Source organism: Saccopteryx leptura, chromosome 13, assembly GCF_036850995.1.
Source record: "Saccopteryx leptura isolate mSacLep1 chromosome 13, mSacLep1_pri_phased_curated, whole genome shotgun sequence".
NCBI classification, from domain to species: Eukaryota; Metazoa; Chordata; class Mammalia; order Chiroptera; family Emballonuridae; genus Saccopteryx; species Saccopteryx leptura.
Genome location: NC_089515.1, coordinates 18,165,693 through 18,383,344, shown reverse-complemented (window position 1 = coordinate 18,383,344; position 217,652 = coordinate 18,165,693). Strand labels below are relative to the sequence as shown.

The 217,652-nt window shown below is 41.5% G+C and overlaps 1 protein-coding gene and 1 non-coding gene across 7 annotated transcripts; both read left to right on the top strand.

The window, feature by feature from the left end:
* Positions 1–18,429: 18,429 nt before the first annotated feature.
* Positions 18,430–18,505, top strand: TRNAS-GGA (transfer RNA serine (anticodon GGA)). The gene has a single exon. It is a non-coding gene; the product is annotated as a tRNA-Ser (tRNA).
* A 62,084-nt stretch (positions 18,506–80,589) lies between these two features.
* On the top strand, positions 80,590–205,698 carry ADD3 (adducin 3). 6 transcript variants are annotated; one of them, XM_066354553.1, is made up of 16 exons: positions 82,727–83,020; positions 155,574–155,671; positions 176,577–176,797; positions 187,055–187,193; positions 188,569–188,720; positions 189,646–189,726; positions 190,561–190,710; positions 191,188–191,331; positions 191,555–191,653; positions 193,882–194,064; positions 194,629–194,886; positions 196,150–196,269; positions 196,701–196,787; positions 200,552–200,675; positions 202,719–202,814; positions 203,459–205,698. In XM_066354553.1, exons 3-16 carry the CDS (start codon positions 176,603–176,605, stop codon positions 203,749–203,751), a joined length of 2,121 nt encoding a protein of 706 aa, XP_066210650.1. In that variant the 5' UTR covers positions 82,727–83,020; positions 155,574–155,671; positions 176,577–176,602; the 3' UTR covers positions 203,752–205,698. The 6 variants fall into 6 exon arrangements, with proteins under 6 accessions (XP_066210649.1, XP_066210650.1, XP_066210648.1 ...); XM_066354552.1 differs by lacking the exons at positions 82,727–83,020; positions 155,574–155,671 and adding an exon at positions 80,590–80,914; XM_066354551.1 differs by lacking the exon at positions 155,574–155,671.
* Positions 205,699–217,652: the final 11,954 nt, after the last annotated feature.

Sequence of the window (217,652 nt, the reverse complement as noted above, 5' to 3'; positions counted from 1 at the left end):
AATAACAGAGTAGAATGATGGTTATCAGAGAGCCTGGGGCTAAGAGAAAAGAGGAGATAATGATCAATGGGTACAAACTTCTAGCTGTAAGATAAGTAAGTTTTGGAGACCAAGGTACAGCATGATGATAGCTAATAATAATGTATTATATATTTGAAATTTATGTTCTAAACACCAAAAAAACGTAATGATGGGAGGTGATATGTTAATTTGATTATGGTAATTCACTATGTATACACATATCAAAACATCACATTGCACAGCTTAAATAGATACATTTTTACTTGTTTCAAGTAAATAAACAGAATTTTAAGTAAATTAATGCTACTATGCACATTCATGTATAAATTTATTTTGTAGGGAGTGTTGACCTGCAGTGCTGAGGTCATGGTTTCGAGACCATGGGCTTACCCAGTCAAGTACATATGAGAGGCAACTACTATAAGTTGATGCTTCCTGTTCCTTCTCCCACTTTCTCTCTCTCTCTCTCTCTCAAATCAATAAATAAAGTCTTTAAAATTTTAGTAGGTATATGTTTTCATTTCCCTTAGACATACACCTAGGAATGAAATTGCTGGGTCATATGGTAACTCTATGTTTAATATTTTGAAGAACTGCCAAACTGTTTTCTAAGATGCCTTTATTATTTTATATGCCCACCAACAGTAAGTAAGTGTTCCAATTTCTGTACATCTTTCTTCTTTATCAATATATTTGTCCTTTTTTCCCCATCAACTCTCCCCAGACTGCATGATATTCCTAACAACCTTTTCCACTGGAGAAGGGAGGTGACACTTCATTTTAGAGTGCACCCTTCCTTGGCCTCTCTTTTTATGGAAGCCATTGGAGAAAGGATACATCAGGGGTCCCCCTTACTCTAGTGAATCGGATTGGTTTTCACAGGGCACTGTAAACCTGAGTCTCTAAGCACCAAGTCTGGACATTTTGGATTCAAGCAAAAGAAAGTAATTCAATCACTCAAATGAAAGCCACAGATATGGAATTTTGAAACTGGAAGGGCCCTAAGGCTACTTTCACCAACGCTTTCCCTTTATAAATGAGGATGCTCGACCCCAGAGATTCACATGAGCAAGGCCACACAGCTGGTCTATTGCAGAATCAGACTGGCAGCCAGGTCTGCTGATACCCTCTACTGCTGCTTTGTCGGTCCAACACAGTGTCTCAGCTGTGCAAACCCAGCTTAGCCAACACAGGCAGTTATCATTTCAAGAGCAAAGTCTGCATCCACACACACACACACACCAAGCAAAGTGCAAAATCAGGGGATCCCTGGGATCATACCTGCCACAAAACCCACTCAAGTGAAAACCTCGATCGATCAAAGGTTGTGAACTGGTCCCTGAGTCTTATTCCTACATGGTATTTTAACATGTTTTTAAAGTTAACAACTCCTAAAAATGAAGTGACTTCACCCCCAAAAATCTATTAACATTGGACCTGTGGTTCCTAATGAAACTTTTGAACAAGCAGGCTGGGCTGGGCAGTGCTGCCCGGTGCCCACCCACTTGGCCTCACTCGTTGGGCTAACTGCCTAGTTCTTGAAAGTATTTGAATAGGGCTCTTAATTCAGGTAATAAAGAAGTATAAGAGGTGTCGGTGTGTTTGCTGTCCGCAGGAGTACTACCACTCTACGTGGCCGTGATAAAAAAGAGAAAGACACCACGCAGACAGACAAATACTGGTAGGCAACTGAGATCTCTGCAGGCTTTGGAGGGAGGTGATGGAAACAGGAACACCGGGATGCTGCAAGCAGTGAGGAAGAGGCCGTGGGGCCTCCTCTTGGCCCTGAGTTCACAAAATTAGCAGCAGATGCTGCAAGGCTTCTACAGATTTCAAAGAGTAAGAAAGACCGTGTGTTGCCTCAGAGCACAAGTCCCCACCAGAGAAAGTCTGGGAACAGCATGCAGTCTCCTGAGCCCTCCCCCTCCCCTCATGCGAGGAGCTGGGCTTGTGTCCAGAAAGTACCATCCGGTCTGCTCTGCCCTGCGGCACACCGAGCTCTTCTAATCAACTGCTAATTGGTGACGGAGAAAAAGGCTACCTGACTTGAAAGCCTCTTCTGAAGACTAAACAAAAGGACACACGAAAAGCATTTTCTACTGTGTCTGGAGCCCAGAAAGAACACAATAAATGTTAGCTCTGTCATTACTGGTGAACTCCCACAGGGCATTTTAAAAATCTGATATCTATACATCTTCATAAAATCAGGGCTGTCAAAACGGGAGGAGTCCCGGGAGAGCACCGAGTTCACTAAACTTATGAGAAAAGCAGTTTCCTCCGCCCTAAGATGAGGTGGTGGCCCCGACCAGTGTGTGGTCCCATCAGTGCAGGGTTGTGTCAATGCCCTTATTGTGTAAAGCAAGGCACACCTGTGGACACCAGGGTCGATTTGCCCACGGGGTAAGCCTCGCTGCTGGGCTGAAGAGTCACCTTTCCTGGCAGCTCCGCTTCCTAGTCAGAACTTAAGAAGCCCCTGGGTGAGGCTGGGAGACAACTGAGCTGGGAACGCACGTGGGAGGGCGTGATTTACATCCTTCCCCTCCCCCCTGGAGCCGCCCCAGTGTAGGAGCCGCGCGATGGACGGCTCTCAGGTTGGAGTTCAGCACAGCTGTAAAAACAGCCTGTCCCTGTGTCGCTCCCCAGCTCTTTGGCACAAAAGAAGCCGCGGAGGGGCTTAAGGAGGTAAGAGCGAAGGAAGCACTGCTCCCGAGGCAGAAGGAGTGAAACAAAACTAAACAAAAGACTTCTATTGTGTGACCTCATCGCCAACCGCGTCTCTTCCTTTCTTTGAAGTTAGGTGGAATTGGAATCATGTGCGTGTTAAGTAATAAGTTGTTTTTTTTAAAAACGGAATAGGTTCAAAATCTCTAAAGAAGGATCACCTGTTTTTAGGGGCTGTCAACTGCAAACAGGCTTGAAAAGCAGCGGTGGGATTCAAATAATTTAACAATTGGTTCTCCGCCCTAATGACTGTTTTAAATATAAAAAACGATATACCAAAAGAAGGTAGTTTATTATTTCACGCATTTAATAAATAAGGACAATAAAACAGCTACACAAAACTAGATTGTTATAAAAGAGTTTTAAAATATTAATTTAAAAATATTAAATAATACCTGTCAAAAAAAACCCAATAAAACTGTTATTTTAGATACTTCCATATTGCTTCTTGATTGGGGTTCTCACTTGCAATTTTTTTCACCTATGGACGGAATGAACATGACTACAGGTGCTTAGAATACACTGTTGCGCAGATGAATGTTAAAAAAAGAGTAAGGAATGTAAATTTGTGATGTCCACATTGGGCGGCTGCCCAGGTGCCCACCTTACAGAGGACCCTGATTACAAGTGCCATTTTAGGCCATAGCCAGTTGGCTCAGTGGTAGAGCGTCGGCCTGGCGTGCAGGAGTCCCGGGTTCGATTCCTGGCCAGGGCACACAGGAGAAGCGCCCATCTGCTTCTCCACACCTCCCCCTCTCCTTCCTCTCTGTCTCTCTCTTCCCCTCCCACAGCCAAGGCTCCATTGGAGCAAAGTTGGCCCTGGCACTGAGGATGGCTCTGTGGCCTCTGCCTCAGGCGCTAGAATGGCTCTGGTTGCAACAGAGCAACGCCCCAGATGGGCAGAGCATCACCCCCTGGTGGGCGTGCCAGGTGGATCCCAGTTGGGCACATGAGGGAGTCTGTCTGACTGCCTCCCTATTTCCAACTTCAGAAAAATACCAAATAAAAACAAGTGCCATTTTAACAACCGGTTTGCTGAACTCAACAAAAAATTAGGTATCGGTTCTGCCAAACTGGTGCAAACCAGCTTGAATCCCACTACTGTTTAAAAGTCTGAAAACCTTAAGCTGCTGTGCTGGGCAAGGCTCTGTTCAACCCTTGTCCCTCATTCCTTCTGTGCGCCCCAGGACCTTTGCACATTGTAAAAGCTCTAAGGGGTGGAAGGTTTCCTGGAACAGCAACTGTGCTCCCTGGTTGGGGGTAGAAGGGTCACAGAGCTTAAAGAAGGGGAAGCCAACTGTTCTCTCAGAGAAGCAGCAGGACAAACCAGAAGTAGAAGGGGTTCTGGCTCTGAGGAGACCAGGGTCGGCCTAGTGCTAAGCTGTGGTTTGACCTCAGGAATCACTGTCCACACTGAGCCACCGTCCCCTGATCTATAATATAGAATCTGGATGTACTTCATGCCCTGTTCTTGTTTTAGCATTTGATGACTCGACTATCAAGTGAAAAATGAGAAAGATATTCCTCCTTTGCAAACATTATGCATGGAATCCTTGTAACTACCCTGTAAGGTCAGCACTAGCATCATCCCTATTTTGCATATGGGTAAACTGAGGCTTAGAGTTAAAGTGCTTGCCTAAGGGCACTTGGCTGGTGAACCAGTACTTGAACTCAGGTAAGCCTGACTTCTGTGCTCTTCCCAATTCCCCACTCAGCCAAGGAGGTTTGGAAGTCAGCTTCCCAGAGATCTGGGTTGGTAAAAAAGGGAGGTCACAAGCCCTAGCCAGTTGGCTCAGTGGTAGAGTGTTAGCCTGGCATGTGGAAGTCCCGGGTTCGATTCCCAGTCAGGACACACAGGAGAAGTGCCCATCTGCTTCTCCACCCCTCCCCCTCTCCTTCCTCTCTGTCTCTCTCTTCCCCTCCCACAGCCAAGGCTCCATTGGAGCAAAGTTGGCCCGGGTGCTGAGGACGACTCCATGGCCTCTGCCTCAGGTGCTAGAGTGGCTCTGGCTGCAAAGGAGCAACACCCCAGATGGACAGAGCATTGCACCTTGGTGGGCATGCAGGTGGATCCCGGTCGGATGCATGCAGGAGTCTGTTTCTCTGCCTCCCCGCTTCTAACTCCAGAAAAATACACACACACCAAAAAAAGGGAGGTCACAGATCCAGACTCCCATCCCATCCCTTCCCAGCAGTTTTCAAATAGAGCAGGTAACTAGACTTGTGATGCTAGCAGCCGCCTCACTGAGACCAGGAGCCTGAGGTCCAGTCAGCACTCTCTCCTCCCCACGGGGTAATCAGTGTGAAGGATGGGATATGGGGTGGGAGCTGGGAAGCAGATGGGCTTCCCTCTTCCATTCCCTATGCCTGTTATCATCAGCAGGACAATGGTTTTCACAGCTCCTCAAAAAAAAAACCAATTTGCTCTAAAAAGCCCGTCAATAGATGACTGGATAAAGAAGATGTGGCACATATACACTATGGAATACTACTCAGCCATAAGAAATGATGACATCAGAACATTTACAGCAAAATGGTGGGATCTTGATAACATGATACGAAGCGAAATAAGTAAATCAGAAAAAACCAGGAACTGCATTATTCCATACGTAGGTGGGACATAAAAGTGAAACTAAGAGACATTGATAAGAGTGTGGTGGTTAGGGGGGGGGGGAATGGGAGAGGGAAAGGGGGGAGGGGGAGGGGCACAAAGAAAACAAGATAGAAGGTGACAGAGGACAATCTGACTTTGGGTGATGGGTATGCAACATAATTGAACGACAAGATAACCTGGACTTGTTATCTTTGAATATATGTATCCTGATTTATTGATGTCACCCCATTAAAAAAAATAAAATTATTATAAAAAAAAAAAATTTGCTCTAACCAACCCTCTGCTCCTGGGCGCTGTCCCAGCATGCCAGGTTCATTCCAACCTCTGCACACAGTTTCCCAGTTCCTCCCACCTGGAAACCCTTCCACTCCTCTTCTATCTAATTCTGCTGTCCTTCTAGGCCCGGCCAGAGCCATACCTATCCTCTGAAGTCAGCCTCTGTGGCTCTAGGCCAGCACTGCCCAGTAGAACTTTCTGCAAGGTAAAACTAATTTTGCACTGTGGTCCAGTGCGGTGGCCACTAGTCACTGGTGGCTACAGAAACTGAGTTCTCAATTTTATTGACTTTTACTTACTTTATATTTGAATAGCCACCTGTGGTGTAGTAGCTACAGTATTGGATAGCTGTAAAGCCAGTAGCCACGGCCACCATCACAGCCGCCTGGCCCATGCAGGTTCGCATTTGATTCGGACAGACAGTAATGAAACAACAGAGCCAAGAACTGGTGGGCCATCAGCTTTAATCCTAGCTTGCACCCGGCAGGCAAGAAATACACACAGTGGGAAAACACTTCCCTTTCCATTCAGGGCTCCCAAAGCCACTGACTTATCTGAGTTTCCTAGAATCAAAGGTTCATACCTCACCAGCTTTATTCACCTCTGTTCCCCATCTCCTTCTCTCTGCACAAACTCTCTTCTACTTCAGCACTCTGCCATCTTGGCTGCTTCTCCTCTCCTCCACGTGGCCTTTCTCTGCTCTCCTTCACATGGGCTCCTCTGCCCCATTTTATAGTATAGAAATCAAATCCTTTAACCCAATATACAAACAAGGAAGTCTCTGATACAAAGTCACTTACCTGAGGCATAATGGGATTCCTCATGAGAGTGCACCACCCCACATCATGCAACAGTCAAGGGTGTGGGGAAAAGCTTAGTTTTAAAACTAAGCCTTAGGCCAGGGGCCAGGAACCTTTTTGGCTGAGAGAGCCATGAACGCCACATATTTTAAAATGTAATTCCGTGAGAGCTATACAACGACCCATGTACGTTAGGCATTATCCAATAAAAATTTGGTGTTGTCCCGGAGGACAGCTGTGATTGGCTCCAGCCACCCGCAACCATGAACATGAGCGGTAGGAAATACATGAGAATGTTTTATATTTTTAATGTTATTTTTTTTTTTACTAAAGATTTGTCTGTGAGCCAGATGCAGCCATCAAAAGAGCCACATCTGGCTCAGGAGCGATAGGTTCCCAACCCCTGCCTTAGGCTATAACAACCCTGTCTGCTTACAGCCTATCCCCCACACCCAATGCAAACTATAAGCGAGCAAACATATATATCGTATTTACAAACTTATTTGACCAACAATAGCACAGCTCTAAGCTGTGCCGATTCCCTGTTTGCCTTCATTTATTTCTCCAAGAACTAAATAAAAATTTGATTGGTTCTCTAAATATTTTATTTGCATAAGTCTTGTGTTGGGAGCTGGGCTGTTAGCATAAGGAGAGAGGTAGAGGTAGGCCTACTTTTGTAGCCCTGTTATTGCTACACAGTACAGGCACTGAACAGGTTGGACTCCTGCTGAAATCAGTTGTTGCTCATAACAAGCAGTGATAGAATGCAAAGCCTGGAGCCCTTGGAATCCAAAGTGGCTGATGCTCCAACAGGGAGGGAGGTGCTGGGTGGGGTGCGATTCCAGGGAAGAAGCTAATAGCTCCCTCCCCCGTTAAAGAAGCCGGCACTTGGCTCACCCAGGTGAGCGCAGCTTTAGCCCTGGCCAAGTTCTTGCACCCCTCCAAGGCCTCCGCGTTTCCTGGAATCCTGTTGCACCTCCGAAGCGGCTCAGACTTCCGGTTACGCCCAGGTCTGGGGCAGAGAGCAGAGGGGATTACAATGCAGCGGGCTGGAGAGAACAGGAGTGCCCCTGGGTGCTAATTAGAGGCGTGCCCTGCAGCATTCCTGGGAAGCCAGGATCTCTCCCTTCCTTTCTCCCAGCCTCAGAAACACCCTCACACTGAGATTCTCTCTCTGAAGTTCGGACTGAACAGCAGAGGTTGGAAGATGAGCTGGGCTGGGGGCTCCTGCGCACAGCCCACCACCACAGCTGGTCCTTAGGCTCTGGCTCCCTGTCCAGGGTGTTTTCCTTGGGGACAGGCCGTGAGGACGGGGGGAGCAGGGGCACTGGCAGCAACAGATAGAAGGGAGGCCGGCTGTGGGTCCATTGAGACAGGGAGATGCAAGGCTGAGCCCAAGGACTGCTCCTCTGAGCCTCCCAAGGCCCGGGCAGGCCAACCCGGGACTGTTTCTCCTCTGAGCCTCCCAAGGCCCGGGCAGGCCAACCCGGGACTGTGAAACGATGGAGGCTGAGCTGTGAGGCGGAAACAGGAGGAAAAGGGAAAGGGTTTGGGGAGCCTGGACATTGGGGCAGGCAGTCTACACATCAGGCGCTCTGGGAGGTCCTTGTATGGAGTTTGAAGGGGCCCCCATATCTGCCCTTCGGGTCAGGTGGGAGGTGGAGAAGAGGAAAGGTACCTAATTCACTCAGGACACCCAAGCTACTGCTAGCAGGAAGGTACCCACACACCTGAGCAGTTGCAGATGGGCACCTTAGTGATGTTTGTTCTTACCTGGTCTAGAAAAAAAGACTTGGGTCTATGTGCTGCGGCCCACCACCTGGGGTAGACCCAGCCCCCGCCTCCTGCACACCCACCTACCCTCCCTGTCCAGAGAGAGGAATATCAACAGATTCAATGACCTGATACAAAAAGTATTTAACCTCTTTCAGGCCCTGTCAGGGAAAAGATAGCGCTCTCTCTCTCTCTCTCTCTCTCTCACTCTCTCTCTTTGAGTTCTGCCTTCTCTCCCCTTGACCTTCAGAGACAGGCTCTGCAAGGTGAGGTCCCCTGTCACTGCCTCCACCATGTTATTGTCCCCGTCTTCTCAGGGACTCTCCTCACCCCTCCACATTCTCTCTGTCACGGCCAACAAGGACCTCCCAGCAGCTAAATCCAGCAGACACTGCCGAGGCCTGACTTGGCCTGAACAGACACGACCTTGCCTCTGAGACGACCCCTCCCTCCTCTGTGGACTGGTCCTCCCCTGGGCCTTCTTGATAGGGTGTTTCCCTCACTTTCTCCAGTCCCTACTATTTCCCCATTTCCAACACCTCGGGGCTCCTTCTCACTCGCCCTGCACGACCCCTGGGTGCTTGCCCTGAACTGACCTGTCTCCACTATCATGTCTTTTAACTATCATACCTATATCTCCAGCCCAAACCTGATTTTCTGAATGCTGGGTCCTTAATCCTAACTTTCTGTTCAACAGTATTGCCCAAATATTCTGTAGGTACTTGAAACTCAATATGTCCCAAATTCAAATTATCTTCTTTTCTTTCCTTGATATTTGATTTTCTCATTGTATTTACAAATATTCAATATCATTCTACTCATTAATTTAAAAGTCAGCACTGGCCTTGGCCGATTGGCTCCATGGTAGAGCATTGGCCTGGCATGTGGATGTCCCGGGTTCGATTCCGGTCAGGACACACAGGAAAAGCGCCCTTCTGCTTCTCCACCCCTCCCTCCCCTCTCTTCCACTCCTGCAGCCATGGCCCAATTGCAGTGAGTTGGCCCTGGGTGCTGAGGATGGCTCCATGGCCTCTGCTCTCTTGGTTGCTGAGCAACAGAGCAACACCCAGATGTGCAGAGCACCGCCCCCTAGTGGGCTTTCCAGGTGGATCCTGTTGGGGCACATGTGGGAGTCTGTCTCTGCCTCCCCTCCTCTCACTGAATAAAATAAAAAAAATTTTTTAAAAGCCAGCACTGAATGAGATGCATTTTTGCATTTATTCCCTTTCCTTCTATGACAATATGTGGACTTTCATTCAGACCAGACCGCTGCCTCTCTGGCTCCCTGTCCCCAGCCCACATGCCGCTGGGGAAGTGGTGCTGTATAGACATTATTTACCAGCATATCCCATCCTCTGGCCAACAAGTCCGGTTAAGAAATAGAGAGTACATGACCCAGTTTGAACTATTGAGATGTGAGGAGATATTCTCTGGAAAAAAACTGACTCACCCTATAAACTCCTTGGACAACTGCTTTTCTCCTGATGGATGTGAATAAGGAAGCGGGTAGCTCTCAGAACATTCTGGCAGCCATCCTGTTATCATAAGGCAGCCAGTGAAGCAGACAGCCTGGAAGTCTGAGAAGAAAGAAAAGAGAAGCGGAGTCTTCAGTAAACTTCTGGATCAAGCTTCCCCTGAAGGCCACCTTACCACTGGGCTTGTCAATAAATTCCTTTTATATTTTAAGACTGTTGGAAGTGGATTTCCTATTACTGGCAACCAAAACACCCTGAGAGCTACAACTAGTAATAAATCCTCAATAACTATTAGTTGAATTGAACTGACCCTTAAAAATGCATTAATTATGCTTTGGCTTCTAGGCAATGTAATGTCTAGATCCAGTTAAACTACACACAACTCATAAATAAAGCACTTTGATAGACATTTCTCTAAAGAGGGCATACAGGTGGCCAGTAGACATATGAAAAGATGCTCAGTGTCACTAGTCATCAGAGAAATGCTCACTATAACCACAAATACCTAGCAGAATGGCTATCAATAAATCCACAAATGACAAATGTTGGCAAAGATGTGAAGGAAGGAGAACCTTCGTGCACTGTTGGAGGGAATGCAGATTGATGCAGCCTCTATGGAAAACAGCATGGAGTTTCCTCAAAAAAATTAAAAATGGAACTGCCTTATGACCCAGTGATTCCACTTCTGGGAATATATCCAAAGAAACCAGAAACACTAATGTAAAAAAACATAAGCGCCCCTATGTGCATTGCAGCATTATTTACAATACCCAATATATGGAAGCAAGCCAAGTGCCCATCAGCAGATGAATGAATAAAAAAGTCATGGTGCATTTACATGATGGAATACTGCTCTGCCATGAAAAAGAAGGAAATCTTACCATTTGCAACAGCATGGATGGACCTAGAGGGTATTATGCTCTGCTCAGAAAAATAAGTCATTCAGAGAAAGACAGATACCATATGATTTCACTTATACGTGGAATCTAAAGAAAACAATAAATGAACAAAATTGAAACCGATAGACACTGAAAGCAGGCTGGTGGTTGCCAGATGGGAAGGGACTTGGCGGGCCGCATGAAAGAGGCAAACAGATGAAGAAGTACAAATGGCTAATTACAAACTAGTCACAGAGATGTAAAGTAAAGCATAGGGAACCCAGTCAGTAGTATTGTACTAGCAGTGTAGGGTGCCAGGTGGGTGTTGGAAATAGCAGGGGAAGGCTATGTAAAGGATATGAGTGTCTAACCACTATGCTGCCTACCTGAAACCAGTGCAAAATAAAATGGAAAGCAAAAAAGTTTTAAAAGGTAGTAAAAAAGAAAAGAAAAGACAAAGGAAGAAAGCGCCCTGGCTGGTTGGCTCAGTGGTAGAGCGTCAGCTTGGCATGCAGAAGTCCCGGGTTCGATTCCCGGCCAGGGCACACAGGAGAAGCACCCATCTGCTTCTCCACCCCTCCCCCTCTCCTTCCTCTCTGTCTCTCTCTTCCCCTCCTGCAGCCGAGGCTCCATTGGAGCAAAGATGGCCCGGCGCTGGGGATGGCTCCTTGGCCTCTGCCCCAGGCGCTAGAGTGGCTCTGGTCCCAACAGAGCGACGCCCCGGAGGGGCAGAGCATCGCCCCCTGGTGGGCAGAGCGTCGCCCCCTGGTGGGTGTGCCGGGTGGATCCTGGTCGGGCGCATGCGGGAGTCTGTCTGACTGTCTCTCCCCGTTTCCAGCTTCAGAAAAATACAAAAATAAATAAATAAATAAATTTAAAAAAAAAAAAGGAAGAAGCACTTCCGATGGCAGAGACTGCTTACTTTACAGGTTTCCAGACAGCAGGCCTTTTGAAGTGCTTTGAGTCATACAATAATGGTCGCTAGCTATGCTGTCTGCTCACGAGCCTGGTTTTCTCTAGTTCAATTCCCTTGTCTCTAAATCCAGGTAATAAAACTGTATGTACTTCCTTTTACTGCCATTGGGTCATGAAAACAGTTGAGAAATCAGAGGTATTACATTTTGTACGTTGTTTTTCTTTGTTTTTCTCACAGCAAGAAGTATGGACGCCACTTGTATAAAACAGACCTTAGTCATTTCCTCCTCACCTTTGGAGGGCAGGTTCTTTCCTGGAAAACTTGTGAGAAGAGCGCTTAGGTTGGCTCCTTCTTCTGAGGAAACCTCTATTGAGGTATCAAAATCGAAAACAAAAACTTCACTCCTTATTCCCAAAATAAACTTATCAAATGACAAGAAAATCTGGAAGATGATAGAGTTGAACTAGGTCAGAGGTGTTCAGTGACACTGCTCTAACACACTGGTAAGCACCACCCATGTGTAATATGTGCTATAATTTCTTACTATTAATTGCCTAAGTATCGTATTTGCTGTAGGGAACATCTATTGATTTTGCTCACCCAACTTCCGTTCTTCTAGTTTCTGGTAACAGCCCCTCAGTTTTCCTTTGAGGAGCACCCTACACTCACTGTTAATCTATATGGTACTGATGAGACTGACCCCACTTTCATCCCTCATCCAGGGGTCCCCAAACTTTTTACACAGAGGGCCAGTTCACTGTCCCTCAGACCATTGGAGGGCCGCCACATACAGTGCTCCTCTCACTGACCATCAATGAAAGAGGTGCCCCTTCCGGAAGTGCGGCGGGGGGGGGGGCGGATAAATGGCCTCAGGGGGCCTCATGCGGCCTGCAGTTTGGGGATGCCTGCGGGGGGGGGGGGGTAGCAGGAGGAGAGAGAGAGGGAGAGAGAAGACATTTCTCTCCAATCAGCACATCCCATACCCAAACCCGGTGGCCAATGCAGGGACTGTGCATAGTACTTCCAAGTCAGTCCACTAAGTCTTAATCCTAGGATTTATGCTGAAACTATTGGAAGAAAAAAAAAACTTTTTTCACAGAGGGTGCTAAGCTTTGAGGATATAAACCTAAGGCTCCCAGAAGCCGTTTGTCACTCACGAAGAAACTGACACCATCAATACAAGGAAAAGCAGAACCTAGAGATGGATAAATAGTTTAAGTCCTGATGAAACCATTAGAGACCCTGGATCCAGCCGTGACTTAAGCATCTGGTCCTGGATCCTTTTTTCTTATTCAAGTCAATAAATTTGATCTTTTGCTTAAGTCAGTTTGGTTTTGTTGCATATAAGGATCCTGAGTTTGCACTTTTGGAAAATGAATTGAGCAAAAATAAATTGAGCGAAGTCAGGGTTCCTCTTATAATAACATTGATCTCATTTGCATTCTGATATGCTTTCTTGAGTGCGAGAGCATAAAGTGAAGAAAGAGCCGACACCAGCAATGACATTCGACCTACAGTTTAGAGGTCTCTTGAAGCTACAGACCAAAACTCGGAGCCTACCAAAGTAGTGGGTTCTATGCATAACCACAATTCATCTGTGGGTCTTCACAATATAAAGGCTGAAACCTCTTTCTGTTTATTTCTTGGATTTATTTTTTAGATTCCTTCCAGAGTATGTAGATGACTTTTATCTTCACAACACATTTCTGTCTATAGCTTTTTGGGTTTCTTAAAGCTCTTCCCCGCTCCACATACACTGGCATTTATACAACCCTCAGCACCCTACAGCCATCATGATATTGCTTTGCAGACGGAGAAACTCAACCTGAGAAAGGTAAAGAAAGCAACTTGCCCAGCCCGCAGCAGGAGAAACTCCAGTTTGCTCATCCTAACCAGCTCCCCTTCCTCCTCCCATGAGGGCAAATGAGATCATAAGTAAGAAAGTACTTTGGAAGGAAAAAAACTCTATTGATGCCAGATGTATTATTACAAAGCCAAACCTAAGTACAGAATGACCTTGTTATCACCCCTGGAGCGGGGATGCTTACAGATCAGGCCTGTTTAATCTCGTGGTACCCCGGAGAGAGCATCTGGGGCTTTCTCCAGTAGGGTTAAGCCTTGCATGTTCCTGACATCACTTTCCCCAGAGGGAACCCATCAGGAAGAAAAGAGTGACATCCCCTCCATTCCTTAAAAACATCGGCCCCCCCAATGATGCCCAGCTCAAGCCAACCCAAACATCGGAGGGTAATAGCATAGATGTCAGGATTCCAAATTTATAGACGGTGTGGACGTGTATGATAGCTTGTTTGGAGAAATGGATTTGTCATGTGCAAGATATATGGCACCAGATAAAACATCCTGACAATATTGCAGGCTTGGGGGATGGGGGTGCATGAGCATATTATTTTGAAAGCCCGCTGTTATGACATTTTAGAAATTCCAGAGTGAATGCTGAGCAGATCCAGAGGCTAACATGATGGGGGGACGCGCAGCTGCTTGGGACCACAGAGAAGCATCCATTTTGCACCACAGAGTGCATTTTTCATCTTCTTCTCTCTCAAGTCATAGAATTTGAAGCATTTTAAGCAAATTTGACTGGGGTATAGTTTAAGGTGGGTCATGTAGAAGTAATAACAAAGACTTATTTTTTGAAATTTTGAAAATACAATACTTTAACAATTTGTTCAAAATTACCAAAAAAAATTTTTAAGTGAGAGGCAAGGATGCAGACAGACAGACTCCCTCATGTGCCCGGACTGGAATCCACCTGGCAAGCCCCCTACAGGGCGATGCTCTGCCTATCTGGGGCCACTGCTCCATTGCTCGGGCAACCGAGCTATTTTAGCGTCGGAGGCAAGGCCATGGAACCATCCTCAGTGTCTGAGGCCAACCTGCTCAAACCATTGGAGCCATGGCTGCGGGAAGGGAGGAGAGAGAGAGAGACAGAGACAGAGACAGAGAAGGAGGAGGGGGAGGGGGAGAGAAGCAGATGGTCACTTCTCCTGTGTGCCCTGACCACAAATTGAACCCAAGACTTCTACACACTGGGCCAATGCTCTACCACTGAGCCAACCAGCCAGAGCCCAAAATTGCAGAAATTAATGCAGAGAAAGACATTCAAACTTCTACAGAAATTGAAGATTGGGAAGCAGGTCGGAGGATGAGGGATTGTAAGCCCAGGATTCCAGAGAAGAAACCCACAGGCGGAAGAACTAGTAGGAGGGTACATACCTGATGTAGAAAGCTGTTGTCCTCAGAAGCAGGTCGGAGGATGAGGGATTGTAAGCCCAGGATTCCAGAGAAGAAACCCACAGGTGGGAGAACTAGTAGGAGGGTACATACCTGCTGTAGAAAGCTGTTGTCCTCAGCTGGCATCTCCCTGACCTCCTTGGGCATCATGTGGGAGGGGACACTGGAAGACAGGTAGGCAGCAGGGCTGTGCTCCTGGTGGCCAGTTCATTCAGATGAAAGACCCAACCAGTGACTGTCACTAGGAAGAGGAAGATGTTAGGGATCTTGTTCAGCTCCAAGGCTAGCTTGGTTTTCAAGATCTAGGCAGCATGCAGAACTCCAGCGGAAAGACTACAGAGCAAAGTGTTTAAGCAAACTCCCAGTTGTTCCGCTTAGGCAAAGGAAGCCGTGGGCTGAGATCCGGGAGCAGGTGATTCTCTGGATGTTCCTCGTGCCACCGGGACCTGGGTCCTGATTGGCACAACGAACTTGAAGCCCTACTTTCTGCAGGTGGTGACTCCGACCAACTGTCTGCCCAGGTGACCGTGGACTCAGGAACCAGAGAGGGTAAAGCTGCTGGCAGGTGGGTCTTGGAGACTCAGACTGCTGTCATTCGTCCACCTTTTCCTTCCTGGGGATGCAGGGGTTCTAACTAAGCTGGCCTTACCAGAGGAAGAAAGTTTCTGAGACCTGGATAAAGGGGCAGCAAGAACCAGACACAAGACAAAGGGTCAGTTAAGAAGGTCAGTCAAGAAGTCAGAAGCCGGCCCTGGCCGGTTGGCTCAGCGGTAGAGCATCGGCCTGGCGTGCGGGGAACCCGGGTTCGATTCCCGGCCAGGGCACACAGGAGAAGCGCCCATTTGCTTCTCCACCCACCCCTCCTTCCTCTCTGTCTCTCTCTTCCCCTCCCGCAGCCAAGGCTCCATTGGAGCAAAGATGGCCCGGGCGCTGGGGATGGCTCCTTGGCCTCTGCCCCAGGCGCTAGAGTGGCTCTGGTCGCCGCAGAGCGACGCCCCAGAGGGGCAGAGCATCGCCCCCTGGTGGGCAGAGTGTTGCCCCTGGTGGATCCCGGTCGGGCGCATGCGGGAGTCTGTCTGACTGTCTCTCCCCGTTTCCAGCTTCAGAAAAATACAAAAAAAAAATAAATAAAAAAATAATAATAAAGAAGTCAGAAGCCGCTGAGGAGGCAAGGTCCACAATGACCTGCTGAAATAAATGTCTCCAGGGCACCTGCATCAGACCTGTGAGCTGGAAGGGAACAGTGAAGGCCACTGTTTGATTTGGACTTTGGTTTGGCTTTTGATATTTTGTACCTCAATCCACACTTTTTTTTAGAGTTTTTTTTTAACTTTACTTTATTCATTTTAGAGAGGAGAGAGAGAAAGAGAAAGAGAGAGAGAGAAGGAAGCATCAACTTCTAAATGTGCCTTGACCAGACAAGTGCAGGGTTTTGAATCAGCGACCTCAGCGTTCCAGGTCAACGTTTTATCCACTGCTCCACCACAGGTCAGGCCAATCCACACTTTACATACTGATCCAGTATACAAATAAATACACTGTAACTGAAACATAACTTCACCAAACAATGTATTCCTTCATAGGTGGCTTGTATGCTACTATTTTCTAATCTCCTTTATTGCATTTGTATCTTTTTAAAAAGTATGACTTACCCAATTGACTTCACAGCTCATTACATAGTTCACAGTTTAAAAACACTGCTTGAGTTTTTTTGTGTGTGTGTTTTTTTACAGAGACAGAGAGGGAGTCAGAGAGAGGGATAGACAGGGACGGAGAGATGAGAAGCATCAATAATTAGTTTTTTGTTGCGCCTTGCAACACCTTAGTTGTTCATTGATTGCTTTCTCATATGTGTCTTGACCGCAGGCCTTCAGCAAACCAAGTAACCCCTTGCTCGAGCCAGCGACCTTGGGTCCAAGCTGGTGAGCTTTTGCTCAAACCAGATGAGCCTGCGCTCAAGCTGGCAACCTCGGGTCTCAAACCTGGGTCCTTCCACATCCCAGTTTGACTCTATCCACTGTGCCACCACCTGGTCAGGCTGCTTGAATCTATTTAAATGCACCCTTTGGCTATCCATTGCTTCTATCACTGGCCCTTGGCAATGCCAACACCAAATTCTTTTAGTAGATGCCATGTTTTGAGATGTCTACCTTTTCCACACAACTTCCCTGAGAACTGTTTCCTCCTCCCCACAAAACGGCTAAAACTCTGGATTCCTGTGCCTGGAACAATGTTTCCAATCCAGGCATATCTGACTGGACAGGAATGGACAACTGACTCGAAATGGATAACCATTTCTCCCAAGAGTTTGAAATGAGACCATTGAGATAGTGGTTAGTTGGGTGGTGGGTGTCCTTGAGCAGGACTGTAACACCTGACTGCACAGGTTGTGGACTTCAGCGATTACAAATCACATAGACTCAAGTGTAAAGCTGCCTCCTAGGGTTGTACAGGTGTACAACCTGTACAATGGTACAGGACAACCCTGTCGGAACTGGAAGCAAATTTAATTCCACAACTAAAATAGCATATTCCATCGTGTCCATGTAAAACACAGTGAGGAACATTTTTATGACATTACCAACTGGAACCAGAATTCATTTTAAAGAAAGAATTTTCTTTGTATGGGAAAGTACCTTGATAAGCTATGTCGGAAATCCTTCCATAACAAGCCGTGGTTGGTGTTAAAGACATCAGAGGAGGAGGTAAGGCATGATGCTTGCGACAAAGGGAAATAGTTTTGGGGTTTTCTTCTAAAATGGAGGCATTGAACAATGGTTTTTAAGGAGGAAGCTGGTAGACCACTGCCTGGAATGCCCATCTATAAACAGCAGTGAAACCTCACTAGGGTAATAAAAATGCCAGTGGAAACATGAAGGAAGTGGGAAATTTGAGGTTACCAAAACTTCTCTCTGGAGGAGAAGGATAAGTTGGTAACAGACACTCTGATAAGCCACATGGGTTGAGATGAGTCACCAGGGACATGATTATACAAAAAGAGATCATTCATTTTAAAACAACTTCCTAGAAGGTCGGGTCAAGCTAAACACAATTCTCTTCTTTTACTCAGTGAGTTGTGCATGTTTAGGGCCAGAGCTGAATTGCTCAGGATAACAGAGCAGAGGCTGAGTGAGCTCTTCCTCCTTTGCTCACTCCCTCTTACACCCCAGGCAGGACATTGATTCCCCTCCAAACACCGATTTAAAAAGACATCCCATTATTAGTCTTTCCAGTTTAGCCATGTTGTTCATCTGTTCATAGTATCCAAGAGCTTTTGTGTGGTTCCTGGTTTAAGTAAACAGGGAAGAGAAAGATGCAGAGAGAGAGAGAGAAGAGCGATAACTAAGGGAGTAAGTTCAGACGAGGTAAGCAGAGGGCCAGTGAAACTCACCAGGGGAAGGTGACTTAAGAATGGTGTGACACCTACTGTTTCATTTTAGAATCGCCCTACAGGTATAAGCTCTTCTGCAGTTCTTCTTCCCCAATTGCTCAGTCTAACCTCTAATGCTTGTAAATAATCTGTGTGTGTAAACAGAACAGGGTGTGGATTTTATGTCTTGTCTCCGTGGAACAGAGAGCATCTGAGCTGAAGAACTCAAGAGGGGAAGGAATCCCTAAGAACAGAAGCTCCATTGGGAATTCAATGATACCTTGGAAGAGGCTTTGGATACCCTTAGGACCAGGGATTAAGAATTCATTCCAGGCCCTGGCCGGTTGGCTCAGTGGTAGAGCGTCGGCCTGGAGTGCAGAAGTCCCGGGTTCGATTCCCGGCCAGGGCACACCGGAGAAGCGCCCATCTGCTTCTCCACCCCTCCACCCCTCCTTCCTCTCTGTCTCTCTCTTCCCCTCCCGCAGCCAAGGCTCCATTGGAGCAAAGATGGCCCGGGCGCTGGGGATGGCTCCTTGGCCTCTGCCCCAGGCGCTAGAGTGGCTCTGGTTGCAACAGTGCGACGCCCCGGAGGGGCAGAGCATCACCCCCTGGTGGGTGTGCCGGGTAGATCCCGGTCAGGCGCATGCAGGAGTCTGTCTGACTGTCTCTCCCCGTTTCCAGCTTCAGAAAAATACAAAAAAAAAAAAAAAAAGAATTCATTCCAGTTTCACCTAGCACTCCAGGAAAAGGGAAGCTCCAGCTAACATCTGGGTCACATACAGAGGAGCAATGAATTCCAGTCTTCAGAGTGAGAAACGGTTAAGCAGACTTAAGAGAGAGACTGCTGCTTCTTGTATTAAGTAGGCTAAGGTGTGGTAACAAGTACATAAAATTTTATAACTGCCCAAAAACAACAGGGTTTTTTATGTTGCTGTTGCTTACTCAACAGTCTGAAGACAGCTCTTTTCCATGTGATGATTCAGAAACCCAGGTTCCTTCCAGCTTGTGGCTACACTGTCCTCTGGGGTCTATGTCATCATCATTATATATATATCCAGCAGAAGGGGAATGGAGCAGGCGGGAACACACAACCTTCCTAGCCTCCAAATGGCCTACATCACTTTCACTCACATTCTGTTGGCTAGAACTCACTTCTATAGCCGCATCTAGTTGCCTGTGTAGTGCAGGTAGTGTGGTCTAGCTGTGTACTGAAGACAAAGAGAAAATGGATTTTTGTAATAGCTGTCAATCTATCAGCCATCCAGACACTAACTGTCCATTTTCACCCCTTTTTCCACATAGAGAGCCGACATTCATTCCCTTCTCAAGGAAGACACCTCAAAGCTCACTGAGGCCGTGGCCGCTTGGCTCAGTGGTAGAGCGTCAGCCCAGCATGTGGATGTCCTGGGTTTGATTCCTGGTCAAGGCACACAGGAGAAGTGCCCATCTGCTTCTCCACCCCTCCCCCTCTCTTTTCTCTCTATCTCTTCCCCTCCGGCAGCCAAGGCTCCACTAGAGCAAAGTTGGCCCTGGCCCTGAGGATGGCTCCATGGCATCCAGCTCAGGCGCTAGAGTGGCTCCCGTTGCAGTGGAACAACGGCCCAGATGGGAAGAGCATCGCCCCCTAATAGGCATGCCAGGTGGATCCCGGTCAGGCGCATGTGGAGGTGTGTCTCTCTCTTCTCACTTCAGAAAAATACAAAAAGAAAACAAACGAACAACAACAAAAAACTCTACTGAGTCACTACATCCACCTCAAGTTCAGGATTTTTTGTGTGTGTGTGTGAGTGAGAGATAGACAGGAAAGGAAAGAGGTAATTAGAAGCATCAACTCAGAGTTGCGTCACATTTTTTTTAATTGTTCATTGTTTTCTCATACATGCCTTGACCAGGGATCTCAAGCTGAGCCAGTGAGCCCTTGCTCAAGCCAGCAATCTTGGGCTCAAGCCAGTGACCATGGGATCATGTTGATGATCTCACGCTCAAGCCAGCGACCCTGTGCTCAAGCTGGTGAGCCTTTGCTCAAGCCGCATGAGCCCATGCTTAAGGCGGTGACCTGGGAGTTTCAAACCTAGGACCTCAGCGCCCCTGGTCAATGCTCTATCCACTGCGCCACCATCAGTCAGGCAAGGTCTTGGATTTTAGAAGATACAATGTCTTCTCAATCAGGTCTGTTTGTGGCTCCTCATGGTCTAGCAATTTATTAACTAAAAGACCAGTTACTGCCCCTCTAACACACACTCACTACACACTCACTCACCTATATGGTAGGACAGGAACTTGATAACTGAAATAACGCTCACAAAAGGGAAGAATGGGAAAAACAGAATTCTTGGTTAATAGCATGATGGAATCTGTAGGTAGGTAATTTGAAAACCTTCAGTCTCGTATAGTGGTTCTCAAACTTTTTGAAGTTGGGGCACATTTAAAATCCTACAAATAATTGTAGGCACACTATATAGAAATTTCTGAGAAATATGTTATAATAATTAAGTCAATTATTAAAGAAGAAAATATAAAATTCAAGCATGCTTTTATGGTAATTAAACAAAATAAATATGACAAAATTAAATTTATTCTGACATTAAAAAACATTTTTTGTTACATTTTTTGAGTTATGCTTTTTAGAATTCATAAAAAAGAGGGGCTAAAAAATAAAAAAACAACAAAAAAGTTATCTTTTTATATATATAGATACATTCTTAGTAAGATTTAGTAAATTCGGCAGGTCCCGGCGTAAATGTGTTAAGATTTTTCATCCTTGTGTTTATGAGAAACATGAGCCTGATGTGTCCTAGCAATTTCTTCAATGTTTCAGCATATATTTGAAAGGCAAACTCTCATTTCCTCATCAATACATTGAAGAATTCCTCTCTTTTTACTCTTCATTGTGTTGAATGCAGAAAACCCCCACCATACATATCATCTTAACTTGACACCAAACAAAGGATAGAAGAAACTTGCCTCCAGTCTTTCCAGGGAACATGGGGGGGGGGGGGTAGTGTAAACAATCCAGCACCACAGCTTAACAGCCTTTTGCAACCTAATCAGGCAAGTGAGGTGGGGGGTTGGGCAGACTGTCAGCTTACAGCCAATTCCCCATACCTCTGTCCCCCAAAAATCTAAACTCCAAAAATCCTGTTGGTTTTTTGGTCCCCAACAGGCACATATTTCTCTGGAATACCATAGGGCACACGTGGAAATCTTCTAGGGCACACCGCAGCACCCTGGTGCACACTTTGAGAACCACTGGCCTGGTATGAGAGTAAATACCTTGCTTAGTCCTTTCATCTGCTTTCTGGGAGGAATTCATGGTCTATTTTTCTCTGGGGCTCTTTCCCCCACCCTCTGGATATCCTTCTCTGTCCATTATCCCTTTTGCCCACTTCTGAACTGCCTCCTCAAAGACTCTGCAGCCTTCACTGTCCACTTTCTGTGCGTGCAAATCGAGCACCAAAGGGTGAGGTTTCACCAATCAGATTATTTCATCCAAGCTTGTGACTTCTTTAGCAATACAATTCTCTCAAGAAATTTAGTAAACTTTTATTTATTCCCAGTATATTCCAAGTGCCAGTGACCACACCCAGTATTCTTTCCCCGGACAGAGTTCTGAAGCTCAATTATTTGCTTCCTGGTCTCTGTAGCTTTCTCTCAATTCAATGGCAGGTACCTTCAGGCCATCTGAGCAACAGACTTGAGTGGAAAAACTACACCCTTAATCTGATCTTTGCTGCAGGGGTTGAGCTGCTATATTTAACTGAGAATTCTTAATGGAATTTGGTCTTTTCCAAGTTTGGGGTTTTAATTACTGTCTCCCAGTCTTATTTCTTGCTGTAACGGGGATCCAGAATCAATAGGTTTTTACAAATCTGGTGGCTCTCATCATTCCCTTTTATTTCTGTTCATAACTAGTCATTTATGGTGAGGAATATTTTTTTTTATAATCACTTATTGTAAGTAGCAGGGCACTCACTCCAACAAACACTAACATTCTGTCTCTTTCTAACGCTTTCCCTGGACCAGCAGGTTCATTCTGGTCTGATTTCCAGACGACTACTGGCATTAGTACTAACATTTTGCCACTGCTTAACACAGGTCACCATTTTTGCAGCCTATTCTGTATCCTTGCCTCTCCCTGCACAACTGAGTGCCACATATTTTAGGTGTTTCTTACATTAGCACTCTCTTTCTAACACCAACTTCTGTATTGTTTAAAGTAGGCAAACTGGTGTTAAAAACAGACCCAGCCTGACCTGTGGTGGCGCAGTGGATAAAGCGTTGACCTGGAACACTGAGGTCACCGGTTCAAAACCCTGGGCTTGCCTGGTCAAGGCATATATGGGAGTTGATGCTTCCTGCTCCTCCCCCCTTTCTCTCTCTCTCTCTCATTCTAACTCTCTCTCCTCTCTAAAATGAATAAATAAATAAAAATTAAAAAAAAAAACACAGACCCAAAATGTATATTGATTTGAGCAAAATAGAAACGTGTTTCCCACTCACTTAACAGTCTAAGGCAGTTGTTCCTGATTGTTGAATGACTCTCCTCCACACGGTGACTCAGGAATCAAATTCCCTTATCCTGTGGCTCTCTGCAACTCCCAGGACTTCCTCATCATCTGCATTCACTCTCCAGAGAATGAAAGAGGGCATCCTTGCTTATTAAAAATTTGACCCAGAAATGGTCCATATAACTTAACTCACGTTCCATCACTGGAACTCAGTCATGTGGCCACCTCCAATTACAATGGAAGCTAGGAGATTAGTCACTGACTGGGAAGCCATTTTCTAACAATTCTATAGTCACAGGGATCCTCAAACTATAGCCCACAGACCACATCAGGCCTACTGCCAGTTTTTTAAATAAAGTTTTATTGGAACACAGCCATGCTCATTCATTTACATAGTATCTATGACTGCTTTTGCACTCATACAGCAGAGTTGCGTAGCTGCAACAGAAACTATATGGCCCACGATGCCTACAGTATTTCCTACCTGGCCATCTTGCCTCCACAAGGGGGAGCCTGGAACTGCTGGGGCCACCAAATGATGGCTGAAAATGAAGCCAATCAAACAGAAGGCAGAGCCTAGAGATGGAGAGAAACCAAGTCCTGATGACCTCATCTGAGCCATGAAGCCAGCCACTCCTGCAGCCATCCAAGCCTTGGGCTTTTTAGCTAGTCAATCCACTACATTTTCTTTTTTTCACTTAAACCAATGTATTGAGTTTCTATCTCAACAGAAAGGGCCCTGACTGACACCCTCTCCCTTCCTAGCAGTGACAGGCAATGGCAGAGTGAGCGATGCTTATCTTATACTTAAGAATGGTGACAAAATTTCACTCTGCCTTAACACATCAATGGGTCAGACTGGCACAGTGGACAAGTCCTACTGAGGTATAACCAACATGTGACATTTCCCCACTTTAACCCTGATCATTGGGAGCCTCCTGTGAATATTTCATGTCACTGTCTGAGTCGATCAAATTTCTCCAAGCAAGTGAAGTGAAAGGCACGGGTTCAGTGAGGCAGCTGCTTAATGATTCTCAGCCCTAGGAGACCTTGGATAAAACCTGGCCAAGAAACAAAGCAGAGAATTTTTTTTTCTAGCCCGGCCTATCCTGGAAAGGCCCTGTGTCACCCACACAAAGAAACATAATAAGCTGTCTCTCTTCCCGGCCGAGCCCTCGGAGCTCTCTGCAGGTGCACTGGCAGAGCACGGAGGGGTTGGCAAAGGGCAGGTCGCTTTGTTCTCCCCGCTGCCTCCCCCTCAGAAGTTGCTCATTACGGAGTGAGACGGTGGTGTTATATAACAAGAACTCAGCCTGATTCCTACAGGAGAACAAAATATCTAAATGTCTTCAACACACAGTAAAGCAAGAGACCATAGAGAGGGCCCCTTAGACCTCAACAGACAGGCGATGCCTTGAAGTCATAATACACCCTAGACTTCTTGTGAGCTTCCTCTTACGGAGGCAAACACTTGAGTGATAAGGGCCTTCCAGAGTAGGGTCAACAACAGCAAAGCCTGTCTTTCTAATAATTCTTGGCTTTGCCCAAGCAACTTCCTCCATGGATCCCCAAGATCTTCTCAAACATTTGCTATAAAATAACTTTACACACACATACAACCATATTTATTTTTTTTTCCTTTTTCTTTCTGAAGCTAGAAACGGGGAGAGACAGTCAGACAGACTCCCGCATGCGCCCGACCGGGATCCACCCGGCATGCCCACCAGGGGCGATGCTCTGCCCCTCCCGGGCGTCGCTCTGCCACAACCAGAGCCACTCTAGCGCCTGGGGCAGAGGCCAAGGAGCCATCCCCAGCGCCTGGGCCATCTTTGCTCCAATGGAGCCTTGCTGTGGGAGGGGAAGAGAGAGACAGAGAGGAAGGAGGGGGGCGGGGGTGGAGAAGCAAATGGGCGCTTCTCCTATGTGCCCTGGCTGGGAATCGAACCCGGGTTCCCCGCACGCCAGGCCGACGCTCTACCGCTGAGCCAACCGGCCAGGGCAACCATATTTATTTTTTAAAGTCTCCCTTGCACATAAGCAAAAAATAATTATACAGACTCCCTTTTAATTAACAGGCATCTCGTTCCTATAACCGTGTATCTCCTGTGACGTGAATGAGGAATACAGCACCCAGGAGATGAAAATGAGTACAGTTGCTGTTTAACCCTTCATAAACTTATGAAACTGCTGCAGAAAGAATGTGATTTCGGAGCAGAAATATGTAGGGCAAAAATGCTACAAGCCACTGAAGCACAAAAAAACAGGAGCCCTTGGAGGCCGTGAGCCTGTGGACACTCGTGCGTGTACCTTGCTGAGTCTAGTCATACATACCCAGGTCCCTTGGGGTCAATCGGTGACGTCTCAGGGTTGGGAGCAGACCAGAGAAAGTCTTATTCAGGGAAATAAACAGCAGTCAGGCCAAAAAGAAAGTTTAAATCATGGTCATCTAGGAGAAAAATACAAGATTGAAGCTAGAAATGTAGAGATATGGGGTGAGGCAACTTCATGTGTAGAAAAATAAGCAAGAAGCTGGGAAGGTCAGGTAGGGAGGTCAAGTGCTACATGAGTCAGGGTGAAAGATATAGATAGATAGATAGATAGATAGATAGATAGATGATAGATAGATATAGATTGAGAGAGGGAAAGAGAGAAAGAGAGAAGAAAGACTTATTTTCAAAGATTGGCTCATGTCATTGTGGGGGCTGGCACCTCTAAAATCCATGGGAAAGCCAGCATGCCGGAAATTTTAAGTAAGAGCTGGTGTTGCAGGCTTGAGGACACAATGTGTAGGGCAGGCCAGTAGGATTTCAACTCAGGTAAGATTTTTACACTACGGTCTTGAGGCAGAATTTCTCCTTCTCCAAGAAACCTCAGACTTCTTTCTTAAGGCCTTCAACTGGTTGGCTAAAGCCTACTCAGATCATGAGAGGGTACTCTCTTTTACATAAAATCAACTGACTGTAAGTGTTCACCATGTCTACAAAGTACCTTCAGAGCAAAATCTGAACTAGTGTGTGACCAAACACCTAGGCACCGTAGCCTAGCCAGTAGATACATAAAATTAACTATCACATGGCATTTAAGGGTGCCCAACAGAGCCAGATGTTTCCTGGGTTCCTTATATCATAGAGATTTAGGGCTAAGAGAGACTCTATAGATGAGGAATATAAGAACCAGATAATAGTAAAGAGTGACCCTTGGGTCAGTCAATACAGAAGCTAGAACTTAAGTTTCCTAACCCCAATCGAATGTTTTTGTTGTTGTTTTTTGGTTTTGGGGTGTTTGTTTTCTTTTGTCAAACTCTGGAGCTAAGCTACCAAAGCCCCAGTGTCAAATCCCACACAGTCTCTCTCTCTTTCTTTTTTTTTTTTTTTTTTTTTTTTGTATTTCTCTGAAGCCGGAAACGGGGAGAGACAGTCAGACAGACTCCTGCATGCGCCCGACCGGGATCCACCCGGCACGCCCACCAGGGGGCGACGCTCTGCCCACCAGGGGGCGATGCTCTGCCCCTCCGGGGCGTTGCTCTGCCGTGACCAGAGCCACTCTAGCGCCTGGGGCAGAGGCCAAGGAGCCATCCCCAGTGCCCGGGCCATCTTTGCTCCAATGGAGCCTTGGCTGTGGGAGGGGAAGAGAGAGACAGAGAGGAAGGGGGGGGGGGTGAAGAAGCAAATGGGCGCTTCTCCTATGTGCCCTGGCCGGGAATCGAACCCGGGTCCCCCGCACGCCAGGCCGACGCTCTACTGCTGAGCCAACCGGCCAGGGCTCTTTCTTTTTTTTTAATCAAACTTGGTTGAGTATAAAAACAGACATGTGCTTTTAAATTAATGCCAGCTAGATCACATTCTACTCATCATCCAAATATCTATTTCTTCAATAACTCCAGGAGGAAGTTAGGAATAACAGAAGGCTAAGGACAACAACAAAATGCAAGAGTTTCCAAGAGACTGAGAAGCATATGTGGGTTTGGAGCCTTGCCCTTGTGGGTTTTAATTCTGAGTCAACCATGTCTCAGCAGCAATTACTTTGGAAAGTCTCATTTGCCCCAATGCTCATCGATTTGCAAAAATGAGTTATATCAACCTGGGCCTGCATATCAAGATAGGATTGTTCACTTTTCACTTGTTAGGGCAAAATGGCGAGATCAGCTTGTCTAGGACTTTTTGTGAATGAAGTGTTTGTCTTGGAACCATCTGGTCCTCGCACAGCATGGACTGTTTGCATCAAACCCACCTGGCATCCCTCTGAGGTCAGGATCCGCCTATGGCTGCCGTGCCTCCAGGAAACGCTTAGAGCAACAAAGCCCTTGGCAAAAATACCCCACAAGCCTGACTTGTGGTGGCGCAGTGGATAAAGCGTTGACCTGGAATGCTGAGGTCGCCGGTTCAAAACCCTGGGATTACCTGGTCAAGGCACATATGGGAGTTGATGCTTCCTGCTCCTCCCTTCTTCTTCTTCTCTCTCTCTCTCTCTCTCTCTCTCTCTCTCTCTCTCTCTCTCTCCTCCTTCTCTCCTCTCTAAAATGAATAAATAAAGTCTTTAAAAAAAAAGTAAAAAAATACCCCACAAGAGCATCACGAATGCAAAAACTCTTCCCACAACAGAACAATCACCAGAGAAGCCAGGCGTTTTCTGTGGGAACCAGGGTATACTTGAAGGAATCACCCAGAGACCGAGGCAGAGAGAGACAATCTATTATCCTTCTCCCGGTTTGGCCCGCTTTTATTTCCCTAAAATTGCAGTGTGCAATGTGTGGGTGTTACCATGCTGTTCCCCACCCCGCACTGCATTTGAGCAAGTATTTGTCAGTTCAAGCGGTATATATTGAACAATAAGACTAGCCAATTCAGAGCTTATTATGTGCCAAGGAATGTTCTGAGCATTTTACATGAACCAACTCATGGAATCCTCACAACCACCCTATGAGGCAGATGCCATGATTTTTATTTTTTTTAAGTGGGAAGATGAAACATACATAGATTAAGTCAGAGAAAGCTTAAATTTCCTAAATAAGTGCCATAGTTCATCAACGCTGAGAGGAATTTTTGTCACACTTTAACATCACTGAAATTAGGATGTGCCCTACAGTTGATGGCAGAGTAGCATTAATTGACAGCTTTCTTTCTTTTTTAGGGTTTTATTTATTGACTTTTTAAAAGAGAAGCGGAGGTAGAGAAGTGGTAAGAGTCAACTGGTAGTTGCTCCACTTTAGTTGTTCATTGACTGCTTGTTGTATGTGCCTTGAACCAGGAAGTCCAGGGTTTCGAACCAGTGACTTCAGCATTCCAGGTCAATGTTCTGTTCACTGTGCCACCACAGGTCAGGCTCTTTCTTAGTGATTCTTAAAAGAGTGACGTGCTTTACAGTCAATGGCATCTGAAATTTGATGAGAAGCTGAAGGGGAGAGCCCAGGCAGAGGGGTGCTGGAGTCCCCATTCTCGGGCCGTGTAGTAAGAAATTCTTGGGCCCAGTGAGAAGGGAAGGGAAAAAAGCCTTTGACTTCAGCCAGGAGTTCAGAAATTGCTGTGAGTAGGATTTCCGAGGAGACCACACCATTTACCTAGTTCTTAAATCGGTAACTAAAAAGTAAAACTTTACTTAGTTGGTTTGGAAATAGAAAAAAAGCCAACGCAGCCTAATCCAGCTGCTCAGACGTCTTAATTTATTTTTTAATCTTCAGTGCTTTTTGATAAACAAAAATCTCATACTGGTTCCCTCCCTCTGACACCCCCAGGAATTCTGATATGCTGACCGTACCATCACCCCACTTAGAGTGAGAATCTTTGACCTGAAAAACAGCTAAAGGTTTTCTTGTCCTGTGTGCATATGGGATTTGATCCACCTTTCACTTTCCCTATCTTCTCAAGCATAAAAATGTTCACATAGTACTAAGGTTAAATTTTTTAAAAGAATAAGGCTGAGTCAAAAGGTGAAGAGGGAGAATTAGATTTTCATGTGTTTGTGTGTGCATCTGTGTTTGGTTTGAATTTTTATTTGCTTTTGTTGTTTTGTTTTATATTTTGGGTTGGTTGGGGAGGAAATCCCTCTTTAAAAAAAAAAAAGAAAATCTGTAATTTCAGCCAATTTATTATTCCTAGTATTTCTATCAACAACACATTGATTTTGTTGCCCAGGAAACTGGAGTTTCTGGAGAATTAATTACCTCATTCCAAACCAAGGGGGTCACTAAACACTCTGTTTTCAACTCTGTTTTCATAGGAAACAAAGGCCATTCCTTGTAGCTCACCTGAGTCTCTCTCGAGTCTGAAACCTGAGCCCCTGCTCATTCCTGGGATTTCGCACTTCCTGCTGCAAACCATATGTTAGGTTATAACAGGGAAAACCCTATAGTTAAGGCTGGGGTAGAGCAGGGCGGGGGGGTGGGGGGATGAGGTCACAAATCTCTGCAGGAGGCAATCGCTGCTCTAGCCCAAAGCTGCTAGAAAATACATGTTCCAATAAATGAGCTTGTTTTCATAGCTCTCCAACTTCAACATTCGGCTCTGTACAGTTGGAAGTGTCTTTCCCTTTACTCCGTGTCCAACGTGGGCCCTTTCTTAGACATCTGCAAAAGCTAGTGGCTAGCCCTCCCTGGCCTGTAATCTGCCTGGATTCTGTTCCCTGCACCTGGAAAGTTATTTTAATTTGATGCATTTTCACTCCTCTCCTTTCTTTGGTGGAGACACCACGTCAGGAGGGCCTGGGGGCCGTGAGGTCTCCAGAGTCCCTAACCCAGACTGGGGCTTTCTAAGGGGCCTCGTGCTGAGAACCCATAGAGGGCTCCAGCAAAAAATGCCTGACAGAGCTGGAGGAGAACACGAGGGGACGGTTTGACTTCCCAGGGGCACAGGGAGGGGAATGAAGATTCTCTGACATTTCCCCCCATCACCACTCCCCCTCACACTCACACACACGTGAAGAAAAACCCAAGACTCCTGTTACCAATCTGAACCAGAAGAAATCTGTCACCAGCAATGGGAACACAATCACTGTTCCATAAGCAGAGGACAAGAGGACTATTCCCCTAAAAATGACCGGCACAGAAGTGACTCGTGTCGGGATGCTGGAAGAGAAAGAGAACAGGTTCGAAATCTGGCAGATCTAAATTTGAATCCTGGCTTTCCCACTTGCTAGCTGGGTGATCTGCCGTGAATAACCTGCGCTCTCTGAACCTGTTTCCTCCTCTGTAAAGTGAGGATTACGATATAAAATAGGATTCTTATGCGAATGAAATGATTTCATGTATTTGCAGTGCCCGGCACATAAAGGCCCTGAGTAAAAGCCGTACCCTGTGCAATGACTGTATCATCCAGATCTCTAGGACTTAGGACTTCACATGGCCACACGAGAGGACAAGGGCCACGGCTTTGCTTCTGAGGGAGCAGCTCCCCAAGATAGCGTTGAGCTGCTTTTACTTTTTCCCAACAAAGCTCAGCTGGATCCCATTCCTCAGCATATCTCAGCTGCTTTTCTCTGGGGCCTGGTGGGCCTCAGAAGTTAGAGCTGTGCTTTTTCCACTTCCAACAAGAGCCCAGGAATGTGGACTCTCTGGCCTCGCAGGAACTGTGCTGTTCGGACCAATCTGGTTTAATGCTACGGACAATTTACTGTCTCGTGCACTTTCAAAAACAACTTACAGAGATAGCTTCTCTTTCTTCCAGCTCTGTTCCTTGAATTGATTTCCATAATAAGCTCAAGTTAGAAGCCACATGGCTGATTGCTTCTTCCATTAATCCTTTATGCGGCCTGTGAAGTCTCCGTTCTGCCTGGTCTGGGAGCCCCACCTGCGCCTACTCCGTGAAGCCCTCTCGGGTTGCCCAGCGCCCTCTGTCCCTCCCTTCCCAGCACTCCTGCGGCAGTGTTAATCAGCCCCCGATGGCTTAGCGGGAAAGGCTCCCCTTGCGCCATAGCACCCTGGTCGTCCCTCCTGCTTGCTGTCATGTCCCTTGACTGGGGCTGCCAGATAAAATACAGGATGCCCAACTAAATTTGAATTTCAGAGAAGCAACAAATACCTTCTTGGGATCACTATGTCCCAAGTATTGCATCCTGTATTTTTTATGCGACATCTGGCGACAATAAGGCCGGACTCTCATGCCTCTGCTTCTACAACAGCCCTTCGCATAGAAGTGAGACTGTTCTGGCCCACACACACAGTAACTATTAGCAACAACAACTATTAGCAATAACTATTAGCAACAACAACTACAGCAAACGTTTATCACGCTCTGAGCTCCTATGTTTGCCACATAGCATAGACTGGGTCATGGATGCTAAATCCATAGGCTGGGTCAAGGAGAGGACACACGTACATAATAAAGCACGTTGTTGACAACGCAAGGTGGAATTTGGTTTTTTTGTTTTTGTTTTTTGTTTGTTTTTTTCTTTCTGAAGCTGGAAAAGGGGAGAGACAGTCAGACAGACTCCCGCATGCACCCGACCGGGATCCACCCGGCACGCCCACCAGGGGCGACGCTCTGCCCGCGACCAGAGCCACTCTAGTGCCTGGGGCAGAGGCCAAGGAGCCATCCCCAGCGCCTGGGCCATCTTTGCTCCAATGGAGCCTTGGCTGAGGGAGGGGAAGAGAGAGACAGAGAGGAAGGAGGGGGTAGGGGGTGGAGAAGCAAATGGGCGCTTCTCCTATGTGCCCTGGCTGGGAATCGAACCCGGGTCCCCCGCACGCCAGGCTGACGCTGAATTTGGTTTTTTAAAAGGCAGCGTAGTTTAAAGATTGAGGGATGTTCCTCTAAGCCACATAGTCCAGCTCTGTCATTTACTGTCCCTCTGACCGTGGGTGTTTACGTAAATCTCTTCTTATTTTCCTTATTATAAAATGATGTCTCCCCCACACACACCGATCTGTTTAATTCAGATAATACACTAGAGGTAAATGAAATAATACATTAAGGACAAAGCATGGTGCCCAGCGCCGAGTTAGTTCTCAAGAACTGTTAAGGGTATCCTGATGACAGAGACGGTGTCACTCTCATTGGAAATTAGAGAGGGAAGAAGCTCTTTGGCTCGGGTGATCAGCAGAGACTTTAACGACTGGGAAATGTGACAAGTCGAGGTAGCAGGACAGTGGAAGGGTAGGAGGCAGTTTGGTGAGTCAAATGGTGAGTAGACTGATTTGCCAAAAATGAACAACCTAGCTGCTTCAGTCTGCGTGGTGTTAGTTAAAAACCTTCTTTACCATCAAAAATGTTCTGTTCATCTAAGTGAGTTTTAAGTCCTTGCAGCTAGAAATCTTACTGTCTTGACAAAAATGATTTGTAAGTCTAAGGATGCAAATTGAATCTAAGTGCATAATGAATTTTTTTAAGAAAATTTCTAAGCTTTTCATAAGGGGATAATCTTCACCAAGGTACGGAGATATTTATTGCCTGAATCTATCTCTCAGTTGACAATAAAGAGAGTTGTACACTGTTGACCATGAACCATGAGAATCCTCTCCAAAAATGTCTTTTTCCTCCTTCTTTCCTGCAGGAAGTCTAGGACGCAGAAGCATGGACCCAGCACTCGGGACCTTTTGCAGAATCTGGGCTTCCGGTGCGGTTTGTGCTCTGAGCCGGGGCTGTGGGAATGAAACCACAGAGGGTGCCAGATGGCAGGGTGTGGGAAGTCTCGGGCTGGAAAGGGATAGCCAACATAAACAAGCGACTGGAGGTCTGAAAAATGAATGGATAAACATCCAGACCAAAGTCAACAGTGCTGGAGGATCCAACCCAGTCTCCACAGTGGGGACGCTCCGACACTCCAGGTCAGTCTCCGGTCCCTGAAAGAGCATTTGTGTATCTGATTCTTAAGCATCCCTGCCTTGGGGCATTGGGTGGAAGGAAGCTCACACAGCTTCTGTAGCGATGCAGGAATTGTGAGTAGTTTCATCAGTATGACTTTCTGTAAGATTTCTGCTTAAACATCAGATGACTGGATACCGGTTGCTATTAAACAGGTAATAATGTTCGTTTTAAAAATATGACCCTGGTACTGTGTTTATGTTTTTAAAATAATCCTTATTTTTCAAGCTACATATTGAGCATTTATTAGGTGAAATCATATGAAGTGGTTTTTTTTTTGCTTCAAAATAATCCAGGAATAGAGGCTGGATTCTCCCTGCTTTCACATATGATCCAAAAAGCTTAGCTTTTTGTATCATTTTAAAAAATCCCAACCAGGCTCTAATAGAATATATATCTTAATTTTCATTTGTTCATTTGTTTTGTTTTAGCACAAAGAGCATTGGTTTCAGGTCTACATAGAACAAAATGAATAGGCACACTGGCAAAATGAAGACATTTGGAGCCACAGTATAAAAACCTTAACATACCTAAATACCTCATGGCAGAATGTCTATACTTGTCTATAAATTCACAGTCAGTATTAAGGAGTCTAACTCCCTGTCCAAAAAGTCCCTGCTGGAATTCTTCTCTGACTCAACACATTTCCTCCTAGCCTTCTGGTACGATGGGTTTTTTGTTTACTTGGTTTGCCTTTTCAATCTCTGATAAATTTGAATTACACTCTATGATGTGTGCTATGAGAAAAAGAAAGAAGACAAACATGCAAACTGTTTAGAATCTTTGTTTAAACTGGAATAACCGATTCAGCTTTGAAAGTAATACACGATCATTTCCTGACCAGCAGAAGACCCCAAATCCTGTGTGACCGGAGTTAGTATGCATGCAACTAACATGCCTCGAGTTTCTTTGCTGTCCTTGGGAATGCCCTGCTGTTTTCTCTAAAATATGCTTGGCACAGGCCAGGACTAGGTCATCTTACTCTGTTTGCGAAGTTGCTGGAAAACCGGCACATGTCGTATCGTACCGTTTCGAATGCAGGGAAGAGTCAGATGATATCGCACAGCCTGCACAGCACGGGGAGGCCATGTGCAGCCTGGCTGCTCTGCTCGCAGCGTCCAAATCAATTATGCTCTAATCAGGGCTGTTTCCGGAACTGGTAGGATGGAGGTTCAGAGTGAAAAGGAAAAATTGTTATTTCTCTCCAGATCCTGTTTGCATCAGCAGACTCCATCTGAGACACATCCTGTTTGACCTCTGGCGTAGCGGGGGAGGGAAACCGTTTTGTTTGACTTTTGACTGTCACAGATAGGAGGGCCTCCACTTTTTTCTTTCTTTCTTTGTTTCCTTTTCTTTCTTTTATTTTTTAAGAAAAAGCTTGACTTAACATTCAACGTGAGTCTTCTGCAGTTCATAAGGAGACACAGTTTGGACTCTTCGTCTTCTCCAATAGAGAACCCTAGCTCATGGATGCCCCAGGAGGCTTGTTTAAAATGTCCATTTCCAGCCCTACCTTCAACACAGTCTTCAGGAAGCTGCGAGTCTGCTTGTCTGACAAACGGTGCCGGTGATTCTCAAGTGCAGTCAAGTTCAAGAACTTGCATCAGGATGAGAACTGCTCAAATTCATGTTCCTAATCTTAGACCACTGATTCAAACCAGGCCACTGACTCCAACCACGCTGTGACGCTGGGAAAAATGTTTTGAATTTTGACATTTAGAAGGGACCACCAAAAGAGATGCCCCTGCTTGCGGGCCCAGTAAGACTTGAAGGATGTCAGTTCCGTACATTCCCAGGGAGTGGTTGGTGCACACTGGGGGGTGAGTATGCAGTAACAGAGCGTTGGCCTGAAGGTTACTGTCAGACCCTTACCAAGTTTTCACCAAGGCATGTCAGAAAGAGAAAAATGAGGGTAAAGTTACATTTATTCAGATTACTTTGTGATTATGTTCACCAGATCTTTCTGGCTGAAACATCTATCTCAGTGTGTTTGAGCCACTATAACAGAATACCACAGATTGGCTAGCTTATAAATAATAGAAATTTACTGTTCATCATTCTGCAGGCTAGGAAGTCCAGGATCAAGGTGCTAATATGATCAGCTTCTGGTGAGGGTCCCCTTCCCGGTTTATAGCCGGCACCTTCTCAATGTGTCCTCACATGGTGAAGGGGCTAGGGACTTTGAAAAAGCCTCTTTCATAAACCCTAATCTCATGCATAAGGGTGCCACTCTCATGACTTAAGCACCTCCCAAAGGCCCCACCTCCTAATACTATCACCTTTGGGAGTTGGGATTTCAACATATGAATTGGGGGTGGGGCACAATTTTTCAGACCATAGCAACATCTTATCTATTAGAGACTCATTTTCTATTCTTTTATTTATTTTTAAATAGTTGATACATGACACCATGCCCCTTACACAAAATTTAAAATGTACAAACGTCTCCTAACACTGACCATGTGGGACATCTCCCTCCCACGCCAGAGTTCTGGGTCCCAAATCCAGAAGCAGTCACAGTGACTCATTTCCTATTCTTCAAGAGATGCTCTATAGGCCCTGGCCGGTTGGCTCAGTGGTAGAGCGTCAGCCTGGCGTGCAGAAGTCCCGGGTTCGATTCCCGGCCAGGGCTCACAGGAGAGGCGCCCATCTGCTTCTCCACCCCTCCCCCTCTCCTTCCTCTCTGTCTCTCTCTTCCCCTCCCGCAGCCAAGGCTCCATTGGAGCAAAGATGGCCCAGGCGCTGGAGATGGCTCCTTGGCCTCTGCCCCAGGCAAGAATGCAATTTTTTTTGCATTTTTCTGAAGCTGGAAATGGGGATAGACAGTCAGACAGACTCCCGCATGCGCCCGACTGGGATCCACCCAGCACGCCCACCAGGGGGCGACGCTCTGCCCACCAGGGGCGTTGCTCTGTTGCAACCAGAGCCACTCTAGTGCCTGGGGCAGAGGCCAAGGAGCCATCCCCAGCGCCCGGGCCATCTTTGCTCCAATGGAGCCTTGGCTGCAGGAGGGGAAGAGAGAGACAGAGAGGAAGGAGAGAGGGAGGGGTGGAGAAGCAGATGGGCGCCTCTCCTGTGTGCCCTGGCCGGGAATCGAACCTGGGACTTCTGCACGCCAGACCGACGCTCTACCACTGAGCCAACTGGCCAGGGCCTAGAAACTCATTTTTAATCCATCAGGCAGCATCCTGCACCTTGCTTGTTTCACTTAACAACATATTAAAGAGATGCTTCCATATCAGTACACTTGGGAAATCTTTTTTTTTTAATTATTCAATGATAGTGATGCTATATTTATTTGAGCATTTTTTTAAATGCCCTAAAATGTACACACACACACACACACACATTCACAGCCTCCTATTAGAGCTCCAAAAATGTTTTAAAACATTTTTCTAGTCCATGAAATCTAAAAGCTGAAGCCACTGGCATAATACCAATAAATAATACTAATTTAACAATTACAGTATTATAATTAAGGTTTTATAATAAAATATTTATACAATAATGATTTGTTAAACCACTTATTAAATAATAATGACACACATTTCAGAATCAAATGCTTCTGGGCACACGTCCTACTTCTGTCATTTCCGGCTCTAAGAACTTAGATAAGTTACTAATTTCCCTGAGCCAGTTTCCTCATTTAGCAAAACGGAGGGTGGGGTGGGAAATAAAACCTCCCTCCTGAAGTTGTAAAGTTTAAATAAATAATGTGTAGAAAGCACCTTGAGCCTTGGACCCAAGAAATTATCAGTTCATGGGACACGGCTACAGAGAGCTGGCAACAGATGAGTGCTGCAGAGAGGTTATGTAAGGGCTGGAGGTGTGCGTTGACTTTGGCAGTTGGAAGATCAATGAAGACTCAGACAGAGCTCAGCCAGGTATTAGAAGCAAACACCAGAGTTGGCAGAAGGGGAGAGAAGGAGGTCGATGGTGAGGTCATGCATCGTTGTTGAAGTTGGGCACTACATGGTGTCTCAGAGCATTTTCATTTCATTTTCTTTTTTTATTTTAATTGATTGCTTTTAGAGGGGGAGGGGTGGGAAGAGGGAGAGAGAGAGAAAGAAGCATTCATTTTTTTTTTTTTATCATTTTTCTGAAGCTGGAAACAGGGAGAGACAGTCAACAGACTCCCGCATGCGCCCGACCGGGATCCACCCGGCACGCCCACCAGGGGCGATGCTCTGCCCACCAGGGGGCGATGCTCTGCCCATCCTGGGCGTCGCCATATTGCGACCAGAGCCACTCCAGCGCCTGAGGCAGAGACCACAGAGCCATCCCCAGTGCCCGGGCCATCTTTGCTCCAATGGAGCCTTGGCTGCGGGAGGGGAAGAGAGAGACAGAGAGGAAAGCGCGGCGGAGGGGTGGAGAAGCAAATGGGCGCTTCTCCTGTGTGCCCTGGCCGGGAATCGAACCCGGGTCCTCCGCACGCTAGGCCGACGCTCTACCACTGAGCCAACCGGCCAGGGCTAGCATTCATTTTTCGTTCCATTTAACTTGTGCATTCATTGGTTGCCTTGTGTATGTGCCCTGACTGAAGATCAAGCCTGCAACCTTTGCATTTTGGGACAAGGCTCTTAAGGACTGAGCTAACTGGCCAGGGTCCCTCATTTCATTTTCAACAACTATCAACTCATGGCCGATTTTCCTGCACATTCCCTGCACCCCCCCCCCATATCATTTGAACTAAATACTAGTATCTCTAAGTATTTCATATTGTTTCATTTCTAAGTATTTCAGCATGAGCATCTAAAATATAAAGATTTTTAAAAACAAAACCGCAATACCATTTTCACCCCTTAAAAAGTAACAGTTCTTAACATCATCAAACATCCAAGTGTTCAAACTGCCAGTGGTCTTAAGGATGTCTACTTTATTTTAACAGATTATTTGGATCAAGATCCAGATAAGATTGACACACTGCAAAAAGCCTTTTTAAAAAGTCAGTAAGCTCTCTCTCCATTTCTCCTTTTTCCTTCTTATAATTTATTTGTTGAAGAATTGTCTTTCTTTCTGTTTCCTTTAGCCTGAATTTTACGGATTGCACCCTTGTCAAATAGTGTAACATTCCTCTCACTCCTCCTTAACTGCTATATTTTCTAAAAATTGGAAATTACATCTGAAGACCTGGTTAGAAGCAGGCTTGATGGGGGGAGGGGATGAGACTATTTCATAGGGTTTGCTTCTATCAGTTTTTCCTGTGTCCTGTTTTCTTTTTTTTTTTTTGTATTTTTCTGAAATTGGAAACAGGGAGGCAGTCAGACAGACTCCCGCATGCACCTGACCGGGATCCACCCAGCATGCCCACCAGGGGGCGATACTCTGCCCATCTGGGGCGTTGCTCTGTTGCAACCAGAGCCATTCTAGCACCTGAGGCAGAGGCCAACTTTGCTCCAATGGAGCCTTGGCTGTGGGAGGGGAAGAGAGGGACAGAGAGGAAGGAGAGGGGGAAGGGTGGAGAAGCAGATGGGTGCTTCTCCTGTGTGCCCTGACAGAATCGAACCGGGACTTTCACACACCAGGCCGATGCTCTACCACTGAGCCAACCGGCCAGGGCCTTCTTTTTTTTGTGATGTGAGCAGTCACTGATGTTCAATATCAAGTCCCCCAGTGTTTTTGGTTTTCCCATTGTTTTGCCCACTGTCATCCAGTGAACTCTTTTTTCTGGGCAAGGTTGAGTCACAGATTAAGGTCTCCCAGCTTTGGACCGCTAAGAATTTTCAGAAATCCACCACAAGATTATACTTTTCAGAATGATGTTTTCCCAGTTTTATTGAGATAGAATTGGCATATATCATTGTATTAGTTTAGGGTGTACAACATAATTATTTGATGTATTATATTGCAAAATAATCATTACCATAATAAGTTAGTTAACATCTATTACCTTGCATACAGGGTGTGACAAAAGTAAGTTTACAGATATTTGTATGGGAAATAATGTAATAAATAATAAATAATAATACAAGAATAATGTGTTCCTCGTACTCTCAACTGTAAACCTGCTTTCCCCCACCCTGTAGTTACCAAGGTTGTGTGTGTGTGTGTGTGTGTGTGATGAGAACTTTGAAGATCTGCTCTCTTAGCAACTTTAAAATATACAAGACAGTATTGTTAGCTATAATCACCATGTTGTACGTTGCATCCCCAGAACTTACTTGTCTTATAACGGAAACTTTGTACCTTTTTCCCACATTCACCCCCACACTCCATCTCTGGCAGCCACTTCTCTGTTTCTGAGTTCAAGTATTTATATTCCAGGTTTTTTATAAGTGAGATCATACAATATTTGCCTTTCTCTGACTTATCTCACTTAGCATAATATCCTAAAGTTCTAAAAATGTTGTCACAGATGACATGATTTCCCTCTTCTTGTGACTGAATAATATTGCATATATGAATGTATAGCATATGTATATACATTTTCTTCATTCATTCATTCATTTGCTGATGAACACTTAGGTTGTTTCCATATCTTCCATCCAAGTACTAACCAGGCCCGACCCTGCTTAGCTTCTGAGATCAGACGAGATCGGGCGCGTTCAGGGTGGTATGGCCGTAGACTGTTTCCATATCTTGACTACTATAAATAATGCTGCAGTGAACATGGGGTACAGCTATCTTTTCTAGATAGTGATTTTGTTTTCTTCAGATATATACCCAGAAGTGGAATTGCTGGATCACATGGTAGTTCTATTTTTAACTTTTTGAGTAATCTTATAGTGGCTACACCAATTTGCGTTTCTACTAACGGTTCACAAATTTTCCCTTATCTCCACATCCTTGCTTACACTTGTTATCTCTTGTCCTTTTTTGTGAGTGGTGTGAGGTGGTATCTCATTGTGGTTTTGGTTTGCATTTCTCTGATAATTAGTGATGTTGAGCATCTTTCCACATACATCTTATTGGCCACTTGTATGTCTTCTTTGGAAAAATATCTATTTAGTTCTTGTGCCCATTTATTAATCAATTGTTTGGTTTTTGCTATTGAGTCATGTGAGTTCTTCATATGTATATTTTGAGTATTAACCCCTTGTTAGGTACATGATGTCCAAATATTTTCTACCGTTTTGTAGCTTGCCTTTTCATTCTGTTAATGGCTTCCTGTGCTGTGCAGAAGCCTTTTAGTTTGAGGTAGTCCCACTTGTTTCTGTTTTCGTTGCCTTTGCTTTTTGGTTTCAAATTCAAAAAATCATCGATGCCCTGGCCGGATAGCTCTGTTGGTTAGACTAGAGCAGGGTTCCCCAAACTTTTTACACAGGGGGCCAGTTCACTGTCCCTCAGACCGTTGGAGGTTCCGGACTATAAAAAAAACTATGAACAAATCCCTATACACACTGCACATATCTTATTTTAAAGTAAAAATACAAAACGGGAACAAATATTGTACAATATTTAAAATAAAGAACAAGTAAATTTAAACCAACAAACTGACCAGTATTTCAATGGGAACTATGCTCCTCTCACTGACCACCAATGAAAGAGGTGCCCCTTCTGGAAGTGCGGCAGGAGCTGGATAAATGGCCTCAGGGGGCCACATGCGGCCTGCGGGCTGTAGTTTGGGGACCCCTGGACTAGAGCCCTGGTCGGCAAACTGCGGCTTGCAAGCCATGTGCGGCTCTTTGGCCCCTTGAGTGTGGCTCTTCCACAAAATACCACGTGTGGGCACTACCTCCGTAAGGAATGTACCTACCTATATATTTATAGTTTAAGTTTAAAAAATGTGGCTCTCAAAAGAAATTTCAATCATTGTACTGTTGATATTTGGTTCTGATGACTAATGAGTTTGCCGGCCACTGGACTAGAGCATCAGCCCAAAGCACAGAGGTTGCAGGTTTAATCCCCAAACAGGGCACATACAGCAACAGATTGATATTCTTCTCTCTCTCTCTTTCTCTCTCTCCCCTCCTCTCTGGCTAAAATCAATCAATAAATAAAAAATTTAAATCATTGACAAGATCAGTATCTAAGAGCTTACCCCTCTGTTTTCACCTAAGAGTTTTATGGTTTCCAGTCCTATGTTTAAGTCTTTAATCCATTTCAGACCTGGTTCTTTACCTATATTTTTCTGAACACAAAGAGGGGGAAATAGAGTAGAGTGATAATTCTCAAAGCTCCATTTTTTTCTGATAAACTTTGCCCTGTTCTTGTGTTTCTTTCACTGAAACTGTCCCACTCCACAATCTTCTCCAGTAACTTTCTTGCTGGTTAATGTGCCTCTTCCACCTCTCCCCCTTCCCTTCTGATTCTGTGTCAAGAGAGCCCACAGAACCATTCATCTGGCAATGACAGAATCCTTCTAAGGGCAGAACGAGTCACAAATACAAAATCCTCTTTGGCTGTCAAGAGAGGGAAAAGAATGGGAACTGTGCTGTGTAATCGTTTTTGTCCCTTCACAGGTGAATGAATGATGGATTAAACCAGGCCAAACTCCAGATGGGATGCAGAGACCCGTGGAATGAGCTAAGAGGCGTCACCTGAGCAAAACCATGAGTTGCTGGAGGAAGAATGCGTGCCTATGACAAACTGCGTGCTGCACTTAATGTTAATCAGTTGACCACAGGCACCTTGCTGGACTAGCAGGAATGTATTTGAGGCCAGAGATCATGCTAGGGCCTCCCCGGTAACTGTGTTAAAGGGAGCCAGTTACACTCTCTCTTTCTCTCTCTCCCTCTCTCTCTTTGCATATAGAGCTGGCATTCTTGACTCTGAACCTCACGCTATCTCTTTTCATTTCTAAGCAAGCCATCCATGGTCAAAGCCTGACGGAAAAGCGCTGGGAAACTCCTGGGCACCAGGCCCACTATCCCAAGGTAAGCACATGATGGTCCAGGCAGGAGCCAAGGGGAAAGGGTTAGTTGCTTAGCTCTGAAAATATTCCAAGCTCCTTAGAAAAGATGTCGCTCCAGCCTCTCTTCCCTACAGCCTCTGCCAGGAAAATTTGAGCCCAGTTTAACAAACAGAAAGGTAGAAGATTTGACCTTGTGTTAAAATTGGTTATTTTCAAAACGATACTCTGGTTTACTTAAAGGTGCAGTGCAAATAATTGGGTTCATATGTTTCACCAACTCACATGAAAAGCGAGTATCCATGTGAGTGGTAACTCTCTTTCACACAGAAAAATTCAAACTAAAAGAAGCAACCCAGTGGAGCTGGGGTTGCTCAGAGCTCAGGCTTTGGGATTAGACATACTTTGTCACACCCTGACTCCATCAATATTTAGCTGTGTATCTTTGAGCAGGTTGCTTAATCACTCTGATCCAGATTTTCCTTATCTATGAAATGAGGATAACTAGCCATACCTACTATATAACATTGTCATGGGCACATGTGTGGGCACTTCACATTGAGCCAACCAGAGTATGGGTTCAAAAAAAATATCTGTTCTTGCTGCTAGGGGTTCTTAGAGAGTCAGACTTAATGACTGTGCACGATTTTTTAAAATAAACTTAAAATTTTTGGAATAATGTTACATTTATGGAAAAGTTGCAAAAATAGTCCAGAGAATTCCATTTACCTTTTACCCAGACTTTTTTAAAGTTAACATCTGACAGTACTGTGGTTGAGAAGCCAATATTGGTTTACTACTATTAACGGTTACTATTAAACTCAACATTTAATCCAGATTTCACAGTCTCTTGTTCTAGGATATAATCTAAGATATCACATTGCATTTGCAAGAATGTTTTTAATTGACACAACAATTAACGTTATCAATCAATCAACTAGTGACTCCATAGTCAAAACCTAAATATGCCTTTCTAAATCACTTGAGAAGTATTGAAAATCAGTTCTTCTTTTAAGTAGTTTTTTTTACAAATTGATTGATCTATATGCTAATTATAAATTGGCATAGTTGATCCTTTTGCATAGTTAAGGAAAAAAGTCAAATGCAAGTTAGCATCTATCTGAATCATCACAATATTCATATTTGAAATGGGTAAGATTTTACTGTGTACATAATCATGGCTGGCAGCGATACATGTCTGGCACTTAGTAGGTCTTCAAAAAGTGTGGATTGGCCTGACCAGGCGGTGGCGCAGTGGATAGGGTATTGGACTGGGGGATGCAGAGGACCCAGGTTCGAGACCCCCGAGGTCACCGGCTTGAGCGCGGGCTCATCTGGTTTGAGCAAAATTCCACCAGCTTGAGCCCAAGGTCGCTGGCTCCAGCAGGGGGTTACTCGGTCTGCTGAAGGCCTACGGTCAAGGCACATATGAGAAAGCAATCAATGAACAACTAAGGTGTTGCAACGCGCAATGAAAAACTAATGATTGATGCTTCTCATCTCTCCGTTCCTGTCTGTCTGTCCCTGTCTATCCCTCTCTCTGACTCACTCTCTGTCTCTGTAAAAAATAAAAAATTAAAAGAAAAGTGTGGATTGTCTGACCAGGCGGTGGCGTAGTGGATAGAGCGTCGGCCTGGGATGCGGAAGACCCAGGTTCGAGACCTCGAGGTCGCCAGCTTGAGCATGAGCTCATCTGGCTTGAGCAAAAAGCTCACCAGCTTGAGCCCAAGGTCACTGGCTTCAGCAAGGGGTTACTCAGTCTGCTGAAGGCCCGCGGTCAAGGCACATATGAGAAAGCAATCAATGAACAACTAAGCTGTCGCAACGAAAAACTGATGATTGATGCTTCTCATCTCTCTCTGTTCCTGTCTGTCTGTCCCTATATATCCCTCTCTCTGACTCTCTCTCTGTCTCTGTAAAAAAAAAAAAAAAAGTGTGGATTGTACCTGACCTGTGGTGGTGCAGTGGATAGAATGTTGACCTGGCATGCTGAGGTTGCCGGTTCAAAACCCTGGGCTTGCCTGGTTAAGGCACATACCCATTCCTCCTCTACCACCTTTCTCTCTCTCTCTCTCTAAAATCAATAAATAAAATATTTTTTAAAGTATGGGTTGCTACCCTAAATGTAAAAGAGAATTCGAACCTCCTGACAACTTGATCTGCTTTACAGGCACAGTTAGGTGTATTTTGCCTTGAGCTGGGTCTTATTTTGAATGATCTCTCAGAGCCTGATTGCCCACAGAACCTGTTTGTACAAGAATCTGAGCAAATAAGACTTACTGTTTGGCAAACCAGGAATTCCTCTACCATCGTTCACTCAGCAACGATTGTCCCGAGGGGGGATCAATTCTGATGTTGAAAATAAATCATATTTACTTTTATCTCTGAAGAAAAAATATTCATGTGTGTGAATTCAGTTTCTTGGAGGTCAGTTGCGGTAGTTGCTATTTTTAATAAACAGTATTAACCAGGAATGATGACAATCACCAGGGTAGCTCTGGCAATGAGAAAGACAGAGATAAGGATGTCCAGCCAGCCGTGTGCTTCATGGTGTGACCAGGTGGTCTGCTGTAGCCATCCTGGGACCTCAGGGGGGCTTTATGACAAGATCAGAGTGCAAGGGCATGGCCACCTTCACCAGTGTTAAATGCTGCAGCATTCATTGCATCTAAGTCATTCATTTCATTACTTTTTTTTTTTTAGATTTTCTTTTCTTCTTTTTTCTTTTTTTTTTTTTTGTATTTTTCTGAAACTGGAAACGGGGAGAGACAGTCAGACAGACTCCCGCATGCACCTGACCGGGATCCACCCGGCACGCCCACCAGGGGCGATGCTCTGCCCCTCCCGGGCATCGCTCTGTCGCGACCAGAGCCACTCTAGCGCCTGGGGTAGAGGCCAAGGAGCCATCCCCAGCGCCCGGGCCATCTCTGCTCCAATGGAGCCTCGGCTGCGGGAGGGGAAGAGAGAGACAGAGAGGAAGGAGGGGGTGGGGGTGGAGAAGCAAATGGGCGCTTCTCCTATGTGCCCTGGCCGGGAATCGAACCCGGGTCCCCCGCACGCCAGGCCGATGCTCTACCGCTGAGCCAACCGGCCAGGGCCTTCATTACTCTTTTATTCAACATAAAATACCTATCGAGTGGCCACTCCAGACCGTCTATTAGATTTCTGCTACTAAAAGTGTAGCCTGAGGGGCATTTGTTTACTTGGGGGCTGATTAGAAATGCAGAATTTCAGGGCCCACTCCAGTCTGAATCAGAATCTGCATTTTAACACGATCTGTAGGTGATTCTCATGTAAGAAATCCAAGAGCCAGGAACCCATCAGGAGACAAATGATCTATCTATTGGAGGGACTGTTGGTAAAGTTTTGGTCAATCACAGGACACCAGCAAAGAAGGGCAAAGGACCCCAAAACTAGTACTAGCAGAAAGCTCTTACTACCCAGCAGGAGTTGAAGCTGTAGGGAGAGCTGCTCAATAGAACCCAGTGGTCTTTAGTCAAGAGAAGCAAACATTACCAAGCCGTGCCGTGGGAAGGAGCCAGCTAGGGAATAAATACCCCCAACTTTTCTCTCATTCTCCTGCCAGTTCCTTTTAACCTAGTACAAAGCCAGAGGGCAAGAGAGCCCAGTTGGTGCAGTCTGTAAAAATCACATGCCCTGGGCAAAGAGCACAATGGGAAAGAGTCTCTGGTGGGGCCAACAGAGAATACCCATCATGCCATGAAATGTGGCCTCTTTTCTCAATGAGTTTGGTCTCTAGATCTTATGAACCTGTGGTTTGGAGGTGATCATAGCCCCTATTGTTCCAACTTAAACAAAAAGTATTTTTTCAAAGTGGCCTGGAATTTGATACTCTAGGATTCTCCTAGACCCTTCTTTCACAAGCTAACCATAAGTCGTAGTAACTATTATATGGAAAGACATTCAACTAGATACTAAGAAGGAGATAACAGTATTAGATATGGTCCCTGCCTTCAAGAAGCTTGTGATTTTAGGTGAAACTTTGCAAAGAGACTCAATCAATCAACCAGAATATACAGGAGTATATCAAGTTGAGAGCCTGAAACCAGGCTGCTGGGTTTGAACCTCAGTCCTGACACTTCCTAGCTGTGGGGTTGTGGGCATGCTGCCCAACTTCTCCATGTCTCTGTTTTTTCCTCTGTGAAGTTGAAATGATAAGAGTTACCTGCCTCGATGGGTGCGGTGGTGGTGGTGAGGATTAAATGAGTTAGTACGAGAAAAGTATTGTATGTTCAGTGGTACCCACCGCATCGTCAACCTTCAAGTTATTAAAAACTAAGGATTAACTACATTCCCAGTGGCAGAGGGCTTCAAAGAACAAACTATTAGGTCTATGACATCAAGCTGCCCTTCTAAATTTTTGTATTTAAGTAAGTCAATTAAATGAGAAAACACTAAGTACATAATTGTATGGTTGGCACAGGAATAAGGAAGAATTGAAACAAATAGTTGAGAAACCCTGATCCCCAGTTACTTCTAGCCCTTAGATTCCACTCAATGCCTTGTCTGAGTGTCCTTAGAGACTGAGAGACTTTCTAAGGGTACAGATGCCTACCAAACTTTCTAGTTTAGAGGTAAATGAAATGTAACTATAAAAATAGGAGCGTTTTTAAGAAACTGAAGTTGGTTGTATACTCACAGCTATTCTGTGCTATATAGCTGTGGTGATGGAAGTCAAGTATATTTGTCTGAGGGCAGAAGTCAGCTCTTAAGATTTTGTTTACCTACCTCTTAGTCAGGAGTTCTAAAACCGCAGGCTCCTTTTGTTAGATCCCACACTTTTCTTCACTTTTGGATGAACTTTTGACCTAAATTGTATTTCCAATCTTGAGTCATTTCATGGAAGGTCGTTAGTGACTGGTTAAGCACACACGTGCGTGCGCGCACATACACACAGTCATATATTACATCTCCAGGCCAACTGAATTACAGAAGAAACCAATTTGAAAACTTATTGAATTAAAGCCCTAGAAGAGAGAAATGGGTTTTATTGTTAGTGGTTGGCATAACAACTTAATATGCTAGAGAGTAATATGTGCTCTGTTCACATCGTTGGAGACTCTGACAAGTTCAAGGCCAGGCCTTTGCCTCTAAATCTTGTTGCCAAGGTAATGTAGCATAAGGCCAGAGTCCACTGAAATGAATACCTCTGACAGCTCATGCCAGCAGGAGCTATCTGATTAAAAGGGATCTTTAAAAAAAAAAAGAAAGAAACAGTTTTTTTTTTAAACAAGAGCAGGAGGTGAATGCGAAGGCGGGATATTGAAATATCCAACAGAAAATCTGAAAAAAAAAAAGCAACCAATGGGTGCCAAGAAATATCTCAACAAAGGGGTCTGTTTTATTAGCAAGGGGTTGGTGATGTGTGAAGGGCTGCAGGCAGCCATGTTTGCAAGCAAAATGATACTGCCCCAGTTTGGTTCCCTGGCTCAAGTTCAGCAGAAGGATTTCACTTGATTGGTGGCCGCTCCCTTTCCCACCACAGATGTTAATTTGACAGGTCTTTTTCTGTGATAATTCATTAGAGAAAATAGTTTCTGAGGGACTTTATAGGTCACACTTATGTCCTGGTAAAAAAAAAAAAAAAAGAAAGGGAATCCACAAAATAACTCAACCCAGAGCAAAAGCCACTCGCATGCCACTGCCTTCAGCCATGCCGTTGCCTTCAGCCAATGGAATGACCTTTGGGATAATCTTCTGATTCATGTCCCTGTGTTCTGTTAGTTGAGGATTTACAGGAGAATATTCCCAGGTCTATGATCCTAGGGAATTCCTATTTTCTTAGTTTTATGTGCTAAATCTGGGATTTGTTCGTGATCAAACTGTTGTCCTTAGAGTGTCTTATGCTCTAAGAATGGAGAAGAAGAACAAATCTTCAAGGTCATGACCATATTTCCCATCTCGATTTGATCCAGGTGGCACATGAATCATCCCTCCTTCCCACTTTCAGAGATTGAATGGGAATAATCAAAAACTGGGAACATGTGGGTCACAGGGTAAAAGGTAGATTCTGAAAAGAGTCCTATGAATTCAGATCAGAGTATTAATTCATAAGCAAATAAGGAATGAAAATTTACCATGCTTATCCTATGCTATACGAGTAGCTTCTACAATATAAGAATTAATGGAGAGGATTTGGGCCTTAAGAATTATTGACCCAAATCAAACTCCTGCCTCTGCAATTGATTAGCTAAGTGACGTTGGCAAAATATTGAACATGTTTGGTCTCTGTTTCTTTTCTTTTTCTTTTTAGAATTTATTTATTGATTTTAGAGAGAGAGAGGAAGGAAAAGAAAGAGAGAAAGAGACAGAAACATCTATCTGTTCCTGTATGTGCCCTGACCGGGGATCAAACCCACAACCTTTGTGTATTGGGATGCCACTTTAACTAACCAAGCTCTCTGGCCAAAGCTAGTCTCTGTTTCTTAAGCTATGAAACAAGGTGGATGATCCACGCCTTTTCTTATAACAGTAGTTCTTTACCTGAAACACCCAAATCGCAGAGAGAACTTTTTAGAAATTCAGAATCCATGGACCCCGCCTCAATCTCTACTAAATCAAAACTTGTACTTTTCAAGAGCTCCACACATGATTCTGATCTGCATCACTGTTTAAAAGCAACAAAGATTATTCATAGCTTGTGAAGATAAACAAGCTACTATATGTGAATTGTCTTAAGCCCCTTGATCAAAGAAGGCTACTGTTAAGCTTGCTTATTGAAATTAGGAATGTTGGAAACTTGGCACACATAAAATATTTACATTACCCTCTACTATCTGAAGTATTTGGAGATGTCCAAGCTTTAAATGAAAAGCTCTTTGAAGTAACTCTCTTTGTTCTTGGTTTGCAATATTCTCCTCAGACTTTATTGATCTGGACAGAGTGATGATTGATGTTTATCTAATCTCACTGGCACTGTTCTGAGTGCCTATAGGTGTTAGCTTATTTGATCTCATCCCCTCATATACACTATGGAGAGATTAAGTAACCTGTCTAAAGCCTCATGGGTAATAACAGGTAGAGGTGGGCTTTGAACCCAGGAACCCCACGCCAGAGCTCTACTCTTGATCTTTGTGCTATTCACCACTTGGCAGGTCAAACATTTCTAATGAATAAATTGCTTGACTTTCTAAGTGAAAACAAAAGCCTATACATAGGAGTTTTTCTAGCTGAGATCATCATTTCATCAAGTGTGGTCCTTCGACTTCCTACATCTGAATGATACGAGGACTTATTAAAAATGCAATTTCAGGCCCTGGCTGGTTGGCTCAGTGGTAGAGCGTCGGCCTGGCGTGCGGGGGACCTGGGTTCGATTCCCGGCCAGGGCACATAGGAGAAGCGTCCATTTGCTTCTCCACCCCCCCCCCCATACCCTTCCTCTCTGTCTCTCTTTTCCCCTCTCGCAGCCAAGGCTCCATTGGAGCAAGGATGGCCCCAGCGCTGGAGATGGCTCCTTGGCCTCTGCCCCAGGCGCTAGAGTGGCTTTGGTCGCGGCAGAGCGACGCCCCAGAGGGGCAGAGCATCGCCCCCTGGTGGGCAGAGCGTCGCCCCTGGTGGGCGTGCCGGGTGGATCCCGGTCGGGCGCATGCGGGAGTCTGTCTGACTGTCTCTCCCCGTTTCCAGCTTAAGAAAAATACAAAAAAATCAAACAAACAAAAATACAATTTCAAGGGACTACTTCCAGACCTACTGTGCTAGAAGCTCAGGTATGCATGGGGTCTGGGAGCTAGCATTTAAAAACCACACTCTTTAGGGAATTTTCCCCCCAGATTCAATGAGGTATATGATTGATAAAAATTACATATATTTAGGTTGCACAATGTGATTTTTATGATGTGATGATGCAATATATATGATACATTGTGAAACGATTACTGCATTCAAATTAATTAACACACCCAACACCTCAACTTTTGTGGTTAGAGGTGTGGTGAGAATACTTAAGATTTACTCTCTTAACAATTTCAAGTGAGTCTCAAGCCCAGCAAAGTGTGAGAACCACTGGCCTGGATCAATATTTGTGGGTCACCATTGTTGGAGATGAGAATGGGTAGAACATTTTGGGAGACACTGACCCTAAGCTATTTTCCAGAATCAGACGTTGGGTGCTGTCTGGCTCTAATGTTCAGTCTCGTGGCTAATGAATAATTTGCTCAAGGCACAGCTCTTACACAGGAACAACTGATTATTGTCTTTCAGGGAAGGAAGCCAGCAAACTGACAGTATGAATTTGGCTTCAGGGCCCAGACCCATTTTCCTTCAAGGGGTTCCCACTTGTTGGTAGCAGGGCTAGCACTGGCCTAGAACTTTGATGTTTTCTTTTTTAAATATCCAAATGCCAGGGAGGCTCCGTGTCACTGCACACACAGGAACAATGGCAGAGTCACAGAGCGTACTGTTTGGAATGTGGTCTGGCCCCATTAGGGCTTTGAATTGGACTGGAACTTGCAGACTTGCACAAGAGTTCATCGTGGTGTCTTTTTCAGATGGGCAAAAGAAAAAAGGAGGCCAAGAGGCTAACCCAGAAGGATTGGGCATTTGTACTTTGGAAGAAGTCCATGGTGATTCTTTAAGGAATTGAAAACATTCCATGTGAGGCTCCTTGAGGTATAATTAATGTGCAGTAATTTTTTTTTTTTTTTTTTGTATTTTTCTGAAGCTGGAAACGGGGAGAGACAGTCAGACAGACTCCCGCATGCGCCCTACCGGGATCCACTCGGCACGCCCACCAGGGGCGATGCTCTGCCCACCAGGGGGCGATGCTCTGCCCCTCCGGGGCGTCGCTCTGTCGCGACCAGAGCCACTCTAGCACCTGGGGCAGAGGCCAAGGAGCCATCCCCAGCGCCGGGGCCATCTTTGCTCCAATGGAGCCTTGGCTGCGGGAGGGAAAAAGAGAGACAGAGAGGAAGGGGGGGGGTGGAGAAGCAAATGGGCGCCTCTCCTATGTGCCCTGGCCGGGAATCGAACCCGGGTCCCCCGCACGCCAGGCTGACGCTCTACTGCTGAGCCAACCGGCCAGGGCTGTGATGTGCAGTAATTTTTTTTACTGAGTGTACAGTTCAATGAGTTTTGGAGGGCAGCTATCTTCAACATCATACCACCAATGCCAGTTCTGTGAGTTTCACTAGTATCAGGTAGCCAACATCAAATAACATATAGATCATCTCTGACTCCCTAAAGAGCTCCCTGTACCCCTTGCAGCAAAGTCCACTCCTTTTCTCCTAGTCCTGGGCTACCAACTGATATGACACACATTTGTATTCTAGAATGTCACATGAATGGTACTTATAATATACAGCCTTTTGTTGTTGCATATATCAATAGTTCTTTCCTGTTTATTACCAAGTAGTATTCTGTTGTGTGGGTTACAGCAATTTATTTATTAATTCACCAGCTGATGGGGATTTGGGATATTTTTACTTTTTTGGAAGAGATTAAGACTGGAAAATGAGATAGTTTATGCCTACAGACTCTGATAAAAATAATCATCACACTGGAAATCCTAACACCTAAAGAAGAAGGGGATTCCCAACTACTATGAGTTGACGTTTCCTACTCCTCCTCCTCTTCCTCTGTCTCCCTCTCTTTCTCTCTCTCTTTCCTCTCTCTAAAAATTAATAAATAAAATCTTTAGAAAAAAATTTTAAATAAAAAAGAGAAGGACATTCTTTTGTGGACTTAGAAACAAATGGGAAGGAGGAAATGCCACTGAATGGTGTTGGGAGTGATTAGAAGAGTATTTTACGTCCTTTGAAAAGCTCTGAAATGATACTACCATGCTCAGACACATGAGGGCGCTCTAACCAGCCAGCATTAGCAAACCCTTTTTCATTCTAACAAAGGTTGTTTGTTTTTTAATTTATTGGAATGTTTTGTTGAAAACCCTGGTGAATTCTCAATCCCACTCTTGGTCTCATTGGCCACTCTTGGATGATAGAAAAGAATTTGGCATCAAGTGGATCCGTCTTTGACTAGTCCTCAGGGGTTTATTGTCCCCAACCACAGTTTCATGGTGAGGCTCCAGTCAGCTGCCCCACTTCAACTAACATGGAAAGGCTTTCCAAAGGGCTCTAGATTAGACTATCTCATAAATCACAAAGCGAACTGAGATTGTCCCCAAACTTCCCTTTTTCATTTTATTGTTATTTTCAGGCCTTCCCAGAATGTAGCACAGAAGTATGAAAAAATAATGCTGGGCTACATTTTATACAGACTTGTTCGGCACTCCTTCCACATGGATCTCCAGTTTAGCTGGTTGAGGGTTGTTCATTTTTGTCCAAGGAACCACTGTGATCCACATAGAGCAGGGGTCCCCAAACTACAACCCACGGGCCACATGTGGCCCCCTGAGGCCATTTATCTGGCCCCCACTGCACTTCTGGAAGGGGCAACTCTTTCATAGGTGGTCAGTGGAGGAGATAGTTCCCATTGAAATACTGGTCAGTTTGTTGATTTAAATTTACTTGTTTGTTATTTTAAATATTGTATTTCTTCCCGTTTTGTTTTTTTACTTTAAAATAAGATATGTGCAGTGTGCATAGGGATTTGTTCATAGTTTTTTTTGTAGTCCGGCCCTCCAACGGTCTGAGGGACGGTGAACTGGCCCCCTGTGTAAAAAGTTTAGGGACCCCTGACATAGAGGAACACTACCTTTACAACAAAGCAACAAGGGAGAGAGGATGGGGTTACTGGTTTTGGCTTCTAAACAGCTGTTCAAAACAAAAACCAAAAAAAATGTTCTGGATACATTTAAAATTTTTTGAAAATCAATGACTCATTTGTTAAAGAGGAACCAAGTATAAAATAAAAGGCACTTCATAAAAAACTTCATTAGAATGCTCTGATGAGACTCGGGGTGAATTTAATGCTGGGGAGGGGAGTGCATGATTTTCTTGCAAGGTCTAGGAAGTCTTAGACGCTTCCTCTCTTGGGGAAAGGGTTGGTTTTATTCCATCATTTGCAAGGACTTTTTACAATGAGCAGCATAAAATGATCTCTTGAAGAAAGCAGTCTTTTACTCAGTCAGCCTATCCAACATAAAATATGATAATTGTTTCAAGCAGAAAATTATCTGGCTGTTACATCCAAATTATATAATAGCATGGCCTTAAAATGAGGGAGAAAATAGTGAAGAGATGATTCCAAGAACAGGACGTGGCGCTAGCCTGGATTCGTGGAGGCTCGGCCCCAATCAGGAGGACCACCCTGGAGTGTTCTCTTCCCCCATTTGGGTAAAATCCTGAGCCATTCAACCAGACCTGGGCCTTTCTCACAGTCCCATGATAGACCTTCTCAATCATCCCCTTCAAAAGGCATTCTCTCATTCTATTCTTATCTTATCCCCTTGTTTCCAAAGCTCACTGGCTATGTGAGTGTGGTGGTTAAAAAGATAGACAAATGAGTTATAGCTGGATACGTGATCTTTAAAAAATTACCTCTCCAAGTCTCAATTTCTCCAATATAAAATGGAGATTGTAATAGTATCTATTTCATATCCCCATAATAATACCTATCTGAAGTTGTTGAAAAGACTAACAAGATAATGCATATAAAGCAATAAGGTAATGCATATAAGATAATGCATATAAAGAGTCTGATATATGCATAGTAAGCACTTAATAAAGATTGACATTATCATGATTAATATTGTTATTATTCCTATGGTTTGGTCCCTCTCAACTATGATCCGACCTCTCCATCTTGGTAATCCATCTTCAGACTCCCATGGGAAAACTCTTCTCAGCCAAGTCCTTAACCTCTCTTGTCCCTGTATCTCCCCTAAGGACTGTCCTCCCCTCCCGCCGGGGCTCACAGACAAGATGCAGCCAATGTTAACAAGCTTGTCCCATCACATAGCAGAGTTGTCTAAGAATGCCAGGAATGTCAAATGGCCATCACCTTAGCTAACTATCAATTTGGGATGGATTTACCTTAAAGGTGACACACTCTTCATTCTTTTACAAATCCCTACACTCTTCATCCAGTCAGAGGAGACATGCGAGCATATTCTGCCCATCAACAGTCGTCTTCTTATAAATGAGATGCAGAAAGAGTCCAATGTGAGTGGAAATGTATTCTGTTTCAGGAGGGGACATGTTATTTTATATCATTCCAGTTACATCCCCAGCAAGCAACCGAGTTAAAGCCAAGGCTGACAATTATAACTCCAAGTTTTGCTAGAAATGTACAATAAAAGAGAAGAAAATCCAAAGAGACAGTGATCCCAGTTTTAGAAAATTGCCTCTGGTTATAAAGCTCTGCAAAGGATGAATGAGGAGAATCAAAGCACCTCAAAATAGATTTGTTAACATTTCTTTTTTAAGAATGGAGGGGGGGAGGTTCTTACAGACAGTTCAGAATAGCTTATAGTCAAGCTGTATTTTAAACAAGTTTTTTTTTTATTAGTCGGTGTAGTGATAAAGATTTTGGATCTGTCTAGCTGGGCTGATATTCTGCCTCTGTGCCTTAACTTTCCTAAGCCTTGGTTTTCCCATGTGAAAAATGGGGGTACTATCACTGTCTACCTCATAGCATTGTAATTAATTAAATACAATTGTCTATATATACTACCAAGCACAGTGCCTGAAATGAGAAAGGGGATGGGAGATGAAGAAGAAGATAATAGAGTGAGATTAAACAGAGAGGGACCTTGTCCAGACTAATAATGAAAGATGATCTGAACCCACAGGTGTGATTAACTCAGCCCCATGCATCTGCGGTCACCTGAGGCCCAAGAAAAGCAGTAAGGTGAAGGAGCTTTAATACATGGACTCTGATGTTATGTTTGTCTGTTCAGCACCTGTTGATTTATTTCCTCATTTGCCACTGTGTCTGGTTAGGTGCGAGGCAAGCTCCAGAGCAAAGGAGTAACAAACAAAGGGACTACAGCAATGATACATGCACAGAAGTAAATCCACAAATTAAAGGGACATTAGAGGCTCTTCAGGTCAACCGTCTGAAGCTGGAGAGGTTAAGTGGCCTGCTCCAAGTCATGCAGCTACGGAGAGCCAAGCCAGGACTGCAATCTGCAAGTGTCTTGAGTTCTCCCCAGGACATCAGACTGCAAGAGGAATGAAGATAATAATAACAATGCTATTTTATTTCATATCTAACATCCAATGAAAAAGGAAAGAGAAGCCTCTATAGAGGCATCTTTTGAAGTGCAACTCACAATAGGCTTTACCCTTTAAATGGGTCACTCTGTATCACCATGGTGATTCTTGCAAGTTTTCCTGGAATCATCCACTGTTTGCTAATGAAGGCACTCCCCAGAACATAGAACTTCACCAAACAGATAAATATTTCCCAATAGAAAATACTTAGGTCCTTAAGCAGTTTAGTCAGCAGTTACTTTTCCTTCTCCACTTCTCACTCAAGGGAACAGTCTTAAAGCATGCTTCTACATTTGCATTAGGTGTTTGAGAGTTCTTTGTAAAAACCCCTTGATTCAGCCTTGGCTGGGTAGCTCAGCTGGTTAGAGCATTTCTCCCAATACACAAAGGTTGTGGGTTTGATCCCTGGTCAGAACACATATAGAAACATCGATGTTTCTTTCTCTTTCTCATATCAATAAATAAGTTTTTTTAAATAAATAAAAACCTCTTAAAATTATTAGTCATAGTCTCTTGCCCCTGTATAGAAAATAGCACCAGGGAGGAGTTTCTTGCCTGCCTTGTCCATGATGAACCTCAGTATAAAGCACGCCACTGCACTAAGTGGGCGCTCCATAAATATCTATTAAATGAGTGAATAAATCAACTGATGGCAAGTCTGCCTTCCTGGGTTTTGTGTGATTTACATATGGAGGTACAGCCACCTTCTCGCCTCCTGTCTTTCTAACTGAACAGTATGTATATCACAATTAAAAAGCCTTATAATAGTTTGGCTACTCCTCAGAATGTTTTTGTTAAAATTACATATGATGCAGCAACTCTACCTCTGAGTATATAGCCAAAAGAACTGAAAGCAGGATCTTGAAAAGATCATCTCTGCACCCATGTTCATATCAGCGTTACTCATGGTGGCCAGAAACTGGCAGTAACCCAAGTATCCACCAATGGGTGAATGAATGAACAAAATGGAATATCATTCAGTCTTTAAAAGGAAGAAACTCTGACACATGCTATAATATGGGTGAACCTCAAAGACATTATACTAAGTAAAATAAACTAGGCATGAAAAGACAAGTACTGTATGATTCCACTTATATGAATTACCTAGAGTAATCAAATTCACAGAGATGGGAAGAATGGTAGTTGCCTGGGGCTGGGGAGGGAGAAAGGGGGAGTTATTGTTTAATGTGTATATTTTGGGTTTTGCAAGATAAAAATATTTGGGGATTGGCTGCAAACAGTAAGAATGTATAGTTGACCCTTGAACTGGTTTGAATTCACAGATCCTCTTATATGCAGCTTTTTGTCAATAAATAAATATACAGTCAGCCCTTTGTGTCCCTAAGTTTCACACCTGCAGACTCAACCAACCAAGGATGGATTTTCCAACCACAGTTGGGAATCCACAGATGCATAAGGCCAATTGTATGCCTTGTTCTACGCCATCTACTATTGATATAAAGGACTTGAGCTTCTGAGGGTTTGAGGATCTATGAGGATCCTGGAACTAATCCCCCATGGAATAGTTGAGATGGTAAATGTTATGTCATAAGTATTTTATCACAGTTATAATAATTCTTTTAGAGAGAGAGAAAGATTGGAAGTGTCTAAATCCTGTACAGTTTGTTATAAGCATATATATAGTTATTTTAAATAGTTTCATTAGTCTCATTTTTCTTCTTGGTCATAACTGAATGTTCATTGGTAAAATCTCAGGGCATTAAGACAGCCAAAAACATCAGCTTAAAGCAGTGTCAATCTAGCAAATGAAAGACCAACCAAGACCAAGTATTTATATGTCAAGTATTTATAGGGGAGTATTTACATGGAAGTATTGATATGGGAGCTGAATTTTTCAAGCTCCCACTCAGCTATACCTATCTGTTCTTCCAGGTTTGTCCAGAGTTCCAGAGTTCCTCTGTGTAAAATACGGATTTGACCAAAATTTAAAAACTAGGGTATTGATTCCACAGGAAACAAATTGGTTAATCTCTAAAATGTACAAATCAAAATTCCTGAAGTTCAAGTCCTTGTACACGACAGTGTTCCCCCAAATTTTCCTACCTACTTTTATGGGTTGAATTATGTCTCCCCACCCCACCAATATTATATATATCTATATATATATTGAAGTCCTAACCCCCAGTACCTCAGAATGTGACTTTATTTGGGAATAGGGTCCTACAGATGTAATTTAAGATGAGGTCATACTGGAGTAGGATAGGTCCCAATCCAATATGACCAGTGTTCTTACAAAAAGGGGTAATTGGGACACAGACACACACACTCAGGGAGAATGCCACTTAAACCTGAAGACAGAAATCCGCAAGCTAAGTAGCATGAGTAAACGCCAGCAAACCACCAGTAGCAAGGGGAGAGGCATAGGACGGGTTCTCCCTCATGGCCATGAAAAGGAACTAAGCCTGCAGAAACCTTGATCTTGAACTACTAGCCCCAGAAGTGTGGGACAATAAATTTCTTCTGTTGAAGCCAATAAATGAAAGCTTTGGCGTGAACTTCCCTAACACCTCTTAGCTCCTTCTGCTTTTATTCAACCCTCCTCTCTCCACGTTCCCCTATCGCTTGGGGCTTTCACTTAGTGCATCACGGTATAGTAAAAAAAAAATGCTCAGGCTTTATTTATTTTTTATTTTTTTTTATTTTTTGTATTTTTCTGAAGCTGGAAACGGGGAGAGACAGTCAGACAGACTCCCGCATGCGCCCGACCGGGATCCACCCGGCACGCCCACCAGGGGCGAAGCTCTGCCCACCAGGGGGCGATGCTCTGCCCCTCCAGGGCATCGCTCTGCTGCGACCAGAGCCACTCTAGCGCCTGGGGCAGAGGCCAAGGAGCCATCCCCAGCGCCCGGGCCATCTTTGCTCCAGTGGAGCCTTGGCTGCGGGAGGGGAAGAGAGAGACAGAGAGGAAGGAGGGGAGGGGGTGGAGAAGCAAATGGGTGCTTCTCCTATGTGCCCTGGCCGGGAATCGAACCCGGGTCCCCCACACGCCAGGCCGACGCTCTACCGCTGAGCCAACCGGCCAGGGCCTCAGGCTTTATTTTTATTGAATTTTATTAATTTGTTTCCTTTTATTACAAAAGTAATACATAGTTACGTTTAAAATTTTATTCTCACATAATTCAGAGGGAAGTAAAGTGAAAAGGAAGAGACCTTTCTCTTTGTGCTGCCTGCACAGAACTTCTCAGAAGTAATGTCTGTTAAGTTGGGTACATAAACCTCCAGAATTTTTGGTGCCTAGACATGCATGCATTTATGATTTCTGCATTTGTTATTAAAAAGATAAAATGTAATTTAAGAACATGCTGTTTCACAATCTGTTTTTCTTTCACTAATAATATATCCTGAGCAATTCTCCATATCAATAGAGATAGGCATGACTCTTCCTAGTATGAATGTTCCTTACGTTATTTAACCAATTGATCAATTTGTTATTTAACCTGACATTATTTATCCAATAAAGGATATTTAGATTATTTACACTTTAGTGCTGTTGTAATCAGGACTGAAATGAACATTCTTGTGTTTGTAACTTGAGCACTTATTTGAATATATGCACAGAATTAATAATTCTGCACCCAATTTACAATGTAGGGGTGGTTTCCCACACCACCAACCAATTCTCTGACAACAGCTGGGTGTCCTAAAATCAACTCAATTCTGACACTATCTATCTAGCTGGAGATAACATCAGATCCCACAGGTTAAAGGCTCAGTCCTACAAGACTGCTATCACTTCAGATGTCATCGCAGTTCCAAGTTATCACCTGTGCTTCTGATAGACCAGCTATCGGTGGGAGGTTCTGACTACCTGTCTGGGTTGGAATTAATTTGCTAGAGAAGCCTACGAAACTCAGAGAAACATTTACTTACTAGATTACCAATTTCTTATAAAAGGATATAACTCAGGAATAGCCTATGGAAGAGATGCAAAGAGACGTATAGGGAAAGGACACAGATTTTATGCTTTCTGAGAGTGCCACTCTCCCTAAATCTCCATGTGTTCACCAATGCAGAAGCTCTTCAAAACCCATTTTTTAGGGTTTTTATGAAGGTTTTATTAGATAGGCGTGATTTATTAAATCATTAGCCATTGGTGGTTAAATTTAATCTTCAGAGGTCAGGAGGTGTGACCAAAAGTTCCAATCCTCCAATCACATGGTTGGCTCTGCCGGCAATCAGCCCCCATCTTAATAAAAGACACCTAATAAAAAGCACCCTTCTCTTTTTCTATCTATCTATCTATCTATCTATCTATCTATCTATCTGTCATTACTTTGGAAATTCCAAGAGTTTTAGGAGCGGCATGCCAGACACTGACAAAGACCAAAAATATGTTTCTTATTATAAATCACAGTATCACAAGGGTACATTCCAAGAGAATTACTGAGTCAAACGGTGTATGTGTTTTATATTTCCATAGACATTTCCATGAACCTCAGTATCTGACAAAACTGGGATTAAATCTGTGCCATCACTTGCTAGTGGTGTTACTTCAAACAAGTTACTTATTCATTCTTAATTTCCTCAGCTATAAAATGGATATAATTTAAGGTCTATCTCAGAGTTGTTCATGGATGAAACAATAGGTTTAGTTCATAGTGGTTAGGAGTTCATACTCATCATCCCTTTCTCTCCTTTGTTGTCTCTCTTCTTAACTCCTCCTTGAGTTTTTACAAAGGTCCCATTTCAAGTCAACAAATATTTATAAAACATCTAATATATGCAAGGTTTGACAAATGCTGAGGGGACTCTAATTTTTTTTTAAGGACACAGTCCTTTTTGGAGCTTATGTTATTATATAGGAGAAAAACCTCTCTCAGGTCCTAGGACCGTGATGGTGAACCTTTTTATAAAAACCGCCCACTTTTGCAGTGCTGGTCAACCTGGTCCCTTTCGCCCACTAGTGGGCATTCCAGCTTTCATGGTAGGTGTCAAAGAGCAACCAAACCGCTCTGCAATTGGCCCACCATGAAAGCTGGAACGCCCACTAGTGAGCGGAAGGGACCAGGTTGACCAGCACTGCAAAAGTGGGCGGTTTTTATAAAAAGGTTCACCATCAAGGTCCTAGGACCTGAGAGAGGTTTTTCTCCTAGGACATGGTAATCCCTGACTTAATATCATTGGAATGAACGAGTAAAGGAAGGAAGGAATGTTGCATAATGAGAAACACCCCCACTCCCGAAGAGAGCTCAGTGGAGGTCCTAGCATCATAGAGTCAGGAGTGATGGAGATGAGGCTTCTCAAGACTTTTCCTCTGAATTCCACTTCATGGCAAAGGAGGCACTGGGCCGAAGGCCAAAGCATTGGGCTAGAAAATTACTTGAAGTCTTGTGGTTTATCTTCAACTTCACATAAAATGTGTGCTGTCCTTCATGACGTTCTATGCACTTCCATGTAAATGGCCTCCTTCTCCTCAATCCTAGGGTAAAATGAACACTCCAGAAAGATGTGCCACATTTATCGGGTGACTCAAATACTTCTTCACATGCTGCCAAGGTGCGCATACCTGAGTTGGAGACGCATGAGATTAAGACAGACGGTGAATGAGCTCTCCCTTCATGCTTTTCACGAGCGGCCTCCCCTCCGACTGCCCTCCACAACCACCTCCCATCCTTAGCAGTCACACCCTCCCAACTTCCTGCTGAGACTCTTCCATACATACCCCTGTTTGCCTTCAATCTGATTTTGTTTCCTAAATGTGTTGTTGAGTACTCACATATATATTTAAGAAATACTCCTCACAAATATTTAAGAAAAATAACTGGACCACAAAACTCCCCCAATAACCATGTCAGGTCATTCAAACCTCATGGGACACCCTTCCTTAGTCCATATTGTGTCTGCTTTTGGTCTGTTTCATTTCTGTCATCTATGACAATAGACTCAGAGAGATGTGGCTTGTTTCATTTAAATCTTGACAAGCACCCAAACTAACGCCGCGATCAGTTAATGTTGCTCTGGTTCGAGTGTGCAGTGAAGTGCTCTCTTCTGTGTCTGAAGGACACTGTAAATGGAACATGTGTTTTGAATTGCTTCTCCAGAGCTCAGGGTGACTCTGATCTGTCCGCCTCTTCTCCACTCCCACTGCCTGGGCTCTGGGTCAGGCCCGCATCAGTTCTCATTTAGATTCTTGCTCTAGCACCCTGCATGGGACTTCTTATCTTTCCATCCCCCCTTCCTTGAAGCTATTAGAGTGATTTTTCTAGCACAGAGGTCAACCCACATCATTCCTCTACTTAAAACTTAGGTGGTAGCCTGACTAGGCGGTGGCGCAGTGGATAGAGAGCATCAGACGGGGATGCGGAGGACTCAGGTTCGAGACCCCGAGGTCGCCAGCTTGAGCGCAGGCTCATCTGCTTTGAGCAAAGCTCACCAGCTTGGACCCAAGGTCGCTGGCTCAAAGCAAGGGGTTACTCGGTCTGCTGAAGGCCCACAGTCAAGGCACATATGAGAAAGCAATCAATGAACAACTAAGCTGTCGCAATGAAAAACTGATGATTGATGCTTCTCATCTCTCTCTGTTCCTGTCTGTCCCTATCTATTCCTCTCTCTGACTCTCTCTCTGTCTCAGTAAACACACACACACACACACAAAAAACTTAGGTGGCAATGACATTATGTTTCAATTACCAACATGAGAGAGATCCAGACACAAAAGAGTATATATGATAAATAAAGAAGTCACTAAGTGGCCAAAAAGCAGGTACATGGAAAAGGTGCTCAGCATCACTAACCATCAGGGAAATACAAATCAAACCACAGTGAGGTATCAACTCACACCTGCTAGGATGGCTATTTTTAAAAATAGTGTTGGCAAGGATGTAGGGGAAAAAGGAACCCTAATACACTGTTGGTGGTGGGAATGTAAATTGGTACAGCCACTATGAAAAACAGTATGGCAGTTCCTCAAAAAATTAAAAATAGAACTCCCATATGTTCCAGAAATTCCACTTCTGGTATTTATCCAAAGGAGTCGGAACCATAATCTTAAAGGGCACCTGCACTCCTCTGTTCACCGTAGCATTCTTCTCAACAGCCATCCTGTAGAAACAACTTAAGTGCCTGTCGACAGATGAATGGATAAGGAAAATGTAGGAGAGATATATATATACATATATATACATATATATGAATATTTTCAAGCCAAAAAAAAAAAAAGAGGATATCCCATCATTTGTGACAACATGGATGGATCTGGCGAACATTATACTAAATGAAATAAGCCAGACACAGAAAGGCAAACACTGCATGACCTCACTTATATGAGGAAGCTAAAAGAGTTGAACTCCTAGAAGCACAGAGCAGAATGGCAGTTGCCAGGGGAAGATGAAATGGGGAGGTGGTAGTCAAAGAGTTCAAAGTTTCAGTTCTGCAAGGTCGGTAAATTCTGGCTCTCGACTACACAGCCCAGTTCTCATGGCTAACGATACTGTACTGCATATTTAATTTGCCAACAGGGTATATTTGATGTTATCTTTTCTTCAAAAAGAGAATTATAATAAAGAAAATAGGGGAAAACTTTGGGAGGTGATGGATATGTTTATGTCCTAGATTGTGATGATGTGTTCTTATCCCCAAACTCATAGTGTTGTATATGTTAAGTATGTACAGCTTTTTACATGTCAATTATACCTCAATAAGGTGGCTAAAAGAAAAAAAGAAGTCAGGATAGCCGCTCCTGGCAGGGATGGGGAGAAGTAATGATTGGTGGGGATCATGAAACGGGCTTCTGGGATGCTGTTAATGTCCTTTTTCTTGGTCTGGGCACTAGTAAAACAGTTGTGTTCAGTTTGTAAAAATCCGTCAAACTGTACACTTATGTTTTGGGCACTCTTTATGTACATTCCTTCAACAAAAGATAAAAACAAACAGCATTGTTTGCCTCCCCAGCATGATAAACCGTCTCTCACATCTCTCCCCCTTTGCCCCTCCCAACTCCATCCATCTTCCCAGGATCCAACCACACCAGATGACTCAGTGTTCTGCAAACACAGCGCGTTTCTGATTTTTTCCTGATGCTGCTCACTTTGACAGGAAGCCCTTCAGTGAGAAGTCAACTTCTCCTTTGTGGCTCTGTTCACATGTCACCTCCTCCTGAGATTTCTTCCTGACCACCCCCAGGAAAATGAATGGTTCCCTTCTCTGTGCTTTTACAGTACTTGATCATTCTTTCCCTACAGCTCCAGTGATCATACTTTCAATATGGAAAACAAAAACAAAAACCACCAGAGGATTTTTGGTCTGAAAAGGATGAGTTATATACTTAAAGGGTCAACAGGATAGAATGCAGTCTCAGAAATGACCCGGAACATCCAGGCTGTGTATAAAACATTGTAAAAATAGAAACATCTCTGAATTTGTTTCCTCATCTAGAAAAGAGGTTCTTAATCTTTTCTGTGCTGTGAATCCCTTCGGCAGACGGGTGAAGCCTACGGACCCCTCTATTTCAGTGATATTTTATTGAAGAACAACAACCGTAAGTGCACAAAGTATAGATGGATGATAGTTTGATGGATTTGTGCAAAGGGAATATGTTCACGTTGCTAACATCTGGATCGACAAATAACCCCAAGCTACAACGCCCCTTCCAGTCCCCACCCTGCGAAAGAGTAAACACTATCCTGACGTCTAACTCCAGAGATTTGTTAACCTGTTCTTAAACTTCATATAAATTGAATCATACAGTATGGTTGTCTTATGCTTCTGGTTTCTTTTGCTCAGTCTTACGTTTGTGAGATTCACTCATGTTGCTAAAATGTAGTAATTGTTTATTCATTCTTGTTGCTGGTAGTATTTCATTGTATGAATACACCACTACTTACTCATTCTTCTATGATGAACATGTGGTTTATTTTCAGTTTTTCATTGTAATTAATACTGCTGTTATAGACATCCTCAGACAGGGTAAATATACATGTTATGTGCTCATTTCAGAACACTGTTTAAATGCATAAAATAAAATACATAAGAATGTAAAAGAAGCATATCTAGTTTTTAAAATATAAAACAAAATTTAAGATATACAGTGTGTCCGTAACGTCATGGTGCACTTTTGACCGGTCACAGGAAAGCAACAAAAGACGATAGAAATGTGAAATCTGCACCAAAATAAAGGAAAACTCTCCCAGTTTCATACCTATTCAGTGCAGTTTGATGTGGGCTCACGCACAGATTTTTTAGGGCTCCTTAGGTAGCTATCCTGTATAGCCTCTACAGACTCGTCACTGACTGATGGCCTACCAGACGGGGTTTCTCCACCAAACTGCTGGTTTCCTTCAACTGCTTATCCCACCGAGTAATATTATTCCTAGGTGGTGGCGCTTCATTATAAACGCGCCAATATTCACATTGCACTTTGGTCACGGATTCGAATTTAGCGAGCCGCAGAACACACTGAACTTTCCTCTGTACCGTCCACATCTTGACTGGCATGGCTGTGGGCTGCTCCGCTGTATACACGGTGTTATGTCATCATCTGCGCATGCGCATATGCTGCCACATCATCCTACAGAAACTGGGAGGGTTTTCCTTTTATTTGGTGCAGATTTCACATTTCTATCATCTTTTGTTGCTTTCCTATGACCGTCAAAAGTGCACCATGACTTTACGGACACACTGTAGTTATGTACGTGCTTCTTTATTAACATAAATCTCAGATCCAGCAGTGGATCTAACTACTATTATAATTTCAAAGTAATAATGTGCATAAATTAAATTTCAAAGTTTCTGTAAAACTACAATATGCTTTGAAAATGTCTGTGATTTCTGTGGTGACAAAGTAACATATATTGTAAATATCTGAGATTTATTGTATACGTTCATAAAAGAAGGAATGTTAAATTTCAGTTAGAAGTTAGTGGAAAATAAGTATGTGATTTTTCTTTTCCCCACCCAAGTTTGGGAAGTCCCTAAATTCACCTCTGTCTAGACTTAACCCCTTTAAAAGCAAGAATTATATCCTAACCATATTAAATATTCAGAATCTGACACAAACCTTGACACACAATATAGGTACTCAATAAAATGTTTTTGAATACTAACTCATGACTGGTATTAGCAAACTTTTTTTTAATCCATTTTAGAGAGGAGAGAGAGACAGAGAGGAAGAGAGAGAGGAGAGAGAGAGAGAGAGAGAGAGAGAAGGTGGGGAGGAGCTGGAAGCATCAACTCCCATATGTGCCTTGACCAGGCAAGCCCAGGGTTTCAAACCGGCGACCTCAGCATTTCCAGGTCGACACTTTATCCACTGCACCACCACAGGTCAGGCAGTAATAGCAAACTTTGGTTGAACATGTACTATGTGTCAGGTATTGTGCTAGTCTGTTTAAATGTTCTTCTAAAAATCCTCACAACAACCTTTTGATTGCTGGTCCCATTTCACAGATGAAGAATGGAGGCTTGGATAAGCCATGAAACTTGCCAAAGACTTTACAACCAATAAGTGGCAGCCTAGGAATTCAAAACCAAGTGTTTCCTACCCCAGCGGACGACTAACTTCTGTGTTTCACTATTGACATTTGAATGGAGAGATAAATGAATAACTGCATGAACAAATGGATGAACTTAACCAGTCACACCCACTATCCTCCCAATCCTTAGAGCTAGCTGAACAATCTCAAGAAGCAATCAGCTAGCATCGGTAACACTGTCTGGTTGTTGAAGAATATTATTCTGCAGGAGGCAATTTTACCCCCAGAAAAAAAAGTCAAACCCAGTGCTCATCAACATCGTTCTTTCATCAATTGGACTGTCATCTAGCAAATGATTGGTGACAGATGTTTACAGTGCTCAGCTTTAGAAGGCAAGCCCCTGGGCCACAGAGCTTTATTTATAGTAACCAGCACTTAACCCCAAGTGCACACCTCAGGTTGCTTGTGGAAAGTGATTGGATGACCAAATCTCACTTCCTTTCAAGGAAAACACACATCACAGTCACACTCCACTCAAAACAGTTTGTCCTGTCTGAAGGAAGGAAGGAAGGAAGGAAAGAAGGAAGGAAGGAAGGAAGGAAGGAAGGAAGGAAGGAAGGAAGGGAGGGAGGGAGGGAGGGAGGGAGGGAGGGAGGGAGGGAGGAAGGGAGGAAGGAAGGAGAGGGAGGAAGGAAGGAGAGGGAGGAAGGAACCCTGTGAAGGAAGGAAGGAAGGAAGGAAGGAAGGAAGGAAGGAAGGAAGGAAGGAAGGAAGGAAGGAAGGAGGGAGGGAGGGAGGGAGGGAGGGAGGGAGGGAGGAAGGAAGGAAGGAAGGAAGGAAGGAAGGAAGGAAAGGAGGGAGGGAGGGAGGGAGGAAGGAAGGAAGGAAGGAAGGAAGGAAGGAAGGAAGGAAGGAAGGAAGGAAGGAAGGAAGGAAGGAGAGGGAGGAAGGAACCCTGTGAAGGATTCCAGATGCTTTCCTTGCCTTGAGGGCTTGGACAGGTGTGTGTCTTTCTAGGGAATCAAACAAGATGGTCTTCCCATTCTGAGATTCTTTTTAGCCAAGGGAAACGGATTAACTTTATCCATTTCTCTTGAGAAGGTAATCTCCACGTGTGGACTCCTGAAATTTAAGAACTGGCTAAGTGTTTAAATGTTCTTCAGTTTAGCTATTTTTACTTCATTGTTTTTAAATGTTATACAAATAACATTTACACATGTAAGCCCACTTAAATATATAAGCATTTAAAGTAAAAAACTCAAACTGTCCTTCACCCTCCCAATCCTTCTCCTTAAAAGGAAGTCGTGTTTTTTTTTGTTTGTTTGGTTGTTTTTTTTGTTTTTATTATTATTTTTTTTTCCTTCTTGCATTTCTCCGAAGCTGGAAACGGGGAGAGACAGCCAGACAGACTCCCGCATGCGCCCGACCGAGATCCACCCGGCACGCCCACCAGGGGCGACGCTCTGCCCACCAGGGGGCGATGCTCTGCCCCTCCGGGGCGTCGCTCTGCCGAGACCAGAGCCACTCTAGCGCCCGGGCCATCTCTGCTCCAATGGAGCCCCGGCTGCGGGAGGGGAAGAGAGAGACAGAGAGGAAGGAGGGGGGGGTGGAGAAGCAAATGGGTGCCTCTCCTATGTGCCCCGGCCGGGAATCGAACCCGGGTCCCCCGCACGCCAGGCCGACGCTCTACCGCTGAGCCAACCGGCCAGGGCCAAAAGGAAGTCTTGTTAAACATTAAGTTTCATGCATTGATTTCCAAACACTTTTTCTAAATGCATACACCATATATTTATATCTGTATGCACACACAAATATATACGTATACATACACAAATATACTTATATACAGATGTGTATTATCCTTAGCATATTGTTTTACAACCTACTTTTTCCCTCAAATCATGGATGACATGTCATGTTAGTGTATCAGAGTCAATGTTATGTTTCATTTAGGCTACATAGTATTCTGTTTTGTGGGTCCATTATAAATGTGTTTACTGTTCTCCAATTGAAAGATTTAAATTGTCGTTTCTTTTGTTTGCTATTAGAAGCCACATAGTAATGAAAATCTTTGTAATTATTCTGTTTAACTGCTCATACAAAGATTTCTGTAAGGCAGACTTCTTTTAAGTATATTTTCTTGATCAAAAAGTCACATGTTTAACTTTTTATAGTGATGGCCAATTTCAAGAGAAGATCCGATGATGTTTCCATTCCTAAGGAAACTTTCTGTGAGGTTTCAACTGTGAGATCCACAGTTCTGGGTAACCTCACTCCTAAAATCACAGAATTCTTTTCACTCCACTAAAATCAGCGTGTTCTCTGTATTGTTATCATCTCTGCTCTCAATGCACATTTTAGCTCCTACTGAAACAATATTTTATTATTTATTTATTTATTTATTTATTGAAAGAGAGGAAGAGAGAGAGAAGCATCAACTTGTTCCACTTAGTTGTGCACCCATTGATTGCTTCTCATACGTGCCCTGACCAGGGCTCAGATCAGTGACCTTGGGTTGGAGCCAGTAACCTTGGGATTGAGCCAGCGACCCCGTGATTGAACTGGCAACCTTGGTGCTCCAGAACAACATTCTATCCACTGCACCACTGGCCAGGACAAACTATCCTTTATTTTAGAAGTAAGTTATTTCTTAGCAGCCAAGCTCAGAAGCCCCTCCTGCCTCAAAGTAAAGATTAAACTCTACCTCTCCCAGGGACTTTTTCATAACTGGCCAGTATACACTCAACCTTCCACTTCATTCAGTCCATGTTCAACCTTCTTTTGACTTTTTGTACAAGCAAAAGAACATGAGGATTTATTGGGATGGGAAATATATAGGAAGTGATTATTTATCTAGGACTGGAACAAGAGGAAAAGTTAAGAAAATTTCAGAATAAACCATTGTAACAAGAACCTGAAATGCTGCCATAAACTTTTCAGGCCTCAATAAATATTGTCTTTGTTATATTCTACAAAAAAGAATTCTCTTAGTTATTTTATTAAGCGTTCTCTATGTGGATGTATTTTATTTAAAACTATCTCTAATTTTCCCAGCAAACTTTCAGGGTAGGTCACAATTTCTTTGTTAGACAGATAAAGAAACTGAGCTTCATAGAAATAATGTGATTTGGTCAAGATGTCACAGGTAGTTAAATGCTTGAGATGGGGTCTAAACTCAGGCTCACCAGATTCTCTTTCCACTGTAGCATACTATCTCTTTTGCCATCAAGAGTCCAACTCAGAACTTCATAGGAAATAAGGAAAACCAATGAATGGAGACCCCAAAATGCAGAACTTAGCATAAGGAGGATAAGGAGATAAGAAGTGACCTTATTGTTAAAATATTGTTTCATGGGAGGTTAGGTAATTGGTTATCTGTCAGGAATATTGTAGGTGAAATTCCTGTGGTGTACCAGAGACTGAATCAAATGACCTTCAAGACCCCTTCCAAGTCCACAAATGTATCATTTGACTCCTGTACCCATTTTACAGGTATTAAAACACGGGTTCAGAATCATTAAGTAACTTGCTCAAGTTCCCAGATAACTAGTACAGAACCCAAGTGTCATGATGACTCTTCTACTGACCTTTTCACTGAAACCTAAGGTTGTAGACTTTCTCGCATTTTGTTCACATTTGGAATCCCTTTGCTCATTTGTTGGTGACTTTGGCTAACCTAGGTTCTACCTTGGTAACCTACAATAAATATATAATTAGGGACAGAGAACATCAGCCTTTGTTTTCCCCTCCTATCTATTCTAAGAGCAAAGGCACAAGGGACAGGACCATTTGGTGTCACCCTACATTCTTGTTTTTAATGCCTTGGATTCCTAATCCAGTAATAAAAGTATAAATGGTGTGTATAAGGAAGGCAATGACATGAGGGAAGGGGAGCTGGCTCCCCCAGAAAACACAAAGGCCAAACCCAACCAGAGGTACATCCTGTAAAAACACTGGCAAACTTTACAAAGCAGTCAGGGTTGGATCAATTCTACATCCCATTTCATGGAGAAGAAAAAGAAAGAGACTAGGAAGAGTCTTCAAGAAACTACTACCTTCTGGGCTGAAGCATGTTTGTGTCGCTGCCAAACCGCAGAGAAACTGGCTCAGAAAATCCACACTGGATTGAAGAGCCCCTGAATATTTGGGAATAGGATATCTGATGTTTGTGCCATTCTCTCTCCATACCCAGGTTACTCCCAGATGCAAACCCCAGACTGATCTCTCAACTACCTCCCTGGCAAAGAAGTAAGAATCACCAATCAGAAAAAGAACCTACTTTTCTGAAAGAGACTACCACTCACTCCCCCACCTCAAATCCACTGGAACAAAGTATGAACTTTGGGGAATCTGAAAACCAACACCTTGGTCATGTATTTGTAGAACTGACTTAGATTAGATCCCTAAATTCTTACTTTCCTTAACATAAAAGCTGAGTAAGTAAATTTCTGTCGAGGCTGCTGGAAAGGTGCCTCTATTAGTTAACCAGTAACATCCTAGCAATTTGGCTTCCATAAATCCTGTTTATTCTGATTACCTGGCTCAGATAATTTCCAAAATGTAATGTTTTTGTTTTTGTTTTTTTTAGGTTGAGAGGAAGGAAGATAGTGAGGCAGACTCTCACATGTGCCCTAACTGGGATCCACTCAGCAACTTCATCTGTAGCTGATGATGGAGTATCAAACTATTTTTAGCACCTGAGGCTGATGCACTCAGACCAACTGAGCTATCCTTAGTGCCCAGGGCCACTCTCAAACCAACTGAGTCATTTTGCGGGAGGGGAAGAGGAATAGATGGCGAAGAAAGAAAGAAGCAGATTGTTGTGCCCTAGCTGGGAATCAAATCTAGGACATCAGTGTGCTGGGCAAACAGCTCTATCCACTGAGCCAAGTTTTAAATATTCAAAGTGAGGGTTTGAAGGGTCTCAAGTGCTGGTGTGAGGAAAGACCAGATGCTGTTTCACTACTAATTGGTCATGCAATGTTGGAAAGTAGGAGGAGAAGAGGTTGAAAGCCAGACATTGGCTCCAGACATTTTGTTATCTGGACTCAAAACCCAACCTCTACCATTTATTAGCTCTTTGGGCATATTACTTAATTTTTCAGTGGCTCAGTTTTCTTGTTTCTAAACAAAGATAGTATGACAATTTTTCATGGGGTGGTTGTAAAGATTAAATTAGATAGTTACATTATAAAGCACTTTGAACGGTACCTGGCACACAGTAAGTGTTTGGCAAGTGTTACTAATACTATTTGATGTCTCAATGATCAGAATGATCCCCACCCTTACTTGAAGTGAAAACCATTTGCCATGCAAACTTTATATCGAGTGATATCCCGATTTTGTTGTTATGTTTAGTTTTCACAAATAGCAACCACTATTAAAAATAAAAGATAAGAAGATTAATTAGACTTGTTTTAACGCTTGATCTTCATTCATACTGCATATAATCTGCAAGTGATTAGATTTCCCTTTTATTAGTCCTGTCAAACCATCACATGCTGCTTATCTCTCCCTGGGTGTGGTTCACACTCAGCATACTTAGTTCAGAATCCTATCTGTTGTGACTTAATTTCAGTAATCACGAGGAATGAAGTTGTGAGAAACTTCTATCTTTCCAAGAATATTGCTTATAAGACATGAATTAAGTCAACTTCTTAGAGTCTTAAAGAATTGTAGGTCTTTTTTAAAGTCGGGGGGATGGGGAGGAAGAGGTCAACAAGTGACTAGGATTTAAACCAAATGATTAAAAGGACAGGATGTTCTTATTTTCCCCTAGGGGCCACAGAAGGAAATGAGAACTAAATTTAATATTGTGAGTTCTCATGTTCATAAATTGATGTCTTAGTTTGATGTGTCCTAGTAATTATGCCCTGCTTTAGAAAGGCTTACCCTGCAAGTTTAGACTGAAGATAGAAATTCAGGAGCTGGGAGGGCTGAGCAGAAACTGTGGGATGAAAGTATTGAGCATTGCAAGGTATTTATCACACGTGTCAACTCAGGAGAAACTTGCGAAATGGAATCCGTGCCTTGTCCCAGCCATCCCTTTACTTCTGACCTCGGGGTAGAAATGATGTCAAGCCATGAAGCCCTTGTTCTCTCCCCTGCAACAAAGCGTGCTGAGCAGGCTCTCCTATGCCATTTACACTGTAGCAAAAACTTAGGTCAATGTGGTCCGCCCCCAGGAAGGATTTGTTTTAAAAACTTTTCCTCTAATTATAGATTGCAAGGATTTAAATGGCTGTGTTAGAGATTTTACTGCAAACAGCTAAGACCATTCTAACTTAAGCAAAACAGGAATTTATTGGAAGACTAAGGGGTCATGGCTGGAGAATTGCAGAGCTGCTGAATAATTGGGTATTGGAGCACGGGAGCCGAGACAGTCTGTGAGATCCTTGTAGCAGTATGCAATCACGTTCTTCTCAAGGACCTCCCTCAAGATAACTCTGGTCGTCCTAAGTCTTTGTATTACTCTCCTCAAGAATTGAATGCCAGAGAGAGAACATCTGATTGGTCCAGCTTGGTGCCAATCCCTTGCTCAGGGGATGGGCAGAGCATCAAGATTGCAGCAACAGGGTGAAAAAAAATTCCACAAAGAAACACTCAAGCATTCTTACTGGAAAAGGGAATAAGTGCCATGCAAACACAAATATTTATTTACTATAATCTCCGAGGAAAGGAATTTCACACACCTGTAAATAGGTGTGGGACATACATTTTGGAAACATGGTAAAGGAAGAGTATTGTCACAGCACTTAGGTAGCCATCTTTCTTCACATGAAGGTCCCTTCTGAGAGATCCCTCCCTGGTCTCCAATGATAGCACATATGTCAAATGAGATAGTAGGAACCCCAAGATTCTTTCACTGGTTTTCTCTCAAAATCTTTCAAATCAACACCTTATGATTTGAGTGTATTTGAGAATACCATTAAATTCATAAAGCCATACTTTGTAGCCTCTTGGTATGGTGCTGAAATGTGGTTTCTAAGGTAAATATTTGAATGAACACTAATATATCTAAACCACGCTGCCCATCTACAGTGCTGGCTAAATATGCAGTTTCCTGAGCACAACTCCCAGACTCACTAAAGCAGAGTCCTGGTGGCGAGGGGTTAGGGTGAGGGCTGATCCTAAACTTTTAATAAGCTGCCCAGGTGGTTTTGATGTACACTTAAGTTTGAGAACCGCTGAACCAGACTCAACAAATCCTAATATTTATTGAGCATATACTCTGTGCCTGTTAGTGTTCTCGACTCTAAGGATACAATGATCAACTCTATAAAGCAATTTCTTGCTCTTTTGAAGATCCTTATGGGGTGGAAATGAATGCTGAACAAGCACAAAAAAATTAGCAAGATAATCACAGAGTGCAATAAGTACTCTGAAGAGAAATAGAGGGTGACCTCAAGCTGAACCTGACCAAACAGCGGTGTTCCCTTTTACCTGTCACACTATTTCTTCTCGGGTCTTCTTTATCTCAGATAATTGTGTCCCCATTCACCCAGATACTCAGGCCAAAGGATTGACTCTTCTGTCTTTTTTTTTTTTCCTTTTTGTTATTCCCTACATGCATTCTATAAGCAAATCGTATCACCTCTACTTCCAAAATATACCCCAAGTCCGATCACTTCTGCTCATTTCCACAGCCAACCCTACAACAAGACGCCATTTCCTCTGGTATGGGTGACTTTAATGGCTTCCCTGTCTCTAAATACATCTCTTTAGTGTCCATTCTTCACAGCAGTGAGAGTGAAATCTAAAAAATGTAAACAAGACCCAATCCCTTCTTTGCTTAAAACCTCCCAGAAGCCAGATTCCCACCCTGATCTACCAGACCCTGTTCTGCTCTCTAGCGGATCTGGGCCCCTCTGTCCCTTGCTCACAGTGTTCAACCACAAAGCTTGTTCCTGTCTCATGACCTCTGAACTTGCTTTTCTCTCCAGCTGACATTTTGGGATCATTCTTAGCTCAAATGTCACCTCCTCAAAGAGGCCTTCTTTATCCATCTTAACTAAAGCAGCGTCCCACCCCCACCCTAGTCATTTTCAATGGTCTGTTTTATTTTCTTCAGAGCCATTGGTATCTGAAATTACCTTATTTATTGATTTGTTTATATGTCGACATCTGTGTTTTCCCAACACAATAAAACTCCACGAGTGCAAGAAATTTTTTGTCTATTTTATTCACTGGGCTATCCCTGCACCCAAAACAGTGACTGGCACATAGTAGCAGTTCAATAAATACTGTTTTCTCAATGAATGAAAATAAGTGAGTGAAATAATGGAAAGTGACAGGAGATGGGGCTACCTAAACAGAATTTTCAGAGTCTGGGTCTGGGGACTCCATCAATTCTAACTTTGTCCTACACAAACACTGCATTCCAGGCAAACAGGTTTAGTTGCTGCTCTCCCGACACACCTCACACTCTCCAGTCTGTGTGCAATGAAGAGGCCTCGGTCCTGCCTTCACCGTGGGCATGGCTCCAAGCAAAGCGCTGGGGGATCGGTCTCGGAAAACACATACGTGTTTTGTTCCTGCCACCTCCATCCTCAAAGGCCTTTCTCCTCCACCTTCCCACCATCGCAATTCTGCTCCTCCTGCTGAGAGACTTCCTCCCTGTTTTCTTCAGCAGGAATTTTCCTCTCTTCTCCATCACCTTTTAAATTCTTTATATCAGTATATATATACACTATTTAGCTTGAGGCTGGTATACTTGTTTTGTTTTTATTGTGTGTGTGTGACAGAGACAGAGAGAGGGCCAGATAGGGACAGAAAGACAGGAAGGGAGAGAGATGAGAAGCATCAAGTCTTCGTTGAGGCACCTTAGTTGTTCATTGATTGCTTTCTCATATGTGCCTTGACTGGGGGGCTACAATAGAGCGAGGGGACCCCTTGCTCAAGCCGGCAACCTTGGGCTCAAGCTGGTGAGCCTTGCTCAAACCAGATGAGCCCATGCTCAAGCTGGCGACCTTGGGAATTTGAACCTGGGTCCTCTGCGTCCCAGTCTGACGCTCTATCCTCTGTGCCACCACCTGATCAGGCAAGGCTGGTATACTTGTTAAATGCATGCCTTGGGAAAATTATTTAACCTATCTGAGCCTTAGTTTCTTCATCTGAAAACTAGTATTAATGATTCTGATTTAATAGGATCAATACGTTATACTGATTAAATAAAACACATATAAAATACCAAACACAGTGCTTGACACATAATCACTCATTAAATGCTAGGTCTAAGAATGATTATTTCTTCTTATTTTTAATAAAACTATAAGAATTATGTCTTACTAGTTATTAAAATAGAAGATAATATTGGTAATAAGGCAGATATTTATTGAACAGTTACTATTTTCTAGGAGTTTCCCATTTATTATAGCATATGTGATGATTTTGCAATCTAATTGCTTCATACATTTGTGTTTTTATTTCTCAACTAGATGGTTAGGGCATAGGCTATGTCATAAGGCTTTTTTGGTTTGTTTTTGTTTCAATAATCTTCCCAAGACCAGACTAGTTCACAATGTCCAAGTGTTCAAGAACTATTTGTTGCAAATGATACAATGATCTATAGCTCTGAAATGTAATGATTTGTATTATGTCAGATTATAATCTAAATTGAAAAGCTGGATCAGTTTGGTTTTCAATTTAGAACTTGGTTTAGATGTATCCGTTGTTTAAATGGTGTGCTGGTGAAAGCTCTGTCTTCCATTCATTCAATAAACACTTTTTGAACACCTACTACATGTCACATTCTGTTTTAGGCAACTAACAAAGGCTTCAAAATTAGGGAAATGATGGCATTCATTTGTCTGCATTTCTGGCATGTTTATAAACTCCGTTTTTGCCATTGCTTATTTCTTCCAAAGGACTGGCTCATATGCTAGAACCTAAGCACTTAGAGAATATACAAAACACGGCAAAATGAACAGTTAGGCTCTGGAGTCAGAAAGCCTGGGTTGAATCCCAGATCTACTCATTCTTTGCTCTGAGATCCCGGAAAAGTTACTTATCCTAAGCCTCAGTTCCTTCATCTCTAAAATGAAAATAATAGCACCTACCTTAAAGGATTATTATAGGTATAAAATAAAATAAGCCATATAAAGCATTCAGTACTGGCATACTATAAAAACTCAAAATATTAGCTCTCATTAAATTCTGTGTTCTAATTCTTCTACCAAGCATACTAAGGACACTAGACAAGACAAATGCACTTGGAAACTGATTTTTGGAAAGGAGAGAAGGAATGAACTTGTGCCCAAGTTCCATCATGTGTCAGGCCTTAGAGTAGAAGCTCTCAATGTGTCATTTAATCCTTACAACGACACAGTCAAACAGGTATTATTTTACAGATGAGAATAGTAGGACTCAGAGAGGTGAGTATCTTGCCCAAACTTACCCCAGAGAAATGGTGAAGCCAAGAGTTAGTCTTCTTCTCTGAATCCCTTTCACATAATGAGAAAGGACCCACCTACATTTCACTCAGCATATCTCTGAGGTTCTATGCCCGTTGCATTGTGTCTATAGGATACCAGTGCCCAAATTTTGCTGTACAAGAGAATCACATGGGGTGCTTTAAAAAACCCTCAATCCAGGAGCCCACCCTGAAAGACTGTAATTCAATGATAAGGCCTCAAGATCAGCATTTTAGGAAATGACTGTATTAGAAAAGGAAGATAGAGAATGGAGTTCATTGTTTTAGACATTGCAAGTTACTAGTATTTCTGTTGCAGATAGTTACTGATCATACTCAAGAAATAGTGCCATAAGGATTAAAACACCCAGTTTTAAAATCATGTAATGCAGACAGATGTAGTAAAGATTAGTTGAAATCTTGGCCTGACCTGTGGTGACGCAGTGGATAAAGCATCGGCCTGGAATGCTGAGGTCGCTGGTTCGAAACCCTGGGCTTGCCTGGTCAAGGCACATATGGGAGTTGATGCTTCCTGCTCCTCCCTCCCCCTTCTCTCTCTCTCTCTCTCTCTCTCTCTCATTCTCTCTCCTCTCTAAAAATTAATAAAAGTAAAAAAAATTAAAAAAAAGATTAGTTGAAATCTTAAGGCATGTAATGAAAAGATACATGGGTAAACTGACATATTTTAGGAGTCACATAGCAATTGCAAGCTTTGTATTCATGTTACAGTTTCTCTCTCTACACAGCAACTGATAACTTAAATTGATTTTGTATGAGGTTTTATGTCCTACCTATGAGTGGGCCTGTCATTTGGACTATCTTATAGCAGTTGTTATTCACTAGTTGTTTATTTATTAGAAGTTATTTACTTAGCTGTGATGAGTTTAAAAGGCTCACCAAATGGAAAATGAATAAATAAGGATAAATTCCTTTAAAAATAAAAAAAGGAGGAGAACCTGAGAGTGATAGTTCATTGCTGTTGCAGAAATGATCAGGCCTGATTACCCAAACAATTGTATAAGGACCTGTCAGTTATGTAGCTGAGGTAATTACTTTAAAATATAATAGATAGGTCACATAGTGCTAATGAAATATGTTGATGAATCCTTGAGTATTGCCCTGATTATGTCTCCTTGGGGAATGGAGGACTCATTAGCATGAGTTCCCTGTCAGTCCTTCCTGCTCTGTTCCTTGAGTACTTTCCAGATGGGCTTGGCATAAAAGGGGGATCAAAATGTATGCAGCATGGCCAAGTTTCAAATGAATGGCTCATCTAACCCCACTGATTAAATACATGACATTACGCAGTATGAAAAGGCTGTTGGGCTTTATTGACTTTACTTTTCTGAGAGCTTTAAAAAGGGAAATTTGGGGCACGGGATGGGGGAAGGCTCTGTCTGTAAGTTCTTAGCTTTTCATATTCAACTGCAGATGCCTATTTCCCAGAGCAGGGAAATGCTTCAGAACCAAGAGGTTGTTAAATTGGGAGAAGCAGTGTGTGTGTGCCCACGCACACAGGGACAGAGATAAACCTGTTTGCTTTCTGAAATACTAAGTAGTAAAACAGGTTGTTTAGGGTAAAGTCCCTTGAACTAGATATTTGATTTTAACTACATCTGCTTATAATAATACATTATATTTACAGAGTGCTTTGAAAATTACAAAGCATTTTTACATTTATTATCTCATCTGAACTCCACAACAACCCTATGAAATAGGTACAGCAGGTATTATATCCACCACCACCACTTGAAAGATGGCTAAACCGAATCATAAGCAGGTCAAGAAACTTGGTGGAGGTCACATAATCAGTTGGTGTCACAGCTAGAACTAGAGCACCGGAATTTTGAAACTTAAGCCTGTGTTTTCTTGGCAGAAAGTGTCTCGGCCACTGTTTGATCTACCCAGAGTTCATGTGGAGATTTGTGGCTACAATTTAATTGGGGAATACAAATCAGGCATGCCTAAAGCGCTCTACAGAAAGGAGATTGTTTCTCTTAGATCATGACTATGTTAGAAAGAGGAGGTAGAGAATGGAGTCAGTTGTTTTAGACAATGCAAATTACAAACAAACAAAAACACTTTGTAATCAGTTTCTAGATATTTGGGGAGCTATTCATTCATTAATTTGTGTATTCATTTTTAAAAGTATCTATTAAGTGTCTTTATATAAGAGACTGTACTTAGCACTTTTGGAAAGATACAAAGAAATGCATTTACTTTGGAGGGATTTGGCATGAATTTCACAGATAATTGCCATTATAGTCATTGGCCATTACCACCTGGTAGATGAAATAAAATGCCTTCCTTACAGAACAAGTTAAACAAAACAAACGAAGAAACTGGGAGACTAACTTCCTTTAATTCTCTTCCCATGGAAGCCATTTTAAAAAAATACCAAGGACATAAATCGTCCTGCCAGGTACACAAAATACAAATTTTATTATGTCATCTAATATAACACAGACATGAACTGTAACATCCCCTTGAAACCAGGGTTAGGGTTAGGGTTAGGGTTAGGCTTAGGTTAGTGCCAGGTTCCTTATTAGAATTTAAGAGAAAATGGTAGTATCAAGCCCAAAGAGTAATTTCCAGAAAGCAACTGTGAAGGGCCAGGGTTAATTCTCTATAATACTTTCCCCTGCCTGGCTTCAAAACAAATTTCTCCTCTTGGCAGGCGTGGTTAAGGAACAGAGGCACCAGTGAGCATAAGGAAACTGACAAGAGTTGAAGGCCCTGCCATTCTGGTGGAACATAAGCAAGAGTTTGCTAATGAGTGTTGTAAGTTTCCTTGGAGGTCACTTAAAAATATAATAATAAAGGCCCTGGCCGGTTTGCTCAGTGGTAGAGCGTTGGCCTGGAGTGCAGGAGTCCCGGGTTCGATTCCCGGCCAGGGCACACAGGAGAAGCGCCCATCTGCTTCTCCACCCCTCCCCCTCTCCTTCCTCTCTGTCTCTCTCTTCCCCTCCCACAGCCAAGGCTTCATTGGAGCAAAGTTGGCCCAGGCTCTGAGGATGGCTCTATGGCCTCTGCCTCAGGCACTCAAGTGGTTCTGGTTGCAACGGAGCAAGACCCCAGATGGGCAGAGCATCGCCCCCTGGTAGGCATGCCAGGTGGATCCCAGTTGGGTGCAAGCGGGAGTCTGTCTGACTGCCTCCCCGTTTCCAACTTCAGAAAAATACTTTATATATATATAATAAAAACTAAAAAAATATTTCCATGGACAAATTTCTTTACTTGCTAGCATAAATCAGAAGGCAAAATTTGTGCTGATATTTATAAACACCTTAAATACTTGTTTGATATATTTCTTTAGTTTGTGCAACATGTACACAAATAGTGTCATTGAGTTAAACTATTTTTTTGTTGTTATTGTTGTGACAGGTCCTGTTCAGCCCCCAACATGGATATGTGAATCAGCGTGTATGTCCATACGTGTTATTTGCCTGTGTGTGTGTGTGTGTGTGTGTGTGTGAAGAAGGAAGACTCAGACCGAATCCCACCTATGTCCCTACTCTGTCCCCATTTTGCTTCTCTTCCCAATTTCTCGACTTGGGTTATTACAGGGTTAGAGTCAGTGAGCTCTAAACTTCATTTCAACTCTACTATCTGATGATGCTCCAGTTTTTAAATATTTTTGTTGCTATTAAACACACATTATGTATTCCAGTCAATCAATATCCTTAGCCATATAGAGCCATATAGTAGGATCCCATTTCAGGAAAATTTATCTTAAGTCACATAAAATCAAGTTTATTTGCCTTAAAAAATTGATTATTTGATGAGTGAAATAATTCCTGACTAGTGATAAATAACAAACCTAGTTATACATTTTAAATATTTATTTTTAATCCAAGTTTTCAGGAAAAGAAATTTAGAGTGAAGCATACGTGCATTAAATAACAACAACAAAAAAACCCTAAGCATATAAATGCCATAAAACTGTAGAATTTTGGAATGCTAAAGAACAGTTTCAATCCGTTGTCCAATCATTTTACAAAATGGAACTATGGAACAAAAAAATTTTACTTGCTCAAGATTACACAAGCAGTTAAAAGGCTCTGCAAGGAAAACCAATCCAGAATGTAGTTTTCCTCATGCATATGGACACCACACCTCTTCACTTACCTACGAAGAAAAAAACACAGATGTTCATTGCTTAAATCAAGGAATATTATTAAAAATAAAACAGAGTTCTAATGTAATCTCTCAACTTCCTTCTATGTGGACACATTTTAATAGTTTAAATGCTAATGAGTGTTGTAAGTTTCCTTGGAGGTCACTTAAAAATATAATAATAAAGGCCCTGGCCGGTTGGCTCAGTGGTAGAGCGTCGGCCTGGAGTGCAGGAGTCCCGGGTTCGATTCCCAGCCAGGGCACACAGGAGAAGCGCCCATCTGCTTCTCCACCCCTTCTCTCCTTCCTCTCTGTCTCTCTCTTCCCCTCCCGCAGCCAAGGCTCCATTGGAGCAAAGTCAACCTGGTAGTCAACCTGGTCCCTAGAGCCCACTAGTGGGCATTCCAGCTTTCATGGTGGGTGGTAGTGGAGCAACCAAAGTATAAATAAAAATATAGATTTAACTATAGTAAGTTGTTTTATAAAGATTTATTCTGCCAAACCTAGCGAAAATCCGACATAAAATACTTGGTAAGTAATTATTTATTATATGCTTTAAGTTGCTGTAACTCTGCTTTATAAATTTTATAAAGTTACTCCCCTACTTTATAAATCACCATTACTGTGGAACCAGTGGGTGGTTAGAAAATTTTACTACAAAAGTGGGCGATAGGTATAAAAAGGTTGACTACCCCTGGTTTAAATAGAAGATTCACGTACATTTAAAGTTAATCTGCTTATGAGTTTAACTTTGCTGACCTCTTAATTGCCACTAACATAGCATAATACCCTGGTATTATTTTCTAAAATTATTTTAGATGTTGTATTTCTTGGTTTTCTATAAATAATGTTGCAATTTTTATAAGTACATATTAACCTCTGTCAATAATATATTTTCTAATAATGTTATTCACTGAAATCCCAGGTGTTTTGATGTGTTAGTAAGGACTTGACTCCATTGCTCCCAGTCACATAAATCAGTTTTATTATTCTTTTCACATTCTGTATTAAATACTAAATAACCTCCCTTTATATAGTTTTCATTTGAGGGCAGTGATTGAAAATTAAATATAGCACAAGATACTATATAGTCACTTTCAAGGCACACAGCTTTATTTTTGCCATGAACTCCAATGTTTGAAGTTGGCAGGGCTCTTTAAAACTAATGCTTCTAGCATTTCATTGACTCACACTAAATCGGTCCCTCGATCACCCAGTTAATTTTAACCTTGACCTCCCACAGCTGTACTGCTTTTTTCAATCCAAAAAAACTCCTTGCTTCCACCCTTTCTGCTTCTTATGAAGCAATAGCGGGGAGGAAAAGCCAAACCCATTCCTTTAAGAAAGATTCCGCCTCCTCTCTTATAAGCAAGCGCCTCATGCTAATTGTGGAGTCTCTACTAAGTCACACACTTTACTTACTACTCAGCATTGGGAGAAGCTGCCGCTGCTGCTGCTGCCGCTGCTGCTGCTGCTGCTGCTGCTGGCTGCTGACTGCTGCTGCTGCCGATGCTGCCGCCGCCACCGCGGGTCTGAGGCTGCAGCGGGTTTCTGTGCAGCACTGCAGAATCCACACCTAGGAGACACACACGTCTACTACCCTGGACACACAAGAAAGCCTCGGATCCTCAGCGGGTAAGCAGATCTTTTATCCATTCTGCCCAGAAACTGTGGGAAAGGGAACGATCATGGAAAACGTAGCTCATCAGACATGTTTAATGGGTTGTGTTAATTTGCCTTCCTCTGATGGGGGGGTCTAAATTTGTGACTGGCAATTGCTGTGTGTAGTGGACACTATTGTCTGCTATGTGTCCTTAACATACTTTTCTTTTTTGCTATTCATAAAAAGGCTAACCTTGATGCATGCAAAGCTCCCCCTCCCCCGTTTTTTTTTGCTTTTTAAATGCAAGAAAACATCCAGCCACTCCCAATATCGCTCTCAAATACTGCAGATATTTTTAAATGGCAAATAAAAATGACAGGCTGAACATTTTTAAAGTATTTTCTCTCCAAAGCCAGGAAGCTTTCTCCACGATCCCTTAGAGGTATTTAAAAATCATAAGGCATGGTTAAATTTTGAGCAGATGGGAGATGGTGGTAGACTAAAATTTCTATAGCCTTGGTCCAGTGAAGAGAGAAAACCAGGATAAACGAATCACAGTTTGTGCCAAGACAAGATTCATTTTCCACGCTTCATATGTGGGAAGAGGAAACTACATTTTAATTAGCACATTTTGGGGGAAGAGGGAGGGGATGAAGATGAGGGGATGGTGAAGAGTCTTTGACCGGGAAGAGTCTGCAGAGGGGGAAGGAAATGAAATGGACTATGGCCAGTGCCTTGGTAACGAAGGGCTGTAGGGTGGGGAATGAAGTTTGTTGTGTGTGTTAGGGTGGGGTTGACCCAAGGGACCATGAATAACCAGAATGGCGCTTGGAGGGGTGTGCTTGGGAGCGCATTCGTGCTGGTGGAGGACATGTGCGCTGCAGGGATGTGCAAGCTGTGGGTGGGAGGTCTATTTCGAGAATAGGTTGGGGTGAGAAACGTGTCTGGGCGGCGGGGGTGGGTGGGCCAGTGTCACCTGTGGATGGATCCATCTCCTTGCATTTTGGTGTTGCAAAGTTTCCCAGGCCCCGGATTCATTTGGAAGGCTGGCGGTGCCTCAGCTTTTCGCCCCCAAGAGGTCAGCTCTGATAAATGCACATGGCCAAGGGCCAAAGTGGGGGTGAAGACCCTCGGCCGGCCGAAGTATAGCAGGATTGAGAAAGCCCCTGTCCTGCCCCTCTGTGGAGGTAAGGGGAAGGAGACGCCCCCGCTGGCAACTGTGCTCTGAAGAAAAACCCAGGCCCCTCCTATGGGGGGCGTGCGGAGCTTGAACCTCAGCAGTGACCTAACCCTGAAGATCGGCAACCAATGTGGACCGCAAAGGCTGAGACTCCGAAAGAGGCAGCTCAGCCTCCGGAATGAGGGGTCTCGTTCAGGTTACGGCGGACGACATTTCCAAGGCGCCCCTCCTCCCCTTGTAGTCTGCTTTCCGACAGGGTCGTTTCCCCCTCCGATCACCAGAGGAAGCGCGGATCGGAGTTGCAGAGCCGGAGGAAGAGATGCCAGGTGGCCACCCTGCGCCAAACCCTGCCGGAGGCCCTCGGGGCCGCGGTTTCACAGACTTGATGCCAGCGCGCGTGGAGGGGGGCCGCGAGGGGCGGAGCCAGGGCTCTGGAGGGGGGCGAGGGCCCGAGGGGGCGGGGCCTAGGGAGGCGGGGCCATGGATGTCCTGTGATTTCAAGGGGCGGGGCCAAAACGCTCAGAGGCCCGAAGGGCGGGACCAGGGGGCGCTCGACGGCTGCGAGAGGCGGGCCTGCAGGGGGCGGGGCCGCGGGCGCTGGGGGGCCTAGGGGCGGGGCTACGGGCGCTCGAGAGGCGCCGGGCCAGTCCCGCCAGAGCGCGATCGGCCATCCTGTAACGGTCGCCAGGACGAGGGGCGGGAGGGGAAGGAGTGGGATTTAAATTATATTTTTAAAAACAGAACGAGAGCAAGAGGCTTCGGCGACTCAGGTGTCGCCGCTTCCTGCTCCACAGGGCTCGGCGCCCAGGTCCCTCCCTCCTCACGCCCTCTCTCCTTCTGCCCTCCCCTCCGGAGCCGTGCGGCGCTTAAGAGGCGGCGGCGGCGGATCGGGCGGCCGCTGCAGCCCCGGCGGCCGCGGAGGAGGGAGGGAAGCACAAAGCCGGCTGCGCGCTGCGAGGTAATCCGGAGCGGAGAGAAGGAAGGCGCTGGGCTTCAGCCCCTCCTCCCGGCGGGGCCCGCGGTCGCCCGCGCGGGCGGGGGCGCGGCGACCCCTCCAGGGGTTCGCGCGGGTCGGAGGGACTGCCTACCCGCTGCCCCCGCGGCCTCAGGTGACCCCCTCTCCCCCACCTTGTGGGGCCGGAGTGGGAGCTTCGCGCTGGCTCCAGGGCAGTGGATCTGCGCGGAGGGTCTCGGGGCGCCGCGGGGTGGGCCCGACTCCCTCGGGTGTCCTCTGGTTTCCCCCGGAGGGCGGGGAGCCCTAAAAATCCAGAGCTAGTTTAAGCTTCGGTGACCCGGGGATCTTAAACGCTGAAGGTGCGCTTTGGGAGGGTGGGAGTTTCCCGCGCTTGGAAAAGGTGGAGGGTAAGGGATGCAGTGTTGGTTTGGTTTGCTTTTCTTATTTAAAAAACTTTTTTGTTATAAGTTGAAAATGTTCAACTTTTTCTTGTAGTCCGCGTCCCCATCCCCCCAACGCACGCGCGCGCGCGCGCGCACACACACACACACACACACACACACACACGCACACACACACCCCCTACACACGTTCTTTAGATTGAGTTTCTTACCCCGGGGTGACAAGCTGGCTGGCAGCAGGTACGGTTTGCTGGCGTTTGGGACACGTCCAGTTTCTTTGGAGGTATGCTATCATAGCTGAGGCAAGACCACAGAGACAGGTAGAATAAGCTAGGCCTCTATTAAAATGCCAAGAATGGCCTCAGGTGAACTTTTTTGTTGCAGAGATTTAATTGCTAGTAGGTGCCCGTTTAAAATGGGAGCGTAAGGAAACCACTCATTTCTTTGGTACGTGTGCTGTTGCAGTTAACCTGCCGGAGTGGTATGGAGAGAAATGGAATTTAACTCAAGCAAGAGGCTTTACATGGCGATTATACACAAGTTTGGTGAAGGCGTTGATAAGGTTCTGGGGATTGGAACCAGCCACAGAAAGTGTGCACAATTATGTTAAATTATACATTTTTGACTTAGCCGTAGGAAATGGTTGCTCTTCTTGGAATCCAGTGCTTCTGCATCATACTCAATACATCTTAATTTTGGATTTAAAAGACTTCTGATGAGGGTGTTGTTAAAGAGAATAAAATAGTACGGTGCAATTTGTCGTTTGAAAATTAGGATTCTTAACTATTAAAGTTTCAGTTACTTTTGGAGCATATGTATAGTTTTTATATTTTTCTCAATTGCATTATATGATACTTTCCCTGTAACTCGTTTTCTTTTTCTTAAATTAAGCACATTAATTTTGCAGAGGGGGGACCAGAAAAAAATGGCCACTTTTGCCCCCATTTAACTTTTCATTTTTCTAAAGAGTTCATTGTGTGCTCATTTTAATACTGACCTCAGAGGCTGGCATGTTGGTAGTAGTTGCTTTTGAAGAAAAAAAAAAGGTGTGTCTCTTCTGAATGTTAAATGTAATTTAATACTCTTTGAGATAGTTGGTTATGAGGAATTCAATATTTTGTAGCTTTTTACATGTGAGATATCAGGAAATGTTTAGCACACACGTTTGACATATTACGTAGGTCTCAGAGCACCGCAATCACGTCCCTGGGAAATATTTTGCATAAAAGAAGGATTGTATTTTCAGAATATAAGTTTTATGTTCTGAAAAAGAACAAGAAAATTACATTTACACTTTGCTCTTTTTAACCCTCTTTTTCATAATGTTATATTGAAGTGAATGTGAGTTCTGCTTGTTGATGTTTAAAGTACAGATTTGGTCTTTGTAATACCAGAATGTTTTTTGAGACTAAGAGGGCATAGGACCAGCCCACCTACTCACTATCCTAAAACCTAGACACAGGGTGGGGCTCAACGGCTGTGGTTGTCAGGCTTTCTGAAGTAGGCCAGTCGTGTGTTTTTGTCATACCTGAACCTAGCAGAGGTCCCCAAACTTTTTACACAGGGGGCCAGTTCACTGTCCCTCAGACCGTTGGAGGGCCACCACATACAGTGCTCCTCTCACTGACCACCAATGAAAGAGGTGACCCTTCTGGGAGTGCGGCGGGGGGCCGGATAAATGGCCTTAGGGGGCCACATGCGGCCCGTAGTTTGGGGACGCCTGCATACAGATTGTTAGCTGTTTAATGTCACCTATCTCAAAGTTTGTTAGCAGGACTAGGCAGCACTCATGCATGTCGCCAGGATATAAGAAGCATTTCTATTGAGGAAAGAAATCACATACCAGCATAGAAATACAACTCTGAACAAATGAGTTTGTAGAATGTTGTGGAACAATAGTATAAGAACCTTAGCTTGCCTGACCTGTGGTGGCGCAGTGGGATAAAGCATCGACCTGGAACACTGAGGTCGCTGGTTCGAAACCCTGGACTTGCCTGGTCAAGGCACATATGGGAGTTGATGCTTCCTGCTCCTCCCCCCTTCTCTCTCTCTCTCTCTCTCTCTCTCTCTCTCTGTCTTTCTAAAAATCAATAAATAAAATATTAAAAAAAAAAAAAAGAACCTTAGCTTAACCCAGTTGTTATATGTAAGGTGCTTAGAATATAGTCTGGTGCTGAGTGCTTTATGTGTATATCATCATCAGTATATAAAATGACACTTTTTTGAAGGTAGTTATATCACGCTACCCGCCAAGTGAAGGCTCAGCAAACATTTGTAACAGTTAATATTTATTTGTTCTTTCTCTGTGCCAAGCACAGTTTTATATGATTTAATTTATTTACTTCTCACGACAACCCAGTGACTACGCAGAAATGCAGAGAGGTGAAGCACAATACTATTTTACCTAGGGTATACAGCTACCAGGGGTGGCACATGCTGGTTCTAAACCCAGGTCTGGCTCAAAAGTAAGCATTTAACTAGGGCTTTAAACTCCTGATAGCAGTTGCAAATTGATGGTATTCACAGTATCCCCGAGACTGCAGGTGTGCATGTGTTATTTAACTACACCCTCCTATATTAATACCACCAGCAGGTTGTGTTTTAAATCAGAAGGGTGGTGATTAATCTGCCTTAACTAGAATCACCTTTTGACTTTGGACAAGGAGTCTCACACAATGTATGTTTAGCTGGCATGCTAGAATTTGGGCTAGATTTTTAATTACGACATTAAAGCCTTTTTTTTTTTTTTTAAATCTTGCCAGGTCTCTAGGGTTCCAGCTGGCCCAGCAGGCACTCATGTACCTACAAGAGATGCAGGTTCTGCACTAAATCGGTGGGCCTGATCTGATTACCACACCATATCCACCTGAGATGGATTCTAACTTACACTTGTTTTCAATTCCACCCAAGTTGCCTCCTAAAATTAGCTTTAAGTGAAAAGACATAACTTGTGGCTTTGTCACTCATGTTCCTAAAGGAACTGTTTTTTCCTGCTTTGCCAGTATAGTTATAGGTCAAACAAATTAACCGTAACTTAAATTAGGAGCTATTTTAAGTACTGTTTAGAATTATTACTGTAGAGAGCTGGTAAGTCATTTGTTGGCAACTTAATGAGATATAATATAAAGAAAAAATATTTTAAAAGTAGGCATACATTGAGATAAAAAAGCTCAAGCTGTTTCGAAGACAGGTTGCTAACTAATCTGTTTCTCACATTAAAGAAACACTAATTTTTTGGCTACAATTAATATTCAGTACTATTTCCAATTTCTTAAGAAATATTAAATTTGTAGAGTTTGAAGAGAAAAATATTTTGATGTCTAATCCAGAGTACTGTTCTTTCTTTTAAACATAGATGCCCTGTTTGAAATTAATTGAGCAGTCATAGGCTGTGTCATGTCATCGAGATTCAGAATGAGCGTCCTAATACTTGATTTCATGTCTTCTGTGTTAATGCTTTATCATTTGAACTTCGGGTCCATGCCAGAGTATTTATAGATGAGATTGTTATGAAGTCTTTCAGGTTCTGCCAGAGACTAAATTCTCTTGGCCAAAAGCCAATACAGTCTCAAATCTTTACTGTAATAGATTTGTATGTATTAAGAATCCTCTCTAAATCATACAGGTTAAGAGTCTTTCATTGACTGTAGCTTGAAACGAAAAAAAAATTCTGCTATTCCTTATGTATAATAATGAGATGAATTTAATTATTTCTTCCATCAGTAGCTAGTTATGCACACACATGCATGTTAACCGTGCTACTTGGTCAAGTTAAAAATTATTCACCTGGCATTCATGCAATAGTTGAGTACCAACAGTATGCATAGAACAAGAACTATAACTGAAAATTAACCAAAAGTATTGGAGGAAAACAGTTCATGGGAATTTTCTTTATTTATTTCACGTGTATTTTAATGTTGACTTTTTAATATCTGGAAAAATTTCAAAATAATGTTCAAATTATTTGCACAGTTGAAACATTTGAATGTTAAAGTACTGTGTAACTCACCCTAAAGCCTTAGATGATAGCATAGATGAAAATCAGAGTCTCTTATCTTCTTAAACTATTTTTGTCAGGTGTCTTTGAAAAGCTGTGTTAGTAATCTCTTTTTGGTTTCTAGGACATTATTTACTACACTGAAGGACTAGTTTACTGAAGAGTATCTTGAAAACCATAAAGAATGAATGTGGCTGTCAGTGGTATCTAGCATAACCCAAAAGCAGTAGCCTGACCACCAAAAGGTATAAAGTGGATGGAACCCATCTTTGATGTTGAAAGGCCTACCATTCTAGTCAATTTTCTTCTTAGGAAGATGGTATAGACTAGTTTTTTTTTTTGTTTTGTTTTTTGTGACAGGAAGAGAGAGGGACAGATAGAGACAGGCAGACAGGAAGAGAGAGAGATGAGAAGCATCAATTCTTCGTTGCGGCTACTTAGTTGTTCATTGATTGCTTTCTCACATGTGCCTTGACCGGGGGCCTACAGCAGAGCGAGTGACCCCTTGCTCAAGCCAGCGACCTTTGGGCTTCAAGCCAGTCACCTTTGGGCCCAAGCCAGCGACCATGATATCATGTCTATGATCCTGCGCTTAAGCCAGCGACCTTGGGGTTTTTTGGGGTTTTTTTTGTATTTTTCTGAAGCTGGAAACGGGGAGACAGTCAGACAGACTCCCACATGCACCCGACCGGGATCCACCCGGCATGCCCACCAGGGGTGACGCTCTGCCCACCAGGGGACGATGCTCTGCCCCTCCGGGGCGTCGCTCTGCTGCGACCAGAGCCACTCTAGCGCCTGGGGCAGAGGCCAAGGAGCCATCCCCAGCGCCCGGGCCATCATTGCTCCAATGGAGCCTTGGCTGCGGGAGGGGAAGAGAGAGACAGAGAGGAAGGAGGGGTGGGGGTGGAGAAGCAAATGGGCGCTTCTCCTATGTGCCCTGGCCGGGAATCGAACCGGGGTCCCCTGCACGCCGATGCTCTACCGCTGAGCCAACCGGCCAGGGCGACCTTGGGGTTTTGAACCTGTGTTCTCTGTGTCCCAGTTCGACGCTCTATCGACTGCGCCACCACCTGGTCAGGCTAGACTAGTTTTGAACTATGTGAAAACTGTACTGTTAATTGTAAAAGATGTATAGGCTTTGACATATAGTTTTATCTTTATAATGAGTTTGGATCAGAATTGAGCTTTTACCTGTTAACAGTATGATCTGCATCCCCACCATTTACTGTACATTTACTTTTTTTTTAAGTTGGCTTTAGTTAAAGCTTAATTGTGAATGGTAAGAGTCTCTGATGTGAGATGAATTCTGAAACCTCTTTGTTTCAAATTGCCTGAAACTGGCCCTGAGGTTATTGGTGTATATAAAGGTAGTACATTAACTGGCATTTATGATTGCTACCTCCTCGAACAAGGCTGCAGTTTGAACCTCAGGTTATGAAACTCACTTTTTCTTCAGTAGGCATACATGATTTTCATAGGATAAAAATTTCCCACAACTAAGCCAACCAAGGGGCAAAAACACTTTTTAGAAACTTAAGGGCAATAATGACATAATATTCTTAAAATCAGTGTCTCAAGTAATGTACTGTATATGTTAGTAAAATAATAAAAATAATTATTTCACAGTGCACGCTAAGGCAGTGTTTTACAATCGCCAATCCCTGAGACGGTCTACCAGAAATTTCATGCCGGGCAAAAGATTTAAGCACCGTGATGTTGTATGAAGATTATAGACCCAATGATCTTAGTTGAATTTGTTTATGCGTAGGGTGATTTCTGCCTTAGCGGTTCCCGAAATAATTGTCCTATTTTCACTGGTCCCCAAGTGTAAAAAGGTTGAAAACCACTGCACTAAGGCAAGTCAACATTAAAGCAAACAATGGATTAAGCAAGATGAAAACCTAACTCTAGGCCCTGGCTAGTGGCTCAGTAGATAGAGCATCTGCTTGGCACATGGACATCCCAGGTGTGATTCTCCGTCAGGACACACAGGAGAAGCGACTATCTGCTTCTCCTCTCCTTCCTCTCCCCATTCTTCTCCCTCTTCCCCTCCTGCATCAGCGGTTCGATTGGTTCCATCATGGCCCAGGGCGCTGAGGATAGGTCTGTTGGAGTGCATCAGCCTCAGGTGCTAAAAATAGTTCAATACTTGAGCATTGGCCTCAGATGGTGGATCCTGATTGGGGTGCATGTGTGAGTCTACCTTTCTATCTCCTCTCTTATTTAAAAAAGAAAACCTAACTCTAGGTAGCATACATGAAGTTATTCTTTTTGGTAACTCTCATACCCCTTTAAATTTATTCTTGTCGTTTTTTACTCCTCCATCTTCCACCTAGGAAGTACTCACCTCCTTGGATGGAAGAGGGGAAGAACAGTGCAATATGTGAGTTCAGAGCCTGCTTTCCTCAGCTCTCGTGGCTGTTACTGGTTGCCTGTAGGGGAGCTGGAATGTCAACAATGTAGAAAGCAATCAGGTTGGAGAAATGCTGAGTTTTTCAGTATCTTGGGGACTTGGTATATGCTTTTAATTTGTCACCATCAGCAATGTTTCTGTGAAGTTTTTCCACAATGGCTCAGCTCGTCCTTTGCAAGGACAGCACTTTCTTTTTCCTTTTCCATACCATATTCTCATCCTGTCGTCTTTTGATTTTCTACAATGACTAAATGCCAAAGCAAAAACGTGGGTTTACTCAGCATCCTCATGGAGAAGGTAATTAGGTTTATTTGGTATGTCTAAAGAAGTATATTTTGGGATCAAGGCCTCACCAGGGAGGAACACTCTACTTTTAATCCTTCAGAAATTAGAGCCATTAACTGTTAACTGCATAGTCACTTCTAATCTCGTGTCTTATTAATACAGAAAAAAAAGATTCTGTAAGGTCAGCCTGTTAATATCTAAGGAAATGGTTGGGCAAGGATGATGGTTGGAGCTCGAGTAGGGTTGCAAACGGGCTTAAGTGCATAGGATGAGAGGTGGAAAGGGAAAGAGGTCGGCAGTGGAGTTGATATATTGGTCATATTCCTTATCTCTACTCCTTTTTTTATTTTTTATTTTTTTTATTTTTTTTATTTTAAAGAGACAGAGAGAGAGTCAGAGAGTAGGATAGATAGGGACAGACAGACAGGAACAGAGAGAGATGAGAAGCATCAATCAGTTTTTCGTTGCTCATTGTGACACCTTAGTTGTTCATTGATTGCTTTCTCATATGTGCCTTGACCGTGGGCCTTCAGCAAACCGAGTAACCCCTTGCTCAAGCCAGCAACCTTGGGTCCAAGCTGGTGAGCTTTGTGCAAACCAGATGAGCCTGTGCTCAAGCTGGCGACCTCGGGGTCTCGAACCTTGTTCCTCTGCATCCCAGTCCAACGCTCTATCCACTGCGCCACCGCCTGGTCAGGCCTTATCGCTACTCTTAACGGTTTGTTGTCGATTTGCTTTGTGACTTTAAAACAGTTTTCCTCTTACTTTCTTATGACTTTTATTGCCAGGACTGAGTTTTATCTCTCCTAGAGAACAGGTAGATTTCTATCATATTGCTGGAAAGTTTGGCTTTCAGTCAGGGTTACACTAAAATTTTATATCTCACTCCACAACTGTCAGCTTTTTAAATTTCAAAAAAATTTTCAAACAGAAATGAGAAACTTTATACATCATGTAATAGTTGGGATATATTATATATTAAAGTAAAACTATTAATGAATCAGAAATTCATATTGTTTTACACACTTTTTTTTTTGCAAACCTGTATCAACAGTAATTTTGTATTAAGATGTTTGATTCTTTTTAAGTGGGTATCAAAAGTTATTTGTGACCAAAATGTGTTGAAAGTAATATGAAAGTACTACACCTTTTATTGGTCTTAGTGAATACTAATAATGACAAAACTCTTAGTTCTCTAAATACTTTATCGTTAAATACCCTAATGAAATATTCAATAGACAAGGGTCTAACCACGGAAAGGCATCACCTCTGTAGTAGAATGTAACACGGAAGGAACATTTATGCCTGAGTAAGAACAGTGTATCTGCTTGACATAGTGAAGGCTCCAAGAGCTGATTACTTGGTAATCACTTAAGTTAGGTGATTTTATGTTGTGTTTGATGTTTTATAACCTGAACTTTCCTGGGCTCTTTAAAAGTGTCTGGTTGGACCATCAGCTTTTGATGAATGTATTTCTGGAGGGATCGTGACTATTAGTTAAGGACTTTGAAGAGAGATCCCTGCTTTGTATCACACCTGAATGCCAAAGAATGTGTGTCTTTGAGCTTGTTTAATTTGGGCTCAAAGGGAAGAGTGCCATCTACTGAATGGCCAGCATCAAGTTGAGCAGACCCAAGTTTTTGTTAGGGAACTCGCATCTGGCTTTGAGAAACCAGGCTCAGCTTTAGCGAAGGATTTGCAGGAATCAGATCAAGTGGAATTGTTGCTTGCTCAATTTTCATCATGCTTCCCAGCAGGAGGTCTAGACTCTTGATGAAGAACTAACTCACCACTTATTGAAATGCATGCAAAGGAGAAACTAAGAAATTGTTGAGACTTTATATTTTAAAAATAGCTAATGTAGCAATGGTGAAATCATTATTAAACTAAAAGTGGTAAAGAAAATTATTATTTTTTATTTTTTTTAAATTCATTTTAGAGAGGAGAGAGAAAGGGAGAGAGAGAGAGAGACAGAGAGAGAAGGTGGGGAGGAGTTGGAAGCATCAACTCCCATATGTGCCTTGACCAGGCAAGCCCAGGGTTTCGAACCGGTTGCCTCAGCATTTCCAGGTCAACTCTTTATCCACTGCGCCACCACAGGTCAGGCAAGAAAATTATTTTAACAAGGCATGTGTCATTAGTGGTTCTAGTTATTGATGGCTCCTGCAGATAGTAATGATGATGATGTTTAAAATTTGAGCTTAAAATCATCAAACAGATCATTTGCTTAACTGGAGGTATGGGTTTTAAGAAACTTCATTATTTTCTTTCTCTTGCATTTTTACTTTGCCTCAGGTTTTAAGGCAGTGATTCTTGCTTGAGTGAATTCATTTTTTCAAAGTGGATTTTTTGTTTTGGGTCATTTAAGTGCCTCTTGTTTTTTTTCCTCCGTTTTTTGGTCAAGTTTTTCTGAAAATGCCTGTGGAAGTGGCTGTGGGTAGAAGGGAGGCAGCAGAACCAGTAAAGGTTAGAGGAGGTTTAGCACACCTGGGATAGCCCTATCAGAGCCAGATAAGAAGGAACTGTGACAACTCGAATCGAAAGGAAGCTTTGAAATTGTTATGATATGAAGGTCTTTGTTGTTCTATATCTATATATATAAATTACTTAATTAATCAGTAACCATTTTTCTCATCCCTTAAAACCTGCCAAGGATTATGGTAAGCACTTGACATAAATGATCTGAAATTAAGTAACTTGCCCAAGATCATACAGTTAATAAGTGGCAGAGCCAAGATTTGATCCCAGGGCCAATTTTCTTTAAACATGATGCTTTACTGCTAACTCATTTAAACTCATTCTTGTTGGCGACAGCACAAAAGACTTGAACCAAGATTAGAATGATTTTTCTGCTTCTGCTGGAAAACATTGGTGATTTTTTGTTTGTTTTAAGACGGTAAGTAGGATTAAGATTACATTAGACTCAGGAATTACATATGAGATGGACCTTCAAATATTTGCCATTTGGTTTTGCCTATAACGTGTATTTCGTTATTCCTTTTGCTATCTTTATTTCCAGGGGTCTCCAAACTTTTTACACAGGGGGCCAGTTCACTGGGGCCAGACCATTGGAGGGCTGCCAAATACAGTGGTCCTCTCACTGACCACCAATGAAAGAGGTGCCCCTTCCAGAAGTGTAGTGGGGGCTGGATAAATGGCCTCAGGGGGCCGCATTGCAGCCCGCGGGCCATAGTTTGGGGATGCCTGAACCATAGGAAAGTTTATTATGGAAACATTAAAGTGAGTTGTTTTCCCATTGCTTGAAATATGCTACTTCATGGGAGGAGGGTGGAGTTACTGATGGTTTTCATGCTGGGTTTGGGGGTGGGGTGGGGATTGTTAGTGGTCTTTCTATATTTTGCTTGCTCATAGATATTTTTAGGTAGTGGTACTTTTTGATGTGGCAGTAATATCCCATATCCACAGTAGAGTAAATTCAACCATGTACTAGTCTGAGGTCCCGTGAGAAGCTCAACTTCTTGTGCACACCAAGTATGTAGACCTAATGAGTACTGTACCTCACATGTAAGTACTAATACTTATTACTTTGAATGCATGGGCCCTCTCAATTAAGAGATATTTAATACCTGACTGCTATTTGTGGTGTGTGTTTTTTTAAGCATTTCAACCTTAAAAGGTATCCTTATTACTATGAGAGGTTGGGAATTACTGGTTTTGTATAATGAAAAGCTTCTAAACATGCAGTTCAGTGATAGTTTTTCTGTATACTTTAAAGATTTTATTTATTGATTTTACACTGAGAGGAGAAAGAGGGGTAGGAACGAGATGTATCAACACATAGTTGCTTCACTTTGGTAGTTTATTGATTGCTTGTCATATGTATCTTGACCAGGCAAGGCCAGGGTTTTGAACCAGCGACCTCAGCGTTCCAGGTCGACACTCTCCACTGTGACATAATTGGCCCCGCAACTGTTCTGTGTACTCTAAACCAAATCACTTTTTTTAGGACTTCTGACTCTTCCCCTTCATATGTAAGAGAATGAACACTTTGCCTTCCAGAAAAACCCCCATAGGAATATCGTTTACATAACTCCTTGAGATTCTGACTTGACTTTCCAGTCAAACATGGAAAAGGTCAGCAACAACTAAGATGACTGTACAAAAGATGTTACCTGACAGTGTGTGATGTATGCTAAATGACAGGTACAGATAACAAATGTCACAGGTCATCTGGTCAAGGAAAGAGCACCATTGATGGAATGGTTAGAAAAAGATCCCAGGAAGAGGAACCAGGGTGGGCTTTGAAAGACAGGGTAGAATTTCACTAGGTTTATTCTGTGGAAAAGGTTTCAGCAAGAGATTGCTGTCCATGAAAGTAGTGATTCGCTTGACCTGTGGTGGCGCAGTGGATCAAGCATCAAGCCTGGAATGCTGAGGTCGCTGGCTTGAGACCGTGGGCTTGTCCAGTCAAGGCACATACTAGAAGCAGCGAGTTGATGCTTCCCGCTCCCCTTGCCCCGCCTTTCTCTCCTCTCTCTAAAATCATTAAATAAATTCTTTAAAATAATTGTTGTTCTTTTTCTGTAGCATGATGGGAGATAGTTTATAATACTGGGTCACAATCTCCACCGTAAGGCACTTGAAGGCTAGCACAGACTGCTGGCAGGAGCGGTGCCAAGGACACAGCTCCCTAGGAGTGTGTTAGAGTATGGTAGGGGTTGGTGTGGGTGGGGAGGCTGCTGAGTGTGTTAGGGTATGGTAGGGGTTGGGAGTGGGGGGGGAGGCTGCTGAGTGTGTTAGAATATGGGAGGGGTTGGGAGTGGGGGGGGGGAGGCTGCTGGTGATGGTGAAGAGCATCGTGTCGATTTTAACAGTGCTTCCTCTGGACCCTACATGAAAATGATTAGTTCATAGAAACATCCGTATACTGCAATTTTGAAGCTAGTAGTGCTTAGGAAAGTTGGTATTTTAAAAAAGACTAGAAATCTCATCATTCCCATCACTAGACAAGGAAGGTGTCCTTTTTAGAAGAGTTTGACATTTTTGAAAAATCTAAATTTGACCATCATTTACTTTGCTAAATGCTAGAGTATAATTCTGTTGACGGCTCTGTTATAACTTTTAAATCTGACGTGTGGGTAGCCTGACTGTGATGGTGCAGTGCATAAGACATCGACCTGGAAGGCGGAGGTTGCTGGTTTGAAGCCCTGGGCTTGCCTGTCAAGGCACATCCATACAAGAAGCGAGTTGATGCTTCCCGCTCCTTCCCTCCCCTTCTCCCCCCTTCTCCCCTGCCTTTCTCTCTCTCTCTCAAATCAATAAATCTTAAAAAAAAGTAAAAATCTAATGTGTGGGTATTATGAAGTAATCATTTATGAAGTAATCATTTCTATTTAGTTTTTGTAAATAACATTGTCTGATTTTAGACAATTTTTTCTAAAGTGTTCGAGTACTCAAACTTGTTAACGTTTATCATTTACTATTTGAAAATACTGGTGTAACTATTCAAGATATTTTGGAGCAAGTTACTTTTTTTTTTTTTTTACTTGAGTTTTCTTATATGTAAATGTGTGAGCGGGTAGGATAGGCATAATCATTTCCACAGTTTGTAGACACTGTGATTGTACTTCAAGGAAGATGACTTCAACAGTTAGTGGTTTTAGTTGGAAGGTGGCCAAGAAATCTGTAATTGAACTGAGTGAAGGTGCTGGGAATGGGTCCAACTGAAGGCCAAGGCCATGAAAGTCCCTCGCTCTCTATGTATATGTGGCAGTTGAGAAAAGGACATTATCACTCCAGGAACTTGTCAGCTCCCAGAGTTTATTTTAGGTCCTCAGACATTAAGGGTCCTTAATGTCTGAAGACCTAATGGACAGTGGGCAGAGTCTTTTCAAAAACAATGAAATGAGCAAGGATAGCAGTTTTTTTCTAAAGCGAACTATAGAAACATTGTGGCATACTTTTCTAGAAATGGTGCATTCCATTTTCATCCCAACTTTATGTTTAGTATATTAGTTCTTCATAAATATTTCTCTGACCTCTAGATCTTTTCTGAGCAGCTTTGTGTTTCATTTGTTCGCTTATTCATTCAACAAATTTTATGGAGCACTTACTATGTTCCCAGGCCCCATTCCAAGTGCTGAAAATTCAGCAGTAAGCAAAACAGACAAACCCTCTTATCCTAATGGAGTTTATATTCTTGGAGGTAAATTGAAACAAGTAAAGTGTATGTTGTGTGGGTGTAAACGTTATAGAGAAATATAGAGCGGGGAAGAGGAAGATAAAGGGAGTGTTTGGGGTAATGGCAAATTTAAATCGACTGGCAAGGTGAAGTCCTCACGGAGAAGGTGACATGTGAGCAAAGACTGAGAATGTATGTGATATCAAGGAGAAGATTGTGGCAACAGGGAACAAGCACAAGGGCCTTGAGGCCCAAGTGTACCTGACATGGGTGAAGGAGAAGGAGGGATGGCCGTGGGAAGCCACTGGGTGATTTTGAACAGAAGCGGGACATGATCTGAAATAGGTTTTAAAACAATTCTTTTTGCTGTGTTTTGACACTGGACCATACTGATGCATTAATTACTCTTGGTGAGAGATAATGTATCTGGTAGGGATGGTGGAATTGATTGAATTCTAGGTATATTTAATTATAGAGCCAACAGGATTTACTCACTGGGATGTGGGGGTAGATGTGAAAGTAAAAATTCAAACTTGACGCCAAGGTTTGGAGTCTAGGCAAAAGGTGCAGGAGGGACAAATTTGGAGTGTGGGAGAGAATGGGGGTTCAGTTGGGGGCACGTTGAGTTTGAAGTGTCTACTAGACATCTATTTGTAGATTTTTGAGGAAGTTGCTGTGAGTGGAATCATTGCATAGTTATTGGCTATGTAAACTTGAGAGTTGCCCTCTTCCTCTTCCATTTTTAAATATTTGCATATTTAATCCCTTTGGTGACTAGAATAAACTTTGCTGTAATAAGGGTTTGATTTGTTACTTTACATCTTTCTGCTTTGAAGGCGTTTAGTCTGTCTTGTAAAGCCTTGAATTTATTTTGACTTCTAAGGATACTTGGTCCCAAAGGAAATCTTTTTCTCCACCAATAGAGCAATTTGCTTTCAATCAAAATATGAAAATAAAAATAGTGTTGTTACTGCCCTCTAAAGACATGTATGTGAATGTAAAATGGAACAGTTTGACAATTCTTCAAAAAGTTAATGTGGTTTAATGGTTAAAAATAGTAATAATATAAGTTATCGTTATGACCCAACAGCTGTATTCCTAGGTATATACTCAAGTGAGAACATATGTTCACACAAAAAACTTGTAAACCAATGTTGATAGCAGCATTATTCATAATAGCTAAAAAGTGGAAATAGCCTAAATGTCTATCAACTTGATTGATAAATAAGTGTTGTATAACCATGCAGTGGAATATTAGTCAGTCATAAAAAGGAGGGAAGTACGGTGTGTTTTACAACATGCATGAACCTTGAAAGCATTATACTAAGTGAAAGCCAGACACAGCTGGCCAGTACTGTACGTTCCATTTATATGAATATACATAGTAGGCATATCCAAAGGCACTGAAAGCGGATTAGTGGCCAAGAGCTAGGGATCAGGAAACGGAGTGACTGCTTAACACGTACTGGGCTTTCCTTTGGAGTGACGAAAAAGTTCTAGAACTTGTACAATTTAAAAGAGTGGATTTTATCTCAATTTTTAAAAAAGATAACAGGCAAAAAAATGTGTGTGTGCACTCATGTGCATGAGAACAACTGAAATAACTTATGGACCTTATTTCTAAAATAGAACTGCTTTTGCAGTAAAAGTTGAGGAAGCAAGAATTGTTGCACTAAACCTAGTTTAGCTTGGTTTGCTTAAAGAGGCAGAATGAAGGTACTTTGATCATTCAGGTAGAAATCAGGAGGCTGTTTGTGATCTTATTGTTCACAAGACATGGGTCAGTTTTAACTTTTTCTCCATACCTATAATTTTAAAATGAGAACTCAATCCCCCCCCAATTTTTTTTTCCCAGATGAGTGGAAGGGAGATAGACCCCTGCATGCACCCAGACCGGGATCCATTTGGCAACCCCATCTGGGGCCCATGCTCTGCCCATCTGGGGCTGTGTTTGCAACCGAGCTATCCTCAGTGCCTGGGGTGGTGCGCTCAAACCAATCAAGCCATGGCTATGGGAGAGGAAGAGAAAGAGAGAGAGAGAACGAGATAGGGGAGGAAGGGTGGAGAAGCAGATGGTCACTTCTGTGTGCCCTGACCGGGAATCAAGGTGGAGAAGCAGATGGTCATTTCTGTGTGCCCTGACCGGGAATCAACCAGAACATCCACACGCTGGGCCAGTGCTCTACGACTGAGCCGACTGGCCAGGGCTTCTAGTAATTTATTTAGCCAATCCCACGTGATATTTACCTTCTTAAAAACATTATTACCTGTTAATGAGTTACCTGTTGAAGAAGTACACAAAAGGATTACCTTTCTTGTAGCACTTACTCTGTTATTTTTAAAATTAGATATGATTGATTTATCATTTAAATATGGTATGACTATATAGATATTTATATATTCCTTTATTAGAATGAAAATATCTAGAGAATAGAGGTTCATATTATTTGAGTGGTATGATACGTTTTCAGCATTTTAAGGAGAGCATACATGACCGAGACAAGACTGTAGTGGGAAAGAGATACTTATATAACTGACACCAGCACCAGCCTGAGAGTTATGTATAGCAGTGACTTCAAGGAAGTGCAGGTGGGCACAGAGAGGGGAAATGTTTATCTCACTGGGAGACGCAGTTCAGGGAGGAGGATGGCATTTGAGTTGATCTTTAGAGGATCTCTCAAATGTTAAAAAGGAGAGTAAATTGCCACAATAATAGAATCTGTGAAAGCATATAAGCCTGTGGGATGGACATGGCGGGAGAAAGAGGAGGAAAGGTAAGGTTGAGAAAACCAGACCATGTAGGTCCTGGGTGCTGTTTTAAGAAATTCAGCTTTTATTCTGTGGCAGTTAATTTAGGTGAGGAGAGGCACAATCAGATGTGTCTGAGATTTGGTGGTGTGAACAACCTGGTGATAGAGTGTTGGCAAAGGGACAAATTGGGAGGTACTTAGAGATAAGCAAATGAATTAAGGTGATGGCTTTAAGATTAGAAATGGGAGAATGGTGTATTTTGGAAATAAATCCATAGTCTTGCTGAACAATGCAGGGATTGAAGGGACATTTTGATCTAGGATAGAAATTTAAATGTTGCATTTTACTCCATTTCCAATACTCTGGATGTGAAAGGAAAGACACACAGCTCTGTCTTGAAATTTGGTAGATTCAGCGGGTCTTGAATGTATTTTTTCCTTACTATACATAAAAGACTTTAGAAACTTGACTATTTCTTCCTTTAATTTTTATTGCTTGTCAGCTGTTACCCAATTGTTTAATTCTTTGGATGCGTTTTCATTTGTGCATTTGGAAATGGTTGAATAGTCTTTTTGTTTCCAAATGAAACTGCTTTGCTAATGCTGTATTTTTGTGTTTCGTTTTAAACTTTGTGTAATGGAATTAAAAAAAAAAGAATTGTCAAATACTGCGTGCTCTCATTACAGGAAGTCATTGGGCCATATTAAAGTTTCCCCTTAATGATAAAGAGGTTCATCTCGGAACTCCAAAGTAAACATGTGGTAAGCATGTATGAGAAACAATTAGAAATGTCAGAAGTAGCACGTGCAAAATCATTTGTTAGGGGAGAATTTAATTCAGTAAGACTTTTGCACATTTGTATAATAAAACAACTAGTATGAGAGTTGGCTCCTCCAGTGTTTCTCATGGCTTATTCACAGGCATGATGGCCATTTTTGTTTGTAGCTCCCTTTAATAGGACATGTAATAAAGAGAATGGAGTACTAGGACATAGTGATTTTATAAATGGGTGGGGGGAAAGTACCAGATTTGACAGAACTAACTTGTAAAATATTGCAGTGTAAAACTTGTTTTTATGCTTGTTTTTTTTTTTAATTTCTTATTTATTGATTTTATAGAAGAAGGGAAAGAGAGAAACATCGATATGTGCACAGATCAGGGATCAAACCCTCAACCTTTGTGTATCGGGATGATGCTCTACTGAGCTAACTGGCCAGAGCCAATTGTGCTTAAAAGTTTTAAGCATTAGGTAATGTTTAAAATAACGTATTTATTAAGTTAAAAGTAACTTAATAAAATTAAAACTGCTTTATGGACAAAATACAATTTAATGTTTAAAAATCAGAAATGTAAAGAGCCCTCACACTGAGGTTTTTAAAGGCAAGAATGATTTTATTAATTTGGTTTCTAAAGTTAACTTACTATTTGAGTTACATTTTTATAAAATCAATTTTATTTTTAAATATTTGAAATTGATTTTTGAGTATGAAATATAAGGACATGGAACGAAATCCAAAAGGCACAGAAGAGTATAGAGTGACAAGTAAATCGTCACCCCAGCTTTCTTCCTTTCTTGTATATTATTCCAGAGATTTTTTTCATTGTTTATTTTTAAATTCCTGAATCAAGACTAAGCTTGCCTACACCTGGTTTTGCTGCTTAAGAACTAGAGCTTTAGGCCCAGCACAACCCCGGGAAACAGCCAGCCTTGTTAAGTTTGGTTTCCAGATCCATTGTGTTTTCTGTTAAAGAGTGTTTTTCTAGCTTCCCTCCACTCCACGCAGAGGTATGGAAAGCGGGAGGTGGTAATTGTCAGCATCTTTCACTCCTCTCTTACCCTAGGCAGTGACAAATAACTTTTATGAAATGATGCATGCTAACAAGGCAAATTCCAGCTGAGAATGCTCCCACAGAAAAACATCTTCCAGTAGGGAGGGCAAAGAAGAGGTCAGGAAGCTATTCTCATTTAGGATTTGAAAGGATTCACCAAATACCGAGTTCCTTGGCAAAGCGCTGGGCAAAGACGGTCACCATCAGGAATGCAGAGTGTGCCCACCATACTGGACCCTCTTCATTGGTACTTACATAGCATGTAAATGGCTAGTTCCATAGAAATTCCAGTATGCTGCTTTTGTTCACATTGACATGCTTGTTGTGATACTAGTTGTAACCTTTGAAACGCTCCAGCAGTGCCTTTAGGGGCGAAATCCTGCATGAGTATCCAGCCTGACACTCCCTTGTAAAATCGATAAGTTTCTTCTCCTTCATGGGTACAACTGATGCCATCTTGGAGTCCTGAGTGTCTGCTATCTTCTGATGTCATTTTGGAATTCTGGGTGTCTGTTGTCTTTCAGTATTTTTTTTTTTTTTTTGTATTCTGAAGCTGGAAACAGGGGGAGACAGTCAGACTCCAGCATGCGCCCAACCGGGATCCACCCGGCATGCCCACCAGGGGCGATGCTCTGCCCACCAGGGGGCGATGCTCTGCCTCTCCGGGGTGTCGCTCTGTTGCGACCAGAGCCACTCTAGCGCCTGGGGCAGAGGCCAAGGAGCCATCCCCAGCGCCCGGGCCATCTTTGCTCCAATGGAGCCTTGCTGTGGGAGGGGAAGAGAGAGACAGAGAGGGGGAGGAGTGGAGAAGCAGATGGGCGCTTCTCCTGTGTGCCCTGGCCGGGAATCGAACCCAGGACTTCTGCACGCCAGGCTGACGCTCTACCACTGAGCCAACCGGCCAGGGCCTGTCTTTCAGTATTTTTTATTGTGGTAAAATACACATTAAATTTACTATCTTAGCCATTTTTAAGTGTATGCTCAGTGGTATTTAATAAACTCATAATGTTGTGAACGCTAAAATTTTTCCCTTGAATCATCCAGGCTTTCTATTATGAGTGGAAGTGGGAATTTTTGTCAACTTTAAAGTTTGGAGCGGCGAGTAGGAGTAAAGAGGGGAATGAAGGCTAGACTCAGAATTTTGGAAGCCCTCCCTCTTCCAAAGGTGGGGTTGAGTGAAGTGACATGTTCTAGATTCACAGCTGTGGTTCCTGACTCTTGGGCCAATGCTTTGTGACTTGACTACATCTTACCCCATTCAGGCACTTCTGGAGTGCGAGGGTTCCCGGAATTGCATTTGCCCTTCTGCGGGCAGGGTTTCCACAGGATGAGGAGACCTCAGGCTCTGAGGGATTTGAAGCTGCTTTTTAGGAAATAGTTGGTACCCACCCTTGTTTTTGTTTCATTAAACCTTTTATTGAGTTCAGGAAAGTTTTGTGAAATTCCTTAAAAAGTCTGGAATGTTATGAGCTTTCTTATTTTATTGACAAAAAGATAGGCTGATCTGTGTATTCCCATCTGCATGCTCTTCTCTGACGCAAGTCACGTACATGATAAATGTTTCTGACATGTTTCGGAACATTATGTTGAAAATTCAAACTAGATGTATTTGGCTGCCTCAACATTTTCTTTTGGAAGAGAACATATTTAAACGAAAAACAGTTTTATCCTCCAATGAAAAGAAGTTTTAGGTCATTTATTTCAGTAAAATAGATTATAGAATTTATAACCCCTATATTCCTTTTTTTTTTTCAGGTAAGTGGGTCATTACATATAAGGCATAGTCAATGCAGAAATCAGTCACATTAGAAATGTTAGTGTTTTAATCTAATTTTGTGATGAAACTCACCAAATAAGATTTTAGCCATCAAGAATACATTTTATTCATGTTTCATCATACCAAGGACTTTGAATGGAATTTCTCAGATTTGCTTTTATTTTTTTAATGTATAGTTATATGGTATTTGGTTCATGAAAGCAGTTTTAGAAGGCAATTTTTAAGATAGCTTGGTCTTTTCAAAATAAGACCTTCTATAATCCTTCTGAGGAACTGAAAAGATCTATTATTATGGTGGGGGTCTAAATAAAATATAAATGCTTTTGATTTTATTATGAGTATAAAAGATGTCTTTTTACCTGACTGGTGGTGGCACAGTGAATAGAAGAATGTCAGCCTGTGCTGAGGTCTCAGTTTCTAAACCCTGAGGTCGCTGGCTTGAGCATGGGCTCATCTGCCTTGAGCGTAGGCTTGCCAGATTGGGTGTCGGTTTGTAGACATGGTTTCTGGCTTGAGCCCTAGTTCTCTGGCTTGAGCAAGGGGCCACTGGCTTAGCTGGAGACCCCTGCATCAAGGAACATATGAGAAGCAATCAATGAACAACTAAAGTGCCGCAACTAGGAATTGATACTTTTCTCTCTCATCCTATCTCTCTCTTTCTCTCTTAAAAAAAAAAAAAGTCTTTTGATCAATTTTAATTAGTTTTAATAGGAATAGGTCCAAGGTCAAAGTGTTTACTGGAGAACTTTGAATACAATATTTTATTAAGTTGACTTAAACTACTTAGGGACTAGTTGTTGGGTTTCATGGTGTAGTATTTATATGTAAAATCTTGTACTTAATTTTATGAAAACCATGTAATATTTCTTTTAATTACTGATATTTTTAAAAAGCTTCTATAAGTGCTTTTTTCTGAGATCTTTTTTTATAGAGAATAAAATGTCCATTAAATAGAAACATCAATTGCCTATAATTCCTGAGTCCTCTAATGAGAGAAGGACCAAATGATTAAAAAATACAGATGGATTTCCGGGCTATATAGGAAGCAATAACTTCTAGATGCATCTTAAAGTCAATGCATATTGATCCCAGTATCTTCATAGTCAACTGTTCAGAATGAAGAGTATCTTTTTAAAATTTTTTTTAAATTTATTTTTTAATTACAGTTGACATAACAATATTATGTTAGTTTCAGGTGTACCACCTAGTGGTTAGACATTTATATACCTTACAGGTGATCACCCCAAAAAGACTGTACTATCTTTCAATATGTAATCAATATTAATGAAATATTGATTCATTGAACCATTGAGTCAATGAAAAATTAATGCGATACTTTTTTCTATATGTCAGGTCTTTGAAATCCTGTGTGTCTTTTGCACTATAGCACATATCAATTGGGATTAGCTGCATTTCAAGTACTCAGTAGTCACATGTGAGTAGTGGCTACCAAATTGGACGAGCATAGCCTTAGAACTTCTCTCTCACTTGTGTCACATCAGGTTGAGGAGCCTTCTACTGGAAGTTTATTTTGGAGGACTAAAGTCTTATCTCTATGTATACTCTTCTATAATTTATTGGAAAATGAAACACTTTAAAGAGAAAAACAAACATTAAACCATTCTCGGTCATGATAGTTTGAAACATTTTTCGCCTTTATGAAGTGACAATAAAAAATGAGTACTTCTGGCCCTGGCCGGTTGGCTCAGCGGTAGAGCGTCGGCCTGGCGTGTGGGGGACCTGGGTTCGATTCCCGGCCAGGGCACATAGGAGAAGCGCCCATTTGCTTCTCCACCCCCCCCCCTCCTTCCTCTCTGTCTCTCTCTTCCCCTCCCGCAGCCAAGGCTCCATTGGAGCAAAGATGGCCTGGGCGCTGGGGATGGCTCCTTGGCCTCTGCCCCAGGTGCTAGAGTGGCTCTGGTCGCGGCAGAGCGACACCCCGGAGGGGCAGAGCATCGCCCCCTGGTGGGCAGAGCGTAGCCCCTGGTGGGCGTGCCGGGTGGATCCCGGTTGGGTCTGTCTCTCCCCGTTTCCAGCTTCAGAAAAATACAAAAAATAAAAAATAAATAAATAAAGAGTACTTCTGGCCCTGGCCGGTTGGCTTGGTGGTAGAGCATTGGACCGGCATGTGGAAGTCCCAAGTTCGATTCCCGGCCAGGGCACACAGGAGAAGCGCCCATCTGATTCTCCATCCTTCCCCCTCTCCTTCCTCTCTGTCTCTCTCTTCCCCTCCTGCAGCCAAGACTCCACTGGAGCAAAGTTGGCCCGGGTGCTGAGGATAGCTCCATGGCCTCCGCCTCAGGCACTAGAATGGCTCCAGTTGCAGTGGAGCAATGCCACAGATTGGCAGAGCATTGCCCCCTAGCAGGCTTGCCAGGTAGATCCCAGTTGGGTGCATGTGGTAGTCTGTCTCTCAGCCTCCCCGCTTCTCACTTCAGAAAAAAAACTACCAAAAAAAAAAAAAATGAGTACTTCTGAATAAATGAAAATACTGATATTATTGAATGAGAAATTTAGAGGGCAAGTTCAGTTGGTTGTGCTTAAGTGAGGAGAGAGATAGAGTAGAAAAGGAAGAGTCAGCATTGGGTAGTCCAAATAGGGCAGCTCTTGCTATGATACAGATCTGGCTTAGAATCCTGTTTGTCTTGAGTGAGTTACTTATCTTCTCAGAGCCTTTTTCTTGTATTCATATGTAGACTTGGGATAAAACTACCAATCTCTTATTTAAGTTGCTATGAGGATTAAATAAGCTTTCATATGTAAAGTAGACCTACTTGGTACTTATGAAATGCTCAGAAATTTTGTATTAAATTAATAAATGATTATTGCTTACTTAAATCTCCTACTCTGAAATCCCTGCTTATGAGAAAGGAAGAGAAAGGAGGAATGCCTAAAATAAATGTTGAAATATATTAAAATACTTAGCCCAGCCCATGTACTGTATTGAGTAGGATTCAGTGTTTATCTAGAACAAGCTAGTCCCTGAGCATTGTGGTTAATTGAGATTTCAATTCAGGACCATTATCTGAAAGGTTCAGAAAGTGATGATGTGAAATAAGAAATAGTTCATACTCTGCATTGTTTAAATAGTGAAAAATGAATTCTGTCCATTTTATTTCAGTATACTCTTTCCATTAATCAGTAAGAATAGCATTGTATATGTTATAAATTTGTTTCAATGAAGAGGAAAATCTCAATTATAGATACTAGATAGGATACAAATACATTGTTTTTCGTTGCTTTAAATTTATCACAATAAGTTGTTGCAATTTAGAATTTAAATATATTTTGCATCTACTTTGGAGGAGTAGCCTACCAAGTAATAGTAATCTAATGATTGTAAACCTGTGTAGTACCTTGGAACTAAGGAAAACTTTCCTAAATGGAAGAAAAACTGCCACTTTGTGGCTGAACTTGATGTTATAATTAATGCAAGTGACCTGTCGTTTTCATTCAGGCGTTACCATCAATTTGTATTTTTAGAAAGAATGACATTAGCTGTATGGCGTGTTCTGAATCTATTTAGGAGGAGGGAGTTTTCAATCACATAAACATTTGATTTACTATACATTTTGGGAAATTTATTTGAAAATTTGAGACATTACTGACATGTGGAAAAGCATGAAGAGCTGTGAATAGATGATTAGATTAGATAGGAACTTTTCACAACCATACTCACCAGTGTGTTGGCCACATCTGTGGTAATGTTCTTGGAAATCGGTCTCATTTGAAAATCTAGTTCTTTGCCAACAGCATCTGGTTGCACTTACATTACATACTTTGAAAGTACTTCTTGAATTGCAAAAAAGCAAACCATATGACACAGGCTCTTCTTACCTGATTGAAAGTTGTTTACAGTTATAGTTGAACTTTAACAAACTTAACAGAATCAAAGGCATAATTGTCCAAGTGCATGAATTATCACAACACCTCAGATAAGTCTTACCAGCTTTTTAAAGTTGTCCAGGCCTTTACATTATTCTAGTGACCCCTTACAAAGGTCTTATTTATTAAACATTCTTTCAGGTTTGTGGAATTTTGAAGACTCTGACCTGATTGGAATACACTCTCCTAATGGACAATCCAGAAATGGTGTTGATTGATCTGATTGGCATTGCTCTACCAATTTCTTACAGCTCCCAACAGCTGTTACTGGTTGCATACTTGTGGATATGTTTGTCATAGCTGACTGTGTGAGCTTTTAATATACAGGTGTCTTATGATGATAGTACTCTAGGGCTGGCAACCTCGAAGATTTGTGAAATGATTTTAAGTGGCATGGATTTAGGTTAACCTTGTCAACTAGGCAGTGTCTTTGGTTTTCTTAAGTTTCCCTTCTTAGCACCCTCTTTTTCACTTTCCTTTGCTTTTTTCCCCCCTTCTTGACTTACCAGGTGGCTAACTTGTCTCAGATAATTCCTGTTGAAAGGCTAGCTGATGAGTTTACAGCTTTTCCAGAGTTGTTTACATTTTAAAAGTGAGATCTTTTGATAACAAGGCTTTTATGATCCCTACTGAGATAGTGGAATAACAAGAGTTAGGGCAGCCTTTAGACCTGGCCCAGGTTTGGCACCAGGATTGTGGCGCTCTCCTGTTCAGTACAGCGGCCACTAGCTGTGTGTGGCTGTTGGCCACTTGAAATTTAGATTTAATTAAGAAGTGCTAAGTGTAAAGTACTTACTAGATTTCTAAGACTTAGTTCAGGGAAGAAGAATGTAAAATAATTCAGTGTTTTATATTTATTACAGGTTGAAATGATGGTATTTTGGGTTAAATAAATACATTAAAATTAACTTCACCTGTTTTTGTTTTACTTTTTTAATGTGGCTACTAGAGAATTTAAAAGCACTTGTGGCTCACATTATATTTCTGTTGGACAATGCTGTTATAAAAACAAGAGAGTTTATGTTGTGGTCTTATCGGTGGGAGCTCACAGAGATTCAGGGAAATGGTCCCCGAGGACGCATTGGCTACAATTGTGCCAGCTGACTTGGCTGGGCCACTCTGTTTTAGGGTTGTTGCTTACAAGGTAACCACAACTTCTCTTCTGTTTTGAACTCTCGCGATTTATGAGGTATTAAAAAAAAATTATTCCACCACCACTTCTAATGGCTGCTAACTTATGCTCAGCTTCTTGAAGACAGATGATTAAAAAAATTAAATTTATAGCTACTCTTTATTGGGTACCTGCCATGTATCAGATACTCTGCCAGATACTTTACATAAAATATTGAATCTTCACATCAGTTCTACAAGATTGATATTATAAGATAAAGAAAGAGATTCAGGTACATTGTGACTTTGCCCTGCGTCAGCTAGGAAGCAGAATCAGGATTCCAGCCCAAGTCTGCCTGATTCTAGAGCCATTGTTCTTTCTGTTGTATTATTCTCTCCTGTTTTTTTCCATTAACTGTCTGTCCTTTAGCTTGAAGCAAAGTGTTATATAGAAAGGAGCCTCATGCCAACTGGTATTGACTGATTCGTGAGTTGTTTTCCTTTGTCTTGGTGAATAACTGCAGTGCTCCTCACTCCAGGCAACCCTTCTCCCCTGTCTGGGGCCTAGTGAGTGGGCCAGGCATTATTGAAGAGACTTTCTGACAGTCTGTTGAGCAGGAGAGAGCATCTAAAAGCCTCTTGTGAAAGAATGTCTTTCCCATCTTGAAAATCAATCAACAAAGTTATGTTCAAATGCCTTTAGGAAGCGATACAAGAAGAGTCTCCTCTAGATGCCAGGAATATCATATCTTAGACTTCAGAGACTGGCCATAGAAGGCAAGGGCTTTTTATAGACAGGTTTGAAGTAAAATAATGGGATAGAATAAGCGTATTGAGCTGGCTAAGTCTTGTATAATCCTGGGTCATCTCTTAATGGCCGTGTCCTTGACATTATTGTATTAAGAATGAGAGCAAAGGAAAATAGTCCGTGTGTTGCCATGCTAGTCTATGAATTAGAGTAAATGTAATCACAACTCATGAGTGTTCTGTAAAACCAGATACTGCATTTACTCATTGTTGCCTTCCTGCATGCAAGAGGCGCTGACTTCGGAAAGATAGGGAGAGAAAAGGAAGAACAAGGAGGTTCAAAGAGTAAAACTAGACTGGAAGCGGCTGCAGGGAGGTTTGGGCAAGTTCAAACTGCAAAGCCTTTTTACTTGTCTTTGCACATTGTATTTATAGTACTAAAAGTTATGTAAACTGTAAAATACTATTAAGAAAAGAAACTGTGCCTGACCAGGCGGTGGCGCAGTGGGTAGAGCATTGGACTGGGATGCAGAGGACCCAGGTTCGAGACCCCAAGGTTGTCAGCTTGAGCGCGGGCTCATCTGGTTTGAGCAAAAGCCCACCAGCTTGAACCCAAGGTCGCTGACTTAAGCAAGGGTTTACTCGGTCTACTGACGGCCCGTGGTCAAGGCACGTATGAGAGAGCAATCAGTGAACAACTAAGGTGTTGCAACGTGCAATGAAAAACTAATGATTGATGCTTCTCATCTCTCTCCGTTCCTGTCTGTCCCTGTTTATCCCTCTCTCTGACTCACTATCTCTGTAAAAAATAAATAAATTAAAAAAGAAAAGAAAAGAAACTGTGATGTACTAGAAAAAAATAGAATTTTTAACTAGATGATCTGAATTCAATTTTCCCAGCTCCATTACCATAACTGGGTAACCTTAGGAAATTAAAGCATCTGTGATTATAATTGTCTTTCTACATATCTGGCTATTTTCATTATTTATTTAATAAGATTGTATTGCATCTAAAAACTGTGTGTTCCTATGCTGTATACATGTTGTAACTCTTTATCATTAATTATTTACTCTTTCTCTGAACTATTGCATACATGAAATTTTATTGAGAGAGAAATGAGAAATGTATACCCAAGAACACCTACATTATGATTAAGAGAAGTGAGAGTTAAATTAAGTAGCCAATTTAAATAGGGCTCTCGTTCCTAGGCTTTATAAAAGAGACAGTGGCAGCCTTGTGGGTGAAGGGATTGCAGGCCTAAGTAGTCATTTTATTTAATCATTCATCCTTTTAACCCCTTTTAAAACTTGACTTCTGTAGGTCAATTATATAATGCATGAGCGCAAAAGCACACACACAGGGTGCTTCCCTTTTAAGTGAAAAGCTTTACTGAATGGCTATTTTTTTTAAAAAGGATTTTGATATATTCATCATAATAAACCTGGTTTGCCTTTCTTTGAGGCTCACAGTCTTCAACTTCCGACCCAGTAAAGGGTTGCTATAACTACCAGATGTCAGTCTTTCCTAATCCAGAGATAGATGCCAACAGACTAATAATACAGAATAGATGTAAACTGAATTCAAGCACAGAATTTGAAGTATTATTTAAACTGCTCATCTAGGAAGTTTAGCATAAAGAGGACAAGTTGAATATATTCATGTTACCATATAATTGTCTGGTTCTCAAGGCAATCCCAGAAAGCATCTTTAATTTGTGTTTCATGTTAAATGCCGGGTATGGGGATATTTATTTTGCCAAGTGCCAGTTTGACATTTACTTGGTATTCATCCAGCTGGCAGATCAGTTGTACTAATTAGATGAGCCCATTTCTGGAGAATAGATTCATAGCAGGAGCAATGTTCTTAACTTATTTTTAAATTTAAAATTCTCATGTGCTTTATTAAAATGTATATAGTGTAAACATTTTAATGTATGTAGTACAAATACTTCATGCATTTTTGTAAATAAGAAATAGCAGGCACAATAAGTTCATTGTATTGTATTCATTTGTTTTTCATTTCTATTTTGAGTTCCTGGGATCACAACTTGCTTCTTGTGAACAAGAAGGATACAGAAATACAGATGAGTTGAACCTAATAACTTGGGTAACTAACTTTCTGTGTAGAATAAACGCTAAACTAATATTCTGTTTAAGACAGGTAGATAGTTCTTGTCAAAGACCACTTGGCACATTTGAAAAGGAACTCAAACATCATAGATGGGATTAGACCTGCAGAACTAATATGGATCCTTTTTAACCTGAAGATTGACCCTGTGTAAGTATAACACATTGTCATTAGAAATGTCATGCCCCAGAGTAGCATTTAACAGTATGTTTTGTAGATCATTAGTTCTAAGAGATTTCCCAGGAAAAGTAGTTCTAAATATGTTTTGGAAACTACTTTCTGCACTCTTTCTTTAAAAGTTCATAATGTACATTAGCATAACAAAGACAGAAGTATTGCTAAGTACTGGGTCTACCATAAAAAAAACCCAAAAATACAAACAAAAAGAACCCCCTCGGTGTAGGTCTTAGCAGAGATCAGAGTTTATTTTTGTGATTCCTTTTTTTTAAATCACAATTTAAATTATATTTGGCACTTATAGATACCTTAGCCAGGAGATATAATGCTTGTGTTTAAGATTTTGTTCTAAAATCTGTGTTATAAGTCAGTTTTACATAGAAATGTTCTTTTCTATGGGGTATGTCTTTAAACTGATAATTGATATTCTTTTGGGGACATTTTGATTTTTTTAAGGTAATTTTCTTATATTTAAAAATGTATATTTACATTTGATAGGCCAGATCATTTATTTTTTTTTCTTTGACAGATTCAGAGAGAGGGACAGATAAGGTAGGGACAGACAGACCGGAAGGGAGAAAGATGAGAGGCATCAATTCTTTGTTGTGGCACCTTAGTTGTTCATCAGTTGCATTCTCATTTGTGCCTTTACTGGGGTGGGGGCTATACAGAGCGAGAGACCCGGTGCTCAAGCCAGTGACCTTGGGCTTCAAGCCAGAGACCTTTGGGCTCAAGTCAGCGACCATGGGGTCATGTCTATGATCCCACAACGCAAGGTAGTGACCCCGCACTCAAGCCGGTGAGCCCACACTCAAGCCAGCGACCTTCAGGTTTCGAACGTAGGTCCTCTGTGTCCCAGTCCAATGCTTTATCCACTGCACCACCACTTGGTCAGGCGGCCAGATAATTTCTTTAACAAGCTATTTTTCAATTTAATTTATAATTTTTTCAAGAATAAATAAAATGTAATTGTTTTAAATTCAACTATTAGGTAAAGATGCGTTAGTAACTGTTAAACTAATATGTTATTGTTTTCATTTGAACTAGAAGGAAAACCAAAGATTTCAATAACCCAAGATAATGCCATGTAATTAATTCTATTTTGAGACTGTTGACTTAGCATAAATAAATTCCTTACCTATGCCAAACCCTACTATTTATATTCTCTTAACTTGAATATACATCAAGGATTTTAACCATTTCTTTGCTTTCCATGAATTCTTTAAAAATGACATGTTTTTAAAATATTACAGCTAAATGTGGATCTTGAATCATCCCCAGGTTAGAAAACTGAAAAGTTGTGTCATATTGTAATAGAAAATACTATATATGTTCAGGTTTCTATGTTTGAGTCAGAGCATAAATTAAACCAAAAAAAGCTTAACCAGCTATGTTTCAGATTTTGGGATATATAATATATAAATGTAACCTTCTACTGGAAAAGAAATACTTCTCTTACCATTAACCACCAAACCAAACCATGAGACAATATCTTATTTTCAGTTGTAGTTGGAAAAGCATGTATCTGTTAGCTTTGGCCTGCCATTACTGAATAACTAAAAATGGCATATTTAATGCTGAGTAGTATTTATGACTAGGCCATCAAACCCGAAGTGGAATTGAGATGGGGATTCTTTCATACTCAAATAGAAAATAAACTTTTTCCTTTGTGTTATATTAGACAGTACAGGATCCTTAAACTTACTCTTTTATGAAACACATCATCTCATGGACCGTATGGATTGTCCATCTGGTTTCCTTTCTTCAGTGGGTCCATCCATTCAGCTTCCCTTGGCTGCCAAATATTAAAATGATAACTAAGAAGCCTAAAGATCAGTGATACTAACTCTACCAGGAAGGAACTGCTGAGCAGAAAAGTGGGACCAAAAGCTTTAAAGCCAAGTTAGACTAGCTAACTAAACTGAAACTGCTCTGTGGAGCTGCTTGCCACCTGGAGCGGGACCTGTTCTCCTTTCTAACTCCAGGAGAGCGTGAATCCTTTTAGACTAGTACTTCTCAGACTTAGCGTGCACGGAACACACCCTGGGCCACACCCGCACACTTCTGATGCAGCGGGTCTGGAAGAAGGCCCAATAATTTGCATTTCTAACCAGTTTCCAAGTGATGTTAACCACCAAACCAAACGAGCTGCTGCTGGTCTAAGACCAGTTTTGAGAACCACTTTCTGTAAGACTAGGAAATCTTTTTGAATCTTCTCTTCTTCCTGTCCTTTTCCTTCCTCATGCTACCACAGTCCCCATCAACACCTGCCATCTTCCTTGATAGACTGTCCAGAAGCCCTCTTTCCTTGCGAGTTTTTTCTACATCAGTCCCTTTATTTCTTTAACCATCTACGGGAAGGCAGTATTGTATAGTGGTGTCAATTTTTATTATAACTGGACAGTATTTTTACTAGACTTGGAATACTTTATACTTTCTCTAAGTTTTGGTATTTCTCATGTGAACATCCTCTTTCATAGTTTAGAAAGTACATTTTTTTAAGTTGTCGCATTTAAACTTTTAAATCCAGGCATACCAAATGCAGGTCAGCTCCAGACCACTGTTATAAATAAAGCAAGTCAATCGTTCTGCTGGTGGAGGGTCTTACCTTTAATTGGTGCAAAACACAAGGTTTGTCTAGCACAATAAAGTGAACACAGTAAAACAAGGAATGCCTCTAGATGTTTCGCATTCTCTGGGGTAATGTCATATATGTGATCCTCTAAATTCCTATTGGCTTTTAAGGTATGAAAGTATTCCTAAGAGGGACGTGCAGATCATTGCCCAGCAATAGGAAGCAGTGTCATGACCAGATTGCTGGTGTGAGAAGTCAGGTGATAAGAAAGACTACTGTATCCCTTTTCAAGCAACTATTGCTTAGCTACAATGTAGCCTCTTTTGTCTCTCATTTCCTACCTGGGCCAGGACTAATCAGGGGTAACCAGGTACTGAGTTCTGAGGATGCGCAGGGAGGTTTTCTGGGGGATCGAGAATTATAAGAGTACTAGGTGTATCTTAAGAAAGGAAATGTTATTGGAAAATAGTTACTAGACCTTAGAGGTCATGTAGTTCAGTATTCTGATTGTAGACAGTAGAAACGGAAGGTTCCTGGATTTGCCCAAGGTCATATAGCCAGTTAATCACAGATCACTGGACCACTGTTTTCATTTTGCCTCAAGGCTCTTGTTGTCCTTGGACACTTTCATGGAGGGAAATTTCGTGGCATACTCTGGCAGTAACTAGCCACATAGTTCAGTTTCTTAAGAAATTAGCAGCATATAACAGTTTCTAAACGGTAATGGTTTTAATGATTTAAAATGTAAATAAGTTCAAAGAAATCACTGCCATATTACATATACTGTGTGTATGTGTGTATTCAGCACTATTTATGTTTCAAAATAGTTTGTTTCTAACTATAAAAATAATACAAGCTCATTGTAAAATGTTTGGAAAGTACAGATACTAGTTAGTAAATAAAAACCAAGAATAAACCACCCAGAGATAGCCTATTATATTAGGGTAGGCTATCTGTGCTTGTTAACATCTCCAGAATTGAATGATTTAATGCAGTTCTATTTTTCTCTGTGTGTGCAGTTCAGTGTAGACTGGGCATGAACAGGTAGGAGAGGGTTTGTTCTGAGACCCAGGCTCATTCATCCAGTGGCTTCATCCCCCAGACCTTGAAGTCCTGCACTGGATCTTGGATCTTTTGCAACCAGCTAGTAAATGAGGAAAGAGAGAGACCATGAAAGGAACCCATTGTAGTTTTGAAGAACTAGCACTTAAGCCTGGGACAGCAGTCTAAAAACAATTTTATATCTTATTTTATTAAACTATTTACCTACCATTTGCCCCTAGCTATGAAGTACTATTGGAATATTATGCAGCCCTTACAGACTCTCATTATTAACTGTGTTGTTTTAAACATACATGAGACAGCTTCTCTACTCTAGCCGCTCATTGAAAGCGCATTGTCTTGATGCCCTCTTTGTGTGTGTGTAAAAATATTTTATATTCTTTTTCTCAGTTCTGCTCCCAAGAATCTACCAACAGAGCACAAATGTGAAAAGTTGTATGCATAGAGATGAAAATTCTATCTGTAAAATAGTAAAAAAAAGGAAAACTAGAAAAAAAATAAACCTAAACACATTTGAAAGGGCCTGGGCAAATAAATTTTGGTCACTACATATGACATTGAAATACAGTGTAGCCATTAACAATGATGATTTTTTTTCTTTTTTTTTTCTTTTTTCTTTTTATTTTTCTGAAGCTGGAAATGGAGAGGCAGTCAGACAGACTCCCGCATGCGCCCAACAGGGATCCACCCGGCACGCACACCAGGGGGCGATGCTCTGCCCATCTGGGGCGTCGCTCTGTTGCAACCAGAGCCATTCTAGCACCTGAGGCAGAGGCCACGGAGCCATCCTCAGCGCCCGGGCCATCCTTGCTCCAGTGGAGCCTTGGCTGCGGGAGGGGAAGAGAGAGACAGAGAAGAAGGAGAGGGGGAGGGGTAGAGAAGCAGCTGGGCGCTTCTGTGTGCCCTGGCCGGGAATCGAACCCGGGACTCCTGCACGCCAGGCCGACGCTCTACCACTGAGCCAACCGGCCAGGGCTGATGATTTTTGTTTAGAAAGATTCATGACAAGTAAGACAGGTAGGTTAGGGTGACATGTATAATATGTAAAATTGGACGTATAAATTATACTTATGTGAAGAGATAGGTGTCTTTATGTATGTAGGAAGAATGTTCACCATAATGATAATGAAACTAATTGTCTCAGATTTGTGATGTTTTTTCAACTTTTCAAAAATACTTCAGTTTTTAACAATGAGCATGAGTCGTTTTAATAAAATCAATTAGATTAGTAAAATTATTATTAGAAGATTAATATGTTCAGGGTTATCTATATATTGATTCACTCAGATGTTCTCTATATAATGTTACGTTTTCAGCCTCAAAGTTGCACATTCTTTTATTATTAAGGGACAGAATTATAAAGTCACATTTGACCTGTAGAAGAAGTCCCAGTATAGTCAGAGCTCCAGACCTTGTATATACTGACCCTTTGCTGATAAGGGGCGAGCTTAAATGCCAAACATAAAAGCCTCAGGCTGCAAGCTCTATGTTATAGTATATTCTTGGACTCTTGCTGTATTTTCTTACTGAACCATTTCTTACAGTTATTGTCATGGGTTCCTCCTATTTATTTACCACTGTATCCATACATGTCCATTATAGTCTTTCTTAGAAAATAGACTTGGTCTGTAAGCATAGCTAAATTGTACATAGAAGAGGACCTGAAGTAACTCCAGGAGCCCATAGTCATATCCCTTCCCTCCCCTTCCTCATCTTTTACAGGTAACAGGTACCCAACTACCTTTCATGATTCTGTTTTATAGTGTTTGGGATTTTTTTCCCTTTAAGTTGGTATATTACTCAAGTTTGAGAATGCTGCTTTAGGAATTTCTGATGATATGTAAGACATAGAGGAAGAATTTGTGTGCCTCATTTTTATAAGAGGAAAGCATACATGAGGACTCTCAAAATAATCAAAACCTAAAATACTATATTAGTCTATTGCAGTGTAACAAATCACCACAAAACTGAGCAATTCAAGACAACAAACATTTATTATTTCACAGTTTCTGTGAATCAGAAATCCCAGAGCAACTTAGCTGGGTGGTTCTGGCTCAGGATCTTTTTGTAGTTGCAGGCAAGCTGCTGCCTAGAGCTTTCATCATCTGAAGGCTCGACTGAGGCACGAGAATTTGCTTCCAAGCTCACACACTTATCAGCACACCTTGGTTCCTCACAGGCTGGAGAGCCTCCTTTCCTTGCCAAACAAGCCTTGCCACAGGGCTGTCTGAGTATCCTAAAACATGCCAGCTGGCTTCCCCCACAACAAGTGGCAGAGTGTGTGTGTCAGAGGCAGAGAGAGAGAAAATCTTGCAAATATATCACCTCTGTCATATGCTGTTGCTCTCTGGCCAATCACAATACAGTGTGAGGAGGGACTACATAAGAGTGAGTACCAGGGAGGGGCATTGTGGGGCATCTTAGAGGCTGCCTACCACAAATATCACTGTTCTTTTTAGGTAAATCATTAGGGAAGTTAATTCTTTTCACAGATTTCCAACCCTTTATTTTATATGGAGATGTTAGACATTGCCAGAGCTGCTTTGAGTGAAGTTTGGGTGAGAATACAGTGGTCCCTCCTCTATTGCAGGGGTTAGGTTCCAGAACCCCCCTGCAATAGGCGAAAATCCACAGCGCAGCGACCTTATATTTATTTTATTATATATATTTTAAGGCTTTATAAACCCTCCCTACACTCTTATAAACCTTTCCCACACTGTTATTAACCTTTCCCACACTTACTTTGCTGCAAAACTAATTAAAATAATAAATATATAAAAATACCTATATACCAGCCCTGGCCGGTTGGCTCAGCGGTAGAGCGTCGGCCTAGCGTGCGGGGGACCCGGGTTTGATTCCTGGCCAGGGCACACAGGAGAAGCGCCCATTTGCTTCTCCACCCCTCCGCCGCGCTTTCCTCTCTGTCTCTCTCTTCCCCTCCCGCAGCCAAGGCTCCATTGGAGCAAACATGGCCCAGGCGCTGGGGATGGCTCCTTGGCCTCTGCCTCAGGCGCTAGAGTGGCTCTGGTCGCAACATGGCGACGCCCAGGATGGGCAGAGCATCGCCCCCTGGTGGGCAGAGCGTCGCCCCATGGTGGGCGTGCCGGGTGGATCCCGGTCGGGCGCATGCGGAAGTCTGTCTGACTGTCTCTCCCTGTTTCCAGCTTCAGAAAAAAAACCCCCCCAAAAAAAACCTATATACCGCAAAATCCCACAATAGAGGGAAAATCCGTGATACAAAATTAGATATAGACAATTAAAAAATCTGCAATAGCCCTGGCCGGTTGGCTCAGTGGTAGAGCATCGGCCTGGCGTGCGGAAGTCCCGGGTTCTATTCCCGGCCAGGGCACACAGGAGAAGCACCTGTCTGCTTCTCCGCCCCTCCCCCTTTCCTTCCTCTCTGTCTCTCTCTTCCCCTCTGGCAGCCGAGGCTCCATTGGAGCAAAGATGGACCAGGCGCTGAAGATGGCTCTGTGGCCTCTGCCTCAGGCACTAGAGTGGCTCTGGTCACAACAGAGCGACGCCCCAGATGGGCAGAGCATCGCCCCCTGGTGGATATGCCGGGTGGATCCCGGTCGGGCGCATGCAGGAGTCTGACTGCCTCCCCATTTCCAGCTTCAGAAAAATACACACACACACACACACACACACACACAAAATTCGCAATACAGTGAGACCGCGAAAAGTGAACCGCGATATGACAAGAGACGACTGCACTCAGTGGAAAACGTGATATAGCTTTTTTCTTACCCTAGTGAAGAAAGATCGTGTAAAACTTTTGTCAAGAATGAGAGGTGATTAATGGCCAGCTTAACTAAAAGACGTATGACTGAAAAGATTGACAAGATTGACAGTGGCGGGATTCCCCAGCCCATGTCCAGTTTAACCAGCGTATGTATACTTGAGCGGCAGTGTTTCAGTGGTTGTCAGCCAGATTTAGGAGTAGTTAATTACAAATTAAGTACACATTATTTCATTGCAATGTAAAACAGATAGTAGTTTATAGCAAAGATTATATCAGAGAAATTTACATTCCATGTTAAGGAATTTGAACTCATTCTTTGGGAAATGAGCCATTGAAGGGTAGAAGTGGATCAGTATGGTCAGATTTTGTTTTTAAAATCCCATTTGGCAGCAGTATTGAAAGTAGATTGAGGTATGAAATGACAAAGCGATTATTACAGTGTTCTAAGAGAGAGAAAATGAGTGCCTAAAAGAAATCGGTAGTCTCAGAGATGGAGAGGAAGAGACCGGTCTGAGGAAAATGGTAGGATCAGAAGGAACTAGTTATTACCTGGATGTGGGAGGTGAAGGCCATGTTAAAGAAGCTAGGTTTCTGGCATGGAGAAAGAAAATTGGTACAAAGATCTCTCTATGTCTATCTCTGTAGAAGACTGGGTAAATGGGTTTTATTTTTCATCTTAGGGGTTGAGAGACTTGGACAGTAGTAGGAAGTACAAAGTGGGCGGTATGACCTACAGATCTGGAGCACAAGAAGCTGACAGAATAGGAAATACAGACTTGAATTACGAGAGGAGAAATGCATGTTGGACTTGTAGCAGGTAGTTGAGGTTGTCCAAGGTGAATGTGCAGAGTGAGAAAAGTATGTCAAGGACAGAAAGTTGTCAAATACTTAGATTCTATAAAATCATTGTTCTAAAAGCCGCAATCTGTAATAAGAAAGAACCACTGTAGGGATCCATTCGAATCCCAGCCCTGCATGGGGTTACATTGAAGTAACAGGACTCCTGTGTGACTTTGAACAGATTACTTAAAATCTCTGAGCCTAAATTTCTTCATCTATAAAATGAAGGGTTGGTTTAAATCAGCACTTCTCAGGCTTTTTTCCTGCTAGATTATGTGTAACATAGTGTTCATGTGCTCAGCACATTTTTACAGCTGTGCTCAGAATTGCGGGCAGTTTTATTGCTCTCTGTCATACAAGAAATGCAAGAAAATGAGAAATTATGTTAATATAAATATAGCATTGGGTCTGCTTCATTATATATTTCAAAAAGCAAATATTTCACAACTTGAGTACTTAATCAGCAACAAAGTACTTGTGATAGATACCTCACAGCTGATTGACATGTACCAGTGAAACCAGACTTAAAACCAATCTAGGTATTTCCTTTAAGGGGGGTCACAGGCCACTTGAGAATCTGATACAAGCAATGGACTCTCCCCAGAAAACAGCACATTATACTTTCATGCATTTAATTGGAGAGAATCCAAAATTTTCTGAAGCTTACCCATGGAATCTCTTGGGATTCACGGACTGACCCTGTTTTAAAATCCTTATCTAGAAAAATTCTCCTCCTTGAATATTTTATGACTTGGTATGTTGCAAAAGGAGCCCTCATTTTTTGGAAATATACTTTGTGATTAGATAATTGTAGGTAAGGAATTCTATGGACACTTTTAAATAGTGTTGTTTCTTAAAGGCATTATTATTGTCTATATCAGAGCTCACCATCATTAGAAAACTGCCTAATCTTTGGGCAAACTAGAATCACATTAACATGAAGAATAAGGTGATTTGAAACATAACCACACTAAAATAAGTATTAGTTATTTTAAACTAACATTCTATATTCTCAGGAGGGAGGCAGCAGGCAGAGTGGTTGCAAGGCGTCCAGAGGTGAAAAGCCCAGCATTCAGAAGGGCTGACTAGTGAAAAAGTGTTTTGCTTGATCATGACAGGGTGTTTGTCAAAGTCAGTCTTGCCCGAGTGACTTGTAGGTGTTTAGGTGAGCTGAGAAAGAAATAATCCTATAAATCACTTTACAGAAAAATCTTGTGCTTTAAAAAGAGAAAAAATAATTTATTTCAATTAAAATTGTTACTAATCAGGAAATAATCTCAAATAACATGGAATGTGGATTTTAATTTGAAATTAGCACACTATTACAATAATAATCTTACTCAAAACTGGTTTTTTTTGTAGTCCATTTTGTTTTTCATAAATTTTTGCTTCTCAGGTCAGGAACCAGATCTAATTCTCCTGGTAATAACAAACAAAGACTACTTCAACAGTTTTCCCATCATCCGGTTGTTTCATAAGAAAACTTCCACTGAGAGTGAAACAATTTGATGTAACTGTTTGTCTAAAATGATACACATACCAAAGAAAATTTAATTTTGATCTAACCTAGTTATTAAAACTTTGAGAAAAAAGTGGAATGCATTCTTTCATTAGTTTTAATAGGCCACTTTTTCTTTTATTTTTCATGAATTGTTTTGAATTTCACATCTTCAGCAAATTGCAAGCACCAGGCCAGTAATAATTAATCCTGGTTCAGTGGTCAAGAATGTATCAATAGATTTTAAAGCCTTATTTCAGGCTGTGGAATAGCCTCCGGGGGATGGTAATTTGTTTGCGTTTAGTTGTGTGCTGGAGACCATGGTGTTGTCCACGGTTGTTGGACCAGTCTGGTTTTCAGTCCAGCTGCTGGCCCTTTACAGCTGCTGGCCCTTCTCTTCCTGCTCTTCTCCCTTTTGTTTTCTTGTAACTTTACTTGAAGTTGTCTTGGCCTTTAAATCCAGATGAGTTGTGGTGGTGGTGTTTTTTTGGGTTTTTTTTTTTTCTAAAATAATTTTAAGCATTAAAAATAGGATAAGTGTATTTGTTAAACTTTTTGACATTTTAAAATTATATAATGGAGAGTTTTAAAATCTGCACAGGTATATTTTTGAGAGAATAAATATTTATATTCAGCTGTATCTGAATTAATGCCTTTAGAAAAAGCTATAACATTATCATGTACAGAAATTAATTTTTCCCCTTAGTTTTTTCTAACAACCCTATTTATTTTTTAAGTATAGCTAGCTAGTCTTTTCTTATGATTTCCTACCTTTACTGTGTAAATTGCATTTCAATGTTTCTGGATTTTCTACTTACCCATCTGCTCTTATTTCATTTTTATCGTTAACTTACCGAGTCTGCTTTTTTATTTTTATGTTTCAACCGAGAATGGATAGTTTGGGAAGAATGACATGGTAAAAAGAACATATCTTTTTCTGTTGGGGGAGAGGCTGATATCACCATTATAGCCACATTTTTCCACTGATTAAGTTTTCCCAAGAGTAGATTGGCAACTTTTTAAAGCTACATTAATCCTTTGAAACTAAGATGCTATTTTCAAATTATTCCATTCAATTCTTCATTTAATAAATATTTTATTCTTGCTGGTACCAAACAGGGTGGAGGATACAAAGGTAAATCTGAAATAGACACTTACCTCTAGGAGTATTCAGTTGATCCGGGAAGATGGGCTGTATACTTAAATAATCACATTGTAAAGGACAAAGTGATAAGAAGGTGCAGATCAAGGCCTGAGGTAGCTCAAAGGAAGGATTCAGTAGTTTTGGGTTAGGAGGAATGAGAGAATTAGGGAAGATATTCTTGAGTCTTTTTTAATGAAATTTGTTAAATACTTAGTAGAAAAGAGATACTTCAGGTTATATAAATGAGATTTTGTAGTTTGTTTGGTTTTTTGTTTGTTTTTTTTTTTCTTTCATTTTTCTGAAGCTGGAAACGGAGAGACAGTCAGACAGACTCCCGCATGCGCCCGACCGGGATCCACCCGGCACGCCCACCAGGGGCGACGCTCTGCCCACCAGGGGGCGATGCTCTGCCCATCCTGGGCGTCGCCATGTTGCGACCAGAGCCACTCCAGCGCCTGAGGCAGAGGCCACAGAGCCATCCCCAGCGCCCGGGCCATCTTTGCTCCAATGGAGCCTTGGCTGCGGGAGGGGAAGAGAGAGACAGAGAGGAAAGCGCGGCGGAGGGGTGGAGAAGCAAATGGGCGCTTCTCCTGTGTGCCCTGGCCAGGAATCGAACCCGGGTCCTCCGCACGCTAGGCCGACGCTCTACCACTGAGCCAACCGGCCAGGGCGATTTTGTAGTTTGAATATACCCTATGGGAAACCTTTTGTGAGGATAATTGATCATTTTGTCTTATTGGTCTTTTAGCTACTAGACTATTGGCCCCTCTACAGTAAGAATCATGTATTATCTTTGTGTCTCCAGAACTTTATACTTGATTGATGTTTATTACATGATTTTGAGAGAATGAATCAGCTGGGCACCTAGAAATTTATACACTAAACCAAGGTAAGCATTATTACTGTTTATCATTTTTGAACTACTGGTTATATCAAGAATTTGTATAAATGTTATCTATATAATTCTAGAGATGGGGAGGATCAAAAGCTCTGAAGAACATGAAATCTCATCTAATGTGAAATTTTTAGATAACGTACATAATGTGTAGGTTAATTAGAAAGCAGTTAAAAACATGGGATTCAAACCTGGCTACTCTTGTAACTTGGAAGGTCACTAACCCTTTCTATGCTCTGTTTTCCTAATCTACAAGATGAAGATATAGTCGCCTCTTTATGTTGGTGGTTAGCATTAAATTTTAAATATATATACACACACACACACACACACACACACACACACACACATTGCTTAACATGGTGCCTTGTACATAATAAGTGATTCAAAAAATGTTGCTGTCTGACCTGTGGTGGCGCAGTGGATAAAGCATCAACCTAGAACGCCGAGGTTGCCAGTTCAAAACCCTGGGCTTCCATGGTCAAGGCACATATGGGAGTTGATGTTTCTTGCTCCTCCACCCTTCTCTCTCTCTCTTTCCCTTCTCTAAAATGGATAAATAAAAATCTGAAAAAAAGAGAATGTTTTATTAAAAAATGTTGCTAAGGAAGCATTTATGAAATACTGGTTTGAAAACATTTGGTGTGAAATTGAAAAGGCATAAAACCTGAAATAATTCAGGAGAGTTTGCCCTTTTTTTGGGGGGGGTTGCTTTATGGAGTTTTTGTTCAAGCAATGCTGAGATACATTGAGTTTCTGAAGTAATGTCTACTATAAGCCATTGAGGTTTGTCCATAGGTCACAAATGTTGACTATTTTGAGATTAAGTATTTGCCATTCTAAAAACAGTGAGATGAGGTTTTCCCCAGGTCAGTTAGTAATATCTGCTTTCCTACTATGTCTCAATAATAAGATAGTTAGGTCAAAGTAACTAAATATGTTATTCATTATTCTTTAATATTTACCTGTAGGGCAGCTATAATTTCCTATTGATAAGTCATTTATGTTTAAAACTCATATAAATAACTTACAATGTAAAACTAACTCTTTTTTTGTATTTTTTTGGTTTCAATAAATTTGTTATAAAATTGTTTTAAAATAGTTTCAACAAAAAGTTTTTTATTGATACATGCAAATTCACTTTAAGCAACCTCAGTATTGGGTAATGTTGGGCTGAGACAGCTTTGTGTAATGTATTTATAGTTGGAGGACATGGATTCTATTACATGACCTTGGGCAAGTCACTTGGCTAACCCAGACTCATCTTGCTAATCTGTAAATATGCCTTGTAATGCAGAACTATTATATAGACATGTCATAATGATCATACGACTTCTAGTGGCTCTTAAACAGGGAGGCACATTTTACAAATATTTATGTCTGTGTCCTATTCTAGATCTTCTAAATCAGAATCTTTTTAGATTGTTGAGGCTTATATAATTTTTATACAGATGCTTAAGAACCTCTTTACAAATGAAAAGTTGTGCAAACCCTATCTTGTAATATTTATTCTTTGAATCTTAAGTGAGTGTTTTGGGGCTACTGGAGAAGAAACATTTGTCTTGCTACTTAAGTGCTTTAGGGAACTAAGAAAATAAAACTACGGGAAAAATACTCAGTTACAGAACAAAAAGTGAGTATCTTAGAAGCAAATATGAATAACAACGTAAATACAAGTGATTTCTCACCAAGAAGTTTCATGTGTATCTCCAATCAGAGAACATCTGGCGAGTATCTTGGGGTGATGAAGTAAAAATGAGTATGTTTTAAAATCATACTCAACTAACGATAATCACCAGCTATTTGAAACAAACATTTTACAAAAAGATTTACCTAAGTATGATATTTATGAACGTTACTTGATTTACCTAAGTGTGATATTATATATATTCTGTCTCAAGCCATACTATGTTGCTCTCAAACATGTGTTTGGATGATATGGAAAATGGATCCTCTTCATTATCAGAAGCAGTATAAGTTGGTATAACCTCTTTGGAAAGTAATTTGACGCTATCAAAATTAATATTGCCCCAGAAATTAACCCTTGCATATGTGGTCAATTGACTTTTGACAACAGTGCCAGCCAATACCATTTAAAAGGGAAAGAACAACCTTTCCAGCAGATGATGCTCGGAAAATTGGATGGCCTATTGCAACAGTATAAAGTAAACTGTATACCACATATAAAAATGAACTCAAGATGAAGCAAAGAACTAAACTAAGAGCTAAAACTATACCTCTTAGGAAAAAACATGGGATTTTATGATAATTTCTTGGATAGGATACCAAAAGCATAGGCAACAAAAGAAAAAACAGAGAACTTGGACTTCATCAACACTAAAATCTTTTTTTTTTTTTTTTTTTTTTTTTTTTTTTTTTTACAGAGACCGAGAGAGGGATAGATAGGGACAGACAGGAACGGAGAGAGAAGAGAAGCATCAATCATCAGTTTTTCGTTGCAACACCTTAGTTGTTCATTGATTGCTTTCTCATATGTGCCTTGACCGCGGGCCTTCAGCAGACTCAGCCACGACCTTGGGTCCAAGCTGGTGAGCTTTGCTCAAACCAGTTGAGCTCGCACTCAAGCTGGCGAGCTCGGGGTCTTGAACCTGGGTCCTCTGCATCCCAGTCCGACGCTCTATCCACTGCGGCACCGCCTGGTCTTTTTTTTTTTTTTTTTTTTTTGTACATCAAAATTTATGTAGCAAGAGAGTGAAATAGTTGGCTCAGTTATAAAGCGTAGACCCGATGCACTAGAGGTCACAGGTTTGACACCCAGTCAGGGCATGTGTGAGAAGCAATCAGTGAGTATACAACTAAAAGCAACAACTATGTGAAACAGTAAATTGATACTCTGTCTCTCAAATCAATGGGAAAACAATTTTTAAATGGTTAAGATGGTAAATTTTATCACAATAAAACAAAATTGAAAAATAAGTTGGTTACCAAATTACACAATGTAAGTAAGTTATCGGGCTAATGGTATTATGTAAGGTTCAAAGTCTATATATTTTTACAATGTTAATAACTTATTTTTTTCCCTAATTTTTTTCATATAAACTTCAAGAAGAGCACAAATTTTAAAAACTGATAAGCTAAAACTTCATGTGACTAAAATATGATAGCTCACCTGCCTAAGAATAAAGAAACAAGTGTCAGAAGACGGGTATTTCAGTCCTGATTTCATCATTTACTAATTCTGTGTCCTTGCTGGAGTTTAGTTTGTAACAGAGGTATAATTTTACAAGTTGATTCAAACATAAAATGAAACATATGAAAGTGAATTGTAAACTAGAAGACACTATGCACATAGAAAGACCTGCATAATCTTTTTCTAATTTAGACTTGCTCTGCACAGTATGTTTTACTAGATGACATAAAAGCTCATCATGACAATTTTCTTAACAGAATGAGACAGTAATGGTGAAATGCAACACTTACTGTAAATCCATGCTAACCACTATGAAATCTTTTGGCCTGGCTAAACACGCAGACTACTTACTATAGTGCCTGTGGTAGCATATATGAGTTGATGACCTGAGGATTGTTGAATTGCAAACAGATTGTTATAAGTCAGCAAAGACATTAATCCAGAATCACATCCCAATTCCAAGTTCTTAATGAGATGACTGGCTACGTAACTGTCACTCACCCTCAGTTCCAAGTTTTAAGTTTGGAGGGAAAGCCTTTTGAGCTGACATCATTCAAAAGGGTTCTGATGAGCCTCACATGTCTATAATAAATTGCATACTAAAGTGACCCCCAGTTTACATTTGCAGACTTCTTGTTCCTGGATTGAAGAATATGTTTTCTAAACAGTTGGTTCCTTTAATGATCAATTTCAGGTGTGAAGAGTAATATTTATAAAAAGCAGGAAAGTGCAAGGGGGAACTAGCAAGGATTAAGAAATTAGTCTTGACTTTCTTTTATACTAGGAACTAAAATTTACTTTGAATCTGACCACCTAGTTTGAAGTTGAGGGTTCCCCCCCTCATCACAAACAATAATAAACATAATTGCTGGAAGTAGGATAATACCCTTCCTTATGCTGTGAGAAAAAGTGGAACATTTTTGCAAAATAATTCCAGGATTTAAAGTAGCAAACGAAAAATTAACTTTGTGGTTTAGAGTGTTAATTTGCTCTGACCAAGAATTAACAGAAGGAAATGAGACAAATTAGATTTTCCATTTAATCAACATTGAGTAGACTCTCAAAGATACTAAATTTGAAACCAACTGGTGTAAATTTAAAATCCAGGACCCCTATCCTCAACTACTGAGTGAAACTTGATGATATTACATTATAGTCCACCTTCCTCAGAAGTACCTTCACCGTGTATCTAGAGCAAATAAAGAACTCTCTTTTGAATGGTCTTCTGCTATCTCCAAAGGGACTGTTGGACAGTAGGAAGATGGAATTGTAATTATATTTCTTTTGGTTCTTTCTAGATCCATATCTTTATTGAAAGTCATTTGGATTTCTGTGGTCAGTAGTGTAAGGAAACACTAGATATTAACAGTTTCCAATGATTTCCTTAAGAGTTCCTATAGTTGCAAAATCTTTTGATGTCTTTGTTCATGAGAGGTGGAGTGTGAGGGTAGTGAGCAGGCAAAGGGTTATTTGAAATATATTCTTTGCAATTGTGAAGAATGTAAGTTCCTTGAGGTCAAGAGCTTGTTCTCCTTTGTGTCCCCAACAGTAAACTGATATATGGTGCATAGGAGACGCTCAATACTTTTATTGAATGATCAAATATACTTGTTACTTAGTAATATAAATTTATTTAAAGAATAAACCAGCCCTGGCCATGTGATTCAGTGAGTAAAGCATTGTGGTGGTGGTGTGCCCAAGTCGTGGGTTCCATCCCTGGTCAGGGAATGATGAGAAGCAGTCAATGAGTGCACAACTAAATGAAACAACTAAGTGGAAGGGCAAATTGATACTTCTCTCTCTCTCTCCCTCATTGCCCCCTCTCCTCAAAGCAATGGGAAAAAAGAATAAACCATTCAAGCATCAGTTCTTTGAAATAATTTGAACTCTAAGAACTAGTGATAAGTTAGCTGTGAAACATGGATCCTTTTTGTGTATGTGAGGAAGAAAAGCTAAAATTAGATACTCATTAAAATATGTTTATAGATAAAAGTCCCTACATAATATAAAGTGCAAATATGTCTTTATCATTCCCTTTAAGTGTTTTGCACTGACGATAACCCTCTGGGGAAAAATGGTGAATCTACTAAGGCTAACTCCAACCATGAAACATTTCCTTGACTTAGATATTTTCTCCTTGATCTCTTGAAAACGATTTCTGCTTGTATGCGTGTAATTTGCTTTTCGCATGTATATGTGTGTTTGTTTAAATAAAGGCAGTGCTCTGTCTCCTTCCTTCAGGAAACACCTTTTTTCTTTGTGAGGCAGTTTTTGTCATTTTCACTTGAATGCGAATGAAGAAGTCATCCTTTCCCCGTGAAAGGGAAATTTCCCAGCTGTTTATGAGTTGTGGAGCCTGTGTGGGAGAGGGCAAGGTTTCAGAAAGAGTGCCCTTTCTCTAGTCCACATTTTCTTGTATTGCTTTTTTCACACAGCTGATCTTTTCATTTCTAATGTGTACCATCCAGTCGACAAGATGGTGACTGAGAGTGAGCTGTTTCTGTGTATCAGACCCATGGTGATAGTACTTCATGAGGACTGCGGCTCTGTCCTCTGATTGATGTAAGAGGTGAGCTGGGAAAATCGAGAGATTTGAAAGGGGTGTTATTTTGAAAGTAATTCTATAGTGTTTTCTTGGTTAAAATGCTTACCACTTCCTCTCTTCTCTAAACACACCCATTTGAGCATATCACTGTTTCCTTTGTTTTGAGCCTATTTTATTTGTGTGTGTAGAGCTACCACTTGGAATATGATCTCTAGCTCATTCACCTGAGCACATCTACTCAGCATCTGAGTATCCAGCTAACTGGCTCTTTTCAGTATTACAAATTTATTAAGGATCTGACATACTACTTTATCATTGGTCCCAAATATACCATTGCTCACTCTGCTCCCAGTGCCTAAAACACATTCTTTTGCTTTTGCTTAGCTAACTCTTATCCTTTTAAATTATAAGTTATAAATCACACACATGTGCATATATATGTATGATTTATAAATCACTTATGAATCACATGTTCACTCCACTGTGAAAGGTTCCCTTTCACCTTCAGTGCCTTGGCCTGGGGTAGGCCCCTTGTTAGCTCACATAGTCTTGCAAAGGAAATTATGTTTTTTAAGTTATATTTTGGTGTCATGGAAACAACTTTCAGAAATTGGAAGCTAAAGATCATCCATACAAGTAAAAATTTCTTAAGAGCCAAAGCCAGTTTTGTCATTTTTGCTACAACCCATTTCTTTAGAAGAGTACAGCCAACACAGGTCTTCTGTTTAGGGACATCATGATGAAAGGTTATTCTGTGAACTAGCCATCCATCAAGCTCATCACTTCATTACTTCATCAAGGCTATTTGATTGTATTACACAGACCTGGTCAAAGGGTGAGTGTGTGCTGGAACTGTGAAGTGAAGGGAATAGAATTAGGGCTTGGGAACATTTATATTTTTTAAATTGCTACTTCCTGTTCAGCTAAGGGGAGTCCTGTGACTTTGCTGATAGCTAAGGAGATAGTCCTGAAAGCTTGACAGGTCACAGCTGTGTCCTGCACTTTGTGTGAAAATGCATTTGCTTTCCCTCCTGTTCATTTTATTTTTCTAACTTTCTAATATATTAATGTTGACTCCAGTGTTTCATGGAGCAAGAAGTTGGATGTATGCCCAGATGAGGATGCAGACGATGGTTAACTACAAGAGTATAGGCAGAGAATGAATTAAATATGGAGTATGTGCTGTAAAAACTGAATGACAAAGAGAAACCCCTTCTGAATATATTTTTAAAAGAAGGTCCCAAGAAGAGCATTTGGGTGTTTTAGACTAGTGCTATAATTGAAGTAGTTCTGTTTCTTCTATAAACCACACAATTCCTTTACAAAAAAATCAAATACTTGCTCTGTATTCTAACAGTTCTACCATTTTATTCTCTCTCAAAGATTTAGAACACCCTTAAGATGTTATTTCATTTTACCATCCTAAACATCTTTGATTGCCACTGGAACAATACTAATTACCTAGAACTCCTTCCTTCCTTTGGATTTCATACTCTACTGTTCATTGAAGCTTAATCACTAGTATGTCGGTCACATCAGCACAAGTTTGTTTCTTAACATTGGATAGATAGCTTGGAGATGTTTTTCATGATCTCATCTCAGTTGACGTGGGATGTGTCTGATAATATAGAGGAATGACAGTTAAACTTTTCCATAGGGGAGAGGAGTACAATTTTAGCATTGTTTCCTGAGTGGCAACTTTTATTTAGATAGGGTGGAAAAAGTGCTGGCTGAAATCAGGAGATAAGTTTTCTGCATGACCTTAGGTAGCAGCCGTAGGCACCTCTGAATTCTCACAAATGAAGAAATTGGACTAGATGACCTTTAAGGTCCTTTTGGCTGTCTTTGATATTCATGGAGCTTGAGCTCTGACTGGACGAAACGCAGTTGGCTCCCTTATTGTTGTCAGTTGTTAGAGACCCACTAAATAATATGAAAGGTGGAAAGAAGGTAAGCTAGTTGAGCTGTCTGATTTAGAAGGATAAAGCCTCAATGTCCCAGTTGGTGAGGCTCACTCAGCAGGACAAAGACTAGAGCCGGAGTAGGCGCTTGTAACACTGGTGGCCTGACACTGTAGCTTGCTGACAGGGGCTTACAGATTGACTTATTGGGACAGCACAGTCTAGAAAAGGGTTTTTTTCTCGTAAGCTACTTGGTCTTGAGGAAGCCCAAGTGAGAGGACTGACTAGTCAAGCTTTCCTCTGGGAACAGAGTGAGTGTCTTCAAGAAGGAAGGAGTGAAGCAAATTGGTGCTGTGCCTCCCACACGGGGAAACTCCTCCTACAAGCTGAAATCCACGGGTGACATAGGTGCTTGCTGAGGAATAACAACCATTTGCATGGAGACCCACCGTAACTAATGCACTGGCTAATGGAGGATTCATTTAACTATTTGCTTTTTCTTTTGTGTTGCTGTGTTACTTTTATCTTGGTAGCGTAGTCATCCATGTAAATGTCTACTCTGAGATACATTTTTCAGGATACTCAGCTTGTATGAAATCTCTGAAGGAATCTAGTTCTGTCACCTCATTTGCAGTTGAGAAACCGAGGCTGAAAGAGAGTCACTTGGCCAAAACCATGCTATGATTTAGAGTTGTGGTTAGAACTGGAACTAGAACCCAGTCTGGTTACTACTGGTTTTTTACTATTGAGAATACACACCTTGGGAGTATGAAATATGAAAAAATTTCCCAAATGGTAAGCAATTTTAGTAGGTTCGTGAATGAAACAAAATCTTTTTTTTCCTAGGAATTTCCCCTCAGCTTTTGCTTTTCAGTAACTTCAGAAAGTAACATTCTGCCAATAGATGTATGTTCATATCACACTCTTTCTCAGGTTCTTGGACTGGGATAGAAAGCAGTGTTAGGCAAAATTAGGATAACATGAATGTGAAGTTTCCGTACAGTGAGAATCCGGAAAATTCTCTTATCACAGGGTCTAATGTATAACACTGAAATAAGTTGGTTTTGAACAGAAATCTCAGAGTTAACTCATCAGAGAATATGATAAAAGGAAAAAAGAATCCCGGATTATTTGCTGTGCTTTAGTGATTACATGCAGTTTTTTGTTTTCACTTAACAAAACTATTCGGTTTAGAACAATATCTTAATTTTCTTTAATGACTGAGGCCTAATTTATCTCTTAAGTGTTTTGTGAATATGTTGGGAGTGGCTAATCACTGAACAGTGATATAAGGATCTGAAGATGGGAGAAGCTGTTGAATATGTTGAGACAGAGGAGCATATTAATACTTTAATATTGCTGTTGGCACAGTGATTGAACATTGCGATCATTTAAGTTCCACTGTACAGTCCAGTCATTGTATTATTAATGTGGAGAAGTAGAGTAGTACAATAGTATGCTGGTTTGAGGCCTAAATTCTGTTTGAGAGTCTCTTAATTTATTATGCCCCCATGCTGAGTACTTCAAAACTATATGGATTACATACCGTGTTCTTGTTTTTATAGGAAATACACAAGTTAACATGAAAGAGAGCTTGTATTATTTCTTATAAGAGTTTAGTTTAGGAAAGTGCTTTGGTTTTGTGAGAAAGGGGATTTAACAGGGTTTCTGGAGAACCGGTTTAGCCAACAAAAAAGATAACCTTAGTTACAAGCTCTTGTCACAGAAAGAGGGGGACTTTCCTCTCATTTAAGTTATCTTAATTTTAATTTTTTCAGATAAACCTTTAAATGTGAGTTCAACATACATGAAAAGTGCACAAATCATGAGATACAGGTTGGTAAATACGTACAAAGTGAACACCCTACCCTGTGTAACTTCACCCAGATCAAGAAATGCACACCACAAACCCACTGATGTGTCTTTTGAGGCGTTCCTCTTCCAGCAAGGTAGCCATAGCTTGACATAGGTTACTGTTGCGTCTTCTGAGTTTTATATGAACGTAATCTTACTCAGTTCTTTACTTTTGTATCTGGCTTCCATTGCTCTTTTTTCCATGAAATTCATCCATGTTCTTGCACGTACAATAGTTCTTTTCATTATTGTGTGTAATCCATTTTATGAACATTCAGATTGATGTGCGTTCAGATTGTTTGCAGTTTTTATGTATTAAAATTTTTAATTCTTCCGTGAACATTTTGGTGTTTATATGTATACATTTCTGTTGGGTTTATTTCTGGAAGAGGAATGTCTTGATTTCAGGGCCTGTGTGTGTCTAGCTTTTGTAGATAATGTCAGTTTTTCTTAGTATTTGTATTAATTGACACAAGGACTTGTAGCATTTAAGAGTTCCAGATGCTCTGCGTCCTTGCCAATACTCGGTATTAAGTTTTTACTCTTGTTTTCTTTTCAACCATACTGGTGGGTAGAGAGCAGTATCTCCGTGTGGTTTTAATTTGTATTTCCCTGATAACTTGTGCTGATGGGCGTGTGGTTTTAACTCTTATTTCCCTGATAACTTGTGTGAAGGGCGCTTCATGTATCTCTTGGTCGTTTGGATGTTCTCTTACATTGTGCCTGTTCAAATCTTTTACTGATAAGCAAAATTAGGCTGTCTTTTTGGTTATTTATTTTAGTAGTTTTTACAATATATTCTGGGTAATATTTTTATTAAAGTTTTAAGTTAGTTTAAAGTTAATAGTTCTCTTTTTTTCTGAACAATACAATGACCTCTAAAACATTTTAACCCTATTTTCCATTCCCATCTTACATGATACTACTGATTAGGATTTTAGTTCTACCTTTTAACCCCTTACGTTTATTATTGCTATTATAGTTTTATGATATATTTTAAATTACTCATTTACCGGTATCTTTGCTCACTCTTTCATCTCAGTTCTTCCTTTCAATTGCTTTCTGAAATTCATCCTTTGAAAGTTCCTTTTATGTGCTTAGTGAGGTGATATTTTATTTTACTTTTGAAAGATAGTTTTGTTTGATACACAATTCTTAGACTGACAGTTATCTTTTCTCAGTACTTTTAAAATACTATTTCTGTGTCTTAAGACTTTTATTTTTCCTTTTGAAGTCTACTACAAACGTAATTGTCAGTCCTTTATGGGTGATTTGTCTCTGAATTAACCATGATCCCCTTGAATATGACCTTTCCCCCCTTATCTTTCTTTTAGGAACCTCAAGTATGTTAACCTTTATTCTGTCTCTTAGCCTCTTTCTCTTATTTTTTTAATGTTAGTTTGTGTGTCTGTGTTGTTTTTGTTGTTGTTGATTTGTCTCTGTTCTTCAATCTGGCTAGTTTTATTTCAAATCTGTATTCCAGTTTATTCTCTTCCCAATGGGTCTAGTCTCCTGTTTATTCATTTTTCAGTTATGATAGTCAGTAGTTTTTTCTAGTTTACTGCTCTTCCTTTATAACATCTTGTTTCTTTCTCATACTTCCAATTCTGTCTTTAAGGATTTTGAGTATTGTAAAAATACTTATTTTAGATTCTGTGTCAATATTCCACCTCTGGGGGGAGGAGGGAAGGTGTCAAATTCTACTCTCTGTTGTTTCTATCTTTTGTTTAATGTGGTTTGTTTACTCAAGTGCTAAGTAATTCTGAATTTGAACTTGGCCGTATTTATCTGTGAGAATCTTTAGGCAGCCTGTTTCGAGAGCACCTTTCTCCAGGTAGGATTTATGTTTCCTTTTTGCCGGGTGTCTGCGGGTGCTACCAACCCAAGACCACCTTGTACTGTTGCTCTCTTGGCTTGGGGTTTGCTGGACCATGCTGGTGTGTTAATTCAAATTCTAAATTCTTGGGAGAGTTAGCCTATTGTACAGATTTTCAGGGGAGACTTTCTTTTCCCACTCAGCATTTTGGAAAAGGCATACACTGTGTAAGATTATTTAGTCTGTTCTTTTTCTTTTTGTTTTAAATTTCATCTGTTGGTGGACGGATGTGGGGGGGGTGTTCTACCTTTTAACTGACAGTATTGCCTTCCCAGGACACGAATTTGGGTGTGTCAAAGGTCTATAATAACTCCCTGTCTTGTAGAAGGAACTCTCTTTCTGTCTACCCCTGTAACTTGGTGACTTGAAGAAAACATGGTTTCTGTTTTAGCAATTTTTCCCCCACAACATTGAATTCATCATTTTCAGAAGACCAGGAAACTTTCATTTTTTACTTCTGATCCTACTCACTGATATTAAATTGACTATGAGTCTTTCTTTCGTAAGTTTTAAGCTGTTTATATTCCTTGTGATGCAATTAAATTTCCAGGTTTTTTGTTTTTGTTTTGGAAATTACTCAAATATATTTCTTGAATATCTTTTAATAATTATATGAGCTATATAATGATTTTATATTGAAAGAGTTTGCATGTTTAGGTTCCTCTTTTGAGCCCTAACAACAAATTTTTGTTTTTAAATTGATGACTCAGACTCCTAGTGCTGCAGCTGGTTGCTGTGTTCCGGCTTCTGAAAACACTGGTCTAGATGCACTGATTCCTTACTGGTTTATCGGGTGCATCTTGACTTGTGTGTCATGCATGGCAAAGGCCCACTCCTGTTGTATGTACAGTGTCCTTTTTCCAGCGCTGCAGGAAGGTACTAATGAATGCAGAAGAATGAACACATTTGATTAATGTAATAAATCATCTGCAAAACGCTTGAAATATTTTTTTTCCTGCTTTCATTTCTTGGGGTGTAGCAAAGGTAATAAATGACTGTTAAACTTGAAATTGGAGAAAGTAATTTGCTTTTGGCAGAAGGTCTTTGCAAGATCCTTTTTGTAATTTTTAGCCACATGATTGAAAAATGTAGCGGTAAATGTGTATTATCTTATTGCTGCCCGTTTCCAGTTTTGTTCTTGTTTTTTTAACTTAATCGCAACTCCATAGGTACTAATTTGGGCTTTCTTTCTCTCCTCCCACTCTTCATTTAAAACATCCTCATTTATTATAGTGGGCCAACAGAAGTCAGTTTAAAGAGGTTAAGAGCTGTTTTAGATTAATGGCTTGGCAACTTGGAAATAGCCCACTGGAGTCACAGTCCTGCTTATCTTGGAGTAAGTTTTAAAAACTTAGCCATTGAGAATTGTTTCTATAAGCTGCCAAATTGAAAGTTAGAGTAAAGAAAAACTTTGCACGATCCACATTCCCCCAAATTCTTGTCAGTACGCTTTATGGGGATCTCGTTGTTTGGAGGATGGCCGACTCCATGGGATAAAAAGCTTTTCATGACAATAAATAATGTTGTTCTGGGTTTATAGGGACTTTATAGCGTTTTTCCTCACAGTTCTCAATTTTTCTTTTCATATATAAAACATTTCCTTTTTCGTTTAATATTTTTAAAGTGAAAACCATTTATTGCATCCTAACTAAACTTTCTACATTAGGAAAAAACACCCGTTTTTCCTTCTCCCATTTGTAGGATTGCACAACCTTTGAGTTTAACAAAACCAAAATTGTTCACTAGCTCCCAGTTCCCACCCCCTTGAAATAAGCCGCATAGCTCCCCGTGGGTGTGCCCAGCCTCAGACTGCTGCCGTGGTTACTCGATCCTCCTTATCTCTGGCGCTCACTAGGGGCTCCTTAATTGTCTCTTCATCTGCTTTCTTAGCCCTCTGTTCCCTCCTCCACCCCTTCTTTGTCCTGCTCCAGTCACCTCCCTTCTCAGTGGCTCAGGGCTGGTTTTTTTCTTTTCCTTTCCTTAAATATTCAGAGGAAGGGACTTACACAATGTCCAAAGATAAAGGTTCACTGAGGAGTTCCTCCGTGAGGGTTAAACCTCAGTTGAACATTTTGCAGTGGCTTTTCTTTTTCTTTTTTGCCAAGAGTAGGTATTGTAGATGTGAATTCATGAATATAAAGCATAGATGACCCTTGCTTTGTATAAATCTGTGCTCTAAAAAGTCGGCTGGATGGACCCTAATAGAATGTATGAAATGCAGGGGAGATATTACTATTTAAAAGGACTTAGCAAGGGATCTTTAGAGGAAAGAATTCATAGTATAAATAATACTACCTTATTTTCTTTGACTTAGAAGATTTTTTTCTATTCAGGTTATATAGGATGTGTTGCAAATGATGGTTTTCATACTACTCTATAAAAGAGAATTGGTTATTTATGTTACTTGGATGTGGAAACATATCTTAAACATTAACCTATGGCATTTTCACATCAATAGTAATCAAAATGGGTTATCTCTTCTCAGCAATTTAATTTAATATGGAATCCTTTTCACCTTTCATCAGATTAGCCCAGTTTTCCAATTCATAAACTAATCTTTTTATATGTGTCAACATCTTTCTGGGCCAGTGAGCTTGAGAACTTAGGTTTCCTACAAACACAGTGCTTGGTGATTAGTTGTGTTTTTCTTTTTTCTTCCCAGCGCCTTCCATGAAACCTACCGTTCTCATACTTGGAAGGATTTTCGCCCATAGGGTATCATATTGTGTTCCAGGTTGGCCATGTCTCTGTTTTTTGACCTTGGTATTAACTCAGAACATTCTTACACTCCTTCCATGATGATGTGGAAACAGATTACAGTTTGAATGGCTTCAAGATAATTGGGCTTAATAGTTTCTAAGTCATTGGTTAGTGTAGGGTAAACAAGCATTGTTCCAAAAAAGGATATAAATGGCTTTTGAGTTTCTTTTCTTAGCGTAAGTAAAAAAATTAGGGTGAAAGCAAAAGCACATGACACAAAACTGGGTGAGTTGCTGGCAGATTGTAGGGTTCCTGTAGCTTAAATTATACAAACCACTATAAGCTGTTAACTAGTGACAATTTTGATTTCCCTTTTGTATATTAGTTGCAATGTGTGATCCTTTCATTTAAAGTAAAGCCATGTATTAAAGTTCCAGTTTAAGAAGTATGTTGTCTTTGCATATCTTTCAGCCAGTGTTGTACATACCACCCTCTCCCCAAAATACCTACTTATTTAAAACCAAGCTCCAATTTAACTTCCCCAGAACCTTTTAAATTGGCTCCTTTCTCTGAGTCTGTAATACATCTATTCTAACACAGTGGCCCGGTGTGTTATATAATTAAGAATCTGTCTCTCCCTTCTCCTCCCCCAACTGACTGAGTTGCTATTAGCTGAGGATCAGGGATTGTGTCTCGTTCATTTTTTGCATTCTCCACTATACTGCCCCCTCAGTTGTGGCACATAATAGGTATGGAATGAATTGTTGCTAGAATAAATGAATTTCAGCAGAAAGTAGAAAGATTTGTTGATGAACTGACTTACCAACTTAGATTTAAAGATAAAATTTTAGGCCCTGGCTGTTTGGCTCAGCAGTAGAGTGTTGGCCCATGGTGTGGAAGTCCCGGGTTCAATTCCTGGCCAGGGCACACAGAAGTGCCTTTCTGCTTCTCCACCCCTCCCCCTCTCCTTTCTCTCTATTTCTCTCTTCCCCTCCTGCAGCCGAGGCTCCATTGGAGCAAAATTGGCCCAGTGCTGAGGATGGCTCCATGGCCTCCGCCTCAGCGCTAGAATGGTTCCTGTTACAACGAAGCAACACCCCAGAGGGACAGAGCATCACCCCCTGGTGGGCATGCCAGGTGGAGCTCTGTCTGCTACCCCCCCCCCCCCCCCCATTTCTCACTTCGGAAAAATACAAAAAAAAAAAAGATAAAAATTTAAAGTCTAAAATCAGAGTAGATTAAAATCAGTACAGCCATAGATTTGGCATGAATAAGTTATTTTCCAACTTTAATAATACTTGGGGACAGAAAATGGGATGCAGTAAACTGAACTGCCCCGAAAATGCAAAGAAGAGATGTGTTTATAGGCCAGTTATATTTTTGTGTTTGCTTTTGTTTTCATTAAACTTCCTGTCCTGCGTGAGGAAATAGAAAGGTGGCACATCTACCAACCGTCTGAGAGTCATTTCACTGAGGGCAGGTGGAGCTGGAAGGGTTGGAATGGGAGTGAAGATGGGGAGAGACTCTTCTCTTGCCATGCCTTGGAAAGAGCTTCTGATCGTATTTGGAGACTTAAAGCTTTAGTTGTAGAGGATGAGAGGTGGTTCTAGTCATGGACAGGCAGCCTGTGTTCTAGAGCTTGTGATATAGGACTAACAGTCTTCTCCAAGTTATGTGATTGTCAGCTTGGCCACCCACCTATTTTATTTTATTTTATTTTATTTTATTTTATTTTTTTGGTATTTTTCTGAAGTTGGAAATGGGGAGGCAGTCAGAAAGACTCTTGCATGCGCCCGACAGGGATCCACTCGGCATGCCCATCAGGGGGCGATGCTCTACCCATCTGCCCATCTGGGGTGTTGTTCTTTTGCACCCAGAGCCACTCTAGCACCTGAGGCAGAGGCCATAGAGCCATCCTCAGTGCCCGGGCCAAGTTTGCTCCAATGGAACCTCGGCTGCGGGAGGGGAAGAGAGAGACAGAGAGGAAGGAGAGGGGGAGGGGTGGAGAAGCAGATGGGCGCTTCTCCTGTGTGCCCTGGCCAGGAATCGAACCTGGGACTCCTGCACGCCAGGCCGACGCTCTACCACTGAGCAAACCAGCCAGGGCCCACCCACCTATTTTTTTAAATTTTTTTTTAATTTATTTTTTACAGAGACAGTGAGTCAGAGAGAGGGATAGACAGGGACAGACAGACAGGAACAGAGAGAGATGAGAAGCATCAATCATTAGTTTTTCGTTGCGCGTTGCAACACCTTAGTTGTTCATTGATTGCTTTCTCATATGTGCCTTGACCATGAGCCTTCAGCAGACCAAGTAACCCCTTGCTGGGGCCAGTGACCTTGGGTTCAAGCTGGTGGGCTTTTTTTTTTTTTTTGCTCAAACCAGATGAGCCCACGCTCAAGCTGGGGACCTCAGGGTCTCGAACCTGGGTCTTCCACATCCCAGTCCGATGCTCTATCCACTGCGCCACCGCCTGGTCAGGCCCACCCACCTATTTTATAGTAGTGTTCGAAGCTAAATATATACTTGATTTGGGAGGGGGGGATGAGAATATTTAAATTTCCCAAAATTTAAAAAATTTTGGTACAGCTTTTTCTTACTGGGTAAATTATTTGAAATGTGAAACATTTTTCCAACTAAAGAGATTTTTACTCATATTTTGAAAAAGCAACAATTTAAAAATGCCTGCATAGTCCTATACCCTTAGATAGAGCCAATCAAGACAAAAATAACACGTTTTTTTTACTTTAAATAGTTTTTTATTTTTCAATTACAGTTGACTACATCGTATGTTAGTTTTAGGTGTACAACCCAGTGATTAATCTTTATATAACTTACTATTGCTGTACTTTATATCCCCAGGACTGTTCTATAACTTCCAATTTGTACTTCTTACTCCCTTCACCTTTTATACCCGCGCCCCAAAACCTCTTCTTCTCTGACAACTGTTAAGATGTTCTCTGTATCTGTGTATGTTTCTGTTATGCTTGTTTATTTTGTTTGTTAGATTCAATTATTGATGTTTTTATTGACATTTTATTGTCCATATTTTTATCTCTTTTTTTCTTCTTAAAAAAGACCCATTAACATTTCATGTAATACTGGTTTGGTGGTGATGAACTTTAGCTTTTTCTTACCTGGGAAGCTCTTTGTCCTTCGATTCTAAATAGTGGCTATGATGGGTAGAGTAATCTTGGTTTTATAGCTCCTTGCTTTTCATCACTTTGAATATTTCTTACCCAATCCCTTCTAGCCTGCAAAGTTTCTGTTGAGAAATTAGCTGAAAGTCTTATGGGAGTTCCCTGGTAGATAACTGCTTTTCTCTTGCTGCTTTTAAGATTCTTTCTTTGGGCCCTGGCCGGTTGGCTCAGTGGTAGAGCGTCGGCTTGGCGTGCAGGGGTCCTGGGTTCGATTCCCGGCCAGGGCACACAGGAGAAGCGCCCATCTGCGTCTCCACCCCTCCCCCTCTCCTTCCTCTCTGTCTCTCTCTTCCTCTCCCGCAGCAAGGCTCCATTGGAGCAAGGATGGCCCGGGCGCTGGGGATGGCTCCTTGGCCTCTGCCCCAGGCGCTAGAGTGGCTCTGGTCGCAGCAGAGCGACACCCCGGAGGGGCAGAGCATCGCCCCCTGGTGGGCAGAGCGTCGTCCCCTGGTGGGCGTGCCGGGTGGATCCCGGTCGGGCGCATGCGGGAGTCTGTCTGACTGTCTCTCCCGTTTCCAGCTTCAGAAAGATAAAAAAAAAAAAAAAAGATTCTTTCTTTGTCTTTAACCTTTTGCATTTTAATTATGATGTGTCTTGATGTGGGCCTCTTTGGGTTCATCTTGTTTGGGACTGTGTGCTTGTCTTTTTCCTTCACCAGGTTAGGGAGGTTTTCTGTCATTTTTTCAAATAGGTTTCCAATTTCTTGTTCTCTCTTGTCTCCTTTTGGCACTCCCACGATGCAGATGTTGATGTGCTTCAAGTTGTCCCCGAGCCTCCTTATACTATCCTCAGTTTTTGGATCCTTTCTTTCTTTTTGTTCTGTTTGGGTGTTTTTTCCTTCCTTATCTTCCAAACCTCTGATTCTATCCTCTACTTCATCCACTCCTTTTTTTTTTATTTATTTTTTTTATAGAGACAGAGTCAGAGAGAGGGATAGACAGGGACAGACAGACAGGAACAGAAGAAATGAGAAGCATCAATCATCAGTTTTTCGTTGCAACACCTTAGATGTTCATTGATTGTTTTCTCATATGTGCCTTGACCGTGGGACTTCAGCAGACCGAGTAACCCCTTGCTTGAGCCAGCGACCTTGGGTCCAAGCTGGTGAGCTTTTTGCTTAAGACAGATGAGCCTGCGCTCAAGTTGGCAACCTCAGGGTCTCGAACCTGGATCCTCCGCATCCCAGTCTGACACTCTATCCACTGCCTGGTCAGGCCATCTACTTCACTCTTAATTCCCTGTAACGTAGTCTTTACTTCAGTTAATACAGTCTTCATTTCTGACTGGTCCTTTTTTATATTTTCTAGTTCCATTTTTGTTTCCTAGTTCTTTGTTGAAGTTCTTACTAAAATCATTGAGCATCCTTATCACCAGTGTTTTGAACTCTGCCTCTGATAGATTGCTTGTCTTCATTTTGTTTAGCTCTTTTTCTAGAATTTTTCCTGCTCTTTCGTTTGGGATGTGTTTCTTTATCTCCTCTCTTTGGTAGCCTCCCTGTGCTGGTTTCCATGTATGAGGTAGAGCTGTCACATCTCCCGGGCTTGGTAGAGTGGCCGTGTGTGTTAGGTATTCTGTAAGGTCCAGTGGCACAGCCTCCCCGGTCACCTGAGCTGGGCACTCCCGAGTGCCCCCACTCCATGTGTGCCATGTACAGCCCATTCTGTTATAGTGGGGCTTTGATCGTTGTTGGTATGTCAATGGGAGGGATTTACCCCCAGACCTGTTGGCTACCAGGACTGGCTCCACCACCAGGAGGATCAGCTAAGCAGGGGTTGGCCCCTCGGGGCAGGGCTTAACTTCACTGAGGCTCTGTTGCCCACCAAGTCTGCCTCTTGAGTGTGGTGTTTGTGAAGGTGGTTCTGAGGCCTTCTGGGGGGTGCAGACCAAGGTCAACAGCCACCTGTGTGCTGCCCCTGGCCACCCTGCTTGAGCTACAAAGCAATCTGCAGACAACTGCTACTTGTGCTGTCTTGGAGGTGGCCAGGATAGGTCAAGCGGAGAAGCAAGGCCAGCCGACACTAGTGCCAGGTCTAGAGCCACTTAGCGAGAGGTACGGGGCACAGTAAGGCCAGACGCTGCTTGAAGGTTCAGAGATTTTAGGAGCTTGAAGCATGAGCCAAGACAGGCCGCTAGGATGGAAACAGCTTGGGTTCGGCCCACAGGTTGGGAGGGGTGGCTCTCAGGGAATCACCAGGGTGGGGCTAACCCTGTTAGCCAGGTTGATGGAGACTCAGGTATATCACCCACTGCTGGCTCCGTTGGGGAAGGGCACAGAAAAGGAACAACGGCCTCTGCCACACTTCTGCCTGGGGGAAAGCTGCCCCTCCGGCAATCGTCATGAAGTCAGATGGTGGAATTCCTTCCCATTGTGTTTCTGGCTTTTTCAAGCTGCTGTCCCAGCACTGGAGCTCAGATCAAGTAAGTCCATGTGCAGGCCCTTTAAGAGGAATGCCTGGAACTCCAGCAGCCCTTTGTCTCTGTCAGCCCCAATCTCCACTGGTTTTTACAGCCGGAAGTTATGGGGACTTCTCATTCTGGCCCTGGAACCCTGGACTAGGGGGGCCTGGTATGGGGCTGGGACCTCTTGCTTCTTAGGGGACCTTCAAAGCCTAGATATCTCTTCTGATTTTTGTTTGCTACATGTGGGTGTGGGACCAGCCTGTTCCCAGTCTTTACCCCTCCTCCCAGTCTCTGTGTGGCTTCTTCTTTATAGCCTTACTGTGGGACTTCCGTTCAGCTAGATTCAGGTGTTCTGAATTGTGGTGGTTCTGGAGTTTAGTTGTTATTTTGATATGGTTGTGGGAGGATTCAAGTACTGTGTTTACCTATGAGGACAGATCACAAAAGTAATATTTTTAACAAAAGATTGCATGTCATGAATGTTTTTATATGTTGTGTTCATATTACATTTTTTTTACCTGTTTTCTGTTCTGTTTTTGCACTTTTCCCCAAAGCAGAAGTTATTTGTGAATCCAGGTTTTTTAATAGCAGACATAGGTTACTCTTTACTTTTTTTCCCGCTTCGTTTCTTAGTCTTCCTCTAAGAAGTGGTATTAATAAATGTATTAATAAAATACATTGTTTGGGGGAGTATCATGCTGTGGTAGAGTCAAAGCCACATATTGTTTTTTCATTTTAAGTTTGGCAACTTTCAGATACAAGTTTGCTAGTTTGATTAATTTTTAAATGAGAAATTAATCTTAAGACCTAATGATTTATTGAATTTCAACCCATTTTATTAGACTTAACTTGCCAATCATTATAGAGTATGTTTTATACATTTTTTTTATCCAGAAGAAAACCTATATGAACACTAACCATCTTCCAGTTATCTTCAACCTTGCCTTCTCTATAATTGCTTCCTCTTTAAATCCTGAATTACCTCTTTTATCAAATAACCATCTATCAAATATTAACTAGGCAGAGGACATTATTTGTTTACCATCTGAGATATTTTGCGAACTTGCCCCGTACTGGGTGCTGAGGGGCCCTGTCGTCCAGTGGCCCACAGTGAGAGAGCTGTACCAGTGAGCAGATGGGGGAGGGGGGTGGAGTCAGTGTGTAATGCATGCTGTGTTGGAGGTGAGCCAGAGGGCTGTGGGATTTGAGGCTTTAAACTTCAAGGTGGAGGCTTCCCTTCACAAATCCATCTTTGTAAGAGAGGCAACACCAGGGTATTCCTAAATGGGAAATTACAGCATGTAGCCGGAGACGCCCACGGACAGGAGGTGCATTTCACCAGCCTGTAGAGGCTCACCGCTTCTGAAGTGTGAACACTGGGCAGCATTTTTATCACGGAGTTATCCATGTTGTGTTATCATTTATAAGAACAATTACTTGGGGGGGGAGCCATGAAAGAGTCAGAGCTACTCTTTAGCACTCCTGTGCGTCTAGGGCCACCTGTGACTTAGGTTTCATAGCCCAGGATGGCAGGCTGTTCGTGAGGATGATTCCGACATGGAGCTCCCACACTCGCATCACCTCCGCTCAGGTGTGCGCTTGCTCCAGGCCTTCTCCCCCTTGAGAGCTGCTCCCTCAGCTGCATCTCCTGTACGGTTTGGTTGCCCCACAACTATCTGGGTTGTCTTTTACCCAGAGCCCCTCCACACTGTGTAAAATTAGTCTATTATGAAAATCACTTCTCTGCCTTTCTCTCCATTGCCACTGGCAGTGTGACCTTTTTGCTTACCATTTTTGAGTCTCAGCATTCTTATCTGTGAAAGGGGCATAATAATATTGTGTTATCGGCTTGTAGTGGGCAGCCCATGGGGTAAGGAAAAAAACGCAGGGTCTGCCTTAGTCCTGCGGTGCTTCAACACTTTGCTTTCCTTTCTGGAGATTGTTCAGCTGTAGTTTTTGTTCGTTTGTTTTTGCTACTTTGACACCATTGGTTTTTTTTAAAGATATTATTTATTCACTTTGGAGAGGAGAGAGAGAAATGAGAGAAGGGGGGAGGAGCAGGAAGCATCAACTCCCATATGTGCCTTGACCAGGCAAACCCAGGGTTTCGAACCAGCAACCTCAGGATTCCAGGTCGATGCTCTATCCACTGCGCCACCACAGATCAGGCTGTTCTTGCTACTTTGAATGTAACTGAATAGCGACACCCGGGACAGACGTGCATGGTTTCAGTGTGCAGGCACTGCATACAGAGTGCTCGCGTTCAAGCAGGGGGAGACCCTGGGAACAGCCAGCTGATACAGAGTCTGGAATGCTGTTGTTTAAAGCATTATGGAGACACAGATGAAGGAGCTTTAAGTTTTTTTTGGAACTAGATCAGAAAAGTAAGATTTGAACTGGGCCTTGAATCTTCACTTGGTGGATAAAAGGAAGACCTTGCTAGGCAACGGGAGCAGTTTATACAAAGACAGGTGAAGCTATAAGTATATAGAGTATAAGTAGTCTCTATGCACTCAAAAGTCTGTGCTCTCCTCCTCGGCCACCCAGTTCTGTCATAGTAGGAAGGCAAAGAAAACAAGTAGCCCTTTTTTTTAAGATGAAAAGAACTGCTTGTCTCAGCAGTGAATAGAGTCCTACTTGATTTGCTCTGCTGTTATTTTCTTTGCATGTACAAAATGGGTAAGGAAAGCACAGAGGCTTAGAAGCAGCATGTGAATGTATCTAGTCTTGAACTGTGCCTTGTACTATCAGTTCTTCCTCCACTTCCGGTGTTTTTTTGCTTTGATCACTTACTACATGCCAGCCACTTTGCAGTGGTTATCTCTTTTAATCTACACAGCTTTATGAGCTAAGATTTCCCTTGTTTTTTTTTTTACAGATGACAGCACTGAAAGTTAAAGGAGTTTTAAAAACCCAAACCAGAAACACTTAAGATGCATAGCCTGTAAGTGAGAGAGGTCTTTTTTGGAGCCAGCATTATCTCCAAAGCTTCAGTTCTTTTTATCCTAAAATGAAGTGCAGAGCTGCTGCCTCATGCCTTAGACGGCCCCGCCAGTACACCACTGACCAGCTGAAGGACTGGTACAGGCAGCCACACTTTCTAAGCTGTATTTCCTTCACCTACAAAGTGGAGTAATTGGAGCAGATGAGCTACACTTCCTTTAACTTGATGGTTTCTTCTTAGGTTTCTCCATCTATTTCATTCACGTCTGATCATTGTTTGCATTCAAGTGTAAGTTACGAGTTGTAGTGGAGAATGTTCTAGTGCACAGGTTGCAAAATCATGACTATTTGAAGTTGTTTTAAATCACTTTTAAAATCAAAATAGTGATTGCCTCTGGGAAGTGGGAGAGGGGATTGCCTGGGAAGGGGCATGAGGGAACTTTCTGGGATGGAGGTGGTTTATATCTTGACAGGAGTTTGGGGTGTACACTTATATATTTTAGCATTTCATTGTATATCAATCTTACATCCGGAGAAAAAAGCTGTAAACAAATATTGAACTCTGGATAATGATATGCCTGCTGAAATATTTGAGGAAAAGTATACTGGGTATACTGGTGTCTGTAATTTACTTTAAAATTCACTAAGAATAATGTAGATTCCTGGATGGATAGAGGATGGCTTGATGAAGAGATACGTGATAAAAGAAAGTGTAGTACAGTGTTAATGTACTACACTGATTTTATATATGGTGTTAATGGCAGAACTAGGGAGTGCTTATATGGTTCTCACTGTAAAATTCTTTCAAATGTGCTGTATATTTGAAATTTTAATAAAATAATTCTATAGAAAATTTATTATTAGAATAAGTTGGGGAGAAAATCATTTTTTAAAATAATTTTACTAGGGTGACATCGATAAATCAGGGTACATATGTTTAAAACATGTCCAGGTTATCTTGTCAATCAATTATGTTGCATACCCATCACCCAAAGTCAGATTGTCCTCCGTCACCTTCTATCTAGTTTTCTTTGTGCCCCTCCCCCTCCCCCTTTCCCTCTCCCTCTCCCCCCATCCCCTGTAACCACGACACTCTTATCAATGTCTCTTAGTCTCGCTTTTATATCCCACCTACGTATGGAATGTGTAAACCAGTTCCTGGTTTTTTCTGATTTATCAATACTTATTTCACTTCATATAATGTTATCAAGATCCCACCATTTTGCTGTAAATGATCCGATGTCATCATTTCTTATGGCTGAGTAGTATTCCATTGTGTATATGTGCCACATCTTCTTTATCCAGTCATCTATTGAAGGGCTTTTTGGTTGTTTCCATGTCTTGGCCACTGTGAACAATGCTGCAATGAACATGGGGCTGCATGTGTCTTTACATATCAATGTTTCTGAGTTTTTGGGGTATATACCCAGTAGAGGGATTGCTGGGTCATAAGGTAGTTCTATTTTCAGTTTTTTGAGGAACCACCATACTTTCTTCCATATTGGTTGTACTACTTTACATTCCCACCAACAGTGAATGAGGGTTCCTTTTTCTCCACAGCCTCTCCAACATTTGCTATTACCTGTCTTGTTAATAATAGCTCATCTAACAGGTGTGAGGTGGTATCTCATTGCAGTTTTGATTTGCATTTCTCTAATAACTAAAGAAGATGAGCATCTTTTCATATATCTGTTGGCCATTTGTATTTCTTCCTGGGAGAAGTGTCTGTTCATGTCCTCTTCCCATTTTTTTATTGGATTATTTGTTTGTTTGTTGTTGAGTTTTATGAGTTCTTTTATATTTTGGATATTAGGCCCTTATCTGAGCAGTTGTTTGAAAATATCACTTCCCATTTAGTTGGCTTTCTGTTTATTTTGTTATCAGTTTCTCTTGCTGAGCAAAAACTACTTAGTCTGATGTAGTCCCATTCATTAATGTTTGCCTTCACTTCTCTTGTCTTTGGAGTCAAATTCATAAAATGCTCTTTAAAATCAAGGTCCATGAGTTTAGAACCTATGTCTTCTTCTATGTACTTTATTGTTTCAGGTCTTATATTTAGATCTTTGATCCATTTTGAATTAATTTTAGTACAAGGGGACAAACTGTAGTCCAGTTTCATTCTTTTGCATGTGGCTTTCCAGTTTTCCCAGCACCATTTGTTGAAGAGGCTTTCTTTTCTCCATTGTGTGTTGTTGGCCCCTTTATCAAAAATTATTTGACCATATATATATGGTTTTATTTCTGGACTTTCTATTCTGTTCCATTGGTCTGAGTATCTATTTTTCTGCCAATACCATGCTGTTTTGATTGTCGTGGCCCTATAATATAGTTTGAAGTGAGGTATTGTAATGCCCCCAGCTTCATTCTTTTTCTTTAGGATTGCTTTGGCTATTCGGGGTTTTTTATAGTTCCATATAAATCTGATAATTTTTTGTTCCATTTCTTTAAAAAATGTCATTGGAATTTTGATGGGAATTGCATTAAATTTGTATATTGTTTGGGGTAATATGGCCATCTTGATTATATTTATTCTTCCTAACCAAGAACAAGGAATATTCTTACATCTCATTGTATCTTTTTCAATTTCCCTTAACAATGGTTTGTAGTTTTCATTATATATAATAAGTCCTTTACATTCTTTGTTATGTTTATTCCTAGGTAGAGAAAATCATTTTTAAAATGAGTCAACAGTTTCACATCAACTGCCATAGCTCGCGCTGAGGGGCTTTGTAATGCCACCCCAGGCTCTCCTTAGGCTGGCTGAGTTGGAGTGACCTAATTTAAACAGCTCAGAGAGACCTTCTCTTTCCTTCACCAACCTGTCAGTTGGGACGTTCCTGCCCTGGGACAAGCTAGTCTGTCCCACAGAACTGAAGCTTGCCAAGTGACGCTCATCCTTGTGGCTGCTTGAGTCACCAATAGTTACATTTCTAGAAGGTAGCATTGCCATCAGCCAAAGATTAAACTTTTTCTCCCCACCCCCCTCCCACCCCAGGTATCCCTTGATCAGATGATGTTAAGGAATGAGCCGTTTTTGGTTTTGCCCTTTGTTCTCAGGCTCTTGCTTACTGGGTGCCTTGTGTTTCTTTAACAGACCACGCTTGCGCTCTCACAGCACTGTAGTTGTGGACAGCTTCTCACTGTGCTGGTCTGAGTTCTGGCACAGGAGAGCATCTTCATCCTGAAGCTCTGGAATGTTGCTCTTGTATTTGGAGCAAACAACTTACCTTTTTTCTTATTATTATTATTTTTTTTTGTATTTTTCTGAAGCTGGAAACAACGGGGAGAGACAGTCAGACAGACTCCCGCATGCACCCGACCGGGATCCACCCGGCACGCCCCCTGCCCACCAGGGGGCGACGCTCTGCCCACCAGGGGGCGATGCTCTGCCCCTCCCGGGCGTCGCTCTGTTGCGACCAGAGCCACTCTAGCGCCTGGGGCAGAGGCCAAGGAGCCATCCCCAGGGCCCGGGCCGTCTTTGCTCCAATGGAGCCTTGGCTGCGGGAGGGGAAGAGAGAGACAGAGAGGAAGGAGAGGGGGAGGGGTGGAGAAGCAGATGGGCGCTTCTCCTGTGTACCCTGGCCGGGAATCTAACCCGGGACTTCTGCACGCCAGGCCGACGCTCTACCACTGAGCCAACCGGCCAGGGCCTTACCTTTTTTCTTTGTTGGTTAAGCCTCAGCCCCTAGTGGTGCTCATAATGCGTCTCATCCAACTTGTGTTGGAGAATGTGAGATCATTTAGGAGTGTGTGAGCTCTTGTGCAGCAAAAGGAGAGAGCAATGAATTACGTTACAATGATGAGTGAATTGTGGAGATACATAGTTGTCTATAAAAAAAAAGATAGCTAAAATATGTTTTGAGTTATTTTGTTATAAAAATGTCATTTTTATTTAATTTTCATAACAATAATTAATCCAATTATAATACATACTGAAAACAAGTTACATATTGTATGTTTGAAAATACATTTTACAAGATTAAAATATAACAAATATTTGAAATAAAATTGGGGCCCTTGGCCGGTGGCTCAGTGGAAAGAGTGTCGGCCCAGCATATGGTTCTCTCAGGTTCAATTCCTGGTCAGGGCACAGAGGTAAAGCAACCACCTGCTTCTCTTCCCCTTTCTTTCCCTTTTCTCTCCCTCTTCCCTTCCCATAGCCAGTGGCTTATTTGGTTTGAGCATCACCCTGGGCGCTGAGGCTAGCTTGGTTGGTCCCAACTGAATGCATCAGCCTCAGGTGCTAAAAATAGCTTGGTTTATTCAAGCATTGGCTCCAGACAGGGTCGCCAGGTGGATCCCAGCTGGGGCACATGCAGAAATCTGTCTCACTATCTCCCCTCCTCTCCAAAAGAAAGAAAAAAAGAAATAGTGGGAGAGAGGGAGGGAGGGAGGGAGGGAGGGAGGGAGGAAGGAAGGAAGGAAGGGAGGAAGGAAGGGAGGAAGGGAGGGAGGAAGGAAGGAAAAATAAAGTTGATTGGAGATGGAGAGCAGGAAGAGAAGAGAATACTTGTTGCACATGAGCCATATTATAGTTGTTAAGCCTCTAGCACTCAGTAAAAGAGTATTTATATTTAGAATCTACAAAACTGACGGGGAGAGGGAAAAAGAAATTTAACTGCTTGAGAGTTACTCTAAAAGATTGGATCTGTACATTTATATGAATCCGTGAAACAGGCAGGTGTATGTGAGTGCCAAATAATGTCTGAACTAACCAAGAAAAACTTGCTTTTCAGCATGACTGTGGTGAAAGCTTTGGGTCCCAACCACTTTCATGTTTATAAGGATTTTTAAAGGGACTAACTGCACACTGGGCAAGCAGCTATGTAGTCCAAAAAGGTATTGGCTGGATTTAACGTACTGGGGGCATGTGGATTCCTAAGAATGTCACACCTTGTCTGTGCCAATAAATCAAAGTGTCTATTCTTGATACTGAATCTGATGTCATTGGCAGATTTTCCTCTTTATTAGAAGGGTGATATTCAAAAGGGAGAATATTTTTTTATGTATTTTGCTCTTTCTGTGATTGGGGTGTTTTATGGCTTATTTTTTTCTTTTTTTAAGCTCTGAAATATTACTGGCAAGTCCCAAGAAAACCAGATCTGGATTTCATTTTGTCTCTTCAACTCTGTGTGATCTTGTGCACATTCCTGACATGTTACAAACAGCTTGTGTCTCTGAATGTGCAGTATCCATTTTCAGTGGTGAAAGCCCCGAAAGGAAACAGACTGATTCTTCCATGCACAAACAGCTGGGCAGTTGTGGATGGAATTAATTGCTGATATATATTGGCTGTGTTTTTCTTCTCTTGTCATTTCCTTTGCAGCTGCAAAAGTGAAGTTTGACTTGAAAACAGACATTTCCAGCAGTGCAAAAAGTATCAAGATGGGATTCTTCAGATATAATATGTAACTGCTACCTTTGAGTTGTTCAGTTTGGGAGAGAATAAACAGATGATTTATAATTGCACATACTGTTGAAAAAATAGTTAAATCAGGAACTTGAACTCTAAAAGGAGTATTTTGGAATGGGTTCATTTATCTTATAGTAGGAGTAACCTCATAATTCAATAAAAGGCTGGAGTAGTCAGCACCATCACCCTAGGATCCTGAAAGAGAGGCTGTTCTAGGCCATCTCTTAAAATACCAAAATGGTCAATAGTCAACACTGATTTACTGTTCCAATGTGAGGGAGTAGCTGTTGGTGAGGGTAATCTGATGGGTATCATTAAAAATAATATTTTTCTGGTTTTCCCCTACAGCCTTTTCTATTATTTTTTTTAACTTTCTATGTAAATTATTATATCGCTTATTTTTTATGTGCTTGGATATTTTACTGAGAAACATTTATTATTTCATGAGTTATAGGAGTTAAATTAAAAATAACTTGATTTTATTTCTGAATGTGAATATTCAGAAAGTAGTTTGGTTAAAATCACTTTGAATAATAAGATGTTTAGTAACAGTTTGAATAACTGATTATTTTAGACACTATTAAAGATTTTTAGACAGTATGTATACACATCCTACTAAATACTTATTTGAAAATAAATAAAAAATTTTAAATCAAAACTCATGAATTATTTTAAAAAGTGGGTGACAGCAAAATTTTTGAAAGTATAGTAGGCATATTAGTGATTTTCATCAAAATAATTCATGTGTTCATTTCAGTATTCTACCAAAGGAAGTCCATAAATCAAATCTCTTATTTATGAAGTCAACTCTTGCTAGTTAGTTAGTAAGAAAATGCTTTTATTGTTTCCGATTACCAGGAGGTCCAGAGCATTGGTAGAGAAGGCTAGGCTATGCTTACGTTCATGTTCAAGTCCCTTGTTTTGGCCAAATGGGCCAAAGTGAAGTTCTCTAAACTAAGCAATGTTGCTGACACCTTGAGATACGTGGAAGCTGCTGTTGCTAAACTTAGAAGCTGGCGTGGTTGGACTTCCTTTATAGTAGTTCACTTCCACCTAACATTCTATTCTGTTTGTTGAGCTGTGTGATCTACTTTGCGTTTTATCTTTACTTTCTTTAAGGACAAGTAGTAAGTCTATTTCACTTCAAGGCAGAAAAGCTCATCTGCAAACATGAACTATCCCCCTGTTCTTTTGAGGAGGATTAACCAATTAATTTTGACTCTGAGGCCCTGCAAAATGTTGTGGCAATATTAACGTGCAGTTTGCTCTCACTGAAGTCTGCCTGGGTGTGTTGTTTCCCCCAGAGTGGGCTCCACCCTTGCTCTAACCGCACAGAGTGTGGATATCTCGCTGTTTAAAACAAAGTTCATTTTTAGGGCAGCGTTGCATCAGAATTGCCACACAAAAACCAGCTTAAGAAATGTACAGCAGCTTCAACTTTTTGTAAGTAATGGATTGTCTATTGTAATACTGATAGTGCACGCTTAGAGGGAGGCATAGATAAGATAGATGGTTAATTTTGGGTGAGCTGCTAGCAGCGCAGTATTCTTCTTGGGGAGGAGCCTGTGGCTTTAATCACTCAGCTACATATTTTTCTATTCACTTGTCTGCTCTTTTTTCTTGAGCAATTTTCTAATTTGTTTATTTTAATTGTTTTGGGGATAACCTTTGACTATTTAAGGGAAATACTGGTGGTTTCCTAAATGTGCTAACCATTCAACATTAAAATACTTGAAGTCGTGTTTTGCACTGAATTGATTGGACCCATTAATAGCCTCATCTGCCAGTACTGTATTTTGAGACATCATGGCATAAACTTTGTGTGTAAGAGTGGGTTCATTGAATTAAAAAAAGGCAGCATCTAAAGAGCCTTTATTTCTATCATAATGATGCTTTGTCCTATTGCTGTTGGGTATTTGTCAGAAGAGTTGAGGAAGGCTGCAGCCCAAAGTTCTGTTCCGTGCCTTGTCTGTGCTTCTGTGTTCTTTCTAGAGCTGGTGACGTGAACAGTCAGTTGAACTATAGGAGAATTCTTGTTATTGAATGAGGTTCATGTTCAGCAAATTTTTTCTTTCCAAATGGGGTCTGACATTTTTCCGCTCACATATTGGGGTTCTGTTTGTAGCTGGGTTTTAAATGCCTGTGCAGTGTTTAACTATACACTGACCAAAGGGGCATGTTGAGAGTGAGGCTGTGCTTTGTGATGTCTAAACTGTTTGCTTCCTTTTGTGTGTATTCATTGTGTCTTGTGGGGTAGACACACCCATTCCATACAAGCAAGTTGAACCACTTGCCCCAGATGAAATCAGAACTGAATGTTGAAACGGGTAGATTTCGGTTAAGCTTGCAGGGTGACATTGTGTCATCCTTTTTTGGACTCCTTAGCATTTCCTTACTTCAGTTTCCTCTTTGTAACTTGGTAGTAATTGTGTGTAGCAGTTTCCTAATGTCATAAGGATGTGAGAATAAAGGAAAATCATTGTATCATAGAAAAGAGCACTAGCCTGGGAATCAAGAGGCTGTTTCTTTGGATACTGGTTTCTTCACCTGTAAAATTAGGAATTTGACTTAGCTCTCTAAGATTTTCCAGCTTAAAATACCATAATATTTTTTGTAAAGATATATGTCTATTCCAGAAATATTAAAAGGAATATATTATAGTTGAGAATAAATGTTTAGATACCAACGCAGAATTATTTTTAAAAAAATTACATGAAAAACTAAAGCTTTGCTTTAAATAAATTGTATGTGTATATCAGAAATTTTGGAAATTTACTTGTTTAAATATCTGAGCAGTAGAAATAGCTATATAAGTCTTCTCAACAAGAAAATAATTTTCAAGGTGAACCTCTTGTCACAAGTGTTGTGTAGGCACTTTATTAAACATTGCTTATACTTAGTGTAAAATTATTAGTTGTTTCACCTTAGGTAAGTGGCTGTAAATGTTTTTCAGTGTATTTTGCATTGTGGCCCAATACATATACCACATACACACCACTTAATCTCTGGAATAAATTCCTCTTACAGCATAGAAAACACTGCCATTTTTTTGTTCTATTTTATTTTTTAAAATATTGAGCTGGATGATTTCTACTGTTATCCACTGAGCTGGATAATTTCTACTGTCGCTTTGAACTGTAGAAGAATAGTTACCCTTAGACTTTCATAGCTGTTCCAGAGCAAAACTTGCCAATCAGTTTGCTGTTACATATTGAAATTAGGTCTGACCAGGCACTGGCGCAGTGGATGGAGCATTGACCTGGAATACTGAGGTCCCAGATTCAAAGTCCTGAGGTCACTGGCTTGAGCAAGGGGTCACTGGCTCATCTTGAGTCCCCCCCCATCAAGGCCCATATGAGAAGCCATCAGTGAATAACTAAGGTGCTGCAACTACGAGTTGATGCTTCTCATCTCTCTCCCTTCCTGCTTGTCTCTTTCTCTCAAAACAAATATTGAAATTAGAAGATTTTCTACATAGATTTTCTTTGTAACTTTTATAGAAAGTCAGCAGTTACTATTCCCAGTATTACTCTTTTTTCTTATAATAATTATGTAATAAAAAGAAAATGGAGTGAATTTTTTTCACCAGGCCCTATAGTGACTCCCAAGTCCCTTTCTGTTTACTTCAGTATGCTATATAAATTGTATCTCGCCTGACCTGTGGTGGTGCAGTGGATAAAGCGTCGACCTGGAAATGCTGAGGTCGCCGGTTTGAAACCCTGGGCTTGCCTGGTCAAGGCACATATGGGATTTGATGCTTCCTGCTCCTCCCCCCTTCTCTCTCTCTGTCTCTCTCTCCTCTCTCTCCCTCTCTGTCTCTCTCTCCTCTCTAAAAAAAAAAAAAAGAAAGAATAAATAAAAAAAATAAAAATAAAAAAAATAAATTGTATCTTATTTATGCAGACTGCATTAGTGAAAACTAAGACACATAAAAAAGGGTTGGGAAGACTTTTCTAGAGAGTGAGATCTAATGGGTCATATAGGTTAGATGTACAGTACCAAGTTACCTTGATAGACCCCATCTTTGTCCTCACCAGTTTTCCGAGGTTCTGCAGAAGTTCCCTGCTCTGCTTTAATATCCATATTAATTTTATAACTTAAAATATGCACATGGTAAAAAGAGAAAGCAATACAAAGTATATATGCTGTGCCAGCCATTCGTGAGTTGGCCCTGACAGTCATGTTTTAGCAACCAATCAGGTAATGTTGGGTTCAAGTTCAGTAACCTTATATTTTTTCAGGTGAGAGGAGGGGAGATAGTGAGACAGATTCCCACAAGCACCCGGACAAGGATCCACCAGCAAACCCATCTGGGGCCAATGCTTGAGTACTAAAGCTATTTTTAGTATCCGAGACTGATGCGCTCCAAGGGAGCTATCCTCAGCATCCAAGGTCGTGCTTGAACCAGTCAAGCTGTTGGCTGCAGGAGGGGAAAAGGGAGAGAAGAGGGAGAGGATGGGGGAGAAGCAGATGGTCGCTTCTCCTGTGTGTCCTGACTGAGAATCGAACCCGAGATGTCCATACACCAGGCCGACGCCCTATTCCCTGAGCCACCAACCAGAGCCAAGTTCAGTAACTTAAGTATAAGATTATAAGCAGATCACCTACCCTCCTTGTTCCTCAGTTTTACCATCTATAAAATGAGAGGTTGGAATAGATGTTTTTAATGTCCCTTCCAACTGTAATATTTACCTAATATTTTTGTTGGACTATTGATTACGCTATATAACCTTAATTATATAAAGTTTCTGTTATTTAAATTGAAAACATCTTTCGTATATATTGTGTGGTCTGTAATTTATTTGACCTGCCATATGGCCTAAGCTATTTGAAACTTTAGGGATATAAAAAAAGGGAAGTTGAATATTATACTATATTTTACATAAACTCTTCTTTGTAAAATGTCAATTTCAAAAGCATAAAACCCATTCCAGGAGTAAATTCAAGCTTTTGTCAAGCTTGAATATTTGAGGAGAAGATTCTGAGTGAGGTGATGTTTGTTTTTAAAATGGATCTTTGTAATTTTCAATGAATCTAACCATTCAAAGTTAATCCTAAGGGCTTTGAAACTTGGCTTCAGCCCCCTACTTTAAATTGTTTTCACATTCTAACCCTCTAATCCACATCTCCTTATTTCACTGAATGCTAAAATTGATATTGCTTGACATAGCTAAGTTTCCTGACTTGATGCTGAGGAAGCAGCCTTGAACTGGACGCTATCACCCTGCCAGCAAAGTTAAGTTACACAGCAAACAGCAACATTACCAGGTAACAGAGCAGGAATCTTTGCTCCATCGTGCATGGGTTGTTTAGCATTGCCTGTTTTACAGTTTTATTCTTGTGATTCTGTCAAATGACAGCTTTCTTGAAAGCAAACTTCAATGTTTGATTCGTGTAATGGCAACAGGCCTTGAGGTAGGGGTACCTGTGTATTCGTATGCTGGTTACCCTAGCTTCTTGGCAGAAGGCTTGACATACTTTGAATAAATACTCTTTTCTAAAACCTGAGATAGGATTTATTTTCCAAGTAATAGTAGATAATTATACTATTTGGTATAGTATATGGTATATAATTGGTAAAATGGTAGATAATTATAGTATTCCTTGCTAATTTCCATTTCAATTGTTTGACATATGATTCTGTTTATCAAAATGTGTTGAGGACTTTCTAGGACCCAGGCACTGCATTAAATGGTGGGACTACCTAGGTGACAGAGACAATCTCACTGAAGTCTAGTACAGTGACAACTGTTTCGATTTCTTTCATTGTTGTTTTCTAATATTCGCTGGTAAGTGGAGCTGGAAAGAGTAAGTTCTTAATCTGAGTCTGTGAAAATAGATGAAAACAAAGCATGTTTTTATTATTTAAAACGGTGATCATACCATGTTAGGGTATTGTCAGTTACTGTGCAGGCATATATGTGGGTTTGCTAGTGACATCAGTTTCTCACTAATCAAATTCTAAATGAAATAGAGTTGCAATGCTTGGACTAATTGAGCCTCAATTTTAGCCTACTAAAATGTATCTGAGATATAAAAACTGGTTGCAGTAATGGTAGCTCAGATATACTAATGATTTAAACAATTGCTTGTTTGTATGAAATTAACCTTGAAAATGGTCACACTGTGTCTTGATGACACATCCTGATACTTTCTTTGTCAAGTTACCCCATCCATTGTGGTATTTATGACTAAGGAAATTCACTATAGTTAGAAATATACAGGATACTGCTATCTACAGGATGTTGAACAAACTTTGTCTAAAACATTTTAAATCATTTTAGAAAAACAGTTATAGCAAAATCAATCAAATAGATGGTAGTTGGAGCTGAAGCAGAAAGCCATTTTAAATGAGAGAGAGAAAAAAGTTGAATCGTTACTCTGGTCCGTTGTGTAATCCCAGAAGGGACTGACGTTTCTCCTCTGGAGCCCACCCAGCTTTTGGCCAGGGTCCTGTGACACACAGTGGGAATTCACTTCCTATCAGGAAACGCTGTTTTTCAATGTATTATCTTGTTGAGACAACCACAGTGAACAATAGGCTATTAATGTATTAGAACAACAAGTGTCATAACTAAGCCAATATTTGCTTTGTTTTGAGTGTTACACTGAAAAAAAACACACACTTTGGCTGGGCCTCAGAATACATTTGTACACTTAACCATCAGTGACTGCTGAGCACAAAAGCCATGACAGTTAAAAAGAACAAAGAAGAAAAAAAATGCTTTAATAATGGTGATGAACTTTGGCAGGTTTACTCTACTCACTTCCTGTCCACAAAGAGACAAGAATAAATTAAATATTTCAAACACATCTTTCAGGTATGAAAAATGTCCACTTAAAAGCCTGTTTTGAGTCTTGGAAGCCACAGCAAGAAACTGGCATAAAGGAAAAAAGCCTTCATCAACTCATGTTCTCTTGTGAAATATCAAACCCTATTATAAGATGGATCACATTCAATTTTGGATATTTATATTTTAAATAGTTTGATAATATCACTTATTTGGGGACTGACAGCTTTTAAAACGTTACTTTTCATAATGATTTGGGAGAAGAAAATTCCATTTAAGGCATAGGCAGTTAATATCAAGTCACTACTGTAATTATGTGATACAAGCTCAGTAAGATTTTAGACCTGGAAGGTAAACTGAGATGTCATCTGGTCAACCACCGCATTTTATACATGAAGAACTTCAGATCTTACCTTTTCATTGAAATCTTCCTTTACTATTATAAGCCAAAATTCTGTTTATTAGCAATCCTCAACTGTTCTTGGAGATCTCATATTTATCTTTTTTTGGCTGTTGTCATAAACTGGTTTTTACTGCCAGTTATCTTTCCATGTGGTCATGTTTTAGTTCTCTCTCTGATTAAACTGGAATGTTCTGAAGGGCAGGACGTAGACCTGTGCCTTCGATTTCTTTATAGTCTTTCCTTCCAGCTGATTTAGTGTTTGCTGAGTGATGGAATCAGTAGTTTGGGAGGCTTTTTTGTAGCTTTATTTGCGCCTGGTCTCAAAAACACAGCAGCGGTAATAATAGGTTTTAATTGCTTTTTTATACCTTTTCAGTCAGTTTAAGACATTTTCTATGCAGGTCACAATATTACTACCTCAACCATCATGGACATCTGGTTCCTCTGACCAAACCATGGTTAGCCCAGTTTTCAAGGGTTGCTCTAGGTTCCCTGCCCTAGCTTATTCTTTTTCTTTTTCTAAATTATTTTTATTTATTCATCCATTTTGGAGAAGAGAGACAGAGAGAGGGAGAAGGGGGGGGAGCAGGAAGCATCAACTCCCATATGTGCCTTGACCGGGCAAGCCCAGGGTTTTGAACTGGCGACCTCAGCGTTCCAGGTCTACGCTTTATCCGCTGTGCCACCACAGGTCAGGCCAGCCTAGCTTATTCTAAGACGAGTAGAGAATGAGATATTATGAGTCAACAGCCCTACTCACGTCACTCAGTTTAATAAACCCTATTGATAACTTCAAATGGACAGTAGAACAAGTAAAATGATGTTGACCCAGTTACTGGGACAGGCAGACATACACAGATAACTTCAAAGCAGCACAAACAGACAGAGCACTTTGGAAACACAGAGGGGAAACAAAAGCTCATTCTGATGGAAGAGCTCGGGAAACCATAATTCAAGGACAGGGCTTTTGAACGAAGACCTCCGAGTGCGGGTTAAGTAGATGGGTGAAGATGAGAGGGGAAAACAGTTCAAGTGTGTTGAGAAGTAAGGTGAGCCAAGCCTCAGTCAGGGAAACGGGTTTTCCCTGGGAGAGTCGTCATTCCCAAGTCTGTAAGGGACGACGTGAAGCCTTTGCATCTTGTTTTTAGAACCTGAATTTTAGAAACCCCCAGGCTGATTACTAAGTTGTTGTTTTTTTAAGATGGGACTCTAAGATGCTTCTTTTTTTGAGAGAGCGAAACTAAGAAAATGGTATTGTGGTAAATTACATTAGGTAGCTTTGTGCTTCTCAGGTGTAAGCATGGACTCCAAGGGTTCTCGTTATCCATACTACATTTAAGATGTTTGAAATGACATTTTCCACTACTTGACAACTCATTAGAACCCTTGCCTGACAAAGGACATCAAAAGTAGACAAAAATTATTTACCAAACTCTGGAGAGCTACTTAAGTTACTAAGCTCCATGAAGATTGATTTTTATTTGACAATAGAGGACTTGACGTGCGCTTTAAGTCCAGCTAAATAAGCACTATAGAACTGAGCCGTGAGTCTAGTCTTTGTGAGCCTCAGAAAAACAAGAGTCCTACTGCAAGCCTGAGTTTTAGAGCAAGCAGTTTAAGTGGACCCTTCAGGCATGTGTGAGTGGGCACAGAAAGCTGAGTCATGCAGTTCACTCTCTCTAGTGAATTACCACAAAAGCTTGAAAGCGAAGCATTCTCATTATTTTAAAAAATGGTATAAATGGCCCTAAATTCTTATGAAAACACATTTTAAAAAATCTGTTTAGTATGTTGTTAACCCTGAATGCATACCTACAAACCCCTTAAAATCAAGAAATTGGAGCTTGAGTCATTAGCTGCTTTTCTTTTTCATAAAAGTTAACCTTTTATTGACTATACTGTAGCTTCAGGAATTAGTTTTCTTGCCAAGCCCTTTATTTAAAGGTATTATTAATGCAGTTTCTGCTTAAAATCTTTTTTTTTTTCAACGACAGATTGTATAAGCTACAATAATGCATACATGCTACTCTATGCAATACTAAAGCCCCAAGGAAGATAGATTGAGGGCTTGTGTAAGTCACATTCTCTTTTGGGACCTGTTTCTTCATTTGGAGTGAAATGAATTAGGACTGGATATAATAATATTTTATATCCTTTTAATCTCTAACACCTTTAAATTCTAAAGGTGGTGTTCCTCTTTTGGTTCTCATTAGGTAATAGTAGGGAAGGCAGTATTTATTTCTAAAGAACTGACTTTGATTCTGCATGGGTGTGCTATCTATCCACATTGTTATGACGGTAAAATGCCTCCTAAAATAGGTATTAATAGGATGGAAATTCCATTGGAATGGCATGGTCCATTGGAACAGTATGTGTATTAGTTTCCTAGGGCTACCATAACAAAGTACCACAAAATGAGTAGCTGAAAACAACAGAAATTTACTTTCTTATATCTCTTGAGGCCAGAAGTCAAAATTCACGGTTTCAGCAGGGTTGGTTTCTCCCTGGGAGCTCTGAGGGAAGATCTGTTTCATGCTTCTCTCCTGGCTTCTGGTGGCTGCCAGCAATGTGGTGTTCCCAGGCTTCCAGGGCATCAGCCCAGCCTCTGCATCCATCAGCCCATGGCTCTTCCCCTGTGTGTCTCCTCTGTGTCTCTGTGTCCACATCTCTCTCACTGTTCTCATATAAAGACTTGTTGGATTTATGGCCTGTCCTAATACAGTATGACCTCATCTTAATTTGATTACAAGTGAAGGCTCTATTTTCAGATAACATCACATTCTGAGGTAATGACATAAATTTTAGGGGACACTATTCAACCCAGTACAGTATGTAATGTTGAACTTTAGGTCTAAAGACAATTCATTTGAAAAAGCTAGTTTCACAAAAATGGTGTTGCGGGGTTTTGTTTGTTACACAAACAGATTTCTGAGGTTGATAAATACCTCTTTTCATAGACTTTCACTTAAAACTATTACCAGATTTCTAAAATGACAGATGATGGACTATTACTATTTTAAGTGAACTAGAGAGAGAGACAGATAGACAGACAGGAAGGGAGAGAGATGAGAAGTATCAACTCACAGTTGCATTACTTATTCATTGATTGCTTCTCATATGTGTCTTGATGGGGGGGGGGGGCCTCAAGCCAAGCCACTGACCCCTTGCTCAAGCCAGCAACCTTTGGGCTCAAGCCAGCAACCAAGGGATCATTTCGAAGATCCCACACTCAAGCTGGCGACCCTGCACTCAAGCTGGCTAGCCTGTGCTCAAGTCAGTTGAGCCTGTGATGAAGCTGGTGACCTCAGGGTTTTGAACCTGGAACCTCAGCATCCCAGGTCAACACTCTATCCACTGAGCCACCACCTGTCAGGCTATGAACAATTATTTTTTAAAGTGATTTCCAAGTACTATTCTCTGTGCTTAATAAGTTGCATTTTCATGGCTCAATATTAGACTTTCCATTGGTGGAGGTGGGGGAAGGGGGGACAAATGAGGTTGTGATAATCTTGAAATCCTTACAAACCAAAATCTGAAAGAACTTCAAATTGGACCTCTTTGTAGTAACAGTGTACTGAGTTACTTACAGCTTTTGGGTTGACTTTTACAGCTGTATTTTATAAGTTACAGCCATAAAAGCCAAAAAATCTTTAGAATACCAGAAATAGGAGGTCAACATGAACTCTTGGGACTTACTCATACCCTGTGTTCTTTAACATTTTATTGGTATATTTTTGTAGTTTTTAAAATAAGCAACTTTGCCTGATATTTGTTGTGTCCTCCCAGCTTCCCTCCTGTCCGTCATTGGTCACAATGACCCCATTAGGGATGGGCCTCTTGGAAGAATTGTCCATAGTAACAAATCAATTTTCTAGGTTAGCCTTTTGGGTGAATGTTTGATTTTGCAAAAACCAACTCATTTTTAATGACCTTTGGAGGATTGTTTGTATTTCATCAGAATTAGGAACTAGAATTTCTTGAGAGCAGAAATCCTTGAGAAATAGCTAGATGTAAGATTGGAATTTCAGGGAGTTGAGTTTTCTATATTGTATTCTTATACTCACTTTGGAAAGTTTCCCAGGTTTCTAGAATAGATATGAAGTAATAGGTAACAGTGGCTTTGACCTCAAACATTACTCTCAAGAAAATGTCAAAAGCAAAAAGCTTTAAATTTTCAAGTTTCAGTACTGGACAAATAATTAAGTAGACTTTAGTTCATGAAGTATGTGAGAGTTGACATTTCTTTAGGAAAAAAATAAAAAGGCTTTTTGCCCAGAAGACTATGTACCAAATAATAAAGAGACTTAAGGTAACTCTAGAAGTTGAAAATTGATAGCAATGAATCTTTCTTTAAAAATCATAATCTCCAGTGATCCCATTTTTTGAAACCTCTCATTTATCATGAGTTGTCAAGTTCTGGATAGTTTCCTGGATCTCAACTTTTAAAATTTCACTGATACCAGGGGACTTAATAACAGAAACTAAATGTCTGAGAAGCACATTTGAGTAATCAATCCACTTAGTCAACTTTTTCTTAGGGGAAAAAAAATTCTTTCTTTTATTGTTTCCGCAATCGTTTTCCGAAACTCCATGTTGTAGACAAGTGATGACCGAGGGAATATATACAGAGTGTCCATCGTATTTTGTAGAAAGAAGGGTAAAGGCTCCGAGGCATGTGTTTTTGGACTCTGTAAAATAGGTGAAGGTCGCCTCTCTCTGCTTGTTTTGCTCATCTTTTTACAAGACTATGTTAGTTTATTGAAAAATCAGTTTCATGTTAATTATTTTCCAAGAGATTCATGTTGGGAACAATTTGAGCTAAGTCTAGATAGTGATTGAGTGTAGACATTAGAAAATATGTTTCCTCTGAACTTTTTAAACACATTTTCACATTTGTAATTCCTGCCCATTGCACGGCCATTCTCATTGGTAAATTTATGATGAAAGATTTTTTTTTTCAAGTTACCAGTGAATGTTATTTCCACTCCTACCAATGTCTAAGCAAGTAACTGCCTCTCATCTTCCAAACGCCTACTCTTCAAATACAGAAGTCCAGCTCACTATTCCTCGCAACAGGTAATGTTGGTCAATAAAATGTTCTCCAGCCTAACCAGGCAGTGGCACAGTAGAGTGTCGGACTGGAATGTGGAGGACCCAGTTTCGAGATCCCGAGGTCACCAGCTTGAACCCAAGCTCGCTGGCAGGAGCAAGGGGTCACTCGGTATGCAATAGCCCCCCCCCCCCCCCCGTCAAGGCACATATGAGAAATCAATCAGTGAACAACTAAGGAGCCGCAACGAAGAATTGATGCTTCTCATTTCTCTCCCTTCCTGTCTGTCTGTCCCTATCTGTCCCTCTCTCTCTCTCTCTCTCTGCCACCAAAAAAAAAAAAAAGTGTTCTCCATCAGTCATTGGTGCTTTAATGAGAAAGAGGTCTGATTCATCCTCTGCTTCGTACAGCAGTGAATGTCTTTTGTCTTTGGATCACTTGCTGAATGTTGACCTAGCAAGCACCTGCATAAAATTTTTATACCACTGCTTTGCACTTACATTTTAAACAATGTATATTATGATTGCATCTAACTACTATGTTCCAGTTGTACAAGTACAGGATGTATTTTTCATGTTTATCAAAAGAAGTTTATCTTAATTAGCAATGTTATTTTTATTTATAAAACAAAGTCAGAAACTAAAATACACATAGCTGTGCCTTCCAATTGAGTTTTTTTCTTTTCTCTTTTTTTATTGAATGCAGATCCAACTGTCAACTTTCATTAAGTATCGGACACTTAGTAATGTGATGTGTTGTTGCTACTATTACTAGTTTATTTTATTATAGGTGTATTTTTTTGTTGTTGTTTAAATTGGGTTTTTAACTAAGGCTCAGATTAATAGTATCTCTTACTAATCAACTCTAGATTCATTGTTTCCTAGAGTTTTAAATTGAAGTTTAGGATATATACTTTTATTTTAAATATATACTTAACAAAAATCTTTCAGAACAACACCAAAAAAGGATTCATAAATTTAAGAATGGTTTTGATCAATCTTAAGATTCTGGCAGTAGGCCAGAGGGAGTTAAGTTTCTACATTTATACTCGTTTTACAGTCATGCAAGGCTTTTTAATTTTACTACTTTAAACATTTACCATTTCTATTTTGATACTAAATATTGTGATCCCATATTTCCAGGCGCCACAGTACAGAAAGGCCATACATAATCAAGGTTGTAATAGCTATATATACTTCTGGGAAATGACAGGCCTTCGAGCCGTTTCACCTTTTTTGGTCAGTTTTTCCACACCTGTTAAGATTTGTAACCATGAATAACTCCGTATTTGAAGACTTATTTGGTTATCTGAGGCAAATTATTAAACCTCAGTTTTAACTGTGACGTTGGGGATGCTGCCAACATAATCTTTTTCTGGGGGTTGATTTGTTTCTTTATAAATCGTTCAAGGCCCTCAATTCTTTCAAAATGATGCCAAATTAACTTTGAGTGCTAAAAGTGTAAACTCAAACATCATTTGTTGTTACTGAGGGCACAATCAATGTCATTTTGATAACCTCTAATTAATACAGTAATTATCTCATAGGTTAATAGCTACAACCTCCAAAATAGTGATCACTGCCCATCTGGTTGTCTTTTCAGCTGGACTTGAACCAGTTTAAGGGCCCTTGCTCTGTGTGTAGTTGTTTTTGTTTGTTGGTTGGTTTGCAACTCAAAGCAATGTGGAATGTTGCATGGTATTTTATGATATCACCCATATTGCCTGCCTCATTAAATTTCTTGGTCTGACCATCTCCTGGTACTCCTTGTCCTTATGCATCTTCTTTATCTGGCTTCCTAAGCACTGATTGAAAAGAAGGTCAAGTATGACAAATGATGAGGCAACAATATTTTGTCATGGCAAGAGCCCTGGATTGGGAGAACTTAGATTACCCCTGATGATGCCAAGTTGTATGATCTTGGAAACATCTCTTTATGAATACTTCTAATCTAGAAAATGAGATTTGGACTAGATATTATCTTAATTTTTGCTTCAAAGCCTTCAAAAAAAAAGTGAAAAGGCAGATCCTTGACTTAATAGTAATGTTAGTGGATACATCTTAAAGGAAATGTATTCCTTAGGTGTTTAGTTCAAACAAGTCATCACAATAAAACTACTTAATTTATACATCTGCTGTTCTGTGCATGCTAGGCAGACAGATGGTCATACCTTAGGTCCATTTATAAGCACTAGAATTTTTAGCCCTTTCTTATATCCTGTTCCTTTCAGTAAATGGCATTTTAAAATACCGGCACAAACTTTTTCTGCCAGGCTTTTTCTTATACTTCAATGAAGAACTGAATTTTGAAGTAAATTTTGACCATGGGGCAGTCAGTGACTGACATGGTAATGCTAATAAATGTCATTATGATGATTTTATAGCAGTACCTGGTACTCGAGAGCAATCACTCAACATCTCTGAGTATAGTTTCCCCTCATCTATACAATGTGATCTTTGAATCTAGTCTGCAGTATTCCAGGACAACTATCATAGAATCTGTAGCTATTACAGCAATAGCAATAAGTGCTTTGTGGGATAATTAAAAATTCTTCTCCCATTGGGCACTTAAAAAATGTCATCTGTATTGCTTGGTTCTACTCAGTGCCAGTTTTTTTGTTTTCATTTTCCTTGACATTTATCAACTTTTTCAGAACTATTGATTTCGTGTCAGTTATATATAAAAATTGACTAGCAGTTGAATAGTTCATGTCCTTAAGAATTTAAAATGAATAAAATTTCACTGGTCACTATGAGGATGTGGTTTGTCATAGTTTGTGCAGAGTCCAATTTGTTTTTTAGAACTTTAAATACCTTCACAGTTTCATTGTAACTTTCAGGAAAAAATTCTAACTCAGTAAACAAGCTGTTACTGTTTTGGGATTTTTAAATTTATTTATTGATATTAAAGAGAGGAGAGAGAGAGACAAAGGGGCTCAGGGAATAGGAAGCATCAACTCGTAGTAGTTGCTTCTTGTATGTGTCTTGGCCGGGAAGCCCAGGGTTTTGAACCTGTGACCTCAGCATTCCAGGTTGATGCTTTGTCCACTGTGCTACCACAGGTCAGGCACAAGCTGTTGTTGTTACCAAATATCCTGCTTTGAAGTCTTGGCATATCTTTGATTATTGTTTTAAATATGGAACATTAGGCCTGGTACTTGAAAGTACAGCCATCTCATTGCTTATATTCTAGAGAAAGCTGTTAAAACTGCCAAGAATTTTAAGTTTGGAAAGACTTTATAAGTGGTAACTTTTCATAAGATTGTTTTTACCATTCCCAGCCTAGAAATAATACAAACCAGATTGATTTGGAAGGAGCTGAGATATAGTAAAATAATTCAATTCAGCTGCCACTTACGGAGTATTCTGCCACTGGAGGGACTATAAACAAGCAGAGATCTGGACAACTGTAATAGAAGCAGATAAGAGTCAGGAACAGTGGGGGCGGGGGAAATCTGACCTTAAGTTATACAGATGGCACTTTCTGAGTGCCCAAATGGTAGAGAATTTAATTATCCCACAAATCATTAGACCTTATTTCTATAACCTGCCATAAACATTTAAAAAACAAGCTATATCAAGGAATGCTTTCTTATTTAATTCTCTCAGCACATCTTCATTCCCCTCCTCCCCCGTATTTTTCTCTCGCTTTCTCTCTCACACACACACCTCTCCGTTTCTTTGTTTCCCATCTGACCATCACTTGAATTTCTAGGGTAGTGTTTTTCAAACTGTGGGTCACAACTCATTAGTAGATCATGAATCAATTTGACCCACATTTTTTACAAAATGAAATAGATTAAAAGAGAAAGTATCAGAGTGTACTGCATAGTAAGGGAAGGCATCATGTCATGAATTTAGTTTATTTATATATCTCGTATATTTGTATGTGACTATAATATAAAATATATTTCTTATTGTTGATTGCCATTTTTAAAAGCTTGAAAGCTAGCATTCTAGAGTGTTTCATCTATTTGGGTCTTGAACCTAATGTTCTTTAAACATACATGTTGAATAGTTAACTGTGTAAATATTTGGATAACATTTTTTAAACTAGAACTTTGTTTATGCTTGATATCTTGTTTCTAATCTGCATGGCCAGAGGAGAGCCCATAGTGTCGACAAGTTTTATAGCATTACTTTTAAAAAGAAAATATGTTTCCCGCATCATTTTCAATTCAAAGAACACTGTTAAAAGACTAATTTTTTTTTCTTTAATGAAGTTCGTACTGGTTTGCACTGTCTTATATTGTTCTGAAATTCTAGAAAGCCTGACTGTTTATAGTAGTATGGTATTAAAAATATGGTTGGTTAATTTGAAAGAGGAGGAGTCTGGGAATTGAGTTGTTTCACATATCACCTAGAAGCAGAAATATTTGTGTTAAGTTTTATTGTCCAGGGTTAAGAGGTACTAGAATCTACCATTTACTTTCTTAAAATATCCCTTCTTGGCCCTGGCCGGTTGACACAGTGGTGAAGTGTTGGGCTGGTGTGCGGATGTCCCAGGTTCAATTCCCAGTCAGGGCACACAGGAGAAGTGACCATCTGGTTCTTCACCCCTCTCCCTCTAGCTTCTCTCTTTCTCTCTCTTCTCCTCCTGCAGCCGTGGCTGTAGTTGGCCCTGGACACTGAAGATGGCTCCATGGCCTCCGCCTCAGGAGCTAAGAACAGCTCAGTTGCTGAGTGGCAGAGGAACACCCCAGATGAGCAGAGCATCGCCCTCTGGTGGGCTTGCCGGGTGGAACACAGTTGGGGCGCAGGTGGAAGTTTGTCTCTCTGCCTCTCCTCCTCACACTGAATTAAAGAAAAAAACAATCCCTTGTGAGGCAGTATAGTGAAGATGTATGACTCCCAAACCATGGCAACTCTGGGTTTTTGTTATTGTTTGTTTTTTTGTTTTGGTGAAACCAGTCAGAACTGCTGAGTAGTTGGAATTGGCATTAAGATCGTGAGTTTTAGAGTTCCACAGACTAGATTTAAATCCTTGGCCCAGCACTTCCCAGCTCTTTGACCTGAGACAAGTTACTTCTCAATGACTATTTCCTCCTGTGAAATGGAGATAATAACAGCTACCTGATAGGATTTTAAGGGGTAAATGAGCCCATGTATGTGAAGTTCAGCAACTAGCACATAGTAAGGACAAGTATGTGTGTTGTTTTAAATGCTCTGATAACCCATCACTCAAGTAAGGAACACCTAGTTATTGTGAGAACCACTAGCTGTTATGAATACTAACCCGTGTCAAGGGTCTTTATCTGCCTCGTTGTCAGACTAGATCAAAGGACACCAGCAGAGTCATAGGATATAAGAACTCGGGAAATCTGAAGGGTCTTTTGAGATAGCACTTTTATTTTGCAGTTTGTCAGGCACTTGTATGATGTAATTGCCTATTTACACAGGAAGAACTGTATCTTATTTGTCATTGTATCCCCACATAGTAGGACCTTGCACATAGTGGATGCTTAGACACTTGTTGAATGAATATTCCATGGCTATTCTAATGCCACACAACTAACTGTTGGTGGAAATGCAAAGAGTTGAGTCCAACAGTTGAGTTAATATTTCCACTTGCTCGGTCTCCTGGCTTATAAAGACTAATACTGAAATCTCAACACGATCCATTACATGCTTTTTTATATCTTATTTTGTTGCCCTTTTATAACCACACCCACCTCTCTCCCTCTTGAGCATTTCTCTCCCCAACTCCTGGCAACCACTAACCTGTTCCCCACTTTTATAATTTTCTCATTTGAAGAATACAGTAAGTCTTCACTTAACAGGATCGATAGGTTCTGCAACTTTAAGCAAAACAACGACAAAACCAATTTTACCATAAGCTAAATTGATATAAACAAAAGTTCCTACAGCATCTCATCAACATTATAATGAGACATTATTTGAAGGCCTGCTGCTGTATGATATAAATGAAGTCACACTCTGTGTAACATTTTGTGATTGCCTTTTTTTTTTAATCAGCATAATTCACTGGAGATTTACTCAGGATGTTGTGTGTATCAGTAATTCATTTCTTTTGATTGTACTTATAATATTCATAGTGTGGATATACTGCAGTTTGTTTAATCATTCACCTGTTAAAAGGACCTCTAGATTGTTTTCAATTTTTCATTGTACAAATTAATCTACTATAAAAATTTGTGTATAGATTTTTGTGTTTTGATATGAAAACATGTTTTCCTTTTTCTAGGTTAAATGACCAGGAGTGTAACTGCTGGGTAATTAATGGTAGTTGCATTATTATTGGTAGTATTATTATTATTTTTAAGAAAATGCCAAAGTGTTTACCACAGTTGCTATACCATTTTACATTCCCACTTGCAATGTATGAGGGATCCAATTTCTCTGCATCTTCTCCAGCATTTGGCGTTATTAATACATATCTTTTTAGCAATTCTGCTACTTGTGTGGTGCTATCTTGTTATTTTAATTTGCATTTCCCTAATGACTAATAATGTTAAACATTTTTTTTATAATAATTTTATTTTTTTAATGGGGTGACATCAATAAATCAGGATACATATATTCAAAGATAACAAGTCCAGGTTATCTTGTCGTTCAATTATGTTGCATACCCATCACCCAAAGTCAGATTGTCCTCTGTCACCTTCTATCTTGTTTTCTTTGTGCCCCTCCCCCTCTCCCTCTCCTATTCCCCCCCCCCCCCCAACCACCACACTCTTATCAATGTCTCTTGAGTTTCACTCTTATCTCCCACCTACGTATGGAATAATGCAGTTCCTGGTTTTTTCTGATTTACTTATTTTGCTTCGTATCATGTTAAACATGTTTTTATGTGCTTATTTACCTTATGTATTAATATATTTTCCTTTATGCTAATTGAATTGTTTTATTATTTTTAACTGTTGAGTTTTTGAGAGTTTGTTATATATTATACATACTAGTCCTTTGTCAGATGTATGGTTCACAATTTTTTTGTCATGATCTGTAGCTTGTCTTTTTATCCTCTTAGAAGGTCTTTGCAGACAAATATTTTAAAATTTAGTGAAGGGAAATATGTGAGTTTTCCTTTATTGATCATGTTTCGGTGCCAAGTCTATAAATTCTTTGCCTGGCCCTAGATTTGAAGATTTTCTCTTAGGCTTTTTTTTTTTTAAGTTTTATAGTTTTACCGTTAAGTGTATGATCCATTCTGAGTTCATTTTTTTATTGTAAAATACATATAACATGAAGTTTACCATTTTAACCATTATAAAGTATTCAATTTAGTGTCATTAAGTATATTTTTAATGCTCTGAAGCCATCACATTCTCTAGATTCAGGTACCTGTTTCATCACCCCAAACAGAAATCTAGTACCATTAAGTGGTTTCTCCCTATTCCTCCTTTCCCTGAATAATAGTACATTATGTGGATGTGCTGCATTTATTGTTTATCCATTCATCAGTTGATGTAATTTGGGTTCATTTCACCTTTTGGCTATTGTGAATAGTGCAACTGTGAACACTTCATGTACAAGATTTTTCTGACATCTCACTTAGCATAATGCTCTTGAGATCCATCCATGTTGTTGAAAATGGAAGGATTTCCTTCTTTTTACAGCTGAATAATATTCAATATTCTGTTGTGTGTAGATCACATTCTAAAAACCCATTCATTCATCAGTGGGCACTTAGGTTGTTTCCATTATCTGGCTATTATAAATAATGCTGCAAATTCTCCCATATTTTTCTGAATTCTGTTTATGTTCAGATGCTTGTGGATCCTAATTTTTTTCAAGGCTTAAAAATACAGTTCAATCTGTAGTACTTGGTGTGCAAAATTGCAGGTAATCAGTTGTGCTTATGATTGATTTAAAATCTATATAAAACTCTTTACTATTCAGCATCTATGTATAGAAGAACACTTAAATGAGAAGTTACTATTCTTATTCTGTATTCTTGTATTAAGTCAAGTTAAGGTATTGGCATAAAAACAGACATATAGATCAATGGAACAGAATAGAGAGCCCAGAAATAAACTCATGTCTTTATAGTCAATTAATATTTGACAAAGAAGGCAAAATCATGCAATAGGTTAAAGATATTCTTCAATAAGTAGTGTTGGGAAAATTGGGCAGATACTTGCAAAAAAATAAAACTAGACCACCTTCTTATAACACAGAGAAGAATAAACTCAAAATGGATTCAAGACTTAAATGTTAGACTCAAAACTGTAGAAATCCTAGAAGAAAACATAGGCAGTAAAATCTTGGACATTTCTAGTAGCAATGTTTTGCTTGATATATTGCCTCAAGCAAGGGAAACAAAAGAAAAAATAAATGGGACTTCATGAAACTAAAATGTTTTTGCACAGCAAATGAAACCATCAATAAAATAAAAAGGCAACCCACTGAATGGGAGACATATTTCACTAATGACACATCTGATAAGGGGTTAATACCCAAAATTATAAAAACTTACAAAACTCAACACTAAAAAAAACAAACAATCCAATTAAAGATGGGCAAAGGACCTGAATAGACACTTCTCCAAAAAGAACATAAAGATGGCCAATAGACATATGAAAAGATGCTCAGTGTTACTAGTCATCAGGAAAATGCAAATTAAAACTGTAATGAGATATCACCTCACACCTGTCAGAATGGCTATCATCAGTAAATCATCAAACAAGTGTTGGTGAGGATGTGGAGAAAAGGGAACCCTCATGCACTCTTGGTGGGAATGCAGACTGGTGCAGCCACTGTGGAAAGCAGTATGGAGTTACCTAAAAAAATTAAAAATGGAACTGCTTTATAACTCAGTGATTTCACTTCTGGGAATATATTCAAAGAAACCAGAAACACTAATGCAAAAGAATATATGCACCCTTATGTTCATTTCAGCATTATTTACAATAGCCAAGATTTGGAAGCAGCCCAAGTGCCCATCAGTAGATGAATGGGTAAAAAAATCTGTGGTACATTTATGCAACAGAATACTATGCAGCCATAAAAAAGAAGGAAAAGTTTACCCTATGCAGCAGTGTGGATGGACCTGGAGAGCATTATGCTAAGTGAATGAAGTCAGTCAGAGAAAGACAAGTACCATATGGTCTCACTTGTGTGTGGAATCTAGTGAGCAAAATAAACTAGCAGTCTGACCTGTGGTGGCGCAGTGGATAAAGTATCAACCTGGAATGCTGAGGTCGCCGGTTCGAAACCCTGGGCTTGCCTGGTCAAGGCACATATGGGAGTTGATGCTTCCTGCTCCTCCCTACCTTCTTTTCTCTAAAATGAGTAAAGTCTTTTAAGAAATAGCAAACAAAATAGAAACAAACTCATAGAGACTAGACTAACAGCTGTGGGACTGGGTGAAAAAATTAAAAGGATTAAGCAAACAAACTCAAAACAAATAAACCTCATAGACACAGACAACAGCACTGTGACTACCAGAGGGAGAGGGAGTAGGGGTGGTGATGGGAGGAGACTTGACTTAGGGAGGGGAACACACAATACAGTATACAGATGGTGTACTATAGAACTGTACACCTGAAACCTACATACGTAATTTTATTAACCAACGTCACCACAATAAATTCAATAAAAAGGAAAAAAGAAAATATAAAGCCAAGTTAAATATGAGCTTTTGAAGTTTTAAAAAGATCAATGTTTTGCATCATTTCTAACCCTATTTCCCTTTTTTGGTATCATTTCAGGATAATTTTAGGATAAATGTCTTAAGCTCCAGTTGTTAAATATTCAGGAAAAAAATGTAAATGAAAAGTTTCAAAATTTTGTAGCCTTCTTATGTTTTATGATATGTGAAATAGTATGTGTCATTGTAACATGAACTAAGAGACAGAAAATTGTGGCTTGGAATATTGCCTAAGACAGAGGCAGTATAAATTGGGACAGGATGTTTAATCCACTGAACCTCTCAATAATCAACCCACACCTCACTGTGTAGCTGCAAAGATATAGTCAGCTGGAAAGGTATAAGAGACAGTATAAACTACAAAGTGTGATACACATATGGTATGCTCTTGTATTATTAAAATGGGTGGTCAATCTTTACCTTTCTCATTTAGTCGATAGCTTTTGCTTATCGATGTTTCACTTATTAGCTTCTTAAACCAGGACTGGAACAATGACATTAATCTACCACCACAGGTGATTAGTTTTTACTGTGTTTTCATAAAATTATTTTATAAATATCAGAAATTCAGTTAGACACAAGATTGTTATCTATCTCTATTCTCAACTAAGCTAAATAGTGCTTTTAGGATTGAGGAATATATAAGAGTCCAACTGAGGGCAGTATATGTGGTCTTTTTTAAAATGACCTAAGCCCATGGCCTACTGTGGTAAACTAAAACAGAATTGATCTCTTTGTTAAGAGACATCCAGTTATTTAATACTCAGTCTGTACTTGGCCATTGAAAAGTCAGCATGACATAAAAAGCTTCTAAGAAAATAAGATTCCAAAGTTAGTTAGGCCTCAAGGCTTCTGATAACCCATCTGGGTATGAAAAAAGAAAAGGTTTTTACAGCTGATTCCCCGTGTACCACATTTTTGGGTAATAGCAACATAATGATAAGAACCATAGGTTGGTAAACCAAACTAATAACAAACTAACTTTTGAAATATATATACAATATGGCCAGGGTCATTCCATTAGTAGTGGATGTTGTATAAAAAGAAGGCAGGGAATCCTGTGAAGAACACATTTAATTATAACATACTCATTCTTTAGTTGTGTTTTCTCTTGGGGTTTTTTGTTGTTGTTGTTGTATTTTTTGAAGTGAGAAGCGGGGAGGCAGAGACAGACTTGTGCATGCACCCAACCGGGACCCACCCAGCATGCCCAGTAGGGGGCAATGCTCTGCCCATCTACGGCATTGCGCCGTTGTAACTGGAGCCGTTCTAGCACCTGAAGCGGAGGCCATGGAGCCGTTCTCAGTACCCCAGCCAAATTCACTCCAATGGAGCCTTGACTGCGGGAGGAGAAGAGAGAGATAAAGAGAAAGGAGAGGCCCTGGCCGGTTGGCTCAGTGGTAGAGCGTCGGCCTGGCATGCAGGGATCCCGGGTTCGATTCCCGGCCAGGGCACACAGGAGAAGCGCCCATCTGCTTCTCCACCCCTCCCCTTCTCTTTCTCTGTCTCTCTCTTCCCCTCCCACAGCGAGGCTTCATTGGAGCAAGGATGGCCCGGGCCTCCCCCCTCCCCCGTTTCCAGCTTCAGAAAAATGCAAAAAAAAAAAGAGAAAGGAGAGGGGGGAGGGGGGAGGCTGAAGAAGTAGAAGGGTGCTTCTTCTGTGTGCCCTGGCCGGGAATCGAACCTGGGACTGCCACACACCGGGCCGACACTCTACCAATGAGCCAACCGGCCAGGGCATCTCTCGGTTTTTAAATTAATGACTTAGGGTGTGGAAGCCTTGATTGTATAAAAGCTTATTTTTTACATTTCCTTCCCTGATTGGTTGCTTTCTGGTCACAAAACCAGAATTTCTTTAAAGCAGTATGATACAAAGTGTTGTAAACCATTTATTCCTGATTTTTTTTGTGTAGTACACTAAAGTAATTTAGATAACTTACAAAATGTTGCATGTCAAATTGATATTGGCAAGAAGGAAACGATTTTAATATGTTATGCAAAAAATGTTTTTAACAGAATGAGTTTACACTTCTAGACCAGAGTTAATGCAAGAATCTTCAGTGTCTTATCATTAGTTTGCATGGGCTTAGTTGGGTCAAGGCTTTAGAGATGAAGTCTGTCACAGAGGACTATTGTTAGAGACAAATTGGTTGTTACTGTGTTTAAAAGGTGAGACCAGATGCCTCTGGTCTTTATCAGGGAGTCAGATCCCTAAAATGAGTGTGACCTCTTTTGCCTTTCCCCTTCTGGAGCTAGAAAAGCATTCCGCTGGGACTTCAAGGCTGTGGAGAATTTGCAGTGTTCTGGGTCCACAGAAACTTCTCTCCTTACTTTTTTTTTTTTTTTTTTTTTGTATTTTTCTGAGGCTGGAAACGGGGAGAGACAGTCAGACAGACTCCCGCATGCGCCCGACCGGGATCCACCCGGCACGCCCACCAGGGGCGATGCTCTGCCCACCAGGGGGCGATTCTCTGCCCCTCCGGGGCATCGCTCTGTCGCGACCAGAGCCACTCCAGCGCCTGGGGCAGAGGCCAAGGAGCCATCCCCAGTGCCCAGGCCATCTTTGCTCCAATGGAGCCTTGGCTGCGGGAGGGAAAGAGAGAGACAGAGAGGAAGGAAGGGGGGGGGTGGAGAAGCAAATAGGCGCTTCTCCTATGTGCCCTGGCCGGGAATCAAACCCGGGTCCCCCGCACGCCAGGCCGACGCTCTACCGCTGAGCCAACCGGCCAGGGCCTCTCCTTAGTTTTTGACATCTATGGAAATATTAATAGAATACTTGGATTGTTTTATAGTTAACTCACTTTATTATGAAGGGATTCTTCCCAGCAGACAAATACTCACTTAAAAAATACTGTTGTATTTTGTTGGCTTTTCTGTTACCCAGTCATTGGTGTTGAACAGGTAGCCTGAATGAAAGTCGACACCTGTAGAGAAAATTGCTTTTGTTTCCTTTTCTTCTTCCTTGTTGCACATTATGCGTTTTCTATACTCAGTTCAAAAGAACACCTAGGGAGAGGAATAGACCAATCAGTGTTCTCCCTTTCTCTTGATGTAGGCTCGCTGCCATATCACTTCTCAGAGTTCGAGGAAGCGTGCCTTAGTTGTCCGTGACTGTTACTCTGTGTCACCCTTAGGTCATTGCTGCTCTTAAGTGTGGTTCAGGATCAGGTGTCAGTCTGCAGACTAAACTGGGACAAGTACAGACCATGATATTACATGTTTAGAAACGTCTTGCAGTTTGACATCGCCAAGACTTCGAAATGCATAATTCTGTACTTTACACAGCTGTTGGCCCAAAGCAAATGGGAGAAAGTTACCATGGGCAATTTGAAAAGTGCCATGCTAGATGACTTTGACTTCTAACAGATCACAGGCAGGGGTGAAGGGGGAATATTTAAATGACTGTCCAGTTGATCTAGTCTAGTTATAGTGGGTAAGGTGCTCAGTTGTAGCAAAGCCCAAATGAATTTGTTTCCCTGTCATAAAATCAAGGATTATCCTAAGTGTCAGTGATAATCATGATAATTAAGTGAATCAGCTGTTCATGTGTTTCCTGAATAATGTATCGTTGTGTCTTACTTGCATTTGAAGCACTATCTGCTGAAGTTATGTAGTCTGGCAACCTTAATACTTCCTACATTTTCCCTGGGAAGTTGTTGAATCATTTAAAAAACTTAAAGCTGTGTTCCTCTCATGTTAGTAAATTGCATTCACTACAAAATGTAGTGGCTATTAAATATGGCCAAAGTTTGATCTAACAAAATCATGACTAAAAGACAAAGGAGAGCCCTACTGACGGTACTCACATATGGTGAAACTTTACAATCTTAGATCTGGCATTTTATTTTTTGATTTTTTGATCATTGCTTTCTTTAAAAATTCAGTAGCAGTTGATGACATTATTATAAATGAACCACAAGTTTCCATTAGCTTTGAAAATTTCAGTTTCCAATTGACCGTTATAATCTAAGATCTTTTAACCTTAATTAAAAAATTGTTCCAATATTTTTTATGAAACTACTTTTTAAAGAAAGCTACAGATCCTGGCCAGGTAGCTCAGTTGGTTAGAACATCAGTCTGATATGCTGAGGTTGCAGGTTCAATCCCCAGTGAGGGCACATTCAAAAACAAGCAGTGAATGCATAAATAAGTGGAACAGCTCTCACTTCCTCTCTCTCTCAAGTCAATAAATAAAGCTATATAAATAAATAAAGCTACCACTGTTATTCTGGGAGGGGGGAGTTCTGCTTGACAAACATATGAATATGAATTTTACCATGAATTTACCACAAACGTCTTTCTTTGTGTTTATTATTACAGATAAGGGGAATCGGCAGGCTGGAAGCATGAGTTCAGATGCCAGCCAAGGTGTGATCACTACTCCTCCTCCTCCCAGCATGCCTCACAAAGAGCGGTATTTTGACCGCATCAATGAAAGTGACCCAGAGTACATCAGGGAGAGGAACATGTCCCCTGACCTACGACAAGACTTCAATATGATGGAACAGAGGAAACGAGTCACTCAGATCCTACAAAGTCCTGTGAGTTGAAATCATTAGAAGGCTATAGTTTTTCTTCTTCTTTGGAAACCTTGATATGAGGTAGGAAGTATTTTAACTCGCAGCTCAGAAGAGAGGTGGAGGAAGAGGGACCACCTCCCCCCCCATCTTGCAGAGGAAAATGAACACCTAATTTACATATTAATTTGCAAAGCTTTAATAACAAACTAGTATTGTCTTGGGGGCATAGATTTTCTTGGTATGATTTCTATATGTGACGCTTCCTAAAAGGAGAAAGATGCCCTTGAGCTCCAGGACACTGCGTGTCTGTGAAGAAATGTAAGGCCCGACGGAGGCTTTAGGACCGAGAAGGGGGAGTCAGGTGCATCTCCTGCCCATACTGCCTTCCTCTTTGCGTGCCTTGGCGCTCAGAGGAGCATAGGAAGACTTGAGGTTTTTGAAGTCTGTGATTTGGCAGCCTCATGTTACAGACACAAAATGCTGGCACACAGATATACATACATACAAACTAACTAGATTAGAAGCGGAGTATAATCTAAAGCTGAACATTCTGTCTGCACAGTAATGTCCAGACTATGAATCATATTCGAGTGATTTGTTAGTTTTCTTACCTTTGGTGGAATTGCAAAGATCACATATGAGTGATAGAAAATGAGAGAACAACTTAATTAAAGATGCAAAATTCATAATTTTATGCAATGAAGGTCATGGGTCTTTAAGGCAGGAGAGTTCGGCACATACAAACACATGATGCCCAGGTTAGGGTTATATTGGGTTTCCAGCTTGGGCACTAAAATAAGCACCAAGGCACAGAAGTGCCTGGGGCGGTCCTGGTAAATAGTTTTGTTGCCCTTGTGAATTCAATCACAGAGGTTAAGTCCGAAGCCAAAGGGGAATTCCACTCTGAGTAAGTCTCCTGTACCCGTGGCCTAGATAAAAGCCAGTGCACTAGGAAAGCAGTGCAAGCTTTGAGGAATTTAAGTGTAGTTTCAATTTAAAGCTACCATTTAAAGAAACCCTTTTCCAATGGAAAGGAGATTACCAGAGACTTCACCATCAGGGAGTAATGTTAAGTACCTTCTTTTATACAAACCTGAGTTTCTGTGTTTAGAAATACTTGACAGGCATGCTAATTTTTGGACCAAAATATTTCCTATTCTTAAGAAACCCCACTTTGAAGATCTAACTTATTAGCCAAATAATTATGTAACATATAGTATGAAGTAACTGAAAGAACGAGACCAAGTTCAGATTTTGTTCAGGATTGTTAAATATTGAGATTTCTTGGGGAAGTGCTCCAAAGAGGACCACTCAGTTCCAACTGTGAAGTTGAAAAGGGAAAAGTACTAACCTACATTTCCATGCGAGGGTTTTTGTTTTATAATTTTCCCTACTAAACTAAAGACATCATAACTTTGAGTAGATTATCTAATTTTTTAATACTTATGTATTCTCATTTGTAACTGGATTAAAAGTATCAAAAAAAGTATCAAATTTACTTACATCTTGGAAACCTTAATAAAATAATGGGAAAGGGCATATATATAGATTATTTCCATATTTATGTAGCAAGAGTGATGATCTTCGGGCCAGAGAGAACAAAGAAGGTTTAAAAGAATTTTGAATTGATCTTTTTTTTCCCTAGATCTGTGCTAGTGAATCTTGTTTGTGAAAGTGTAAAATTTTGTCTCCCTGCTATGTTTAACACAAACTTTGCACCAAAGGAAATTATATATAGCGGCCTTTGTTAGTTACCTATTGCAAAATAACAAATTACCCCAAAACTTAGCAGCTTAAAACAACAGGCTATAATGATCTCATCGTTCCTGTGAGTCAGGAGTTTAGGAGCAGCATAGGTGAGTGGTTCTGGCTCAAGGTCTGTCATGAAGGTGCAGTCAAAACATCAGCCAGGGCTGCTGTCACCTTAAGGTGTGACTGGCCCAGAGATTTGTCCTTCAGATGAGTCACCCACACAGGTATTGGCAGAAGGCCACAGTCCTCGCCATGTGAACCTTTACCTGGGCCTGTTTGGATGTTCTCTTCCAGAGTCAGAATCTGAGAGCGAGCAAACAGGAGGCTGCAGTGCCTTTTATGACATTAAACCTATCAGCCCTACCCTATTTCTTAGAGGTGAGTTAATTAGTTCAGCTCCTACTCAAGAGGAGAGGAATTAAGCTCACTTCTTTCAGGGGAGCATTGTTCACTCTCTGGTCATGATCTATTTTAAAAGCACTATAGTCTGCCATGGTTATTTACCTTCCTCTCACGTGCAGAATACACTCACCCTCCCCTAGCACCTTGCAGAGTTCTCATTGCGCTACCACGTTAGCCTGAGTCCAGAATCTCATCTAAATCTGGTCCAGGTGCAGACAGTGCTCCTTGGGTATGACTCCTTAGGTACAGCTCCTCCTCTCAATCTATTGACCTAAAAACTAGAGACAAGTTACCTGTCCCCCACCGCACTCAGTGATGGGCCAAGGATAACTAACTGCTTTAACATTCCTGTTAAAAGGGGGGGAAATTGGATTACAAAGCAGTAACTCGTCTACAGCAATTCTGAAATCCATCTGGGCAGATGTTTGGAAGTTTCCCTGATGAGAACTCAGTCCTTCTGCTTACTAAGGGGAGTCTCCTTAGCTTCTGGCTCAACCCCGCTGGGCTTTTGGTTCTATCCTCTGAATCATCATTCCTTTTCCTTGAAAGGTAGCTTGTGTTTGCAACTGTTTTTTCTCAACCTGCTTCTTTCTTGTAGAGGTTTTGGTATTCAAAGACCTCTTTTATTTTTGTACCATCTTTGTTCCTGTAAGCCCAAGCTTGCATTGTTTCTACCACTATAACTCTCTTAAAACCCATGGGTCTCCTATGAGTATTGGGGTTTACTCTGTTAGACACAAGTTGTAACCAAAAATGATAAAAGTCAAAGATATTTCTTTTTTTTTCTTTTTCATTTTTTTGAAGCTGGAAACAGGGAGAGACAGTCAGACTCCCGCATGCACCCGACCGGGATCCACCCAGCACGCCCACCAGGGGCGACGCTCTGCCCACCAGGGGGCGATGCTCTGCCCATCCTGGGCGTCGCCATGTTGCGACCAGAGCCACTCTAGCGCCTGAGGCAGAGGCCACAGAGCCATCCCCAGCGCCCGGGCCATCTTTGCTCCAATGGAGCCTTGGCTGCGGGAGGGGAAGAGAGAGACAGAGAGGAAAGCGCGGCAGAGGGGTGGAGAAGCAAATGGGCGCTTCTCCTGTGTGCCCTGGCCGGGAATCAAACCCGGGTCCTCCGCACGCTAGGCCGACGCTCTACCGCTGAGCCAACCGGCCAGGGCAAAAGTCAAAGATATTTCTGATCAATATTTGTAAGAAACAGATCTGTAGGCCTTCTATTTAAAATGGTGAATTCATTTGGAAAGAAAGGAAATCAGGAGAGAAATTACCAGAAGCGAAGTGTAATACTTCTTTTTATTAAGTGCTTACTGTGTGCGAGATCCCTGTTATATATCAAACCGTATTGAATGCGATGAGTAAACTGGTGTAGCTAGAGATTTTGTAATTGCAGTAGAGAGAATCCACAGCTTTGCTTTGGCCAGTATACTCCTCGTTCATATGTCTTTGGAGACCCTACATTGTCATTTAGTCCCTTGTCTCAAAATGAAGTGTTCATGGCAAACCACTGGAATTAAACGATGCCTCATCAAAGTTAGAAGCATGGAAGTTGAAAAATAACAGCACATTGTGCATAGTAGATATTTAATAAATTCTGAATATATGAATGAATAGATATATGAATAGCTGGGTGAGCTTTGAGTCATTAAACACTTGACTGTGTCCAACAAATAGGACTGTCGTCCTAATGAACTTGACTGCTTAATATGTAAAACAATTGGTGGGCTTCAGAAAAAGAGTGAAAGTTCTTAAGCCTTAGGCTGGATGGCAGAAGTGTGTGATGTTAATCTGAAAGACAGCCCGACAGGAGTGTAGGTGGTGGGAGTTCAGGAACAATGCACACTAAACTTCTTAATAATAGGGCGATTTGAAATGCTACAAGCTTATTTTGAATATAAGAGAAACTTCCAAGATATATACATTTTAGAGTATCACTATGATTAAGGCCTAAAATGTTGATGGCACCTTAATTAGAATAATTGGTCAAAATCACCATGATTTATCTGGGCACTTTAGAAATTTAAGATGCAAGTATTCTTTATTAACTGTTTGCATTTTTATTATATACCAACTTCAAGAAAAGATATAATTCTAACCTTCACCTTCATATTAAGACTTAGATACAGGAGAAAGACCATCCAGAAGAAAATTTGGTTTATTTGTTTTTTCTCCTTCAACAGGACCAGTGGTAATCTATTTCCAAATGAATACATTTCTTAATGGAGAATTTCTAAGTAAGTTTGTTATGCTCCTAATCCCTCTTTAGGAGAGATCTAATAACATAATTTCAGGGTGCCTTGGGAGCAGCGAATCTGTAATCGTTTTTTCTTTTTGCTCCAATTTTTCTCTCTAATAGTTATTATGAGATATAGAACATCCCCATGTGGATATTTTAAATCCATCTCTGATATTTATCAGTATTATTACCTAGTTTCAGTGAATTAGAGATCCCTTATATATCAGTTTATATGCTATTTTTTGCCTTAATTGAAAAAATTGCATCAAATCAGTTTCATTTATCAAAATGGTCCTCTTTTGTGATTTAAAAAAATCTTAACATCTGTTGCCACTTTCTCCTGAAAATTCTGACCTTCGATGCAAAAAGCCTTAAGATCTGATATTTCAAGTTAATTCTACTAGTATAAGTGAATATGTATTGTATGTACTTAAAAGCACACTCTTACCCTATATGAATCTCAAATCTCTGAATCTTTCATGATGTTTTGTTTATTTTTATCCATACCTTATGCATTCAAAGTTGACAGGATCACTCCCTCAATATCGATATAGATGTATAAAATAAAAGGCACGAGATTCAGATAAGGCTTTTAAGGCACCTTCTCTCTAATGTAAACATTTTGTTTTCTCCTTGTAATTTTTTATCATACTTTTTAGACATGTGTTTGATAAGGGAGCTGTCCAAACTATAATAACTCTGGGGACAAACCAAGTTTTCAAGTATAATTTGTTTTGAGTTGAAGAATTAAATGGCTTTTTAAAAATTTAGAAAATTCGGAGTCATTTCTTACTTGACAAAAGAAAAAGATGAATTTCTCCCATTAGATAATGGGCAGGCCTAGTTGCACAGAAGGAGTTTCTCATTCAAGTGATAGACCAATAAGACTGTTTTCTAGAGCTTCAAATTCTAGTACTGATAACCTGTGAAATGGATCTTTGCTATCTACCATTAACTCAGGATTGAGATCAGATTCTTTTTTATTTCCTTATATCAAGAAAAATAAGAAGAAAACTCTTAATATTTCACTAATTGAACACTAGACACTCGGGGAGACTAGGAATGTGAAAGCCAGCCCCCACCATCAATATTGTGGGAATGTAGAGTAAATCACATCTTATGGTAGATACCCTAGGTTCGTGATGGTGAACCTTTTTATAAAAACTGCCCACTTTTGCAGTGCTGGTCAACCTGGTCCCTCCCGCCCACTAGTGGGCTTTCCAGCTTTCATGGTGGGCCAATCATGGCACTGTTTGGTTGCTCTGCTACCGCCCACCATAAAAGCTGGAGCACCCAGTTGACCAGCACTGCAAAAATGGTCAGTTTTTAAAAAAGGTTCGCCATCACAGCCCTAGGCAGATGTTAAAGAATTCAGAATGGGGTGGAAAGAGACGGAACATGGAGATCCTAACTGGGGTGATCAAAGGAGAAACTTCAAGAAGAGGTGGCATTTAAGATGAATGTTGAATAAAGGGTAATTCATTAGTAGAGAAACGATGGCAGCCAACATTTTCATTTGATGGAATATAGTGAGCAAGGGTGGAAAAGTACAAGTTGTGATCAGTTAATGCTTGGTGAACCTTCCAGGCTAGACGAGAGCACAAGGTAGTAATGGTAGATACAGACAAAAAATTACATAACAGCTTGCAGAGGTCCTGGAGTAATACCAGCCTCTTTTGGTCCAGGTTAGGGGTCAGCCCATTTTTCTCATCATTTCCAGTTTTAATCTGTTTATACAATTTTTCATTCATACATATATGCATGCAGTGGTTGTTTTAGTCCTGGGTATGTGACATTGAGAAACTCACTTAACTTGATCTTCAGTTTCCTTGTTGGTGAAATGAATCTCATCCAGTTGTGACAAATAACAGAAAAGGGTGTGGTACAATACCTCGCATATAATAGGTGAATATTTTGGTGAAACTTGTATACGTCAAGTTGTATACAATATTGCTAATTGAAAACATTTCATGCTTTTGTGGCAGCACTTTGCAGATTATAATCATAATTCTTCAACTGCATTTGGGGTTTTGAAGTATCAAAGAATCTTGTCACACTGATGGCACCCTGGTGTGTTTACTCACATTCGTACACTCATGTATTCAAGGCGTAACAACCCCGTCTTCCTCCCTGCTCTTCTGTATCTGAGGTGGCAGCCACAGTTCATGCTGCGGTATTGTATATGTGTTGTTGGATCTTTTAACCTGACTTCTCTACTGGAGACGGCCGGGAATGGTTGGCTTTCCCGGCTTCAGAAGCCCAGGTGTGACCTGCTGCACTGCTCTAAGTTAGCTCCTTCCACTGTGAGGGACAGAACTGGCTGTAACAGGCCGTGTGCTCCAGGCTCATCCTCATCTGCTGCTGGATAATTTTTTTGCTCTGTCATTTCAGCCTAATGCTCTAACCTAGCCTAAGAGCAGCCTTATTAGTTGTATGCAGTTTCATTGATACACTCATCTCTGATAAAAGTAGAAAAAGATCACGTGCCCAACTAAGAATCCAGACTGCAATTTTTGTTTCATTATGTATTAGCCGTGCAACCTTGAGCAAACCATTGTCTCAGGATTAGGCAATTCAGAATCAACTACAAAGGACTATTTGTTAACATTGGATTTTAGTAGAAATATGACTAATTATCCATCATAAAGATAAGGAAAACCTTTATTTTTTAATATTTTAATGAAAGTGTAATAAGTTTATTGATATGTTTTGAAAACCAGCTGAGGTAGTTTTATATTGGTAGTAATTTTTACACTAACTTTTATGACTTGGGCAATTATTTGAATAATATTTCAAAAATATTTGAAACATTAAAAGTGAGTTATGAATGTCATGACAAAAATATTAAATCATTTGGTATAGAAGAAATTTTATCTGTTGAAGCACTGTCACCTATATAAAAAGGCTGGGAAATCTCACTGACTTTGAAATTTTCCTTCTATTACATGTTACAGAAGCTATTTACTAGCCTTGAAGGAGGAAGTCATATTTTTCTCCTAATTGATTACAGAAGGGCTTATACATTTCCCCGTGTGAGACCATGGATCACCCCAGAGTTTAGGATGGTACTCACCATAGTGTGGGATATATAGTGAAAAAAACATTTTCACTAATGAAAAATGCATTTGACTTGAGTCCTTGCCTCTGACACTTGACAGCAATGTGACCTGGGACAAACTTTTCAACCTTTCTTATTTAGCTTTCTCATCTCGGCCAGCAGAAACTTCTCATCAGTTTCACAATAGTTGTGATTCTCTTGAGCAACTGGTTTATTTTAATTTTAAAGCCACTATAAATCAGTATACTGAGCAGACTGTTTTGATCCATATTGACTGCTAGCAAATTTAACTAAAATTTGACCCATCTCCAACAAATGTATACAATTTTATAGCATGCACTTTGTATCTTAACTGCTTTCCTGGCTCTGTCTAAACTCCTTATACTTCTATTTAGCTTGACTTTTCTAACCTATATTTAATTTAATTTAGCATTTTAATCTATAATATCTGCCTTCGGTTAACAACATTCAATAAAATAAATAATGCCTACTTTTCAGAGCTATTGTAATGTGAATAATGAGTGATATAATAGGTATCCTTAATTTGTTTTGGGGTGGGGGTTTTTTGGGTTTTTTTGCTGAATCAAAGAATATTGGTTATAGCCTCTTTGAACTGAGGAATATTTAAATAGAATCTGGTTTTAAAGAGATGGTCAAGTTTCAGACGAGCAGATTGGCCCATTGTCAGGTGTCTAGAAGTTTTCTGTAGTTTGTGTAAAGAAATGAGTATGTCTGGAAGATTCTTTTCTTTTTAGCCTTAAACATGGTAGAATACTCATGTTACTCATCCATGGAGGCACCTGTCCATCTTATATATATACTGCTCACAACTGCTTTATGTTCACAAGGTCTTAGATATGTTTTGTCGGAGTTTTCTGGTAAGGGAAAAGTGCCTTTGTAGGTGAGATTTTATAGGATAGTTTCTCTGGTTTAAATCATGTATTTAAATGAGCTAGATACAGATAATGAAATGAAATGTTTAGAATTTTTATAATTGCATTAAAGATTTTCATCTAACAAGCCTTGAAGCTGGAAAAGAAAAACCATATTTAACCGGTGTCAACTGCTCCATGAACTCAGAATTCAACTATGGTCACAGCTAGTATATTTTAAATGAATCACACAAATGTCCACCTACTATATTAGTGGAAAATACAGTATCCTCCTCTTGGACTTTCTGTTTTCCCCTAAATTGTCCTGGGGACTGCAGTGGCTTCCACAGTCCAAAAGGGTTCATCAGTGGCTTCCCTATCCAAGATATGGTGTGCACATCTGTCCGCATAGGTGGAAGAAGAGTGGCACCAACATCTGCAGCCCACCTTCCTGCCATATTGTGGTGGTGGTGAGAACGACCTCCCCTGTTTACCAGGTGGTGCAGGTCCACTGCGGACCCCGATGCCTGTGCAGCCCACCATGGTGCATGGAGAAAGGATGGCCTCCCTGTCCTGTCCGGCGCTCAGCTCGCGTAGGGTGTTCCAAAATGGGCTGTGATTGGGTTCCCCGGATCACAGCTCTCAGCACTCAGCTCTCTCCGTTCATATCACAGATGCCTCTCAGCTGTGCTTCAAAAAGCAGTGCAAGCAGCGTCAGTTCTGGTCCTGCCGCCGCATAGCCTCGGAACCACATTTCCCTTCCCACCACGAGCCCTATGCCAGTATTTAAAAAAGAAAAAAAAGTTCTTCTTTCTGGAAACCTTTAAGTTATTCAGCCTACTCTTAAGCAGGCACCCCAGGGGATCTGATTCCCAGCTCCAAGAAAAAGGCCACTCCCAGTGACTCAAGATGCTGCCTTCTGAGGAATATTTCCCCGTGATTTCCAGGGCTTCATGGCTTCTCCTCTTGGAGGCAGTGATTCCAAAGCAATTGTCTACCTTCTCCCTCTTAGGAGAAGGGGGGGGGGGGGGTAGAAGCTTCCAGCAGGGGTATTCTCTACGTGTAAACAATCTCAAATGGAAGAGCATGCTTTAGATGATTTATATTGCAAGAGCTATTTTTTTAAATGAATGACAATAGACATGAGCAAGAGAACAAATGTTGAATTTAATAAAATAAGTGTTGGTTGGGTGTGATGGTAAAACCAGTGATTTCAACTAACGTGAAAAAGATTGGGGGAGGTTTCTAATGATCGATCACTCAAGGGACGCCAGAATAGAGATTTTTCTCTTACTGTTCAGGATTTTTACCTATATAAACACTTCCTGCCCTCCCTACACACCCCCAAAAAGAAAAAAGATGCCGCAGAACCCCCGAACAGGAGCATGCAGCATCGACGCTGGGGACATGTTCTTCCTTAGCACGGCGTTGCAGAAGGGGGAGTCATCTGTTCCCAGCTCCCTGTGATCTTGTCAGTGTGCTTTCCGAGCCCGTGGTGGAGGCGCTGCCCTGACTTCCTGTGACTGAGTGAAGCTTGCTGGGAGGCACTCTGTGACAAGTCACACCCATGCAAATAGAGACTGTTCAGCCCCCGCAGGACAACGCATGGGTCCCTCCTAGTTACCAGCCCACATCTGGTGCTCTCATTGCAAATCATTAAAAGAGTTGCTTTTACTCCACTTCTGCTTGTCTATTGTAGATGTTATCTAGCTCATTTCCTTTGAGATTAAGAATGTCTCAGAATTTTTTTCTCCCTTGAAAGCAAGCTTCTTGCTGATTCTTCCCATGCTTTAATTTTGTTATTTTGTGTTTTCTATTGATATTAAAATACAGTAGATGAAATCTATTCAAAGGCGGGATGGGTGAAAGATTGATCATATCAGAGCGAGTTGTGTTGGGTTGTTCTGCTCCGAGGGCGATGTCTGCTCAGTGGCTGTTTCTGTGTGTTGCAGGCCTTTCGGGAAGACCTGGAGTGCCTTATTCAAGAACAGATGAAGAAAGGCCACAACCCAACCGGATTGCTAGCGTTACAGCAGATTGCAGATTACATCATGACCAATTCCTTTTCGGGCTTTACTTCACCTCCCCTCAGTATGTCAGTTTTAGAAAGTTTATAAAATTATAATTTTATCTCTACTTTGAACACTGTACATCTCTTACAGCATATTGTGCTCTGGTTCAGTCCTAAGCTTAACCATTTAACGCTAGAGTAACATAGTATTAGAATCTCTTACTTTTTTATATCAACAAAGCATTTAGTAGACTTTGTGAGGATTACAAAATAGTTATCAGATGTGGCCCTGGCCGGTTGGCTCAGCGGTAGAGCGTCGGCCTAGCGTGCGGAGGACCCGGGTTCGATTCCCGGCCAGGGCACATAGGAGAAGCGCCCATTTGCTTCTCCACCCCTCCGCCGCGCTTTCCTCTCTGTCTCTCTCTTCCCCTCCCGCAGCCAAGGCTCCATTGGAGCAAGGATGGCCCGGGCGCTGGGCATGGCTCTGTGGCCTCTGCCTCAGGCGCTGGAGTGGCTCTGGTCGCAATATGGCGACGCCCAGGATGGGCAGAGCATCGCCCCCTGGGGGGCAGAGCACCGCCCCTGGTGGGCGTGCCGGGTGGATCCCGGTCGGGCGCATGCGGGAGTCTGTCTGACTGTCTATCCCCGTTTCCAGCTTCAGAAAAAAGAAAAAAAAAAAAAAAAAAAAAAAAAAAAAAAAAAGAAGAAGATAATGTTAAGTAAAATGAGAAAGGAACATAATGGAGGACTGAGCTTTGGGGGGAGAGCCGCAGTTTGGGGGGCAGGGGATGCAGGAAGAAGGGGATGAGAAATTGCTGAAGGAGAATGAGAAGCGGGTGGAAAGGGAACAAGAGACCCAGGACGGTATCCAGCAGGCCTGGGGAGGACTTCCAGGGAGAGGCGGTACATGTGTCCCAGGGAACGGAGACCGAAAAGCTGAGCTGAGCTGAGCGACGAGTCATTAGAGACCAAGACGTGATTTTGTTTGGTGGTGGTAGAAGCCAGACCCTGTTTAAATGTATTCTTTTCCATCTAAATATACTTTGGTTAAATAAAAGTGAAAGGAAATATTTTTAAAATAGCTTTCCATTGTGATCTTTCCATCATAAAATGAGCAATAACATCAGTATTGATGACACTTTGCCTGCTGGGTCATGAGACCGTTTCTCCAGTGGGGCGAGCCTCACTCCCTGGCCAGTGCTAGTTTCCTCAGTGGGGCGAGCCTCACTCCCTGGCCAGTGCTAGATGAAACAGCAAAGAAAGCAGCGGATATGCGTTTTGCTCTCAGGGCATTTCTCTGCAGGAAGGTAAGCTAATGAAACATTGTGTGGGCAAAGTTTCAGGTCATTCTTCATAAGGCCAGACACTCTCAGACTCAGGCTGCTTCCTGGCAACTAATTTTCAGGTAAGGGATTCCTAGACCTGAAACTCGCTCCACAGTTGTTCCTCTCTTAGGTCTCGGCATGGTCACACCGATTAATGACCTTCCTGGGGCGGACACATCCTCCTACGTGAAGGGAGAGAAACTCACTCGTTGTAAACTTGCCAGCCTGTACAGACTTGCCGACTTGTTTGGATGGACACACCTGTCGAATACATACATCTCAGTGAGTTCTTTGGCTTTCTATTCCCTTTTTTTTTTTTTTTTTTAATCCTAACTAGAAGGCAACTTTACTTTTCTCACCTCTACTCAGCATTCCAGTTTTCATATTTGATTCTCTAAACCAGGGTTAGGCATGTCATAGCCTAATCCTGATTTAAACCTTATCTCTAAGGGGGAAGCTGCCATTACCCCAACTTCTCCATTTACTATCTAAGGGGGGCCTTTTAATGCAGCCCAGCTGCAGAACCTATACAGGAAGGAGTCCTACTCGCACAGTCTTCCCTCTCTGTGTTAACTCTGTCTGAGCGTCAGTGACACTAGAAGGGTACTTGGGGCAGGGAGAATAGAGGGGTCAGGGACGTGTCCTCCCTGATCTTAAATGTATCTTCCCATTCGTGATCAGCTTGTTTTCATGTTGCCACACTTGATAGCAAGACAATATTTGGAAGCAAAAAAATACCGGTATGAAGATACTGAGTGATGGCACCAGCCCCGATGCTGTGGGGCAGCTCTGCCCCAGCCGGGCCGTTCCCAGGTCCGCCTTCATTCCTTCCTAGGAAGAGCCATGCTCTTTGCGCTGCCTCTTGACCTTCATTTCCATGTTGTCAATGATGAATGCAGTCATTTCGACATTCAGTTGAATAATACTGGTATTTGTTTTTGCATGAATGTAGCAGACCCTGAGCAACCTTAGAACCCCCAAAATAGCTCTTAGGCAAGTCCAATAAATGAGAAACTTGTATCAGAATTTTTAGCAAGACCTTGAGGTTTGAGGGACGAAAACCTTTTGGGGAAAGTTTCATGTTGCACTTCTTTAATGTCTGCTTTTTCTTTCTCCTCCAGATCTCTTACATTTATTCCTAGTCATGTTTATACTGCAAAATACGAGCACCTCACAGTAATTCCCTATTTTTGTTTCTTTCTAACAGGTAAGAATAAGTAAGGAGCAAGACCACATTATAATAATTCCCAGAGGCCTGTCTTTTTCTGAAGCCACAGCCTCCAATTTGGTATAACCTTTGTTCCTGTGTCACTGTTTCTGTGCTTCCTTTTCTTTCTGACAGTTATTTAGCTTTTAATACAGGATGGAACAGTACAAGGTATGGATGGAAAAACATTTCCTAGCGAACAGGGAAAAGTTTGGGAAGTAATGCTGGTTTGTAAGAAAAGCTTTAGTGTTCAAAATAAACGGTAGTTGAAGAGACTTAGAATGAGTTGATCTTATCAGTTAACCTATCCATGTTTTAAAGAGAATCTTTTCCTTCTGCTTTCCACTCTGTGCATTTGAGAATTTTTTTTTAAACATGCACACACACATGGTCAATCAGTATTTCATAGATAGTTTAAAGAAAGTTCAGCTGGTCTGAGTACAGGGTCTGACCTAGCGTTTTTTTTTTATTTTTCCATGACTGTGCTCCTAGCCCCTGTTGTCAGTCTAGAACGACAGGAACCACGTTGGTTATGGATTCTGCAGTGTTAGCAGATGGAAATTTTGCAGCCAGTTCAGTAAATGCCAGACTTGTCCAGACCTTTGGTGAAGAGCTTAAGTTATTCAGTGTCTTAGGAACTGTGCTTCTTGCTAAATACTAAGTTTTGTTGTAGACGACCTGTTTTCATAAAGTTTCATAGGAAGAAAGCCACACCAGTGTTTTGTAGTTGTCTGTGGCTGCTTTTGTACTACGGTGGCAGAATGGAGGAGTTACAACAAAGGCCCACACAGTCTAAAATATTTACTATCTCACCTTTGACAAAATAGTTTGCCACCCCCCCCCACCCCCCCAGTTAACTTGTGGGACACAGGCATATACTCGTATACCAATTCAGTGTCTTTCTGGTTTTTCCAGGTGAAAGTCAATATAATAGGAGAAGTGGTTGATCAGGGAAGTACTAATTTGAAAATTGACCACGCAGGATTCAGTCCCCATGCAGCCATCTATGCCACCCGCCCTGATGTGAAGTGTGTGATCCACGTCCATACCCTTGCCACAGCAGCTGTAAGTCACCAAGGGGCCAGCACCAGCAATGACTCTGGGAAGTGTGTTATTTTCACAGCTTTCCTTATGTGACTGTTACGTACATTCTTTCAGACCCCGCCATTTACAGTTACAATTGAAAGATTAATCCTCTACATACCCAAAAAGCGAAAGGCCCTTTGGACCAAATGCAACCATTCTGGGAAACAACTGGAGAGATAGCATTGACATTTTAAAACTAATCAGTTTAATAATTGGGTCATTGAGTTCTTTGGAGCAAAGCTTTTTGCATAATATTTGGCACGTTGTTTAAATTGTGTTGTACCCCCTAAGTCCTTTTATTTTCTGAGAGGAACCAAGAACTGAAGTGGGAGGTGGGTTGGAATGGTGACCACGGCGAACAGGCCAGTGATTCCTGAGCGGACTGAAGAGTCACATTCCCATGAGAGTGTAATGAGTAACCGAATGTGATATGTTGGCATGGACCCAACCATACAGGTATCCTCCATGAAGTGCGGAATCCTTCCAATTTCTCAAGAGTCCCTGATCCTGGGAGATGTCGCCTATTATGACTACCAAGGGTCACTTGATGAGCAGGAGGAGAGAATTCAACTGCAGAAAGTTCTGGGGCCAAGTTGTAAGGTATGTCGTAGAGTTTCTGTCTAAGGCAGAGGTTCTCAACCTGTGGGTCGCGACCCCGGCTTTAGGCGACCCCTGTGTTTTGGTCGTTCGACCCCTGCCGGGGTCGCGACCCACAGGTTGAGAACCGCTGGTCTAAGGAGCTATTTTTGTTGCTCTTGCTGCTGAGAAAACAGTGTGAGCTATGCCAGTTATTTAAAGTGATTGCTTTGGAATTCTATTTTAGGTGCTGGTGCTCAGAAACCATGGTGTGCTTGCACTTGGAGAAACAGTGGAGGAGGCTTTTCATTATATTTTTACTGTGCAGATAGCCTGTGAGATTCAGGTAGGAGAAACTCTTCAACCCCCGTCCCCTTTATTTCTTTGCTTTGTTAATTTGCTTGTTGAGTTGTGTTTCGTGTTTACTGATTTTCAAACCTTACTGGTTGGTGACTATTGTTTGGTTTTGTCTTTTAAGAAAAAATCTGCTTGAGTAAAAAAAGGCAACTCAGTTGTCACTTGAATTAAAAATAGGAGGGAATAAAATTAAAATTCACATGCAGACGTGCGCATACACCCACCCACATTTAAGTGCCTCACAATGATTATTTCTCCCATAATCGTTTTTAAGATAGTATAATCACACATTTCTCTGTTTCTCTGCTCAGTGTGTGCTAATTGAGACCCAAAGGCCCGCCAGTCATCAGAGATCAGCTGTGTTGTGGCTGATTCCATAGCAAGTGTCAGAGCAGAGCAGAAGCTTTAAGAATTCAGGCCGTTTCCAACTATTCCACAGTCTCAGCCTCATTATAATAATATTAGGTTGAATATTTACTAATCAGTTTTTTCCCTCAGAGAACCTGAATGTATTTTCTTCTTCAAGAAAATCCAGCAATTTCTCTTGTGGTAATTAATTTATTGGAAGGGCCACAAAAGGGTGGGGGGACTTTTTCTATCAACTTTAACTTGTTTTTTTTAACCAATTCATTTTTTTTTTTGTCTTTTTGCTTTAATGGTCCCTCCTCTTCTTCTTCTTCTTCTTCTTCTTCTTCTTCTTTTAACAGAGACAGGGAGAGAGAGTCAGAGAGAGGGATAGACAGGGAGAGACAGACAGGAACGGAGAGATGAGAAGAATCAATCATTAGGTTTTCGTTGCACATTACAACACCTTAGTTGTTCATTGATTGCTTTCTCATATGTGCCTTGACCTCGGGCCTTCAGCAGACCGAGTAACCCCTTGCTGGAGCCAGTGACCTTGGGTCCAAGCTGGTGAGCTTTTGCTCAAACCAGATCCCGCACTCAAGCTGGCGATCTCGGGGTCTCGAACCTGGGTCCTCGGCATCCCAGTCCGATGCTCTATCCACTGCGCCACCGCCTGGTCAGGCAGTCCCTCGTCTTCTTAAATGACACTGTGGCAAGCTTAAATAAATTAAGATAATGAGCTGACTTCTTCCTAAGTATCCTTAAATTCAAAGTATAGTGTCCATATTCCTTTAAAATGATAACTTTCAGCAAAAGTACTAACTGGATTATCATGGGAAAACTGCAAGAAAAGAACTTTAAAATTTGGCAAGAGAATTCCATTTCTTGAAATGTGTTAAGCACTGCATTTTCCATCAGGGAAGATCAGAGCCCTGGAAGGTGTCTTGTTCAGATAGATGGAAAAAGATACTTTAGCTGCCTGCTTTCATAAGTGTATTGCCTGTGTTTGATGTTAATAGCCTGAACAGGGTATTAGGTATTTGCTGGATTAACAGTGTGTCCTTTTTTTTTTTTTTGACAGAGACAGAGTCAGAAAGGGACAGACAGACAGACAGAAAGGGAGAGAGATGAGAAGCATCAATTCTTTGTTGCAGCACATTAGTTGTTTCTCATATGTGCCCTGACTGGGGGCTACAGCAGAGTGAGTGACCCCTTGCTCAAGCCAGCAACCTTGGGCTCAAGCCCGTGACCTTGGGCTTCAAGCCAGCGACCTTTGGGCTCAAGCTAGCAACCATAGGATCATGTCTATGATCCCATGCTCAAGCTGGTGAGCCCGCGCTCAAGTCAGGCAACCTTGGGGTCTTGAACCTAGGTCCTTTGCGTCCCCGTCCAATGCTCTATTCACTGCGCCACCACCGAGTCAGGTGACAGTGTGCCTTTTTAAAAGTAGAGCACTCCTGCCTGACCAGGCGGTGGCGCAGTGAATAGAGCGTCGGACTGGGATGCAGAAGGACCCAGGTTCAAGACCCCAAGGTTGCCAGCTTGAGTGCGGGTTCATCTGGTTTGAGCAAAAGCTCACCAGCTTGGACCCAAGGTCGCTGGCTTGAGCAAGGGGTTACTCGGTCTGCTGAAGGCCTACGGTCAAGGCACATATGAGAAAGCAATCAATTAACAACTAAGGTGTCGCAACAAAAAACTAATGATTGATGCTTCTCATCTCTCTCCGTCCCTGTCTGTCCCTATCTATCCCTCTCTCTGACACTCTCTCTGTCTCTGTAAAATTAAAAAATAAATAAATAAAAATAATAGAAGTAGAGCACTCCTTATAGTCTTCACAGTCTTGTGGCTCTGTGCATTTGGCATCGGTTACAGGTGCAGGCGATAGCAGGGGCGGGCGGAGTAGACAACCTGCTCATACTGGACCTGCAGAAGTACAAAGCTTCCACCCACAACGTCGCAGCATCCGGAGGAGGCGGTGTGAACATGGGTGTGCAGCAAAAATGGAAGGTTGGCGAGATTGAGTTTGAAGGGCTGATGAGGACTCTGGACAATTTGGTAGGTGAAAAAATTGAACATAAACTTGAATTTCATAACTTCAGATTCAAGAGCAGATGCTTCCAATGTCCCTTTGGTTTTGAAACATGCTCCTTCCTCTCCCAGGAGCTGAGTTTGACCCTAGGATGGCATTTAAGTGTAATCTTACCACATTTTTAAGAATCAAACCACGAAAACTGCAACTGCCATCTTAACCTTAGATGTTACCCTCTTCCACTAAGGGTCAGAGGCACACTGCCTCCAGACCCAGGAACAAAGACTTCAGTGAACCCTGTAATTTGGCCTCCAGAAAACCAGTTTGTATTTAGGAAAAATGTTACTGGTCAAGCAGTTTTGAAATTACCTTTGTCAGGAAATCTCACTGTCGGCTGGAATCAGTTTTGACCAGGTCTTGACATTTACTTAATATCAACGTTAGTGTAATGTGGGGTTCAGAAGGTTGTTTCCCCCTCTATTTGTTTTTCAACAAAGGAGTCTTTTTTGAATCATTTGTTTAAAGAATTGGAGTCCAGGTGCTGTTTGGTACAGGTTGGACTGCTTCAGACGTGACTTTCCCTCCCTTAGGGGTACAGAACAGGCTACGCATACAGGCACCCTCTCGTCCGAGAGAAACCCAGGCACAAGAGCGACGTGGAAATCCCAGCAACTGTGACTGCGTTTTCCTTTGAAGACGATACAGTGCCCCTCTCTCCTCTCAAGTACATGGCACAGAAGCAGCAGCGTGAGAAGACCAGATGGCTGAACTCGCCCAACACTTACATGAAAGTGAACGTGCCGGAGGAGTCTCGGAACGGGGAGACCAGCCCCAGGACCAAAATCACGGTATGCCCGTTTTACACGGTTGGCCTTGACCGAAGGTTACTCAGGAATTGAACGTTTTATCTAGAAAATATTGGGAAAGCAGAATATAATATATTCACAGTAATTTTATCACTATCATTTTTCAGGTATTAACTTTGTGCAAGGCAACTTTGTTCTAAGTGCGTTATGTGATTTATCTCATTTAATTCTCCTACTATAGAGAAATGCAGTTTTTCTTTCCTGTTTTATAGATGAGAAAACTGAAATGGGGGATAACTAATCACTTGTTAAGGGTAAAGTTATGATCTGAATGCAGACAATCTGAGCCTACTTCATACCCACTACATGAGGCCACTGTGTAATGTATTTTGTAAAAGAGTCAAAACTAAAGAAGTTACCAAAGTGCCAAGTCTCAGGGGTTACTACCCAAACCTCCCTTACACAACATCTCAGAGAAATGGGTTCTCTCAGTTATTTTGCCTCACATTTGGTTTAGTTCAGAGTGCTTATTACCAACTCTTCCCTAGGTACTCAAAACTAGTTCATCCTACCGTATACATCAGTGACATTTAATATGGAAATGCCTACACATCAGAGTTTTTTTCCTAATCTGTAAGCTTTATCTCCTAGTTAAAGAACATAACTAAACTCATATGTTTCTCAGAATTACTGTTATTGTTGACAGAGCCTGATGGCCAGCCATCATTCATCTTGATGAATATTAGCCTTTTAAAGGGATGTAAAGTGGAATAAAGGAGATTTCTATAAGGCTTTTCAATCCCTGTGGTTTCTGTTATACTGTAGATTACTAAATTATCCCCCTTGTAAAATCCTGTTCGGTGCCTTGGCGTTTTCTGTCAGCCAAAAATACAAAATGAAGTCTGGAAAACTAAATCTTCAGAGATTCCTTGCGTCCTTTCTGATGACTTCTTAGCCATCATCAATTGAAAAATCAATGCACGTGACAGCTCTGAATGTGAGTTAGTGTGAGATCGAGCTCTCTGTCTGTGCTTGACATATTTTTAGCATCATATTTAAAATGCCAAAAAGGAAAAAATTTATGTAGCAGCACAATTGACAGTTTAGGTGGATATTAACAATATTTGTTTCTTTAAGTGAATGCTGATTGTGAGCCTTTTTCTAACTAGTATATACACTAATTAACCACTAAATACTGCTTAGTGAAGCTCCTTAAAATATGCGCTCTCTCCTTGAGTCAGTGAACAGAATCAACCATATTTCCTTAACACAAAGCTTCATGCTAGAACATTTTTGATTCTCTAGTGGATGAAAACAGAGGACTCTTCTAAAGTTAGCAGTGGAACACCTATCAAAATTGAAGACCCAAATCAGTTTGTCCCCTTAAACACAAACCCGAATGAGGTACTAGAAAAGAGAAATAAGGTAAGATGTGGTCTTCTGGGACGGGGGAGGCACCTTTATGCTGTTTTAGTTTAAATCATTAGTGATTGGATCTGATTAATACCAAGCTCAGGAGTTTGAATTCAGAAGTTGAACTTGAACTCAGTATGATTTTAGCTTGTATTTAATACTCCAGCTCTGTGCTAGTCACTGGAGCAGGCTACATGGGGAAGAAGCATTATACATGTTTCTGCTGTTAAGAGCTGTGGTATTAGTACAAGGTGTAGTTCTCTAACGATATAAGAGTAGGATATCACATGTCACGAAGGGTGGAGGGAGTCATGTGAATTGTTAGGGGGGTAAAGGAGGCTTATGGAGGTGGGAATTACAGAGGCCTTTACTCTTGTACGGTCAAGTAGTCAAGATCATCTGCACGGTTGCACTCAAGAAAATGTTATTGTTTTCCAATTCAGATTCGAGAACAAAACCGGTATGACCTGAAAACAGCGGGTCCACAGTCTCAGTTGCTTGCTGGAATTGTTGTGGATAAGCCTCCCTCTGTAAGTCCATGCAGCCATAGGAACTGCGTCTTTCTTCTACCACACTAGTGTCTTTGCTTTTACACATAATTATTTATTTTTACTGAAGTCAATATAAGCACAAGTTAAAAAGTCAAGTAATCCACGAGAGCCCTGGCTGGATAGCTTGGTTGATTAGAGCTTCGACTCAATATGCAAAGGTTGAGAGTTCAGTCCCTGGTCAGGGCACACACAGCAACAGATGGATGTTTCTGTCTCACTCTCTACCTCTCTATCTAAAATCAATAAATAAAAATTTAAATAATAATAATTCATAAGACTTAAAATGTCACCTTTAATTTGCAATTTCCAGGGGCAAGGACTTTCTTTGAAAATTTACTACCTTTGTTTCTTTTTTTGGTCAGAAAGAGAGGGACAGACAGGAAGGGAGAGAGATGAGAAGCATCAAGTCTTTTTTGAGACACCTTAGTTGTTCATTGATTGCTTTCTCATATGTGCCTTGACGGGGGCGGGGGGGGGGGGTGTTACAGCAGAGCGAGTGACCCCTTGCTCAAGTCAGCAACCTTGGGCTTCAAGCCAAAGACCTTTGGGATTCAAGCCAGCGACCATGGGTTCATGTCTGTGATCCCACATTCAAGCCAGCAACCCAGTGCTCAAGCCAGATGAGCCTGGGCTCAAGCCGGCGACCTCGAGGTTTCAAACCTGGGTCCTCCATGTCCCAGTCCAATGCTCTCTTCACTGTGCCACCACCTGGTCAGGCCCTTTATGTTTCTTAAAGAACAACTTTATTTTGCTTTTTCTTAATTTGTCAATTTTAGACCTCACCTGTGTTTCACCAAATCTATGTCATCAACTGTAGGAAGTACCATTATTTTATGCATACAATCTAGAGAAACAATCCTAATGAGTATTACAGTAGGAAGCCATCAATTATAAGTTGGGTCCCAATGTCAGAGATGGGGAAATGTGCATCTTAGAATCAGTGAAAGATGTCCGACTTGCGGTGGCGCAGTGAATAAAGCGTCCACCTGGAAGGCTGAGGTCTCTGGTTTAAAACCCAGGGCTTGCCCGGTCAAGGCACATATGGGAGTTGATGCTACCTGCTCCTCCCCTTTTCTCTCTCTCTCTCTTTCTCTCTCTCTCCTCTTTCTAAAAATGAATAGATAAAATTTTTTTTTAATCTGTGGAAAAAACAATAGCAATTTCTTTTATGGCAGATGAGGATTTAGCTTGTTTCCGCCACACTTCCCTTCTCATTCTCCCACTGAGGTTATAGCACTCTTTTTGTTGTTGTTAAATCCACTTTTATTGTTTATACTATCAAAGTTTACTGCTGATTCAGATAGTATCCTGTGATTACATTTCCTTTCTCAGACAACTTTCCTCCCTTGGAGTTAATAATTACCTTCTTTATTCACTGCCTTAATATTTTGAGTACATTGGCTTAGCTCCTCCCAGACTTTTCCACAGGATTAGAGTTGCTTGTTACATTATTGTCCGTGGGGTCAGAGGTCACAGGAGATCTCCCAGTTCTAGCCCCCTGTTGTTCCTGTCCTGCTCAGGACCGACTCTCAGGCCAGCTGCATGGGCTCATCTTGGGGATTGCTGGGTTTGTCGTCCACGTGGCATCCTGTCTCCTGCTTCGCGTGCCTTCCACGTTTTGATTTACTTTTTCATCATGAGCGCATCCTGTCATAGCTTTCTGAGAAAGGAAACATAGGAGGTCACCATCTGAAATCCTGTATTCTACCTTCAATGTGCATGTCATGGATATAGAATTTTAGTTCAGAGATAATTTCCCCCAAAGATGCAAGTTTCACTGTGTTGTTCCCTAACTCCACGTTCCTGCTGAGAAGTGAGAGTGTTGTGGCTCATGTGCCTTCGGATGGCTCACTGCTGTTTTTCTTGTGGACCCTCTTTGTGCGCCTGCTTTTCTGAGTTTTATGATGGTATGCTTTGAGTTGTAGTACAGTTCATTTTAAGTCTTTGTTTTTTAGTGTTTAGGAACCCTTTTCAGTCTGCAGAGTCACATCCTTCAGTTCTGGGACTTTTTTAAAGTATTTATATTTCTCCAATAGTTTTTCCCCTCCTATTTCTTTGTTTTTCTGTCCAGATAGACTACTGATTGGACCTCTCTGACTGAGCCTCTGATTTTTTTCTTTCCGACCTGCCTTCTCTTTATCTTTATACCCAACTTTCTAAGTGATTTGCTTGTCTTTTATTTTTCCAGTCCTTCTATTTAATTTTTTATTTTTGGTGTCTTTTTTTAATTTTTAAGACTTCTTATTCCCCAAATGTTTCCTTTTTAAAAAACATTTTTTAACATCCTTGTCTTTTACGGTTGCAGGATTTTCTCTTATTGCTCTACCAGGGATCCCCAAACTTTTTACACAGGGGGCCAGTTCCCTGTCCCTCAGACCGTTGGAGGGCCGCCACATACAGTGCTCCTCTCACTGACCACCAATGAAAGAGGTGCCCCTTCCGGAAGTGGAAGTGCGGAGGGCGGATAAATGGCCTCAGGGGGCCGCAGTTTGGGGACCCCTGCTAGGCAGCTGAAGAAAATTTTAAATGTTCTCAGCTGCCTTTGTTCTCCCTGTTTCTTCTGAGTTCTCTCTATTCTGGTGTATCTCTCTCTCTCTCTCTCTCTCTCTCTCTCTCGTCATGGGTGTGCATCAGGCTGTTTTTCTGGGGAGTTCCCAAATGTGAGGATCTGTAGTTCTTTTATTGGGGGCCATTAATGTACCTGGAGTTTCCCGCCAGTCTCCCACCAGCGTTCCGGGAGCCCTCCCCTGTGCTCTGGGACCCCGAGTCGGTTGTTCTGAAGAAGAAGCCTCTGACCATCTGCGGAGATGGGGGAGAGAAAAATGCTTGGCTTTTGGAATAGGAAAGGAGACCTGAGACTCTATTCCTTATTCAGACTCTAACGTGTTCCCCTTTCAGCTTTTCTTTGCCACCCCCCCCCCCCCCCCCGTGGTGCCTGGTTCCTCAGGTGGCCAGGCCTGTGCGGGCCCCGCCCCCGTCTGCGAGGGCCCCGCCTCCGTCTGTGTGAGCACCGCCCCCGTCTATGCGGACACCGCCTCCGTCTGTGCGGGCACCTGCTTGCATTCCGGCTCTCCTGCCCACCCTGCTAGCTGCTTTCTCTCTGTTTCCTGAAACCAGTTATCGCTTCTCAGCCTCTGCTGTCGCCTCCCCCATTCTTTTGTCCTTAAGAGAATTTGTTGTTTTTGTTCCATTCGTTGTTGTTCCTTTACTATCCTTTTAGTGGGGTTTGAGGAAGGACTTTTAAAAATTGCATGGGTTCATTCTGTAGCTACAACTCTGATTAATTTCTTTCCTAGAGCAAATACAAGTTTATTTTCATAGCAAATTTGAAGGGCTTCGTTTGGTACCATTTCATTTCTCTAGTCCTTTTCCACAAAGGCTTTTTGAAATTGCTGCATTTTAAGATATGCCTTAGTTGTGTGAAGGTCATTAGAACTTGGCTTAGTTTTACTTTTTTAAGAAAGGGTTATTAAAATTGACCTGTATAGGCTTATTGCGGGAACATCACTGATGCTATAGTCCATTGGATCAGTAGTCTGGAAGCATTCATCTGATGCGAGTATTTTAAACAAAGTATATTAGCTCTGTCATTGCCTAGGATTGTCATAAGGTGTCACAGACATCATATACATATGTATACCTGTGTGCACAGTTGTACATATGTAAATATACTATATAAGCAGACATAGAGATACAGGTGAAAGGAAAGCTCTTGGTGACAAGTCGATGTTTCTCTTGGCAAGACCATGCATTTTGAAGACGACGCTCTGGCCCCCGCGGCCCCTCCCAACCCCTTCAGCCACCTCACCGAAGGAGAGCTGGAGGAGTACAAGAAGGCCGTCGAGCGCAAGCAGCAGGGCCTGGAAGGTCAGTGCGCGCCTGGGCTAAGCCTGGGCTAAGCCTGGGCTAACCGGACCGTGAGCCCCAGAGCGCCTTGAGTGGGACCACTGCAGCAGTCCCTGTGCTTCTGAAATGTGTCCTTACGATCGATTGTTCGGGGTCTGGCCGAGTCCCCTCAGTACAGGCGAGGCTGGACTTCCCAGAGTGGCCGCGGAACTTGAAGGGTACCATGTCCTGAAAACTCCTCTCCTCAGAAAGCAGTCTGATTGGTAGCAAAAAGCCTTCTGAAATGAAACCCCAGATGAATCAAGACTTCCTCGCTAAAGTAAATGTAGATATGTTAATAGATGTAAGCATTTTAGAGGTTGTGACTTTTAAAAAACTTTATTTTGATGTAATTATAGATTCACAAATATGTGATTTTAGTGCCTTATAAAAGGTCTTGTTCCTTGGCCTGACCTGTGGTGGCGCAGTAGATAAAGCGTCGACCTGGGAATGCTGAGGTCGCTGGTTCGAAACCCTGAGCTTGCCTGGTCAAGGCACATATGGGAGTTGATGCTTCCAGCTCCTCCCCCCTTCTCTCTCTCTGTCTCTCTCTCCTCTCTCTCTCTCTCTCTCTCTCCCTCTCTCTCCTCTCTAAAAATAAATTTAAAAATTAAAAAAAAAAAAAAAAAAAAAAAGCTTGACCTGTGGTGGTACAGTGGATAAAGCGTCGACCTTGAAATGCTGAGGTCGCCGGTTCGAAACCCTGGGCTTGCCTGGTCAAGGCACATATGGGAGTTGATGCTTCCAGCTCCTCCCCCTTCTCTCTCTCTGTTTCTCTTTCTCCCTCTCTCTCTCCTCTCTAAAAATGAATAAATAAAATTTAAAAAAATAATAAAAGCTCTTGTTCCTCCTGGGTGTCTGGAGGTGCCAAATTGTCATTTCAAATATAAAGCAGACTGCTAGAATTCCGATGTGACTTTCCTGAGGCACATGGGCACTCTGAGGTTGAGTTCTCCGACGTCAGAACCCTAAGTAAGGATAGTGGAGGACTGTTAATGAAAATACCAGCGAGAATACGAGGTCCCACTTTCTTAAGAAAAGAGATTCTTTAAAGCAGGGGTTCTCAATTTTGGGTCTTTGAATAAACTTCAGACAGTCCACGAGCCATCTTAAAAATGTATGCTAAATTGTGTATGATATTTAGGGAAGGGAGGTTCAAGGTGGGGGACAAGAAGTCATGACCCCCAAATGGGGGATGAGCTTCTGCTTTAGAGCATCCACAAACTACAATTGAAATTTTTACCCAAAGCAAAACATAACCAGTAATTCGAGAATTTTTGTCCATGTTAGAGGTGAAGTGGGAAGAACCAGTGACTTTTGGGTCACCCGGGGGACAGGTTTTATCAGTATGTTAGTGTCTTTGGCACAAAAGGGAGCCATCCTGAGTCGTTAATGTAATTCTACTAAATGCTCTTGTGGTATTATTGACTTTGTTTATTCTAACATAAGGATGCAAACTTTCTCTATGTCTGTATTTTATAAAATGTCCCTCTTTAATCTCTTATTTTTCGAAAGCCTAAAGATGCCAGGTAACATACACTGCACTCCAGAATCACCACCTTTTATATATAAGTTTATAAATAATTTCTTCCACATTCATTATGACCTCCTGAATTAGCTCACTAATACTACTTTGACAGGGATCACTAATTGGGTATTGTTCAAAGACTCAGAGAAGCATTCTGCCTCGTTAATGTGGCGTCATTGGTGATGCCTCATTACTCTTTTCATCTGGCTTCTCAGTGTATTTTAGTTTTCTAACCCTCTAGCAAAAGCTCAGTGCCACATACTATTTGCCTGGGTTGCCATTGCCATGCTTCCTTAATAAGCATGTATATGAAATGACTGTTAGCAGCCAGAAAGTCTAACACATTCACTTCCTCCAAGGCACAGTTATTGGTACACGGGGTAACCATCAGCATGCTCAGCCCATTGCTGGAGTTTCTCATCTCTCTGTGCACTAACCTCCCTGAAACCTCACGCTTGTTGGTTTGCATGGCTTTTAACTAAACTCTTATCCAACAGATGCTGAGCAGGAATTACTGTCAGATGACGCTTCATCTGTTTCACAAATTCAGTCTCAAACTCAGTCACCGCAAAATATCCCCGAAAAATTAGAAGGTATTCAATGTGATTTCCTGTAGCGTTCACCGGGTTCATCTTTAGAATCTGTCTCTCTGTCACCTGTGTTCATTGTAAGGCAGTTGAACACCTGATCGCAGGTGGATTTTATGAAGGCTCCCAGTTAATTTATATTTTTTATGAAGTGGGGTGCCTGTTTTGTTCAGCATTTATATTGATTTACTTTAATCTGGATTTGGTAACTCATAGTTCTTAAGAATTTGTGAAATTTAAATTGGTATGTCATATGTCTTCCAGTCAGAAGCATGAAATCTTTTCAATTTTGATTCCCAAATGACTCTCAAAATGTAAAAGATATATATCTTTGTCTTTCTCATTTATATTGACTTGATTTACAGTGGAACTGTCAAGTCATCAAACACGACTTTTCTAGCCTTTATTTTTTGCTCTAACAACTTTGTTCCCTCCGCTTTTTACTATTTAAGAAAATTTGCTCATGCTAATAGATCTAGGGTCCATTAAAGTATTGATCTCCCTTTGTTGTAATTAAGTAATGCCTTAATTGCTAAGACACTTCATTTTGTGAGGTAAAGCAGACATTATATTTGCTAAAACACTTCATTTTGTAAAGTAAAGCAAAGACGTTATATATAAAATAACCCAAAACCCCTCCCCTTTCGTAGAAAACCATGAGCTGTTTTCCAAGAGCTTCATCTCCATGGAGGTGCCGGTCATGGTCGTGAACGGCAAGGATGATGTGCACGATGTTGAAGATGAGCTTGCTAAGCGAGTGAGTAGGTTAACTACAAGCACCACCATAGACAACATCGAGATTACCATTAAGTCTCCAGAAAAAATCGAAGAAGTTCTGTCACCGGAAGGCTCGCCTTCAAAATCACCATCCAAGAAAAAGAAGAAATTCCGCACTCCTTCTTTTCTGAAAAAGAACAAGAAAAAGGAGAAAGTCGAAGCCTAAATAAAGTCCTTTTATAATTTCTGTTCCAATGTGACGTTGCACATCTACATACCACATTTAAGTTGATCATTAATATGCAGTGGCAGGTCGGATTGGGGTGTATAGCAAACTGGACTCCCGAGAACTGGAAAGAGGTTTTACTGAAAGGAAAACATGGGGGAAAAGCTTTTAAATTCATCTCTCCTTTTATATGTCAAAAAAAGGCTTTGAATTTTTAAACAATTGCTGGTTTTGATTAGCTCTGCCCTCATGAAGTGTTACATTGCACCACGAATAGGTGTCTGTCTGAATTACTTCAGGCCTTCTCTAGAATGTCTGTTAGAGAGAAATTACCAGTGAACAACGGAGAGAATTTTTATTTCTCCACACCTGCTTCACTTGGTAATTAGATTATAATGTTTTTATCATTGATTATTGACTGACCTTTCAGTTCCCATTGTTTCAATGGGCATTAACAGAAGGCTTTAAAAAGCTTCTAAGATAAGAATCTATAGCATTAGTATACACTGGCATATAATTTTTTTACAAAAAATATAAGAAAAGATTCATTTGGAATTTTATTCATAGTATAAGATTTCCTCTCCTGAAGTAACATTGTTTGCCAAAAAAGGTCATTTTAGTAAAATATAATTTTTGAAAACCTCCTTTTTTTATTAGTTTAGAAAGCCCCTTATTTTTCAACAAAGGGGATTTTGTACACATAACATGGGTTATTTAGTTTAACTCTGGCAAAAGTGGTTTTTGTACATTGAGATGTTTGTATACCATTCAGTATAAAAATGTCATAAGCATGTTAGCCAATCATTTAACAGTAGAGCACATTTGAGACTGCTTGGTACTAAGTATACTCAAATGTAACTCAAGAATCCAGGGACTTGGTATCAGAGGGGGTTAGAGAATTTAAAGGTATAACTAGATTCATATTTGAACCTTACAATGTATTTTTCTCAGTCTTGCTAATGAATGAAGAAGCGCCAACAGTAACCAAATGAAAAGGAAGAGAATGACGAAGTGCAAAATGAAGGGAACAAAAGAGGTGTCACAAATAGAATCCTAGTTTGATAACAACTCATAGTCACAATAGGATTTGAAGTGGAATTTATTTGAAACATGTCCCAAATTTCTAAAATTCTGCTTCTCTACCAAAATCATTATATTTCTTGGTCAACAGTTCAGTTGTAAAGGGTCAAATTCTTTGAACTGATGTATCTTTAGAAGGCAGCACTAGAAGAAATCAGTAGGTCTAACCCCCGGCCCCCCAGTGAGAAAACTAAACTACCACGTCTTGTTTTTACAAATTGTTCTTTTCAGTTACCTTTCTTTCTAATGTAAATACAAATTCAAACCTAGGCTTAATATAGTTTTGTTCACCCAAGTGATGTCACAAATTAATGTAAAATCAATGATCCAAAACGGTCAGTGGGTAAAAATAACCCAGTGTGTCTGGAAGGTGAGTGGGCATGTAAAACGTTCCGTGGATCACCGCGCGTGCTAGGCTGGTTCTGTTTGGCTGGTCGTGTATGATGCAAAGTTGAAACAGAGCCGGAAATGTCATGCTAGGTCTCACTAACTACTGGAATCAGTGCTTTAATCTCTTAGTGGAGACTTTCGGTTTAATTCTGTATTTGAGGAATTTTTTTTTTATGTTCTACATCATTTATGTTGTATTACAACGTATGTAGAAACAGTAACCTGTGAACTATGCTTTTCCATAACTTTTTAAAAATATATATATCTTAAATGAATGCAGTGTGCATTAATATTTTTTAAACTACAACAGTGAACTATTTGCACCTTTCGCTGATGCCTCTATTTACTTGCTTTGGCATAAAGAATGAGCCAACAATCTTCTGTGTCCTGTGGAAAATGTATAAATGTTATCTGATACTGCTCTTAGATGTAATGCTAATTAATGTTAAATCACAAATAAACAGTATTTTAAATAGATGGGTTTGCTGTCATGAGCTTTCAATACAGGGTGGTTACTTAGCCTGAATTACTTTGTGCACTGTTTTATACTGCAGTGAGATTCTGAATAAGATCAATGCTTCTCAATGAGGGATGTCCTGATACATTTATTTTCAAATTAGTTTATAATTAACTACATAAAACCCTTCTTGTTTTAGCTTATATTGAAAGAAATATACTCCAAGTGACCTGTTGTTTGTCTTGACAGGATACAGTGACCTTAATTCTATGTCTGAGATCTAAAGATCATTGAAAGATTTAGGATTCTCAGTCTCAATCCTACTCTTCAATTCTGTGGATGTGGAAAAGAAAATGTTACAGCATATGTGCTGAGTTTATATACATTGCCCTTCTCTTGCATTTTTATGTAACAATGTAGCAAAGAAAATAGAAAGAATACAAAAGTTACAATTCTACCGCATTACATTTTTTTTTTATTTTAGTCCATTCTAGCTCTTGTTCAGTTAGTAAGTATTGCCTATAAAGTGCTTATCATGGTGGGAATGTAATTATATTCTTGATTTTCTTTTTTCTTTGAAAGAGGCAGGGAGAGAAGGACAGGAACTTGGAACTGCTCCTGTCTGTGCTCTGACTGGAGAATCAAACCGGCAACCTCCTGTCCGGGACAACGCTCCAACCAACCAAGCTATCCGGCCAGGGCTCAATTTTTTTTTAATTGATTTTTAGAGAGACAAAGAGAGGAATGGGGGTAGGGGCGAGAGCATTCATTTGTTGTTCCACTCAGTCGTGTATTCTCTGGTTGCTTCCCATGATCGTATCTGCAACCTTGGCGTTTCAGGGCAACACTCTTAACTGACTGAGCTAAACGTACCAGGGCCATCTTTGTTAACAGCATACATAATTCAGCCTAGAAGATTTTCAAACTAAATTCCTCACATGAATGATTTCTTGTGATTTTCCCCCCCACTTTGTCTTAAAAATAGAGTGCAAGAGGGGAAATCACGTTAATTGAGGGTTCTGGTTAATTGAAGATTTTACTATAATTAACCATTATAAAAATGAAGGGTTTGGGCGGAAAAGAATAGATCCATACATAGTCTTGGGTATATTTAATTATTACCTTGACTTATAAATAACCCTGTGGTGAAAAAAAATTGCTGTTTTAGAAAAATGCTCATTTCAAAAGTCTTCCATAAAGCAACACAGACGGTTATCTTCAGTACTCACTTGAGAGTCTAGAGCAGGGGTCCCCTAACTTTTTACACAGGGGGCCAGTTCACTGTCCCTCAGACCGTTGGAGGGCCGGACTATAAAAAAAAACTATGAACAAATCCCTATGCACACTGAACATATTTTAAAGTAAGAAAACAAAACAGGAACAAATACAATATTTAAAATAAAGAACAAGTAAATTTAAATCAACAAACTGACCAGTATTTCAGTGGGAACTGTGCTCCTCTCACTGACCACCAATGAAAGAGGTGCCCCTTCCAGAAGTGCGGTGGGGGCCGGATAAACGGCCTCAGGGGGCCGCAGTTTGGGGACCCCTGGTCTATAGCATGAAAGTTCATGTTGCTTGTACCTTTTCCTCTATTGATTATTTTCATTCAGTAGAGAATAAAGAGAGGCAAGGGGATCAAATTGTGACCGCATTGGTTTCTCTTAACAGTAGTTCTTTTTTGACACAAAACATAAAAGCAAGCTGATTATTTGCAACAACAGCAACCGAAGGGCGATACACTCATTGGAGTTGCAATCATAGCTAAAGCAGGTTTTTAAAGAGAAATTTTTGTGACCACTAGAGGGTGCAATAGGCCTGGCAATCCAGGATCTTTGTAGTCATTGCCCTTAACTTCCCTTTTCTTAGTCTGTAGACACTACCATGTTTGTTGTGAAATACCCAGACCTTGCAATAGAAGACATTTCCTTTGTTGCTTTTCATTCTCCTCACTCGACTGTTTTCAACTTTCTTGCCCCATTTCACCAATACAAATACCACCAGCAGGAACTCTGATGTGTATAGAGAACACATTGAAAAATTTTGAGATGTTGTCTCAGAAAGAAACAATGATAGAAAACGAGTCCTTGGGGGTGTTTTCATGCCCTTTAGTGGCAATGTAATACCTCTTTTAAAAAGTAATTGGTGTTTTTTGACTAAGGAGATCATTGATAATATTTGTCATTTGATGCCTCATGTTAAGTGCTTTTCATGTATTATCTCATTAGCCTCCCCAACATCTCAGCAAAGTAGATGATATCCCCAGTTTGTAGATCGTGAGACCAGGGCTCGTAGAAAACAGAAAGGAGGTGCAAGCCATTCGCCCGAAGAGATTCAGATTTCTAAATTACTGTGCCGTCCACGTGCCAGACCCTGTGTGTCCCCAGTGTGCACTTCCGTGGAGTTTGTTCAGGAAGAGGAAGTCTCCCTAGTTTGGACTGTAAGGCCAGCCATGGTGACATCATTTTTTGACATAAGGTGGGATAGAGACTGGAGGTGAAACGTTCACTTTTGATTTGGAAGACCTCTATTTTTTTTTCAACAAATTGCCCCAAGAATGAAGCAATTGCCAATTACTGGGAGAGCGGGGATGGCCTGTGGTGATATCACTTAGGATGAGAACCGGCTCCTGAATCCTCAGCATGATGCCTTGAAGATGAGGTATCTGTACTTGGTGTAAGATGCGAAAGGACTTGGGTAGAAGCCTTTTATCTTCTACGTTTTGTTTTTGTTTTGTTTGATTTCCGATGTTGGGCCAGGGGGAGCCATTCTAAGGAAAGTGTTACTTTAAAAACCTGAAAAGACTATGTAGTTAAAAGAAAGATTCAAAGATGAGCAGTATACTATTATCTTCTTACAAATGGATATACTTGGAGATGCTCTTTCTTGGAGACAAACCTAGTGTACATGGTAGAGATGAAAATAAGGATAAATAAGCCTTTGAGAACTTTTCTTAGGAAAAACAACAATCTGCAAATTCAATTGTTTTCAAAGAGATTTTATGCCTGAGGTGACCATTAGGGGGCAACCCTGGGTCTAAATTTAGTTTTAGTTAATTGAGGGAACTTCCTTCAAAATGACTGAGCTTGGATTGAGAACTTTATTCTGATTCTGCATTGATAGACGCAGTGTAAGGTTGAGGCAAGTTTATAGATGCCTGAGTACCTTGTTCCTTACAGCCTAGTTATCTTGCTCTGACTTAGGAAGAATCTGTCCTCTGGAGAAGATATGAGCCAGCTGCAAATAAAGGCCTCAGGTCGGCACCCCCTGCTTTTCTATGGTAGCACTGTCTCCTTTGGGAGCCCATTGGATCGTAGCCTAGAAACAGGGTCGATAAATAGACAAATACACCTTTCCAAAGTTCTCCACAAATTAATGTCTAGAACTTTATTATGGGAATAATTAAGAGAAACATTGCAGGACCAAGGCTGATTTTTTTTTTTTTTTTTTTTTTTTTACAGAGAGTCAGAGGGATAAACAGACAGGAATGGAGAGATGAGAAGCATCAATCATTAGTTTTTCGTTGCGTGTTGAGACACCTTAGTTGTTCATTGATTGCTTTCTCATATGTGCCTTGATCGCGGGCCTTCAGCAGACCAAGTAGCCCCTTGCTCGAGCCAGCGACCTTGGGTCCAAGCTGGTGAACTTTTGCTCAAATCAGATGAGGCCACACTCAAGCTGGCGACCTTGGGGTCTCGAACCTGGGTCCTCTGCATCGCAGTCTGACGCTCTATCCACTGTGCCACCACCTAGTCAGGCTGATTCTTATTTATCAATAATTGTTTGTTTTTTAATTTCAAGTCTGTTAGATTGTTCTGTGAAAGTCTTTTATGGAATTTCTCAAGTTAATTATGATGCTGAGTTCTTTACTGCTGCAACCTATAATATTTTAAAGGTTGTTTATACCTTAAATGACATACTGGGACCTTTTGATATTACTTCCAAAGCCAAAAAAAAAAAAAGTAATATGTTTTATGTAGCAGAAAAATAGATGGATATGTCCACATTTATTTTTAAGGTCTATCTAATTTCTGGTTGGGTGAGTGTTGACCGAAGCAATGGTAAACGTTATTGATTTTGCTAGCTTTTGTTTTATTCCTACATAAAACTAGATTTTGTCCTTCCCCAGGGCCAGCCTTGACCTAACTTAAATTGTTTTTTTAGTCCCATATTTTCCATCCAGGTAACTCCTGTCACTAGACAAAGTAATAATTCCTTGCTAAACTCCATACCTTAAAATCAGTGGCATTGATTTTATTAATCCAGTTTGGATATGCACAGAAGAACATTAAGTTTCTAAGAAATTCTAAAAATTGTAAATACGCTTTTGAAATGACAAACAAGTAGTAGTTGTCAACAAGATTTTCCCTCCTTGTTTGTCGACTTATATTAAATATTAGATTGGCCTTCAGAAAACCAGTGGAAATGTGAGCCCTGTGGAAAGACCAATCTGGAGTGTTAATTAATTGGCCTTCTTAGACCACACAGTGTCCTAGCTGGTTGACATTTAGACTTGAGATTTTTCAAGAAAAAACTTGGATTTCCCAAAGCTGTAGCATCCTAATAGAGGGGAGGGAAATGAGGATGTGGTGTGGTTATATAAATGTAGCAGCTAAGAGGTAGACCGTTCTGTGGCTCTCCCACTGGGACTCTTGACTTAAATGATCTTTTCTGGGTTTAAAAAAAAAGGTTGGTTGCAACAGTCCCAGCTGGGACGTGGAGCTGCATTGTTGCGGACTCTTCAATGATTTTCCACACTAATGTCTGTCCTTACTTAACATGGGGCATTTTCTTTCATAAGGAAGACTTAAATGAATTGTTTTCTTTTTCCAAAAGCAATAACTTCTGATGGTTCGGATGGAGCAGGCGCTATGGAGGAAGTCGTTGTTGCACTCTATAACTCACCACTTTCCTGTTGAGTAATGCTCTGGGAGCAGGATTTCAGTGGTGGCTGGTTTGATAGACTTTGACTTCAGAATGGATGACCTCCTGACAGTTTTATGAGGGAACATGAGATACAGCCAATTTGCTGGCAGACACAGGCATACTTTTCCAAAGGTGTTTACTGGGCTAACAAGTTAAGGTTAAACATTACTCCCTACCTGATTTCTATTTTGGATATGTTGGCTTCAATTGTTTCAACTGAAATAAAGGTCATTTGAGGCTATTAAGACAACCAAAAGTGCAATATTCTGAATATTATCTCCTCGTCCATAGGGGGAGAGGGCGGGGAGAGGCTCCCACAGCAACCGGATGTTTGGGTGTGTTAAGTCTTTTTAAATATGTATGTTGTGTGGTCATTGTCAGATGTTTCATTTCTAAAATATCTTTTAAATAGTTTCACATTTTAGAACCATGTATGTGAAATGATTTTGTACAGGTATGGTCTTGTGTCTCCATGTCGACCTTTAGGTTAATACTGAGATACTGAGCAAGAAGAGTCCATGCACCTGCACTGGCTAAAGTCAGACTGAGCCTGGCTCAGTTCACGGCCGCCGGCCGCCCAGGAGCAGGGTGGGGCCGGCTCAGGAATGCTATCCACTCACCCAGCAGAGTCCGGCGCTGGGGGAACAGCTTGAGCTAAAGCTTGAAGCTGAAGTGAGTAGGAAGTCCAGCCCAGCAGGTGAAACATGGAGTCTGGAAGACGTGGCAATCAACCAAAAACCCGATCTGGTAAAGGAGTCTGCATCGGGGAAGTGGAAGTCGTGATCAGGGAGCGTGTGCCGGAGCCCCCGCCTCCACTTCCTGTGGGGCAATGGCCAGACAGAGGCAGGACCTCGGGCTTCTGGGGCCTGAGCACAGTTCTTCAGGACAGGAGGTCGGATGGAAGGACAGATGGGGATCCTGCTGTCAGAGCTGGGATGTGTGATGCTGCTCAGAATCCCAGGCGCAAGTCAGTGCTCAGGACCAAGTAAGGCTGCGTGCTGAGTGGGCTTCAGAGCCTGGAGCTAGCGCCGCCTTAGTCTTTCCTGCCTCCTCAGGAAGGTGAAGGGGTCAGGTGACCCCAGCCATTGGGGGAGAGGAATACTAGAGCTCCGAAGGGACCTGACTTGACCTCCACAATAAGAGCAGCCCCACGTGACAATGGACACAGCCACATCGGAGTGCCACAGGGCAGCAGGAGTGGGTTACTAAGATTTCACACTGGAACCTGCCTGGGAGGACCACCACGACTAAGGAGCACGAGCCAAGTGCTCCCCAGACGCTAGCTGTGACGATGGCCGTATGTTTCCTGCTGCACAGCAGTTTCCCCTAGGTGAGGGCAGTTTCACCATGGGAAAATGAGCTCTCGTGATGGTGCACCGGAAGACGTTCCTCCAGACTACTGATTGGACAGAAGAGAACCAAACGGAGTGGTCTGTGTGCCTTCCTCTTCCTGGAATAAATGAGCCTATGATTTGAGACGAGAAGAACAGCTTCCATTGCATGGTACGTCCTCCATAACCCTCTGGTTGTAACAGTCTTTGTCTCCTGAGTCGGAAGGCCTGCAGGCTCTGTGGCCCCAACGGTCTCATCTTGGCACTCTAAGAAAGCCCTTCATGAACAAGCTTAAATGATGCTTCACAATTTCTGTCTTCCATCTTGGGGGTGCTCTGGTCACCGGTTACTCCGAGCTCTTCTCACAGCAGCCTGGAGAAGGCACAGAAAAGGCAAGTTCATATCAACCCTGGGTGGAACGAGCATCATTAAGAAAATAAATACAATTTTAAAAAAATGTATTGTGTTGCCTGACCAGGCAGTGGTGCAGTGGATAGAGCGTCGGACTGGGATGTGGAGGACCCAGGTTCGAGACCCCGAGGTCGCCAGCTTGAGCGCAGGCTCATCTGGTTTGAGCAAGGCTCACCAGCTTGGACCCAAGGTTGCTGGCTTGAGCAAGGGGTTACTCAGTCTGCTGTAGCCTCACGGTCAAGGCAATATGAGAAAGCAATCAATGAACAACTAAGGTGTTGCAACAAAAAACTAATGATTGATGCTTCTCATCTCTCTCTGTTCCTGTCTGGCTGTCCCTATCTATCACTCTCTCTGACTCTCTCTCTGTCTCTGTAAAAAAGAAAAAGAAAAAAAATTATTGTGTTAACATGGATACAAGTGTCCCACTGAATATAACACCCTACCCACACTCCCCTGTGTCCCTATTTACACTTCTTTTGCCCCCTCCCCCTAACTCCCAACTCCCAACTCCCTTCCCTCTGGGATTTACTGTCCTGTTATCTGTATCTCTGTGTTATGTATATGTAATTTCACTAATCCCTTCACCTTCTCTGATCTTATCCCCTCATCCCCCTTTCCTCTGACAGCTGTCCCTCTGCTCCCTGTGACCCCGCCTCTGCCTCTATTTTGTTCCTCACTTCACTTTGTTCCTTAGATTCCACACATAAGTGAGATCATGATATTTGTCTTTCTCTGCCTGGCTTATTTCACTTAGCATAATAGTCTCCAGGTCCAGCCATGCCATCTCAAAGGTAAGATTTCCTTCTTTTTCACAGCCATGTAGTATTCCATTGTGTATATAAATACACTTCTTAAGAAAACCCTGCAGCCTGACCAGGCGGTGGCGCAGTGGATAGAGCGTTGGACTGGGATGTGGAGGACCCAGATTTGAGACCCTGAGGTCACCAGCTTGAGCACAGGCTCATCTGATTTGAGCAAGGCTCACCAGCTTGAGCCCAAGGTCACTGGCTCAAGCAAGGGTTCACTCAGTCTGCTGTAGCCAACACCCTCCCATCAAGGCACATATGAGAAAGCAATCAAGGAACAACTAAGAAGCCGCAACAAAGAGTTGATGTTTCTCATCTCTCTCCCTTCATGTCTATCCCATTCTGTCCCTCTATCTGTCTCTGCCACACACAAAAAAGAAAGAAAAAAAAAAAAAACCCTGCATATACTCACAATATGATGGTTAGTGGAGGGAGAGAGGGAAGAGGAAAGGATGTATATAAAAGTAAATGGGGGGACCCAGAGTATAAACTTTCTGTAATGTGAAAAAGTAAACATATTACATACTCAGAGCACCTGCTGGACCAGCTGGTCGCCCGTTCAGGGCTTGGAGCCAAGGACATGGAGGTGTGTTTGCCTCCCTTCCTCCCCTCGGCCCTTAAAGCACTTTCTCGTCTGGTGTCTTAATAGTGCAGTGATGGGCAATCTTTTGAGCTTGGTGTGTCAAAATTCGCCAAAAAACCAAGCATGACTCCGGTGGTGTGTCACTTCGAGAAAAACAAACAAACATAATTTTGTGATATTTATAGTTTAAATAACAAAAATGTATAATTGTAATATATAACTGTATTTAATAAACCAAAAACTAATTATTTAACTTACCTGCTTAGTGACTTCTTTGTTCATCTGTCAGTTGGTTTCTTTTGTTGGTCTTGATATTATTTAACTTGTGTGGGGTGCCGTGAACTAAGATAAGTGAGGGGGAGGGGGGATTCTTTAACTAACCTGCCTATTAGTGACTTTTTTGTTGCTGAATTTCATTGGCTAAATCTTCAGTTGAAGGTTGGTATTTTGTACACTTCAAGCCCAAGCAAGCGCTACTAACTTCATCTGTCAATCTGTTTCTTTTGTTGATTTTGATATTATTTAACGCTGAGAATAAGGTCTCACAAAAGTACGTGGAGGAAAAAATTGTGAGTAAAGCCATTGCTATATTTTTCAGGGTGCTAAAAGTGTCTGGTAATCGGTTCCAGGCACTCCAAATTTCCTGTTCGTAGTGGCACTCCTCTTGATTCTCCAAGCGGCACCTTTCCAGATTCTCAAGCTTTGACCTCAAGTCGACAAACACCTGAGCCCAGATGCTGTCTTGAAATTCTGCAAGTTGCATCTTATGTAAATTAAGATGGCTGCTGCTATTTCTAATGGTGGGAAATGGCACCCACAGCACAGGCCCTCGCCTCTCCCAGCCTCCCCCTCACTTATCTTAGTAATGATGATCAATTAGAAATCCATGACACCCCAGAATAGTAGATTGGATAATGGTTGCTATGGTTATGTGGTTGCTGGTAATGGCGATCACAGGCCCCCAGAGATGCGTCCCCCCCATTCCGCTGCTCCCTGCTCCGCTGGCCGGAAGTGAGGTCAAAGATCCCCTAACGCCTAACTGGAAGTCCCAGAACTAGATGCTCTGTGCCGGAGTTCTTTTGTTTTGGCCTACAGACCTCCAGCACAGAGTGTCTACACTACAGCAAATGTTTTATCCTCGGCTACTGCACCTGGCCCTGCAGGAGCTGAGGATGAAACATCCTTCTCGGCATGTGGCCCCATGCAGCCGTGTGTCATCAAAAATAGCTACGCGTATCAGTGCTGACATGCATGTCATAGGTTCGCCATCACGGATGTAGAAAGTTTTAAAACTACACTTTGTATCATTTTTCCTAATTTAGAATGCCTGGAATTCCTGAAAACTGTCAGGAAGTGCATCATTATATGTGGTCTATGTTCTCCATTTGAAACATGCTCAGCCTGATCTCGGTAGAATGTCTGCAAGATCCCAAGGTCCCATTCAGCACACTGTGTGATGCTGTTTATCTAAAGGCCAACATGACAAATGCATATCTTTATTCAGAGCCCCCCCAAAAAAAGTTTTAATATGACCCATCAAATTTCCATTTTGCCTTGGCTTCCTAAAAGCCTAAAGCTATGTTTTATCTTCAACCAGGTTTGCTAGTTGAAGGAAACAGCCATACTCTTCCCTATACCCAACCTGTTTATTTCACTCTCATCTTTCAAATCTCGTTCTAATCGCTTTCCATTTAGTTATAGCTGTGCCATTACCTATGTGTAGTTTCAAAACCTTTCTAGAAGGAATGGACATGTATTAGTTATTTGTTGTTATATAACAAGCCACTTTAAAATGTAGAGACTTGGCCCTGGCTAGTGGCTCAGTGGATAGTGTCAGCCTAGCGTATGGATATCCCAGGTTCGATCCCTAATCAGGGTACACAGGAGAAGTAAACATCTGCTTCTCTCTTCCTCCTTCTCCCTCTTTCCTCCCTCTTCCCCTCACACAGCCAGTGGCTTGATTGGTCAGAGCATTGGCCCCAGGTGCTGAAGATAGCTTGGTTGGTTCAAGCACATCAGCCTCAGGTGCTTAAAATAGCTCAATTGATTTGAGCTATTTGGCCCCAGATGGGGTTGCTGGGGTGGACCTGGTCAGAGTGCATGCAGGAGTCTGCCTCACCATCTCCCTTCCTCTCACCTAAAATAATAATAATAATAATAATAATAAATAATGGAGAGCCTTGAAACAACAGCATACATTTATTGTAGTTCACAGTCCTTTGGGTCAGAAATTCAAAAACATTCTGGCACAGGGTCTTTTTTTTTTTTTTTAATGTACTGTAACAATTTTTTTTTTTTTTTTTTTTTTTTTACAGAGACAGAGAGAGAGTCAGAGAGAGGGATAGACAGGGACAGACAGACAGCAACGGAGAGATGAGAAGCATCAATCATTAGTTTTTCATTGCGACACCTTAGTTGTTCATTGATTGCTTTCTCATATGTGCCTTGACCATGGGGCTACAGCAGATCAAGTAACCCCTTGCTTGAGCCAGCGACCTTGGGTCCAAGCTGGCTTTGCTCAAACCAGATGAGCACACACTCAAGCTGGTGACCTCGGAGTCTCGAACCTGGGTCCTCCGCATCCCAGTTCGACGCTCTATCCACTGTGCAACCGCCTGGTCAGGCCTGGCACAGGGTCTTTCAAGAGGTTGCAGCTAAGATGTCAGCCAGAGCTGCTATTATCTGAGGGCCTGACTGGGGCTGGAGACTGCTGCCAGAAGGCTGGCAAATTGGTGTCAGCTGCTGGTGGGAGACCATTGATCCTCCCTACATGGGCCTCTCCATAGGCTGTTTCCCTGTCCTCATGACAGGGTGGCCCACAGAGCAGACAATCGAAGAGAGAACGAGGTGGAAACCACCTTGCCTTTTGTGACCTTGCCCTAGAAGTCACACACCTTCACTTCTGCCCTACCGTCTTCATTAGAAGTGAGTCACTGTCTAGCCACTCTTTGAGGGGAGGGCTATTGGTTTCCACCTTTTTTTTCCTGAAGTGAGAAGCGGGGGGGTGTGGGGTGGACAACACACGAGACTCCCACATGCACCTGACTGGGATCCCCTGGCATGCCCACCAGGGGCGATGCTCTGCCCATCTAGGGCATTGCTCCACTGCAACTGGAGCCATTCTAGCACCTCAGGCAGAGGTCATGGAGCCGTCCTTGGCACTCGGGCCAACTTTGCTCCATTGGAGCCTTGGCTGCAGGAGAGGAAGAGAGAGATAGAGAGAGGTAAGAGAGGGGGAAGGGTGGAGAAGCAGAGGGGTGCTTCTCCTATATGCCCTGGCCGGGAATTGAACCCGGAACTTCCATATGCTGGGCTGACGTTCTACTGCTGAGCCAACCAGCCAGGGCCAGTTTCCACTTTTTGAAGAGAGGAGTATCAAAGAATGTATACCATTTAAAAACCACCACAGGGTGTAATAATCAGAATTAGTCAATATCAAAGTTGTCAAGTGAGGAGATAAGGACAAAGAGAAAGGAAAGGAAGGTCATTTTTAGGAGGGAACACCTGTGGAGCCCCTGCTATATCCCAAGCTCTGTACTTCACATTCGGTATTACTGTGTTTAATTTCAACAAAACTTATTCTCAGTTTTACAGATGAGGAAAGGAGACTGAGAGGATGTATAACTAACTTGTCCAAGTTCACATAGCTAGTTAGTGTCAGAGGCGCATGGCAAATACACAGGTGTGCCGTCTCCCTACCTGTGTGAGAAGGGGGGAACATGCCCCATCATCAGCTACCCGGACCTGTCCAAGCCACGGCCATGCTGCTGTCAGGGGGAAATGGGATTAATAGTCCAAGTTGAATGAATTCTAATAGAGCCGTTTAACTCCTTTCTAAATCCCCTGGAAGCAAACAGGTGACATATCTTTTTCAGAAACATGTCCCCTGCCTTCTGCCATTGCTGGTATTTGC

What these genes read in the sequence shown, in the direction of transcription:
- ADD3 (XM_066354552.1), top strand. Translation starts at nt 176,603, where the DNA reads ATGAGTTCAGATGCCAGCCAAGGTGTGATCACTACTCCTCCTCCTCCC. An exon ending in AAGCCACAGCCTCCAATTTG is followed by an intron (nt 189,727 to 190,560) that starts GTATAACCTTTG and finishes TGGTTTTTCCAG; the next exon opens with GTGAAAGTCAATATAATAGG. An exon ending in AGATAGCCTGTGAGATTCAG is followed by an intron (nt 191,654 to 193,881) that starts GTAGGAGAAACT and finishes CATCGGTTACAG; the next exon opens with GTGCAGGCGATAGCAGGGGC.